At 43.8% G+C, this 278,046-nt stretch overlaps 5 protein-coding genes and 1 gene segment (V, D, J or C); 5 read left to right on the forward strand and 1 right to left on the reverse strand.

Moving 5' to 3' along the window:
* Positions 1–26,562: 26,562 nt before the first annotated feature.
* On the reverse strand, positions 26,563–243,071 carry LOC137348917 (uncharacterized). Its single transcript, XM_068014152.1, has 4 exons — positions 242,834–243,071; positions 242,404–242,683; positions 33,753–33,847; positions 26,563–28,524 (listed from the first exon to the last, which is right to left on the reverse strand). The coding sequence occupies exons 1-4, from the start codon at positions 243,030–243,032 to the stop codon at positions 28,370–28,372; spliced, it is 729 nt and encodes a 242-aa protein (XP_067870253.1). The 5' UTR covers positions 243,033–243,071; the 3' UTR covers positions 26,563–28,369.
* Positions 58,807–66,830, forward strand: LOC137348412 (probable G-protein coupled receptor 139). Its single transcript, XM_068013723.1, has 2 exons — positions 58,807–58,876; positions 65,923–66,830. The coding sequence occupies exons 1-2, from the start codon at positions 58,807–58,809 to the stop codon at positions 66,828–66,830; spliced, it is 978 nt and encodes a 325-aa protein (XP_067869824.1).
* Positions 106,661–112,733, forward strand: LOC137348413 (probable G-protein coupled receptor 139). Its single transcript, XM_068013724.1, has 2 exons — positions 106,661–106,727; positions 111,790–112,733. The coding sequence occupies exons 1-2, from the start codon at positions 106,661–106,663 to the stop codon at positions 112,731–112,733; spliced, it is 1,011 nt and encodes a 336-aa protein (XP_067869825.1).
* Positions 128,998–138,825, forward strand: LOC137348414 (probable G-protein coupled receptor 139). Its single transcript, XM_068013725.1, has 3 exons — positions 128,998–129,067; positions 134,070–134,526; positions 138,375–138,825. The coding sequence occupies exons 1-3, from the start codon at positions 128,998–129,000 to the stop codon at positions 138,823–138,825; spliced, it is 978 nt and encodes a 325-aa protein (XP_067869826.1).
* Positions 152,956–159,106, forward strand: LOC137348462 (probable G-protein coupled receptor 139). Its single transcript, XM_068013768.1, has 2 exons — positions 152,956–153,022; positions 158,196–159,106. The coding sequence occupies exons 1-2, from the start codon at positions 152,956–152,958 to the stop codon at positions 159,104–159,106; spliced, it is 978 nt and encodes a 325-aa protein (XP_067869869.1).
* On the forward strand, positions 171,855–189,270 carry LOC137348463 (Ig heavy chain C region-like). The segment is given in 6 exon segments: positions 171,855–171,954; positions 172,082–172,459; positions 182,112–182,411; positions 183,154–183,465; positions 188,061–188,369; positions 188,819–189,270. Coding segments are annotated over 6 exon segments (1,737 nt in total).
* Positions 243,072–278,046: the final 34,975 nt, after the last annotated feature.

Below are 278,046 nucleotides of genomic sequence, written 5' to 3' on the forward strand. Positions count from 1 at the left end.
TGAATTTATTGTTTCTCTTACATTCGTATTCTTTCAGATTGTCCTGATGAGTGCAAGACGAAAAGCTTCAACAAAATGTCCCTATTTTCAGCAGTACTCAAGTTCTGTACTACCAAACGACTATTTTAAGGAATATGCTTTTACACAGCTGTGATCTGGACTGCATTGCATGAATAGGTGTTGTCTGCAGATCCAATAGTAAATTTAAAAGAGAATTGGATATACAGTTCAAACGGGATCATCTAGGGCTCTGTGGAAAGAGCGGGGAGTGGGACTAAAGGGATAGATCTTTTAAAGAGTGGGCGCAGCAGGTTCGTCCGAATGTGTTGCGTGATTCTATAATTCTATCTTCCTAAATCATTCCGAGAAACAACAGGAACATTAAATGCTAAATAAATGTTGTGCTCAACACAATGTTGCACACTAAATCATAAGGAGTTGTATTCAATTCGCCTACTTTAACAATGTGAAACTCTAAACGCCCAATTTGCGTTTATATGGATTCGGCTAAGTGTTTGCAGTCGACGTAGATTGAAAGTAACCAATAGTTTGTGTCTTCAGACCCGCGCCCTCTGTTGGTTGCATCAGCCCCATGACTGAGAATCAGGATTCAACAATCAGACAACCGCTTTGCTCAGTGAGTGACTGGAGGAGCCGCTGCATAATTTAGCCAAGAGTCAAGAAGCATGATGTCACCAATATCTCTCTGTTATCTTTGGGTTTCCTATCCAATGTGTCGCTCGAATTGTCTCCATTTGTTCCAATATTTATGTTGCGCTGTTAATCACTCCCCGAGGTGTTACAGAGTCGGGCGTCACTGCACCATATATATATTTTAAATTTTCTACGTGTCCAGTCGGATGTGGTTTTGACTCAACCAAAGGCAGAGACGCGGCGTCCCGGACAATCCCTGTTATTGACCTGTAAAACCAACGGGTATGATCTCAGCAACTCCCGGATCTTCTGGTACCAACAAGGTCTCGGGAAGAGCCTGGAATGGCTCGTTTCCTGCTATTATGAAGTCTACAATCAGTACAGTCAAGAGGTCCGAAATCTAATTGTTGCTTTCAAAGACCTTTTAAACAATATCTCCGCTTTCCAGATCAGTACATTGACAATAGAAGACTGCACTACGTATTATTGCCTTTCAGGGCACAGTGAGACGGATCAGGCCCAGATCTGCACAAAAACCGAACAGGAGGAAATGCAGCAGTCTCCGCCATCATCAAATACCAATAAATCCACCGGGGGCAGCAGTTCACAGAATCATAGAATTATACAGAGTAGAAGGAGGCCATTTGGACCATCATATCTCTACCGGCTCCTTCAAAGAACGCTTCAATTCGTCCCACTGCCCGAGTGCTTCTGCACAAGCCTGCAAATGTTTGCTTTTCGAGTACCCTTTCAACTCCCCTTTGAAAATTATCCTTAATCTGCTTCCATCACCCTTTTAGACATAGATTCCAGATCATAACAACTTGCTGCATAAACATATATCCTCATCTCCCTTCCTGTTCTTTTTTAAATGATAAATACTAGCAAGAAGACCGAGATTCATTACCTAATTGTCGGATGTTGCTTTATGTATAACATATGGCAGTGGTTTTGTCACCAAGCCGACAATGTGATTATAATAACAACTTGCATTTATATATCTAGCGTCTTTTAGCGGAGTATAACGTCCCAATGAACATTATAAAATGACATAGACAGAGATTAGAGTTGTTGACTGAAAAGCTTGGTCCAACAGGTAGGTTTAAAGCTACATTTTAAAGGAGGAGAGAGAAGAAGAAAGGTGGAGCAATTTAGGAATGGAATTCCCGGGGACGGGGTCCCGAAGACTCGCCTGCAACGCAGCGGGGAAGAAAGTAGGGGATGCACAAGAGGCCACAGTTGAAGGGAGACCGTTTTTGGAGGGTTCTAGACTCAAAGGAGGTTACAGAGAGAAGCAGCAGCGACTGTTACGACCAAAGTGGGAGGGAGTGCACTGTTAATTCAGTCCCACTTCTCCATTGGTCACAAAATAATCTTTAAAGTTTTCCTAGTTGTTGAAACAGTCAATCAGATACATTATTTTTCCCCAGAATAGAACATACTAACACAGTTTCTTTACTGAACAGCAAAATTAACAGTTTATTATCAAACAAGTCTTAACTAGTAATGAAGTAAAAAAAATCCTATGGTTCAAATTTCTTTTAATAACTCCAACATTAAATTTTAATAAGTTCCATTTTCTGCGTTGACCAATTTTAAAAGTCTCTTTTTACCTTAGCTCCTTCACACAGTCACACACACACACACACATATATATAAAACAGTTAATGGAAAGAATGATAAGATGATTTTTCGATCAGCGCTCTATTACAGACATAAACGAAGCACCTGGGTAGATCACTTCCCAATGCTGAAAAATAGCAGATGGGACACGTTGCACCAAACTGGAACACATGAACACACGCAGACAGAATCTTTAGAATCTTCAAGAATTAGCTCTTTTCAGGTGGCGTTGTAAAGTAATTTAGCATGCCTTCTTGAAGTGCAGAAACAAGGCAAATTCACAGTGAACTTCGCAGAGTCTTTTGGGGAATTGCGAGAAAACAAGCTGGGTTGTCGTCTTTGCTTCTTCCTTGAAATTCTCTCCTTCTCTGTCCTTTGTTGACATTTCAGCAGAATTTGACTTTAAAAAAATTCAGGAAGAATCTGGTCTCTTCCTCTAGAAGATAAAACACACACACTGACTGACAATCAGAAAAGTTGTCAGTGTTTTCTGCCCACCCAGATGTTCTGTGCCTGCTACAGGACTTGTCCAATCAAAGAAGTACATGTCACTTTTCTGCCCCAGTTGCCAGGGCTTCTGCTCGAAGTCTAACCCGAGCAATGTGACTAACAGCAACACTGTTGACAATCCCTCTCCCTCACTGTCCCCAAGATTTTTAAAAAATGATCCAACATTTATTTAGCTTAACTATAAATTCCTTTAAAACAATTTTTTTTAACGAAACAGTCACTCTCATAACACGACGCCGTGGAGGTTACTTTCTGAATCACAGTCCAGACATCACATCATAAACAGGACTGAAATCACATCACACAAACATAGCCAACGCCGGTTCCCCGTGCGGTGGATGCAGCTAAAACGCTTGCAACACGATAACGCAGCTTTTGCACATAGATTCATTGTCAGGCGGTCATGCGGCATCTCCAGGCTCTGCTCAGTGCTAAAAGAGCCCAGGTTTGCGCAGCCTAGGACCCCTGGCCCAGGAATGTGACACTTGGCGAAGGTGAGATCAGGCCTCTTCAACAGGAACTGCGGCGCCCGTGATTGATCTTTTGCACTTTGGAAGTGTAATCGATGGTGTAATGCAGGAAACAGGCAAACCGCTTCGATCCCACAAAGAGTAATGACGGAATGACTCTTTTCCTGATGTTCAGCGTAGGGATAAATATTGGAAAAGATACTGGATGTTTGTTCTTCCTCGAAAAAGATGATGTGGGATCTTTACCGTCTATCTGAGAGGGCAGAAGTGGCCTCGGGTTAACAGTTTATTCATAAAACGGTATCTCCTCCAATCCGGCACCTCCTTCGTACGGCCCCAGAAATGTCTATCGAATATCCTTTTCATATGTTCTGCTCTCAGGAGTACAGCTCCAGCTTCTCCAGTCTCTCCAAATAACTGGAGACTTCGTTACACAGCAGTGTTCTGGAAGACACAGCCTGACTGGGTGGTGGAAGCAGATTCAATAGTAACTTTCAAAAGGGATTTGATGCATAGTTGAAACGCGGAAAAAGGAAGGGCTCTGTGGAAGAGCAGGGCAGTTGAACTAATCGGATAGCTCTTTTAAAGGGTCGGCACAGTAGTTTGGTCCGAATGTGCAGCATGATCTTATGATATTATCTTAATAACAATTTCCCAGAAACAACGCCAATATTGAATGCTAAATAACATTTGCACGCAGTACAGTGTTATTAACGGAATCATAGGGAGTAGTGTTTGATTCGCCATCTTTACCAATGCGCCATCGTAATCGCGCTTTGTGTTGATGTGGTTGTAGCAGCCAATAATTTTTTTCTTCAAACCCTCCACCTCTGCCGATTTCACTAAACCCCCGTGACTGAGGGTTTGGATCCAACAATCCACCAATCGCTTTGCTCAGTGAGTGACTGGAGAAATGGCTGCATCATTCAGCCAAGCGCCAAGAAGCATGATGTCCGTCATATCTCTCGGTTTGTTGCATGGTTTTCCATCCAGTGCGAAGCTCGGATTGTTCCCAGTTGTTGCATTGCTTCTGTTTCGCTGGTTTTCCCTCCCAGATGTTTGCCAGAACCAGGGGTCACTTTAGCATATTTAATACTTCTTTACTTGCATAGATGTTCAGTCGGGTGTGATGTTGACTCGACTAGGAGCAGAGACGCGGGGATCCGGACAGCCCCTGAGACTGACTTGTAAAACCAAAGGATTCAACCTTGAGAGCCAGCAGATATACTGGTACAGAGAAGGTCCCGGGAAGGATCTGGATTGGCTCGTTCGGTATTACAGCGAAAACGGCAAGCAGCACAATCAAAAGGTGAAAGATCGAGTTACTGCTTGCAAGGAAGTTTCAAACAATGTCGTCGTTGCAGATATCAGGACACTAGCAATGGTAGACAGTGCTATTTATTATTGTACACGGGTCCAAATTGAGATGGATGAGATCCAGACTGGTATAAAAACAAAAATGCAGAAGTTTCCGCCATCATCAAACACTCATATCCATTGTTATCAACAGTTGGTTTAATCATAGAAATATAGAGCAGAGAAGGAGTCCATTCGGCCGCTCACACCATTACTGGCTTGTTCAAAGCGCTACTGAATTATTTTCAGTTCTGTATGCTTTCCCCATCGCCCTACATATCGTTCTTTTTTTAACTAACTGTCCAACTCTCCTCGAAATTTCTGATTGAATCTAGCTCCGCCAGCCTTTCAGGCAGTGTATTCCAGATTATTAAAGTTCGCTGCGTGATCTTTCTTATCCTCAGGTCACGTCTGACTCGTCCCAATTTCCTGAAATCCGTGTTGCCTGGTTACCGTTCCCTTTCTCACATTGCTGCATTCACCTTTCCCCTCCCTCCCAGAACAGCTTGATGCCACCACCACATATATGTTCCTCTCCCTCTCCCTTCCAACACGCTGAAGGCACCGTTCCTGCTGTGACACGCTGTTCCACTCCTCAATCATCCTCCACACACTCTCCACTTCCACGGCACCTCCCATTCAAGCACAGGAGATGCAGCACCTGCCGGTTGATCTCTCCTCCCTGCTCACTGTCCCAAGCCCGAAACATTCCATCCAGGTGAAACAGTGATTTACTTGTACCTCCTTCAATTTAGTACAGTGTATTAGTTGCTCACTATAGGCCTTCAGGTAAATAAATAGTCGGCCGACAAATTTATGAGGTTGCGCGCGTGCAATTCAGTAGCTATATTTAAGATCATCCATTCCCCTCGACTCGGCATAAGTGTAATGATGTACGATATCAAACACTTCCTAAAATCTCAGTGGCGTCAATGTGGTGACTCATCAATCTTCTCTTTTCGAGAGAAAATAGCCCCAGTTTCTTCAGTGTTTCCTGATGTTTGTATCTTCAAAAATCTGGCATCAACAATAGGACGGAATGTAGGACCATGACACGATTGCTGAATTACTCCCGTGCAACCTAACAAACTTATAGACCGGCAACTTATCCACCTGAACATGAAGTAGATCATGACTCGCCGTGTACAATGATACGCCACGTATACTTGTTGCTTCCATCCTTCTGCCTTTGGCAATTTTCAGCAATCTCTCGTCTCAGAAATACCTTTTTGCCGTACTTCGTTGCTTTCACTCTGAAACAGTAATTTTGCTGTACATCGTCTATTGCTTAAACAAGTACGTAGCAATTCCAAGTGGATATTTATTGCATGTTTAATAAATGTTTATTATGCACAGGGATTCATCAACAACTTTAGCATAGCGCCCTATTAGAAAGGGATTCCATCCGAATTTAGAGGTTGGGTTTCAATTGTCGACAGGATAAGATCACAGATCCAATATTTGAAAGAGTTTGGTCGAAGAGCTCATTCTGGTGACTGCAGAACAGTTTCAGCAGTTTCCCGGCCAGACGTGAATGCAGCTGATTTCTTTTTCTGACTAACTGTGCTTCCTTTGCAATGGAGGTGTGATTATCTCAACACGCACCAAAATGTACTGGTGCGCACAATTAGTCAGAATCAACGAATAAGACATCATAGAGCTGGACATCAGAAAGAGACAGGGTCTACCTGTTTTTACGCATGCAATTGTGAGGAATCAATTGCAGAATGTCACTATACAAAGCAGGATTGCACCTATGTAGGCTGTTCTCGGACCGAGTCATCACCCGCAGAGTGGCTGCACATTTTTAGAACATTACAGCGCAGTACAGGCCCTTCGGCCCTCGATGTTGCGCCGACCTGTGAAACCATCTGACCTACACTATTCCATTTTCATCCATATGTCTATCCAATGACCACTTAAATGCCCTTAAAGTTGGCGAGTCTACTACTGTTGCAGGCAGGGCGTTCCACGCCCCTACTACTCTCTGAGTAAAGAAACTACCTCTAACATCTGTCCTATATCTATCACCCCTCAACTTAAAGCTATGTCCCCTCGTGTTTGCCATCACCATCCGAGGAAAAAGACTCTCACTATCCACCCTATCTAACCCTCTGATTATCTTATATGTCTCTATTAAGTCACCTCTCCTCCTCCTTCTCTCCAACGAAAACAACCTCAAGTCCCTCAGCCTTTCCTCATAAGACCTTCCCTCCATACCAGGCAACATCCTAGTAAATCTCCTCTGCACCCTTTCCAAAGCTTCCACATCCTTCCTACAATGCAGTGACCAGAACTGCATGCAATACGCCAGGTGCGGCCTCACCAGAGTTTTGTACAGCTGCAGCATGACCTCGTGGCTCCGAAACTCGATCCCCCTACTAATAAAAGCTAACACACCATATGCCTTCTTAACAACCCTATTAACCTGGGTAGCAACTTTCAGGGATTTATGTACCTGGACACCAAGATCTCTCTGTTCATCTGCACTACCAAGAATCTTCCCATTAGCCCAGTACTCTGCATTCCTGTTACTCCTTCCAAAGTGAATCACCTCACACTTTTCCGCATTAAACTCCATTTGCCATCTCTCAGCCCAGCTCTGCAGCCTATCTATGTCCCTCTGTACCCTACAACATCCTTCGGCACTATCCACAACTCCACCGACCTTCGTGCCATCCGCAAATTTACTAACCCACCCTTCTGCACCCTCATCCAGGTCATTTATAAAAATGACAAACAGCAGTGGCCCCAAAACAGATCCTTGCGGTACACCACTAGTAACTAAACTCCAGGATGAACATTTGCCATCAACCACCACCCTCTGTCTTCTTTCAGCTAGCCAATTTCTGATCCAAAGCTCTAAATCACCTTCAACCCCATACTTCCGTATTTTCTGCAATAGCCTACCGTGGGGAACCTTATCAAACGCCTTACTGAAACCAATATACACCACATCCACTGCTTTACCCTCATCCACTTGTTTGGTCACCTTCTCGAAAAACTCAATAAGGTTTGTGAGGCACGACCTACCCGTCACAAAACCGTGCTGACTATCGCTAATGAACTTATTCTTTTCAAGATGATTATAAATCCTGTCTCTTATAACCTTTTCCAACATTTTACCCACAATCGAAGTAAGGCTCACAGGTCTATAATTACCAGGGCTGTCTCTACTCCCCTTCTTGAACAAGGGGACAACATTTGCTATCCTCCAGTCTTCCGGCACTATTCCTGTCGACAATGACGACATAAAGATCATTCAATGATGACTTAATTTATTTTTTAAATTTATTTTTGAATTCTATTTGTGGGTAGCTTAAGGAGTCTCGGCTAAGGGTAGCGGTGAATCAGCTGTAACCCCTGTTCCGGGATCTTGTCCGTTGACTCATTCTTCCAAAGGTCACGTGTGTGAAAGGCAGGCTGCTCAGAAAGCAATCCTTTTGCTTGTCCATACTGTCACGATCCTGTGTTTTTTTTCTCCTCGGAAATATTGCGGTGGGCCTTTAAGGCTCTAAAAGATCAATACTTCTTTTGGCAGCAAGCTCCGAAATTAGTGAGCAAAAGTACATTCTGGTTGCCACGTAATAACCATACAGGGACAGAGACATTCAACATACCATTTTTGACTTTGAAACTGGTTTTGCGGAGATCTTCTCCTATTCCAGCAGTAATTGCCATCAAAGCAATGGACTCTGGGAAGTGAGCAGCCATATCCATGATACTAAGTATGTATTGATGTCCTGCTTTCGTTTTTGACTACTAATGCCATGCTAAATGGTCTTCCATCATGGGAACTAGTGGTGCCGGTTTTATGGTAGGTTGTGGTATTCCCACTATTTGCCAGGTATAGCATGTCCTACAAAATTATCTTACATTCTTTGGAAGAACTGGCCAGTAATAATGTTGGCTTATGCATGATTTGGTCTTATGAATTCCTATACGTCCAGCAAAGGAATGTCGTGTGCTAACCTTAATAATCCTTGGCGATATTTAGGTGGTACCACTATCAGTTCAACAACCATCCAGTCTTCGTGTGCACGTCAATGGGGCGGTCTCCATTTCCTCCTCAAAACCCGTTTGCCATATTATAGCATTCTGGAAGTCCTTTAACCTTAGCTTCTGTCAGAACCATCTGTGCTATTTGGTATATCTCTGGACCAGCTTGCTGTGCTGCAATGATAGACGATCTGTTAAACATTTCATTTAGATTATAGAAATCCCCAAATAAGTTTTCCAATACTTGACTATCTGTTTGTGGTGTTCCTTTTACCTTCGACAATGGATCCTGTTTAGCCATTGCTCGGGTGACTACACATGCAGGACATATTCCCAGAACTTGTTCCTGTAATTGCTCTGTTTCCTTAATTTCACTTGTTTCCTCTGTAATTATAGGAGAAACTGATACTTTTGATCCAGCTAAATCATTTCCTAGGAGTAGTTCACTTCCCTCTACTGGCAAACTGTGGACAACTCCTACAATTACTATCCCAGTTACTCACTAGGTGTACTTTATATAAAGGAACAGATATATACTCCCCCGCCCCCCCCCCCCCCCCCTTCCCAATTCCATTAACTAAATCTTTAGCGTTCAATGCGCTCTCTGGTGGAAATATTCTATATTTCCCCAGCAAAAGTGCTTGAGTTGCTCCTGTTTATCTGAGTACAATGATAGGTTTTCCTGCCTCACTTAAAAGATACAGAGTTGTTCTCCCCTTTGACAGAAATCATTATAACTTTCAGGTATTTTATTCTTAACTTCTATGCTCCTTTTTATTTTAGTATCTGGTTTACAACTGTTGTTAAAGCTAAAGCTTGATCTGCTATAAACTCAGTTAGAGGTTTTTTCCTCTGCACAAGCTTTCCATACCCCAACAAGTCCTCTGGCTTTCCCTCACAATTTCTAACACTGTGAACGAAAATGGCCCGTAATGTTGCAATGATAACACTTCGGCTTGCAAACATCACTTCCAACCTCAGCACCTTCCCTTCTGACACGAGGTCGTGATCCTGGGGCATTCCCAGCTGTTCCTTCTTGTTCCCTACTACTTGCCTTCCTTTCTTTCTCCCACTTTCTATCTTGCTCGAGTTTATGGGGGTGATGGACAAAATAATTAGACTTATTCACAAGCTCAAAATCATCAGCAATTTCCGTTACTTGCCTAGCTTTCAAACTTTCAGGACTTCTCACGACTGAAGGAATGGAGTTTTTAAACTCCTCTAAGAGAATCAAATCCAAATGGTTTCATGTGTGGCATCCATCTATAATGCCCGTATCCAACGGTCAAAATTCACTTGCTGCACCCTCTCAAATTCTACATATGTTGGCTGAGGGATAATTGTTGGGCAGGACCGGGAGACCTCTTCAGCTCCTCCTCCAATAGCGTCATGGGATATTGCCCGCACATATGAGGGGGCAGATGATTTAGCGTACCATGTGAATGACAGCAAAAGATCTTGGACAAAGTAGAACTTCCTCAGAGCTGCGACGCGGAGTGTTGGAGTGGGACTCGAACCCACAATATGTTGTCTTAGAGGCGAGAGTACGACCCACTCAGGAACAGGAAAGAAGTGCAAAAACACTCCATTTCTGAGACTGGAGATTGCTAGAAAACAAAACTGCCAAAAGTACAGTAATTAGAGCAGCAATGTAGCTCTCTTGTATTATTGTACAAGGCATGATCAAGTTTACGTCCAACTGAAGTAGGATAAGAAGCCGGTGCATAATTTTATCAGGCCACTTGGGAGTAATTCAGCTCTTATATCCTGGTCATACATTCCGTTCTAATGTTTTTGTTCTCACTATCAATTCCTTTCTACAAGGACGATGCCACAGCTATGAGGGTGTACATATCAGGAAACAGTGAACAGGCTGGCTCATTTCTCTGGAAAGAGAAGACTGAGAGGTGAACAGATAGAGGTATTTTTGATCATCAAAGGCTTTGATAGGGTAGACGTAGAGATGATGGTGAGGAAGAGCAAAACTAGGGATACCAATAGAGTCAGCAAGAAAGTCAATGAGGAATTCAAGTGAAACTTATCTGCACAAAGAATGTAAGAATGTGGAATTTCCTATCGCAAATCTTAGTCACAGACAATAGCATGGATGCATTTCAGGGGAAGCTAGTTAAACAGAGGAGGAAGAAAAGTGAGGAAGGATATGCAGATTTTGAAAAATTCTGTCATGGGATATTGGCGTCGCTGGCAAGCCCAGCATTTGTTGCCCATCCTTCGATGTCCTTGAGAACTGAGTGACTTTCTAGGCCAGTTAAGAGTGGGCCAAATTGCTGTGGGTCCGGAGTCTTTGTCGGCCAGACCAGGGAAGGATGGCAGATTCCCTTCCCTAAAATGAACCAGATGGGTTTTTAAGACAATCGTCAATGTTGTCATGGTCACCATTACTGAGACTAGGTTCCAATTCTAAATTTATTAATTGAATTTAAATTCCACCAGCTGCCATGTGGGATTTGAACCAGTGTCACCAGAACATTAGCATGGGCATCTGGAATGCTAGTCCAGTGACATTATCCAGTATGCCACTCTTTCCCCTCGGAACAGCTAATGAGGTGTGGGCGGAGGCTTGTGCGGAGAACATAAGAAACAGAAACATCATTCGGCCATTCGGCCCTTCGAGCTTGATCCGCAATTCAATACGATCATGGCTGATCATCTATCTTAACTCCACCTTCCTGCACTATCCCAAAGTCTCTGAATTCCGGGAGTACCCACACATCCAACCATCTATGTATTGAATATACTCAACGACTGAGTAACCACAGCCCTCTGGAGTAGATAAATGAGATAATTGTGGAGACAACCCCCTGAGTGAAGAAAGTTCTCCTCCTCTCAGTGTTAAATGTCCGGCCTCTTATTCTGATACCATGAGCTCTAGTCTGAGCCTCTCCAGCAAAGGGCATCATCCAGTCTGTCAAGCCCTTTAAGTAGTGTATATGCTTCAATTAGGCATGGGCCAGTCGACTGGTCTGTTTCTGTTCCGTACACTCTGTTTAATTATGTAACAAAGACATTCCGCTCGCTGTGTTTGTGCTGGTTCTTTATCAAAGTATGGTGTCAAGAATTGAACACAATAACCAATGATTTGTAAAGCTTGAGCACCACTACCTTGTTTTTTAATATTCATTGGCCATATTCATAAAGCCGAGTGTCACATGCATTTTCTTAACTGCCTTATCATTTTGCCCTGCCGGTATCAAAGATTTTCGGACATGCTCCCTCAGGTCTTTCTGCTGTCACATCCCCCTCAACGTCAGACCATTTAGATCACACTCCCTCTCCATGTTGCTTTTTACAATGTGCTGCTAGTTGAATTTGAAGCCTGCAGAAAAAAAAACAGACATCCTACAATTCATATCTGCAGGGCACCTGGGGAACCCATACTTCCGGTTTTTCCATCCAGTACTTGAACCCGGCTCCCTCGCTGCCTCCGCGTAACTCTCGGGGCCATGAAGTCTGTGCAGAATTTTGCAGTATAGGGTACGTTGGCACTGACATGAAAACCAGCATTACCCAGAGTAATCTTTCAGTTGTATTTTGACAATGTTTGCAATAACGAACGCTTTCTTGAACAGGGTATGTAACACAAGTCATCTTAGCTGTCTAAATCTACTGGAAAGGGAGGACCTATTTCTGTTCGTAGAGCGGTCAATCACCAGGGCCCATGGATCTCAAGTAATTGATGGAAGGATTAGAGGGGAGTTGAGGAATACATTCTTTCACCCAGAGAGTTGTGTGATTTTGGAACCCACTGCCTGAAAGGGTGGTAGCGGCAGAAACCATTATTTCATTTAAAAAATGGAATGCATTTGATCTGCCGTATCCTGGAGGACTACGGACCGAGAGCTGGAAGGTGGGATTAAGCTGGACAGCTCTTTCTCGGCCTGCCCAAACATTGTGGGCCGAATGTCATCCTCCCACGTCGTAAACGTTTTTATGTTTCTATGTTTCTTCACATTTATCCACACTAAACATTTCACCAGGGCGACTCTCTCGGTCTCCTGAAGGCTTATACATCTGCATGACAAAGTCGCCGTGATTTGCATCATCCACAAACTTTGAATTTGTATTCCCTATACTCATATCTTCGTCATGTACATTTATAAAAAATTGTCCCTGCACACTTCTTTCCAGTCAAAAAAAACATACGTTCACCGCAACTCAAGTGAACATGAATTTATGTGGTACTTTATCAAATACCTTCTGAATGTTCATAGACACAGCGTCTACTGTATGACCTGCATCGGCCCTCTATGTTACGTCTTCAAACTGTATCATAATATAGATAGGGAGTTAACTACAGAGAAATAAACAGAGACTATGGGTTAACCAGGGGTCGAGATGCCAAATAGTGGGAAATTATGTTCCAGAAGGATAGGTACTGACGCGGCTGATGCTCACAATTTCGACGTGATGTGTACTCGGGCGGCAGAAATGTAACTTTTAAATTGTAAGTCCAAATTAGAGGAATACAGAAAATACTGAGGAACATCCTGAGAAAATAGAAGACGTTGTTAATATACTTGCAGAAGAGACATGCAATTGGAAAAATATTAAAGCTAAGTTTGAGGTGTTAGATTTTGTTCGGCTGAATAGGCGACCACGTACCACGTGGATAGTAAGAGTCTCAACGACGTAGAGGAGCAAAGAAATCGAAGGATACAGATTCACAAATCAGACAAAGTAGTGACGCAGGTTTATAAGGCCATTGTTACGACCAGGTGAGAAAGAGGTCCAGCGGGTCCCTTTCAGTCTTTGCCTGGTTTAATTGTAATAGGGTTTGATTTTATTAACACGGTGTTTTAGCTCCCCTTCAGTGAATCCTTGTTCACTGCTTTCCAATTGTAAGGCAAAGAAATCAATCCAACAGGTTTTCTTAGATTTAAACACGAAAGGTGGAAGTTTATTAACCTTAAACTTTAATCCAGTTAACGACAATGAATACTCGACACGACCACATTAGCATGCATAGCGATAAATACGCACGCAGGTAGAGACAGAAAAAGCAGAAAGAATAAACGGGAAAAGTCTGAGGCAACAGAATCATAGAATCATAGAAAGTTTAAGGCACCAAAAGAGGCCAATTGGCCCAACGTGTCTGTGCCGACCGAAATTTTAATCCCACCTTTCAGGATTTGGTCCATAGCCCTGCAGCTTACAGCACTTAAAGTGCATATCCAAACTCCTTTTGAATGAGTTGAGGGTCTCTGCCACAACTATCCTTTCAGGCAGTGTGTTGCAAACCATCACCACTTCTGGGTGGAAAAGGTTTTCCTCATCTCCCCTCTAATTTTTCTGCCAATTTCTTTAAATCTATGTTCCCTTGTCACTGACATCTCTGTCACGGTGAACAGACCCTTCACCTCCTCTCTCTCCAGGCCCCTCAAAATTTTGCACATTTCAAGCAGATCTCCCCTCAGCCTTGTCTGTTCCAAGAAGAACAAACCGAGCGTATCCAATCTTTCCTCATAGCTGCATTTTTCCAGTCCTGGCAACATCCTTGTAAATCTCCTCTGTACCCACTCTGGTGCAATTACATCCTTTCCGTAATGAGGTGAACAGTACTGCACACAGTACTCAGGTTGTGGCCTAACTAATGAGTTATACAGCTCCACCACAGTCTCCCTGCTCTTGTATTCTATACCTCGGCTAATAAAGGAAAGTATTCCATATGCCTTCTTAACCATCTTATCGACCTGTCCTGCTAACTTCAGGGATCAATGAACATTCATTCCAAGGTCCCTTACTTCCTCTACAAGTCTCAGTATTTTCCTATGAATCGTGTATTCTTTTGCCTTTTTTGACTTCCCCAAATGCATCACCGTCCACTTCGCCAAGTTGAATTCCATTTGCCAGTTTTCTGTACATCTGACCAAGCCATCAATATCTTCCTCCAGCCTACAGCTATCCTCCTCGCCATCTACCTCATGACCAATAATTATGTCGTCCTCAAACTTCTTCATCATGCCTCCTACATTTACGTTCAAATTGTCAATATGCCCCACAAAAATCTGGGGACCCAGTACTGAGCCCTGTGGAACGCCACTGGAAACAACCCTCCAGTCGCTAAAACAGCCAGCAACAATTACTCTTTGTTTCATGCCATTGAGCCAAATTTGTATCTACCTTGCCCTGGACCCCATGGGATTTTTTAAAATTTAATGTATTTTTTTAGTCTGCCATGTGGGACCTTGTCAAAAGCCTTACTAAATTCCATGTAGATCACATCAACATCAACTGCACTACCCTCATCTATCTTCCTTGTTACTTCTTCGAAAAAGTCAATCAAATTGGTCAAACAAGATCTCCTCTCAACAAATCCATGCTTACTATCATTGATTAACCTGTGTCTTTCTAAGTGACATTTAATCTTGTTTCTCAGAATAGATTCCAATAATTTGCCCACTATTGAGATTCGACTGACTATTCGGCCCATCCATGCCTCCGTTTTTAAACAGAGGTACAACATGAGCAATTCTCCAATCCTCTGGCATCACACCTGTATTCAGCGAAGACTGGAAAATGATGGTCAGACCCTCTGCTATTTCCTCTCTTGCTTCCTTTAACAGCCTAGGATACATTTCATCTGGCCCTCGTGATTTATGAACTTTCAAGGATGCGAATCCCATTCATACTTCCTCTCTCCCTATATTTATCACATCCTATACTTCACAGTCGTCCTCCTTAACTACAATATCTGCATCATCCCCCTCGTTTGTGAAGACAGACAGAAAGTATTCATTGAGAACCATACCAATATCGTTCTCTCCAATACATTGGTTAAATTTTTGATCTTTTATGGGCCCTACTCTCTCCTTAGTTATCCTCGTACTCTTAATGTATTGATAAAAACATTTTTGGGTTCACCTTGATTTTGCTTGCCAATATTCTTTCATGCCCTCTCTTTGCTTTCTTAAATTCCTTTTTGATTTCGCCCCTCCACTTTCTATACTTCTCTCGCATTCTGTAGTATTGATTTCTCGGTGTCTGACATAAGCATTCCCTTTCTGCCTTATATTACCCTGTAGGCTCCTTGACATCCATGGGTTGGTAGATTCGGCAGCCTCACCTTTTTCTTTGGGGAAATGTTTACACTGAACCCCTTGAATCTCCCCTTTGAATGCCTCCCACTGTTCTGACACTGATTTACCTTCAAGTGGCTGTTTCCAGTCCACTTTCGCTAAATCACTCCTCAGTTTTGTAAAATTGTCCTTGCCCCAATTGAAAGTCTAACTCCTATTCTATCTTTGTCCTTTTCCATAATTATGTTAAAACTGACTGAATTATGATCACTACAACCAAAATGTTCTCCCACTGCCATTGCTTCCACCTGCCCATCTTCATTTCCTAAAACTAATCTAAAATTGCGCTCTCTCTGGTTGAACGTGCTACGTGCTGGGCAAAACAATTTTCCAGCATGCACCTCAAGAATTCTTCTCCCTCAATTCCTTTCACACTAAAACTATCCCAGTTAATGCTGGGGTAGTTAAAAATCCCCTACTATTACTGCCCTATTGTTCTTGAACTTCTCAGAGATTTGCTTACATATCTGCAGTTCTATCTCCCTCTGACTGTTTGGGTGTCTATAGTACAATCTCAGCAGTGTGCTTGCCTCTTTTTGGTTCCTTAGCTCAATCCATATGACCTCATTTGATGAGCCTTCCAACGTATCATCCCTCCTCACTGCTGTAATAGTTTCCTTGCCCAAAATTGCCACTCCCCCTCCTTTCCTATCCCCTTCCCTATCGTGTCTGAAAACGCTGTAACCAGGAACGTTGAGGTGCCATTTCTGTCCCTCCTTAAGCCATGTTTCTGTAATAGCTATGATATTATACTGCCACGTGTCTGTCTGTGTCCTCAGCTAATCTGCTGCCTTATCTGTACTCCTTGCATTGAAATAAATACCCTTGAGCACTGCCAAACACTTTTATTTAAAAATTTTCTAACCCTCATTTCATCGGACTTCCAGACTCATCCATTAACTTTCTGCCTTCCATTTTCTTTTCTGATTTTGTCCCAGCTGAGTCTACCTTCAGGTTCCCATCCCCCTGACAAACTATATAACCCCTCCCCCACAGCACTAGCAAAACGTCCCACATGGAACTCAGTCCTGGCTCTGTGTAGGTGCAAACCATCCAGCCTGTACCTGTCCCATCTGCCCCAGAGTCGGTCCCAATGTCCCAGGAATTTGACGCTGTGTGTTTACAGTCCTTTGAGTTCAATATGGAGTATTTGGTTGCCGGTAAGTCTTGCTGTTCGTTGGGGCACATTTACGCTTTAATGTGTTTCGATGTTGGACTCTTCTCTCTTGAGGTTTAAGTGACTTCAGTGGGTCTGGAGGTTTGTAAGAAAGTGTGAGAGAGCCAGCCAGGAGAGAAACTCTCTTTTTCCAGGTTCATTTGCAATCTGCAGTCTGTCTTCACACTGTCCTGTGTCTAGTTAAAAAAAAAAGCCTGGGCCAGCCAGTTAGTCATGTGACCAGCTGGTTTAACCACTCCTGCGTTTGTGGATTTTCCATCTTAGCAGACACTGGAATGCAATCTTTCTTACACCTTCAATGTCTGGTGATCATAATCCATTTGGGTTAATTGGACCAGGGAGTAGTTGCTTTGTCTCTCCAAGAAATGTCTTTTAGTATTTAAATGCCCTCCAGCCAACTGTCTGGTAATGACTTTAATCAAGTCATTTCTTCACCCCAGTAACAGTTTAAAATTAATGTACATATGACGAAATTGATATGCTTCATTCTTGGCACATGTGACGAAATTGATATGCTTCATTCTTGGCACATGAGACCTCCACACCCAGCAGAATGAAACGCATTTTTTTTAACAAGAGCATTTCATTAAAAGGGACTAGAGAGAAGATAAGTACAGGAAAACACCCATGCATCTCTCTCATTCATTCAGATATCCTAACATTTGTTGCAGACTGTCTTTTCTTGGTAGCAGTGCTACGATAAGCTGCCCTTTTTGGCATCCCAATAAATATGTGGTTTATGGGAAAGTTTTTCAGTTTGCATATTTCTATGACTGCCTAGGGTGTCTTTGTTCTTGTTGAGGTCTGCAGGTGGAGGGTTCGATTTAACTAGACCAAGGTTGGAGTTCTGCTCATGGGCGGAGGCAGTGGGCGATTCCACTCTGATCTCTCTTTCAGTGCTTTGATTAGTCATGCAAGGGCTTTTCACGTTAGGAGATGGTTGGTTCAACATTTTCATGACTGTGGGGGAGGATTCTTTGCTAAACTTGCCTGTATCCTCTGGGACACACCTGCTTGCTGGGATTTGCCCAGATTCTACTGCACTCCCCTGCGACACTTCGACTAGATGAGGCATCATCCTCACGGTTTCTCTACCATCTTGAGGACTTTCTTTGTCTCTGCAGGTTCCTGGAAATGTTGTTAGCAACTCTGGTAGGTTGCTTCTAGTGTCTGCATTTACATAGGAGGATGTGGCATCGAATTGTTCAAAATTTTGCAGCTGGCTGACCAGACAGTAGGGTTTTACATCCAGGATTCCTCCTGGACTTCCGTTAGCCTGCAATCTTTGTCCCTTTTTCTCCTTTCCTTTCTATCCTTTAGCCAGCCTTGTGCCTGCCTGTCTCCTTTTGTTCTCGGCAGGGGTCCCTTACGGTTCATTAGCCCTCTGCTGGAGGATCCTCCAAACACCGATACAGGACGTAGTGGTGCAAATTTCACTGGAGGTTGGGGTCTCACCTCGACCTGGCATATGTGGCAACTCCTACAGTACTCCACCACATCTTTGTGGAGTTTAGGCCAGTCAAGCTGCTGTCTTATGCGGGTTTTGGTTCTTTGTATACGGACATGTACAGCCATTTTTTATATATTTTTTATTTTTTATATTTCTGTCTAGTACATCTGTGGCACCACTAACTGGTAAATCACTATCTACTCCTTGCTTTCAGGTCTGTGAGGAGAACTCCACTTACTCATCAGTACCTCATTCCTTAATTTAAAAGTAGCAATCAGGGACTCTCTCTGCTTCAATTTCAGACAGGGCAGCCTGTGCTAACTCTCTGAATACTGGGTCAGCTTGCTGAGCCTCAGCTAGGGAAAATCCATTTAACTCATTCCCTGGGTCTTCTAACTTTCCAAAGAAAGCCTTGGACAGACAGACCTCATGGTCATCTGCCTGCAGTGCTAATTCAGTCAACTCTCGGGGACCTGGTTTGATCATGGCCTGATTTATTACACATTCAGGAAAACTGCAGGGGACCGTCTCCTGCCACTACCATGTCTCTCTGACCTTATGCGGTCTCTCTTTCACCACTGAGGAAGCTACCACCTTCGTCCCTGCCAGATCATTACCTTGGAGCGGGTCAACTCTATCAACAGGCAAACTAGGGACAATCCCTACGGTCAACGATCCCAAAACTAGGTCGCACTCCAAGTGCACCCGGTGTAAAGGTACAGGCAGACACTCCCCTCCAATACCATTCACCACAATTCTGGTGTTTACTGGACTCTCTAGGGGGAAAGTTCAGGCCTTTTCCCAGTAAAAGGGATCTAGTGGCCCCTGTGTCCCTGAGAATTATAATGGGCGTGATGGCCCCACCCTTGGGGTATGGAGTTACTCTCCCTTCAGACACAAATCCCTGATAATCTTCAGGAGTCGTAATAAATTTTCCTGCACTTGCAGCCATAAGCTTCCTGGTCTCACTGTTACTGCAGTTAAAGCCACAGCTTGCTGTGCTGTGCTTTCCATTAGGGCCCCTTCTCCGTCACTGAGTGGGAGTGCCCTGATTAACCCTACAGGTTTTCCATTTACTTTCCAGAAATCAGCTCTTGGATGCCCTGCTTTATTACAATGGAAGCATACAGGTCTCCGGGGGTCACTCCTACTTACAGCATCTTCCTTCTTCACTGGAGGACAGCCCCCTGCGTCCCCTGCTTTTCTTTCCCTCCCAGGACTGCTTGGGCTTCTAGCACCTTTCCACCCTTTGTCCTATTCGGATTTGTGGGTGTCATTAGGAAAGGTTTCACTATGTTTTAGCTTCCCCTCAGTGAATCCTTATGCACTGCTTTCCAATTGTAGGGCAAAGAAATGAATCCAACATTTTCCTTAGATTTGACCAAGAAAGGTGGAAATTTATCAACCTTAAACTCTAATCTGGTTAATGACTATGAATACACGATGCAACCACACTCGCATGCATATGCGATAAACACACACACAGATAGAGATGGAAGAAGTAAAAAGAATAAAGGGGAGAGTTTGAGGCAATAGATGGGTGTATTTACAGTCCTTTGAGTTCATTGTCGAGTCTTTGGTGGCTGGTAAGTCTTGCAGTTCATTGGGGCCCATTCACACATTAACTTGTTGCAGTGTCAGAGTCTTTTCTCCCTTGAGGTTTAAGCAACTGCAATGGGTCCGGAGGTTTGTGAGAAAGCGAGAGGGAGCCAGCCAGGAGAGAGGTTCTCTTGTTCCAGGTTCAGTTGCAATCTGCAGTCTGTCTTCAAACTGTCCTGTGTCCAGTTGAAAAAAAAAGCCTGTGCCAGCCAGTTAGTTATGTTACCAGCTGGTTTAACCACTCCTGCTTTTGTGAATTCTCCATCTTAGCAGACAGTGGAATGCGAGCTTTCTTACACATTCATGTCTGGTGATCAAAATCCATTTGGGTAATAGGACCAGGGAGTAGTTGCTTTGCCTCTACAAGTACCGTCTCTTAGTACAGTCAGATGTCTGATGATCTCTTTAAACAAGTCATTTCTTCACTCCAGCAACAGTTTAACGTTAGTGTTCATATGATGAAATTAATATGCCTCATTCTTGGCAGGTGGGTGTTTTCATGACACCATAAAAAAGCCAAACCAAATGAACTGAGGTTCATTTCTACTGGGGTAGCACTGAAAAGCAGAGACGTAATGTTCAACTTGTTTCGAATCTTGATTAAACCACATTTGGGAGTACTGCAGATATATCTGTTCTTCTTATAAAATGATATAGAAGGCCTGGAGAAAAGGCAAAACAGATTCCCACAAATGATACCAGAGCAGAAATAATATACTTATCAGAGAAGGTTGAGAGCTGGACTGATGAAGGTCAATAAAATTATGGAATGGTTTGATTGGGTACATGTAGAGATCTTGTTTCCACTTCTGAGGGATCCTGAGGGAGTCCGAAACTATATCCAATATAGATTTCAATAGAAACTTATTTTTCCAGAGATTAGTTAGCATGTGGCACTCACTACCACAAGAAATAGTTTAAGCAAATACAGATGCATTTAAGCTGAAGCTTGATAACTCTATGAGGCAGAAAGGAATACAAATTACGTTGATTGGTTAGATGTAACGGGTTCAGAAGACTCCTGTGGAACATAAACACCAGCATGGATCAGTTGGCACATTTTATGGAATGCTGTGTACAATGTACAATATTTAATTGAGCTTGTTAAGCTGTAATTGCCATGGTAGAGGCTCTCAACAGCACCTCAACTGGGGGTTGGGTGTAAGTCCAGTGTGGCAAGTTTACATAGAAAGATTCCGTTGAAACATGGCAATGGGAATTTATAATGGAAATGTGGACTGGAAGTAGCACAAAGTGCATTTAGATCTTATAGATCCTTAATGTATTAATATGTGTGTTGCACTTTCGCGTGTGAAAGCAAAAACTTTTATATCAGTTTATCACCTCATATTTAATCAGGAACTTCAAGAACCTGGTAACTACGATGTTTACATTGTAACTTCTCCTGCTGTGAAAACCATCATCCATGTCTATGTTACCTCTGGACTCGACACAGCTCAATTTCTCTCCTGGCCGGCCTCCCACCTTACACACTCTGCATATCTTAATTCGCACCTAATCTGGTTCACCCAGCATCTCTGAGATCGCTGATTGGCTCCAGGAAAGCCTGGATTTTATGATTCTCATCCTTGTAGGCAAATCCCTCTCTTCCCTCATTATGTAACCTGCTCCAGCCTGCAAACTTCTGTCCCTCCAATAGTCTCCTCTTGTGTGTCCACCACTTCATTTCTCAGAGTATTGACTGCGCCCTGTGCTCTGGAATTCCCGACATGAATCTCTTCCCTCTGTCTCCCTCTGTTCCTGTCAGACGTTCCTTAAAACATACCAATCTTTCCATGCTTCCGGTCACCTGTCTTAATATCTCCTCGGTGTTTGTTCGATGACGCTTATGTGAAGTCCAATGGAACGTTTGAGACGTGAAAGTGAAACAGGTTATTGTTGCATCTTTCAGTGAGGTTCTGCTGCAGCTACGTCATATGACCCGGTTGGCAGCAGCGAGTGAACAGTTTTTGTGCTGATTTGTATCACTGTGGTACGCACAGTCGTTAAATCTCCTTTAGCGCCCGCACAATAACCTCCCAGCTACACAGAACAGTGGAAGGGCTCTCTCAACACCCCCGTGATAGTAACAACGCTTACCACACACTCCCCGAATCCTTACCGCTTTACATTCTATTAATTTTGCAGTGTTTTCTCTCCTGAAGATGCATTGCTGTGTTCATTCTTTGGATCGCCGGATCCTAAAGTCATGTCCAGTTTATTCACTGGTCTTGTACGTCTGGAAAAAGGGGATGGGTAACTTGGAGATGTGGAAGAGACGTCAATGGATCTTGTTGTAGGATTAAACGGTGTGTAACATCTGGTGCAACTGACAAGCTCACGTTTGGAAATGGAACCAGGCTGATTGTTGAACCCAGTAAGTACCTAATCCTTGATATCGCCTCTCATTTGTTTCTCAGATTGCTATTTGAAGTCGCGCAGTTATTTTGTTTTTACTTAGTAGTATGGGCTGGGTGGGAAGCTGACATTTGCAATCGGAAGCCAGGTGGGTTGAGCAACCGAGTAAATAAAATTGTGTCTTCTGTTTCTCAATTCAGGACTGTTCAGCAGATAATGCAAAGTGAGTTTTTAAAAAAAATTTAAACTGGTAACTAGTTTTCAGCACCAAAACACAAGTGTGTGCGAGCAGGGAATATTTCTCTGACCCGGGTGTGTTACTACGAGTACAAGTAAAGAACAATTCTCAAGAGATTTAGAAGAGTTCCTTGCTCAATCCAACCCCTTTGAGTCTTTAAGTTACAATCTGACAGTTACAGCCGCCCTGAAACACTTGGCTTTATTCTCCAAGGCTTTGCAATACTGAAAGCTTGAAAATATTCTGCCCTCGTCTCTTCTTCATTCTAGACTTGCTGGTGGAACCGGTTCGAGCAAACTGTGGTTGTTCCCTAAAAGTCCTCTGAATGCTATGAGCCGACGCTCACCAAATCAGTTATCTGGGGAACTTTCCTTTTAGGCTGATGATGGTACTCAAAATTTCGCCATAAATAACCTGCCAGAGATAAACCTTCATGAAGGTGTTAAGAATGTCGCTACCTATAGAATACCAGGATGATGCAGCCAAGAAAAAGGCCGTTTGCCCATCGTGCGGCTCTTTGAAAGACTTATCCAATTAGTTCATTTCTTATAGCCCTTCAAGTATTTATCCAATTCCCTTTTGAAAGCTGTTATTAAAGTTGTGACCATTGCATTCCAGAGTGAAATCAATAGATGTTTTACAAACAACGTGCAAATGTACAGTTTACAAGTGTTGTAAGTTTTCTGAGCTAATGCACCGTTTAATGGATCAGGTTCATGAATGTTTGAAGTTTAAAGGTCACCTACATGCAAACACCAGTAAGAGTGCGAAGAGGGTGTTTGGAATTGGGGCCCAGTTGATGGCAGATACCACTAAGAACATGAGATATAGGAGCAGGAGTGGGCCCTGCGGCCGTTCCAGCCTGCTCCACCATTTAATATGATCATGGCTGATCGTCTACCTCAAATCCACTGTCCCGTCCATTCCACATAACCTTGATTCCCTTAGCGTCCAAAAAGTCCATTCATTACCATTCTGAATATACACAACGACAGCATCCACAGCCCTCTGGGGTGTAAATTTCAAAGGCAGAGACGCCTCTAAATGAAGAAATGCCTCCTTATTCTGTCCAAAATGGCCGACCACTAATCCTGAGGCTATGACCAGAATATTAAAGTGACATTCTGAGATGCAAACGAATCCATTGTGTTTTGGTGCGTGTTATGAGCCTGAAATGGGAGGCCATGGCTTTGCTGCATATTCCAAGGGGAGGCAAAATCATGACAAGGGCAATCCAGGCAACCTTATACCAGTATTTTATAAATGACAGTTTTGAGTTACACTTACAGGGGTGATGGCGATGTAGACACCCTTTGGTTCTATTGCTAATGATATTAAAAGTGCAGTATTTTGGGAAGCATCTGAATATTTCATTCGGAGGCGAATAAGGGAAAGCTCACTATCAGTGTGGTTCTGATTTATGATGGGGCGAAATTACTTAAGAATAAGTGATCTTGGCGAAGATTGTAGGAATTTACAATTAACCCTTGACCTAAGCAAACTTCAGAAGATAATCATCGGCGGTGGACCTTGGTTAACTGCTGAGACGAGTGATTATAACCATTTTAGGTTTAACGGCATGTAACCTCCGTGCCTGTGTATTAGAAAGAGTTTAGACATGGAAATTTATCACGGTGTATAATAATATTTATAGCAAGTTAATATTCGGTAGTGGAACCGAAGTGACCGTGGAGCCCAGTGAGTATAAACTATTGGTGGCTATTTGAGCAGATTCATTTTGTGTGCAGAAGTTGCTGGACTTGAAAAGCGGGGGGTCAGTTGTTAATTGGCGTCCAGAAAAGTGAACCTAAGAAATTCTACAGTGAGGAAGAAGCGTGCCTTCTTCATTTGCACATGAAGAGGTCCTCACAAGACTAAATATCTCAAATGTACTAATAGTAATCAAGTGACTCTTGATAGCAAAATGCTTCAAAGGAAATTGATCATTTTAAAAGATATTTTCCCACTGCGCAGCCAATCGGAATAAGGTCGTGTTGATTGAAGCCAACGCACCTCCCTATGCCACTAAAAACGCCATTCAAGAGTGGAGCCTACAGGTTTTCTGTCTTTGCTCCTCTTCAAAGTTCATATCTTCTCTTTGTCAAACTATTGCCCCGCATCCACATATCTTGTGTGGTTGAAAATATTTGAAACATAAAATTATATAAAGTCTACAGCACCGAAGAAGACCATTCATTCCACTAGATATATCTTGGTCTTTATACTTCACATGAGCCTGCTCCCATCTACTTTATCGCACTCTATCAATATATCCTTCGATTGCTTTCTTTCTCCTTTATACAATTAGCTATCCCTTAAAGCTAACAATTCTATTCGCCTTAACTACTCCCTGTGGTAGCGAGTTCCACATTCTCCTCGCTCCCTGGATAAAGATGTCTCGCCCGAATTCCCTATTGGATTTATTCGTGCCCATCTTATATTTTCGTCCTTATTTTTGGATTCCCCAACAAGTGGAAACGTCTTCTCCACGGTTACCCTATGAATCCCCTTCCCAATTAAAAAGAAACGGCTTTTAGTTCAACACTCAGCCTTCTCCTGTCTGGAGAACAGAGTCCCAAGCTTGCTTAATCTTTCCCATTAGTCATAATCTCAGTTCTGATATCATCCTTGTAAATCTTTTTTTCACCTTCTCCAGTGCCTCTGTATTTTTGAAAACATGGAGACTAGATAATATTGTGTGGCGACCAATATGGGTAGTTATCGGTTTTACAGAATTCCGGTTGGCAAATTCTATGTGTCATAACGGGTTTCTACACAAAGATTCAGCACTGTGTTCAGTAACATAAGGAATAAGCTTACCTTCGGTAAAGGGGCGAAACTTGTAGTGGAAGCAAGTGAGTATATAGTGTTTTAACCTGCACATGAGTGCTTTTAAGTCAAAGTATCCTGTTGATTATAGAGCCAAAGAATCTTCAGGAATAGGAGTACCATTCAATCCATTGTGCTTGTGTTAGCAGTTTCAAAGAGTTGTCCAATTGGTTCGATTTCCCACTGTTCGTTCCCCATAGCCCAGCAAATATTACATTTTCAAGAACATAATCCAATTTCGTTTTGAAAGCTGAATGGGTTTCCACCGCCCTCTCGGGCCGTGATTTCCATTACGTAACCACCCACTGCATTAAAAAAAAACATCCTCAAATAAAAGCAAAATACTGCGGATACTGCAAATCTGAAATAAAAACTGAAAGTGCTTGAACTGCTCAGCAGGTCTGGCAGCATCTGTGGAGAGGGAAACAGACTTAACGTTTCATGCCTGTGACCTTTCAGGAGACCAGAGCTAAAAAAAAAAAACAATCCTAATACCCCTTCTGGTTCTCATGACAATTACCTTCGAAAATGTAACTTTAACAGAGTAAACGGGTTGAAAGTTTTAGGTTTCCAGAAGCAAAACAAACGGATCAAAGGGGAATACACTTGCCGAGTACTTCAGTGCAGAATTTTGAGCTGCTTGCTCATAGATAGCCGAAATTTGCTCAGGAACGAATTGAAAGCCTCTCAATATTGTTGCCATATTGTAGAAACTACTGCCTCTCGTTTTAATACATTAAAGACGTGCCTTCATCATTTGATGGGCTGAGCCATACTCGGTGTTCTATGAAGTGCAGTGGCGGATATATCTGTGAGATGTCTATGTTCTGGGAGGTATCTCTCGCTCCAGCTGATATTGTGCAGGATATTGGGCGAACACCATTAAAACAATATGCAGAAATGTGAATAGAGCTATAGCAGAACCCAGTAAACAAAATGTAAGGAAATTGTCTCATGCACCCCTAGCCTCCCCACAGCGGCACCCCCTCCCCCACTTCTTGCAGCTGGCGTTGCCCCCAAGGCGGAAGGAGTGCACTGTTTATTCTAGTTCCACTTCTCCACAGGTCACAACTTATATTTACATTTTTCCCACTTACCGATACAGTCAATCATAGACTCTATTTTTATCCCAGAATAAAACGCACCAACCAGATTGCTTTAATATACAACAACATTATCAGTTTATTTGAAACCAAGTCCTAAACAGTAAAGAAACAAAGCATAAACACACAGATCGAAATATAAAAATGTCTGAACTTCGCCATTTGCTTGAGTAAATAGGAGCCTTGTGTATGCAGTACTGAATAATCATTTGGGGATAGATAAAGCAGGGATGCATAATTTCAGTTGCAAAATATTTATACAGGATAGGATTCAGTTTAATGTGAACATCGCATAGAACACTGCCCACGATTTAATAAAAAACTATAGATTTTTTGAGTATTAGCTGGAATCTGTATCAGCTTCAGTGAAAGTTTTCTGTCTGGGTAATTGTTATAGTGCCAGTTTTGATGACAAACTCACATTCGGCAGAGGCAGCCAAGTGTGGCGTAAGTACGAGCTGCGTGTTCTTTTCTGTTTCTTGATGTAGCTTCATGTTGAACGGTGGCTGGATGATGTGGGCAGAGAGGTGAGATAGTACATGACATAAAAATGAAGCTATTACACAGCTAAAATAACATTGAAGAAGATAGCTATCCAGCAGTAGACATAAATTGAAACTCTAGGCTGCACTAATATCGTATTGGTCTGAATTGTAGAATTCTGCTTCATTATCAGGATAAGAAAGTCACATTAAAAAAAGTTAGCCTAATGGTGACCATGAAACAATATCGATTGTTGTAAAACCCCATTTGGTTCACTAATGGCCTTTAGGGAAGGAAATCTGCCGTCCTTACCTGGTCGGGCCTATATGTTACACCGGGCCCACAGCAATGTGGTTGTCTCTTTAAAAAATGCCCTCTGAAATGGCCTGGCAAGCCATTCAGTGCAAGGATGGGCAATACATGCTGGCCTAGCCAGCGATGCCCACATCCCACGAACGAAGAAAAAAAATAGAAAATGAATCCAGATAAATGTTGATTCGAATAAATGGAACTTCATCTTTCGTTCTCAGCAGATCACTTTGTTTTAAACCCCTAATGAAGGACAATAATGGATTTGTTTGACATCAAATCTCATGGCAGAAAATTGATAAGCAGTCACTCCAGTGCTCTCCCCACATCCACCGAGCTTACACACACACACCAAAAGCTCTGATATACCGAAGATAACAATTATCAAAATCATGTTGATGTGAAAAAAGTCCCCCGGGAGTTGGTTTCGGATGGAATTTAATGCGAAATTAACAGAAGAGAACGAAATAGGAACTACTGTCAATTTCTTATCCATTTCTTGTGCTTTTAAAATACTGCAAAGCCAAGGGAATTAAGTTTAGTGGGGCAGGGGAAACGGTTCTATTTGTTTCTGGAGATAACCTGAGCTGGCACTGGAAACAACTGGAATGTCAAAGTATACTTAAAACTCAAAGGAAGACAAAAACAACCCCATTGTATTACTGTTCACGTGTTTGGGCCTATTTTCGTATCAGCTGGTAAAACTGTGCTGACTACAGAACAAGCAAGCTTATCTTTGGCAGTGGCACGAAACTCACTGTGTTACCCAGTAAGTCTTCTAATGTCGATAATTTGCATTTGGTTATTGTAAAAAAAATAACGGGAATGTCCGATAATTCTATATCTGCAAGACAGCTTGGTAATAAAACCTTGTGGGGGAGGGAGAATAAAATGTCCCCTGGCAACTTACAGTCCGAAATTCTGCACAGCCATTGTCTCTTACAACACAGAAGGAGACCATACGGTAGACAGGCAGTGACGTTTAACTTCAGGGGAAAAACATTTACTCATCATAGGATTTAGTTTCATGTGACCTTTGTACATAGTTTTCTCCCAGAATTACTGAATATTGCAGCTTCTTTATTGTACATGGGTGGAATCAGAATGCGTTGCTTCAGTGGAAGATTTCTGTCTGGGCAATGGTTAATGTGCCAATTACTATGCTGGTACAGAGAAAGTCACATTCGGTAGCGGCACCCCAGTGACAGTTATGCCAAGTCGTTGCGAGTCCTTTCCTCCTAGTTGATATAGTTTTCTGCTGACTGCTGTCTGAACACAAGAACACAAGAATTAGAAGCAAGAGTAGGCTATTCGGCCCCTCGAGCCTGCTCCACTTTCCTTTTTGTCCGCACCCCGCCACCGGACCCCACCCCCCACACCCCACAATAACCCTTGGCTCCCTTGTCGATCAAAATTATATCTTATACAGCCTTTAATATATTCAATGATCCAGCATCTACTATTTCCACAGACTAACAACCCTCTAAGAGAGAAGAAAATCTCTTCATCTCAGTCTTAAATGGGAGAACTCTAATTTCTTAAACTTTGTCCCCAAGGTCTGGATAGCCTAACAAGGAGAAATATCCTCTCAGCATTCACTCTAAGTCCCCCCAGGATCTTATATGTTTCAATAAGATCATCTCTCATTCATCTAAACTCCAATGGGTACCGGCCCAACCTGCTCAACCTTTTCTCATAAGAGAACCCCTTCATCTCAGAAATCAGTTGAGTGAACCTTCTCTGAACTTTCTTAAGTAAGGAGACCGAAAACTGCGCACAGTACTCCAGATGTGGTCTCCTAAGGCCCTGTACAGCTATAGCAACACTTCCCTACTTTTATACTAGATTCCCCTTGCATTAAACGCCATCATTTCATTTTTCCTTCCCAATCATTTGCTGCACCTTCACATTAACGTTTTGTAATTCATGTAGCCAGATCATCTGTACTGTGGAGTTCCACGATTTCTTTCTGTTTAAATAATATCATACTTTTCTGTTCTTCCTGCCAAAGTGGACAAGTTCACATTTCCCCCCATTATATTCTATCTGCCAATTCTTTCCCAACTCACTTAACCTACCTGAATCTCTTTGTAGACTCTTTATGTTCTCTTGACAACTTACTTTCCATTGTATCTTTGCACTATCAGCAAATTTAGCTACTATACATTCGGCCCCTTGATTCAAGTCATATAGATAGTCGAAGCCCCATCACTGATCCCTGTGGCACTCTACTCGTTGCAGCTTGCCAACCCGAAAATTGGCCATCTATCCTTACTCTCTGCTTCCTGTTAGAGAACGAATCCTCTATCCAAGCAATTTGATACCCCCTACACCAGGAGCTCTTATTTTGTGTAGTAATCTTTGTCTGGAGAATGTGGGCAGAGAGTGAAGGCAGTGCACCGAAAAAAAAGCTTTAACAAAATGGCCATCGAGCTCAGCTCACACATTACTGAGATGTGCAGTGTCCAGGAATTGAAGGTCCAGTCATCAGTCATATGATATTGCACTGAAATGCAGAATTGTGTATTATTACCTAGATGGGAAGATGCCACTTAGAAAGTTGACTCAAATAACCATTGATTTCAGTAAATGAAAATTTGTATTCCGTTTCTAAGTCGTTGCTTTGTTTGTTTCAAACTGCTAACGCAGCATAATGACATACATGCTTCAAACCAAGCCTCAAGGCAGAAAATGTATAATGTAACACCACCCGAACACAGACCCACAAACACATACGCACACACACAAACACACACACACATATATACACACACAAAAGGAAACTATGATATATTGAACATACTGATATCAAAATCAAGATGATGTCAAGCAATGCCCCCAGGAACTGGTTCCTGATTATTATTAATGGAAACTTGTCAGGAATGAAGGAAAGGTGAATTGCTGTTAATTTCTTGTTCATTCCTTGTTCTTTTTAACTATTTGCTGAGCAAAGCGAATTTGGGTTTAATGGTGGAAGGGGAAACAGTTACATTTGTTTCTGGGGGTAACATGACCTGGCAATAGAAGAAACTAGAATCTCAAAATGTGATAAAACTCAAAGCAAGACAAAAACAACCCCATACATTGACGCTCATGTGGTTGGACCTATTCTTGTAGCGTCTGGTACCACTGTGATAGCAAGCTCATCTTTGGCAGTGGAACCAAACTCATTGTGGAACCCAGTAAGTCTTTTAATGGCTTCAAACTGAATCTGGCTATTGTAAAAATAACTGAAATGCCTTATCCCAATATTTCTGAAAAACACTTTTGCAACATAAATTTGAGGGGCAGAGAGGTAACATGACCACTGACAAACTAGCATCAGAAATTCTACCCATTCATAGAGTCTTTCAGCTTCGAAGCAGGTCGTGAGGTGAAAAACAAAAATCATTGGATTTAGGCTAGTGTGATCTTTGTGTATAGAGCTGACCCCAAATTAATGAATATTACAGCTTCTTGCCGTATATTCGCTGGAATCTGAATGAGCTGCTCCAGTGGAAGGTTTCTGTTTGAGTAATTGTTACTGTGCCAATTATTATGACAGCACTCTAAAACTTACATTCGGCAGCGGCACCCGAGTGACAGTTGTGCCAAGTAAGTACAAGCTGAGTTTCCTTTCCTCCGAGTTGATATAGTTTTCTACTGAATAGTTTCTTGCGAATATGCCCTGAGAGCAAAGGTGGTATGTGAAATAAAAGTGAATACCAATAACATGAGCTTTAAGGAGATCGCTCTCCAGATCAGCTCAGTCCTCAATTAGACGTGCCATGTCCAGGAGTTCAAACTCTCGGCCTCAGTAATAGGATATTGGTCTAAAATGCAGAATGTTGTATTCTTTACTGGGATAGGAAACTCCGATATGGAAAGTCAGTACATATAAACCTGAATTCGAGTAAATGGGACTTCATCGTTCAGTCTCAACTCAGCGCTTTGTTTGTTTAAAACTGCAACGCATAACTACAAAGTGCATATCGGAAATCAGATCTATAGGCATATTGACAACAGGATCAAGCTGATGTCAAACAATTTCCACAGGAGTTAGTTTCGTATTGTTACTAATTGAAAACTTTCAGGATGGAAGGAAAGGTGAACCACTGTTAATTTCTTGGTCATTTCTTGTGCTTTTAAATAGCGCAATGCAATCGGAATTATGTCTAACGAGGGAGGGCAAACAGTTATATTTGTTTTAATCATCTAGATGTAACCGCCATCTAGAGGTAACGGACCAGGTAATGGACGCTTGAAAATTCTCAAACGATACTCAATCTCAAAGCAATACAAAAACAACCCCTTACTTTACTATCCATGTGGGTTAGCCCTACTTTTGAAGCATCTGGCACCGCTCTGCTGGCTTTGGCCGTGGAAGCAAAATCATTGTAGAACCAAAAATATATTTTAATGCCTTCAATTTGGATCTGGCTGTAGTAGCAAAGTATCTGAAATGTATTGGACTAATATATCTTTTGTAGTAGCAGAGCCTTACTTTCTAGCATGGACTCGATGGGCCGAATGTCCTCCTTCTGTGCCGTAATGACTATATGACTCTGGAAACTTCTGGCAAGGGAAGGGAATAAAGTGACCACTGACAATTTGGGAGAAGGCATTCTGCACATTCCGAGAACCTTACAAAACAGGAGAAGGAAATTCGGCCCTTCTTTCCTATTTTAGGGACAGATAAAGCAGTAGTTTTTAACTACAGGTGAAACATATTCACATATCACAGGGTTTAGTTTTGTATATGGCGCTCCCTCCGAAATAATGAACATTAGAGCTTCTTTGTCGTGTATTAGCCAGAATCTGAATGGGCTTTTCCAGTGGAAGGTTTCTGTCTGGGAAATTGTTAATGCGTGATTTATTTATGATGATACTGACAAACTCACGTTTGGCAGCGGCACGCAAGTGACAGTTGTGCCAAGTAAGTACGAGCTGAGTTTCATTTCCATCTACTTAATGCCTTTTTCTGCTGAATGCTGCCTGGAGAATGTGGGCAGAGAGCCATGGTAGTATGTGAAATCGAAGTTAAGCCATTACACCGATAAGAAGAGCTTTAATAAGATAGCTCTCCACCTCAGCACGCCCCTGAATTAGACGTGCATTGTCTGGGAGTAGAAACACTAGGCCTCAGTGATATGATACTGACCTGTAATGCAGAATTAGGTATTATTAGTATAGGAAAATCCCATTTAGAAAGTGGAACCAAATAAGCATGGATTCGAGTAAATGGAAACTCATCTTTCATTCTCAACATATCGCTTTGTTTGTTTTAAACCGCGAATGCAGAACGACAATGTACATATTTGAAATCAGGTCACAATGTAGAAAATATGTACGTAGCCCCCCGAAGACACACCGATAGCCACTAAAGAAATGATGATATAGCGAACAACGATGATATTGCTGTTAACAATATCATGTCCAGGAGTTGTAGCTCTGGGACTCAGTAATATGGCATTGGACTGTAATGCAGAATTGTGCATTATTTCCGAAATCGGAACCTTCCATTTGGAAAGTGGACCGAAATAAGGGTCGTTTTGAGCGCATGAGACTTCATCTTTCATTCCCAATGCATTCCTTTGTTTCAACCTGCTAATGCATAACTATAACGTACATATGTGAAATCAGGTCTCAAGGTAGAAACTTGATAAGTGGCAAACCCCTCCTTCCCCAGCCCCACACTCAAAGGGATTTATAGACACAAAGAAGATATGACATATTGAACATTCTGATTATCAAAATCATGTTGATAGCAAGCATTCCCCGGGAGCTGGCTTTGGATGGAAGTTCATTGAAAAATGTCAGGGAGGAAGGAAAAGTGAACTGCTGTCAATTTCTTGACCATTCTTTGTGCTTCTAAAATAGTGCAAAGCAAAGGGAATTGCGGTTAGTGTGGGAAGGGAAACAGGATATTTTTCTTGAGGCAACCTGTCTGGGCTCTGGAGGCAAGTAGGTTCACAAAATTGACCAGAAACTCAAAGTAAAACAACAAAAACAAAAACGCAACTTGCAATACTGTCCATGTGGGTTGGACCTATTTTTGTAGCATCTGCTACCACGGTGCTGGCTACGGAACTTGGAACCTTATCTTTGGCAGCGGGACCAAACTCACTGTGCAACCCAGTAAGTCTTCAAAATTTGGATCTGGTTAGAGTGAAAAAACTAATATTTTCAATTCTAATATAGCTGAAAACCACTTTTTCAGTACACATTGATGGGCATGGGAAAATTAAATGGCCACTGACAACTTAGGGTTCGAGATTCTGGATAATGATAGATTCATTCAATTCAGAAGGAGGCCATTCGGGCCATCGTTCCTGTTTTGGGGCAGATAAGGCAGTGAATTTTAACTTCAGGTGAAAAACATATGCACATCATAAGATTTAGTTTAGTGTGACGTTTGTACATAGAGAAACACCACACCCCCGCCCCCCGCCCCCTCCTCCCACTCCCCGCCCCCCACTTCCCGGTGCAGTTATTGTTAGGAATTCGGACAAACTCACATTCGGCAGCGGCACCCGAGTGACTGTTGTGCAAAGTAAATGCGAGCTGAGTTTTCTTTCCTCCTATTTGATGTAGTTTTCGGCTGAGTGGCAGACTGTGAGCAGACAGCCAATGTAACATGAAACAAAAATGAAGACATTACATCGATAAGATGAGATTTAATAAGATACCTATCCAGCTCAGCTCATCCCTGTAACTATCGACCTTAGTAATAAAGTATTGGAATGAAAGGCAGAACTGTGTATGATTATTGGGATAAGTGACTCCCATTTTGAAGTTGACTGGAATAAACGTTTAGTTGAGTAAACAGAACCTCAACTTCCATTCTCGAACAGACTAATATCAAAAGTATGGTCATCTCAAACAACACTCCGGGAGTTGTTTTGGGGTAGATGTTAACGGGAAACTGTCAGGAATGAAGGGACGGTCAAATGCTGTCAATTTCTTGACTATTTCTTGTGCTATGAAAATAGTGCGAAGCAAAGAGAATTGAGTTTAATGGGGGAGGGGAAACAGTTACATTTGTTTCTGGAGGTAACCTGAACTGGCAATGAAAGCAACTATAATCTTAAAGTATGCGCAAAACTCAAAGCAAGACAAAAGCAAACGCTTACATTACTGTGCATGTGCATTAGACCTATTTTTGCAGCAACACTTTGCTGACTACAGATCTGTCTTTGGTAGTGCGGTCAAACTCATCTTGGAACCCAAAAAGTCTTCTAATGTCTTTAATTGGGATCTGTTCTAGTAAAATAATAACTGAGACATTCGATTCTAATCTTTGTGCAAAGATCTTTGTAGTATAATCTATTGAGTGGGGAATAAAATGGCTACTGACAACTGAGGTCAGAAATACTGTATTTTCACAGAATGTAACAAAACAGAAAAACGTCATTTGCCCCAATTTGCCTGTGTGGACCTTGTGAAAGAGCTAACCAATTAGTCCCACTCCTAACCACCAACCACCCCCCCAAACCCACCCAACCCCCACCAGACCCTTCCCCACCCACCACCCCGCCCCCACCCCCCCCCCCCCCCCCGGCTCTTCAATGAGTTCAATAATTTTGTTTTACTAATTTAATAGTTGTCGCGTTTCTAATCTTCAGGTATCTCTTCGTCCTTCTCAATTGAAATAAGTAGAAAATATGGTATCAACATTGCCGATTTAAAAAATATATATGAAGAAAAAAATAGACCCGGGACAAGATTTTGCATATTCTGTAAGGAATCATTACCTTAATACTAATAATAATACTCAAGTCATTTTTTTTAAAAAAGGCGATAACATACGCTGGTTTAGCGACAATATTTATCTTAGAACCCTGCAGCACAGGAGGAGGCCATTCGGCTCATTGCGTCCGTACTGGCTCTCTGAAAGAACTGCCATTTAGTCCCTCTCCCTTTTTCCTTTTCCCCAAAAGCTTAGCATTTTGTTTGGCGTTATAAATATATTATATCTATATCATCTTTGAGGGTTGTTCTTGAATCTGTATCCACCACCCTCTCAAGCAGTGCAATCTAGATTAGAAAAACTCGGTGAGTTGAATGAAATTTCCTCATCTCCCGTACCCTGTTTTTTTTGCCAATTATATTAAACCCATGTGTATGCTGTGGTTGCCAACCCACCTGTCAGTGGAAACAGCTTTTCTCTATCTGCTTTATCATGTGTTTGAAAGAATAGGTCTAACAATGTCAGCAAGTTGCAGGAAGTCAATTTTTGTTCAGAGAAATGTTAATGTGTTAGGTATGGTGACTGGACTAAACGCAATCTCATATTTGGAGCTGGGACTAAATTAATTGTAGAACCAAGTAAGTAAAAATCTACTGGATACTCATCATAATGTTAAATTTGTCACTGGGAATGAAATAAAGACATTATCACCCTTTTACACACAGAGTGTGGTGGGGGTCTGGAGCTCACTGCCTGAAAGGGTAGTTGAAGCAGAAACCCTCGACTCATTCAAAAGGAGTCTAGACTTGCACCTCAAGTGCAATAATCTGCAGGGCTACGGACCACCTGCTGGAAGGTGGGATTAAAATAGGTGGATCGTTTTTCGGCCGGCACAGACACAATGGGCCATGTGGCCTCTTTATGTGTCTTAAACGTTCTGTGATTCTATCACCAGTTCATTAACGCAGAGGGCTCTGAGCTCAACCAGAACAAGAAACGGGAGCACGAAAAAATTCATTTGGAAAAGGCCAGCAGCAGTGCGATAGTCAAATGACAGTTCTTCACTGCTGTCAAATTCAATGATTCTATGGTTCTATTGCTGCCTGGCGTGAGTTGTTTTTAGCAGTTTAGACCGGGGTTTGGCGAGAAGGAATAGTCATGAAGTTATTTGACCATTTGATCATAATCAAAGCCGCTTTAACATACTGCTGGATTGCCCAAAATTCGTCCGTTTGCTGCTATACCCTTTCAGGTGGCTTTAAAATAAATCGGCTGAACTGTCAGGAAATCAGTGTGTTAAAAGAAAGTTCTTAAAGTGGGCGAAAGGCGCTTCATTGAAGGGAATTACGAATTTGTCAGAAGGCCAGACACTGTGTACCTCTAGTTATAGGGCGCCGTTGACGTTCGGAGCTGGGACAGATCTCACAGTGCAACCAAGTAAGTAAGAAAAAGACACAAAAAGAAGATTCGGGAGCAATCGCAGGCAAAATGAGCAACAGTATCAAGATTCTACTGCTCAGGCCAATAGATTAGAGAGATGGAAATGCTAAATGTGCCTCGCTGTAAATGAGGCGGGGGCTGGGCCGGCGAGTAAGCTTTCCTGTGCGAGGTGAAAGCCAGAAAATTCGACTCCTTGACCGCTGAGTCTTTCTTTATATTCCTTATCACGCATCACCCTATTCGCAGCTAAAATATATGCGGGAGTATTTATCGTTTCCATAAAGATACTGAACCAAATGCAATTGGCAGTTTGGATCCGTCCGTATATCCGTGAGGGCAGGGTAATCGGTGGTGGGTTTAGTTTCGGAAAAGTCCTTCCAGATGGTGTTTGCCGAATCATTACTCCAGGGTTAATGTTGGCGATGTGACATTATTGCACAGAGCCACCATATTTGAACCTTTCGATGTGTGCGCAGTCAATTTCGGGATACAATGGTGTAGTGGTAATGTCACTGCACTAGTAATCCAAAACCCTGGCTATTGCGCCACGGCAAATGGTGAAATTTGAATCCAATTACAAAAAAGTCTGGAATTGAAAACTAGTCTAATGGTGACCGATTGTTGTGAAAACCTATCTGGTCCATTAAATCTGCCATCCTTGTCTGCTCTGCATTTGACTCCAGACCCACAGCAATGTGATTGAATCTTAAAATGCCTACTGAAATGCCCTAGCGAGCAATTAGGGATGGGCAATAAATACTGGCCTAGTCAGAAAGGCCCAGATCACATAAAAATGAATAGAAAACGGTGCAGGACAGACAGAAATTCGAAAATGTGCACACATAGGCCCTTATCTTAATATGTTGGCAGTGGATGCAGATGCCCTCATGTTCGACGACAGACTCGCAAGCAGCGTCAGATAGTGATATATCTCATAGACATTAATTGCAACAACAAAAAGTACTATGGATCCACAAAGAAAAGCGCTGATAGAATCAACGAGTCACTACTGCTCAGAACGAAGCCATTACAGCCATCGAGTCCATGCCGGCTCCTGTAGAGCTGTCTAGTCAATCCCATTCCCCCCACCCTACGCATGTAACTCTGCAAGTTTATTTCCCTCAAATGGCCATCAAGTTTCCTTTAGAAATCAATGATTGTCTCCCCTTCCACCACTCTCGTGGACAGCGAGTTCCATAACATTATCATGCTTTGCATAATAAGGTTCTTTCGCACATCCCCTCTGCATCTCTTGCTCAGAACCTTAAATCTATTCCCTCTAGTCCTTGTACCACCAGCTAATGGGAACAGTTTCCTTTACCTACCTTATCCCAACTTGTCCTAATCTTTTTCACCTTTAACACGTTTCCCCTCAATCTCCTTTGCTCCATAGAGAACAACTTCAGCATCTCCAGCCTGACCTTGTAGCTAAATTCCCGCTTCCCAGGAACCATTCTTGTAAATCTCCCCTGCACCTTCTCAAGGACCCTCGCATCCTTCTGAAAGTGTGGTGATAAGAAATAGACGCAATTCTCTAGTTGTGGGCTAACCAGAGCTTTATAACGGTTCAGCATAACTTCCCTGCTTTTGTACTCAATATTTCTATTTATGAAGCTCAATATTCCATATGCTTTTCTACCTACTCTCTCACTATGCTCTGGCACCATCAGAGATCTGAGCACGTGATTACCGACATCCGTACATTTAGAAATTATGGGGTGGATTTTTCTCGCAAAAGTCTAGCTTACACAATCAAAAATGACACCTAAGGACAGCAATTGTTTGATCACAAAAGTTATGGTCCTTTATGGAATTAAAACAGTAATCCATATCCGTTGGGAAAAGGGGACGACAAATATTTAGGAATTGTAATTAAAGTCAACAAATGAAGAACAATGTTTGCCGCTTTATTCAAGGATTTGAGCAAACATTTTACAAGAAGTCATTAATTTCAAATTGCCACATTGTAACCATTCTTTACGCATCGAGTTTTTGGATTATGGGAGGCCTTTGAACCGGCAATGATTGAGAGTTTTTAATGATGGAAGGATTTGATAGGGGAGATAGAGGGAAACTATTTCCTCTGGTGGGGAAGTCCAGAACAAGGAGGCATAACCTTACAATTAGAGCGATGCTGAGCAGGGTTGATATCGGGAAGCACCTCTTCACGCAAAGGGTAATGGAAATCTGGAACCCTCTGCTCTATAACTAACACTGAAAAGATATCCATTAGAATAATGATACTCGGGTGTAGTGAGCAAATGCGGGTGGATGGAATTATGAGACAGATCAGCCATGTTCTAATTGAATGCAGGAACATACTAGAGGGGTTCACTTTGAAGGAGTCTGATTATTTTCCCTTTTTTATTCTTGTATTTTCAGAGAAAAAAGATGCTAAAGAACCAACGTTGTCAATCTTTTACCCACCCGTGTTATCAAATCCAGTCGTAGGCACTAGCGACACGGCAGCAGTATGTCTGACCTCGGACTTCGTGCCCAAAGAGATCGAACTCTTCCTGAGTGTGGGCGCTGACCCAAAGATAAATGTCACAAGATCCAGTGTCTTATTAAACAACGGGTACTACTGGAGTTCAGGGTTCCTCTCTATCCCGCCGGACCAGAAATCAGGACAGATCACGTGTGAGGCAAAACACAATGGTCAAAATATTTCTGCTGGTGAGTGATAAGGTTTTATGGAAGAAAAATCTTGCATTTAGACAGCAGCTTTTGAAAACCAAAGAACTTCCCGTGTCTCTTACCTCACAATGGAGTACCTTCTGAAAATTAGTCACTGTTTTAATTCGGGGAAATGACAGTGCCATTTAGCGCTCAGCCATGTTCCACAACCAGTAATGTGACACAGATCATCTGTTTCGGTGACTGACTAAATATTGGCCAGGGCATCGTAGAACTGCCTACCTTCAGAATTGTGCAATGGGGTCATTTATGCCCACCTGAGAGGGTATATGGGGCCTCCATTTGACGATTCATTTGAAAAATGGCACCTCTGTCACTGCATTGATGTACCACGCTGGTTTATGGGCTTAGATCCCTGAAGTGGTGTCGAACTCACAACCTTTGAACTCAGAGGTCAGTGTCAGTCACCGCTAATAGCCGACCAATAAACCAATACTACATTTTGATTATGACTTCCTCCATTACTGCTCGTAACGACAACGATAAAAATAACAAAAGTCGTAGAAATAACCTCAATAACCGCAAGAAAGTAACTTACTGAATTAATAATAAAAATAATTGTTTGCAGGTACAGGAAAATTGATTGATTGTGGAAAACGTTCAAGTGATTCCCTCGGAAGACTAAAGGACATCGAAAACGGTCAGTCCTTTACACACAAAATGATTCGGTAAAAGACTGGCAAACAGACAGATATTTACTTTATTCTTTCACGGGATGCGAGCATCGCTGGCTGGACCAGCATTTATTGCCCATCCCTAATTGCGCTTGAGAAGGTGGTGGTGAGCTGCCTTCTTGAACAACTGCAATCCATGTGGGGTAGATACACCCACAGTGCTATTAGGAAGGGAGTTCCAGGATTTTGAGCCAGCGACAGTGAAGGAACGGCAATATAGTTTCAAGTCGGAATGGTGTGTGACTTGGAGGGGAACTTGCAGGTTGTGGTGTTCCCATGCATCTGCTGCCATTGCCCTTTTAGGTAGTAGAGGTTGCGGGTTTGACAGGTGTTGTCGAAGGAGCGTTGGTCAATCTTGTAGAAAGTAAGCGGATAGACAGAAAAGCAGACCAAGAAATTGACAAATTGATAAGATAGATAGATTGACAGACTCGAACAGATAGATAGTGAGATACATACATATAGAGTGGTAGAGAGTTTGATTGCTAAATAGAGAAACAGACAGAATTGATTAATACAGATATAGAGACAGATGGATAGAGAGACAGACATACAGAGAGATTGATTGATAGACAAAGAGAGAGAGAATTATATAGATAAGAGAGAGAAAGCGAGATATGCTGGACCCAGCCAACTAAATCAAGGATTTGATTTGATATTTATTACAGATCTACCGAAGGTGAATTTTTTGTCTTTGACGGTGATGGGATTGAGAGTTCTCTTCTTTAAAAGCATTGCCTTCAATGTCATGATGACCGCCAGGGTGTTGCTCTTTTAAGGTAAGCTCGATCACCCAAATGTGTAAATAGAGACAGAAGATGTGATGGGCAATATTGTTAGCAGTAAACATGGCTAGTAATACAACAAACCTCTCGATTTGCATTCCTATAACTGGTGGGTACCTGCCTTACCACTGTTAAGCCAAACGCCACTAGATAGTCTTATAATACTTGGATGTAATAACTAACTTTGATGAGCCGCAAATCGGGTGTAGGGTATCAGTCTCCCTTAATACAGCCTGGTCCATTTTCCTATCTATTCTACAATAATGATCAGCCTTTCCCCTGCGCCCATTTTGCATCCCGTCCAAGATGAATGTTAACACCTTTGTCTTCTGAAACCTGTCCAGATATGGACCATTACTATCGTCTTGCTGTAGTTCAAGGAACAGAGCCTAAGCATTCTGAAGTCTCTTATCAATAAATCTGTTCATGTCTTTTTTCAGTCTATTTATTTTCTATTGCACCTCCTAATTGCCTGTATACACATTTTAGAATAAGATAGGAGCAAAAAACAATGCTTCATTTGAGGCCCAACCAGCACTTTGCATAAATTCGTCGTTGGCAACTTGGTTTGATGATAGCATCTTTTCTTTTTACCATATCCTTATGCTTCAATTTCTCCATGGCATCGCTCCTCCCTATCTCTATAACTTCCTCCAGCTCTCCTACCTCTACGAAATCCGTGTTCCTCCAACTCAAACCTCCCACTCCTAGTCTTGTCACTGCAACATTGGTGGCCTATGTTTTAAGGTCTGGACTTTCCTCCGTAAACCTATTCACCTCCCTACCTATGCGACACAGTGCCAAATGTTGACAATTACGCTCTTGTAAAGCCCCTTGGGATGTCAGAAGCTCTATATAACTGCTGTTTATTAACGGTGTAGCTGTCTTTCTGTCACTACCCTACTTTTAAAGATCTGCCTATCTCTAGTCTCTAGACTTCTCGATTATTCTAAAATTCGAGTAATGTTGCCATTTACGGTACTTCCTCTCCCAAATATGTTCAAACTCACATAGGTCCACTTTGGGGTTACTTTGCCAACCGGGGCTCAGTTGGTAGCATTGTCGTATCTGACTCTGAAGGTTGTGAGTTCAAGTCCCACTCCAGAGACTTAAGCGTAAAACTCTTGGATGAAACATCAGTGCAGTACTAAGGCGTGCTGCACTGACAAAGGTGCCAACTTTCCTATGACACGTTAAACCGAGGCCCTTTTGCTATTTCAGTTGTATGCAAAAAGATTCCACGGCCATTATTTCTAGTTTTTTAAATTAATTTTCATTTTTTAAAATGTATTCATGGAATGTGGGCATCGCTGACCAGGTACTCTGGGTAATGTTTAATCTGAAATATCTGGTCATTTGTGGGAGCTTGCTATATGAAAACTGGCAAATTGGCCGCGTTTCCTTCATTACATCAGTGACTAAATATTTCATTTGCAATGTACTAATATTGAGAAAGACACCAAATAACTGCACGTCTTTCTTTTTATTTTCTATATTATTCTAAAGTGCTATCGTAACCCGCACCAAGTCCTGTTCACCCATTACCCCTGTTCTCGCTGACCTACATTGGTTCCTGGTTGAGCAATGCCTCTATTTTAAAATTATCATCCTTCTTTTCAAATCCCTGATGGTTTTGCCCCTCCCTATCTCTGCAACCTCCTCACTCTACAAGTTTCTGGGATATCTTCGCTCTTCAAATTATGACTTCTTGCGCATTCATGATTTTAATCACTCCACCATTGGTGTCTTGCTTTCAGCTGCAGAAGCACAAAGCTCTGGAATTCTCTCCTTAACCCTCTCTGCTTCTCTTTCTCTCTGTCCTGCTTTAAGATGCTCGCATCCTTGCTCATCTGCCCTCATATCTCCCTGGCTCGGTGTCAAATTGTGTTTGATAACACTCCTGTTTTACTACATCAAATGTGCTATATAAATGCAAGTTGCTTTTGTTACATTACTCATTTCTAACCTTTACCGATTTCTGAGGACAAGTTACGAGAACAGGTTGCAGAACATGGTTTGTAGTCCCTTCATCTGAGATGATTGATGACTGAGGCATTCGAGATGTGAAAAACAATCGATAGGGGTAGATACACAAAAGGTTCACATGCAGGTACATCAAGTAATTAGGAAGGCAAATGGAATGCTGGCCTTTATTGCAAGGGGGATGGTGTAGGGAAGTGTTGCATTGGTGAGACCGCACCTAGAGTACTGTGCAGTTTTGGTCTCCTTACTTAAGGAGGGATATACTTTCATTGGAGGCAGTCCAGAGCTTTCTGGGATGATGGGTTTGTCTTGTGAGGAAAGGTTGAGCATGTTGGCCCTATACTCGTTGGAGTTTAGAAGAAAGAGAGGTGATCTTCTTGAAACATATAAGAGTCTGAGGCGGCTTGACAGGGTAGATGCTTAGAGGATGTTTCCCCTCGTGGGGCACACTTTCAAACTAAGGGGTCTCCCATTTAAGACAGAGATGAGGAGGAATTTCCTCTCTCAGATGTTGGTTAATCTTTGGAATTCTCTTCCCCAGAGATAAATGGAGGAAGGGCCATTGAATATATTCAAAACTGTGGTAAACATATTTTTGGTCGAAAAGTGAGTCAAAGGTTATGGGGGCCGGGCAGGAAAGTGGAATTGAGGCCATAATCAGATCACCCATGATCTTGTTGAATGGCGGAGCAGGCTCGAGGGGATCAATGGCCTACTCCTGCTTCTATTTCTTGTTATCTTGTGCAGATAAACTATTTCCTCTGTTCAGGAAATTTAGGAGGGAAACCATTAATCCTTTTTCACAACAAGGCTCGTACAAATCTGGAGCAATCGTCCCTAAAAATTGCCGGGGGGAATTGGTGGCTTACGAGATTGAGGTAGGTAGATTTAAATCAGGAAAGAGTTCTAAAGGATATTGAAGCTAAGTCGGGAAAATAAAGTTCAGGTACAGATCTCATTGAATGGTGAAGCAGTCTCAAGGGGCTGAATCGCCAATCCTGTTGCTGAGGATCGTATGTTTTGTGCTGACCCTTACGTCTATGGTAGGCAATTCCCATGTCCTCTATATTTCCAGAATGCAACCTAAAGCAAATGAACTGATCCATTAAAATATGGATAAAAGAACAGAGGACAATGTTTCGATTGCGTTAAATGTTGAAGAATCTGCACTGCACTTTTTTAAGCTAGAGAGTTGGAGGCGGAAAATCATTTGCTCCTAAAGGTTGAATGAAAATTAAACGTGCCCTTCCCTCTCCCGCTGTTCAGTGTCACGTCTTGCTAATGCTATTGGTGTTTTCATTCAAACAGGAATTTTCTGCGATGAGATGCATTCAAGGGTGAACACAGGCACTTCGAGACCAATGAATCAGCTTTACTTAATTCAACATAGCTTGTTTTAAATAGCTAATTTTCCACTGTTGAGCATCCTCCTTTAGGTAATATTCCTCTCGCTTCTGTGATTATATTGATTTTATTGTCATAGTTTTGGATAAGTCCTACAGCATATGATATGCAAATAAATCAGTGATGCGCGTGAGCAACAGATTTCTGTGTGTATAGGTCATAATTGTGTTTTGATGCTTGAATTAGTCAAAGGCACTTTTCCAAATATAGAATTTTAGATGCAAATACATACATAATTTCGAATTTTGCCTGTCTTCCTTATGATGATAAAATCTTACTGCACAGAAGAAGGCCATTCCGCCCATTGTAGCTGTGCTAACTGTTTCAAGCAGCTATCCAACTAGTCCAAATCCCATTGCTCGGTCCGATTTTTTTCTCGAAGATATTTGAAATATTGTTTCTTTTTTAATTTTTATATCATTTAAGAGCTTCGGATGCATTCATTTGACTAACATCTGATTGGATTTGAATCAAAATATTTAACTGAAGAGTTCCATCTCAATTGAGACTAGGAAAGTTAGATTGAAAGTATCCCAGAGCCATGTTTTTATTTGCGTTTTAATGCGGGTTTTTACCAGTTGGGAGTGATTCGGAGTGGGAGGTTTTCTCTGGTTACCTTTCATTATCTCTGTGAGTCAATGGATTGATCTGGTTCTTTAATCACATTTTTGTGAGTGAATATATCTGGCAATACTATGTTCCTTGATTTTTTTTACATTTTTTTAAGACTCTATGACTCTATAACTCTATGTACTGACTAAATATCAATAAACTTAGTAACTTTAATGACGCGTGGCTTCAGTCTCTTTGTTTCCACTTTAACACAATGGGAATAAATGTGTGAACTTCAGTCAGCATACAGCATGTAAAATTTTACAGCACAGAAGGGGGCCATTCGGCCCATCGTGCTTGTGTCGGCTCTTTAAATGAATTAGCCTCACTTTCTGACTCTTTCCCCACATCCCTACAAACTATCCCTTTTCCATCATACATCCAGTTCGCTTTTCGAAGTTGCTCCTAAATTTGCTTCCAGTCTTTCCGTCAGACAGTGCATTCCAGGTCCTCACAAATCGCTGCCAGAAATAAATTCTCCTCATTTCCCCTCTGCTCTTTTGCCAATTTCCTTTAATTTGGATGCACTTTGGTAACCGATCCTGCGACCAAAAGAAACAATTTCTCCTTGTCCATTCTAGCAAAACACTCAGAATTTGGAACGCCTTTAGCAAATCTCCCCTTAGCCTCCTCTACTCTAAGTGCCCAATCCCAGCTTCTCCAGTCTGCAGGAATAACTGAAGTCTGTCATCCCTGCTACCATTCTAGTAAATCTCCTCTTCACCCTCTAATGCCTTCACTCCCTTCCAGAAATGTGCTGCCCAGAATTGGACATAATATCCCGGCTGAGGCCTAACTACTGAATTATAAAAGTTTAGCATTACTTCCTGAACATCTGGAGTGCATTATCACTTCTATTTGAATTCTAAGAGGAATATTTGGGCCCTCCAATCTAAAATTACTGAACGGCACAAGAGCCTGCGACGCTGGGTCAGCCTTCAAGTTGATGCTCTAATTTTTCCATCAGGTTGCTATTTTTTAAAAAATCAACCAGCAGCTGGAGGGTTAATTGAGTTTCGGCTGCGCGTTTCGACAGCAACTGTTGAGATAGAATGATACACGAGTTGCCCCTTGATTGGAGGAACTAGAGTCCCGTTGACAAGGCAACCAACGGCAGACGGAAATGGGTTGAAGTTGCGGTTTCAATGAACACGCTCTCAGAATATCAGTTTGCACAAACCGAGAAATGTGGTTTAATTGTCTGGGCCTGGAAACGACAGCAGCGAGATGGCAGTTAGGCGTGGAAGTGGGGGACTGCGGGTGGGGGTGGACGGGTGGTGGCGGATGTTACAATGAGCAAGGATGAAAAACAAATATTAGCAACATTAACCAGTGACTTTCCGAGCCACAAAAACTACAGCACATTACTTTTTTCTGAAGCATAGATTTTATCTGTTCTTTAGACACCAACTAATCAAGAATCAAATGGTTATGTTGCATTCCTGTGAGTGCACCTGTCGTCACGGATCATCAACGAATCATACAGTGGAGACGGCGGCCATTCGGCCTATTTTTCCTCTACATGCCCTTTCAAAGGGTTAAACACCTGTTCCCTCGCCTTTGTCTTTCCCCAGAGAGCTGCAGATGATACCGTTCCAATTATCTATGCAATTCTCTTTTGAAAGTTACTGTTGAACATGCTCTTCTTTCAAGGAGTGCATGCCAGAACCTAACAACTTGATACACTAAAATAAAATAAAGTTTCTCCTCATTTCCCCCTTGGCTTTTTATGCCACTTTTAAATGTGTCCCTCTGGTTGCTCACCATCTTGTTTGTCCTTATTTACTCTCTTAAATGTCATCATAATGCTGAACAACTCTGTGCAGCTGCATCAAGCTGTGCGTAGGCCCTGAGTATGCAGACAACAAGTATCACTACGTGCTGAGGTTCTATCTGTCCCTGGTGTTGTGAAGAATTGGTCTGGCCATGTTGCCGCAGAATGCTTCATCCAGTTGGACCGTGACGTACCACCTGACCCTCATGGAAAAGTTTGTGCAGAAAAACACCTTTTACCATAACTCCATCAAGCACCGGTCCACATGGAATGTCCTCGAGGCCCTGCGAGGAAAGGAGATGGTGGATCCTGTCGGATGGTTCCCCGAGCAGACTGTCAAAGTCCTTTGGCAGAATGCCTCATCACCAGAACTTTCAAACACTTACCAAGACGTCGCCTGACAGGTGGTGAGAAGGGCTCTCCCTATCAGATCTCTCATGCACACCCCGAGTCTCACTCCCGCTGCACGTTGTCTTCGGGGTGTCTGCAATGCGGAAGTGACCATTGCCCATCTCCTTCTGGAATGTGCCTTTGCAAAGCACGTCTGTCGAGGGATGCAGTGGTTTTTGTCGAGGTTCATCTCGAGCAGCTGCATGGCAAACAATTCTGTGCTCCATGGTCTGTTCCCAGGAATGCACACTGAAAGAAACTTCAACTGTTGCTGGAGGGACAACAACTTGGCAAAATACACTCTTTGGTCTGCTCGAAACATGCTGGTCAACCAGTGCTAAGAGTTGTCCACCACCGAGTGTTTCAGACTGGCACATTGCGAGGTCCAGGACTACGTGCTGAGGGACGCACTAAAACTTGGGGCAGCCGCCACAAAGGTTCAATGGGGAAAGGCCACTGTTTAAGGTCCTTCCACTATATTATACCGAGGGGAAAGAAACTATGTTAAACCCCTTGGGCTATATGATTCTCATGAAATGTATGTGGTAAATATCACGTGTAATTGCAATTGTATTGAGTGCCAGAGGCTGCGTGCAAAGAACTTGACGCAAATTGCACTTTCGATAAAGAACAATTTGAAGTTTTATGGAATGTGCTTATGGACATTTTATGAATAAAGTATATTATTAGAAAAAAAAATCTTTCAACATCTCCACTTAGCGTTTTCAGCTCTAAGGAGAATGATCCCAGCTTCTCTAAATCCATTAAGTTAACGGCTTGAGAAACATTCAATTTCAATATATGAATGCATTTGTACAGTACGCATTGGATCAACTAGTTTATATACATTGCAAAAGATGTCATCCACCTTAAAAATTTAATTGTGAAATTTCAACTACCACGATCCTGATTTCTGGAATTCCGCCCTTAAACAGCTCTTCGTCTTTCATCGAATCATCGAAAAATGGAATCACGGAGTGTCTGCAGAACAGGAGGCCATTCGTCACGTCGTGGTTGTGCTGGCTTTCTGCAAAATCAACTCATCAAGTACCACACCCCGGCCTTTCCCCCGTAGCCCTGCAGTTGTTTTCTCATCAGATAATTGTTCAAATCTGTTTTGAAGGCTTGGATTGAACATGCCTCCCCTACACCTGCAGACAGAGCATTCCATATCCGAACCACTCACTGCATTAAAAAAAAATCTTTTCTTCATATCGTCACTGCTTCTTTTGCCAATCACCTTAAAGCGGTGACCTCTAGTTTTGGATCCTTCGGCCAATGGGAACAGTTTCTCTCTATCTGCTCTGCCCAGACCCCTCATAATTTTGAACACTTTTATCATAATCTGTTATTGATCTTCCCTTCTCCAAGGAGGACAGCCCCAGCTTCTCCAACCTATCCAGAGATTTGAAGTTCCTCATCCCTCGGAACATTCTGGTGAATCTTTTCTACGCCTTAACATCGTTCCGAAGGTGTAGCGCCCATAATTGGACAAAATTCTCCAGTTGAGGCTGTACCAGTTGTGCAGGTACATCATAAATTGCTTGTTCTTGTAATCTATACTCCTATTTATAAATCCCGGAATCTCGTATGCATCATTAACTGCTTTCTCATTCTGTCCTGCAACCTTTAACGATATGTACACATTTACACCCAGGTCCTCCTGCTTCTGCACCCTCTTCAGAATTGTACCCTTTAATTTATATTGCCTCTCCTCATTCTTCCAACTAAAATGAAGCACTTCACACTTCTGTGCATTAAATTTCATCTGCCACTTACCCAGCCATTCCACCAGACTGTTTATGTCCTCTTGAGGTTTATCACTGTCTCCCCTAACAGTTCATAATACTGCCAAGGTTTTTTGTCACCTCAAGTTTTCAAATTGTGCCCTGTACCCCCAAGCCTATGTCATTCATACATACCAAGAAACGCAGGTTTCGTCATACCGAGGCCTAGGGAAGCCCACTATATACCTCCGCCAGTCTGAAAACAGCCGCTCACCACTACTTTCTCCTTTTTGTCACCATCCATGCTGCCACTGTTCATTTTATTCCATGGCCTGTAACATTGCTGATAAAGTTGTTATGTGGCACTTTATCAAATAACACATCAACAGCGATACCTTCATGAATTTTCTTCCTTACCGCAACAAAAAACTCAAGCAATTTAGTAAAACACGGTTTGTCCTTAACAAATCCGTTATGGCTTTCTTTAATTAATCCACATTTAACCAAATGGCAGTTTTCTTTCCCCGAATTATCATTTCCCACCACGGAGTTAAACTGACTGGCCTGTAGTTGCAAGGCTTGTCCTTACATCCTTTTCTGAACAAGGATATAACACTTGCAATTCTCCAGTCATCTAACACAAACCTGTATCTAAGGAGGATTGGAAGATTATCGCCAGTGCCTCTGCAATTTCCACCTTTACTTCTCTCAGTATCTTTGGACGCATCCCATTCAGTCCTAGTGATGTATCAACTTTGAGTACAGTCAGCCTATCTAGTACCTCATGTTTATCAATTTTTAGTCCATCTAGGTTCTCATGAACTCCTCTAACAACCTGATTTAGGCAGCATCTTTTCCCTTATTAAAGATAGATGCAAAATACTCATTTAATACATCAGCCATGACCCCTGACTCCATGCAGAAATCGCCTTTAAGGTCCCTAATCGGTCCCCACTCATGATTTGCTACCCTTTTGCTATTTATATGCCTATAGAATGCTTTTGGACTCCCTTTAATGTTAGCTCCTAGTCTCCTCTCATACCCTCTCTTTGTTTCTCTTATTTGCTTTTTCACTTTCCCTTTGAGCTTTTTTTATTCAGCCTGTTCTCAGTTGTATTATCCATCCGACATCTGTCATATTCACCCTTTTTCTTCTTCGTCTTACTGTCTATCCCGTTGGTCATCCAGGGAGCGCTGAGTCTGATTGCCTTACCTTTCTCCACATTGGGAATATACCTTGACTATATCCAAGCTATCTCCCCTTTAATGGCAGTTTATTGTAAAGTTACAGTTTTGTCTGCCAATTATTGATTCCAGTTTTTTTTTTTGGGACAGATACTTTCTCACTCCATTGAAGTTGGTCCTTCCACCAATTTACTCTGGATTGTTCCTTGTCCTTTTTCGTCGCTAAACTAAACCTTAAGATGCGATGTTCACGGTCCCCTAAATGTTGCCGTGCTGACACTTTGTCCCACCTCATTACCTAGAACCAGATCCAGCAGTGCCTGCTTCCTCGTTGGACTGGAAGCATACTGATGTCGAAAATATTCCTGAACACATTCTAGAAACTCTTTCCTCTCTCAGCCCTTTACACTATCACTATCCCATTCTATATTAGGAAACTTAAAGTCACCATTTTAGCCACTCTATAATTAGTCATTTAGTAGTACAGATCTTGAGTAGTGTTGAAAATAGAGACATGTCGAAGCTTTTGGCTTGCACTCATCAGGAAGGGAGTTCCAGGATTTTGGCGCAGCGACGGTTAAGGAACGGCGATATAGTTCCAAGTCAGGATGGTGTGTGACTTGGAGGGGAACTTGCAGGTGGTGGTGTTCCCATGTATTTGGTGCCCTTGTCATTCTAGTTGGTAGAGGTCGTGGGTTTGGAAGGTGCTGCCTATGGAGCCTTGGTGCGTTGCTGCAGTGCATCTTGTACACACTGCTGCCACTGTGCGTCAGTCGTGGAGGGAGTGAATGTTTGTGGATGGGTTGCCAATCAAGCGGGCTGCTTTGTCCTGGATGATGTCAAGCTTCTTGAGTGTTGTTGGAGCTGCACCCATCCAGGCAAGTGGAGAGTATTCCATCATACTCCTGACTTGTGCCTTGTAGATGGTGGACAGGCTTTGGGGAGTCAGGAGATGAGTGACTCGCCTCAGGATTCCTAGCCTCTGATCTGCTCTTGTATTCACGGTATTTATATGGCTACTCTAGTTCAGTTTCTGGTCAATGGTAACCCCTAGGATGTTGATAGTGTGGGATTCACCAATGGTAATGCTGTTGAATGTCAAGGGGGGATGGTTAGATTCTCTCCTTTTGGAGATTTTCATTGCCTGGCACTTGTGTGGCGCGAATGTTACTTGCCACTTATCAGCCCAAGCCTGGATATTGTCCAGGCCTTGCTGCATTTCTGCACGGACTGCTTCAGTATGTGAGGAGTCACGAATGGTGCTGAACATTGTGCAATCATCCGCTAACATCCCCACTCTGACCTTATGATTGAAGGAAGGTCATTGATGAAGCAGCTGAAGATGGTTGGGCCTAGGACACTACCCTGAGGAACTCCTGCAGTGATGTCCTGGAGCTCAGATGATTGACCTCCAACAACCACAACCATCTTCCTTTGTGCTCGGTATGACTCCAGCCAGTGGAGGGTTTTCCCCCTGATTCCCATTGACCTCAGTTTTGCTCGGGCTCCTTGATGCCATACTCGATCAAATGCTGCCTTGATGTCAAGGGTAGTCACTCTCACCTCACCTCTTGAGTTCAGCTCTTTTGTCCACGTTTGAACCAAGGCTGTAATGAGGTCAGGAGCTGAGTGGCCCTGGCGGAACCCAAACTGATCGTCACTGGGCAGGTTATTGCTAAGCAAGTGCTGCTTGATGGCACTGTTGCTGACACCTTCCATCACTTTACTGATAAGAGAGAGTAGGCTGATGGGGCGGTAATTGGCCGGATTGGATTTGTCCTGCTTTTTGTGTACAGGACATATCTGGGCAAATTTCCACATTGCAGAGTAGATGCCAGTGTTGTAGTTGTACTGGAACAGCTTGTCTAGGGGCACGGCAAGTTCTGGAGCACAGGTCTTCATTAGTGTTGCCGGAATATTGACAGGGCCCATAGCTTTTTCAGTATCCAGTGCCTTCAGTCATTTCTTGATATCACGTGGAGTGAATCGAATTGGCTGAGGTCTGGCATCTGTGATGCTGGGGACTTCAGGAGGAGGCCGAGATGGATCATCAACTCGGCCCTTCAGGCTGAAGATTGTTGCAAATGCTTCAGTCTTATCTTTCGCACTGATGTGCTGGGCTCCTCCATCATTGAGGATGGGGATATTTGTGGAGCCACCTCCTCCAGTTAATTGTTTAATTGTTCACCACCATTCATGACTGGATGTGGCAGGGCTGCAGAGCTTAGATCTGATCCGTTGATTATGGGATCGCTTAGCTCTGTCTATCGCATGCTGCTTACGTCCTGTGTTGCAGCTTCACCAGGTTGACACCTTATTTTGAGGTATGCCTGGTGCTGCTCCTGGCATGCCCTCCTGCACTCTTAATTGAACCAGGGTTGGTCTCCTGGCTTGATGGCAATGGTAGAGTGGGGAATATACTGGGCCATGAGGTTACAGATTGTGGTTGAGTACAATTCTGCTGCTGCTGATGGCCCACAGAGCATTCGGAATATCATCCTTTCAGAAAATGGCATTTCTCTGATTTGCTATCCCTTCACTTTTCATAAATTCAGCGTATTTTTCAACACAGAATTTAGTCATTGTCTCAGCAATCTCGCTTTCTTTCATTAAAATTTACGGCACAGAGAAAAGGCCACTCAATCGAGTTTGTGCACTACCTATGCTCCACAGGATTCTCGTTGAGCAATTTCTTGTTTCTTATTGCATTATACCAAGCCTCTCTTTATATCCCACGAGAGCCTATCTCATTTATTACAGCACTGGATTGTGTCTCTGTTTATTTTACACTAGACCATGTCTCAGCTATTATTGCATTCAGTATGCCTCTATCTGCATTACACTTTGCTATTACTGCTCCTGACCATGCCTTTGTTTATATTGCATTCATTGCTGTGTTTGGTTTTGCTGCTATAGACCATGTCTTATGTTTAGATTACACTCGGCCATGTCTCAGTCATTGCTGCTGGAGCGACAAAGTCTTGTGTCATAATAACTGAAACAGGGTCTAGTGCACTAGTAACTGAGGCAGAATCCTGCATACTATTAAGAAAGGCACAATCGAGTCTGGAAATAAATCAGATAGGGACAGGTGTAATGATGTATTCGATAAGGCCTATTGTAATATCAAGGGAGACATGGCATCGTGCAGTAATACCAGAGGCAGAACACAGTATAAATTATAAATACAGACATGAACATTCATAGTCAAAATGTCATAGAATCATTTACAACATAGAAGGCGGTTATTCCACCCAACAGGTCTACCGGCTCTCGGTGGCGCAATCTAGTCTAACCCACTCGATCCCCGAAGTCCTGCACGTTTATTTCCTTCAAGTGGCCATCCAATTTCCTTTTGAAATCATTGATTATCTGTACTTCCACCACGCTCGTGGGCAGCGAGTTCCAGATTATTACCACTCGCTGCGTAAAACGTTCTTCCTCATATTCTCCCTGCATCACTTGCCCAATACCATCAATCTGTCCTTGTATCATCAGTTAGTGATAACAGCTTTCCCTTGCCTATCTTATCTAGGCCTGTCATAATCTTCTACACCTCTATTAATTCTCCCCTCAATCTCCTATGCTCTATGAGAACAACCTCAGCTTTTCCAACCTACCCCCAAACTAAAATGCCCCATCTCTAGAACCATTCTGGTAAATGTCCTCTGTACCCTCTCAAGGACCTTCACATCCTTCCTAAAGCGTGTGACCAAAACCAGTTGCATTACACTAGTTGTGCCCTAACCAGAGTTTTGTAAAGGTTCTGCATGACTTCCCTGTTTCAGCACTTTATGCCTCTATTTATGAAGCCCAAGATCCCACATGCTTTGCTAACCACTTTCTCAATATGTCCTGCCATCTGCAAAGATTGATGCACATGCATTCCAGATACCTTTGTTTCTGCACACTCTTTAGAACTGTGCCATTAAGTATACATTGCCTTTCCCTATTCCTTCGGCCAAAATGCATCACTTCACACTTGTCAGTATTAAACTCCGTCTGCCATCTGTCTGTCCGCTCAGCTAGCCTAGCTATGTCCTGTTGCAGGCGGTTCGTATCATGCTCAATGTTTGCCATACCTCCAGGTTTGGTGTTATCGGCAAATATTGAAATTCTACTCCGTACTCTAAGATCCAAGTCATTTATATATTGCAAAAAGGGGCTATTGTAACATAAACAGAGACATGGCGTCGTTTAATTTAAAGATGTTCATGCGCTATTGTAATAATAATTGTAACAGAGCCTAGTTTAATATAAACAGTGTCGGGGTCTAGTACAGTAATAACTGAGACAGGGCCTAGTGTAATATAACCAGTGACATTGTCTAGTGTTATAATCAGTTGAAGCAGCGCCTTGCTTAATGTATCAGAGATGCATTGTACTTTAATATAAACCGCGGCATGGCCTCATGTAAAAGTAACTGAGAGAGGACCTAGTTTTATTTAAACAGAGACAGGGTGTGGGTCTAATATAAACAGATACATGATGTTATTTGATATAATCAGAGACAGGGTCGAGTACAATATAGAGACGAGGTCTAGTGTGATATAAACAGAGGCAGGGTCTAGTTTAATACACACAGAGAAAGAGTCTTGTGTAATATAAACAAGACAGGGTCCAGTGCAATAATGACGGAAACAGCGCCTGTTTCGTGTAAAGACTGCCATCTTCTGGCTACAGTTTGCCACTGCAGCTACAATAAAATGTCGATGCCAATCGCTGATTATTAATCTGCCAAGAAACGGTTTGCACTGATAAACCAGCTCATCACCTTCTGCGGGAGGTTCCAAAAGATTTAATTACCAAAGGCCGATGTTTACACAGGAACAACAGGATTGGAGCAAAGCTGTTCAATTCCTGTTAATGTACTTTGGTTGATGTTGGTTCAAGGGTGGAATGTTGATCAGGATACGGTGTGGTGCCATGGGAGCTTTAATATCCACCTCATCAGAAAAGGGGAGGGAGAGAGTTTATTGGTCCACATTGTCCCTGGGAAGGTACTGCCTTTTAAGCATTGCACCTATTTAAAGCCTGGTTAATATGATCAGGTTCTGAGGTTGAAATGGAATTCACAATCTACTGATCTCCACAGCCCTGAATATTTTTCCTTTTCAATTATATCCCCTTTGAAAGTTGCTGTTAAATTTGCTTCAATGCCATTTCAGATCATGTGTTCCAACTCATAAGAACTCGCTGCATAAAAAGAACAACTCATCCCCTCCCTCTTATTCTTTGGGCATTTATCTTGACTCTGTGCCCTTTGGTTACCGACACTCCTGCCAGTTGAAACCGCATCTCACCACCAATACTATCAAAATCCTTCAAAGTTGTGAACACTACCTTGAAATCTCACTTTAAAATTATCTGTTCTAAGGAGAACAAACCCAGCTTCTCTAATCTCTCCACATAACTGAGGCCCCTCAACAGTGGTCCAAGTGTATTGAGTCTCCGCAGCAACCTCTCCAAGGCCTTAGAACACTGTCTGAAATGTGGATTGGAATAAAGTCAGTCATTATTTCTCCTTCAGGTTATTTCTATGGGTTCGTGATCCGAAAATTGGGCTGCGCAGTAATCTGCGTATTATTAATATTGATAACAATAATATTCCTTTGTCTGACAGTACAGACAGTGACTTGGTGTGCAATATCGGCATCTTTAGGTTCCTGTTTCAATGAGATCACTGTCCCTAACGGCTGAGGGGCGCTTCATTTTATGAATGCGTGTGGGATAAATACATGCATGCAATGGCATTACCATTGCTGAATGTGCAAAAAATGTGCAAAAACCGAACAGATTGTTTGTGATCATTAAAAAAAAATTTCCGACCAAGCGGATGAGAATTATCTATTGGGAGAACATTATTACCCTACCAGAGCCCTTGCAAGTGTTAGTGTTCCCATGCATCTGCTGCCATTGTCCTTTTAGGTGGTAGAGGTCGTGGGCTTGGAAGGTACTGTGGAAGGAGCCTTGGCGATTTGCTGCACTACATCTTGTAGGTGCTACACTTTGCTGCCACTGTGCGCATGATGGTGGAGCGAGTGAGTGTTTAAGGTGGTTAATGGGGTGCCGGTTAAGAGGGATATTTTGTCTTGGATTGTTTCGAGCTTCTTGAGTGCTGTTGGAACTGCACCCATCCAGGCAAGTGGAGAGTATTCCATCACGCCCCTGACTAGTGCCTTGTAGATGGACAGGTACTGGGGAGTCAGGAGGTGACTCAGAATTCCCAACCTCTGACCTGCTCTTGTGACCAAGTATTTGTATGGCCAGTTGGTCCAGGTAAGTTTCTGCTCAAAGGTGACTCCCAGATGCTGATGGTGGGGGATTCAGCAAAGATAATGCCATTGCATGCAAGGGGAAATAGTTAGATTGCTTCTTCTTGGAGAAGTCAGTGCCTGGCACTACTGTCATGCGAAAGTTTCTTGCTACTTATCATCCCAAACCTGAATGTTGTCCGGATCTTGCTGCATGTGAGACGGAATGCTTCAGTATCTGAGCAGCCATGAATGGTACAAAACACTATACAATCATTAGCGATATCCACTCTTCTGACCTTAAGTTTGGGAGAAGTACATTGATGAAGAAGCTGAAGATCGTTGGACCTAGAACACTACACTGAGGAACTTCTGCAGCGATGCCCTGGGGCTAAGATGATCGGCCTCCAACAACCACAACCCTTTTCCTTTGCGCTAGGTATGACACTAACCAGCGGAGAGTATTTCCCCGATTCCCATTGATTTTAATTTTGCTCGGGTTCCTTGATGCCACACTGGGTCAAATGTTGTCTTTGTATCAAGGGCAGTAACTCTCACCTCACCTCTGGAAGTCAGCACTTTTGTGCATGTTTATACCAATGAGGTCTGCAGCTAGGTAGCTCTGGTGGAACTCAAACTGAGCATCGGTGAGCAGGTTGTTGCTGAGTAAGTGCCATTTGATAACACTGTCGAAAACACCGTCCATCATTTTGTTTTTATTGAGGGTAGGCTGATAGGGTCCTAATTGGCTGGATTGGATTGGTCCTGCTTTTTGGCGACAGTATATACTTGGGCAATTTTCCACATTGTCAGGTAGATGCTTATGTTGTTGCTGTATTGGAACTGGTTGGCTAAGTGCACGGCTAGATCTGGAGCACAAATCTTCAGTACTACAGCTAGGATGGTATCAAGGTTCATAACCTTTACTGTATTCAGTGCCTTCAGATGCCTCTTGATATCACGTCAAATTAATCTAATTGCTCATAGACAGGCATCAGTGTTGGTGGAGACCTCAGGAGGAGGCCGAGATGGATCATCCACTGAGCACTTCTGGCTGAAGATGGTTGCAAACACTTCAGCCTTGTCTTTTGCACTGACGTGCTGAGTTCCCCAAAATTGAGTACGGGATTTTGGAGCTTCCTCCTCCAGTTAGTTGTTTAATTTTCCACCACTATTTACGACTGTATATCCTTGATCTGTTCCGTTGTTTGTGGGATCACAGGTTTGTCTATCACATGCTGCTTCAGCTGTTTTAGAATGCATGTAGTCCTGTGTTGTAATTTCTTTAGGTAGGCAACATATTTTTAAGTATGCCTGATGCCGCTCATGGTTTGCTCTCCTACACTGCTCATTGAACCACAATTGGTCACCTGGCTTGATGTTAAAGGTAGAGTGGGGGACATGCCGGGCTATGTGGTTAGAGATTGTGGCTGAAGATATTTCTGCTGTGGCTGATGGTCTACAGTGCTTCATGGATGCGCAGTTTGAGCTGCTAGATCTGTTCTCACTCTATCCCAATAAGCGCATTGGTAGAGTGTCCTCAGTATGAAGACGGTACTTCGTCTCCACAAGGACTGTACAGTCACTCCAACCAACACTGTCATGGACAGATGCATCTGCATTAGGTACATCTTTGAGGAAGATGTTGAGTCGGCTTTTATTCCTTTTGTTACTTTCCTCATCACCTACCGTGAGCTAGGTCCAGCAGTAGATCTAGGTCCTTCAGGACTCGGCCAGCTCGGTCAGTGGTGGTGCTGCCCAGCCACTGTTCGTGATGGACATTGATGTACCACTTCCTGCTCGCACAATGTTACCTTTGCTGTCCTCCAAGGTGCTATCCTTTCCCCCTTCTAATTCTGCTCTGTATGATGCCACTTGGTGACATCATCGCGTGTACACTGACATCGAGCTCTATCTCACCATGACCTCTCTCGATCCATTTACTGCTTTTGATTTGTCATCCTACTTTTCTGCCATCCAGTAATGGGTGAGCAGAAAGTTCTACCCTGCGCTCACGAATCTGTATTGGGTCCTATTTCAGCAATTCCTCGATTTAGACATTCTCGTTCTTGTGTTCAATTTCCTCCATGAACGCACCTCTCACTCTCTTTGTAATCTCCACCAGCCCCACAACATTCCGAAATATCTGCTCTTCTCTACTTCCGGCCACTTGAACATCCCTGTTTTTCATTAATCCACCAATGGTTGCCGTGCATTCAGATACCAAGGCACTATCTTTGGAATTCCCTCCTTAAACCTCTCTGTTCTCTACTTTTAACTCCTCTCCTTTACGATACTCCTTAAAACTGCCTCTTTGAGCCAGCTTTTCCACATCTGCCCTAATATCGCCTTACATGATGCAGTCTCAATTTGCTTGATAACTCTCCTGTGAAGCGCCTTTGGACATTTTACCACATTAAAGGTGCTATGTTGTTGTTAACAAGTTGTTGTTATTGTGAGGGAATACTTTGTATTGTGTGGGTGCTCATTGGCTAAGTGGATATAACTTGCATTTTGTGGAGACACTGTGTCATGTGTGAGCATATTTTCTAATATATAAGAACAGTCAGTAGTGTGTGACTTTCACTGTCATTCTGCTTCCCGCCTGGTCTAGATGTCACTGAGCTAAGGTGGGTTCAGCTTCATAGCTAGTGATACTCCTTTGTTGTCTCACAGAAATGAACATTCTGTATGCATCAGCCCACCTTAGTTTTACCCAAACTAACGAATTACATTCAAAATAACCTGGGATGCATGAAGACCTCAAGCATTGATAGCTGTCTCCCAAAATGAGCATGGAAAGTAGCTGCTGAATCTGTTTGTTCAAGTAACTGGAAATATTTGTGGAGACTAATTGCCTCTCTGTGGATTTACATCATGTACAAATGAGGGGCTTTGTCAGTATGAGGAATCGCTGAACTACTGTCAACAGTAGAGACCATCGCTTCTTATAGAAAATGCATGGCCGAGTAACTGGTGCAGTGTATGCCATTTACTACCCAATTCTTGCTGCCATTGGAGTTCCAGGTGAGTCATTGCACGAAATAATTAATTGTGTTCATTACTATTTTATGAATTTACTGCTGACACTGACATTAGCAACGAGACACATTCATTTCCAGGTGTTTGTTATAAAGTCGCTTGGTCGGGTTTACTAAGTTTCTATTATTTTAATAGCTATTTTGTTTTATGCACGCTGCAATCATTGAGTCTTGGACACATGCAATATAATGCCGCAACTACTTGTCACTGGCCTTGTGCCAGGCTGATAATATCCTTTGAGTGATTAAAAAAACATCGTGTTTTGTTGACTTTAAAGAAAACATATAGTTCATCAGGATAATTCTGCAGGTAGCAAATTTGAGAACACATTTCCAACAATAACATCTAACTTTAACTTTCCGTGTTAGTCTCAATTGGGCAATAGCAAGGAGGCAGCCCGTTTGAATCTCGCTTGAATTATGTTTCCATTGATTTCAGTAGAGATTCAGGAGAGATGTTAAATAAGCTGTAGATTCACTATCAACCGTTTCACACTTTCACTCAAAGTCAAGATTTGTCCGATGGAAACGGTGAGGGGTGAAATTGATCTTGACCAGTAAAGCAAATCGGTGGCCAGTTCAACACTTCATCCAGTTCTGCACCCCTGTCCCATATCAGAGAGGTAGAAAACCGGACCGCGAGTAAAACAGGCGGCCCCTTCGCCCCAGCCCAAAACCAATTTCACCCCTTATTTCCCCGGATTATCAATCCAGGCCGACTAAATGACTAGTCCAGTGACATAACAGCAATGCTACAGTTCCCTTTCTCATTACACTCTTCCATTATTATTTCCCATTCTGCGCTAAAATTGGCCTTTAATTTGGATCGTTATAAATTTGCTGATGGAAACGATGATTGTGTTTATCATGATAGACATGAAGCTATAAACTAAATACTGACAAATTTTGTAAATGAATGTGGAGATCTGAGCAAAAGAATCACAGGTGTTGCGTGTTTTTAAAAGTGGCTGTTAAATCTATATACTAGCTCAATCTTCACGTTTACCGAGTAAGTAAGCATAAGTTATTCTGCTTAAGTTGTAGAATAATTATTAATTGAGTGAGTCATTTCACTATGAAATCTAGTAAATAGCTTACCTGCTAGAGAGTACCTTGCTAAGGTGTCGCTGGGTTTTTCTTTGGGTGGTGAATGGCGTTTCTACGCTCTGTTCTGAGAGGGGCAGCACAGTGGCACAGTGGTTAGCACCGCAGCTCCAGCGACCCAGGTTCAATTCTGGGTACTGCCTGTGTGGAGTTTGCAAGTTCTCCCTGTGTCTGCGTGGGTTTCCCCCGGGTGCTCCAGTTTCCTCCCACAGCCAAAAGACTTGCAGGTTGATAGGTAAATTAGCCATTATAAATTGCCCCTAGTATAGGTAGGTGGAAGGGGAATATAGGGACAGGTGAGGATGTGGTAGGAATATGGGATTAGTGTAGGATTAGTATAAATGGGTGGTTAATGGATGGCACAGACTCGGTGGGCCGAAGGACCTGTTTCAGTGCTGTATCTCTAAAACTAAAACTAAAACAGTGGTTAATGAGGGAGCAGGATAGGAGAGAGGAAATGTTGTTAGTTTGTTCAACACATTACAAAACCCCAAAATATAACCAAGGTGAATCGGGTTTGAAAGTAATATCATTGAGGCTGAATATCGTGAGATTCGAATTGCACATGGACCTGTGATGGGAATCATGTTATGTTGTGGGGGCAGAAACGTAATGGTTATGTTACTGAACTATTGATCCAGAAACATGTGTTCATCTCTCACCATGGCGGCTGGGAAATTTAAATTTTATTAATTAATAAATCTGGAATAAAAGGTTAGTCTCAGTAATACTAGTTGTCATAAAATCCAGCTGGTTCACTCGTGTCCTTTAAAGGATGAAATCGGCCGTCCTTACCTGGTCTGACCTACATGTGACTCCAGACCCGCAACAACGTGGCCGACTCTTAACCGCCAGCTGAAATGACCTAGGAAGTATTCAGTTGTTAAGAAGGTGGCTGAACACCACCCTCTCAAGGGCAACTAGGGATGGAGAATATATGCTGGCCCGGCCAACCAAGCCCATATCCGGTTAATAAAAGGCATCCAGGTGAAAACATTAGCGGCCATGCATGTTGATATAAACAATGGTCAACTTTGATGTTTGTCTCATGTAAATATTATGTGTAGCTGTAAATAAGTAGTTATAACGTTTTAGTGAGGAACGAAGTTTACATATAAACCAATAAGCCGCAAAAAATATGGATCCTCATTACATATTTGCATCTCATTCAGTGTGACAGAAAACCCTGAGCAAAATGTGACACGGAAAGTGCGATGAATGGGAAATTCACATAGAACATAAGGACCCAATAAGGGGGAGATATAAAATCGGAGATATGCATGGGGGCATTTTTTGATGCCGTGGACATCTCCAGACTGGTGTCAATCAAACTGATGCTTCAAAACGTGACGTCGCAGTAACAGGCGGCGAGCTCCAGACTTTCGTCGGCCAAAAGTCAGAATGGACCGCAAAGTTAAGACCAAATGTCAGGGATAAAATTGGTCCTTCGCTGCAGTGCAGAGTTATAGAGAATCCACGGCAAATTATAAAGTTTAAATTATGTATGATGTGTTATTTCACCCATTGTGTGCTATCTCAAAGAGCAATTTCACAATATTTGATCTGGGCTCCCAAGAGGGATTGAATTTGACTTTTGCGTGATGAGGGGTGAAGTGCAGGGCCAACACCAAGGATATCAAGTTCCTTTGATGCAGATTTGCATGCTAAAGGCTGTCTATAGACTGAAGCAAGGAGTGCTCCAGACCTCGAATTGTAGGCGAAGCTCTTCGTTGATGTCAACAAGACCCTAAAGCCATCGCTTCCATTTTGAGGCCTCCTAATGTCAGGTGGTCTCAGTGAAAATTGACCCCATGTTTATTCTATTTATCCAATTTATACAGGCTTGGACACCAGCGGTGAATCAACGTTTTGGTTTTATTAATAGCAGTGGAACGTACAAGTATGTCATACAGCTGAATTTTTGATGAAGTAACAGTGAAGGTTGATGGAGGGAATGCGGTGAATGTTGTTTATTTGGATTTTCAGAAAACATTTGATAAGGTAGCACATAAAAGGCTGGTTAACAAAGTTTAAACTCATGGAATAGGAGAGTGAGTGTACAATTGGATTTACAAAAATGGCTTAAAGACAGAAAACAGAAATCATAATGAATGATTGTTTATTTTTCAGAATGGAGGATGGTAGACAGTCCTATTCCCCAAGACCATTGCATTTTTTACTGTCTATAAATGACTTGGATATTGGAATATAGAGTAGAGCTTCAAAATTTGCCAATAGCACCAGATTTGGAGGTTTGGCAAACAGTGAGGATGACATAAACAGCAAGAAATAGATAGGCAAGCAGAATGGGCAGACAAGCGGCAGATAGAATTCGATATTGACAAGTGTGAGGTGATGCAGGTGCAGAGGAGATTTATCAGAATGTTTCCAGGGATTGGGGGTTTTAGCTCTAAGCTTAGGATAGAAAAGCTGGGGTTGTTCTGCTGAGAGCAAAGGAGACTGAGGAGAGATTTAATAGCGATATCCAAGACTGTGACAGATTTAGATAAGTTAGACAAGGGAAAATGTTCCTACTCACTAAAGGTACAAGGACTCGGGGATACAGATTGAAGGTTTTGGGCAAAAGATGCAAGGAGAATATGAGGAAAAACTTCTTTACAGAGCGGGTAGTAATGATCTGGAACTTGCTGCTGCAAGGGTAGTGGAAGCAGAGACAATCAAGGACTTCAAAAAGAAATTGGATGGGCACTTGAATGAAATAAACTTTCAGTGCCACGGAGATCAAGCGGCGTGTGGGTCTGACTGGATGACTCCCTGGAGATCCATCATGATTTCGATGGGCCGAATTGCCTCCTTCTGAGCCGTAGATGACTCTATGATTTTAAGCGTACCCATTGCAGTCTGAGAACAATAAATCATAACCTAGGCAAGTGCCTAGGTTATTATTTATTGAATTATTGAAATTTAGCAGATTTATATATCTAGGTGGACGATTTGAGATGACCTGCTGAGATAATTGTCATGTGATCTTTATGTGGTCATGTGTTCCTACAGTTGCAGATGACAATGTGGCACCACATGCACTCCATTCTGACAGGGATGTGAGATCTGTTTATGTAGAAGATCAAACAATTTTGCATGGTTATAAATATCACACTCAATAGAATGGAAGCAATTGAAACGGCAACATATTGGCTCCAAACTAGCGATTTTTGTTACACAAACCATTTGATGTTTCTTATATTGAATTAGCCTGACACCTCCTGCTTACTGAACATTCCCTGTGGAATTACAATGACTCTCTATCACAGAATACATTTTTGCACTACAAATGTATTAATGCTGACGACTCGATTGTTAAGCCAGTTTCCTGTTTTATGATATACCATCAAAAAGTTGGCAGCTACGTATGAAAAGTAACGTCGAGACCGTCAGTGCTTGGGTCCTAAGCTCTAGAATTTCCTCCCTAACCCTTCCTGCCTCTCTTCCCCTGTATACTTCTTTAAGACGCCCTTTAAAACCTATCTTTCTGATCAACCTTTTGATCATCTGCCCTAATCTCTCCTTATGTGGCTCAATGTCAAATTATATCACTCCTGTGAGACGTCTTGGGATACTTCATTACGTTAAAGGGGTTGTGTAAATACAAGTTGTTGGTCATAAAAGCAAAATACTGCAGATGCTGAAAATCTGAAATAAAAACAGAAAATACTGGAAATACTCAGCAGGGCTGGCAGCATCTGTGGAGAGCGAAGCAGAGTTAACGTTTCAGGTCAGGGCCTTTCATCAGAACTGGCAAAGGTTAGAGATGCAATGGGTTGTTAGCAAGTAAAGCGAGTGTGGGGGGCAAGAGAACAAAAGGGAAAGTGTCTGATGGGACAGAGGGCCATATAGATTAACTGACAAGGAGGTCATGGGCAAAGGCAAAGAGTGTGCTAATGGTGTCGTAAAAGACAAATAATTAGTACAGAGGGAGTGTTAATGGCAGAATAATGAACAGCCCTAGCCAAAAGCACAAACATGAAAAGAAGTAGGCAGGCACGTGGTAACAAAGGTTGCGTGTGATTTGGACACTGTTTATAGAGGCTCACCTTGTGACGATGAGGTCCAGCTGGTGCTAACGACGTGAGCTTGGGTGTCTCTATGAAACCTGGTGACAGGGTTTAGTATGAAAGAACGAGTTAGTGATGCAGAGTTTGCGATAGCTACACAATTCCAGCAGTCTCTGCCCATTCTCATTCATCCTTCCAATGCCATAGCGCCCAAGGCAGGAGGGTCATGAGCCATGGTCGGCCCCAGCCCTGGCGTTAAAGTCCTCCAGCAGGAACCAATGCTCGGTATTAGGAATGCTATTAATGATATTATGGAGTTTCTCATAGAACTGGTCTTTAATTTCAGGTGAGGAGCAGAGTGTTGGAACATAAATGTTGAATAGGTGTGCTTTTTTTATTCTTTCATGGGATGTGGGCGTCGTAGGCCAGGCCAGCATTTATAGCCCATCCCTTATTTCTCTTGAACTGAGTGGCTTGCTAGGCCATTTCGACGGCATTGATGTGGATCTGGAGTCACATGTAGGCCAGACCAGGTAAAGACAGCAGATTTCCTTCCCTAAAGGACATTAGCGAACCAGATGAGTTTTACAACAATTGACAATGGTTTCATGGCCATCATTAGACTATCTTTTAATTCCAGATTTTTATCAATTAAATTCAAATTCCACCTTCTGCTGTGGTGGGATTCGAACCCATGTCCCCAGAGCAATACCTGGGTCTCTGGGTTACTAGTCCAGTGACAATGCCAGTACGCCACCGCCTCCCCTGGACTAGAGGGGGTGAACAGTCGGATGGACAGTATGCGTTCTGAGCCATTTGAGGGTGGCTCTATCATGCTGAGCAAAGAGCTCAGTGGGCGAAGCCCACTCCATGCTGTCTTGGTTCTTCAGGATCCCTACCCTGCCAGAAGAAAGTGTAGTCTTGCTCTCTTAGAGATCATCTCGCAGGGAGGAATGTCTCCTGAAGTGCTGCAATGTCCACATTGAGTCTACTGAGCTCGTTGTTAATGATGACAGTCTTCCGAGAGTCGTTGATTTGTGTATGGTCTTCCAACAGGCCAGGACACATAGTTCTGACGTTGCAAAATGAAGGGCTGCTACCTTCTTTCCTTTTTCTGTCATGCTGTCTGGTGCGGTGTTGCCGTCCACTTGTCAGGCAATGACCCTGAGCTCCAAGCACCCATTGATGCAGGTGGACAGTGGAGGGACAGAACTATTCTGTAAATCGCTGCTTCAATTGAAGGGAGTGTTTGGGGCCTAGGATAATGAGGAGCGAGGAGTTAAAAGGGCAAGTACACCTCCTGCACGTGCATGGGAAGGAGTTGCAGGAAAGAAAAAAGGTGTCAGGGGTAATGGAGGAGTGGTTGAGGGCCCTGTCAACTGCAGTCTGGGGGGGCATCCTCGGTTGAGTAAAAAGGAAGACAAATCAGAAGCGCTGTTGTGCAAGGTTGCATCCAGAGCAGATGCGTTGGAGATGGAGAAATTGGGAGAATGGAATGGAGTCCTTACTGGAAGCAAGGTGTGAGGAAGTGTATTCGAGGCAGCTGTGGGAGTTGGTGGGCTTATAATAAATCTCTCCAGGCCTCTGTCCTCTCAGAAAACTTCACTTTTCTTCTCTTTTCCTCGCCCCCGCTTTATTTGCTTAAAATCGATTACATTTCCAACGTTTCCACTTCTGATGAAAGGTCACTGACTGAAACGGTAATTTTGCTTCTCTCTCCACAGATACGGCCAGACAAGTTGTCGGTATTGTGGTTGTTGAGGCACTGGAGATACTGGAAACCCACTAATAATTGTTTTGGTTTCCTCCCATAAACAATGAAGTATCAAAGATGTCACGGAATCCTGTCACACTGATGCATTTGCTGGGACTTTCTTTGGTAACTTCCCAATTTTAATTTTGTTCTTCTTCTCAGTTAACTTAGTGGCGATTGCGATCCTGTCCCGGGGAAGGTGCGGTCTCTCCGGATGTATCACTCTGTACCTGGTGTCCATGGCGGTGACGGATCTCCTGGTCGTTATCACTGCAGTGATATTCAATCGGATTACAGGCATTTATTTTCCAGTTAGTTTTATGTCCCTGACTCCGGCCTGTACTCTCAGTACCGTGATAATCTACGCAGCCACGGAGAGCTCAGTCTGGTTAACCGTCGCTTTCACCTTCGATCGATTTATAGCCATTTGTTGCCAGAAGCTGAAAACAAATTATTGCACCGAGAGAACGGCGTCAGTGGTTATAGGTATGGTCGGTTTTTTGAGCTGTTTAAAAAGCGTTCCTTGGTACTTTATTTACGAACCTCTGTATATAATTAACAATGTGCCATGGTTTTGTAATATAAAATCCAGCTTCTATACTTCACTCGCATGGACAGCCTATGACTGGTTTGCACGTGTTTTAAATCCCGGCCTCCCTTTCTTCCTGATTCTGTTGCTCAATGCCTTGACCGTCAGACACATCCTAGTGGCCAGTAGAGGTCGCAGGAGACTCCGGGCTCACAGCAACGGAGAGAATCAGAGTGACCCAGAGTTAGAGAACCGGAGAAAGTCCATCGTTTTACTCTTCGCCATCTCTGGAAGTTTCGTCCTGTTGTGGATGACGTATGTTGTAGATTTCCTGTATGTGAAAATCACAAACGAATCTTATTTCGGAGGTTCCAATTTCAATGACCCAAAATTTATTCTCCAAGAGAGTGGAAACATGCTTCAGCTCATGAGCTGTTGCACCAACACGTGTATCTATGCAGTGACCCAGAGAAAATTCAGAGAGGAGTTGAAGAATGCGGCAAAATATCTTGGGAATCGAATTGTTAAGTTCGTATACTAGGACAGCATTTCGTTTTGGCTTCAATGACGACTGGGATAATAACTTGTCCTTCCTTTCTTCATCCTGACATGCCGGGGTGAAATTGGCCTTTAGCAGCCTTTTGAAAAGAGCGCTAAATAATCTGCTGCCAGTTATGCATCCAACTGCACTGACGTGACAAGAGATGAACATCGGACTACATGTCAAACTAATTAGATGTCTTTAGGCTTGTGCTACAGTCCCTTCAGGTCTACCCCAGTCCCCTTGACAGATTTCCTCTTAAGAACAAAAGACTGTTGGACGGTATCAAACAACATGTCCCTTCCGCTGCTCGCAATGGGCAATGTACAGGCAGTACCCAACCAGCCCGTGCTTGCGAAATTCAAAACACAGTGTCCAACATTTTTTAAAAATTCATTCATGGGATGTGGGCGGCGCTGGCGAGGCCAGCATTTATTGCCCATCCCTAATTGCCCTTGAGAAGGTGGTGGTGAGCTGCCTTCTTGAACCGCTGCAGTCCATGTGGGGTAGGTACACCCACATTGCTGTTAGGAAGGGAGTTCCAGGATTTTGACCCAGCGACAGTGAAGGAACGGCGATATAGTTCCAAGTCAGGATGGTGTGTAACTTGGAGGGGAACTTGCAGGTGGTGGTGTTCCCATGTATTTGCTGCCCTTGTTCTTCTAGTTGGTAGAGGTTGCAGTTTTGGAAGGTGCTGTCTAAGGAGTCTTGGTGCATTGCTGCAGTGCATCTTGTAGATGTTACACATTGCTGCCACTGTTAGTCGGTGGTGGAGGGAGTGAATGTTTGTCGATGGGATGCCAATCAAGCGGGTTGCTTTATCCTGGATGGTGTCGAGCTTCTTGAGTGTTGTTGGAGTTGCGCCCATCCAGGCAAGTGCAGAGTATTCCATCACACTCTTGACTTGTGCCTTGCAGATGGTGGACAGGCTTTCGGGAGTCAGGAGGTGAGTTACTCGCCGCAGGATTCCGAGCCTCTGACCTGATCTTGCAGCCACGGTATTTATATGGCTACTCCAGTTCAGTTTCTGGTCAATGGTAGCCCCTAGGATGTTGATAGTGGGGGATTCAGCGATGGTAATGCCGTTGAATGTCAAGGGGAGATGGTTAGATTCTCTCTTGTTGGAGATGGTCATTGCCTGGCTCTTGTGTGGTGCGAATTTTACTTGCCACTTATCAGCCTGGATATTGTCCAGGTCTTTCTGCATTTCTACACTGACTGCTTCAGTATCTGAGGAGTCACGAATGGTGCTGAACATTGTGCAATCATCAGCGAACATCCCCATTTCTGACCTTATGATTGAAGGAAGGTCATTGATGAAGCAGCTGAAGATGGTTGGGCCTAGGACACTACCCTGAGGAACTCCTACAGTGATGTCCTGGAGCTCAGATGATTGACCTCCAACAAATACAACCATCTTCCTTTGTGCTGGGTATGACTCCAGCCAGCAGAGGGTTTTCCCCCTGATTCCCATTGATCTCAGTTTTGTGAGGGCTCCTTGATGCCATACTCGATCAAATGCTGCCTTGATGTCAAGGGCAGTCACTTTCACCTAACCTCTTGAGTTCAGCTCTTTTATCCATGTTTGAACCAAGGCTGTAATGATGTCAGGAGCTGAGTGGCCCTGGCAGAACCCAAACTGAGCGTTACTGAGCAGGTTGTTGCTAAGCAAGTGCCGCTTGATGGCACTGTTGATGACACCTTCCATCACTTTACTGATAATTGAGAGTAGGCTAATGGGGCGGTAGTTGGCCGGGTTGGATTTGTCCTGATTTTTGTGTACAGGACATACCTGGGCAATTTTCCACATTGCAGGGTAGATGCCAGTGTTGTAGCTGTACTGGAACAGCTTGGTTAGGAGCGCGGCAAGTTCTGGAGCACAGGTCTTCAGAACTATTGCCGGAATATTGTCAGAGCCCATAGCTTTTTCATATCCAGTGCCTTCAGTCGTTTCTTGATATCACGTGGAGTGAATCGATTTGGCTGAAGTCTGGCATCTGTGATGCTGGGGACTTCAGGAGGAGGCCGAGATGGATCATCAACTCGGCACTTCTGGCTCAAGATTGTTGCAAATGCTTCAGTCTTATCTTTTGCACTGATGTGCTGGGCTCCCCCATCATTGAGGATAGGGATATTTGTGGAGCCACCTCCTACAGTTAGTTGTTTAATTGTCCACCACCATTCTCGGCTGGATGTGGCAGGACTGCAGAGCTTATATCTTATCCGTTGGTTGTGGGATCGCTTAGCTCTATCTATTGCATGCTGCTTACGCAGTTTGGCATGCAAGTAGTCCTGGATTGTAGCTTCACCAGGTTGACACCTCATTTTGAGGTATACCTGGTGCTGCTCCTTGCATGCCCTCCTGCACTCTTCATTGAACCAGGGTTGGTCTCCTGGCTTGATGGTAATGGTAGAGTGGGGGATATGCCGGGCCATGAGGTTACAGATTGTGGTTGAGTACAATTCTGCTGCTGCTGATGGCCCACAGAGCCTCATGGATGCCCAGTTTTGCATTGCTAGATCTGTTCGAAATCTATCCCATTCAGTGCCACACAACACGATGGATGGTATCCTCAATGTGAAGGCGGGACTTGGTCTCCACAAGGATTGTGTGGTGGTCACTCCTACCAATACTGTCATGGACAGATGCATCTGCAGCAGGCAGATTGGTGAGGACGAGGTCGAGTATGTTCTTCCCTCGTGTTGGTTCCCCCAGCACCTGCCGCAGACCCAGTCTAGCAGCCATGTCCTTTAGGAATCGGCCAGTTCGGTCAGCAGTGGTGCTATCGAGCCACTCTTGGTGATGGACATTGAAGTCCCCCACCCAGAGTACATTTTGTGCCCTTGCCACCCTCAGTGCTTCCTCCAAGTGGTGTTGAACATAGAGGAGAACTGAGTCATCAGCTGAGGGAGGGCGGTAGGTGGTAATCAGTAGGAGGTTACCTTGCCCATGTTTGACCTGATGCCATGAGACTTCATGGGGTCCAGAGTCGATGTTGAGGACTCCCAGGGCAACTCCCTCCCTACTGTATACCACTGTGCCACCACCTCTGCTGTGTCTGTCCTGCCGGTGGGACAGGACATACCCGGGGATGGTGATGGCAGTGTCTGGGACATTGTCTGTACGGTATGATTCCGTGAGTATGACTATGTCAGGCTGTTGCTTGACTAGTCTGTGGGACAGCTCTCCCAACTTTGGCACAAGCCCCCAGATGTTAGTAAGGAGGACTTTGCAGGGTCGACAGGGCTGGGTTTGCCATTGTCGTTTCCGGTGCCTAGGTCGATGTCGGGTGGTCTGCCGGTTTCATTCTTTTTTATGGACTTTGTAGCCATTAGATACAACTGAGTGGCTTGCTAGGCCATTTCAGAGGGCATGTAAGAGTTAACCACATTGCTGTGGGTCTGGAGTCACATGTAGGGTCACATGTAGTCCAGACCAGGTAAGGACAGCTGATTTCCTTCCCCAGAGGACATTAGTGAACCAGATGGGTTTTTACAACGATCGACAATGGTTTCATGGCCATCATTAGACTAGTTTTAATTCCAGATTTATTAATTAAATTCAGATTCCACCTTCTGCTCTGGTGGGATTCGAACCCATGTCCCGAGAGGAATACCCTGGGTCTCTGGTCCAGTGATAATACCACTACGCCACCGCCTACCCTAGATGCGATTCCGCGATTTGACAACATTTGCAAAATATTCCTCAGTGTGCTAAGAATTACGCTCACAACCAACTTAAGATTGTCAGTCAGGTTCCCATTGTGGCGCATTTGCACGTACTGGAATAACATATTTTAAAACACAGGGCCCTGCTCATTTCAGACAGAAAGAACATGTTCACATTGTGCCTGTTTCAGCTAAACAAAATAACTGATTGCTATTTGCTTGTTCATTCCTCAAGGCAATGCTTTGACCGATTGGAGTCAAGCTGCCTCGATTAAATTCCAAACACGGCTTGGCAGTTAACTGTCAGTCATCATAAAGTGGTGCATTATCTATGGCAATGCCTGTACTAAGCAGAGTTTACTTGCCAACTAATCAGCACTCTTTTCTTATACTGTATACTTGTGTTGTTTCTCTTACATTGGTATTTTTGTGATCTGTCCTGATGAATGCAAGGCGAAAAGCTTGAACAAAATGTCTCCACTTTCAGCAATACTCAAGTACTGTACTACCAAATGACTCTTAACAAAAGAATTAGGAGCAGGGAGAGGCCATTCAGTTCCTCACCGTGCTTCGCAATTCAATAAAATCATGACTGAACCTCTATACCAAAGACGCAATTTAGCCAGGCCCCAGACTTTTGATTCCCATTGTGCTCAAACGTCTATCGCTTACAATCTTTAATGTACTCAATGACTGAATATCCACAGCCCTCTGGAATGGAGAATTCCCAAGATTCACAAATCTCCATGTGCAGATATTTCTCCTCATCTCAGTCTTAAATGTCCTGAAACTATGACCCTTAGTTCAACACTCTCCAGTCAGGGAAACAGCCTCTCAATGCCTACCCTGTTAAGCCCGATAAGATTTTTTCCCCTTTTATTGAGATTACCCCTTATTCTTTGAAACCCCAACGCGTATAGACCTATTCTACTCAATCTTTACCCTCTCTCTTTGGCACAAAGCAGCTATTTCCCACCTCCCTCCGTGTTAAACCTCGGGATACCAAAAAGTGTGGTGGTGTAAAATGATCTGCTAGATATTCTGATCAATAAAGGTCGCAAAGGAACGCGAAAAATGAAATACATTCCTTGGTGCTTTAAGTTTTCCCGAGTCATTAAACTATTTACAATGAGCGTGCTAAGCCTTTTGTAAAAACAATGAACACACCAATGTTAGAGTTAGAGTTATTTGAGGACGTAACTAGCAGAATAGATAAGGGAGATCCAGTGGCTGTGATGTATTTGGAGTTTGGTAAGAGTTTCAATAAGGTCTCACACAGGTCAGTAAGCAAAATTGGAGCACATGAGATTGGGGGTAGCATACTGACATGGATTGAGAATTGGTTAACACACAGAAAACAGAGAGTAGGAGTAACCAGGTCATTCTCTGGTTGGCTGGCTGTGACTAATTTGGTGCCACAAGGATCAGTGCTTGTGTGCCAGCTATTCACAGTCTATAAAACTGATTTGGATGTGGGGATCAAATGCAATATTTTTAAGTTTGCTGATGACAAAGAACTAGGTGGCAATATGAGTTGTGAGAAGGATGCAAAGAGGCTTCAAGAGGATTTAAACGGGCTAAGAGAGTGGGAAAGATCATGGCAGATGGCATATAATGTGGAAAAATGTGAAGTTATCCACTGCAGTAAGAAAAAGGCACAAACGCAGGGCATTTCTTAAATATAAAGAGTTTGGGAAATGTTCATGTTCAAAAGGATCTTTGGGTCTTTGTTCATAAGTCACTGAAAGCTAACATGCAGGTGCAACAAGAAATTAAGAAAACAAGTGGTATGTTGGCCTTTATTGCAAGAGGATTTGTGCACTGAAGTAAAGAAGTCTTTCTGCAAATATATAGAGCCTTGATGAAACCGCACCTAGAGTATTGTGTACAGTTTTGATCACCTTATCAAAGGAAGGGTACACTTGCCGTTGAGGGAGTGCAATGGACGTTCACCAAACTGATCCTTGGGATGGCAGGATTGTCCGAGAGGAGAAAGTGAGGAGACTGGGCCTATATTCACTGGAGTTTAGAAGAATGAGAGGTGATCTCAATGAAGCATACAAAATTCTTACAGCACTCGACGAGGTAGGTGCAAGAAGGAAGTTTCGACTGGCTGGTGGATCTGGAACCAGTGGACAGTCTCAGAATAAGAGGTATGCCATTTAGGACTGAGATGAGGAAGAATTTCTTCACCCAGAGGGTGGTGAATCTTTGGCATTATCTACCCCAGAGGGCTGTGGAGGCTCAGTAATTGAGTATACTCAAGACAGAGATCGATAGATTTCTAGATATTAAAGATATCAAGAGATATGGGTGTATTGTGGAAAAATGGCGTTGAGGTAGAATATTTGCCACGAACTTGTTGAATGTTAGAGCCGGCTCGAGGTGCAAAATGACCTACCTCTGCTCCTATTTCCTATGTTCAATGTCAAGAGCACAAGAACAAACGTCACCATTGGAAAATCTGTCCTCCTATTACTGTTACAAATTCCACCATATGCTCCTGAAACTCCACATTGAGCTTTAATCCAGTCCTACTGAGGCTGGCAACGCTAGGGTACCCAAAAATAGTGTCAGCAAACACAGTCACAACTACAGTTTCTTTCATTCTACTTCTTTTCACCAAATGAAGGGGTTTTGAATTCTGGGATTGTCTGCTCACCGAAGTGAACAAGTCGAGCTTGTCAACAATGTTCAGTCCTGAAAGATCACCATGTCACATCCATAACCAGGCAATTGGGATGTAGATGGTGTTTTGCACTAAGAATTTTTCAATGTCCATTGACAAAACAATAGGGTCTCTCTAAGCCACTGTGGGACATCAGCATTAGCGGGATCATACTACACCACAACTAGGAATGTCCTGTTCTAACCTCACTCAATTATTATCATCAATCCATGGGACCAAATATGGTTCAATGAATGCAGAAAGAATCTCTGAAGCAGCATCAGGCCTAGCTGGTGAACTGAACAACCATAGAGTCATAGAGTCATAGAGTCGTGCAGCATAGAAACAGGCCCTTCGGCCCACCGCGTCCATGCCGACCATAATGCCTATCAAAACTAATACCACCTGCCTGCATTAATTCCATATACCTCTATGCCTTGCTCATTCATGTACCTGTCCAGATGTCCCTTAAATGTCGCTACTGTTCCTGCCTCTACCAGCTCATTCCAGATAACCACTATACTTTGTGTGAAAAATTTACCCCTTTGATCCCCTTTAAACCTTCTCCCTCTCAACTTAAATCTGTGCCCTCTACTTTTAGTCACCCCTACCATGTGAAACAGACTCTGGCTATCTACCCTATCTATGCCTCTCATAATTTTATATACCTCTATCATGTCCCCTCTCAGCCTCCTTCGCTCCAGGAGAAACAGACCAAGCGTATCCAATCTCTCTTTCTTACTCAAGCCCTCCAAACCAGGCAACATCTTTGTGAATCTTTTCTGCACCCTCTCTAGCTTAATCACATCTGTCCTGTAGTGCGGTGACTAGAACTGCACACAGTATTCCAAATACGGCCTAACCAACGTTATGTACAACTGTAACATGACGTCGCAACTCTTGTACTCAATGCCTCAGCCGATGAAGACAAGCATGCCATACGCCTTCTTCACCACCCTGTCTACCTGTGTTGCCACTTTCAGGGAACTATGTACCTGCACCACAAGGTCTCGCTGCTCAAGAACACTCCCCAGGGCCCTGCCATTCACTGTCTATGTCCTGCCCCGGTTTAACTTCCCAAAATGCATCACTTCACACTTGTCTGCGTTCAATTCCATTGCCACTCCCTTGCCCACTTTCCCAGTTGATCTATATCCTGTCGTAACCTTAGACAACCTTCTTCACTGTCCACTATGCCACCAATTTTGGTGTCATCTGCAAACTTACTAATCGTGCCCTCTACATTCACATCCAAGTCACTAATATATATGACAAACAACAGAGTGCCCAGCACCGATCCCTGCAGCAAACCACTGGTCACCTGCCTCCAATCTGAAAAGCAGTCCTCCAATACCACCCTCTGCCTCCTATCACCAAGCTAACTTTGTATCCAATTTGCTAGCTCACCCTGGACCCCATGTATTCGAACCTTCTGGACCAGCCTACCATGCGGGACCTTGTCAAAGGCCTTGCTAAAGTCCATGTAGACAACGTCCATCTCCCTGCCCTCGTCAATCCTCTTGGTCACTTCCTCGGAAAACTCAATCAAATTCGTAAGACATGATTTCACACGCACAAAGCCATGCTAACTATATCTAATCAGACCATGCCTTTCCAGATGCCTATAAATCCTGTCTCTCAGAATCCCTTCCAATGACTTTCCCACCACTGATGTAAGGTGCACCGGCCTCTGGTTCCCTGGCTTCTCCCTGCTGCCCTTCTTAAATAAAGGCATAACATTAGCTATCCTCCAGTCTTCCGGTACCTCACCTGTGGCTAATGATGATGCAAGAATCTCTGTCAGGGCCCCAGCAATCGCCTCCCTTGCTTTCCATAGCATCTGAGGATACACCTGCTCAGGCCCTGCGGATTTACCCAGCTTAATGCGCTTCAAAACCTCCAACACCTCCTCCTTTGCAATGTTGATATGCTCCAGGATATTGGTGCTCCCTCCTTTGAACTCACGAGCTTCCATGACCTTCTCCATGGTAAATACGGACGAGAAAAATTCATTTAAGACCTGGTCAATTTCCCGTGGCTCCACACATAAATTGCCACATTGATCCTTAAGGGGACCTACTCTTTCCCTAGCTACCCTTTTACTCTTAATATGCTTAGAGAATCTTTTAGGATCCTCCTTTATCTTATCTGCCATGGAAATCTCATGGCCCCTTTTCACCCACCTAATTTCCTTTTCAAGTGTAGTCCTACATCCCCTATACTCCTCGAGGGACTCACTCGATCCCAGCTGCCTATACCTGACATATACCTCCTTCTTTGTCCTGACCAGATCCTCACTATCCCTCGTCAACCAAGGTTCCCTAAACTTGCCAGCCTTGCCCTTCCATCTAAGAGGAACTTTCCGGCCCTGAACTCTTCCTATCTCACTTTTGAAAGCCTCCCACTTGCCAGACGTCCCTTTACCTCTGCCATTCAACTTTTGAGAATTCCTGTCTGATGTCATAGAAATTAGCCTTCCCCCAATTTAGGACTTCAACCTGATGATTAGTCCTATCCTTTTCCATAACTATCTTGAAGCTAATAGAGTTATGGTCACTGGTCCCAAAGTGCTCCCCCACTGACTCATCAACCAACTGCCCATCCTCATTTAGTTTAGTTTAGTTTAGAGATACAGAAGTGAAACAGGCCCTTCGGCCCACCGAGTCTGTGCCGACCATGAACCACCCATTTATACTAATCCTACACGAATCCCATATTCCAATAACATCCCCACCGGTCCCTATATATTTCCCTACCACCTACCTATACTAGGGGCAATTTATAATGCCCAATTAACCTATCAACCTGCAAGTCTTTGGCATGTGGGAGGAAACCGGAGCACCCGGAGGAAACCCAAGCAGACACAGGGAGAACTTGCAAACTCCGCACAGGCAGTACCCAGAATCGAACCCGGGTCCCTGGAGCTGTGAGGCTGCAGTGCTAACCACTGCGTCCCTGTGCCGCCTCCTAAGAGGAGGTCGAGTGTAGCCCCTTCTCTAGTCGAGCCTTCCACATACTGCTTCAGAATACTATCCTGGACACACTTAACAAGTTCTTCCCCATCTGATCCCTTAGCACTAAGGCAGTCCCAGTCAATATTAGGGAAGTTAAAATCACCTACTATTACAACCCTATAATTCCTACAGCTATCGGTGATTTCCCTACATATATGCTCCTCCATTTCCCTCTGACTACTGGGGGGGACTATAGTATAATCCCATCAAAGTGATTACCCCTTTCTTATTTCTAAGATCTACCCATATGGCCTCGCTGAACATTCTCCCCGCGATATCCTCTCTAAGTACTGCCGTGATGTCCTCCCTAATCAATAGTGCAACTCCCCCTCCTCTCTTACCTCCAGCTCTGTCACATCAGAAGGATCGGTACCCCAGAACATTGAGCTGCCAGTCCTGCCCATCTCTCAACCACGTTTCCGTAATAGCTATAATATCACAATTCTATGCACCGATCCATGCTCTGAGTTTATCTGCCTTACCTGTAAGGCTTCTTGCATTAAAGTAAATGCAGTTTAACCTACCACACCGTCCATGTTCCCTGTCCTGCCCCTGCCCGGCCTGCCTACTGGACTTGCTTGCTTTAACTTCTACATTTGCCTCAACTATCTCATCTGAGAGACCATTACTTTGGGTCCTACCCCCCCCCCCCTGAAAGACTAGTTTAAACCCTCCCGAGTAGTACTAGCAAACCTCCCCGCAAGGATATTCGTCCCCCTCCAGTTTAGATGCAACCCGTCCCTCTTGTACAGATCACCTCCGCACCAGAATAGATGATCCAAGTAGCTGAAGCCCTCCCGCCTACACCAGCTCTTTAGCCATGCATTCGTTTACCTAATCCTCCTATTCCTACCCTCACTAGCACGTGGCACAGGGAGTAATCCTGAGATTACAACCGTCAAGGTCCTTCTTTTTAACCTTCTGCCTAACTCCCTCTATTCATTTTGCAAGACCTCGTCTCTTTTCCTGCCTATGTCGTTAGTACCAATATGAACCACGACCTCTGGCTGCTCACCCTTCCCTTTCAGAATGTCCTGCAGACATCCGAGAGATCCTTGATCCTAGCACCAGCGAGGCAACATACCATCCTGGAGTCTTGTTTGTGGCCACAGAAACGCCTATCTGTACCCCTTACGATAGAATCCCCTATCACTATAGCTCTTCCAACTCTTTTCCTCCCCTGCTGTGCAGCACAGCCCTCCATGGTGCCACGAACCTGGCTGTTGTTGCTTTCCCCTGGCAGGTCAACCAAACCCCACCCCCCCCCCCCCCACGCCGCCCCCCCGCCCCCGCCACCCAACTGTATCCAAAGCAGTATATCTGTTTTAGAGGGGGATGGCCACAGGGACTACGTGCCTGTGCCTACTACTCCTTCTGGTGGTCACCCATCTCTTTTCTGCCTGTGCAGCCATTACCTGCGGTGTGACCACTTAGTAAACATGCTATCCACGACGTCCTCAACATAGCAGAAGCTCCACAGTGAATCCACCCTCAGTTCCAGCTCCGTAATGCGGGTAGCCAGTAGCTGCAGCTGGATACACTTCCTGCGCACATGGTCATCAGTGATCCCTGATTTCCCACATCGTGCAGGAGGAGCATATCACAAGGCTGAGCTCTCTTGTCATGACTTACCCTTAGGTTAATTAGTTACTCCCTTAATTAAAAATTACTAATTATACTAGGGGCCTTGTTCTACCCACTTCAATCTAAAGTCCTTAAAAAACATTTTAGTAGTACTCACCTTATGACCAGAGAATCTTTTTTCCAACAAAAAAAACAACTTTCCCCTTTTGTTTCAGATATACTAACAGCTGCTACTAACTGCAATCACCTTGCAGCTCTCCTCTGACGTCACTGTTTGCTTTTTTTTCAAAACTCCGGCGATGTTGGAAGAGCTCTGCTCCTCTCGCGGAAGGTAAGAGACTGGGCCTCGATCCTCGGGGTCGATATCTTGGCTCTGCTCCCGGCATTTTCCCCACAGGTCCGCGCCTGTCCGCTCCGCTCCACTCCCGTTGCAACTCAAGACTAAATGCATGATAAACAGCGAAAGCAGCTACAATAAACAGAGCTAAGGAACATGCGAAGGAGGTTCAATGATATCCCCGCTGCAATGATTGACGGAGACCAGCGCATTAGTGCAATCAGCAAGACTGAATCACTGGCAGCCATAATTAGTCAGATCAGCCGAGTCGATTCCCACCATCAGAGATGGCAGTCTTCAGCTAGTGTGATTCAGCTAGTTTGATGGGGACAGTGTAGAGGGAGCTTTACTCTGTATCTAACCATGTCTTTTTAAATTTTTTTAAATTTATTTTTTTATTTTACAGTGTAGAAGGAGATTTACTCTGCCTCTGACCCGTTTTCTTATGGGGACAGTGGAGAGGGAGCTTTACTCTGTGTCTAACCGCGTTTTTTTCCCGTGTTTTTTCTTTTTGTCCTGGGAGTGTTTGATAGGGACAGTGTGGAGGGAGCATTACTCTGTGTCTAACCCCGTGCTGTACCTTTCCTGGGAGTGTTTGATGGGAACAGTGTGGAGGGAGCATTACTCTGTGTCTAACCCCGTGCTGTACCTTTCCTGGGAGTGTTTGATGGGAACAGTGTAAAGGGAGCAGCTCGACATACAACACACAGCAAAGGTTACGAGTCCATACAACATTCCGGCTGTAATGCGGAAAACCTATGCTCAGGAACTAGTCGCACCTCAAGCAAAATTGTCACGGCAACTCTACACGATCGGTATTTACCCAACAAATTGGAAAACTACCCACAAAAAGTGGAGAAAGTGAAACTGGCCAATTACTCTCCGTCAGTCAAATCTCAGTCTTCGGCAAAGTGACAGAAGGATTTGTCGACAGTGCTATCGAGTGACACTTACTCACCTATAACCTGTTCAGCAATGCTAGTTTGGGTTCTGCTGGAATCATTCAACTCCAGATTTCATTGCAGCTTTGCTACGAACAAGGGCATAGGAGTTGAATTGCAGAGGTGGAGTGAAAGGGCCGACCCCCGATGTTAAGGAAGGATTTGATGTTGTGTGCCGCCAAAAGAGTTTTTGTAAAGCTGAAGTCAGTGGGGTTCAGGGAGAAAACTCGCCACTGGCTGTAATTATACCAAGCACAAAGGAAGACGGTTGTAGTTGTTGGCAGCCAATCATCTCACCTCCCAAGACATCACTTCAGGAGCAGCTCGGAGCAGTGTAATAGGCCCAACTATCGTTAGTTGCTTCATAGATGGTCTTCCCTCCATTCTTAGTGGGGATGTTGTAGTCGCCTGCATGCAATGCGACCTTCACAACGTTCACGTTGGACTGATAAGTGGGAAATGACATTCACGCCATACAATGGCAAGCAATTATAACTCCACAAGAGAGGGCCTAAACATCGCCCTTTGACATTCAACGACATTTCCATTGCTAAGCCTTTTACCATCAACATACATGAGGTCATCATTGACCAGAATTGTAGCGGGACCAGCTACATGACTGATATGTCTATTGCAGTATATCAGATGCAAGGCATTCTTTTGCATGTATCTCACATTCTGACGTCCCCAAAGCCTCGCCACCAACTACAAAGCACAGGTCAGGAGTATGATACAATACTTTCTGCTTGTTTGCAGTTGTTCAGCTCTAACAATATCCAGGAAATTCGACACCATCAGGGAAAAAGCAGTCCGCCTGATCAAGACCCCATCCATTCTCTGCAGCTGGAGCGCACTATGGCGATGACGTTTACCATTCACTGTATGCTCTGCATCCTCAACAGCTCCTTCGAAATCTAATACTCCTGCAACCGAGAAGAACAAGGACAACAGGCGCATGGGAAAAATATCACCTGCAAATTTTTCCTCTGGGGCGGCACATGTTTCTGACGTCATCGTCACTGTTTCCAATTCCAATAGTTCCCGATTTAACAGTACTGTGGGCGTACGTTCACCACGCAGACTGCAGCAGTTCAAGCAGAAGGAACTGCAATACCTTATAAAGGTCAACACGGGATGGCAAATACATCAGGATCTTTAAAAAGACACTTACATACAGAGAATTAATTAACGTAATACTCTTTCCTGGCGCACTCTATCATTGTGTACTTGCCTGCACTGGCATTTCTCAGCAACCTCCTCCCACTCCTAATCTTTAGGGGTTTTTTTGCACTCTTTTCCCATCCCCTCTATGACTCTTGTCTAGGTTCAAATTTTTGTGCTCTCTCCCCGTGCTCCCCGTGCACCTTGCCTGTGCCTAGTTTGCCCTGGTTTATGGGTTCAGGTTTTTACCCGCTCTCCTCGTGCTGTGCATCATGTGTCAGTGTCATACTAGCACTGCAGGGGGCCTGGGACAGACGCAGTGAGGCAGAGCACAATGAAAGGGTGCAGGGTATTGGGCAGCTAGATATAGTTTTCAGAAGTAGAAAAGAAGTGCACAGAGGACTGAGAAAGGCACTTAGATTTAGTTATGATAATTATGTAGGAGAATAGAAAATGCAATGGTGTCTACGTTAGTTTTGGAGTGCACGTGTGTAAAACCACGAAATGCTGTTAACAAAGTTAAGAAGCTGCATGTGCAAATAGAAACGTAGGAATATGATGGAGTGAAGGATGGAAGGCTTAATATTCTTGGGTACATCGTATTCAGGAAAGATAGGGATGGACAAAGTGAGGGTGGGTAACAGTTTTGATGAAAGAAAATATTACAGTGCCAGAAAGAGACACTGTCTTTGAGAGTTCAGAGACAGAATTAATTTAGTAGGAGTTAAGAAATATTCGAGGATCCATTTCGCTTCTTGATGTATTTATCGACCACGAGATAGTGGGAAGGTGACGGTGGTGCATTAACGATGGAGTAGTGATAATAGCAGTAATAAATCGGACAGTGATTGTCTAAGGCCAGAGAAAGGAAGAAATGTCCAATTTGTGTTCAGGAAATGTTTCTTGATCAGTATGTTTCCTGCCCAACAAGGGGGGAGAGATTGCTGGATTTAGGCCTGGGGAAAGAAGAACTCTGTTACGCAGCGAGTGTTTAGGATCTGGAATGCACTGACTGAAAGGATGGTGGAGGCAGATTCAGTCGTGGCTTTCAAAATCAAAATGGACATGCACGTGAAGGGAATAAAATTGCAGGGCTATGGGCAAAGAGCGAGGGAGCGGAACTAACTAAATCGCTTTCCACTCAACCTGAAGTAAGACCCGCTGAGAGAGCTAGTGAGTAAAAGACAGGGAGACAAAACCAGAGAAAGCGATGCAGAGAGGCAAAACAGAGAGAGGGAGACACGCACACATACGTACAGAAATAGAGAGAAGGAAAGACACACAGACAAATGGAAAAACCAGAGGGACACTGACAGAGAGAAACAGAGCTAGAGAAAAGCAGATGACACAGTGTCCTGTATATCGAAATAGAAAGAGAGTGTGTCAGCAAGGAATAGAAGGAGACAAAGAGAGGTTCAGACATAAAGATGTGGGAGTTATTCTGAAAGACTGACAGGAGAGAGAGAATCACATATAGATAACAACTGTCGAATGCTTTAAACGTTATGCACATATCACATATCTGGAGAGGTTCCAAGCGGTTACACGTTGTGTGGAGTCCGGATGTCACATTTAAAAGGCAGGGAGAGCTTGTTGTATGGGTTTCTCGTGGTCTGGTAACATTGTGTGTCCGAGAACATGCTTTCAGTAGTGCTTCCCAAAGGCAGTTAGAGTAGTCAGGAGCTCTTTGTTTTTGCAGTAGATATTGCGGGTTCTCTTCTGGGCGGTGAATTTACCAGAAATAAAAGGATGAGGATGTGATGCCGAATAATTACAGTTTAAAGACACACTGCCCCAGTCTCTCACCAGGACGCCAGTAGGTCCTAAAACACGGATCCCATTTTCTCACTGGACTGAATAAGGAGCATAAATATTGGAGTCAAAGGCAGCATGTTATCAACAACAGAGGCTGCAGTCCACAGCAGCAACTTTATAAACCTGGTATCACACGACATTGACACACCTACCCTCAACGTGAACAGGGAAGTTACGTGAGGCAACCACCTGCCGGGTGGACAGGAATAGACATTTCTGTGACCCATGAGCGAAAACGGCAGCTTCGATCATAGACTGAAATGGTTTGTGATATTCAACACGTTTATCCTGCTTGGTGTTAACCGTGGCTTGGTGGCTAATGTTCCCACGTCAGAGTCAGGAGATGTTGAGCCCAAGTCTGAATTCAGAGACTTGAGCGCAAAAGTGTAGCCCGATGCTCCAGTACAGTACAGAGGAAGTGCTGCACAGTCAGAGTTGCCGTCTTCGAGACAAAGTGCTAAAATGAAACACGGCCCTGCCTATCCTTTCACAGAACGAATCGCAGGTAGAGGATCAATGGAATGTTCCCTGGTGCCCTGGCCAACGTTTTTCCTTAACTGAAATTGTTTACCTGGTCATCATCACCTTGTTGCCTGTGAGAGATTGCTTTGCTTTTCCTACATTACAACAGCGAATACATTTCAAAAACTTCATTGGCTGTAAAATACTTTGAAACATCCTGATGTCATGGAAGGTGCTATAAAATGCAACTCTTTTCATTATTGTTTGTGAGAGTTAGATCGGGCAAATCGAGTCAGAAGAGAGCACTTAACGCGTTCTACTGATTACAGTGTGAACCGTTATGTTTTAGGCAAAGTCAGAACTTTCTGTATATTTCCCCATCTTTTTGCATCTCTTTGTTTCGCTGTGTAGCTTTCTATGCCCATATCTCCGTATATCTGTCCCTCGCTGTCTCTTTATCTCTCTCTCGCTCTCTCTCGGTCTGTCTCTTTTGCTGACCGTTTTTTTGATCACTCGTGGGACGTGGGTGTTGCTGACAAAGCCATAATTTATTCCCCATTCCTAATTGCCCTTGAGAAGCTGGTGATGAGCTGCCTTCTTGAACCGATACACTTCATGAGATGGTGGTACATCTACACCTATTAGAGAGTGTGTTCCAGGATTTTGACCCAGCCACAATGAAGGACCCAGTGATATATTTCCAAATCATGATAGTATATGACTTGGAGGTGAACTTGTAGGTGGTAGTGTTCCCATGCAGCTTTTACCATATCCTTCCAGGTGGTAAAGGCTGCAGTTTTGGCATTTTCTGCTGAAAGAGCCTTGGCGATTTGTTGCAGTGAATCATGTAGATGGTACTCAGTCTGCCCCTGTGAACCGTTGACAGAGGGAGTTAATGCTAAAGGTTGTGGTTGGAGTGCCAATTAAGGCTTTTAGGTTGAGGAAAGTCTTTTTGAAATCAAGAGATCAGTTATGCACTGCAGAATACCAAGCCTCTGACCTGCTCTTGCAGCTGCAGTATTTATATGGTTGGACCAGTTAGGTTTCTGGACCTTGGTAACCCCCAGAATGTTGATGGTGAGGGATTCGGTAATGGTAATGCCATTGAATATCAAGTGGCTGTAGTTTGTCTGTCTGTTGTTGGATATGGTAATTGCCTGAAGTAGATGTTTTAATAATGAAGGCAACGGTTGCGATCAGCAATGTCTGAATTCAGCGTTGAGTCCGGAAGGCTGTAAAAGTGCTCAGAAGCTGTATCATATATTTGCCAGCAGAGGGCAGTGGGAGGATGATTTCCCTGGAAGAAAACAGCGAAATACTGCCGATGCTGGAAATCTAAAATAAAAACCGAAAGGGCTCGAAACTCTCAGCAGGTCTGGCATTATATGTGGAGAGAGAAACGGAGTTGATTGTTCCAATCCGGTATGACCTGCTGACCATTTGCAAAATTGTCTGTTTATATTTCATATTATATATTATCATTTTTGTTCGTTCCTGTGATGTGGACGTCGCAGGCTAAGCCAGCCTTTATTGTCGATCCTTAATGGACCTTGAGAAGATGGTGGTGCGCTGCCTTCTTGAACTGCTGCAGTCCATGTGGGGTAGGTACACCTATAGTGCTGTTAGGAAGGGAGTTCAAGGATTTTGACTGAGACAGTGAAGGAACAGCAGTATAGTTCCAAGTCAGGATGGTGTGTGGCTTGGAGGGGAATTTTCAGGTAGGGGTGTTTCCATGCATTTGCTGCCCTTGTCCTTCTAGATGGCAGAGGTTTGGAAGGTATTGTCTAAGGAGCCGTGGTGCGTTGCTGCAGTGCATCTTGTAGATGGTACACACCGCTGCCAATGTGCGTCGGTGGTGGAGGGAGTGAATGTTTGTGGATTGGGTTGCAATCAAGTGGGCTGATTTGTCCTGGATGGTGTCGAGCTTCTTGAGTGTTGTTGGAGCTGCACCCATCCAGGCAAGAGGAGAGTATTCCCTCACGTTCCTGACTTGTGCTTTGTAGATGATGGACAGGCTTTGGGGAGTCAGGAGGTGAGTTACTCGCCGCAGAATTCCTAGCCTCTGACCTGCTCTTGTATCCATGGTATTTATGTGGCTACTCCAGTTCAGCTTCTGGTCAATGGCAACCCCCAGGATGTTGACTGTGGGAGATTCAGCGATGTTAATGCTATTGAATGTCAAGGGGAGATGGTTAGATTCTCTCTTGTTGGAGATGGTCATTGCCTGGCACTTGTGTGGCGCGAATGCTACTTGCATTCAGCCAAAGCCTGGATATTTCTACATGGACTGCTTCAGTATCTGCGGACTCGCGAATGGTGCTGAACATTGTGCAATTATCAACTGTCGAAGTAACAAAATAAGCTGAATCTCAGGATTGACCCACCCCCTCACACTCAGTGTTTCTCACTAACACCAGCTCACACCGTCTCTGAGCTCACACTCTGTCTGATGATGTCTGATCATCTGTTTGTTGATCGCATTGTATTGTTTTCAATGCTGTGGAGAATTTATGAGTGAGCACATTGTTCATTAACTTAATGAAAGGTGATTAAGGAAACAGATTCAGAAATAGAGGCATTACTTTGAAGTTGATGAAAAGACGTCACAGTTCATTATTTTTTTATTATGGTTGTCATGGTTATTTAACTGTTGCCATGTTGTAGATACTAACATGAAAAGTTTACGTGCCATCCATTTGGTGAACGATATCGGTTCAAACTTTACAAATGACGTTATGGGACTGATATGAGGAAATTACCCTTCACACGCAGTGAGTGATCAATGTGCAGAACAGTTTCATTCAGAATGGAGGAGATAAGTACACTGGATTCTTGCATGCTACAATAGAAGGCGAGAGTTAGCATCACTCAGAATAATAGAGCCATGCCAGGAAGGAGGAAAGGTTTTTCTCATTTGTAGCTATCTTTTAACTTACACTGAAGCGGGAATTGGCAGCAGTTACTACACCACACAATTACCAGTATTCGCTGCAAGAGAATCAGTGAGAAACATTAAATGTGCATTCAGAGAGAGAGTGTGAGCTCAGAGACATTGTGAGCTCATGGCGCTATGAGCTCAGATTCAATGTGATCTCAGAACCATAGAAGCATAGAAAACTTACAGCACAGAAGGAGACCATTCGGCCCATCGTGCCGGCGCCGGCCGAAAAACTAGCCCCCCAATCTAATTTCACCTTCCAGCACCTGGGCCATAGCCTTGCCAGTTACTGCACTTCAGGTGCATGTCCAGGTATGTTTTAAAAGAATTGAGCATTTCTGCCTCCACCACTGTTCCTGGCAGTAAATTCCAGACACCCACCACCCTCTGGATGAAAACGTTTGCCCTCATCACAGAATCACAGAATAATTCAGTGCAGAAGAGGCCCTTCGGCCCATCAAGTCTGCACCGATGCATTAAAGACACCTGACCTCTCTACCTAATCCCATTTGCCAGCACTTGACCCATAGCCTTGAATGTTATGACGTGCCAAATGCTCATCCAGGTACTTTTTAAAGGATGTGAGGCAACCCACCTCTACCACCCTCCCAGGCAGGGCATTCCCGACCATCACCACCCTCTGGGTAAAAAAGTTCTTCCTCAAATCCCCCTTAAACCTCCTGCCCTCACCTTAAACTTGTGACCCTCGTAACTGACCCTTCAACTAAGGGGAACAGCTGCTCCCTATCCACCCTGTCCATGCCCCTCATAATCTTGTACACCTTGATCAGGTCACCCCTCAGTCTTCTCTGCTCCAGCGAAAACAACCCAAGCCTATCCAACCTCTCTTCATAGCTTAAAAGTTCCATCCCAGGCAACATTCTGGTGAATCGCCTTTGCACTCCCTCCATTGCAATCACATCCTTCCTATAATGTGCTGACCAGAATTGCACACAGTACTCCAGCAGTGGCCTTACCAAAGTTCTATACAACTCCAACATGACCTCTCTGCTTTTGTAATCTATACCTCGATTGATAAAGGCAAGTGTCCCATATGCCTTTTTCACAACCCTATTAACCTGCTCTTCTGCCTTCAGAGATCTATGGACAAACACGCCAAGGTCCCTTTGTTCCTCGGAACTTCCCAGTGTCAGGCCATTCATTGAATACTTCCGTGTCACATTACTCCTTCAAAAGTGTATCACCTCACACCTTTCAGGGTTAAATTCCATCTGCCACTTTTCTGCCCATTTGACCATCCCATCTGTATCTTCCTGTAACCTGAGACACTCAACCTCACTGTTAACCACTCGGCCAATCTTTGTGTCATCCGCGAACTTATTGATCCTACCCCCCACATAGTCATCTGTGTCGTTTATATAAATGACAAACAATAGGGGACTCAGTACAAATCCCTGTGGTACGCCACTGGACATTGGCTTCCAGTCACTAAATCAGACGTCTGTCATCACTCTCTGACTCCTACAGCTAAGCCAATTTTGAATCCACCTTATCAAGTTACCCTGTATCCCATGTGCATTTGCTTTCTTGATAAGTCTCCCATGTGGGACCGTGTCCAAGGCTTTGCTGCAATCCATGTAAACTATAACAACAACACTACCCTCATCGACACACCTGGTCACATGCTCAAAAAAATAAATCAAATTTGTTTGGCATGACCTCCCTCTGACAAAGCCATGCTGACTATTCCTAATCAAATTTTGCCTCTCCAAGTGGAGATAGCTTCTCTCCTTCAGAATTTTCTCCAATAGTTTCCCTACCACTGACATGAGACGCACTGGTCTATAGTTCCCTGGCTTATCTCTACAACCTTTCTTAAATAGTGGGACCACATTAGCTGCTCTCCAGTCCTCTGGCACCTCCCCCGTGGTGAGAGAGGAATTAAAAATTAGGGTCAGTGCCCCTGCAATCTCCACCCTCGCCTCCCACAGCATCCTGGGACACAAATCGTCCAGACTTGGAGATTTGTCTACTTTTAAGCCTGCCAAAACCTCCAATACCTTGTCACTCCCTATGACAATTTTCTCAAGAACCTCACAGTCTCTCTGTTTGAGTTCCATATCTACATCCTCATTCTCTTGGGTGAAGATAGATGTGAAGTATTCATTCAACATCCTACCAATATCCTCTGGCTCCACCCACAGATTTCTCCCTTGGTCCCTAATGGGTCCTACTCTTTCCCTGGTGATCCTCTTCCCATTGGTATACTTAAAGAACATCTTGGGATTTTCCCTACATTTACCAGCCAGAGCTTTCTCATTTCCCCTCTTTGCTCTCCTAATTGCTTTCTTATGCTCCATCCTACACTTTCTGTACTCCACTAATGCTTCCGTTGATTTCCTCTCCTTATATTTGCTAAAAGCCTCTTTTTTCCTTCTCAGCGTATCCTGAAGGTTTCTGGTCATCCATGGTTCTCTGGGTTTGTTGCTCCTACCTGTTACCTTCGAGGGTAAATGTTGGACCTGTACCCTTCCCATTTCCTTTTTGAATGCCCCCCACTGCTCTTCTGTAGATTTCCCGACAAGTAACTCTTTCCAGTCTACCTTGGCCAGATCCTGCCTGATTTTACTAAAATTCACTCTCCCCCAATCTAAAACCTTTTTTTGCAACTTGTCTATCTCTTTCTCCTTAACAAGTTTAAATTGTATCATGTTGTGGTCGCTATCACCAAAAATGCACCCCCACCAACACATCAACCTCCTGTCCGGCTTCATTCCCCAGAATTACGTCCAGCACTGCACCCTCCCTTGTTGGAACCTCTACATATTGAGCTAAAACGTTCTCCTGTATACATTTTAAGAACTCCACTCCATCTAAGCCCTTAACACGATGACTATCCCAATTATAGTTGGGTATGTTGAAATCACCTAATATAATTACCCTATTATTTTTGCACACCTCTGCAAATTGCGCACTTATTTAGACCTCAATTTTCCGCTGACTATCGGGGTGTCTATAATAAATGCCTAGCAATGTGGCTGTCCCTTTTTTATTCCTAAACTCTAGCCATAAAGCTTCATTTGATGCCCCCTCCAAGATATCATCTCTCCTTACTGCAGTAACTGACTCCTCAACTAATATCGCAATGCCCCTTCCTCTTTTACCCCCTCCTCTGTCTCGCCTGAAGATTCTATAGCCCGGGACATTGAGCTGCCAATCCTGCCCCTCCCTCAACCATGTTTCCGTGATGGCTACTATATCACAATTCCACGTGTCAATCCTTGCCCTTAACTCTTCCGTTTTACCTGTAGTACTCCTGGCATTAAAGTAGAGGCCATCGATCCTGGTCATACTCCCTTGAAACTTACTTCCGCTGTATTCCCTCTGACTTGTTTGCTTTCCTGTGTTTAGCTGTGTCCCTATACTGCTAGGAGTCTGTTCCCCTCCCCCTGCCAAATTAGTTTAAACTCCTCCCAAGAGCACTAGCAAACCCACCAGCAAGGATGTTAGTCCCCCTCTGGTTCAGATGAAGACCGTCCCTCTTGTACAGATCCCACCTTCCCCAGAAATGGTCCCAGTGGTCCAGGAATCTAAAACCCTCCCTCCTGCACCAATTCTTAAGCCACGCATTCATTCTCCTATTTCTATACACGCTAGCACGTGGCACTGGGAGTAATCCAGAGATTACAACCCGAGAGTTGCTGCTTTTTAGTCTGATGCATAACTCCCTGAATTCTTGATGCAAGACCTCATCCCTCTTTCTACCTATGTCATTGATACCAACATGTACCCTGACCTCCGCCTTATCACCCTCCCCCTTCAGGATGCCCTGCAGCCGTGCAGTGACATCCCGGACCCTGGCACCAGGGAGGCAACACACCATCCTGGAGTCACGTTGACGGCCACAGTAGCGCCTATCTGTTCCCCTGACTATAGAATCCCCTATTACTATTGTTCTTCCTCTCTTTCCCCTTCCTGTGCAGACAGGCTGCTTGTGGTGCCCGAAGCTTGGCTCTGTTCACTCCTGGGAGGAACCAGCCTCATCAGCCTCCAAAATGGAATACCAATTTGCAAGCGGGACATCTGGGGACTCCTGAACTACCTGCCTGATTTTCTTGGACTGCCTGGTGGTCACCCATTCCCTTCCTTCCTCAAGTCCCTTCTGCTGCGGTGTGACCACCTCTCTATACGTGCCATCCACGATGTTCTCAAACTCGCGGATGCTCCACACTGTTTCCAGCCGCCGTTCCAGCTCTGAAACCCGAGCTTCCAGGAGCTGCAGCTGGACACACTTCCTGCACACATGCTGGTCCCGGGGATTGGAAATGTTCCCAGATTCCCACATGCATCAAGAGGAGCAAACCACGGCGTTAAGCTCTCCTGCCATGACTAAACCCTTTAAATTTAAAACTTTAGAAGACTATTATAGTAAAAAATAAATCAACTAAGTCCTGCTAAAACAATGACTTACAATTCAATCCAGCTTGAAAAATACCCACCAGGACTTACTCACCAGTCAGCTGTGCTCTGTGGAAACTCTCAGCTCCCCTCACACTCTTTGAGGCCAGGTAGGAAATGAAAGGAGCTCCTCGCTCCCTCCTCACTGAACTCCCTCATTCACAAAACTCCTACTTTGGCACTCTAACCCAACCCACGTCAGCTCTCATGTCCCCTCTTAATCCTTCTACCAACCACCTTAAATCTGTGCCTCCTGGAAATTGACCTCTCTGCTAGGGGAAATAGGTCCTTCATGTATACCTTAGTTAGGCCCCTCAAAATTTTGTACACCACAATTAGGTCACCCTCAGCCTCCTCTGTTCTCAGGAAAACAACCCTAACATATCCAATCTTTTCTCATCGCTGCAACATTCAAGCCCTGGCAACATTCTTGCAAATGTCCTCAGCACTCTCTCCACAGCAACTATGTCCTTTCTGTAATGTCGCGAACGGAACTGTACGCAATACTCCATCTGTGACCGAACCAATGTTTTATACAGTTCCAACATTACATCCCTGCTTTTGTATTCTATACTTCAGCCAATAAATGAAAGCATTCCATATGTCTTCTTCAGAACTTTATCTACCTGTCCTGCCACTTTCAGGGACCTGTGGAAATGCACTCCAAGGTGTCTCACTTCTTCTACTCCGCTCAATATCCTCCCATTTATTTTGTATTCCCTCGCTTTATTTGCCCTCCCCAAGTGCATCACCTCACATTTCTCCAGATTGAATTCCATATGTCACTTTTCCGCCCACTCAACCAAACCATCAATATCATTCTGGAGTCTACAGCTATCCTCTTCACTATCAAGTAAACGACCAAATGTTGTGCCATTAGCAAATTTCCCAATCATGCCTCCCACATTTTAGCCCAAATTAATAATATATACCACAAACAGCAAGAGGCCCAACACTGAGCCCAGTGAAACGCCACTGGAAGCAGCTTTCCATTGACAACAACATCCGTCGACTACTACCCTTTGTTTCTTATCGCTGAGCCAATTTTAGATCCAACCTGCCATAACCCTATATCCCATGGGCTTTTATTTTGCTGACTAGTCTGCCATGTGGGACCTTGCCTTACTAACATCCATGTATACCACATCCACTGCACTACCTTCATCAATCTTCCTTGTTACTGCCTCAAAGAATTCAATTAAGTTAGTAAGACATGACCTTCCCTGAAAAAACCTATGCTGACCATCACTCATCAGTCCGCGCATTTTTAAGTGGCAGCTTATCCTGTCCTTCAGTTCAAAGACCGTATGAGCTCAGAGACAGAGTGAGCTCAGATTCACTGTGAGCTCAGAGAGAGTGAGAGTTCAATGTCAATGTGAGCTCAGCAACAGTATGAGCTCAGATACAGTGTGAGCTCAGAGACAGTGTGAGCTGGTGTCAGTTGGAAACACTGAGTGTGAGCTGCCCTGGGTGGGTTTATCCCAAGAATCAGCCTATTTCGTTACTTCGACAGGATGAAGCCTCTGATCTGGATCTGAAGCGGGAGTTTGGCACCTTGCTAATTCTGCTGAATAGAAAACCCTGAGTCTTACCCGACTTCCCTGTACAATTCTTTCTGCTGCGATAATGCTCCGGATATACAGCGTTTCCTTGCTGTTTTGCACCCTGATCGGCACAGAGGTGACGGGTGAAGATGAGGTGATGCAGTTGCCTCGGCGGGAGATTGTTACTGAAGCTGGAATCGTCTCCATGAACTGTAGCATTACCGTTCCGTTCAGCGTCCTGCACTGGTACAGACAGCTCCCGAATCAGCCCCTCCAGCATCTGGTGATGGCCACACGCGGGACCGATGAACACGGGAGGATCACTGCTTCAATTGGGGGAAGGAACCAACTCAGTGCCCTGACTGTGAGAGACGCCCGAGTGACAGGCACAGCCACCTAACTCTGCGCAATCAGGGCCACAGTGTAACGAACAGATGGAGAGTCCGTACAGAAATCTGCATCGAGTGGGAGATCCGCTCATAGAGTCATAGAGTCCTACAGCATAGAAACAGGCCCTTCGGCCCACTGCGTCCATGCCGCCCATAATGCCTATCTATACTAATCCCACCTGCCTGTATTAATTCCATATCCCTCTATGCCTTGCTTATTCAAGTACCTGCCCAGATGCCTCTTAAATGTTGCAACTGTTCCTGCCTCCACCACCTCCTCAGGCAGCTCATTCCAGATACCCACTATTCTTTGTGTGAAAAATTTGTCCCTTTGATCCCCTTTAAACCTCCTCCCTCTCACCTTAAATCTATGCCCTCTAGTTTTAATCATCCTTGCCATGGGAAACAGACTCTGGCTATCTACCCTATCTATGCCTCTCATAATTTTATATACCTCTATCATGTCCCCTCTTAGCCTCCTTTGCTCCAGGGAAAACAGACTCAGCCTATCCAATCTTTCCTTATAACTCACAGGGAAGGGCCTCAAAAATAGCACATAGAGAAGAGAGGTAACGAAAACAAGAAATACAGCGATTTGGAAACAGAGAGAACAGAGAGTGTGAAAAGAAAAATGAGAGCGAGAAAGAGAAAATAATTTACTGAATCGTATAGAGGACAGCAAATAAGGAAATAAGGAAAGAAAAATGAAAACAAAACTGAGAAAAGCGAGAGCGAGATGCAAAGTTCAACGGCAAGAGAAAGCCGTAACGAAAATGATTCAGCAATAAAGTGAAGTACTTTTTCCTTTCAACTGAGTCACATTTTCCTTACTCCTATTTACACAGTTGATTTATTTGGAACACGTCTCTCAGTAGAAGACCGCTGGGATACTGCCGCATAGATGAACTTACTTTGTCCATTATCCGAACAGTGTAACGTTTCCAGAGTCACCACCAGGAGGCTCCATGGTCACACACTTTTTGCTATTTTTTTGCTAAAATCTGATTATACTATGGTCGCTGCATATTTATATATCTCTGTCAATTTATTTTTCAGTCGATGAGTCTGGCTGTCTGTCTGTGTGAACATCATTTGCCTGTCTGAACATTTATCATATATCTGATTTTCAATCTATCTGTTGAACTGTCGATCTATGTATCTATGTGTCTACCAAACTGCTTGCTGGTTTGTGTGTCCAATATCTGTCAGTTTGTCTATTTTTCATGTATCTATTTGTTTGCTAATCTATCTCTTGTTCTAACTATCTATCTATCTATCTATCTATCTATCTATCTATCTATCTATGCTGCACTTCTCCTTCGGACTACGCACTGATATTGGGTAATGAAGCACTATGATAGCGAGAGTTCACTGTCACAGTCTCTCCCGTGCTAGAACACCTGCAGTTTAAGTATAGGCTCTTGACCTACATACACCACTGTGCGGTGTTAAGACACAGAAGTATTTCCTGGAATCCCCAGCTGTCACCTCTGAAACCGTTAAACTGATGGCTCTGTATGTTTTGGCCAGAGATGAGATGAAGCGGCGTCTGGCAAATTTGGCGCTGTCACTGAACCCGTCAGTACAGCGAATGAGAATATACTCCGGGGCCACGGACAGACCGTCCCGGTACCAGTACAAGCAAGCGCTAGCCACCTCTGTATAGGAACAGGTGATAGTCGCGATGTCTCCCTCCTGAACGGTCACCTCTGTCTTTGGTTGGTGAGTGATCAATTCTGGAGCTAAAGGACAGAATAGAAAAAAAAAACATGAGATAAAGTGCAGATACCATGAATCATAAACACCAACAGGCAGGGAGACAATCACTAAGATTACCATCGTTTGTTAGCATTTTCTTAATTGTTTATGGGGATGTGGGCAAGTCTGGTATTTATTTCCCATTGCTATTTCCCTTCGATAAGGGTCTTGAACCACTGCAGTCCAGTGTGGTCAAGGTATTCCTGCAGTATCGTTCAGAAGGAAGTTCCAGGATTTTGACCCAACAGCAGTGAAGCAATGGCAATACATCTCCAAGTTGGGATGGCGTGTGACCTGGAGGAGCAGTTGGAAATGGTTATGTTCCCATGTGTCTGCCGCCTTTGCTCTTCTAGGTAGGAGAGGACGCGGGATTGGGAGGTGCTGGTAAAGAAGACTTGGCGAGATGTCGCAGTGTATCCTGGAAATAGTAAACACTTCAGCCACGCTGGACCGGTGGTGAAGGCACTGGATGTTTAACATCAAAAATAGTATCAGGAGTAGGCCATAGAGCCCATCGAGCCTGCTCCACAATTCAAAATGTCCGAGGCTGATCAGATCTTCGTTTATCTCCAGTTTCCTGCCTTTTCTCCATAACGCTTGACTTACCTATAGTTTAATAATCTATCCTAGTGCTGACTGCATCCAATGGCTCAAGCTCTACTGCTCTCTGGCGTAAGAGTTCCCAAGATTCACGAGCCATTGATAGAAGAGGTTTCTCCTCATCGTCGTCTTAAATGGGGGAACCCTTATTCTGAAGCTGTGCCTCCCGTTCTAAATTTGCCCACGAGGTGAAACACTCGTTTGAGAGTTGTGCCTTTAATGGCATTATCCAAACACACGGATATGACGGGTTTTGATTGTAGAGTAAATCGGGAGAAGCGTTTTCAATTGTCAGAAGCTCTGGTCACCAGAGGACACACACCTCAGATCATTGGCAAAACAATAAGAGGACGGACCCAACAGAATATTTTCTAAGCCATCCTGCAGTTATGGTTTGGAATGCACTGCCAGAAATGATGGTGGAAGCAAGCTAAATGATAACTTTCAAAGGGATCAGGATATATTTTTTATATTGGAAATTTTGGAAGGAATTTGGCCAAAGAGCAGGGAGGGATGCTAATTGGACATCTATTTCAATATTGTTAATACAACAGAAAATACAAGATAAGGGAATGAAATGGGAAATTGAGAAGCTAATAGGCAAACTATCCTTCATTAATGTCCTCATGTTAAGAGGATATTGGTCACTGTATATAGAAAGAGGATTTGCTCTAGTCGCTATGGGTATGGTCACGGTAATTAATTGCATCAATATCTGTACACTGTGCCTGCACACAGCAACCCGTTCACCGTTCGTGTGTTTTTCAGACAGGACATGCTGTGGTTCTGATATTGCTGGAGTTGAGATGGGTAGGCAGTCGGTATTGCCTTTGACTGTCTGCATTTTTGTAGTGGCTCCCCACTGGGCTGTAACACAGTGCGATCACCGCACACAAGTAGATGCCAACATCTGATGCAGCAATGTCTCTAATGGTCAGAGCGCTGTACTTCTGGGCTCCATGAAGAGTAGCCCAAGTCTTTCCTGCTTTTACAGTGCTGTCCAGTGCAGTCGCGACCAGTTGCAGATGCCGTCCGGGATAATACCGGTACCACTGAGTGTAGCTGAGCAGGATATTGGTGCTGCAGTTCATTGTAATGGAGGACCCTTCCACAGCAACCAATGTCGGAGGAGACTGGGAGATCTCATCTTTGGCCAGGACATCTGCAACATGTAATCAAATGCATGGGCCAAAGAATGGGAATTGTTAACCGTTCATGCATTTATGTAGTTGGGATCACATTGAATTTGACAGCACAGGGACGAGTCATATGCCCCAGCAAGGCAATACTGGTGTTTACCCTCACAAACTATTTTTTCACCCGATCACATTATCCTTCTATTTCTTTCACTCCTCTTCAAGGCTATTTTCCTCAATAACTCCTTGTGATAGGGAGTTCCATTATCTGAGCAAAGAGGTTTTGACTAAATTCCATAATGGATTTATTAGTCACTATCTTATACTTATGATCCAGAGATTTCATTTCCCACTCCTAAAGCTAGTAATGATTTAGATTTAGATTTTTTAGATTTAGAGATACAGCACTGAAACAGGCCCTTCGGCCCACCGAGTCTGTGCCGATCTTTAACCGACCATTAGTGTATACTAATCCTACACTAATCCCATATTCCTACCACATCCTCACCTATCCCTATATTCCACTACCACCTACCTATACTAGGGGCAATTTATAATGGCCAATTTACCTATCAACCTGCAAGTCTTTTGGCTGTGGGAGGAAACCGGAGCACCCGGAGGAAACCCACGCAGACATAGGGCGAACTTGCAAACTCCACACAGGCAGTACCCATAATTGAACCCGGGTCGCTGGAGCTGTGAGGCTGCGGTGCTAACCACTGCGCCACTGTGCCGCCCAAACTTATATATTTTTTAAATCCAACACTTAAATTTGGTCAACCACGAGTAAAATGACTAAAGGATCTTTCGTCGAAGTCCAATTGTATAAAGAAGTGTACAGAGATGGCCTGAAAGTTAATGTGGGAGAAACTACAGTGTAGCTCACCTGAGAAGATTGTTGTTAGATGGAAGATAATTAAAGTTATTCGGATCTCCATCTTCATGTTCTGCTTAAAGGGGCTCTGACCACGAAGTAAGCAGCAGCACTCACCTTTATAGTGGGGACAAGGCTCAGACAGGATGTGCAGTTGTCATACTTCCATCCAACCACTAACTTAAAAGCAAAGCCTAGTAGACTGCTATGCACAATGTTAGTTAAACTTATTTTGCAACAGTGGAGTCAATGAAGAGAGAAATACTATCAGAAAGCTGCTGAACAAACAAGTTTAAAAAGTTACAATTAAGGGCTGCGGCTATCACGGTATTTCCGTTGTGATATATTAAATAAAGGTGAACATTAGTACAATGATTTTAAGAGGTATCGGCAGAGGGAGAGAGATAAAGATGAGACTGAGTACAGTGATACAGAGAGACACCAACAGAGGGAGTTGTATTCAGCTGTGTGCATACAAAGTCACAGAAAGTGAACAGTGCTGTCTCATCCCCCGACGTTGACAAATGTGGTAAGAGGATTGGCACTGTGCTGTGCAATCCAAATGGACAATGGGAGGACTAAACACAGCCTGACTGAGGTAGAGTGACTCACAGGGACACAGAGAGAAGAAACTGACGCCGATGGAAGTTCAGTGACACACATACAGAGTACAGATTGTACAGTGTCACAAGGGGAAATGGCAATGTGTGGAAATGTAGGAACTATATAAGGAATGGGAAGGATGGGGAGAAACGAGCAGAATGTTTTGGGGAAATCATTTAAAATAGAGTTTGAAAAAAGCTGATAGGCAACAAAAAAAATTGCAGGTCAAAATAAAACAGTTTCTTCCTATGGAATAGAACAATACAAGTGATTGAATGAAAGGGTGACCTGATCCCTGGGCAGGTGAATGCAAGTTCCCTCGGTGAATCAGCTGAGGGACAAGTTGTACTCAAAAATTAAATGTTGATCGCCAGGGAACAGTTCAAAAAGTGACATTCCAGCCGCACACAGGCTCAGAAACAAACCGCTCGGGCATACTGGCACATGGTAGAAGGTTTCACCGCCCCATCACCAGCGTCAACGCAGCGAACTCCCCTTGAAATCCTCTACAATTGGGCGGCGGGGTCGAAGACACGGAAAGCTGTTACTTGGTCTAAAACTGGACGGGGCAGAGCGTAGATTGAGTTCCAAGCCTTTGCAATATTAGGACAAGTCAGAGCCACTGATCTGAAGTCAGGTCGATAAATGTCTCTGTCCCTTTAAACTCCTTGTCTCACTGCACAGGGATTGAAAATGTACTGTACGTCGCCAGAATATAAATAAAGACGTTGTCTAATGAAGTAATAGTTGAGATGGAGCCTAGAATGTTATAAACGTGAAATGGTCTAGTGCTTTATTCGTAGCGGGATGTCTAGCAATAACAAAAGCAGTCCTTAGTCTAACATAAACAGACACATATTCTAATGCAGTAATAAGTGAGACTAGGCCTAGCGTAATGCAAACTGAGATATGGTCTAATTGCAGTAATACCTGAGACAGAACCTAGCGCAATACAAACAGAGATATGGTCTAATGCAGTAATAAGTGAGACAGAACCTAGCGTAATATAAACAGAGATATGGTCTAATGCAGTAATAACTGAGGCAGGGCCTAGCGTAATATAAATAGAAATATGGTCTAATGCAGTAATAACTGAGACAGAACCTAGCGCAATATAAACAGAGATATGGTCTAATGCAGTAATAACTGAGGCAGGGCCTAGCGTAATATAAATAGAGATATGGTCTAATGCAGAAATAACTGAGACAGGGCCTAGCGCAATACAAACAGAGATATGGTATAATGTAGTAATAACTGAGGCAGGGCCTAGTGTAATATAAATAGAGATATGGTCTAATGCAGTAATAACTGAGGCAGGGCCTAGTGTAATATAAATAGAGATATGGTCTAATGCAGAAATAACTGAGACAGGGCCTAGCGCAATACAAACAGAGATATGGTCTAATGCAGTAATAACTGAGACAGGGCCTCGCATAATATCAACAGAGATATGGTCTAATGCAGTAATAACTGAGGCAGGGCCTAGCGTAATATAAACAGAGATATGGTCTAATACTGTAAAAACTGAGACAGGGCCTAGCGTAATACAAACAGAGATATGTTATAGTGCAGGAATAGGTGAGGCAGGGCCCAGTGTAATATTAACGGAGACATGGTCTAGTGCAGTAATAACTGAGTCAGAGCCTAGTTTAGAGATACAGCACTGAAACAGGCCCTTCGGCCCACCGAGTCTGTGCCGACCATCAACCATCCATTTATAACTAACCGTACACTAATTCCATATCCCCACCTGTCCCTATATTTCCCTACCACCTACCAATACTAGGAGCAATTGCAAATGGCCAATTTGCCTATCAACCTAGTGTAATACATATATAAAAAAAGAGTTGGTCAAATGCAATAATAAATGAAACAGGGTTCAGTCAAATACAAAGAGAGACATCGTCGACTGTACCATAAACAGAAACGGAGATGAGTGCTGCAATAGCAAAGAAAGAACCTAATTAGCATGAACAGACAGGGGGCCTCGTGCAGTAGTAATGGGACAGGGCCTAGTCCAATACAAAGAGCAGCATCGTTTAGTTCAGAAATAATTGGATTTTGTAAAATAAACAGTGATATACCGGAGTGCATTAATAACTGAGACTGATCCACTCGTGAAATTAAACTAGGCAAAAGATACTTTTTATCGTGCGAATGGATTTTACACTTCTCATCAAATCATCTTAAATCAGCTTGTAAAGGAAGTGTCATAATTGCAGATAGAATTAGATTTGTAGAAGTGACCAAACTCAAATTCTTCTCCTTCGGGACCATCGAGTGCGACAGATGCTGGAAAATCCATTTACCAGAGGATAGATGCACTCCTCAATTTAATCCGTGTGAGTTCTAGGAGCACAATAAGATTTGACACCTTTCAGATGCTGATAAACAAGTCCCAGCCCTGCCAGTGGGCGAAGCTGGAACCTTACCTCAGCAGTGAATGGGCGACTCTCCGTATAATAGTGGCAGAGATCAGCGGTTCCAGACAGATGCTGCCGGGTTTTTCCTGGACGTGTGCCGCCATCTGGTGGAATAAGTCAGTATTTCTCCCCAGCAAGTTTTCCACCAATTCGGAGAACTATTGCAGAGGCGTATCTTTTATTCGACATTTAAAAGGAGAAAGTGCCAAAACCATTGAGGTAATTAAATAGTTGTATTTAGAACAAACAAAACACAGTTAACAATATTAGGTTGCTAAAACTCTTACCAGCTAAGGCAATAGAGACAGTGTCGAGACATGACCCGAGGAGTCGAGGCCTTCACTTAACTTGGACCGGAGCGACAGCGGCAGTCGACCGGCTCTCTCTCTGTTCCAGCGCGCACTGAGTTTCAAAGGAGCAGGAAAAAAAGACTTACAGTGACATCACGGGAAATCTGTAAGCTGATTGGCTGGGTAGGTAACGGCTCATGGTGCCTGTAAGTAGCTTAAAAAATCAGGGGGGAGAAAGTTCTTCTTTTTCGAAAGTAAAAAGGTTAGTACTACTAAAGAGTGTTTTTTGTTTTTAATTAGTATAATTTATTAATAATTACTAGTAATTAGTACTTTATATAAATAGTAAGTAGGGGTTTTTAAGGAATCAAGGTCTGTAGTGTAAATAATCTCAATTTGTTTTGAATAAACTAAGGGTAAGTCATGGCAAGGCAGCTCGGCAACGTGGAGTGCTCCTGCTGTGCAATTTTGGAAGCCAGGGACACTTCCAGTGCCCAGGGCGAACACGTGTCCAGGAAGTGTCTCCAGCTGCAGCTACTCGGAATCCACGTTTTGGATCTGCAGTGGTGGCTGGGGACACTGCGGTGCATGCGCGAGGCAGAAATAACCGTGGATACCACATACAGGGAGGTGGTGAAGACTGCTCAGGCAGAAAGGGAATGGGCGACCAACAGGCAGAGTAGAAGAACAAGGCAGATAGGTTAGGAAGCCCCTGGGTCCATCTCCCTCTCTAACAGATGTTCCACTTTGAGTACAGTTGGGGGAGACAGCTTCTCAGGGAAATGTAGCAAGAGCCAAGTCCATGGCACCATGGGTGGCTCAGCTTCACAGGAGGGGAGGAAAAAGAGTGGGAGAGCTATTGCGATAGGGTATTCTATTGTAAGGGGTACAGATAGGCTTGGGTCAAGGATGTCATGGAACAGCTGCAGGACATTCTGGAAGGGGAGGGTGAACAGTCAGAGGTCGTGATTCATATTGGTAACAACGACATAGGTAGAAAGAGGGATGAGGAGTTCCAACAAGAATTTAGGGAGCTAGGTAGCAGACTAAAGAGCAGGGCCTCAATGGTTGGAATCTCTGGATTACTCTGGGTGCCACATGCTGGTGAGTATAGGAATAGAAGGATAGAACAGATGAACGCGTGGCTGACAACATGGTGCAGGAGGGAGAGCTTTAGTTTCCTGGATCGCTTAGTCTAGTTCTGGTGATGATGGGACCTGCACAAGTTGGAAAGTTTGCACCTGAACCAGAACAGCATCCCTGCTGGGAGGTTTGCTAGTGCTGTTAGTGGGGGGTGGGGTGGCGGGGGGTTAAACTAATTTGGCAGGGGGATCGGATACAGAGTGGAGGTACAATAGGGGGCGATGCACAGCCAAATATGGAAGAGAAATTAAGCAAGTCTGGCAGGCAGAGCAAATATAGACCTGTTAAAGGCACAAGTGAATAATGCAAGGCTGGATAGCATTTATTTTAATGCAAGCAATCTTACATGTAAGGCAGATGAATTGAGGGCGTTGATTAACACATGAGAGTATGATATTATTGTTATCACAGAGACATAGTTGAGGGAGGGGCAGGACCTGCAACTCAATATTCCAGGATATAGAATCTTAAGGCGTGACGCGGGATGGGGGAGGCACGGGTATAAAAGAGGAGGTGGCATTGCACTTTTTATCAAGGAGTCAATTACTGTTGTAAGGAGGGATGATATCTTAGATGGTTCCTCAAATGAGGCCATATGGGTAGAACGTAAAAACAAAAAGGGGGCAATCACTTGGCCGGGAGTTTGCTACAGGCCTCCAAATAGTCAGAGAGAGATAAAGCAGCAGATATGTAGGCAAATCTCAGAGAGGTGTAAAATAATGGGGTAATAATAGTAGGGGATTTCAACTTTTAACTGGGCTAGTCTTAGTGTAAAAGGGGTGGAATTCTTAAAATGCATGGAAGAGATTTTTGAGCCAGTATGTAGAAGGTTCTACAAGAGGAGGGGCAGTACTCGACCTAATCTGAGGGAATGAAGCCGGACAAGTGGTAGAAGTGTCAATGGGGGAACATTTCGGGGATAGTGACCATAACTCCGTAAGATTTAAGGTAGTTATGGAAAAGGGCAAAGATGGACCAGAAATAAAGGTACTGAATTGGGGGAAGGCCGATTTCAATATGATAAAACAGGATCTGGCAAAGTGGACTGGGAGCAGCTACTTGTAGGAAAGTCTACATCAGACCAGTGAAAGTCATTCAAAAAGGAAACAGTGAGAGTTCAGAACCAACATGTCCCCGTAAAGGTGAAGGGTAGGACCAACAAGTCCAGGGAACCCTGGATGTCAATGGATATACAGGATTGGATAAGGGAAAAAAAGGAGGCTTGTGGCAGATTCAGGGGGCTGAAAACAGCAGAGGCCCTAGAGGAGTATATAAAGTGTAGGGGGTTACTTTAAAAAGTAATTAGGAGAGCATAGAGGGGACATGAAAAAAACACTAGTGGGCAAGATAAAGGAAAATCCCAAGGCATTTTATAAGTATATTAAGGGCAAGAGGATAACCAGGGAAAGAGTAGGGCCCATTAGGGACCAAAGTGGCAATCTGTGTGTGGAGCCGAAGGATGTCGGCGAGATTTTAAATGATTACTTTTCCTCTGTGTTCAATATGGAGAAGGACGATGTAGATGTAGATCAGGGAGGGGAATTGTGATATACTCGAAAAAATTAGCATTGAAAGGGAGGAGGTATTAGCTGTTTTATCGGGCTTAGAAGTGGATAAATCTCCAGGCCCAAATGAGATGTATCCCAAGTTGTTAACTGAGGCAAGGTAGGAGATAAAAGAGGCTCTGACACAAATTTTCAAATCCTGTCTGGCCACAGGAAAGATGACAGAGGACTGGAGGACAGCGAATGTGATACCATTATTCAAGAAGGGTAGAAAGGTTAAATGAGGTAATTACAGAGTGATGAGTCTAACACCAGTCGTAGGGAAATTATTGGAAAAAATTCTGAATGACAGGATTGATCTCCACTTGGAGAGGTAGGAATTAATCAAGAATAGTTAGCAAGGCTTTGTCAGGGGAAGATCGTGTCTGACAAACTTGATCGAATTTTATGAGGAGGTGACTAGATGTGTAGTTGAGGGTAAGGCAGTTGACGTAGTCTACATGGACTTCAGTAAGGCTTTTGATGAGGTCCCGCATGGGAGATTGGTTAAGAAGGTAAGAGCCCATGGGATCTAGGGCAATTCGGTAAATTGGATCCAAAATTGGCTTAGTGGCAGGAGGCAGAGGGTGATGGTCGAGGGTTGTTTTTGCAATTGGAAGCCAGTGACCAGTGGTGTATCGCAGGGATCTGTACTTGGACCCTTGCTGTCTGTAGTGTGCATTAATGATTTGGACGTGAATATAGGAGGTATGATCAGTAAGTTCGCAGATGACACCAGAATGGGTGGTGTTGTAAATAGTGAGGAGGAAATCCTTAGATTGCAGGACGATATAGATGGTCTGGAAAGATGGGCAGAACAGTGGCAAATGAAATTTAGTCCTGAGAAGTGTTAGGTGATGCATTTTGAGAGGACGAACAAGGCAAGAGAATACACAATGGATTGTAGGAACCTAGGAAGTACAAAGGGTCAGAGGGACCTTGGAGTACTTTCCCATAGATCACTGAAGGGAACAGCACAGGTAGATAAGGTGGTTAGGAATGCATCAGGGATGCTTTCCTTTATTAGCCAAGGCATAGAATATAAGAGCAGGGACGTTATGATGGAGCTGTATAAAACGCTGGTTAGGCCACAGCTGGAGTTCTGTGTACAGTTCTTGTCGTCACACTATAGGAAGGATCTGATTGCACTGGAGAGAGTGCAGAGGAGATTCACCATGTTGTAGCCTGGGCTGGAGCATTTCAGCTATGAAGAGAGACTGGATAGACTAGGGTTGTTTTCCTTAGAGCAGAGAAGGCTGAGGCGAGACCTGATAGAGGTATACAAAATTATGAGGGGCATAGATAGGGTAGATAGGAAGAAACTTTTTCCCGTAGCGGAGGTGTCAATAACCAGGGGGCATAGATTTAAGGTAAGGGGCAGGAGATGGCTAGGGGATTTTTTCACCCAGAGGGTGGTTGGAATCTGTAACACACTGCCTGAAGGGGTGGTAAAGGCAGGAACCCTCACAACATTTAAACAGTATTTAGATGAGCGCTTGAAACGTCATAGCATACAAGGCTACGGGCCAAGTGCTGGAAAATGAGATTTCAATAAATCGGTGTTTGATGGTCGGCACGTACACGATGGGCCGAAGGGCCTGTTTCTGTGCTGTATAACTCCATGACTCTATGACCCGATCCCACTGGTATGCACTGCCTGAAAGTGTGGTGCAGGCAGATGCAACTGAGGCCTTCAAAAGAGAATTGGATAATTATCTGAAGAGAAAATGTTCAGAGTTTCAGGCAGAAGGTAGTAATGTGGGACTAAGTGAGTTGATGTTACAGAGAGCCTGCATGGACACAAAGGGGGGAATGGCCTCCTTCATTGTTGGAACCATTCTACGATTCTGTAAGTCACATTACCCTTTCCACTGGAAGGAGCGTTGTTCTCCTGTTCATCGATTGACTCAAGCCTTTCACGATTTTGAACTTTGCTGTGTGGTATAGGTTATCATCTTAATCAAATCATTTAGACATGATAATATGCAAATATTTTCAGGAGATATTTTTAATTAGTATTGAACTCATTAATTCATTAAATCATCTTGTAAATACTGCCATTCTGTTTAGTGAATGTGTGTGCCATGTTCTAGTCTTTGTCCACGGTATTTTCAATGTTTTCTGCCTCACTATCGCAAACTTTCTGCTGCTTTTATAATTGGCATTTTGTATTCAGTCTCACTTCTGACCCTCTGAACTGATACACAGAACACTCCAGTATTGGCTCTAGGAGCTGCATCCGTTGGAGGACTTTTGTCGGTAGGAGGATCCGCACTGGTCAGCAAGGTTGTATCAGTTGGAGCGCCTGCTTCTGTGATAAGGGCTGTATTGGTTGAGCAGTCTTATTGGTTGTAGGGACTGTATCAGTTGGAGCTCTGCATCAATTGAAAAGACTCTGTCTTTTGGAGGGTCTGTATCAGTTGGATGAGCTGCATCAGTTGGAGGAGCTGTACCGTTTTAAGGAGCTGTGTTAGTTAGAGGTCTGTTTTTGTTGGAGGGGCTGAGTCAGTTGAAGGAGCTGCACCTGATACTGAAGTAGTCCATGCAGAAATGCAGCAAGACCTGGACCATATCCAGGCTTGGGCTGATAAGTGGCAAGTAACATTCGCGCCACACAAGTGCCAGGCAATGACCATCTCCATCAAGAGAGAATCGAACCATCTCCCCTTGACATTCAATGGCATTACCATCGCTGAATCCCCCACTATGAATATCCTAGGGGCTACCATTGACCAGAAACTTAACAGGAATCGCCATATAAATACCGTGGCTGCAAGAGCAGCTCAGAAGCTCGGAATCCTGAGGCGAGTTACTCACCTCCTGACTCCCCAAAGCCTGTCCACCATCTACAAGGCACAATTCAGGAGTGTGATGGAATATTCTCCACTTGCCTGGATGGTGCAGTTCCAGCAACACTCAAGAAGCTCGACACCATCCAGGACAAAGCAGCCCGCTTGTTTGGAACCCCATCGACAAACATTCACTCCCCCACCTCCGAAACACAGTGGCAGCAGTGTGTACCATCTACAAGATGCACTGCAGCAATGCACCAAGGCTCCTTAGACAGCATCTTCCAAACCCGCGAACTCTACCAACTAGAAGGACAAGGGCAGCAAATGCATGGGAACACCACCACCTGTAGGTTCCCCTCCAAGACACACACCATCCTGACTTGGAACTATATCGCCGTTCCTTCACTGTCGCTGGGTCAAAATCCTGGAACTCCCTTCCTAACAGCACTGTTGGTATACCTAACCCAAATGGACTGCAGCGGTTCAAGAAGGAAGCTCACCACCACCTTCTCAAGGGCAATTAGGGATGGGCAATAAATGCTGGCCTGGCCAGCGATGCCCACATCCCATGAATGAATAAAAAAAACAGTTGTAGGTTCTGTTTTCTGGCAGGGGCTGATTAGGTTGGAGGAGCTGTATCTGTTTGAGCAGCTGTTTCAGTTGGAGATGCCATAGCCCTTTGATGGACCATACCAGTTGCAGAGGATACAATAATTTGAGGGCCTGTATCAGTTGGAGGGGCTGTGCCAATTTGAGGCATTGCACCAGCTGGAGGGGCTCTATTAGTTGGAGGGGATGTGTCTTTTGCTGTTTCTGTATTGATTGGAGGGACGGTAACAGTTGCAGGGTCCGTATCGAATGGAGGGATATATTGGTTGGAAGGACTGTATTGGTTGTAGGGGCTGTGTTACTTGGAGCGTCTAGATCAGTTGAAAGAAGCTGAGGGGGTCCATATCGTTTGGACTGATTTTAGTTGTTTGGAGCGTGCGGATCTGTTAGAGGGCCTGTATCGTTTGGAGTGGTTGCATCAATTAAAAAGGTTGTATATTTTTGACGGTCTCTGTAGGTTGATTGGGCTGAATCTATGGGAGGATATGTATTACTAGAGGTGTTCTTTTGACTTCAAATGTTATATTAGGTACAGATGCTGTATTATTTTGAGATACTGTATCTGTGTGAGGTATTGAAATCATTTCAGATGCTTTATTTGTTGAATTTCGTTGTTCACAATCATAAATAACACACTTTAATCACTTAAGTGAATGGCCACTGTTCGAGAGGCCAGCCATATTCTAGAGGGCAGTAGAGTAGTCCTGAGCGAGACACTCTGACATTTCCAATGGTCAGAGCTGAGAGACGGACATCACAGAAAGAACATGAGATCTAAATATGGGCCTGAAAGTGTCCGAATGAACTATCTCAATCGCTGGGAGAATATAGTTTCTAATTTTCATTAGTTAATTCATGTGATCACAATTGTCCAGTGTTTTGGATTTTTCAATTCAATTTCGGAGATAAATGTATTCTACCACATCAGGGACTCAACCCGATGTCATAATCTGTTTGTTCAAATTTAAAACAAAACAATCTGAACCATGTTGCAAACTCAATATCCCCATGGAGATTCCATGGGGTATAAATTAGAGGCTTTGCAAATGTATCACCTCCAAGTTTCATTCAGAGAGATTGCCTGCAGCACGAAGGGGCAGATCACTTCACACAGAAAATGCTTGAAACATTTCACAGTGTCAGGAAAGTATACTACATGATACTTGCTGTTATTGGTGTTCCTGGTAAGTGACTATAACCATTGTGGTTGTGTAAGTCTGTGTGTGAGTAGGTCTCTGGTTTGGTTCTGTAACTGATAACGTTCTATATTGGTCTAGTGGTCTCTGTTATACACAAACCTGATCAATGATATAATTTCGATAAGTCAAATGTCCTGAATTATCATTGTGCTGTTTTTCCATTTCCTTAATTGAAAAGAAACGTCTGTTTCTAACCCACAGTTCACTGAATTATCAGGTTATTTAATTTAGTGGAACATAGTGTATTGTTGAATCAGACCTCAGTGCAGGAAAATCTAAAAGCGAGGAGTATCTGTCTTTATAGAATTGACTCAGTGTCAGCCCTAACCGGGGTGGAACACCAGATCCCACTTTTCAGTCCGTACTGGGCGTATACACTGTAGAATTTCACTGAGTTGGGATCACTAACCGGAGTGCAACAGCTGCCCCGTTGTCCATGTATTTCTGGGAGTATCTCTTACTGTGAAATTGTACTGAGAGTCACTATCTGGAGTGGAACAAGCCAGTTCTACTTTGAACTCATTGTTTCATGGAGCTTTTCTCTTCACTCCGTGGAGTTGGTTTCATGTTGTAGGAATGTAATCGATTGCAAAGTGCAAGATTTTTTGTTGTTGGTTGAAGATGTTTAGGAATAAATGTATAAAGGGAAATGTGTTGACATTGCTTTGTTTCTAATAGAACTGCTACACAGCAGGACATCACTGTTAAAATATCCAAATCATCTGTGTCATGATTTATGTTTACTCGAGGTATCGTTATTGTAAACACTTCCTGTGTTGATTCATCCTATTTCCCCAACATGTCCTGGAATCTATGGTTCTTGAGTTCTGAACATTTTTGCCTTGCTGTTACACAGGATGAATAGTGGGCTGTGGTTATTTTTATTTTGCTGCTGTCATTGGTTAAGTTTTGAGGAAGCAGTTCTTACCTATGATTCAGAATCTCTACACATGGAAGCTGCACCGATTTCTGCCCTTAGCTCAGTGAGCTGTGTCCCTACAAAGGGACACATAGAACCGAGAAATATGCATTTCGTGTTTTCATAATGCATAGATGAGTCGGAGGGCAGTAAACAATAACATTAATAAACTGTTAATAATGAATAAATAGTGCAATGCTTCATAAAATAAACTGCCATGATTACGACATCTATTATGAATGAACTGATGACTGTGATTAATTAATGCAGAAGTTACAGAAAAGTATAGAATTTGCAGCACAGAATCTGGCCATTCAGCCCATTATGTCTGTCTTTAAACTTTGCACGAATCTCTCACCATCCTAGCCCATCTGAGCTTATCGAATATCCAATTATTTTCTCCCTCATAGAGCTATCTACTTTCCCCTTAAATGCTATTCACCTCAACTACGTCCTGTTGTAGTAAGTTCCATATTCTCACCACTGTGAGTGAAGAATTCTCTCCTGTATTCTTTCTTGGATTGAATAGTGACAGCCCTATATTGAAGAACAACATGTTTGGTCTTCCGCACAAGTAGCAATACCTTCCCCACATTTCGTCTATTCAACTCCTTTATGATTTTAAAGGCCTATATTAGATCAGCCCTCAACCTTCTCTTATCTATCGAAAAGAGCCACTACCTGTTCAATTTCAACTCTTCCATAACCAATGTTGTAGTTAAGTTTCATATAACCTCTTTGCTTTTAAATCTTGCTCTCTAGAAATGAGCCCCAGTGTTTTCAACATATTTCTAATGTCGTGTTATCCTTTGTCACTAATTCAAATCATTTATGAATCGATATCCCCGGAATACTTTGGCCTTTCAATACTTTATCAATTATTTGCCTCATTTCTGGCATAAGTTTGTTGGATGTGATTGGTGGATTCATTCAGTTATTTCGTAGCAATTAGCTCCTCCTCTCTCAGATCTCTCAGTCTTCTTCAGCCTCTGAATCCTCACCAACTAGCTAACTCTATCCATACCTTCCATCAACGCATGTAGCTTCCTTCCTTCTGATTTCGGAGCTGAGCTCAGATGTTCATTTATATATCTTCCCATGTCAGTACGACCCTCTCTGATCCAAAGTTAAGTGAACGCGAAATAAAAACTAGAAATGCTGGAAATACTCAGCAGGTCTGGCAGCATCTGTGCAGAGAGAAGCAGAGTTAACGTTTCAGGTCAGTGACCCTTCTTCAGAACTCTGACCTGAAACGTTAACTCTGCTTCTCTCTGCACAGATGCTGCCAGACCTGTTGAGTATTTCTAGTATTTCTTGTTTATATTTTAGATTTCCAGCATCTGTAGTATTTTGCTTTTATTTAAGTGAGATGCCGCTAAACTCACAGCAGGCGGGATCTTTACTGGCGCACAGGAATAGGCGTTGCCCAATCAATTTCCCTGCAGAGTCTCCTGTGGATACATTCCGAGGGCCCTATGTGATATTTGTTAGCTTCGTTCTGTACACGCACACCACTCCCGCTGACACTCCTCTTTCCCGCATTGGCTCTGGGCTGCTCAGGCTCCTTGCCTCGCCACTTTCCCAGTACAATGATCAATGTTTGGTGCCGATTTCCTTCTTTCACACTGAACTGGAAAACAGTGCTTCTAAGTTACGGCCACCCTCGCCTTCACATGCTCATTCGCAGATACTTCCCGTCCCTTCCTCGAATTCTCTATCTCCATTTCACAGCATAGGCTTTCCACCAACATCTATTGTAAGTCCACCGACTCCCACAGCTCCCTTGACAGCACTTCCTCTGTCAGATCTCACGTTGTAAAATTGCTATTGTAAATCATTGGAAGAAGCTCACGGCACTACCTTCGGGATTGCTGCTGCAAAGTGAGCCTTTATCATCGACTCTCCCGAGTGGCACACTGCGATTGCTACACTAAACATGTACAGTGGCTTCCAATGAACAGTACTATACATATCAAATGAACAATATACTATATTCTCCAACCCCACTTCCTGTCAAGAGTCGGTTCTGTTCTCCCATTTCTCCGAAGCCTTTGCATCTGTTTCCACGATGTCACCTTCCAGACCCATGTTTCCGAAGAGTCTTTATTCGCTTCAGCTGAGGGTTCACCTCCGCTGTGGTTGTCAGGAGTTTGACCATGTCCGTCCCATTTCCCGCGTTGCTGCCCTCACCACCTCCATGCCAGAAACTTGACAATGTACCCTTTGCTCTCATCTTCAACAGATCATCCTTCCTCCCATTTCCACCGTGTCAGCCAAACCCACCATCAAACACATCTTCCTCTCAGCTCCTTTCCCCCATGCCTTGTGGCATACTGGTTCACTCTTCCATCAGCCCCAATATCAGTTCCCTTCCTGCCGGCACTTTCCTATGCAAGCACAGGAAATGCAACATCTGCCCGTTTCCCTCCTTGCATTCCACCTTCCGGGGTCCCAAGCCCTTTATCAATTTACTTGCACATCTTTCACTTTAGTTACGGCATTCATTTCACTGCCCTGGAATCAATGTCCGCTACCTTGGAGAAGACTAAACACAAATTGAGTGATTGTTTTGGTAAACACTTCATTTAAGTTCGGGAGCACATTCCTGAGCTTCCAGTCGCTGGCTATTATATATCTACATCCCACTCCAGCTGTGGCTTGACTCTCCTCGGCCTGCTGCATTGTTCCACTTCTAAGATTAACGTTGAAAAGCACATTATTTGTCGAGCAAGTACTTTATTGCCTGCCGGATTCAGCACTGAGATTAAAAACTTCAGATCACAACAACAGATCCTATTTTATCTCAGGATGCTGTCTGCTGGTAAGGGAGGATGGCTACACCAGGGCCACTGGGAGAGGAGAATGTGCGTGCTGGTACTTGGGTCTGGATTCCCTATTGGCACACGGCTGACTGGCTGGTCCATTCCCTTGGGTCTACCCACCTTTCTCCACCACATTTCATGACCACTGGAGCCCTCTCCTCTGAACTAGATTTCTTTGGTCCATTCCACTTTGTTATTCTGCTGTAAGCATTTACACCTCTTCTGGATCCATCTTTACTTGTCCCATTTGCCTTGCACCATCATCCCTTTTGTCATTGACTCACTCTTGCACTCCACCCGAACACTAACCTTCTCCTTTGTTCTTTCCTCCCCTTATATCTCACTCTTTACTGGCTCTATCATTGTTTTGAAACTGTTAATCTCTACTATCTTCCAGTTTTTATAAAAGGTTATCAGGCTGAAACGTTAACTTTGTTTCTGTCTCCACAGATGCTGTCAGAACTGCTCAGTGTTTTCAGCATGATTTTATTTACAGAGGTCTCAGTTTTTCCATTTTGCCCAAATATTTAGACTAGGATCCTAACGGGGCTGGGTTACACAGATGGTGGTTGGGGATGGCGGGCGCGGTGGGGGAGTGATGGGGGAGTGGTGTTTTGTTGGGGTCAAAATTTCAAAGACAGGCTTTCCCCCCACACTGTGCAGTTTTTTTTTTGTTTCACGGGGTGCGTCTTTCGTCCTTGTCAGGTTCCTTGACAGGAAGTTAACCTGACTGGCAAGTTTGTCATCCAGTTATTGGGCGTGATCCCAGGTAGGTCCCATCCTAGACCCCGGAGGATCTGTCCGATCCTGGGTAATCTGATCATGGACATGGGAAAGGTTCCAATCCCCAACAGGAGGGGTCTTTGCCTGAGGGGAGTCCGATGGGGGCTGAGCTTGGGAGTCCAGGAGGAACCACTCCTGCTAATCTTGGCATACAAGCAAGGGTGTAGTGGGAACTACCGTGTCTCTAAAACTGCTTTCACCTCTCTTCAGCTGCTGAGTTTCCTGTGGCCTAACAATCCCGGCTGGGCAATGTCAAGCCTTTAAATCAGTTTCAATCAGAGGTTGCCAGTCTCTTAAAATATTTAACATACCGACCTGGCTCCTGGGAGCGATCAGCTGCTCGCTCCCTGTCCTGTCTCTGTTAACGTGGATGAGTTGGAGTTAGGTTGAGATTCTTTCATCTCTGACCCAATTCCAACCCACAATGGTTTGGTCCTAAATTCCAGCCCTTACTGCCTGGGCTCAGAATCGGAGAATATTTGATCAGTAAATTCGTGTCTCTTTTCCCTTCTCCCTCTTACAGTTAATTTAGTGGCGATTATGATCCTGTCCCGGAGAAAGTGCGGACTCTCCACCTGCACCACTCGCTACCTGGTGTCCATGGCAATAGCGGATCTACTGGTCATTATCACTGAGGTCATACTGCTCCGGATCAATTATTATTATTTCCCAGGATCTTTCCTGGACATCACCCCTGTGTGTACAGTTATGCACGTACTGATTAATGCAGCCACGGACTGTTCTGTCTGGCTCACTGTCACGTTCTCCTTTGATCGATTTGTCGCCATTTGTTGCCAGAAGCTGAAAACAAGATATTGCACTGAAAAATCGGCAGCTGCTGTTGTGGCAACAACCTGCATTCTGCTCTGTTTAAAAAACATCCCTTACTACTTTACATATGAACCTGGAGAGATAATCGACAATGTACCATGGTTCTGTTATGATAAGCCTAGCTATTTTACTGAGCCCGGATGGGTGGGAATGGATTGGTTTGACAAAGTTTTAACTCCATTGCTTCCATTCCCTTTAATTCTGTTGCTCAATGCTCTGACAGTCAGATACATTTTAGTAGCCAGTCGGGTCCGTAAGGGACTGAGGGGTCAGAGCAAGGGAGAGAAATGCAGTGACCCAGAGATGGAGAGCAGAAGGAAGTCTGCTATTTTACTCTTCACCATTTCGGGCAGCTTCATACTTCTGTGGTTGTCATATGTTATAGATTTTTTATATTACAACATTGCAGGTACAGCTCCCAACAATTACAATGCTTCTTTATATATCTTTGGACAAGTCGGATTTATGCTGCGGACCTTAAATTGCTGCACGAACACATTTATTTATGGGGTGACACAGTCCAAGTTCAGAGAGCAGTGCAAGAGCATAGTGAAATATCCGGTTACATCAATTATTCAGTTGATCGCTAAACAAAATAACAGAGAGCAACGCAGAGGCGGGTCCCAGTGTTCCTAGGCCATGAATGTAATATTCATCCACAGATTTCCTTCAACTAAATGACACCAGGAATCCTTTTCGACCTGTCTGCAGCCTTTGACACACTATCCTCTTCCTGCACCTCTCCATTATTGTCCTGTTGGATGGAGCTGTATTCGGCTGGTTCTATTCTTATCTATCTAACCACAGCAAGAGGATCGCTATCAATGGCTTCTCTTCCCTATCCCGCATCTTACTTGCTCCTCTCTTTTTTTTTATCTACATGCTGTCTCTCACCTGCAATGTCCGGTTTCACATGTATGCTGATAACACTCAGCTCTACCTCACCACCACATTTTTTGTTATCACGTTTGCTTTGTTGAAAGTATCAGGCTACTTTTCCGACAACCAGTACTGGGTGAGCAGAAATTTCCTCCAACTAATATGGGAAGACAGAAACCATTGTCTTCGGCCCCTGCTATAATTCTATACCCTAGCTACTGAGTCCTGCCCTCTCCCTGGTAACTGTATGTGACTTAACCAAACAGTTTTCAATCTTGGTATCACATTTGACACCTGCATGAACTTCCAACCACATATCAGCGACATCACTAAAACCTATTTCCACGACTGCACAACATTGCACAACTTTGTCCCTCCCTCAGTTGAATCCTGCTAAAACCTAAATTCATGCGTTTGTTACTTCTAGACCTAATTATTCCAATGCACTCGTCAACAACAACCCACAATCAACTTCAATAAACTTAAGGTTGTCCCAAACTCTGCTGCCCGTCCTTATCCCACCAATTCCTTTTCGTCTATCACCTCTGCTCTCGCTGACCTACTTTAGCCCCCAGTCAAGCAATGCATCGATTTTAAACTGTTAATCCTTGTTTTCAAAACTCTCCATGACCTCTCCCTTCATTATATATGTAAAATCATCCAGCTACGACAAAACTCTCTACATGTATAACTTTCTGAAGCCCCTACAACCCTCTGAGATATCTTCTCTCCTCTAATTCTGGCCTCTTGCACAACCCTAATTTCAAAGACTCTACTATTAGCGGTCGAACTTCCAGCTGACAGGGCAGTAATCTCTGGAAATCCCTTCCTAATCGTCTCTGCATCTCTTTATCTCTCTCTCTCTCTCATCCTATTGAAAGCTAGTTGCATGAAACTATCACTGATTGTGGTAAAAGCCCATTTGGTTCACTAATGTCCTTTGAGGATTGAAATCTGCCATCCTTACCAGGTCTGGCCTACATACGAACATAAATAGATACAAATTAGGAGCAGAAGTAGGACATTCGACCCCTCAAGCCAAGTTCGACCGGTGTCTGCGTGGGTTTCCGCCGGGTGCTCCAGTTTCCTCCCACAGCCAAAGACTTGCAAGTTGATAGGTAAATTGGCCATTGTAAATTGCCCCTAGTGTAGGTAGGTGGTAGGAGAATGGTGGGGATGTGGTGGAGAATATGGGGTTAATGTCGGATTAGTATAAATGGGTGGTTGTTGGTCGGCAGAGACTCGGTGAGCCGAAGGGCCCGTTTCAGTGCTGTATCTCTAAACAAATAAAAAAATAAATAAATAAAAGCCTGCTCCACCATTCAATAAGACCATAGCTGATCTGTTAGTGTTTCACACTCCCACCTGCCCGCGATAACTTTTGAATCACTTGTGTAACAAGAATCTGTCTAACTCCACCTTAAAAATATTCAGTGACCAGTCTCCACCTCCTTCTGAGGCAGAGAGTTCCGAAGCCGCACAACCCTCTGAGAGAAAAAAAAATTCTCCTCGTCTCTGTCCTAAAAGGGCGACCCATAATTTTCAAGCAGTGACCACAAGTTCGGGGCTCACCTACAAGAGGAAACATCCATCCTGTCAAGACTGTTCACGATCTTATAAACTTCAATCAAGTCTCCCCTCAGTCTTCTTACCCCCCATGAAAACAAACCCGGTCTGTCCAACCTTTCCTCATAAGACAACTCGCTCATTCCAGGTATCAATCTAGTAAACCTTCTCTGAACCACCTCCAATGCATTTAGTTCCTTCCTTAAATAAGGAGACCAAAACTGAACACAATTTTTGATATGTGCTCTCAAGAATGCCCTGCATAACTGAGACATAACATCCTTACTTTTATTTTCAATTACTCTCATAATAAAGGATAGCATTCGATTAGCTTTCTTTATTACTTGTTAACTGTATTCTAACTTTTTGGAACTCACGCACTGGAACATCTAGATCCCTCTGCACCCCGGAATTCTGCAGTCCTCCATTTAAATAATACGTTTTTCTTATTCTTCCTGCCAAAGTGAACAACTTCACATTTTCCCAGATTATACTCCATTTGCCAGATTTTTTACCACTCACTCAACATATCAATATCGGTCTGCAACCTCCTTATGTCCTCTTCCTATCTATCTTTGTAATTATTAAGAACGCTTCAATTGTTGTTAATTTGATTTGAAGTGACACTAAATAGTAAAGATGCGACGCCTTGAAGAATTGAGAATTTTTTCGAAAACGTTATCGGGTTTTGGATTTCCCTAGCAAATCAGGGACATACCTTCCATCTTTAATTGGACATCACGAACGTCTGGTCTCCACTAAATGAGACTTTAACAATATGTCCTACCATATTTGATGTATTCCTCTAAACTCACGTCCCGATAATGGAGGGAGACAGTAAGCAGGAAACTATAGACCAGTTCGTCTAATACCTGTCATTGGGAGAATGCTGGAATCCATTATTAAGGAGATAGTAGCAGGACATTTGGAAAACTATAATAGAATCAAACAGGGACAACATGGTTTTGTGAAAAGAAAATCGTGTTCAGCAATTTTATTTGAGTTCTTTGCGAATGTAACAAGCAGGGTGGATGAAGTGGAACCTGTACGTTTACTGCATTTAGATTTCCAAAAGACATACATAAGGTGCCACATTAAAGGTTTCCGCACAAGTTAATAGTTCATGATGTTTGGGGTAATATATTAGCATGGATAGTGGATTGGCCAACCGACAGGAAAAAGAGAGTCAATTTTCAGGTTGGCAAACTGAAACGAGTGGGTGCCACAGGGATCAGTGCTAGGGCTTTAAATATTTGCAGTCTATATTAATGACTTGGGTGAAGGGAGCTAGTGTGTTGTAGCCACGTTTGCTGATGATATGAAGATAGGTATGAAAGCAAGTTGTCAGGAGGATGCAAAGAGTCTGCAAAGGGATATAGCTAGGTTAAGTGAGTGGGCAAAGAAAATGGCAAATACAGTTTAATGCAGGAGATGTGAACTTGTCCATTTTTGCAGGAAGGATAGAAAACCGAATATCACTTTAACGAAGAGAGACTGCAGAATTCTGCAGTACTGAGGGAGCTGGTTGTCCTCTTACATGAATCACAAAACGTTAGCCTGCAGGTGCAGCAAATAATTAAGAAGGCAAATTGCATGTTGGGCTTTATTGAAAGGGGGATGGAATATAAAAGTAGGGAAGTCTTGCTATAAATGTACAGTACGTTTGTGAGACCACACCTAAGGTGTTGTGTACACTTCCAGTAACCAGATTTAAGGAAGAATATACAGGCATTGAAGGCAGGTCAGAATAAGTCCACTGGGTTGATTCCTGGGATGAAGAGGTTGCCTGCTGAGGAAAGGTTGAGCAGGTTGGGCCGATACCCATTGGAGTTTAGGAGAATGAGAGATGAGCTTATTGAAACATACACGATTCTGAGGGGACTTGACAGGGTAGATGCTGAGAATGTGTTTCGCCTGTTGGCGAATGTAGAACTGTTTCAAAATAAGGGATTTCCTATTTAAGACGGATATGCAGAGCATTTGTGTCTCTCAAATGGTCAGTAATCTTTGGAATTCTGTACCTCAGACAGCAGTTGAGGCTGGGTCATTGAATATATAGATTTTTGATCTACAAGGGAGTCGAGGGTTATGGAGGCAAGGAGGAAGGAGGGGTTAAGCCCACAATCAGATCAGTCATGATATTATTGAATGGTGGAGCAGGCTTGAGGAGCCAAATGGCCAACTGCAGGTCCTTTTTCTTATGATCTTATGTCCCACATGGGCAGGAAATCAAAAACACCAATCAGATGTTTAACACAGAACCAACAAGGACACAGAGGGAATCCTGAGCGAACAGTACAGTGATCTGGTCGGAGCACACTATAGGCACTGTCTTTGGATCTGGCCGCCAACTAACAATGTCGACATTCAAGTATGGGTTACTGCACAGGTGATCCAGGAAGATGATTCCTCTGCTTGAGTAATCTAATTTGAGAGGAACAACATAATCAGTCTTTTAGGACTGATAATAAGCTTATTGCTGGTCATAACGTGAGTGAGCGGCAGTTGGAATGGTCTTGGCACAAAGTGAAAACCGTTGCAACAACTGGAAGAAGTTGCAGCGGTGCGTCATTTTCTGGAAGGACGAATTAAGATGGGCTGAGCATCCTTCCTCGTCGACCTTCTGAACTTGAGACTGATCTCCTGCAGAGAAAACGTAAACACAACGAATGAGATCCCTCTAGCCGCGATGTGAGCCAAATTTGCCACTCAGTTTCCGCAGTTATCAAACACAATCAACAACATCGTGTGTGTTTGCCGTGGTTGTCTGTATATGCATGTCTGTCTGTGTTTGTGATCCATGGATGTTTGAACTGTCCACGCGAGGGCGCTCTCCGATCACTTTCTAAAGATCACGAGCCCTAGCTACAGAAAGTGGCTGTTCAGTGAGATACAAATGGGCGGGGAGAAAAATTCCCAGCCGATCCAATGCGATCTCAGCGCCGTTTGCGTTATTCCTATTCTAGGTCCGGTAAAGGAGGCGATCACAGTCTCTGTTTTTCTACTTCACTCTGGCACCATGGAGCTGAAACTCCGTCTGACTCTGGTTATTGTCCTGATCACAGGGCAGTGATAGTGGGAACTTCCTACAATATTCCCCAGTTCTCAAACAATTTTCCATCTCCATATCCGGGTAATTATTCTCTTTCTGTTACTCTGTCGAACCCGCCATGTTTTTTTCTGCTTATTTTCAGATATGAATAAGGGAGGCTCCATGTCCCAGTCAGAACAAGGAATCGGAACAGAAGCGGGTGCAGATGCAGCAAAAAGCTGCAGTTACTTCGGATCAGATTCAGCTACAATATATTACCTGTCCTGGAATCGCCAGTATCCCCACCAAGCTCCTCAGTATATGGTCAGAGCCGATGGTTAAGAGTATAATGAGACGGCTCCCGGTTTTGAACACTTCAGCGGGAATCTCAAACGGAAGCAAGGCACTTTTCACTTGTCCATGAAAGACTTGAAGATTGCACACCGTGCCGTGTATTACTGTGCTCTGAGACCCGCAGTAGATGGGAGTCCCTTGGACCTCATACAGAAATAAGGTACAGCTCGGTGGCTGGGATGCTGATAAGGGGTCGGGTGGGGTGGGGCATGGCAGCACATCAGGAGAATACCAGCGATTGACTCCCCGAGAGTTTGTCCGGAAAATGAGAGGGAAAATACATCCTGATCCGATTGGGTTTCTGCAGCTGAAGCCTTTGCTGTCAAAATTGGGATAAGTGATATGTCTCAACCATTTTAAGCCAGGGTCAAATTCAGACATTTTCACACCCGGTGTCAGCTCAGACCTACGGATTTCTGGGATGACAGATGGAATCAATATCTGCAAGTAAAATCTTGGCTGTGTTCAGTCCCATCAGGTCATATTTCAAAAGCTGTCTCAACAGTACAGAATGTTGTCAACGACATTATATCCTTTGTATTCTTTAGGCTATGACTAGTAACAGAGATGATTGGCTGGCAGCGATGACAAGGATTGAGGCTGATTTCGGTTATTTCCCGTTATCCATGCTATTGAGAGCAGGAGGGGTGGTGTGTGCGTTGCGGGGCGGGGAGGTGCGGTAGTAGTGAGAAAACGAGCGAGTTAAAAAGACATGGTTGGACTGAGTTAAAAAGAGAGACACACAAAGAGAGTGAGGGAGAGAGAAATACACAAAGACGGCGAGTTAAACAAAGTGAGTGAGAGCAAGACAGAGAGAGAGAGAGATGCAAACAGAGAGAAAAAGAAAGACAGAGACTGAGATAAACTTCGAGGGAAATGAGTCCGTTCCACAAATATCTGTTGAAACGTCAGTGTGAAACTAACAGGAGATGCAATTTTACCGTGCTGAAATTCATCACATGGAAAGGCAAATAGTGATAATTATGTATTTCAATGAAGGCTTTTCACTTCTGTAACTGCATTTGTATATTTTATTATACAGTTAGCATGAATAAACGCCTTTAGTATGAATAGCTCCGCTACTGACTGAGCTGGCAGAGTCCAACAGGACATAACTGTTAGGCTGGGTCTTCGGCAGGTGCTGAGGGAAGCAAACAAAAGGGAAAAAACAACTTGACCTCGTCGTCACAAATCTACCTATCGCAGATGCATCTGTCCATCATAGTATTTGGTAGGAGTGACCACTGGACAGTCCTTGTGGAGACAAAGTCCCATCTTCATATTGATAATACCCTCCATCGTGTTGTATGGTACTGCTATGGTGCTAAATAGGATAGATTTAAACAGATATAGCAAGGCAAAACTGGGCATCCATGAGGCGCTATGCACCATCAGCAGCAGCAGTATTGACCTCAATCACAAACTATAACCCCATGGCCCGGCATATCCCCCACTCTAACATTACCATCATGTCGGATGATTAACCGTGGTTCAATGAAGAGTGCCAGAGGGTATGCCAGGAACGGCACCAGGCATACCTCAAACTGAGGTGTCAACCTGGTGCTAAAACCCAGGACTACTTGTTTGCCAAACAGTGTAAGCAGCATGCGATGGACAGAGCTAAGTGATCCCACAACCAACGGATCAGATCTAAGATCTGCAGTCCTGACAAATCCAGTCATGAATGGTAGTGGACAGTTAAACAACTAACAGGAGGAAGTGACTTCACAAATATCCCTATCCTCAAAGGTGGGGGACCCCAGCACATCAGTGCAAAGGATCAGGCTGAAGCATTTGCAACAATCTTCAGCCAGAAATTCTGAGTGGATGATCCATCTTGGCCTCCTCCGGAAGTCCCCTTCATCACAGATGCCAGTCTTCAGTCCGTGTGATATCAAGAGACGACTGAAGACACTGGATACTGCAAAGACTATAGACCCTGACAATATTCCGGCATTAGTACTGAAGACCTGCGCTCCAGAACTTACCACACCCTAGCCAAGCTGTCCCAGTGCAACAACAACACTGGCATCTACCCGGCAATGTGGAAAATTGCCCATTTATGTCCTGTACACAGAAAGCAGGAAACATCCAACCCGGCCAATTACCACCCCACCCGTCTACTCTCGATCATCAGTAAAGTGATGGAAGGTATCATTGGCAGTGCTATCAAGCGACACTTGCTTAGCAATAACCTGCTCAGTGACGCTCAGTCCTCCAGGACCACTCAGCACCTGACCTCATTACAGCCTTGGTTCAAACATGGACAAAAGAGCTGAACTCAAGAGGTGAGGTGAGAGTGCCTGCCCTTGATATCAAGGTAGCATTTGACAGAGTATGGCATCAAGGAGCAGCAGAACTGGAGCCAATGGGAATCAGGGGAGCAAATTTCCACTGTTTGAAATCATAGCTAATGCAAAGGAGCAAGTTTGTGGTTGTGGTTGTTGGAGGTCAATCATCTCAGCTCCAGGACAGCACTGCGGGAAATTTGGTGAGTTTCCCAAATAGTATAGACACAAAGTGGATCCAGATAGTTTTCTTCGCTTCGGATCAATTTGTCGCTATTCCTGTGTTATGGGAACAGTTCGATTAAGTATAATGTTTAATACCGATGTGAAACACAGAGATAAATAATCTTTGAACTTGCCAATTAACAGAGTTTGAGGTGCGACAAGTAAGTAGACAGTGACAGCCAACAAGTTTGCAGATCGATATTTGCGGATCTGAAGACAGCTCGTTGCACTTGAAATCGTTTGTAGTCGATAGGAAGATGTTACATAATATCTGGCCTCTCTGCCGACTGATTCGTTAGCGACTGCAGATGACATCCAATCAGCTCACAGTTCTATTATTCTACAGTTCATCCAATCAATTCACAGCTCCTTTGTTATCCAATTCATGACGGCAGAGGAACAGAGTGAAGTTGTTCGCCTCACAAGAGGGAACTGGACGTGGAATAAACACAACATTGGCTCTTTAACAGGATCGGTCTGTGAGGTGGGAACAGCAAAGGGAAATAATTAAACTTGTTTTCGTGTCAGTGCTGGAGGTTTCTGTTAAAATATCCTCATTGATCATTCGAAACACTCACAGGCGAGGGGTAGGAGGAGTACTGCTTGGAATTAGACGACAGTACAGAAGCAGGCTATTCAGCCAATATGGTCTTTATAGGTCGGTTTCTGTTCTATCATCAGTTCACAATCCAGGTCTCAGATCTGAATCACTGAGAGGACGTGAGAGTCATTTACTGTTTTTTTGTATGGGCCGTCTGCGCTCCTGTACCAGTGTGGGGCACAGCGCACTATGAAACACAGCAGAGTCAGAAACAAGAGCCCCGGCGACTCTTAAATGAATTGTTTTCTTGTCTTTGTCCAAAACAGCAGAAATCCGGTCTGGGAAATCTGGAGATTAACCCCCACCTCCTTTTCATATTTAATCAGTAAATATCTTGGAGCGTCCCCACAACACTGGTTGTACCAGAAGACGTAGGGAAAGGTATCGGTTGTAGAGTAACTGCAGTTCAATATTACGGTCTGCCCTTCCTGAATCGTTAATTGAGGTGGATCCTGAGAAACTCATTCCTGAAACAAAGAACATAATACATCAAAAGTCTGGGAGTAGTTACCATCAATGGGGCACACTCTGACTATTTAAACATCGACTCACCGGGAAGCAGGACCATTATAATTAGTAAAGAAGATAGGGACCACATGGTGCCTGATTAGAGTTGATGAAAATTACAAAATGTTTTAAATGCAGTCTGATATTACAGTGTCAACTCAGCTCGGGGAATTGTGAACTGATCCTCATTATGAACCAATCAGTGTTAGTTGTGTCCAATAAATGCACGAACTCTCAAAATTCTGGCCGAGCTAATCCGTATGAGTCTCTCTCTCTGTATATACAAACACATGCATACTGACACATAAACACACAACACACACGCACACACACATACAGTCACACGCATGTAAAGCTGTGTGTTTGTGTGTGAGTACACCTGTTTACCTTTGTATCGCTATTCATCTTGCCGTCTTTCTCTCTCTCAGTCTCCCTTTCTGACTCTTCCTCTCTCTCTGACCGTCCCTCTGCCCCACCCTCTGTTTCCCGGTCTTTCTTTTTCTCACTCTCTTTCTACTTTTCCCCCCCTCTCATTATTTCTTTGTCATTCTCGCATTAAGTTGAAATGTGAAGAAATTTCTGCACGCATTATGTCTCACTAATAATTTCAGTCTGAAGAATATGAGAAACATGACACACTCTCAGCTAGGAACTAACATAGACACGTATAATTATTGATATATTCGGAGGTTATTGACGTACAATCATCTATGAATTATTTCAGGTGAAATAATTAACTAGCGATCAGAGAGCGCCCCCCGTCTTCCAGTACAAGCCTCTAGCAAAAAAATTGGAAGCAAAAACGAAACTACAGATAAAGCATACAGACACACACAAAGACAAATACATAAGAAAATACACACAGGCACTTCCAGACGCATACACCGACATATACACTCAAACACGCACGCTCAAACAAACCCACTAAAACAGACACACACGTACACGGATGCATACCTACAAACAGCAACATAAACACAGACGCGCCCACACAAATGTTGATACCCAGTGCAGTATCGATGCCCGTTTAATTGTAAATTGTTTGGACACGAATGAGGGGCAGACACAATTGGATTTCTTCCATTTCTCAATGTGTGATAAAGGTTCCCGAACCCGTAGGACAATTCGTGAGGATCATGTGAGAAACTCAGTTCGCCCATCCCTGAGTCACGTCTTGTATACTTGTCCTTTCTCACTTCTCATACTGGACACATTCAGCACAACCCCATTGCCTGAGTGTAACCTACCTGCTGTTGCATTCAACTGGTGAGTACAGGTCCCTGAATGGATAAAAACTTAGATCTCACGTTGCTTTGGCAGCAATTCGTCTACATAGTGTTTTCAGATGCAAGGGAATTTATATTCACTCAACAGTGCCAGTCATTGAGGTGGGGGCACTGAAGCGAAATAGTTAATCCTGTTTTGGTATCAGTGCTGGGAACTCCCATTAAAAGAGCTTCTCACTGACCATGAGAACTACTCACAGCCTATTTAGAGGGGAGAAAGAGAGCGAGTGGGTTCTGAGAGATTTTGAACACAACAATGCGACATACTACACAAGCTCCTCTCATCTGAATAAAATGAGGAGTGACTGACAGGTTTTAACAGAAAGGGATGGTGTGAAACGCAAGTGGAATCAGTGATACTGGGTGAACAGCTCATGGAAAATATTTCCTGCATGTCATTAATAATATTTCATTTATTCATAAAAAAATAACAATAAAACACAACTTCCATTTGAAATTCATGCCTTTATAACCGAATCAGTTTCTTTAATCACGTTTACACTTTTATTCAATAAAATAACTAAAGGATGTTTTCCGTCTGCAGCTCCTTCACACGAAAACCAACCCAGTGAACATCGCTTCCTAGCGCCTAATGCCATCTGGTGGAACACGACATGGTCAAATCCTACCTTGCAGCTCCCATAGTCATTGGGAATAAGAAAGGCTATTCCCCTCGAGTGACGAGATCCTACCTCTCGCTCACTATGTGGCTTACCACTATTCCACAAATGATTCTAGCATGTTTCCCTTTGCTACCCTATCTAGGAGTTTATTCCACACACTGATCACTCAGATTGTGCATGAAGAATTTCAGATATTCTGTACTTTGAAACTGTCGCTCGATCTGCTACTTACACAGTTCCATTTTAATAAATTTCAGGTTGTGTTTTTAATACATTAACAACCTAATACTCCCTCTGGTGTCATTTTTCAGTCGGATACTGGGTTAAGGTGTTGATTGAACCAGCTGAAGTATCCATCTCCGTCAGCATTCAGCTTTAGAAAAAGGAATCTTTGTGAGAGGTGAGCACCAGAGGACTAGTGATTTATTTTTCTCTCTCCTTGATTCTTTACTTGTTCCATTAACATCCCTTGTGCCTTGTACCTTCATCCCTTTTGTTCTTTAATCTCTTGTGTCTTCCGCCCTGTCACAATCCTTCATTTTAGTTCTTTCCCATTCCACCTTTCCCTGCCTCTGCTTAAAATCATTTATGGCTCATACATTTTCCAGCTCTGATGAAAGGTCAGTGGCCCAAAATGTAACTCAGTTTCTCTCTGCACAGACGCTGCCTGACCGGCTGAGTATTTCATGCATTTTCCAATTGGATACTAGAGGGAGAGTTACATGGTCAGTTTTCTTCTGCCCTTAACAATTTGTCACAAGGTTCTGTAGTGTGCTGGCACCTTTTTCACGCTGCAGTATTTGGTTCTTACTTTGGTGCAACGGAAAGAGCCGATTTAGTGAGTAACTGGTCAGCTATCATACTTACAATAACTAGTCTGTAAAGTAAAGGGATGGCAGGGTGTAATGTTCAGCCTGTGGCATGTGGGAAGTGATGGATGCACCATGGGTCCCAGACAAACACACCTGTAGGAAGTGTTACAGGCGGCACTAGCTTGAGCTCTTGCTTTCAGAACTTATGCGGCCGCTGGAAACACTGTGGCGCATCCGTGAGGCAAAGAACTTCATGGAGAGCACATTTAGGGAGATGGTCACAATGCAGGTTAGGAGTCTGCAGGTAGTTAGCGAATGGGTGACCGCCAGGCTGTCTAGGAGAACCAGGCAGGTAGTGCAGGAGTTCCCTGAGACGATCTCGCTTGTTGATCATTTTTCTGTTTTATACATTGGTGAGGGTGATGGTTCCTCAGGCAGCTGCAGTCAGAACCAAGTCCACGGCACCACGGGTGGCTCAGCTGCACAGGAAGGGAGGAAGAAGAGTGCAAGAGCAGCAGTGAAATGGGATTTGTTGGTTAGGAGAAGAGACAGGCGTTTCTGAAGCCGTATACGTGACACCAGATGGCATGTTGCCTCCCTCGTGACATGGTCAAGGATTGCACAGAGCGGCTACAGGACATTCTTCTGGTGGAGGGTGAACAGCCAGAGGTAGCGGTCCACGGTGGTGCCAACGACATAGGTAGGAAGGGAGATGAGATCCTGAAAGCAGTTTTTATGGAACTAGGAAGGGGATTAAAATGCAAGACATCAATAGAAGTAATCTCAAGATGGATTAATTAATTAATTAATGTTATTTTATCTCAGGATTAGTCCCCGTTTCATGTGCTAATGAATATAGGAATAGGAGGATTGAGCTATTGAACTGGTGTAGAAGAGAGGACGTCAAATTTATGAGTCATTGGGACCGGTTCTGGGGCAGGTGAGACATGTACAAGATGGATGAGTCACACCTTAACAGGATCGGAACTAATATCGTCGTGAGGAACTTTGCTACTGTTGCTGGGGAGTGTTTAACGGAAATGGGAACCTTCGAGGAACTCAGATTGGAGGGAAGCAAAACTGGTAATTGGTAATAGAAACGTCGTAAGCGAAATTAGAAGACAGCCGAAGCAAAGGCAAGCATCAAATAGAATCAGAAAGCAGTTTAATGCTAAAAAGGCATAATTAAAGGCACTCTGTATGAATGCAAGTAGCATTCGCAACAAGGTTGATGATTTGAAGGCATAAATTGAGGTAAATGGGTATGTTCTAATGGCCATTACAGAGACGTGACTGCGGCGTTACCATTGTTGCCTGAATATCCAAGGATATTCGACATTTGGGAAGAATAGGCAAGAAGGGAAAGTAGATGGGGCAGTACCATTCATAAGAGACAAGATCTGTACGTTAGTGAGAGTGGCTTTTAGATCGAAGGGTCAAGACGTTAGTAATTTTGGGTGGATTTCAGAAACAGCAAGAGGCATCAAACATTGGGGGGAGTTTTTTTTTATATAGACCATCAAACAGTAGCCGTAATGTTGGACACGATATAAATCAGGAAATTAGAGATGCATGTAATGTGAGTATTAAGACATAATGGGCGAACTTCAAATTACATATAGAATGGGCACACCTGATCAGCATGAATACAGTGGAGGATGAATTCCTGGAGTGTGTATGATATGGGTTTCTGGCGCACTACATTGAAGAACAAACTAGGGATCGGGCTATTTTAGATTTAGCATTTATGTCATGAGCAATGGGATTTAAAAACCTTGTTGTAAAAGAGCCTTTGTGAAATTGTAACCATAATATGATAGAATTTCACATTAAGTTTGAATGTGATATAGTTTATTCTGCAACTGGGGTCTTAAATCTGAACAAGGGAAACAATGAAGCTGTGAGGGGCAAGTTAGCTATGGTGGATTGGGAAACTGCACTAAACGGTTTGACAGTAGACAGGCAATAGCTCGTATTTAAAGAAGTACTACATGGTGTACAATAGATATAAATCCCTCTGAGTCACAAACACCCAATGGGAAATGCGATCCACCCATCGCTAACAAAAGAAGATAAATATTGTATTCAAGCAAAGGAAATGGCTTATATGAATGCTACAAAAGTGGTAAAACTGAGTATTGGCAGCAATTAGAACCCGGCAAAGGATGACCAACAAACTGATAAAGAAAGGCAAAAGAGAATATGAATGCAAGTCAGCGAGAAACATTAAGGCGGACTCTAAAAGCTTCTTTAGGTATGTGAAATGAAAAAGATTACAGGTGATGAGAGGAGAATTTCTATTGGAGAACAGGGAAATGGCGGAGATTCTGAACAGTCACTTTGTGTCTGTCCTCATGGAACACAGGACTGAAAATCTCCCAGAAATACTAGGTAACAAAGGGACGTGTGAAAATTGAGGAACTGAAATAAATTATCATTAGTAAAGAAGTAGAATTTCAAACAAACAGTTGAAGGAGGTGGCTATACAGACAGTGGAGGCATTGGTCGTTATTTTTCAAAAGACTATTGATGATTCTATAGATTCTGGAACGGTTCCTCCGGATTGAAAAGTAGCAAATGAAGCCAAACTAGTTAAGAAGAGAGAGGCAGACAGAGAATGGAGAAGCACAGACCTGCTAGTTTGGCGTTAGCAGCAGGGAAAATGTTAGAATGTATTATAAACGTTGTTGTAACTGGACACTTAGAAAAAATGGTAAAATTGGGCCTAGTCAACATGGAGTTCTGAAAGGGAAATCATGTTTGACAAGACAGTTGGAGTTTCTTAAGGATGGTACTTGTAGCATAGAAAAAAGAAAACTAGTGAATGTCGTGCATTTAGGTTTTCAAAAGGCTATTGATAAGACCCAAAGGCGTAAAAAATAAAAAAATTGTAGCGCATGAGATTGGGGGTAATATGCTAGTATGGATTGAGAAGTGGTTAACAGACAGAAAGCAGCCAATAAGAATGAACAGGTCATTCTCAGGATGGCAGGCTGCTACTAGTTAGGTACCGCAAGGATCAGTGCTATGGCCACAACTGTTCACAATCGATATAAATGATTTGAATGTGGGAACCAATTGTAATATTTCCAAATTTGCCGATGACACAAAACTAGGTGGGAATGTAAGTTGTGAGAAGATGCAAGAAGGCTTCAAGTGGACTTGGACAGGCTAAGCGAATGGGCAAGAACGTGGCAGATGGAGTGAAATGTGAATCAGTGTGAAGTTATCAACTTCTGTAAAAAAAAACTGAATGAAGGAGTATTCCTTAAATGTTAAGAGGTTTGGAAGTGTTGGCATCCAAAGGGACTTGAGTGTCCTTGTTCATGAGTCACTAAAAACTAGCATGCAGGTACAACACTCAGTAAGGAAGGGAAATGGCATGTTGGCCTTCATCGCAAGTGGTTTTGAGTACAGAAGTAAAGATGTCTTGCTGCAGTTCTATAGAGCCTTGGTGAGACCACACCTGGAGTATTGTGTACAGTTTTGGTCTACTTACCTAAGGAAGAATATACTTGCCATAGAGGGAGTGCAATTGAGGTTCACCAGACTAATCCCTGGAATAGTGGGATTGCCTTATGAGGAGAGATTGAGGAAACTGGGCCTGTATTCCATAGCGTTTCGAAGAATGAGAGGTCATCTCATTGAAACTTACAAAATCATGGAAACTTACAAAATTTTTACAGGGCATGACAGGGTGGTTGTAGGTAGGATGTTTCCTATGGCTGGTGAGTATAGACCAGGGGACATAATCTCAGAATAAGGAGTAGGCTATTTAAGACTGAGATGAGGAGGCAACGCAGAGGGTGGTGAATCTTTGTAATTTTGTGCCCCAGAGGGCTGTGAAAACTCAATAATTGAGCATAGTTAAGACAGAAATCGATAGATTTCTGGAGACTAATGACATCATGGATATGGAGGTAGCTTGGAAAAGTGGTGTTGAGGTAGATGATCATCCATAATCTAACTGAATGGTGGAGCAGGCTCGACGGGCTGAATGGCCTATTCCTGTTCCAATGCACCTATGTTATCACATTTGCTTTCTGAGCAAAAGTTCCTTGATTCGATCCCATGTGGAAACATCATGTTTAATCGTGCTATGGATGAATAACCAAGGGCGACCTTATTTTTTCTGTTGAACAGGGTGGCAGTGAGTTATGCCTCATTGTTTAAAACCTCCTTCTTTTCCTAAACATCAGTGACAGGGATTAAAATCCCGGATTTCAATCCCTCCAGGGTTTTCTCATTTTCATTCATCTGCAAGCCTTGACGAAATTAGCGCTCAGAAATCGAACAGAAATTAGCCAAATCAATGACATTTTTTCCTCTGGCGTTCTGTCTCTTTAGGCTTCTGCCACTCTTGGTGTTTCGTTCCATGTATGTCAATGTCATTCAATTCCCAGAGGGGGTGACTGCATTTTACTTGCAAAAATATTCATCATAATATTTGTGTAGCTTCATCTTAAAATTTTAGAGGAAAATAGCAGCGTCAGAAGATGCCAGATGAGATTGTGTCTTTTTAATTTTCTTGCCTGCAGGCTATTCAGCGACTAAGTGCCTCTATGCACAAAGCAGAGGGATCTGTTTGTTCGAGTAACTGGAAATAATTGTGGATCCGAATTGTCTCTCTGTGGATTTCCAGCATGTATAAATGAGAGGCTGTTTCAGTCTGTCATGGGGAATCTCTGAACTACTGTCACCATCAGAGATCATCGCTGCTCACAGAAAATGCATGGCCGAGTAACTGGTGCAGTTTATGCCATTTACTATCCTATTCTTGCTGCTATCGGAGTCCCGGGTGAGTCATTGTACTAAATAATTAATTGTATTAATTACTTTTTGAAGAATTTACTACTGTCACTGACAATTAGGAAAAGTGATATATTTATTTCCAGGTGTTTGTTATGAAGTCACTTGGTCAGGGTATACTAACTTTCCATTATTTTAATATATATCTGTTTTATACAAGCAGCAATCATTGAGTCTCAGATACATGCAACATAGTGAAGCAACTGCTTGTCAACAGCCTTGTGCACGCCTGATAATGCCCTTTGACTGATTTTAAAAAGTGTTTTGTTCACTTTAAAAAACTATAGTTCATCGGGATAATTCTGCAGGTAGAAAAATGGAGGATATACTTCCAACAATAACATCTAAAGGTAGATTTTAACTTTTCCTGTTAATCTAAATTGGGCAATAGCGAGCAGGCAGCCCATTTGAATCTCGCTTGAATTATATTTCCATTGATTTCTGCAGATTCACTATCAGCTGTTTCACACACGCTCAAAGTCAAGATTTGCCCATGGAAACGATTGAGGGCGCAAATGGTCTTGAGCAGTAAAGCAAACAGGTGGTGAGTTTTACACTCCGTCTCGTTCTCTATCCCTGTCCCATAACAGAGGGAAGAAAACCGGACCGAGTGTAAAACATTCGGCCCATTCGCCCCAGCCCAGAACCAAATTCCCCCTCATGTCCCCGGATCATCAATCCAGGCCGACTGAATGACTCGTCCAGTGACATAACAACGATGCTACTGTTCCCTTTAGGTTCATTCTCATTATACGCTTTTATTATTTCCCATTCTGCGCTAAAATTGACCTTTAATTTGGATTGTTCTCTGTTTTCTGGCGGAAACGATGATTGAGTTTATCATGATAGACATGAAGTTTAAACGAATTACTGACAAATTTTGTAAATTAATGTGGAGATCTGAGCAGAAGAATCACAGGTGTCGCATGTTATTTTTGTAAAGTGGCTATTAAATCTAGATACTAGTTCAATCTTCACATTTACTGAGTAAGTAAACCTAAGTTATTATGTTTATGTCATAGAATAATTATTAATTGAGTGAATCATTTCTCTATGAATTCAAGTGAACAGCTTACTTGCTGGAGAGAACCTTGCTCAGTTGCCGCTGCATGTTGCTAATGAATGGCTTTGCTGCGCTCTGTTCTGAGACAGTGGTTAATACGGGGAGCAGGATGGGAGAGAGGAAATGTTGTTAGTTTGTTCAACATATTACAAAACCCCGATGGTCAACCGAGGTGAGTCGGGTTCAACAGGAAAATCTCTGAGGCTGAGTAGAGGGAGATTAGAATTCCACATGGATCTGAGATGGGAATCATGTTTTGTTGTGGGGTCAGAAGCATCGTGGTTATCTTACTGGACTAATGATCCAGAAACATGAGTTCAAATCCCACAACAGCAGCTGGGGAATTATAATTTTATTAATTAATGAATCCAGAATAAAATGTTACTCTCAGTAATGGTGAACATGCAACTACTGGGTTGTCATAAAAATCTACTCGGTGCACTCACATCCTTTAAAGAAGGAAATCTGCCCTCCTCACCTGGTCTAGTCTATATGTGACTCCAGACGCTCAGCAACGTGGTTGACTCTTCACCGCCATCTGAAATGACCTAGCAAGCCAACCAGTTAAGAAGGTGGCTGAACGCCACCCTGTCAAGGACAATTAGGGATAAACAATATATGCTGACTTGCCCAGCTGAGCCCACACACCGTGAATGAATAATTAAAAAGGACTTGAAGTGGAAAACATCAGGAATGTGGGAGGATTAGGAGTATGTGTACATTCGGGAAGCTGGAAGATAACTTGAAACGGCCATTATATAAACGTTTGCCACTTGGACTTGCCCACTTGAACAAAACATGGTTTTGTAAAGATGTTTTTAAAGCATCCAGGTGAAAACATTAGCGGCCATGCATGTTTATATAAACAATGATCAACTTTGATGTTTGTGTCATGTCAATATGATATGTAGCTGTAAATGAGTAGTGATAACGTTTTAGTGATGGACGAAGTTTACAGATAAACCAATAAGCAGCAAGAAATTGGCATCCAAATTACATATTTGTAACTTATTCAGTGTGACGGAAAATCTTGAGCAAACTGTGACACGGGAAGTGTGATGAATGGGAAATTCACATGGAACATAGGGACACGACATTGGGGAGATATAAAATCAGGATACACACTGGCACATCTTTTTGATGCCGTGGACATCTCCAGACTGGCTAAATGAGACTGAAGCTTCAAAACGTGATGTCTCTTCATTGCAGTCACAAGCAACCAGTCAGCAAGCTCTAAACTTTCGTCCGCCAAACGTCAGAATGGGCCGCAAAGTTAAGACTAAATGTCAGGGATAAAATTGGTCTTTCGCTACAGTGCAGAGTTATAGAGATTCCACAGCAAATTATAAAGTTTAAGTTATGTCTGATTTGTTACTTTACCCATTGTGTGCTACCTCAAAGACCAATTTCAGCGTCAATATTTGGTCTGGACTCTCGAGAGGGATTGAATTTGGCTTTTGCGTGATGAGGGGCAACATGCAGGGCTAGCACCAAGAATATTAAGTTCCTTTAATCCAGATTTGAATGCTAAAGGCTGTCTATCGACTGAAGCAAGGCGTGCTCCAGGCCTCGAATTGTATGCGCGGCCCTTCATTGATTTGAACAGGACCATAAAGTCATTGTTACCTTTTTGAGGCCTGTTAATGTTGGGTGGTCTCAGTGAAAATTTACCCCATGTTTATTACATTAATCCAAAGTATATAGGCTTGGACGCCAGCGATATACCAACTTGTTGGTTTTATTATTAACAGTGCAACTTACAAATATGTCATACACCTGCATGTTTGATGAAATAATAGTCAAGGTTGATGAAGACAATGCAGTGTTTATTGTCTACATGGATTTTAAGAAAGCATTTGATAAGGTGTCATATAAAAGGCTGCTTAACAAAGTTTAAGCTCATGGGATAGGAAGCTCAGTGTACAGCAGGATAAAAATGGCTTAAAGACAGAAAACAGTGAGTCATATTAAATGGCTGTTTTTTTTCCGACTGGAGGATGGTTCCCCGAGGGTCAGTGCTGGGAACACTGCTTTTTTGCTGTACATAAATGACTCGGTTCTTGGAATACAGAGCTTCAAAGTTTTCCAAGATCCGGATTTGGAGGTTTTGAAAACAGTGAGGATGATCTGAACCGACTGAAACAAGAAATAGATAGGCGAGCAGAATGGGCAGACAAGTGGCAGATGGAATTTAATAACGACAAGTGTGAGGTGATGCCTTTTGGCAGAAGGAATCGGAAGAGGCAATCTATACTTAATGGCACAGTTCTAAAGCGTGAGCAGGGACAGAGGGACATGGGGGTGCATGTGCATCGATCTTTGAAGGTGACAGGATATATTGAGAGAATGATTGGCAAAGCATGTGGTATTTTTAGGCTTCATAAATATAGACATTAAGTACAAAAGCAGGGGTGTTATGCTGAAACTTCATAAAGCTCTGGTTAGGCCCCAACTGGAGTATTGCTACCTGTTCAGGTTACCACACTTTAGGAAGGATGTGAAGGTCCTTGGGAGGCTGCAAAGGAGATTTACCATAATAGTTCCAGGGATGGGGGATTTTATTTATAGGGTTAGATTGCAAAAGCTGGGGTTGTTACCCTTAGAGCAAAGGAGACAGAAGAGAGATTCAATAGAGATGCACGAGATTATGACAGGTTTAGATAAGTTATACAAGGGAAAACTGTTCCCATTAACTAATGGTAGAAGGACTCGGGACACAGATTGAAGGTTTTGGACAAAAGTACCAGGGAGAATATGAGGAAGAACTTCTTTACACAGCGGGTGGTAATGATCTGTAACTCGCTACCATAAGGGTAGTGGAAGCAGAGACAGTCAACTTCAAAATAAATCGGACGGGTGCTTGTAAGAAATAAACGTGCAGGGCTGTGGAGACCGAGCTGGGTATGGAACTGACTGGATGGCTCTGTGGAGAGCCAGCATGGACGCGATGGCTCGAATTGCCTCCTTCGCAGCCGTAGCTGATTTCATGACTCGATGACTATTAGCGCACACATCGGAGTATGAGAACAATGAATCAAACTAGGATGTTCTCAACACGGAGTACCAAGGAATTACTGATTTATCTATCTAGGTGGAAGATGTGAGGTGGCATACTGAGATATTTGTCATGTGTTCATTATGTGGTCATGTGCTACTACAGTGGCAAATGGCAATGTGGCATCACATGCACTCCATTCTCACTGGGATGTGATTTCTGTTTATGTGGAAGATCAGACAATGTTGCATGGTTATAAACATCACACCTCAACAAGAGGAAACAGGTTAGCGATATTTCTTACACAAACCATTTGATGCTTCTTAAATTGCATTAGTCGGACAGCTCCTGCCTACTCAACATTACCCTGTGGAATCCCAATGAGTCAACCTAAACCGCTGTATTAGCATCTATCACAGTATACATTTTCGTATCACAAATATATTAATGCTGACTACTCTATTGTTAAGCAATTTCCTGATTTATGATACAACATAAAAAGTTGGCAGCTTAATATCACAAGTAATGTCGAGACCTTCATTTGCTTGGGCCCTAAACCCTAGAATTTCCTTCCTAAACCTTACTACTTCTCTTTCCCTGTCTCCTCCTTTACTACGCTCCTTAAAAACCGATCTCTCTGACCAACTGTTTGGTGATCTGCCCCAATATCTCCTTATGTGGCTCAGTCTCAAATTATAGCACTCCTATGAGACCCTTGCGGTACTTAATTACGTTAAAGGGGCTGTGTTAATACTAGTTGTTGGAATTGTGGTTGTTGGGACACGGAAAATACTGGAAACCCACTAATAATTGTTTTGGTTTCCTTCCATAAATAATGAAATGTCAAAGATGTCACAGAATCCTGTCACACTGACGTGTCTGCTGCGAATTTGTTTAATAACTTCCCAATTTTATTTTTTTTCTTCTTCTCAGTTAACTTAGTGGCGATTGTGATCCTGTCCCGAAGAAGGTGCGGTCTCTCCGGATGTATCACTCTGTATCTGGTGTCCATGGCGGTGACGGATCTCCTGGTCGTTATCACTGCAGTGATATTCAATCGGATTACAGGCATTTATTTTCCAGTTAGTTTTATGTCCCTGACTCCGTCCTGTACTCTCAGTACCGTGATAATCTACGCAGCCACGGAGAGCTCTGTCTGGTTAACCGTCGCTTTCACCTTCGACCGATTTATAGCCATTTGCTGCCAGAAGCTGAAAACAACCTATTGCACCGAGAAAACGGCGTCAGTGGTTGTAGGAACGGTCGGTTTTTTGAGCTGTTTAAAAAGCGTTCCCTGGTATTTTATGTACGAACCACTCTACCTAATTAAAAATGTGCCGTGGTTTTGTAATGTAAAATCCAGCTTCTATAATTCACTCGCATGGACAGCCGACTTCACCTGCTGGAAGTGCATCCGTCTCCAGCTCCTATCAGACCGTGTTAGGGAATTGGAGCTGGAGCTGGATGAACTGAGGATCATTCGGGAAGCTGAGGGGTTGATAGATAGAAGCTACACGGAGGTCGTTACTCCACAAATCAAAGGCAGCTGGGTAACAGTTAGAGGTGGGAAGAGGTCAGTGCAGGGATCTCCTGTGGTCGTTCCCCTCAACAACAAGTATACAGTTTTAGATACTGTTGGGGGGGACGGCCTATCGGGGGCAGGCTGCAGTGACCGGGCCTCTGGCACGGGGTCCTGCACTGTGGCTCAGAAGGGAAGGAGGGAGAATGGGAGAGCACTAGTCATCGGGGACTCGATGGTGAGGAGTACGGACAGGCGGTTCTGTGGGCGCAGGCGAGACGCACGGATGGTTTGTTGCCTCCCTGGTGCCAGGGTCCGTGATGTTTGTGATCGCGTCTTCAGGATCCTTAAAGGGGAGGGGGAGCAGCCAGAGGTCGTGGTGCACATTGGCACCAACGACGTAGGAAGGAAGGGTGGCACAGATGTTAGAAGTGAGTTTAGGGAGTTAGGCTGGAAGCTGAAAGCTCGGACGGACAGAGTTGTTATCTCTGGTTTGTTGCCGGCGCCACGTGATAGTGAGGCTAGGAATAGGGAGAGAGCACAGCTGAACATGTGGCTGCAGGAATGGTGTAGGAGGGAGGGCTTCCAGTTCTTGGATAATTGGACTGCATTCTGGGGAAGATGGGACCTGTTCAAACAGGACGGGCTGCATCTGAACCAGAGGGGCACCAATATCCTGGGAGGGAGGTTTGCTAGTACTGTTCGGGAGGGTTTAAACTAGTTTGGGAGGGGGATGGGAACCGGACTTGTAATCCAGGGACCAGTGGGTCCACTCAGAAAGACAAAGAGTGTAGTGAGGTATTGGGGAAGGTAGCACTGTCGCAGAGGACAGATGGGCACGGAGAAGGGTTAAAGTGCGTATACTTCAACGCAAGAAGCATCAGGAATAAGGTGAGTGAATTGAAGGCGTGGATGGGCACTTGGGACTACGATGTTGTGGCCATCACTGAAACGTGGATAGGTGAGGGGGAGGAATGGTTTTTGGAGGTACCTGGTTATAGATGTTTTCATAAGATTAGGAATGGTGGTAAAAGAGGTGGGGGGGTGGCATTGTTAGTTAGAAATAGTGTAACAACTGCTGAAAGAATTTTCGAGGAGGATCTGCCGACTGAGGCACTGTGGGTTGAGGTCAGGAACAGGAAAGGAGCAGTCACCTTGATGGGAGTTTTCTATAGGCCCCCCAATAGCAGCAGGGAGGTGGAAGAGCAGATTGGGAAACAGATTTTGGAAAGGAGCAGAAGTCACAGGGTAGTAATTATGGGGGATTTCAACTTCCCAAATATTGATTGGCAACTCTTTAGATCGAATAGTTTGGATGGGGTAGTGTTTGTGCAGTATGTCCAGGAAGCTTTTCTGACTCAGTATGTAGACTGCCCGACCAGAGGGGAGGCAATATTGGATTTGGTACTAGGTAATGAACCAGGGCAAGTGATAGAGCTGTTGGTGGGCGAGCACTTTGGAGATAGTGATCACAATTCTGTAGCATTCACTGTGGTAATGGAGAGGGATAGGTATGTGCAACAGGGCAAGGTTTACAATTGGGGGAAGGGTAGATATGATGCTGTCAGGCAGGAACTGAGGAGCATAAGTTGGGAGCATATGCTGGCAGGGAAGGGCACGGTCGAAATGTGGAACTTTTTCAAGGAGCAGATAGTAGGGGCCATTGATAAGCATGTCCCTGTCAGACAGGGAAGGGATGGTCATGTGAGGGAACCGTGGTTGACAAGAGAGGTTGAGAGTCTTGTTAGGAAGAAGAAGGATGCGTATATAAAGTTGAGGAAAAAGGGCACAGGCATAGCTCTGGAGGGATACAAGATGGCCAGGAAGGATCTGAAGAAAGGGATTAGGAGAGCTAAGAGAGGGCATGAAAAATGCTTGGCGGGTAGGATAAAAGAAAACCCCAAGGCCTTTTATGCGTATGTCAGAAATATGAGGATGACTAGGGGGACCATAGGTCCGGTCAAGGACAATAGCGGGAGACTGTGTGTTGAGCCGGAAGAGATAAGTGAGGTTTTGAATGAGTACTTCTCTTCGGTATTTACGAATGAGAAGGGGTGTATTACTGAAGAGGACGGTGTGAAACAGACTGGTAAGCTCGAGGAAGTGCTCGTTAGGAGGGAAGATGTGTTGGGGTTTTTGAATAACTTGAAGATAGACAAGTCTCCCGGGCCTGACGGGGTATATCCAAGGATGTTATGGGAAGCAAGGGATGAAATTGCAGAGCCGCTGGCAATGATCTTTTCATCTTCTCTGCTGACGGGGGTGGTACCAGGTGATTGGAGGGTGGCAAATGTTGTGCCCCTGTTCAAGAAAGGGAATAGGAACAACCCTGGGAATTACAGGCCAGTTAGTCTTACTTCGGTGGTAGGCAAGTTGATGGAAAAGGTGCTGAGGGATAGGATTTCTGAGCATCTGGAAAGACACTGCTTGATTCGGGACAGTCAGCACGGTTTTGTGAGGGGTAGGTCTTGCCTCACAAGCCTGATTGAATTCTTTGAGCAGGTGACCAAGCAAGTGGATGAGGGTAAACCAGTGGATGTGGTGTACATGGATTTTAGTAAGGCATTTGATAAGGTCCCCCATGGTAGACTTATGGAGAAAGTCAGGAGGCATGGGATAGTGGGGAATGTGGCCAGTTGGATTAAGAATTGGCTAACTGATAGAAGGCAGAGAGTGGTCTTAGATGGTAAATACTCAGCCTGGAGCCCAGTTACCAGTGGCGTGCCGCAGGGATCAGTTCTGGGTCCTCTCCTGTTTGTGATTTTTATTAACGACTTGGATGAGGAAGTCGAAGGGTGGGTCAGTAAATTTGCAGATGATACAAAGGTTGGTGGAGTTGTGGATACCGAGGAGGGCTATTGTCGTCTGCAAAGGGACTTGGATAGGTTGCAGTGCTGGGCTGAAAAGTGGCAGATGGAGTTTAACCCTGAAAAGTGTGAGGTCGTCCATTTTGGAAGGACAAACATGAATGCAAAATACTGGGTTAACGGTAGGGTTCTTGGGCATGTGGAGGAGCAGAGAGACCTTGGGGTCTATGTGCATAGATCATTGAAAGTTGCAACTCAAGTGGATAGGGCTGTGAAGAAGGCATATGGGGTGTTAGCGTTCATTAGCAGAGGGATTGAATTTAAGAGCCGTGAGGTGATGATGCAGCTGTACAGGACCTTGGTAAGGCCTCATTTGGAGTACTGTGTGCAGTTCTGGTCGCCTCATTTTAGGAAGGATGTGGAAGCCTTGGAGAGGGTGCAGAGGAGATTTACCAGGATGTTGCCTGGAATGGAGAATAAGTCTTACGAGGAAAGGCTGAACATTCTAGGCCTCTTCTCATTAGAAAGGAGAAGGATGAGGGGTGACATGATAGAGGTTTATAAGATGATCAGGGGAATAGATAGGGTAGACAGTCAGAAACTTTTTCCCCGGGTGGAGCAAAGCATTACAAGGGGTCATAAATTTAAGGTGAAGGGTGGGAGATATAAGGGGGATGTCAGGGGAAGGTTCTTTACCCAGAGAGTGGTCGAGGCATGGAATGCCTTGCCCGGGGAAGTTGTTGAGTCAGAAACTTTAGGGACTTTCAAAAGGCTTTTGGATAGGTATATGGATAAAGGAGAATGATGGGGTATAGATTAAATTGTCCTTGACAGAGGACAAAGGATCGGCACAACATTGTGGGCCGAAGGGCCTGTTCTGTGCTGTATGTTCTATGTTCTATGTTCTATGTTCTATGATTGGTTTGCACGTGTTTTAAATCCAGGTCTCCCATTCCTCCTGATTCTGTTGCTCAATGCTCTGACCGTCAGACACATCCTAGCGGCCAGTAGAGGTCGCAGGAGACTCCGGGCTCTCAGCAATGGAGTTGCTCAGAGTGACCCAGAGTTGGAGAATAGGAGAAAGTCCATTGTTTTACTCTTCGCCATCTCGGGGAGCTTCGTCCTGTTGTGGATGACGTATGTTGTAAATTTCCTGTATGTAAAAATCACAAAAGAATCTTATTTCGGAGGTTCCAATTTCAATGACTCAAAGTTCATTCTCCAAGAGAGTGGAAACATGCTTCAGCTCTTGAGCTGTTGCACCAACACGTGTATTTATGCAGTGACCCAGAGAAAATTCAGAGAGGAGTTGATGAATGCGGCAAAATATCTTGGGAATCGAATTGTTAAATTCGTAAACTAGGAAAGCATTACATTTTGGTTTCAATTACTACACGCATTATAACTTCTTGTCTTTCTTTTCTTCATCCTGACATGCCGGGATGAAATTGGCTTTTGGCAGCCGTTTAAAATGAACAAAACTTGCTGCCAGTTTTGCATCCGGCTGCACGTACCTGACAGGAGATGAAAATCAAATGAAATGTCAAGCCAGTTAGTTATCGTTAGGCTTGTGCTAGCAGTTCTTCAAGTCTACCCCAGCCCCCTTGACAGGTTTCCTGTTAAGAACAAAAGAATGCCGGACCGTATCAAACAACATGTCCCTTCCGCTGCTCGCAATGGCCAAGGTGCAGGCAGTACGGAAACAGCCGGTGCTTGCGAAACTCAAAGCACAGCGTCCAACATTAGACGTGATTCTGCGATGTGATAACATTTGCAATTACAGTGTGTGCAGAATTACGATGAAAACCTATTTAATATTGTCAGTCGGGTTCGCAGTGTGGCACAGTTGCGCGTACTGGAAGCTACATAGATTAATACACAGGGCCCTGTTCTTTTCAGATAGGAAGAACATATACACACATTGTGCCTGTTACAGCTAACCAAAGTAAGTGACACTCATTTGTGACGGTTCATCCTTCAGGGCAATGCCTTGACCAATCAGAGTCAAGTGCTTGGTTTAAATTTCAAACAAAGCTTGGCAGTTAGCTGTCAGTCACCATAAATGGGTGCATTCTCCATGCCACTGCCTCTACCAATCCTGGTCCACTTGCCAAACAATCCGCACTCCCTTCTTAAACGGTATAAATGTGTCATTTCCCTTACATTGGTATTCTGTCGATGTGTCCTGATGAATGCAAGACGAAAAGCTTCGACAAAAAGTCTCTATTTTCAGCAATACTCAAGTTCTGCACTACAAAACGACTCTTGACAAAATAATTGGGAGCATGGATAGGCCATTCAGGTACTCGCCCTGCTCCGCCATTTAATAAAATCATGACTGAACATCTATATCAAAGCCACTATGTCGCCAGGCCTCAGACCCTTGGTTCCCATAGTGCCCAAAATCTATCACTTTCACTCTTTACTGCACTCAATGACTGAATATTTCAGCCCTCTGAAATACCGAATTCCCAAGATTCACAACTCTCGGTGTGCAGACATTTCTCCTCATCTCAGTTCTAAATGTCCTGAAACGATGATCGTTAGTTCTACACTCTGTAGTCGGGAAACATCCTTTCAGTGTCTACCCTGTCAAGCCTGTTAAGAATTGTTTTCCGTTTCATTGAGATAACCTCTCATTTTTTGAAACTGCTGCGCATATAGCCCTCTTTTATTCAATATTTGTCCGCTCTCTCTCTTTGGCACAAGGCAGCTATTTCCCCGCTTCCTCTGTGTTAAACCTCGGGATACCAAAGGGTAGTGTAAAACGATTTGCTCGATATTCAGGTCAGTAAAGCTCGCAAAGGAGCTCGAAAAATGAAATATATTCTTTGGTGCTTTATGTTTACCTGGATGATTGAACTATTTGAAATGAGCGTGCTAACCCTTTTGTAAAAACAATTAACACACCAATGTTAGAGTTAGAGTTATGTGCGGAAGTAACCAGCGGAATAGATAAGGGGGGCCCAGTGGATGTGGTGTATTTGGAGTTTCCTAAGACTTTCAATAAGGTCCCACACAGGAGTTTAGTGAGCAAAAATGGAGCATGGATTGAGAATTGGTTAACAAAAAAAAACAGTGAATAGGAATAAGCAGGTCATTCTCTGGTTGGCAGGCTGTGACTAATTGGGTGCCACAAGGATCAGTGCTTGTGCGCCAGCTATTCACAATCTACAACAATGATTCGGATGTGGGGACCAAATGCAATATTTTCAAATTTGCTGATGACACAAAACTAAGTGGCAACGTGATTTGTGAGGAGGATGCAAAGAGGCTTCAAGAGGATTTAAACTGGCTAAGTGAGTGGGCAAGATTATGGCAGAAGGAACATAATGTGGAAAAATGTGAAGTTGTCCACTTCGTTAGAAAAAAAACATAAATGCAGAGTATTTCATAAATGATGAAAGATTGGGACGTGTCCATGTCCAAAGGGATATGTGTGTCGTTGTTCATAAGTTACTGAAAGCTGACATGCAGATACAACAAGCAATTAGGAAAACAAATGATATGTTGGCCTTTATTGCAAGAGGATTTGAGTACTGGAGTAAATAAGTCTTTCTGCAATTGTATAGAGCCTTGGTGAGACCGCACCTCGAGTATTGTGTACAGTTTTAATCACCTTATCAAAGGGTGGACATACTTTCCATAGAGGGAGCGCAATGGAGTTCCACCTGATAGATCCATGGGATTCCAGGATTGTCCTCTGAGGAGACTGCGCCTATATTCCCTGGAGTTTAGAAGAATCAGAGGTCATCTCATTGAAGCATACATAATTCTTACAGCATTCGACAAGGTAGATGCAAGAAGGATGTTTCCCCTGGCTGATGGATCTAGAACCAGGGGATACTGTCTCAGAATAAGAGGTAGTCCATTCAGGACTGAGATGAGGAGGAATTTCTTCACGCAGAGGGTGGTGAATCTTTGGCAATCTCAACCCCAGAGGGCTGTGGAGGATCAGTCATTGAGCATACTCATGACAGAGATCGATAGATTGCTAGATATTAATGATATCAAGGGATATGGTCATAGTGCGGGAAAATGGCGTTGAGGTAAAAGATGAACCAGGATCTAGTTGAATGGAGGAGCAGGCTCGAGGGGCCGAGAGGTATACTACTGCTCACATTTTCTCTGTTACTATATTCAATGTATAGATGTCAAGAACAAACTTCACCTTCAGAAAATCTGCCCTCCTCTTACTGTTCCAAATTCCACTATATGCTCCTGAAACTCTATATTGAGCTTTTATGCAGATCTGCCAATATTCTTACGAGTATAGGTTACCCCAAAATAGTGCCATATCTGGAGAGGTTCCAAGCGATTACACGTTGTGTAGAGTCAGGCTGTCACATTGAAAAGGCAGGGAGAGCTTGTTGTATGGGTTTCTCGTAGTCTGGTAACGTTGTGTGTCCGAGAACATGTAATAAAGCACGCTGTCAGATACCTGGGAGTAGTGAATGATTCCGCCTAGTCCTTCTGGAGCCGAAGTCCAGCCTTCACATTGAGGATACTCTCCATCGTTTTCTGTGCATTACCACCGTGCTAAATGGGATGTATTTCGAACAGATCTAGCAATGCAAAACTGGACATCCTTGAGGCGCTGTGGGCCATCAGCAGCAGCAGAATTGTACTCAACCACAATCTGTAACCTCATGGTCCGGCATATCCCCCACTCTACCATTACCATCAAGCCAAGAGACCAACCTCTGTTCAATGAAGTGTGCAGGAGGGCATGCCAGGAGCAGCACCAGGCATACTTCAAAATGAAGTGTCAACCTGGTGAAGCTACTACACAGGACTACCTACGTGCAAAATTGTGTAAGCAGCATGCAGTAGACAGAGCTAAGCGATCCCATAACCAACGGATCAGATAAATGAACGGCAGTCCTGCCACATCCAGCCGTGAATGGTGTGGACAATTAAACAACTAACTGGAGGAGGTGGCTCCACAAATATCCCCATCCTCAATGATGGGGGAGCCCAGCACATCAGTGCGAAAGACAAGGCTGAAGCATTTGCAACAATCTTCAGCCAGAAGTGCTGAGTTGATGATCCATCTCGGCCTCCTCCTGAAGTCCCCAACATCACAGATGGCAGAATTTAGCCAATTCGACTCACTCCACGTAATATCAAGAAACGACTGAAGACACTGGATACTGCAAGGCTATAGGCCCTGATAATATTCCGGCAATAGTACTGAAGACAGGTGCTCCAGAAATTGCTGCACCCCTAGCCAAGCTGTTCCAGTACAGCTTCATCATTGGCATCAACCCTGCAATGTGGAAAACGGCCCAGGTATGTCCTGGACACAAAAACAGGGCAAGTCCAACACAGCCAATTACCGTCCCATCAGTTTACTCTCAATCATCAGTAAAGTGTTGGAAGGTGTCATCGACAGTGCCATCAAATGGCACTTGCTTAGCAATACCTGCTTAGTGATGTTCAGTTTGGGTTCTGCCAGGGCCACTCAGCTCCTGACGTCATTACAGCCTTGGTTTAAACATGCACAAAAGAGCTGAACTAAAGCTGTGAGATGAGAGTGCCTGCCCTTGACATCAAGGCAGCATTTGACTGAGTATGGCATCAAGGAGCCCTGCAAAACTGAAGTCAATGGGAATCAGGGGGAATACTCTCCGCTGGTTGGAGTCATACCTCGCGCAAAGGAAGATGGTTTGGTTGTTGGAGGTCAATCACCTGAGCTCCAGGGCATAACTATAGGAGTTCCTCAGGGTCGTGTCCGAGGGCCAAGCATCTTCAGCTGCTTCATCAATGACCTTCCTTCATTCATAAGGTCAGAAGTGGGGATGTTCGCTGAGATGGTCATTGCCTGTGAATTCCACGGAGTTACAAAAGGCAACGGTTGCGATCTGAAATTTCTGTGTTCAATGTTGAGTCCAGAAGGTTGCAAAAGTGCTCTGAAGCTGTATCTGTCAGTTCCATATATTCGCCATCAGAGGGCAGTGGGAGGATGATTTCATTTTAATAAAAGCTGCGGATGCTGCGCATGCTGGAGGTCTGAAAAAAAAAACACAAAGTGCTGGAAAAACTCAACAGGTCTGGCAGCATCCGTGGAGAGAGAAACGGAATTGATATTTCGAGTCGGATATCACCGCCAGAGCTGCTGACTTTTGAAGCACTTTGTTTATATTTGGTATTATATCTTATTAGCAATGATTGAATTGTATTGTGTTCAGGCCGGATTTCAGAGTGAGCATATTGTTCATTAATTTAATGAAAAATTATTAAGGAAACAAATTCAGAAATAGAGGCATTACTTCGAAATTGATAACAATGCTTTATATTTCATTGTATTTTTGATAATAAGTTGTCAAGGTTATCTAAACTGTTTCGAAGAAGGGTCACTGACCCGAAACGTTAACTCTGCTTCTCTTTTCACAGATGCTGCCAGACCTGCTGAGTGGTTCCGGCATTTCTTGTTTTTATATCTAAACTGTTGACATGCTGTAAATACTAACATGAAAAGTTTACGTTCCATCCCTTTGGGAACGTATATAGGTTCAAACTTCAAAAAGGATGTTTTAAGACTGATATGAGGAAATTCCTTTTGTCACACAGGGAGTGATCAATGTGTGGAACAAAGTTTCAGTTAGAATGGAGGAGGGAGGTACACTAGAATCCGTACCTGCCTCAATGGAAGGCGAAAGTTCGGATCTCTCTGGATAACAGAGCCATGCCAAGAAGGAGGAAAGGTTGTTCTCATTTGCAGCTATCTTGTAAATTACCACTTAGCAGGAATTGGAAGAAATTACTGCACCTCATAATCACTAGTAGTCGTTATCGCAGAAACAGTGAGAAACACTGAATGTGAGTTCAGAGACAGAGCGAGCTCAGACAGAGTGAGAGTTGAAAGATAATGTGAGCTCAGAGACATTATGAGCTCAGAGACATTATGAGCTCAGAGACAGAGTGAGCTCAGAGAAGTTTGAAAGACAGTGTGAACTCAGAGACAGTCTGAGCTCCGAGAGAGTGAGAGTTGAAAGATAATGTGAGCTCAGAGACATTATGAGCTCAGACAGAGCCAGAGTTCAAAGGCAACGTGAGCTCAGAGCCAGGGTAAGCTCAGAGAGAGTGAGAGTTGAAAGACAGTGTGAACTCAGAGACAGTGTGAACTTAGAGACAGTGTGAGACTTCAAAGGCAGTGTGAGTTCACTGTGTGAGCTGGTGTCAGTGAGGAACACTGAGTGTGAGCGGATGGGCTAATCCCAAGAATCGTTTTATTTCGTTACTTCGATAAGAAGAAGCTTCTGATTTTGATCTGAAGCGGGAGTTTGGCTCCTTGTTAATTCTCGTGAATATAAAACCCTGTTTGTAACCCGACCTCCCTGTACAATTCTGTCATTCGCCATTTCATCTGATCCGATAATGTTCCGGATTTACAGCGTTTCCCTGCTGTTTTACACTCTGATCGGCACGGAGGTGACCGGTGAAGATGAGGTGATGCAGCCGCCTCGGCGGGAGGTTGTTACTGAAGCGGGAATCGTCTCCATGAACTGCAGCATTACCGTTCCGTTCAGCGTCCTGCACTGGTACAGACAGCTCCCGAATCAGCCCCTCCAGCATCTGGTGATGGCGACACGCGGGGCCGAGCAACACGGGAGGATCACTGCTTCAATCCGGGGAGGCAACAAACTCAGTGCCCTGACTGTGAGAGACGCCCGAGTGACAGACACCGCCACCTATCTCTGTGCAATCAGGGCCACAGTGTAACAAACAGATGGAGAGTCCGTACAGAAACTTGCAGCGAATGGGAGATCCGCTCTTCTGTGTTTAGAGTATCAATATTGCGAGCGAAACGGTTATAATAATCGATATTTATAGTGAATGGGATCAAAAATAGTACACAGAGGAGAGAGGTAATGAAAACAAGAAATATAGAGATTTGGAAACACACAGGAAGAACAGAGAGAAAGTGCGAATGAACAACGAGAGCGAGAAAGTAAAACATTTAACTAAATTGTATAGTTTAGTTTAGAGATACAGCACTGAAACAGGCCCTTTGGCCCACAGAGTCTGTGCCGACCATCAACCACCCATTTATTCTAATCCTACACTAATCCCATATTCCTACCACATCCCCACCTGTCCCTATCACCTACTTATACTAGGGGCAATTTATAATGGCCAATTTACCTATCAACCTGCAAGTCTTTTGGCTTGTGGGAGGAAACAGGAGCACCCGGAGAAAACCCACGCAGGCACAAGGAGAACTTGCAAACTCCACACAGGCAGTACCCAGAATTGAACCCGGGTACCTGGAGCTGTGAGGCTGCAGTGCTAACCACTGCGCCACTGTGCCGCCCCAGGATAGTATAGAGGATAGTAAATAAGGAAAATAAGGAAAGCGAAATGGAAAAAAAACGAAAAGCCGAGAGTAAATGTGAAAATATAAAGGTAAGAGAAAGCCGTAACGAAAATGATTCAGCACTAAAGTGAAATGCCTTTTCCTTCCATCTCGGTCACATTTCCCTTACTCCTATTTAACAGTTGAGGAACAGGCCTCTCAATCGAAGACCGCAGGGGAACTTCCTTTACTTTGTCAATTACCCGGACTGTATAAGGTTTCCAGAGACCACCAGAGGGTTCCATGGTTACACGCTTTTCTCTTTTTTGTTGCCAACTAAAGCAATACCAGCTGGTTATACAATGGTCGCTGCATCTTCATATGTAACTGTCAATTTATTTGTCAGTCTATGTGGCTGGCTATCAGTCTGTGTGAAGAGCATTTATCTGCTAGTCTGAATATTTATCATAATTCTGTTTGCTTTTTAATCCAGCTGTTGGTCTATCTATGTATCTATGTGTCTGTCGGTCTGCCTACTTGTCTGTTTGTCTCTCTATTTGTTATATGTCTATTTGTCTGTTAATCTAATGTTGGTCTGTCAATTTTCTTTCTATCTATCTATCTATCTATCTATCTATCTATCTATCTATCTATCTATCTATCTGTCTGTCTATGCGCCACTTCTCCTTTGACGTACGCAGTAATATTTTACAATGAAATACTATGATACCAGGGGTTCACTTTGACAGTCTCTCCTGTGCTGGAACACCTGCAGTTTTAGTATAAGCTCTTGACCTACCTACATCACTGCGTGAGGGGTTAAGACACAGAAGTATTTCCTGGAATCCCCAGCTGTCACCTGTGAAACTGTTAAGCTGATGGCTCTGCATGTTTTGGCCAGAGATGAGGTGAAGCCGTGTTTGTCAAATTTGTCACTGTCACTGAACCCATCGGTACAGCGAATGAGAATATACTCTGGGCCCAACCCCGTACCAGCACAGACAAGCACTCGCCACCTCGGTATCGGAACAGGTGATAGTCGAGATATTTCTCTCCTGGATGGTCATCTCTGCCTTTGGTTGGTGGGTGATCAATTCTGCATCTAAAGGACAGAACAGAAAAAACGTGCAGATACCATGGAACAGAAAACCCAGCAGACGGGGAGACGATCACCAAGATGACCTTCGGATGTCAGCATTTTGTTAATCGTTTATGGGGATGTGGGAAAGACTGGTATTTATTTTCCATTGCTAATACCCCTCGAGAAGGTGCTGATGGGTCTTGAACCATTGAAGTCCAGTGTGGTCAAGGAATTCCGACAGTGTCATTGGGAAGGAAGTTCCAGGATTTTGACCCATCAAAAGTGAAGGAATGGCAATACATTCCATGGGCGGCACAGTGGTGCACTGGTTAGCACCGCAGCCTCACAGCTCCAGCGACCCGGGTTCAATTCTGGGTACTGCCTGTGTGGAGTTTGCAAGTTCTCCCTGTGTCTGCGTGGGTTTCCTCCGGGTGCTCCGGTTTCCTCCCACATGCCAAAGAATTGCAGGTTGATAGGTAAATTGGCCATTAGCAATTGCTCCTAGTATAGGTAGGTGGTAGGGAAATATAGGGACAGGTTGGGATGTGGTAGGAATATGGAATTAGTGTAGGATTAGTATAAATGGGTGGTTGATGGTCAGCACAGACTCTGTGGGCTGAGGGGCCTGTTTCAGTGCTGTATCGCTCTCTATGACATCTCCATGTCGGGATGGCGTGTGACCTGGAGGAGCAGTTGGAAATGGTGATGTTCCCATGTGTCTGCCGCATTTTCTCTTCTAGGTAGGAGAGGACGCGGGATTGGGAGCTGCTGACAAAGAAGCCTTGGCGAGGTGTCGCAGTGTATCCTGGAAATAGTAAACATTGCAGCCACGGTGGGCCGGTGGTGGAGGCACTGGATGATTAACATCAGAAATAGTATCAGGAGTAGGCCAGACAGGCCATCAAACCTGCTCCACTATTCACAAAGTCCACGGCTAATCTGATCTTGGCCTCATCTCCATTTTCCTGCCTTTTCTCCATAACCCTTGACTTACCTATAGTTTAAAAATGTGTCTGTCTCAGCCGTGAATGGACTCAATTGCTCAACCTCCACCGCTTTCTAGAGTAAGAGTTCCAAAGATTCACGAGCCACCTTTACAGTGGGTACAAGGCTCAAACAGGAAGTGCCGTTGTCGTACTTCCACCCAACCTCGAACTTAAAGGCAAAGCCTCGGGGCTTGTTATGCCCAATGTTAGTTAAACTTATTTCAAAACAGTGTGTCAATAAAGAGAGAAATAACCATCAGAAAGCTGCTGAACAAACTAGTTTAAAAAGTTGCAATTGCCTATAACGGTATTTTCATTGTGATGTGTTTAACAACGTTGAAACTGAGAAAATTGATACAGAGGGAGAGGGAGAGTGTTAAAGGTGTGACTGAGCACAGTGATGCAGAAAGACACCAACAGAGGGAGAGAGATGGAAGTGAGACTGAGTACATTGATACAGAGAGGGAGTTTTATCCAGCTGTGTATCGATACATATAAAGTCGCAGAAAGTGAACAGGATCGGCACTGTTCTGTGTAATGCAAATGGACAATGGGAGGACTAAGAAAACACAGCCTGGCTGAGGTAGTGTGACTCACAGGGACACAGAGAGAAGAAACTGGCACTGATGGAAGCTCGGTGACACACATACAGACTGCAGATTGTACGGGTGTCACAAGGGGGCATGGGAATGTGTTGAAATGTAGGAACCGTAAAGGGAATTGGGGTGATGGGGAAAAAGGAGCAGAATGGATTGGGGAACTGATTTAAAAGAGAGGTTAAAAGAAAGATAGGTAACAGACAGAAAACAAACAAACTGTAGGATAAAATAAAACGATTATACGTATGGAATAGAACAATACAAGTGATTGAATGAAAGGATGGCCTGATAAATATCGTTGTGCAGGTGAGCGCTGCTTCCCTCGATGGGTCAGTTCAGGGACTATCTGTACTCAATGGACAAATGTTGATCCCCAGGGAGAAGACCAAAGAGTGACATTCCAGCCTCACACAGGTTCAGAGCCAAACCATTTAGGAGACTGGCATATGGCGAAATCTATCGTCACCCCATCATTACCCTGGACACAGACAACGCCCATGCAGTCGTCTACAAGTAATTGATCGGTATCGGTATCTGGACTGGACAGAGCTGAGATTGAGTGACAGGCCTCTACTGTATTAGGGGAGGTCAGTGTCACTGACCTGAAGTCAGGTTGATAAATGTCTCTGTACCTTTAAAATCCCTGCCTCTCTGCACAGGTATTGGAAATGTATTGTAGGACCCCAGAACATTATTAGAGGCATGGTCTAGTGAAGTAATAACTGAGATAGAGCCTAGAGTTGTATAAAAGAGTAAAGGTCTAGTGTTATATAGCAGAGGCATGACTTACTCTAGCAGTAACAAAAATAATCCTTAGCCTAACATAAACAGACACACATTCTAAAGCAGCAATAACTGAAGCAGGGCCTAGCGTAATATAAACAGAGATATGGTCTAATGCAGTATTAACTGAGACAGAACCTGCTTTACTAAAAACAGAGTCATGGTGTAGTGCAGTAATAACTGAGACAGGGCCTAGTGCAATATAAACCGAGGCATGTTCTACTGCAGTAAGAAATGAGACAGGGTACAGTCAAATACAAAGGGATACAGAGGCTATTGTACCATAAACGGACGCAGCGTCCAGTGCAGTAATAACAAAGACGGAACCTAGAGTAATATGAAAAGACGCAGGGCCTAGCGCAGTAACTAATGGGACAGGGCCCAGTACCATTAAAAAAAGAAGCATCTTCTAGTTCAGAAAGAACGGACTATTGTAAAATAAACAGATATAGATTGTAGTGCAGTAATAACTGAGACTGACCCAAGAGTGAAATTAAACTCGGCAAAATGTATTTCTTATGGTGCGAATGGATTTCACACTTCTCACTAGATCATCTTAAACCCGCTTGTGAAAGAATTAACAGAATGGGAGTTCGAACTTTTTGAAGTGGCCAAACTCTGTATTTCTTTTCTGAAGGACCATTGTGTATGACAGAGGCTGTAAAATCCATTTTTCAGAGGACGGATGTGCCCTTCAATGCAATCCAAGTCGGTTCTAGGAGCACAATAAGATTTGAAACCTTAGAGCTGCTGATAAACAAGAGACAGCACTGCCGTCGGATGAAACTGTTTCCAGGAGCCTTAGCTCAGCAGTTATTGAGCGCCTCTCTGCGTGACCTGCATAACAGTGGCAGAGATCAGCGGATCCAGACAGATGAATCCTGGAGGTTTGCTGCCATCTGGTGGAATAAGACAGAATGTCTTCTCAGCAATTTTTTCCATCAATTCCGAGAACTATTATTTAGGCGTTTCTTTTGTTAGACATTTACAAGGAGAAAGCTCCAAAACGATTGAAGCAATTAAATAGTTGTATTTAGTACAAAACAAAACTCAATTAACAATGTTAGATTGTTTCAAAAAATCTTATCATCTAAGGCCATAGATATAAGCGGCATGACCCGTTTCCACTGGAATGCGCTGTCTGAAAGTGTGGTGGAAGCAGATTTAATTGAGGCCTTCTAAAGCGAATTGGTAATTAGCTGGAGGGAAAATTTCAAACGGCTACAGGGATTTTCTGGTAGAGTGGGACAAGGTGATTTGCTGATGCAGGAGAGACTGCATGGACACAATGGGCCTAATGGCCTCCTTCTGTGTTGTAACCATTATATGATTCTGTAAGCCACATTACCCTTTCCACTGGAAGCTTTTTTTTATTTCCAAAATATACTTTATTCATAAAAATCTGTAAATAAAAACATGACAAAACTGTTCCAAAACAGCACCAAGTCAAAAAAATACAAACAGTGCAAAAGAGATCAGTTTCCTTCAATACAATCATGAGTTGCCTCACAACCCTTCCATTTCATTTTTCATGCCATATACATTTTACAGCAAACGGAAATTTTCCCAATACAGTTCGAGGGGTTTCCCATGGATCCAGCCCCTCAGTTCACTATGGCGGGGGGCACCTTACACTGTGGTCTGTCCCCATTGAACCTTTGCTGCGGCTGCCCCAAGCGTTAGTGCGTCCCTCAGCACGTAGTCCTGGACCTTGGAATGTGCCAGTCTGCAACACTCGGTCGTGGACAACTCTTTGCGCTGGAAGACCAGCAAGTTTTGGGCAGACCAAAGGGCATCTTTCACCGAATTGATAGTCCTCCACCAGCAGTTGATGTTTATCTCGGTGTGCGTCCCTGGGAACAGCCCGTAGAGCACAGACTCCTGTGTTACAGAGCTGCTTGGGATGAACCTCGACAAAAACCACAGCATCTCAGCGTTGATCTCCTGCTCATAGAGTGACTCAACCTCATTCCTGTCACGATTTTGAGCTTTAATGTGTTGTATCATTCATCGTCTTAGTCACATCTTGCTGACATGATAATATGTAACTATCTTCAGATTATAATTTAATTAGTATTGAACGCGTTAACCCATTAATTTGTATTGTAAATACTACCATTCTGTTAAGTGATGTGGGTGCCATTTTATAGTCTTTGTACACTGCCTTTTCAATGGTTTGTGCCCCACCGTCGCAAACATTCTGCTACTTTCTCAATTAGCATTTTGTATTCAGTTGCCCTTCTGACCATCTGGATTGATACACAGAACACTCTACACCTGTATTGTTTTTTCAGGGGTGCATCGGTTGGAGGGTTTATGCCGGTAAGAAGATCTGCACTGGTCAGAAATGTTGTATCAGCTGGAGAGTCTGCTTCAGTTGTAAGGGCTGTATTGGTTGAGTGGTCTTTATTGGTTAGCGGTCTGCATTAGTTCGAGGATCTGTATCAATTGGAAAGGTTGCGCCTTTCATGGGGTCTGTAGCGGTTGGAGGAGCTGTATCAGTTGGATGGTATGTATCGTTTGAAGGAGCTGTGTTGTTTGGAGGTCTGTTTTGTTGGAGGGACTGAGACGGTGGCAGGAACTGTATCAATCGTAGGGTATGTTTTTGTTGCAGGCGCTGAGTAGGTTGGAAGAGTTGTATCAGTTTGAGGAGCTGTATCAGTTGGCGAGGCTGCATCCGTTGGATAGTCCATACCAGATGAAGAGGATGCATCATTTTGAGGGGCTGTACTGGTTGAAGGGCTTGTATCAGTTGAAGGGACTGTGCCAGTTTGAGGCTATGTATCAGTGGAGGAGCTGTATCAGTTGAAGGGGGTGCGTCTGTTGGAGGTTCTGTTCTGATTGGAGGGCTATGTTGGTGGAGAGTCCATACCTATTGGAGGGATTCATTGGTTGGAAGGCCTGTATGGTTGTAGGGTTGTGTTGTTTGGAGGGGTTGCATCAGTTGGATGAAGCTGTATTGTTTAGAGGGTCCGTAGCATTTGGAGGGATTTTTGTTCTTTGAAGCGTGTGTATTTGTTTGAAGGTCTGTGTCCAATGGAGTGGTTGCATCAGTTAGGAGCATTGCATCAAGTTAAAGGGCTGTATAAGTTCTGGATCTATGGGAGGGGATATATTAATGGAGGTGTTCTGTTGACTTCGAGTGTTGTATTAGATACAGATGCTGTGTTATTTTGAGAACTGTATCTGTGTGAGGTGTTGAATTCGTTTCAGATGCTTTATTTGTTGCATTTCGTAATGCATTGTCATAAATAACACACTTTAATCACTTAAGTAAATGCCCACTTTTAAAGAGGTCAGTCACAACCTAGAGGGCAGTGTAGTAGCCCTGAGAGATACACGCTGACATTTCTAATGGTGTCGGCTGAAAGAAGGACGTCACTTAAACAACATGAGATCTAGAGATGTGCCTGACAGTGTCAGAATGGACAATCTCATTGCTGGGAGAATATAGCTTCTAATTTTCATTCGTTAATTTATGTGATCAGAATTGTCCGATGTTTGGGGTTTTTCAATTCAATCTCAGAGCTAAATGTATTTTACCACAACAGGGACTCAACCCGATGTCATAACCTGTTTGCTCAAATTAAAAACACAACAAAACAATCTGAACCATGTTGCAAACTCAATATCCCTATGGAGATCCTACTGGGTATAAATTAGAAGCTTTGCAAATATACCACCTCCAAGTTTAATTCAGAAAGATTGCTTGCAGCACGAAGGGGCAGATCACTTCACACAGAAAATGCTTGAAACATTTCACAGTATCAGCAAAGTATACTACTTGATTCTTGCTGTTATTGGTGTTCCTGGTAAGTGACTATTACTATTGAGGTTGTGTAAGTCTGTGTGTAAGCTGGACTCTGCATTGACTCAGTGACAGATGATGTTACAAACAGATATAATGATCTCTGTTTATAAAGAGACCACCTCAGTGATATCATTTTGATGAGTCAAATGTTCTGAATTATCATTGTGACGCTATGCCATTGCCTCAACTCAAAAGAAACGTCTGTTTCTAATGCAAAGTTCAGTAAATTATCAACTTATTCATTTAGTGGAACATGGCTGATTGTTGAATCAGACCTCAGTGCAGGAAAATCTATAAGCGAGGAGGGCCTGTCTTTATAGAATTGACTCAGTTTCAGCTCCGAACCAAAGTGGAACACCTGAACCCAGTGTTCATTCGTTATTGGGCGCATCTGTAGCTGTATAATTTCACTGAGTTGGGATCAATAACCGAGTGTAATACCTGCCCCTGCTATTCATGTATTACTGGGAGTATATGTCATGTGGAATTGTACTGAGAGTGGGTCACTAACAGGTGTGAAACACCTGATTCTATTTTCCATGTACGACCGGGAGTATCTGTCACTGTAAAATGCAGAGTGGGTCACTAACCGGAGTGGAACAAGCCAGTTGTACATTGAACTCATTGTTTCAGGTGACTTCTCTCTACACTCCATGGAGTTGGTTTCGTGTTGTACGAACGGAATCGATTGAAAAGGGCAAGGTATTTTATTGTTGGTTGAAGATGTTTAGGAATAAGTGTATAAAGTGAAATGCATTGCATTTCTCTGTTTCCTATTAAACTGCACCATCAGAAACAGATGTTTTACGATTTACTGAGAGCTAAACAGCAGGGCAGCACTGTTACAGTATTCCAATCCTCGGTATGATGACATTTTTACTCTAGGTCTAGTTAGTGGAAATACTTTCTGATGTTGATTAAGTCCCTTTCCCCAACATCTCCTGGGACTCTGTCGGTCTTGAGTTTTGAATTTTATTGCCTTGCTCTTACACAGGATGAATGTTGGGTTGTGGTTATTTTTATTGCACAGCTGTAATTAGCTAAGTTTTCAGGAAATAATTCTTATCCATGATTCAGAATCTCTGTGCATAGAACCTGCACCGATCACTCCCCATAGCTCAGTGAGATGTGTTCCTGGAACGAGACACATATAAATGAGGAACATACATTTCGAGTTTTCATAATACATAGATCAGTCCGGGAGAAGTAAACAATAACATAAGTAAACTGTTAATAATGAAATAAACGGTGCACTGCTTCAACAAATAAACTACCACAATATCGACATATATTATGAATGAACTGATGACTGTGATTAACTAATACACAAGTTGCAGAGAATTACGTGGGCATTACAGAATCTGGCCATTTAGTCAGTTATGTCTGTGTTTATATTCTGCACGAATCTCTCACCATCCGAGCCCATTTAAAACTATCTTCCAATCCATCTATTCTTTCCTCCCTCATGTACTTATCAACCTTCCCCTGAAATGCTATTCACCTCAACTACTTCCTGTGGTAACAAGTTCCACATTTGCACCGTTGTGCATAACGAAGTCTCTCCTGCATTCCTTCTTGGATTTAACAGTGACAACCCTCTATTGAAGAACACCATGTTTGGTCTTCCTCATAAATTTATTTTTAGTTTTTTATTTAGAGATACAGCACTGAAATAGGCCCTTCAGCCCACCGAGTCTGTGCCGACCATCAACCACCCATTTATACTAATCCTACATTCCTACCACATCCCCACCTTCTCTATATTCCCCTACCACCTTCCTCTATTAGGGGCAATTTATAATGGCCAATTTATCTATCAACCTGCAAGTCTTTGGCTGTGGGAGGAAACTGGAGCACCCGGTAAAACCGGGAAAACTTTCAAACTCCACACAGACAGCACCCAGAATTGAATCTGGATCGCTGGAGCTGTGAGGCTGCAGTGCTAACCACTGCACCACTGTGCCGCCCAAAGAATAATGCCTACCCCAAATTTCCTCTATCCACCTCCTTTATGATTTTAAAGGTCGATATTAGGTCAGCACTCAACCTTCTCTTATCTATGGAAAAGAGCCTGTTCAAACTTTCCTGATAATTACTGTATCTGAATTCTAGTGTCATTCTTGCAAAAAATATTTCTGCTTTCCGCAGGGTCTCAATGTTATTTTTGTAACATGAAGAGAAGAACTGTACACAACGCGCTAATTCTTGCATAAACCAACGTTTACTATAACTACTCTGCTTTTACATCTCCTTCTCTACAAAGAGCCCCAGTGTTGTAAACACATTTCAAATGTCGTGTTACCTTCTTTCTCTAATTCAAGTCATTTATGAATCTATACCCCCGGAACAATTGGTCCTTGCAATACTTTATCAATTATTTGCCTCATTTCTGGCATAAATGTATTGGATTCGTTTGATGGATTCATTCAGTTATTTCTTAGCAGTTAGTTCCTCCCCTTTCAGATCTCTCTGTCTTTTTCAGCCTCTGACTCCTCACCAACTGGCTCACTCTGTCCCTACTATCAATCAACCTATGTAGCTTCCTTCCTTCTGAGGTTAGAGCTGAGCTCAGATGTCCATTTATATATCTGACCATGTCAGTACGACCCTTTCTGATCCAAAGTTAAGTTAACCCGAGATGCCCTAAACTCACAACAGGCGGGATCCTTCCTGGCCCACAGCAGTAGGCGTTGCCTGGTCATGTTCCCTCCACAGACTCCTGTGGGTCCATTCCGAGGGCCCTTTATGGTATTTACTAGTTTTGTTCTGTACACGCACACCACTCCCACTGACACTCTTCCCTCCCTTACTGGCTCTGAGCTACTCAGGCTCCCTGTTTCGCCTCATTCTTCGGTACAATGATGAACGTGTGTTACCAATTCCTTCTTTCACGCTGAACTGGAAAATATAATCAACAGTGCTTCTAATTTCCCACCACCCTCGCCTTCACATTCTCATTCTCTGACACGTCACGCCCCTTCCTAGAATTCTCTATCTCCATTTCACGGCATAGGCTTTCTACCAATAGCTTTTGTGATCCGACCGGCTCTCACAGCTACCTTGACAACACTTCCTCTGTAAGATCTTACATTGTAGAGCGCTATTATAAATCACTGGAAGAAACATACGGCACGACCTTTTGTAAAGTGAGCCTTTATTATTGACTCCCCCTATTGGCACACTGCGATTGCTACACCAAGCATGTACAGTGGCCGCAGATGAACAATTCACTATATATCAAATGAACAATACAATACATTGTCCAAGCCTGCTTCCTGTCATGACTTTTCTATTCTCCCATTTCTCTGACTCCTTTGCATCTGTTCTGACGATGCCACTTTCCAACCCGTGCTTCTGAATTGTCTTTATTTTCCTCAACCGAGGATTCACCTCTACTGTGGTTGCCAGGGGTTTGACCATGTCTATCGCATTTCTCGCGTTACTGCCCTCACCACCTCCCCTCGCTGCCAGAACCATGACAGTGTTCCCTTTGTTCTCAGCTTCTATTCCAACAACCTCCACATTCAACAGATCATCCTTCCTCCCATCTCCACCGTGTCAGCCAAACCCACCACTAAGCACATATTCCTCTCAACTCTTGTTCCACACGCCTTGTGACACACTGGGGTTCACTCTTCTATCAGCCCCAACATCGGTTCCCTTCCCGCCGACACCTTCCTATGCAAACACAGGAATTGCAACATCTGCCCTTTTCTCTCCTTCCTTCCGACTACCAGGATCCCAAGCCTTCTATGCAACATAGACTTACTTGTACTTCTTCCAATTTAGTTACTGCATTGACTGTCCATGAATCAATGACCTTGCAGAAGACTAAAGACAGATTGAGTGATTGCTTTGCTGAACACTTCGTTTAAGTCTGGAAGCACATCCCTAAGCTTCCAGTCGCTTGCTTCTATATATCTACATCTCGCTCCAGCTCTGGCCTGTCTGTCCTTGGCCTCCTACATTGTTCCACATCTAAGCTCAATGTTGAACAACGCTTTGTTTTTCGAGGAGGTACTTTATTGCCTGCCAGACTCAACACTGAGATTAAAAACTTCAGATCACAACCACAAATCCCATTTTCTCTCGGATTCCCTGTGCTGGTAATGGAGGATGCCTACACCAGTGCCACTGGGAGTGGAGAATGTGCGCGCTGGTACTTGGGTCTGGGTCCCCTATTGGCACACGGCTGACTGGCAGGTGTAGAACCATGGGTCCACCCACCTTTCTCCAGCAAATTTCCGGACCATTGGAGCCCTCTCCGCTTGACTCGATTTGTTTTGGTCCATTCCACTTTGTTATTCTAAATTAAGCATTTAAACGTCTTCTGGAACCTGCTTTAATTTTCCCATTCGCCTTCCACCATCATCCCTTTCGTCATTGACTCATTTCTGCTCTCCACCAGATCACAAACATCCTTTGCTCTTTCCTCCCCACTAAATCCCACTCTTTTCTGACTCTATCATTGCTTTATAACTGTTAATTTCTACTATCTTCCTGTTTTAATGAAAGATTATCAAGCTGAAGCGTTAACTTTGTTTGTCTGTCCACATATGCTGTCTGATTTTCCTTTTTTTCTCAAGTATTTAGACTGGGATAGTAAGAGGGCTGGGTAACACAGGTGGTGGTTTGGGATGGAGGGCGCGGTGGGGGCGCAGTGCCTTGGTGGGGTCGGACTTCCAACAGCCAGTTCCCACCCCCACCCCCCACCACTGTGAAGTTTTTGTTTTCTGGGGTGCAGCTTTTGTCCTTGACAGGTTCTCTGACAAAACGTCAGCTTGACTGACAGGCTTCTCTTCCATTTACCAGGCGTGGACTCCGGAATAGGCTGCATGACCAGATAGGTCCCATCCTGGACCCCGGAGGATCTGTCCGATCCTGGGTAATCTGTTCACGGACATGGGGCAGGGTCCAACCCCCACCGGCAGGGGTCTTTGCTTGAGGGGCTTCCGATCGGGGGCTGTGCTTGGGAGCCCAGGCGCAAACCGTCTTGTTAATCCTGGCCTACAAGCAGTGTTGCAGAGGCAAGTTCCATCTCTTTTAAAAACGTTCCCCAGGACTGAGAAACCCGGTTTTTGGTGATAAAATCCAGCCGCCTCCTGCCTCGACTCAGATACGGAGAATATTTGATCAGTAACTTCCAGTCTTTTTTTTCCTTCTCTCTCTTACAGTTAATTTAGTGGCGATTATGATCCTGTCCCGTGGAAAGTGCGGACTCTCCACCTGCACCACTCGCTACCTGGTGTCCATGGCAATAGCGGATCTACTGGTCATTATCACTGAGGTCATACTGTCCCAGAACAGTTACTATTATTTCCCAGGATCTTTCCTAGACATCACTCCTGTGTGTCGATTTATCCACATCCTGATTAATGCAGCCACAGACTGTTCTGTCTGGTTCACCGTCACTTTCTCCTTTGATCGATTTGTCACCATTTGTTGTCACAAGCTGAAAACAAAATATTGCACTGGGAAATCTGCAGCGGTGGTTCTGGCAACAACCTGCATTCTGCTCTGTTTAAAAAACATCCCTTACTACTTTACATATGAATCTGGAGAGATAATCGACAATGTACCATGGTTCTGTTATGATAAGCCTAGCTATTATACTGAGCCCGGATGGGTGGGAATGGATTGGTTTGACAAAGTTTTAACTCCATTGCTTCCATTCCCTTTAATTCTGTTGCTCAATGCTCTGACAGTCAGATACATTTTAGTAGCCAGTCAAGTCCGTAAGGGACTGAGGGGTCAGAGCAAGGGAGAAAATCGCAGTGACCCAGAGATGGAGAGCAGAAGGAAGTCTGCTATTTTACTCTTCACCATTTCGGGCAGCTTCATACTTCTGTGGTTGTCATATGTTATAGATTTTTTACATTACAAAGTTGCAGGAACAGATCCCAACAATTACAATGCTTCTTTATATATCTTTGGAGAAGTTGGATTTATGCTGCGGACCTTAAATTGCTGCACGAACACATTTATTTATGGGGTGACTCAGTCCAAGTTCAGAGAGCAGTGCAAGAGCATAGTGAAATATCCGGTTACATCAATTATTCAGTTGATCAAGAAACAAAACAACTGAGACCAGCGCAGCTGCGGACCACAGTGTTTCCAGTCCATAAATGTAATATTTATCCACAGACTTCCTTCAACAGAATGGCACCAGAAATCCTTCAGAACCTGTCTTCAGCATTTGCCTATCTTCCTCCAATGCTTCGCCAGTTAGAACATAGAACATAGAACATTACAGCGCAGTACAGGCCCTTCAGCCCTCGATGTTGCGCCGACCTGTGAAACCATCTGACCTACACTATTCCATTTTCATCCATATGTCTATCCAATGACCACTTAAATGCCCTTAAAGTTGGCGAGTCTACTACTGTTGCAGGCAGGGCGTTCCACGCCCCTACTACTCTCTGTGTGGGCCTCTATTCGCCTGGTTCCATTTTAATCTAAATAACCGTAACAAGAGGATCACCATCAATGGCTTCTCTTCCCATTCCCGCCTCTTTCCTTACCCCCTCCTATTTTTCATCTACATGCTGTTCCTCATCTACATCAGCTGATACTGCAATGTCAGCTTTCACTTGTATACTGATAACACCCAGCTCTACCTCACCACCACCTTTATTCACCCTTCCACTTTGTCTAAATTATCAGGCAATCTTCAGACATCCAGGACTGAGTGAGCAGAAATTTCCCCCAACTAAATATTGGGAAGACAAAAGCCATTCTCGTCGGCCCCTACCAAAAGTTCCGTTCCCGAGCTACCCACTCCTGCCCTCTCCATGCTAACTGTCTGAGACTGAACCAAACAGCTTGCAATCTTGGTATCACATTTGACCCCTACATGAACTTCTGACCACATGTCGGTGCTGTCACTAAAACCTCTTTCCATCACTGTAATCTCGCCCGACTTTGTTCCTGCCTCAGTTCAATTCTGTTGAACCCTACATTCATGCATTTGTTACTTCCGGACATGATTATTCCAAGGTACTCATTGACGACATTCCTCAATCCATGATCAATAAGCTTAAAGTCATCCAAAACTTTGCTGAACCGTCCTTACTGGTTATGATTCCTTTTCATCTGTAGTTGTTATGGGGGACTTTAACTTTCCTAATATCGAATGGAAATACTACAGTTCGAGTACTTTAGATGGGTCAATTTTTGTCCAGTGTGTGCAGGAGGGTTTTCTGACACAGTATGTAGACAGGCCAACCAGGGGCGATGCCACATTGGATTTGGTACTGGGTAATGAACCCGGCCAGGTGTTAGATTTACATGTAGGTGAGCACTTTGGTGATAGTGATCACAATTCGGTTAGGTTTACCTTCGCGATGGGCAGGGACAGGTATATACCACAGGGCAAGAATTATAACTGGGGGAAAGGAAATTATGATGCGATTAGGCAAGATTTAGGATGCGTAGGATGGGGAAGGAAACTGCAGGGGATGGGAACAATCGAAATGTGGAGATTATTCAAGGAGCAGCTACTGCGTGTCCTTGATAAGTATGTACCTGTGAGGCAGGGAGGAAGTTGTCGTGCGAGGGAGCCGTGGTTTACTAAAGAAGTTGAAGCGCTTGTCAAGAGGAAGAAGAAGGCTTATGTTAGGATGAGACGTGAAGGCTCAGTTAGGGCGCTTGAGAGCTACAAGCTAGCCAGGAAGGATCTAAAGGGAGAGCTAAGAAGAGCAAGGAGAGGACACGAGAAGTCATTGGTGGATCGGATCAGGGAAAACCCTAAGGCTTTCTATAGGTATATCAGGAATAAAAGAATGACTAGAGTTAGATTAGGGCCAATCAAGGATAGTAGTGGGAAGTTGTGTGTGGAATCAGAGGAGATAGGGGAAGTGTTAAATGAATATTTTGCGTCAGTATTTACAGTAGAGAAAGAAAATGTTGTTGAGAATACTGAGATTCAGGCTACGAGGCTAGATGGGATTGAGGTTCACAAGGAGGAGGTGTTATCAATTTTGGAAAGTGTGAAAATAGATAAGTCCCCTGGGCCAGATGGGATTTATCCTAGGATTCTCTGGGAAGCCAGGGAGGAGATTGCAGAGCCTTTGTCCTTGATCTTTATGTCGTCATTGTCGACAGGAATAGTGTCGGAAGACTGGAGGATAGCAAATGTTGTCCCCTTGTTCAAGAAGGGGAGTAGAGACAGCCCTGGTAATTATAGACCTGTGAGCCTTACTTCGGTTGTGGGTAAAATGTTGGTAAAGGTTATAAGAGACAGGATTTATAATCATCTTGAAAAGAATAAGTTCATTAGAGATAGTCAGCACGGTTTTGTGACGGGTAGGTCGTGCCTCACAAACCTTATTGAGTTTTTCGAGAAGGGGACCAAACAGGTGGATGAGGGTAAAGCAGTGGATGTGGTGTATATGGATTTTAGTGAGGCGTTTGATAAGGTTCTCCACGGTAGGCTATTGCAGGAAATACGGAAGTATGGGGTTGAAGGTGATTTAGAGCTTTGGATCAGAAATTGGCTAGCTGAAAGAAGACAGAGGGTGGTGGTTGATGGCAAATGTTCATCCTGGAGTTTAGTTACTAGTGGTGTACTGCAAGGATCTGTTTTGGGGCCACTGCTGTTTGTCATTTTTATAAATGACCTGGATGAGGGTGTGGAAGGGTGGGTTAGTAAATTTGCGGATGACACTAAGGTCGGTGGAGTTGTGGATAGTGCCGAAGGATGTTGTAGGGTACAGAGGGACATAGATAGGCTGCAGAGCTGGCCTGAGAGATGGCAAATGGAGATTAATGCGGAAAAGTGCAAGGTGATTCACTTTGGAAGGAATAACAGGAATGCAGAGTACTGGGCTAATGGGAAGATTCTTGGTAGTGTAGATGAACAGAGAGATCTTGGTGTCCAGGTGCATAAATCCCTGAAGGTTGCTACCCAGGCTAATAGGGCTGTTAAGAAGGCATATGGTGTGTTAGCTTTTATTAGTAGGGGGATCGAGTTTCGGAGCCACGAGGTCATGCTGCAGCTGTACAAAACTCTGGTGAGGCCGCACCTGGAGTATTGCGTGCAGTTTTGGTCACCACATTATAGGAAGGATGTGGAAGCTATGGAAAGGGTGCAGAGGAGATTTACTAGGATGTTGCCTGGTATGGAGGGAAGGTCTTACGAGGAAAGGCTGAGGGACTTGAGGTTGTTTTCGTTGGAGAGAAGGAGGAGGAGAGGTGACTTAATAGAGACATATAAGATAATCAGAGGGTTAGATAGGGTGGATAGTGAGCGTCTTTTTCCTCGGATGGTGATGGCAAACACGAGGGGACATAGCTTTAAGTTGAGGGGTGATAGATATAGGACAGATGTCAGAGGTAGTTTCTTTTCTCAGAGAGTAGTCGGGGCGTGGAACGCCCTGCCTGCAGCAGTAGTAGACTCGCCAACTTTAAGGGCATTTAAGTGGTCATTGGATAGACATATGGATGAAAATGGAATAGTGTAGGTCAGATGGTTTCACAGGTCGACGCAACATCGAGGGCCGAAGGGCCTGTACTGCGCTGTAATGTTCTAATTCTAATAATAATCTATCACCCCTGCTATCGCTGATCTACTTACACTCCCAATCAAGCAGTGCCTCGATTTGGAAGTGCTAATCCTTGTTTCAAATCCCACCATGGCCTCGCTCCTCATTATACGTATAATCACATCCAGCCGCTACAAGACTCTGTATATCGATAACGTTCGGCAGCCCCAACAGCCCTCCGAGATATCTGCTCTCGTCGAATTATGGCCGGTTGCATGACTCCGATTTTAAAGCCGCTACCATTTTCGGCCGGGCATTCAGCTGCAAGCGCTCTAAGCTCTGGAAATATTTCCTAAACCTCTCTGCGTCTCTCTATCCTTCTTTAAGACAATTGTTAAAACTTAGCTCTTTACCCAAGTTTTTGGTCACCTGTCTTCATATCACCTAATGTCAAACTTTGCCACATGAAACTCCTCAGAAATGTCTCGGGATATTTTATTTCCGTAAAGGCACTGTATTAATATAAGTTGGTGTTGCTGCCTCTCTCAGTTTTTCTTTCTCAACCCTAAACCTAACTGTAACTCTAACACTAAACGTAATCCTAACCTGAACACTGAACCTTAAACCTAACGCCACCTGCAAACATAACCTAGCTATCGCCCTAACTGTCACACGAATCCCGAATGCAAGCGGAACAACAACTTTCATCCTAAGTCGAAATGTAACATTGGAAAAAACGTGAACTGAAACCCAAACCCTAACCATATCACTCACCCTAAGCCTAATTGCAACGCAAAGCCTGACCCGAATCACACGAACACCAACTGCAACCCGAACCATAGCCCTAACCCTAAAGCTAACTCTAAATCTCACTCTAACTCTAACACTAACATTAAACCTAACATTAAAACTATAACTCTACCTGCAACCCAAACCTGAACGCTAACCCTGAACCTAACTTTAATGCCTAACCTTATCACAGACCGAAGCCAGACTGTCACTGTAAACCGAACAGTACCATAACTTTTCATTGAAAACTGTCAGTGAGACATCGCCCGTCTCAATTTCTCTTCCCCTCTCACTCACTCTAACCTGTCCTCCTCTGAACTTGCCGTGCTCCGTCCTCTCAGGTCTAATCCCATCATTGTCATCAAACCTGCAGACAAGGGTGGTGCTGTTGTTGTTAGGCGTACCGACCTCTACCCTGCAGAGGCTCAGCGCCAACTCTCAGACACTTCTTCCTACCTCCCTCTGGACCATGATCCCACCAACTAACATCAAGCTACTGTCGACAGGACTGTCACTGACCTAATTTCCTCTGGAGATCTTCCCTCTACAGCTTGCAACCTCATAGCTCCACAAGACTGAACAACCCACTTCTATCTCCTTACCAAAATCCACAAACAGGACTGTCCAGGCAGACCAATTGTTTCAGCCTGTTCCTGCCCCACTGAACTTATTTCTTCCTATCTAGACCCTATCCTGCCTCACCTTGTGCAGTTGTCTGCACAACTCCTTCAAAAATCTTTTAACCCTTTCTCTTGCGGGTCCTATTTCCTCACTAGCTGCTATGACATCCCCTGGCAACCTCATTTCCCTTCCTGTCATTATTAAGGTGTTTAATTTATCCTGATTATTATAAAGTCATTTTCTCTATGTGAGTTGTCTCACTGCACTGGCAGCATTACACTTTTCATGGCATGCTGTTTCTCAAGTCAGTAAACATGTTTGAGACCAGTTCATCAGGTGATCTTATAAAAAGATCAAAAATGGCCAGACTTTCAAATATAGCCCTCTTAAAAACTCATATCTCCAAGAGAAAACTATCAATTGCCAGTCTTATCTACACTTTCCTGACTTTCACTGGAAAATTCTAGACTTCTTTGAAATTTCACACGATATTAATTTAGCTGTTTGAATTCTAATTTCACCATTTGTTTATACCCAGAATTCCTTTATTCGCTCTTGCATCAGCCATATCTAATTGCCAATTTCCATTAATTATAATTCTATTTCATTTTGGGCCCTGAAGAACCTTTACAATCAATATTCATAATTCCTTAAAACAGAAATCAAACATTTCCATTTGATTCCAGGCATTACTATATATTGTTTGTTTGTTCTTTCTTACCTTAGATGACATTTTAATTCCTTAAATAACTTGCCAAATTAAACCTGGATTTTCGACATCTCAGATTATTCCAAATTCAAATAACAGTAAATTTCCCTTTGAATGCTTTAAATAACCATTCATATCAATTTAATTTTGTTTATCGATTCCAGTTTCTTATGCCCAGACTTGGTGATATTGCATTTTTTTTATTAAAGACAGAAGTGCTTGCAACTATTTCTCCTTCTCAAGCACTTTGTCTCATTGATAAAGATAGCTGCAGCTAGGTTAATTTCTTTGCTTGTCTCCAAGGGGGCGGAGCAAAGCATTCTCAGCTGTTTCGCTTTACGTAACCTTTTTTTCCTTTTCTAAAAGAACTAAACTCCATTTTAAACGGTTTTTTTGGTATCCCTAGGATTTTCAGACAACAAAATCTTTAGTAACGTTATCAACTTCAAAGGAAACCATCTCCATCAGGAAAGACAGCATTTTAGATTACACTCCAATTGTTTCCAAACTTTTAGCATCTTTTGTAAGAGATTTCTAGTCCAAGGATTTTATATGACCCAGATGATTACAAATTCCGGTTCACGTCAATAAACATTTAAAAGTTTTCCTCATCTTAACAGGTTAGTTAACCTTAACAGTATTAATTTAATTCATACTTATTAACTTATACTACTTATTAACTACACACAGAACAGAATAGCACGTGCCTTTTTTAAAAGATAGGTAAATTACGTCATTTTTCTTCTTTCTTCAGGCGCCTTTTCAAATGACTGTAATAAAACCAAAAACTAAAGAAAAAGTTATTTAACATTCTTATAACAAAAGATTTAACACCAGCTTTTTAAACAGACAGAATCTTTCCCATTATCTCCTTTGTTTATCCATCTCTCCCTTAAACCAATATCCAATTCCTGACATTTGCTACGTAAAACAGTCAGTAAAACATGTCATTAATTTAAACTCCAAAAAAAACTAGAATAGATTTTAAACTGGAACTCCAATTAAAGCAGTAGTTGTAAACTTCAAATTGGATTTCTGCCAAACATCTTCAGAACTTCAAGGCTGAAGCTTATCTCTTAGAAAATTGTTCATTGCCTTTTCACAGTTGCAAAACCAACTTTTAAAATCAGAATAAAATTTTAACTTAAAATATAATTCAATTTTATATCCCATTCCTGGGTGCACAATCTTAAATCGAAATGAACTCACTCAACAATCATTTTTCACACTCATTCAATTCCAAACAACTTAACAGACTCATACTTTCAACATTAAAACCAGACAACAAAGAGTTAACGAAAGTCAGTTCTACAGAATACAAGTTCCACAGAACACAAGCTGTACATCCCAGACATTCAATTCATTCTTGGACGCTTCCAACATTCTCACAGTCGAATCAAAGACACAGTAACTTGTTTTTACTCTAAAACATAGTCTTTTATGTCACTCTGCCATAAACATGTTGTCACCACTCCCTTTGTTTTGCGGCAGGGTCGTGGGGATTCCAATTAGATTTAATCATCTTATCGATAAGATTCTTGTTCTGAACTCCCAAATAACATGTAAGGGAACCCTCTGGTCCCCGCTCGAGCTCTATCTTTTCACTGGCCAGGCTTGGGTAGGATTAGAACCGTTAGAAATCTACTCTCAGAGGTCCACTTTCAATCTAGTGCAACTTGTAGTAGACCGTCTCCTGGCTAACTGTCGGGTCACAAGTCTGTCAGTATTTCACACAACAAGCTTATGATATATATACGCATACATATATTCCAAACCCTTCTCGACAGTGCCCTACGTATCTTAACGAACTACCTACCACCGTTTGACCATTGGTCAGATCCTGTTCACAAACTTGGCATTCGTCGGTCGCCACACACCACCCGGCCCCAGGAAAAGCTTTAAAGATACTCACCCGGTATTCCTGATGGTATCAAGCGACCGCCGAATCCTGTTCTCAAGTTCGGGATCAGGCTCCAGCCAACACCCCCTTGGCCCCTTCGGGGTTACAGAAGAGCTGACTTACACCTGATCCTGTCGACTGCGCCAATTGCTAGCGGGAATGAATCTAGAAGAATTACTGGACACTCAGGTCTACTCCAATGTCAAACAGTTTCTTTAGTTATGCCAGTGGGGAGCAGGTCACTGGGCTGTCCAGATGCCTCTCCACTGAACAAAGGAAAATCCACAACAGATATACAGTTACTCAGCCCATCCCTGCTGGACATAATCCAATCATAACGGTTATTGATTACATATATTACATTCATTACCAATAAAATTATTAATTATGCATCATGTGGTTGTGGGGATAGCTCATGGTACGCCCCTGACCATCTCAGCTTGTTTACCAAACCCCCCTTATCAACTATCCTTGATTCTTGACAATGAATCCTTCTACCTCTATCAGGCCTGCATTCCTAGTTGTTTTGTGTAGTCCGCAAATAGACAGAGTAGCTGTCTTATGCACTGCCATGGGGGGCCCTCCTTGGTCAGGCTAATTGCCTGTGCTAAGCCGTACTATGCTCAAGGCTGCAAGCTAACTAACTTGTCCCACAATGCCTTGGGTAAATACCCCATTTTGTAGCAATATGTGGCTACACTTTCATCTTATATATATATATATATATATATATATATATATATATATATATAAGATGAAAGTGTAGCCACATATTGCTTTGGGTAAATACCCCATTTTGTAGCAATATATATATATATGTGTGTATTTATTTAGCTGCATCGGCCACAATTTTTCCCTTTACATGTTCAAAGTCATGATGTGTTTTGATCGCGTGAATACGCTGGAACTGTTTCTGGTGATAGAAGGATCGGCAACCAGAGGATACAGATTGAGGGTAAATGCCAAACGAACCAGAGGCAATATGAGGGAAATGTATGTGACAGAGCGAAATGTTATGACCTGGAAGGCACTGCCTGAAATGCTGGTGGAAGCAGATAGAATACTAATTTGCAAAATACAATTTGCTAAATATTTAAACGGGCCAAAATGAAGGGTTGTAGGAAACAGTGGGGCTGGGGGTGGTAGGGAGTGGGACTAATTGAACCGTTCTTTCACAGAAATGGCATAGTCCTGAGGGACGGAATGGCCTTCTCAGCTGTATCATTCTCGGAGTCTGTGATTTACCAGCTCAATCAAACACTCCCTTGTTGACAGCTATTGCTAATGATCAAGGCTCATTATAATATATTACATAAAACAAGAGGAAATAGATAAATGTAATCCTGAGCATTTCAAACCTCAACTTCCGATGGTGAAACAATGTTAATTCAAATTGATTCCAGGCTTCTCAGGTATGTTCCCCTCTTGTACAGCACGGCTGGTAGCACAGATGCTGACTGTCCGTGTAACTTTAAATCCAACATCAGAATAGCTCTGCCATTCTTGGAATTGTCTATAACATTCAACCATTTAGTAGATAACCCACATGCACAATAATCCAAAGAATATGTGAACGAACACTCACATTTTCTAAAACTGTGGATGATTAAAGAATTGGACATCATTAATAGAGTGCGAAACATCAATCGTTTGGGAGTGGTGAAAGCGTTAAGAATCATGATTAGATGAAGAGGCACCAATCGGTTACAAGCTATTAGTTACTTGAGAATGTTTATGTTTGTGGGATCAGCAATGGATTGGAGCCATCAATGGATTGAAACAGTGAAGGACAAAAATGTTGAAAGATATCATTTGTTTTAGATTCTGGTGGCCTAGGAATTATCTATGGATCTGGAAATGTCTCTCCATCCATTTTTCACTGTTTCTGTTCGTTGGTGCAGAGACAGTTTGTTACTGTTGATAACGGGATGCTGAGCAGGAATGAAAACAGTGCACAAACCAGTTTAATAATCGTAGGTTAGAGGACAGATCCTCTTAGAAAAGGGGAGGGGTCAGTCGAGTCTTTACACAGAGGGTGGTGAGTGCCTGGAACTTGCTGCCGGGGAAGAAGCAGGTACGATAGCGACGTTTAAGAGGCATCTTGACAAATGCATGAATAGGATGGGAATAGAGGGATACGGTCCCCGGAACTGCAGAAGGTTTTAGTTTAGGCAGGCATCAAGACTGGCGCAGGCTTGGAGGGCCGAATAGCCTGTTCCTGTGCTGTACTGTTCTTTGTTCTTTGCTCTTCTTTGAGTGTCAATCAAATCGGCACTGCTCGCCGAAAATCACATCGCCATTTTGCAGCGCTTTGTAACATTCACAAAGAATCTCAAGGTATAAAGTTGGAGCGGAAGTTCGTGTGAAAAAGTAATTGCCAAATGGTCCCACACTGACATTTTATTGGATGTTCTCCACGACACTAAACAAGTACCACAACAGAATTGAAACCTTATGAAAAAAAAAAGATTTTGCATTGACCTCATGTTATAGAGCACTGTCCCTATATTCTTGTTCAAAATTATGATTGAAATCATTGTATTTGGCAGCTTCACCGACTCAGCTGCGTCCGGCTGATGGACCATGTCCACTCTATCCATATGTCTTCATCACGGTGTCCCTCTCGCATCAATCTAAGCACATCTCACTGAAGAACTGACCTTACCAGTCCAACTCGTGAACAATACATACAATGTACATACATTAGCTTCAAGTTATGAAAAGTGAATCACAAACATGTAAATGTAGAACAACATCTTTCAGACCCATTTATCCATCTGTCCATCAATTCATCCATCCATCCATCAATTTCGTTCTTCGGCATGTTCAACAAAACATTCAGAGATCTAACTAGCCAGTCATTCCTGCATCGCTGCAGCCATCCCACCGTCCATCAACGCAAGCATGCATATGTATCTATTTCAGAATGTATCCTGTGTCTGAAGTTTTCTCCATTTGTCTGTCTGTCTAATCTGTCTATCTAACGAACTATCTGTATGCCTGTCTGTCTGTCTGTCTGTCTATCTATCTATCTATCTATCTATCTGTCTATGTGCCAATTTGTCTATCAAACTATCTATCTATTGAACTATCTATCTATCACAACCTCTGTCTATCTTTTTGTCTATGTACCTATCTATTTCCTTCTTTCTTTCTTTCTATCTATTAAAATGTGCTGGGCAGATTCTTCAGTGGACTGTTCCTATTAACAGGGTGTCTGAGACGCTGGATATATTTCCTTGCCTTGAAGATAAGAACAGTTCATATAAATGGAATTTAAAAAAAATAACAATTGACTCTTGTTGCTGGGTAGATTAGTTTCTGAATAGGCCTCATTGACAATGTTAAAGATTTGATTTTCAGCCAAGCGGTCAGTAACGAGGAAACAGAACTTTTATTTACTGCACAGAACCCCCAGATGCTTCCTGTAGAAGGCATTAGGCGTTCAAGCCTCCCTGACGTTAGATGGCTGGGTTGCTGCCAAATACTGTGTGGGGCAGATTAGCGTGAATATGAATAGACAAAGATGGGATTTAAGCATTTGTAAATTAACTTATTCAGTAGTGAGAAAGGAAACGTGTTCGTGGTATCGCATCTAAAGAATGACTATCATTACATTCAGCACTCAAATCATGATAAAATAGGATCGCAACATACTAAATTGAGCCACGGGACAATTAAATATAATTCTAGATAATTAAGACCATTTATTCCGTGTTGCATGAAGTTCAAGGGAGAAATGTTATTGACCCCACACACCGTCTTGAGATATGTGGGGGTCGTAAAACAAATAATTAAATAAGTAGGTACAATTGCCTTGAACCTGCTGCACTTCCTTTAATATTCTCACAGAGCTGTAAATCATATTCAAGGACTGGTAACAGCTGCGAACTGGGCAGTTTAATTTATGATAACTTTGGATTGCTTAACAAGCCCTCTCATATCGAGTGGGTAGAAAGTGGCCAGTTTGCGATCCCTTCCCACAACAGATAATAGTAATATAAAAGTAAATAAGAGCCTGCTGCGCCTTTCATGTCTGATCTGAGTGTGGCCTCAACTCTACTTTCCAGCCTTGACTCCCTTGTAGATCAAAAATCTGTCTTTGATGTTCTGTAACGCACCGATAAGTCCTGATATACCGTGTTCCTGATGCCAGTGTATGTTGCACTGCCTGTCACTATTAGAGTTAGCTGCAATGATTTCGGAGTCGAGGAATGGGTTTGCTGATCGCCGTGTCGGTTCTGATTCACTAGCTTCTCTTTTTGCGAAAGCTGATCTGAGTTTTATCTGTGCCGTCAACTCACTCCTTAATTATTAGGAAGCGAACTTCTTTAAAAGCAAATTTTCAAAGAACTGGCTTAGGGTAACAGAATCAGGAGTAGTACGAGAAATGCAGAGAGAGAGAGAGAGAGAGAGAAACTTATATAAAGTGAGGCGTTTCTATTCATCTCTTGCCCTAAATCGTGTAACTACAGCCATTAAAACTGAAAATAGAATCACTTCATTAATATCCCGCATTAAGAGTCATAGAGAGATACAGCAATGCAACAGGCCCTTCTGCCCACCGAGTCTGTGCCGACCAACAACCACCCAATTATACTAATCCTACATTAATCCCATATTCCCCACACATCCCCACCATTTTCCTACCACCTACCCATACTAGGGGCAATTTACAATGGCCAATTTACCTATCAACCTGCAAGTCTTTGGCTGTGGGAGGAAACCGGGGCACCCAGCAGAAACCCACGCGATCACAGGGAGAACTTGCAAACTCCGCACAGGCAGTACCCAGAACCAAACTCAGGTCGCTGGAGCTGTGAGGCTGCAGTGCTAACCACTGTACCATAGTTGCATAAATCAATTTTTAAAAATCGATGGTACTTTATTGGTATAGATTGAGGGTATATATAAGAAATGGAGTAACATATACTAGCAGTCACTTTAGACCCTGGTAACGTAATTTAATCTTAGGGATTAGCATCGTCTGCGAAGAGTTGAGGAAATAAAGGGATTTAATTCACAGCCCACAATGCAATGCAACTGAATACATGCATTCTCAACTGCAATATCGCCGTTTGCTACCAAGTAACACATTGCTTTGAAACTATACTGTCAAATAACTATCTCTGGATACAGTTAAAAAAAAATTTACATTTAATAATAACCCAGTGTAATGACATGAGTCCATTCTGTTAGTGATGCGGAACGTGGTACATGGATCCAGTAACCGCCTGTATCAGGGAATCAATAAGAGGCGCCTGTAACCTCGCCCACTTCTGCCTGGTATTTAAATATCAGGCGCTGGAACCGCAATGCAACAGTCCGGGAGCGGGTTTGCTCAGTCAGCTCTTGATCGAACCATTTTCCCCGAATTGACAGAAGGATGAGGTCGGCGATTTCTCTCAGTCTGTTGCTGATTTTCCTATCCCGTGAGTTGTTGTTATTGTCCGAGTCTCTCGCTGTCACTGTTGCAATGTTAATCTCTCTCTGGAATGTTACAGAGTCAGGAATCATTTCACCAGGATTAATCCTCTGGGTTTTTGATATTTTTTACAGGTGTCCATTCGGATGTCGTGTTGACTCAGCCAGAGGCAGAAACTAGGAGTCCTGGGTGCTCCCTGAGACTGACCTGTAAAACCAGCGGGTTCAATTTTGGCAGCCACACCATGCACTGGGTCCGACAGGTTCCCGGGCAAGGGCTGGAGTGGTTGGTTTACTACTATATTTCATCCAATATTCATTACGCCCCAGGGGTTAAGGATCGATTTACTGCGTCCAAAGACACTTTAAACAACATCTTCGCTTTGGACATGAAGAACCTGAAGACTGAAGACAACGCCATCTATTTCTGTGCAAGAGACGCCGGTACAGCAGTGCGTACAAGCATTTCTATGGACTACTGGGGACAAGGGACCATGGTGACAGTGACTGCAGGTAAAAAAAAATGCATTTATTCAGTACCTGTTTTATTTGCGTCTTTATTAATACTTTTGATTATTTTAATAATACATGTGGTCATCAAAATGTGTTTTCCGCGGTTCTGTATTGAGATTTGTTGCAATGTTTCATGTGGTTCTGCTGCAAAGATATTGAAGAATTCAGCTGTTTTTCCACAAACGGTGTTGTTGAGGGATTAAGCCCCACATTGATGTGATTTGGTGTTCGCTGATGAGATTGTGTGTCTGGGCTACTTTATATAACTAACGTCTGTTAAACTGTTGGCTTTCTACAATATTTAATCTCGGTGGCAGTCAATTGCTGTAGGCTTTCTGAACTAATGCAAACAATAATTGTTTAAATGTGTTTGAAATTCGATTTTAGGCAGACAGTTTCAGTGGTCAAAAATAACCTTACGATATGTTAAGGTATTTTTATTTGTGATAAATAAATTGTCATCTGTCAATCTAATGCTCACAAATGCTTATATATAATATATGAAATATTACCCTAACTGAGAACTACATAAATGATAATTTTTCAGGTGTGTTCAGTTTTACTTAATGTAATTAATATAATGTTGTATATAATATTTGTCAATATTACCAAAGTATGCTATAGTCTCAGTATTAATTTTAAGCATGTTCTCGATTGACATCAATGCTGCCATTATTTTTTTTTTAACTGGTTATTTTAATAGTTAATTCGTTCAGATACAGGCTGGTTCGGTGGATTCTTCATTCAGATTTTTGGGACTTCGTTGAAAGGGTTTGTGGAATTAAGCTGCTTCTGCATGAAACTGAGAAGGGATTCAGTACCTTAGAGGTGTGATTTGGTGTTTATCTGCTGGGGAGAGTTTGTGGCCTGGTTGCTTACAATAAGTAAAATATGTGAAACTGTTTGGCGTATCTGCATCGTTTAATCTCGGTGACATCGAGCGGCCGCAGGTTTTCTGACTTAGTGCAAGCATATGTGTTTAAAACTATTTGAAAGGTGATTGTAGGCAGAACACTGGCAGGATTCAAAAATGGAAAGAAAGGTTTAAAGATGCTTAAATGCATTTTTTTATTTAATAGATAATTGTAGATTAACTATTAAGCCATGGTTTATGATGCTCATTCAGTACATGAGATGTTACTACAATTACAAACTGCCATAATTGACAAGTTTGCAGATTTGAAAATAAAGTTAATATAATTCAAACAATTATAACGCGTCATTGTCTCGCAATAGTCACCAAATATGCTTTAATTTTAATACTAATTCAGTAATCCTTAATCACCTTTCACAATTCCTCTGTGCCTTGTGCACAATTGCTGTGACGGGAACATTTTATAGGCTGGAGGCAATTTTAATTGAGTCTGAAATTAGTTCAATAAGAATATATTGATTCAATTGCTGGGTTCAATTTGATGGTCGGTTTTGAATTAATTGCTGTATCCCTGATTAAAATAGATCAATGGCAGTTTGTAGTTACTTACAGCTTAAATAGGAGCTGCAAATTGCAGTTTGTCAATGCAGTATATCTGCCGGTTATTACTTTCACTGCGTGCAACCGAAACCATATTAAACCTTCATTGTCATTTGTTGCTGGATAGCGAGATAATAAGTGCAATTTGATCCATTTATTTAAGAAACTTGTATCTGTGAGAAATGTGAAAGTTTGAAGAGACGCCTCAGCAATGAGATCCGTATCCCAGTCTGTGAAAACCAGAAAAAAAACGATTGAGAGACACGACAAACAGTCTGTAGTTCCTTTGTAACCATTAATGCACCTACCCTGGGATTGTTTCACTGCGTGATGTAGAAGGAAATTTACTCTATATTTTCTGTAACGGTCCTGGGACTGTTTGATGGGACTATTTGGTGGAAGAAATTACTCTGTATCTAAAAGGGGTTGAAACTCCCCTGGGCATATATGATAGGACAGGATAGAGGAAAAATTATTTCATATCAAATCAGTGTTGTACATGACTCGGAGTGTTTGACAGTTCAGTGTCGAGCTGGCTTTCCTCAGAATACAACACTTGTTATGTTCCACTTAACAGTGCACGACAGCACAATGCAGAGGGAGATTTACTCTTCACCTTAACTGTCTTTTTTTTTAGAACATTACAGCGCAGTACAGGCCCTTCGGCCCTCGATGTTGCGCCGACCTGTGAAACCATCTGACCTACACTATTCCATTTTCATCCATGTGTCTATCCAATGTCCACTTAAATGCCCTTAAAGTTGGCGAATCTACTACTGCTGCAGGCAGGGCGTTCCACGCCCTTACTACTCTCTGAGTAAAGAAACTACCTCTCACATCTGTCCGATATCTATCACCCCTCAACTTGAAGCTATGTCCCCTCGTGTTTGCCATCACCATCCGAGGAAAAAGACGCTCACTATCCACCCTATCTAACCCTCTGATTATCTTATATGTCTCTATTAAGTCACCTCTCCTCCTCCTTCTCTCCAACGAAAACAACCTCAAGTCCCTCAGCCTTTCCTCGTAAGACCTTCCCTCCATACCAGGCAACATCCTAGTAAATCTCCTCTGCACCCTTTCCATAGCTTCCACATCCTTCCTATAATGCGGTGACCAGAACTGCACGCAATACTCCAGGTGCGGTCTCACCAGAGTTTTGTACAGCTGCAGCATGACCTCGTGGCTCCGAAACTCGACCCCCCTACTAATAAAAGCTAACACACCATATGCCTTCTTAACAGCCCTATTAACCTGGTTAGCAACCTTCAGGGATTTATGCACCTGGACACCAAGATCTCTCTGTTCATCTACACTACCAAGAATCTTCCCATTAGCCCAGTACTCTGCATTCCTGTTACTCCTTCCAAAGTGAATCACCTCACACTTTTCCGCATTAAACTCCATTTGCCATCTCTCAGCCCAGCTCTGCAGCCTATCTATGTCTCTCTGTACCCTACAACATCCTTCGGCACTATCCACAACTCCACCGACCTTAGTGTCATCTGCAAATTTACTAACCTACCCTTCTACACCCTCATCCAGGTCATTTATAAAAATGACAAACAGCAGTGGCCCCAAAACAGATCCTTGCGGTACACCACTAGTAACTAAACTCCAGGATGAACATTTGCCATCAACCACCACCCTCTGTCTTCTTTCAGCTAGCCAATTTCTGATCCAAAGCTCTAAATCACCTTCAACCCCATACTTCCGTATTTTCTGCAATAGCCTACCGTGGAGAACCTTATCAAACGCCTTACTGAAATCCATATACACCACATCCACTGCTTTACCCTCATCCACCTGTTTGGTCACCTTCTCGAAAAACTCAATAAGGTTTGTGAGGCACGACCTACCCGTCACAAAACCGTGCTGACTATCTCGAATGTACTTATTCTTTTCAAGATGATTATAAATCCTGTCTCTTATAACCTTTTCCAACATTTTACCCACAACCGAAGTAAGGCTCACAGGTCTATAATTACCAGGGCTGTCTCTACTCCCCTTCTTGAACAAGGGGACAACATTTGCAATCCTCCAGTCTTCCGGCACTATTCCTGTCGACAATGACGACATAAAGATCAAGGACAAAGGCTCTGCAATCTCCTCCCTAGCTTCCCAGAGAATCCTAGGATAAATCCCATCTGGCCCAGGGGACTTATCTATTTTCACACTTTCCAAAATTGCTAACACCTCCTCCTTGTGAACCTCAATCCCATCTAGCCTCGTGGCCTGAATCTCAGTATTCTCAACAACATTTTCTTTCTCTACTGTAAATACTGACGCAAAATATTCATTTAACACTTCCCCTATCTCCTCTGATTCCACACACAACTTCCCACGACTATCCTTGATTGGCCCTAATCTAACTCCAGTCATTCTTTTATTCCTGATATACCTATAGAAAGCCTTAGGGTTTTCCCTGATCCGATCCACCAATGACTTCTCGTGTCCTCTCCTTGCTCTTCTTAGCTCTCCCTTTAGATCCTTCCTGGCTAGCTTGTAGCTCTCAAGCGCCCTAACTGAGCCTTCACGTCTCATCCTAACATCAGCCTTCTTCTTCCTCTTGACAAGCGCTTCAACTTCTTTAGTAAACCACGGCTCCCTCGCTCGACAACTTCCTCCCTGCCTCACAGGTACATACTTATCAAGGACACGCAGTAGCTGCTCCTTGAATAAGCTCCACATTTCGATTGTTCCCATCCCCTGCAGTTTCCTTCCCCATCCTACGCATCCTAAATCTTGCCTAATCGCATCATAATTTCCTTTCCCCCAGTTATAATTCTTGCCCTGCGGTATATACCTGTCCCTGCCCATCGCTAAAGTAAACCTAACCGAATTGTGATCACTATCACCAAAGTGCTCACCTACATGTAAATCTAACACCTGGCCGGGTTCATTACCCAGTACCAAATCCAATGTGGCATCGCCCCTGGTTGGCCTGTCTACATACTGTGTCAGAAAACCCTCCTGCACACACTGGACAAAAACTGACCCATCTAAAGTACTCGAACTATAGTATTTCCAGTCGATATTTGGAAAGTTAAAGTCCCCCATAACAACTACCCTGTTACTCTCGCCCCTGTCGAGAATCATCTTCGCTATCCTTTCCTCTACATCTCTGGAACTATTCGGAGGTCTATAAAAGACTCCCAACAGGGTAACCTCACCTCTCCTGTTTCTAACCTCAGCCCATACTACCTCAGTAGACGAGTCCTCAAACGTCCTTTCTGTCGCTGTAATACTCTCCTTGATTAACAATGCCACCCACCCCCCCCCCCCCCCCCCCTCTTTTACCATCTTCTCTGTTCTTACTGAAACATCTAAATCCCGGAATCTGCAACATCCATTCCTGCCCCTGCTCTACCCATGTCTCCGAAATGGCCACTACATCGAGATCCCAGGTACCAACCCATGCTGCAAGCTCACCCACCTTATTCCGGATGCTCCTGGCGTTGAAATAGACACACTTTAAACCAGGTTCTTGCTTGCCAGTGCCCTCTTGCGTCCTTGTAACCATATCCCTGACCTCACTACTCTCAACATCCTGTACACTGGCACTACAATTTAGGTTCCCATTCCCCTGCTGAATTAGTTTAAACCCCCCCCCCCCCCGAAGAGCACTAGCAAACCTCCCCCCCAGGATATTGGTACCCCTCTGGTTCAGGTGAAGACCATCCTGTTTGTAGAGGTCCCACCTACCCCAGAAAGAGCCCCAATGATCCAGGAAACTAAAACCCTCCCTCCTGCACCATCCCTGCAGCCACGTGTTCAACTCCTCTCTCTCCATATTCCTCGCTTCGCTATCACGTGGCACGGGCAACAACCCAGAGATAACAACTCTGTTTGTTCTCACTGTAAGCTTCCACCCTAGCTCCCTAAATTTCTGTCTTAAATCCCCATCTCTCTTCCTACCTATGTCGTTGGTGCCTATGTGGACCACGACTTGGGGCTGCTCCCCCTCCCCATTAAGGATCCCAAAAACACGATCCGAGGCATCACGAACCCTGGCACCTGGGAGGCAACATACCAACCGTGAGTCTCTCTCGTTCCCACAGAACCTCCTATCTGTTCCCCTAACTATGGAGTCCCCAATGACTAATGTTCTGCTCCTCTTCCCCCTTCCCTTCTGAGCAACAGGGACAGACTCTGCGCCAGATATCTGTACCCCATTGCTTAGCCCTGGTAAGTCGTCCCCCGCAACAGTATCCAAAACGGTATACCTGTTGTTGAGGGAAACGGCCACAGGGGATCCCTGCACTGCCTGCTGGTTCCCTCTCCTTCCCCTGACGGTAACCCATCTACCGACTTCTTTTACCTGAGGTGTGCCTACCTCCCCATAACTCCTCTCAATAACCTCCTCCGCCTCCCGAATGATCCGAAGTTCATCCAGCTCCAGCTCCAGTTCCCTAACGCAGTTCTCGAGGAGCTGGAGTTGGGTGCACTTCCCACAGATGCAGTCAGCAGGGACACTCTTGGCGACCCTTACCTCCCACATTCTGCAGGAGGAACATACAACTGCCTTAACCTGCATTCTCACTATTCCAAATTCCCAACAAATCTAGCTGAAATTGACTTCACAGCTGTAAGCCCGTTTACTCACCTCCGTTGCTATCCAAGCTGTCTTGTATTTGACATGATAGTGTTTTCCCCGTGGTGTTCTAAAAATTGTAACCTGCATCTAACTGATAGGTATGTGTCTCGATCCAGATGTCTAAAAAAATAAATTGTTCCCTTGCCCAGATAAGAGGCTCATGAATTGATTTTAAAATTCTTCTGAAAAATGAATATGTCCAAACTTTAATGAATTAATGAGGGTTAAATATTTTGAATATCCGATAATCATTGAATGATATTGTTCTGGTCTTGAACGCACTTTCAGAACAAATAATGTCAGGAAGTGACTGCAGTCCTTCTAAAAACAGCTCCTGTTCTGATCTGATGGGAGACTGGGAACTACCATTGACAATTTAAACGGGGAATGTCGAGACTTCCGCTCCAAATAACCATCATGGAAACCTTATGTTGAATCCATTGTTTCGTTCATTTAAAAAAAAACGATAACTCGGGTGAGGTGCAGCAATTGGACTGGGTCACAACACAGGGCACAAAGTCACTGAACTACATTTCTGTGAAACATTTAAAGTGATGCAGTCAGCCTGCAATCAGTTGCCATTCACAATAATCTTTAACTGTCTATCAGTATTCCATTAACTCATTTGCGTCAAATTCCTCAGTTTTAATTTCAAATATCCCCATTGGTTATAACAAGCAATAGAAAATATGTCTTATTAAGGTGTTCAAAATTTTGAAGCTTTTCTTTTCATTAAATCAGGAAGAACTTGTTCTGCGAAGGCTTATGGATTTATAAAATCTTATAACATAGAAGGAAGACATTCGACCAGATCTGTCAGTGTCAGTTCTGAAACAGCTGTACAAGTTAGACTCACAACCCAGTTTTTTCCTTGTAAACCGGTAGATTTCTTCCCTTCGAGTCCATGTCCAGTTGCCTTGCGCATTCTATATGGTCTTGCAGAGGGCCAACATGAACTCGACGGGTCGAAGGGCTTCCTTCTGTGCTGCAACAATTGCATATGCGTGGTAAAATAAACCTCCTTCTTCACCTCCCCCTTAGTTATTTTGCCAATTATTGCAAATCTGTGACTTTTTGTTCCCGACCCACTTGCCAGAGGAAACAATTTCTCCGTATCTGTTACACCAAAGCATCCCATAATTTTGAATATATCTATTCAGTAACTGCTTAACTTTCGCCGCACTAAGGATAACAATTCAGCTTGTACAATCTCTCTACATAACTGAACTCCTCATCCCTGACATAATCCTGGTAAATCTCCTCTCTGCTCTCCCGATAGCCTTCAGATCCTTCCTAAAGTGTGGAGGCCAGAATTGTGCAATAAATGCTCCAGAATAATCCATAATTTGTAAGGCTTAAAAGGGCTTCTTAGTTTTTGTGTTCAGTAGTATCCAGTGCTCCTTTATACAAGACTAAGTGTTCCATTCACTTTCTTAACTGTCTTATCAACTTAACCTGTCGCCTTCAAAACAATTGTGAATATGCACCTCAGATCCATCTACTTTTCACGCCCTTCAAAATGGCGCAATTTAGATTACATTAACTTTCCATGTCGTTCCTCCAAAAGCGCGTCACTTCACACGTATCTGCATTCGATTACATCTGCTATGTGTCTGCACCTTTCACCGATCTTCTACGTCTTCCTGAACCTGTTACGATACTCATAACTATTTGTTTTGTACATCCTGCAACTAAGTCTACGTCATTATATTTATCAAAAAAGGCAACGGCCCTAATGCCAACCCAAGGGGAATCACAATGCTTAATTCATTCCAGTCAGCAAAGCATTGGTTGACGGTTATAAGCTGCTTCCTATACCTCAGCAAATACTACCCAATTTACCACTATTCCTTTAATCCCTACATGCTTCTATTTTCGGAATAAGGCTCAAGTAGCTGTTATCTAATGCCATTTAAAAGTCCATATGTACAATTATTCTGCCGTCTACATCAGAAATCTCTTTCACTTCATACTATAGATCGATTTTTCAGTAAGCCTCTGATGTTTGAATTATCCACACAAACCAGAAGTGAGAGTTGACCATGTTAGTTATTTGTGTCCTTCTTAAGTGGAACCCACTGATATTCACTCGATATTTTAATGTTCCAGCAATGCCAATATTCGATATTTATAGAATAAGTCTGTCCTGATGTTCACATTATTTTCGCTGCAAACAGCAACAAAAGGTGACTGCAACGACACAGTTAGCAACATCAGTTCTTACAGGTGGGAAGTGGGAAGATACTTTGGGAAATGAAATGGACCATTTAAATCATCAGTTTTGAGAATAGTAGTTATTTCGGATTATTAATTGAATTGGAGGGAGGAGGAATCTCAGGAGAGATCTATTGGATCGAGCAGAAGTCACAATGCAGTGGAGTGCATCACTCTTCCTCAAGTACTGAGAAGGCAGCCTAGAGTCAACGCTGATTCCTCTGACACTTTCAATCCAGAGCAGGTTGTGTAAAAATCACCAATGAGCTCTGTCGACTAAAGTCATTCGGTCAATTTTTAAGGAGATTTCAGCTGTATATTGTAAAAGCCCTTTATTGTCTTGGAAACAAACAAGAACAGTGTGAGGTTTGATCGAGGAATTTGGAATTATATTTCCTCAGTCAGGTGAGTTGCTAAATTGAAGGCGCTGATTTTAAATCCGCAGCAGATGGCTAACTCAAAAGAATGTGAATCTAAATTTATACACAGGAAGTTGGTAATACATGGAATGTCCGAGTGGAAAGAATTTTGCGAGCAGAATCCAAAATATCTTGATGTAATGAAGCTTTTTAAAAGAAGATGGGAATTAGAACGTGGACAGGATTGCTACAGCAAGTTTTTAAGGGGTGTGATGGGCCGAATGGCCTCCGCCTGTGTTCTAAAGTTCTGCCATTTTATCACTCGGTGCCATTCTTTATAAAGACGCTCGTTTTAAAATTAGCAGTAGGAGTCGTGTGATTAAGAGACTGAGCCCTGCTGCAATTCATGAAATGCATCCTCTGAAAACAACAAAAACTTGATCTATGTAGCATCTTTAAACATAGTAAAACGGCCCCAGACGATTCATAGGAGCGAAGCGAGACAAAAACAGACGCTGAGACACCTGAGGCGATTTCAGGACCGTTCATCAAAAGCTTGGTCAAAAGGTATGTTTTAAGGTCTCAAAAATTAGAGCTGACCAACCTTTGAAATCATGGAATGGTCCGAATGTATACAGATCATAAGTGGCTGATAGAAAAAGGATGTCAGAAGGATCTCAGTAGATGTAGTGTCGAAGAATCCAAAGTTGTTGAGTTGTGCTCCTCAACAGGGCAGCAAATATCTGGAGGTAGCCCACCATACAATATTCACTTGGTCTAAAAGGGCCTCGTGGCCAGAATGCTCCTTTAAGACTCGTGCCTTCCCTTATGAACGAGACTGGTGTTACAGGAAGGCATCAAACGGCAGGTCTATCAATTCTAAAAAGTAGGTTTGGATCGGGAAACGTTGCATGTAGATTATACCAGTAGTCAAACTTCGACTTCTTTCATCATTTTATAAGCACGGCTCTCAGATTCTAACTTCTTCCATTGGTTATTCATTCCTAGCGCCACCGTCCTCCCCTATCCTCTATGCCGTCCTCTCCTCCTGTGAACAACCCAACACCAAAGGTTCCGTGACCTATGGCTGTTTGGCGATGGACTACATCCCCGATATCGCCACCGTTTCCTGGAAGAAAGATAAAGAGCCGATCACCACTGGACTGAAGACTTACCCGTCAGTGCTGAACACGAAGGGAACCTACACCCTGAGCAGCCAGTTAACTATAACCGAGTCAGAGGTGGGAAGCAGCAAAATCTATTGCGAGGTTCGACACAAACGGTCAGACAAGATTATCGAAATGCCAGGTTAGTGCTGTGGGATAGAGAGGTCGTCAGTAGGCGGGGGAATGGGATCTGTGATAAGCCAAGAATATATGTTCAAATTGCAGAGATATTTGATTAAACAAGTCTTCGACTTGTGTCTTCAGGTCTTCATATCACACGTAGCATACTGAGCATATTTCTGGTCCCTGTGTCACACTTATTGTTATGCACGCCGTTCTGCTTTCCATGTCACTCTTGGAGCAATGTAAACAGTTCTGCCCTCCATATTAAGAGAATCATACGGGGCAGTGGAGAAAGAGCAACAACTGTTTACAAGAACTAAACCAGAAATGAGAGGCCATAACTATCAAGAAAGATTGAATAGTCTTTTCTCTCCAAAAATGAAGGCTGAGGTGAGACAGAATATAGCTCTTTAGAATTATGAAGCAGATTGATAGGTCATGTATATAACACAGTCACTAGAAAAAAAAATCCAATGAGAAATTCAGGAGAAGCTTCTGTGCCCACAGAGAGACTAGAATGTGGAACTTGCCATAGTTGAGGCGAATAGCATAGGTGCCTTTAAAGGGATGCGGGATAAGTACATGGGGGAAAAGGAACAAAAGGTTCTTTTGATATGGCGAGATGAAATGGGGCGAGAGGATGCTCGTGTGGAGCAGCAACTCCGGCATCGAATGGCCTGTTTCTATTTTGCACATCCTGCAGTTGTCAATTGCTTGAATTTCAACAAATTTAAATCCCAATGATATGTATTTTCCTGTAGATCGTGTGGTACATCCTCCAACTGTTATCCTTACCCGGAGTTCCAGTGAAAAAATCACAAGCAGCAGATTTGCAACTGCCGTGTGTTCAGTAATCGATTTCCGTCCAAAGTCAATAACTGTGAGTTGGTTGAAGGATGGACAACCCATGGATTCGGGCTTTGTCACTTCTCCAGTCTTTGAAGTGAACGGGAACTTCTCAGCCACCAGTCGGCTTACAGTTCCCGCTGGGGAATGGTTCACCAACACGGTCTTTACTTGCCAGGTCTCTCATCAAGCGATTACCCAAAGTCAAAACATCACCGGATTTCTGGGTAAGAGACATAACCTAGGACAGTTTCAGGTCATTCTGAGCGTCAATCTTAAAAAGAGTTAAGAATGTTTTTGGACTTATCACAGAGTCCATAATTATTTCTATTTTCCTATCATGCCGTTTGTGTTTCCTTCCAATTTAAAAGCAAAATACTTTCCTTTATACAGCGCCTTTAGTGACCTCCGATTGTCCTAAAACACTTGACAGTCAATGGGATTACTTATGAAATGTGATCACTGTCGTAATGTACAAAGTTTTGTAGCCAGTTACTGCACATCAAGCTCTTAGGAACAGCAACATGGTTTCATATTTGTTGAGGGATACATGTTGACCAGGAATCAGAGGCACCTGCTGAGTATTTCCAGCATTTTCTGTTTTTATTTAGATAGGCCCTCGGCTTAACATATCCCAAAGTTGTCACCTCCCACAATGCATTGCTCACTCGCCACTACATTGCGCATGTCAGCTCATGCTGGTGTTCAAATATCTGGAGTGGGAATTGACCCCCCAATTCCTACCGAATCAGAATTCCTCAGGGTTTCGGATTCCATAACCTCGCAAAATAAGGTGTCCTTTTGTTCTGATGCTGGACAATGAGTGAGGAGTCATTGGCTTCAGTTTTACCCGAAATTGGCTGATCATATTCAAAGTGGCAGTAGGTATCTGCAAAGGTTTACTGGTAGTTGCCCAGCACCATACTGCCAACAAATAACTTATTTAGGTTACTGCGTTCGTTTGAGCAGCGCTGAGGACTGGTTTCAGACTAGGCTTGCAAGCTTTTCAGTGTAGAAGATTAAGTGGTGATCCAATTGATGTGTTTAGGTTGATTAATGGGATTGATTCCAGAGATAGAGAGGAAATATTTCCTTTCGAGTGTTAGTCCAGAACATAACACTGTAGCCTTAAAATTACAAATAAGATATTCAAGGGTAATGTCAGGAAGGACGTCTTCATACAGGGGGCAGTTTAAAGTTGGAACTTTCATTACCAAAAATGGTGAAGTTGGGCTTCAAATGAAATATTTAAATATGATATTAATAGAGTTTCCTTAGGCAAGGGTATCAAGGATTACGGAACCCAGGAAGATAATTGGAGTTAATATATAGATCACATATGGTCTAATTTATTTGCGGAATAAGCTCGAAGGGCGGAATGACCGCTTGTTTCTATTTACCTCACACTGCCCTGCTGTCACATCTCCTTCTGAATCTTTTTTTCACCAGCCTGACACATGAGAAACGATCACTAATGACAGATTGAGAAATTCCTTCACTCCGGCATTACAAACTATTCTGCAACACAAAAGATCCCTTGGAAATCCATTTTCCCGACCTTTCACCTCTCCCCTGACTGAGGCTGCGACGAGTTCCTGTACATTTCCATCGTCACAAAAATCCCAAAAGGCACTAAAGAATTAAAGTTGCCTCATGTTGCGTCTAAAATTCTGTATTTCCTTTGCTACCTGTTTTGAACCAGCGTAATTTGCTTGTAGATCTCTTGAGAGAAAGAGCGAACACATTGTGATCAACGGAGATGCGTGTAACATAAGAATCGATCGATAGGTATAAATGTGCAGCATGAATGACCGAGACTTGGCTGTGCAGGGCACAATTTCAAAAATTTTCGGACGACACTCAACTTGGAAGTATTGTGAACTGTGAGAAGGATAGTGATAGACTTGACCAGGACATAGACAGGCTGGTGAGATAGGCGGGCACATGGGAGATGGAATTTAATGCAGAGAAGTGTGAACTGATACATTTTGGTGGGAAGAATGAGAAAAGGCAATATCAAATAAAGGATACAATTGTAGAGAAGGTGCAGGAGTGAGCTGAGGGGTATATGAGTACAAATTGCTGAATGTGGCAGGGCGCATTTGAAAGTAATTAATAAGTCAGACGGGATACTGGACTTTATAAATCGATGCATAGACTACAAAAGCAAGAAAGCTATGGTGAACAATTATATAACACTAGTTCGGCCTCAACTGGAACATTGTGCCCAGTTCTGGGCAGCACATTTTAGAAAGGAAATAAAAGCGTTTGAGAAGGTGCAGAAATAAAATACAAGAATGGTTCCCGGGGTGAGGGACTCCAGTTACATGGATAAATTGGAGAAGCTGTGGCTGTACTCCTTAGAGAAGAGAAGGCTGAGAGAAGATTTGAGGGAGATGTTCAAAATCATGACGGGTATAGGCATAGTAAATAGGGGGAAACTGTTCCCATCGGCGAAAGGGTCGAGCACAACAGGCCACGGAATTAGGGTGAATCGCAATGTGTTGTTAGGCTCGGGAATGGACTGCCTGAGAGTGTTTTGTTAATTCGTTTGTGGGATGTGGGCATCGCTGGCGAGGGCAGCATTTATTGTACATACCTAATTGCTCTTGACAAGCTGGTGATGAGATGCCTTCTTGAGCTGCTGAAGTCCATGAGGTGTGTCATAGAGTCCTAAAGTCATAGAGTTATACAGCACAGAAAGAGGACCTTCGGCCCATCGTGTCTGTGCCGGCCATCCAGCACGCAACTATTCTAATCCCATTTTACTGCACTTGGCCCGTAGCCTTGTATGCTGTGGCGTTTCAAGTGCTCATCTAAATACTTCTTAACTGTTGTGAGGGTTCATGCCTCCACCACCTCTTCAGGCATGCGTTCCAGATTCCAACCACCAGCTGAGTGATTTTGTTTTCCTCATATTCCTGCAAACCTCCTTCCCCTTACCCTAAATGTATGCAGCTGGTTCTTGACCCCTCCGCTAAGGGAAAAAAGAGGTTTCTTCCTATCTAACCTATCAGTGGCCCTCATAATCTTGTACGTCAATCATGTCCCCCCTCAGTCTTCACTGCTCCAAGGAAAACAACGCTAGCCTTTTCAGTCTCTCTTCATAGCTGAAATCCTCCAGCCCAGGCAACTTCCTGGTGAATCTCCTCTGCACCCTCTCCAGCGCAATCACATCCTTCCTACAGTGTGGTGCCCAGAACTGTACATAGTACTCCAGCTGTTGCCTAACCAGCGTTTTATATAGCTCCATCATAACCTCCCTCTTATATTCTAAGCCTCAGCTAATAAAGGCAAGTATCCCATATGCCTTCCTAACCACCTTATCAACCTGTGCTGCTGCCTCAGTAATCTATGGACAAGTACACCAAGGTACCTCTGACCTTCTGTGCTTCATAGGGTCCTACCATGCATTGTATATTCCCTTGTCTTGTTCGTCGCCCAGAATGCACTACTTCACACTTTTCAGGATTAGATTCCATTTGCCACTGTTCCACCCTTCTTACCAACCCAAAGATATCGTCCTGGAATCTAAGGATTTCCTCCTCACTATTTACAACACCACCAATTTTCGTGTCATCTGCGAACTTACTGATCATACCTCCTATATTCATGTCTAAATCATTGATGTACACTAAAAACAGCAAGGGTCCCAGCACCGATCCCAGTTGTACACCACTGGTCACAGGCTTCCAATCACAAAAACAGCCCTCGACCATCACCCTCTGTCTCCTGCCACTAAGCCAATTTTGGATCCAATTTGCCAAATTGCCCTGGATCCCATGGGATCTTACCTTCTTAACCAATCTCCCATGCGGGATCTTATCAAAAGCCTTACTGAAATCCATGTATACTACATCTACTGCTTTACCCCCGTCTTCACATCCAGTCACCTCCTCGAAAAATTCAATCAAGTTAGTTAGACACGATCTCCTCCTAGCAAAGTCATGCTGACTATCCCTGATTAATCCCTGCCTCTCCAAGTGGAGATTAATCCTGTCTGTCAGAATGTTTTCCAATAGTTTCCCAAACACTGATGTGAGACTCATTGGCCTGAAAGTACCTGGTTTATTCCTGTTACCCTTCTTGAATAATGGTACCACATTCGCTGTCCTCCAGTCCTCTGGTACCTCTCCTGTGGCCAGAGAGGAATTGAAAATTTGTGTCAAAGCCCCTGCTATTTCCTCCCTTGCCTCACATAACAGCTTGGGATACATATCATCTGGGCCTGGGGATTTATCCACTTTTATGCGCGCTAAAACAGCTAATACTTCCTCCCTTTCAATGCTAATATGTCCAAGTATATCATAGTCCCCCTCCCTGACCTCTACACCTACATCGCCCTTCAATCGTCGCTTTCAAAAGGGAATTGGATAATTTCCTAAAGATAAAAAAAATGCCTATCTGCGGGGAAAACGCAAGGGAGTGGGACGAACTGATTTACTCTTGCAGTGAGCTGGCGCTGTCATGAAGGGCCGAATGACTTCATTCTGTGCTGTTAACATTCTCTGATTTTCTGATTCCATGATCTGGACGATGTTATCCAGTGCGTAATACAACTGCGCCTGAATTTATTCAAAATATTATGCTGAGAATTTACTTCACAGTCATTACATCGGACTCAGGGTGAAAATACATAGGAAATGTTCGAGTTTTCTGGAATCGTTGTCTAGCCTTTTCCCTGCCAATAACGATGGCGTTAACGCAGCACAGGGATTGATATCTTAAAGGTGATATATTTTCCTTGAGGGAGTGAAGGCTGAATACTGGTGTCCTGATACTGAAGATGAAACTTTGATTGTCTCGAATTTCTGTTACACAGTTGGTCCCGCATGCACCGATCCAGTGATCATCCTGCCACAACCTTCAATAGAACAGGTCTTACTGGAAGCGACGGTGACCTTAACCTGCGTTGTGTCTAATGCTCCTTATGGAGTCAACATAACCTGGATACAAGAAAATAAGCCTTTGAAATCAGAGATTGCTGTCCAACCCGGAGAGGATCCCAACAGCGTGATCACCACCGTAAACATCTCGACACAAGCCTGGCTGAGTGGGGCTGAGTTCTACTGCGTGGTGAGCCATCAGGATCTGCCGACTCCTCTCAGAGATTCCATCCACAAGGAAGAAGGTAAGCGGTAAGATTGAAGTAATAAGTAAGAGGCTGTGCCTATTTCTGGTGTCTGTGCAAGGCCCAATTCGTCCTATTGAGTAGTCTAATGGACAACTCTGATAATGTAATTGTACTTACACTCAGGAACCCCTCTGGAAGTCTCGGTGATACGTTTAAGGGGAAGCTAGGCAAGTGGATGAGGGAGAAAGGTAATACAAGGAGAGGAAGTAAGGTTTACGGAGGTTCGTGTGCAACAAAAACACCAGCACAGAGAAAATGGCCCGGATGGCCTGTTCTTGTGCGGTAAATTGTACGCAATGTCTTTTTACGTTCTCAGCGAGATGGATTGCATCCATCTCTGCTCCAGGCTGGAAGACAGAACAGGCTCCAAAGGGGAACATTCACATCTAACCACCGGAATTCTGGAATTCTCCAGTTTTTTTACACTTATTTTAATTTTTCTGCAGTTGAGAATCTGCGGGAACCGTCCGTGTCTGTCCTCCTGCCCCCGGCAGAAGAAGTCTCCGCTCAGAGGTTCCTCTCCCTCACCTGCTTAGTGAGAGGTTTCTCCCCCCGAGAGATCTTCGTCAAGTGGACCGTCAATGACAAGTCGGTGAATCCCGGCAACTACAAGAACACCGAGGTGATGGCAGAGAACGACAATAGCTCCTTCTTCATCTACAGCCTGTTATCCATTGCAGCAGAGGAGTGGGCCAGCGGCGCTTCTTACTCCTGTGTGGTGGGACATGAAGCGATCCCCTTGAAGATCATCAACAGAACGGTTAATAAATCCAGCGGTAAACCGAGTTTTGTGAACATTTCCCTTGCACTGTTGGACACCGTTAATTCATGTCAATGAGAATCTCTCGATTGCATTTCAATTCTTAAATAAAAAGAAAATACAGACCTTTTCTTCCAATCGCGATTTAAATACACAAAAGCTCAATTAATTTTGCTTCCCACATTTGATAAGGGCAGGTCTATTCAGCTAAGGTAAGACATTTGCAGGTCTCACGCCTCAGTCTGCGCTCCCAGCTCAAATGCACCATAGGTTAGCGACAGAGTGAAGCTAATTCATTACTGGATTCCACAAATTAACCTTCCTCCTGCTGGAGGGAAATCTGAAAATTTCCCATTTCTAACCAACAAACGCAGTGCATTTAGATCTCTGTGTCCCTCCTTGTCGTGTTGTCCATCCGTTCAGATTTGGGCTCAGCTTTAAGTTGCAGCATCGCAACCACAAGTCGCAATGTTGCATTCATTGATGTCATATTGCATATCGCACAGAATTTCGTTATACACAGAACGCTGAACAATATTCTCCATAATGCACATTGTCAGGGCCAGACCAAGTTCTCTGTGAAACACTAAACAATAATAAAAATGCACAGGCGCACGGACACAAACAGACATAAACACACTTACATGCACAGCGACGCACATATAACTACACAGGAACAGACCCAAATGCTGATATCAAGATTCCCACAGGCACACACGCAATCATTAACATAAATACACACATTGGTACAGTTTCACGAACAGAGAAACAGAGACAAATAGCCTACACTATCATACACGTTAACACACGCACATTTGAACACCATGGGGATACAAGCACACAAAAACAGACATATTAACACTCATATACACACACATGTACACATAAATACGCACCAAAACATAGGGAAACATAAACACATCCATCAACACATAAACACACGGATTAACTCGCATAGGGGCACAAACACATACATACACAACCATTATTATGCTCATACACACACATGAACAGATAAAAACAACATACAAACACACACAGGCGGCCACTTGAATGCACAAATCAATGCACATTGGGACATTAATACACATTAACATACAGGGGCACATACACAACGCCATTAACATATAAACATGCGCATTGACACACGCACATTTGGGCACACAAGCAAACACATTAGCACGCACATTAACACAGACACGCTGACATGGATACACAAACACAGAGCAATGCAAAGCAAAGGATACTCAAACACACGTGCACACACACTAAAGCACACAAACAAAAACACCGTCTACAGACGAAAGTAGAATTCAAATGTACAATTTGTACAGACACAGTCTCCAAGATTTTCCCGAACACATGTTGGATTCTCAAACACAATTAAGCAATGTTCTCACTTAGAAGCTGAGATAGGTTAATGATTTGCCAACCATTTTCTTTATAAATAAACAAACACGATTGAGACTCATAAGAACATAAGAAATAGCAGTGGGAGTGAACATTCAGCCATTCAGTGAGATCATGGCTGATCGTCTACTGCAACATCATTTTCCTGCACTATCCACTTCACCCTTGATGTTTTTAATATGTAGAAATCTATCGATCTCAGTCTTGAACATACTCAACGAATGAGTCCCACAGCCCTCTGGGGCAGAGAATTCCAAGGATTAACTACCCTATGAGTGAAGACATTCCTCCTCATCTCAGTCCTAAATGGCCTTCCCTTATTCTGCGACTGTGTCCCCTGCTTCTATGCTCCCCATTCAGGGGAAATATCTTTTATGCATCTGCCCAGTCGAGACCTGCAAGAATTTTGTATGTTTGAGTGAGATCACCTCTCATTATTCTAAACTCCAGAGAATAACGGCCCAGTCTATTTAATGTTTCCACATTGTGCAATCCCTGCATCCCAGGAATTAGTTTGGTAAACCTTCGTTGCACTTCCTCTATGGCAAGTATATTTTTCCTTAGTTAAGAAGACCAAAACTGCACACAATCCTCCAGGTGCGGTCTCACCAAGGCTATGTATAATTGCAGTAAGACATCTTTTACTCCTGTACTCAATAAAGGTCAACATACCATTTGCCTTCTTCATTGCTTGCTGTACTTGTATGTTAACTTTCAGTAACTCGTGAACAAGGGTACCAAGTCTCTTTGAAGTTTAACACTTCCCAGCCTCTCACATTTCTCCATATTGTATTCCATCTGCCAATTTCTTCTCCACTCGCTTGGCCTCTCCAAATCCCCATGAAGCGTTTTTGCATCCTCCTCACAACTCACACTTCCACCTAGCTTTGTATCATCTGTAAATTTGGAAATGTTACATTTAATCCCCACATCCAAATCATTGATATAGATTGTGAATGGCTGGGGCTCAAGCACTGATTCTTGTGGTATCCCACTAGTCACAGCTTGCAAACCCGAAAATGACCTATTTATTCCTCTTCTATGCTTTCTGTCCGTTACCCAATTCTCTTCAATGAAAGTATCTTCGCCCAATCCCATCTGCTCTAATTTTGCTTAGTAACTTCCTTTGTGGGATCTTATTAAAAGATGTATGAAAATCTAAATGTACCACATCCACCTGTTCATCCCTTATCTATTCTTTTAGTTACATCCTCAAAAAAACTCCAATAGATTTGATAAACTTGATTTCCCTTTCATAAATCCATGTTGACGAAGACCAATCCTTCCATTATTTTCTAAGTGTCCTGTTATCACATCCTTTATTGTAGATTATAGCAATTTTCCTACGACTGATGTCAAACTAGCAAGTTTGTAGTTCCCTGTTCTCTTCGTCCCTCCTTTCTTAAATAGTGACGTTACAATTGCCACCTTCCAGTCTGCAGGAACCATTCCAGAGTCTATAGAATTTTGAAAGATGACCACCAATGCATTTATTAGCTCCAGAGCCACCTCTTCCAGCACTCTGGTATGTAGATCATCAAGTCCAAGTGATTTATCTACTTTACGTCACATTACTTTCTATAGTATTTTTAAACTGCTAATAATATCTTGCAGTTTCTTATTTACACTGGTGCCTTGATTCGCCATTATTTCTGGGAGGTTTTGTTTTATCATTTCCTCTGTGAAGACCGACACAGTGTATTTGTTTAGTTTCTTTGCCATTTCTTATTCACCATTATAAATTCTCCTGACTCTGCTCGTAACGGACCCACATTTGATTTTGCTAATACATTATTACATACAGACCGAAACTTTTATAGTCCGTCTTCCTGCTTCTTGCTAGTTTACTCTTAGAATGTATTCTGCCTTTCTTGATCCTTTTCTTGGTCTTCCTTTGCAGAATTCTAAAATATTCCCAATCCTCAGGCTTTCCTTTTTATTGATCTCTTACCCAGCACCATTGGTAATCCCCAAATCAGTTGCTATCTGAACCTATCTTCAAAATAATTGCTATCGATCGGGAAACCTCCGACGATAACTGACCATAAGATTCTCTAATGATAGAACGAAATCGATCCAAAATAAAATAGCGGCTGGCAATGAAGAAGGACGAACGGCTGTCAAATTAGTAACTGAGATAGATTCCTGCGTGTGATTCAATTAACAATAAATGTGCATTGAAAAATAAATTGGAGAACAAAATACTAGCTTAAGTAAGAGAAATGCGAACGCAAATTATATCCTAGATTAATAAACGATATAAATACATTTCCTCCTTTACAACCCCGTAGATTCCCCAGACCACATCTGGATTGAAGGCAATGAGGAAGAGAGCGGCAACATCTGGACAACCGCTTCCACATTCATCATCCTGTTCTTCCTAAGCATCTTCTACAACGCTGCCGTCACTCTGGTGAAGGTGGGAATATTTAATCAACTCAGACTTCAATTTGACTGAAGCTGTTTAACAATTGTCTAAAAGTTTCATAGACTTAAAAAAAACTGAATGCCCCAGACCAGAAAAGCTCTTCTTCATTATTTCCCGCTCTTTTACAGGTCAAATGATCGGTTGACTTTCGGCCGCCCAAGATTTTCTTCATTTGTAACATCTCTGTATTACGGAGAAAAAACCGCTGAAAGTTAAATGTCTTCACTTTATGGTTCCGAATCAGTAGCTGAGAAAATCATAAACAGTATTTTAGTTTTTCTCGTTGAACTGTGTAAGATCACCGTGGCTATAATGTAAATGAAGCTTCGTGTTTCACCCTTGTTTGAATATCGTGTGTAAATCTGTAACTATTCTTTCGTCACAATTTTTTTCTGTTGCTTTATGTTGAGCCCCTGTTTTCTGTCTCTGGTCTGTTACAGTTTTACGGATAACTGGCAGCTCAGACCACATGTGTTCTGTTCTCAATGTGACACAGGGCTGTTGTATTCATTTTTTACCTTTTTTATAAAAACATCTTCTATGTAAATTCTTCTTGGAATTGTGAATAAATCTTGAATAACAATTGTGCTAACTTTGACTATGCCGAATTCCTTGCCCCAAGACCCTTCCACACTGCTCCATTTTCTCTATTACATGCTTCCACGCTTTCCTGACAGCTATTTTGCGCCAGTCCTGTATGGGTTGCGTTTAATCCCATCTGAGTAAAGACACCATTCCCCCTGCCTGATTATGTCACTCTCCATCGGCACAATGACTGCACAGCGACCAGCAACACATTACTGACTTCTCTCATCTTATGGTTTGTCACAGTCACATGGCAGGTTATATTCAAGAGCAGCATTCTGCTCCATCAGAGCCTCATAGAAAATAGTACATGGAAGATTACTGTCCCATCAAACGTTTCCAGGGCAGGCACGATGCAGGTTATATGTGCTGTAAAGCTCCCTCTACACTATCCCACCAAACACTCCCTGGATATGTAGTGCATGGATTAGATAAAGAGTATATTTACCTCTCCACTGTCCCTTCAAATACACCTCGGGCAGGGACAGAATGAGTTATGTACAGAGAAAAATTTGCCTCTACACTGTCCCATCAAAGACTTGAAGGGCAGGCATGGCCTAGGCTAGATATAGGCCTGAGGAATAAAGGCCCCAAAAAAAGAAAAAAAAAATAGGCTAGATATAGAGCAAAGCTCCCACGACAGTTACTTTGGCCACGCCCCCTGCATTCGCCACCAAGATCCAGAAGAAGCTCGTCGATTTCTTCTGGGGCAAGAGGAAACACTGGATTTCTGCCTCTGTCCTGAGTCTCCTGATCGAGGAGGGCGGCAAGTCGCTGGTGTGCATCCGCACCCAGGCTGCGAATCTCCATCTTCAGATTCTGCAGAGATACCTGTATGTTGAGCATCCTCCCAGATGGTGCGCGCTGGCAACATATTTTTGTCCGCCAGGGGCACTGCCTTAATGACGACACGCAGCTCCTGGTGGAGAATGTTAGCTGCGCTTCTTTGAAGGAGTTGCCTGTCGTTTACCAGGATCTATTCAGAGTCTGGAACATGGTCGCATGAGTGTGGAGCCAGAGGACATGGGTGAGGTTTTAAATGATTACTTTGCATCTGTGTTCAGTATGGAGAAGGACGACGTAGGAGGAGAGATCAGGAGGGGGATTGTGATATACTTGAACACATTAGCATTGAAAAGGAGTAAGTATTTGCTGTTGTAGTGGGCTTAGAAATGGCCCAGATGAGATGTATCCCAGGCTGCTATGTGAGGAAAAGGAGGAGAGAGCAGGGGCTCTGAGACAAATTTTCAAAGCCTCGCTGGCAACAGGAGAGGTGCCAGAGGACTGGAGGACACTGAATGTGGTGCTACTATTCAAGAAGGGTAGCAGAGATAAACCAGGTAATGACAGGCCGGTGAGTCTACATCAGTGGCTGGGAAAATAGTGGAAAACATTCTGACGGACAGGATTGGTCTCCACTTGAAGAGGCAGGGATTAATCAGGGATGGTCAGCAGAGCTTCGTCGGGGGAGATCGTGTCTAACTAAATTAATTGAATTTTTTGAGGAGGTGACTAGATGTGCAGATGAGGGTAAATCAGTTGATGTAGTGTACATGGACTTCAGTGAGACTTTTGATAAAGTCCCGCATGGGGGATTGGTTAAGAAGGTAAGAGCCCATGGGATCCAGGGCAATTTGGCAAATTGGATCCAAAATTGGCTTAGTGGCAGGAGGCAGAGGGTGATGGTCGAGGGTTGTTTTTATGAGTGGAAGCCTGTGACCAGTGGTGTACCGCAGGCATCGGTGCTGGGACCCTTGCTGTTTGTAGTGTACATTAATGAATTAGACGTGAATATCGGAAGTATGATAAGTAAGTTCGCAGATCTCACGAAAACTGGTGGTGTCGCAAATAGTGAGGAAGAAAGCCTTAGATTCCAGGACGATATAAATGGGCTGGTAAGATGGGCAGAGCAGCGGGAAATGGAATTTAATCCTGAGAAGTGTGCGATGATGCATTTTGGGAGGACTGACAAGGCTAGGGAATATACAATGGATGGTAGGACCCGAGGAAGTACAGAGTGTCAGAGGGACCTTGGGGTGCTTGTCCACAGATCACTGAAGGCAGCAACACAGATAGATAAGGTGGTCAGGATGGCATATGGGATACTTGCCTTTATCAGCCAAGACATAAAATATAAGAGCAGGGAGGTTATGATGGAGCTGTATGAAACGCTAGTTAGGCCACAGCTGGAGTACTGTCTACAGTTCTGGGCACCACACTATCGAAAAGATGTGATTGTACTGGAGAGGGTGCAAAGGAGTTCACCAGGATTCTGCCTGGGCTGGAGCTTTTTCAGCTATGAACAGAGACTGAAAAGGTGAGGGTTGTTTTCCTTGGAGGAAACAAGGCTGAGAGGGGACATGATTGAGGAAGACAAAACTATGAAGGGCATTGATAGTTTAGAAAGGAAGACACTTTTTCCCTTTATGGAGGGGTCAATAACAAGTGGGCATAGATTTAAGGTAAGGGGCAGGAGATTCAGAGGTGATTTGAGGAAAGATTTTTTCACCCAGAGGGTGGTGGGAATCTGGAAAGCACTGCCTGAAGAGATGGTAGAGGCAGGAACCCTCACAACATTTAAGAAGTATTTCGATGAGCACTTGAAACGCCATAGCACACAAGGCTACGAGTCAAGTGCTGGAAAATGGGATTAGAATAGTTAGGTGCTTGATGGCCGGCGCGGACAGGGTGGGCCGAAAGGCCTGTTTCTGTGCTGTATAACTCTGTGACTGTATGACGCACACTTACCCCATTCCTGATCGTTAAACAGGTCATCTTGGTAGTTTCACAATCAGTGAAGTCAGAATTCCACTTTACTATCCCTGCAACAATGTAAAACACGTACTTTGGAGGCTTCCGGGATGCTGACTGTACTAGAACACATAAGGACTCCTGTTGCTTATTTTTAAGGTACAGGATAATGTGGCATTACTTTCCTCTTCATCTGCCATTTCAGGAAGCGGCTGCTCCACTGAGTCTTGGTGGCTCCATTCTAGCAGAAAATAATAGTAATCATCAACATCATCATCATCACGTAATCTCAACCAACCTAATTAGCATAATTTCACCAATAATAATATCCGGGTTGCAGCAATCAGGGGGATAATGGATTTTTTTTTTACTAGGAAGGAAATACTTTCTCAGAAGTGACATAATGATGAGGAGCGGTGTGAGGCGGTTGCACATGATGCTCAGTGAGTTTGTAATTTTTAAGTACTGGAAATCCTTTGTCGGAACAGAAATACAGGTACCCCCCTCATTCTGCACTGCTGATCCGACTAGTGCCAAACAGGGAACAGCAGCAGCGATTTTCCCAGTAACACAATGAGGGGAAGGCGGGTCAGAGCGAGAACAGTAATTGGAAGTTGTGGGTGGTACGGCCTCAGGCAATGATACCGCTAAGTTTGTCTCTATAATTTCCAGTCGACATGCAGCGAGAAACGTGTGACAATGGCGCCCTCTGGCGGTGAGTCTGAGCACTTTACACTGTCAGGATCTTCTTCTTTGGCCTCCTTATCTCGAGAGACAATGGGTAAGCGCCTGGAGGTGGTCAGTGGTGTGTGGAGCAGCGCCTGGAGTGGCTATAAAGGTCAATTCTAGAGTGGCATGCTCTTCCACAGGTGCTGCAGACAAATATGTTTGGCGGGGCTGTTACACAGTTGGCTCTCCCCTTGCGCTTTTGTCTTTTTTCCTGCCAACTGCTAAGTCTCTTCGACTCGCCACACTTTAGCCCCGCCTTTATGGCTGCCCGCCAGCTCTGGCGATCACTGGCAACTGACTCACACGACTTGTGATTAATGTCACAGGACTTCATGTCGCATTTGTCTTTAAAGCGGAGACATGGACAGCCAGTGGGTCTGAAACCAATGGCGAGCTCACTGTACAATGTGTCTTTGGGGATCCTGCCATCTTCCATGTGGCTCACATGGCCAAGCCATCTCAAGCGCCGCTGACTCAATAGTGTGTATAAGCTGGGGATGTTGGTCGCCTCGAGGACTTCTGTGTTGAAGATACGGTCTTGCCACCTGATGCCAAGTATTCTCCGAGGGCAGCGAAGATGGAATGAATTGAGACATCGCTCTTGGATGACATACGTTGTCCAGGCCTCGCTGCCATAGAGCAAGGTACTGAGGACACAGGCTTGATACACTCGGAATTTTGTGTTCCTTGTCAGTGCGACATTTTCCCACACTCTCTTGGCCAGTCTGGACATAGCAGTGGAAGCCTTTCCCATGCGCTTGTTGATTTCTGCATCTAGAGACAGGTTACTGGTGATAGTTGAGCCGAGGTAGATGAACTCTTGAACCACTCCCAGAGCGTGGTCGCCAATATTGATGGATGGAGCATTTCTGACGTCCTGCCCCACAATGTTCGTTTTCTTGAGGCTGATGGTTAGGCAAATTCATTGCAGGCAGCCACAAACCTGTAGATGAGACTCTGCAGGCACTCTTCAGTGTGGGATGTTAAAGCAGCATCATCAGCAAAGAGGAGTTCCCTGATGAGAACTTTCCGTACTTTGGTCTTCGCTCTTAGACGGGCAAGGTTAAACAACCTGCCTCCTGATCTTGTGTGGAGGAAAATTCCTTCTTCAGAAGACTTGAATGCATGTGAGAGCAGCAGGGAGAAGAAAATCCCAAAAAGTGTGGGTGCGAGAACACAGCCCTGTTTCACGCCACTCAGGATAGGAAAGGGGTCTGATGAGGTGCTGCCATGTTGAATTGTGCCTTTCATATTGTCATGGAATGAGGTGATGATACTTAGTAGCTTTGGTGGACATCCAATCTTTTCTAGTCGTCTGAAGAGACCACGTCTGCTGACGAGGTCAAAGGCTTTGGTGAGATCAATGAAAGCAATGTGGAGGGGCATCTGTTGTTCGCGGCATTTCTCCTGTACCTGACGAAGGGAGAACAGCATGTCAACGGTCGATCTCTCTGCAGGAAAGCCGCATTGTGCCTCAGGGTAGAGTCGCTCGGCCAGCTTCTGGAGCCTGTTTAGAGCGACTCGAGCAAAGACCTTCCCTACTATGCTGAGCAGGGAGATTCCACAGTAGTTGTTGCAGTCACCACGGTCACCTTTGTTTTATAGAGGGTGATGATATTGGCATCGCGCATGTCCTGAGGTACTGCTCCCTCACTTTACACTGTCAGGATAATGGGCAAAGTTAAGTGAGTTTAACTATTTGGCAGTTTTCAGCTTTCTTCTATCGGGAAACGAATTTCAAACATTACGACTGTGTAAATAAGAGTGAAGGAAAACATGAGTGAGATTAAAGGAAAGTTCATTTTACTTTATTTCTGTGACATTCTCCTCCCTTTAACATTTTAACTTTGTGTTTCTCGCTCATTATTTCTCACTTTCTTTCATTTGTCTTTCATTATTTTCCTATTTTCCTGTCGTCTACATAAATTAGGAAAGAGTTTTCCCTTTCTGGCTCTCATTCTTATTTTCGTGCTTTCTCTGTCTGTGTTTCAAATTCTCTTTGTTCCTCAATTTTTGAACACTTATTCTCTATTTACTTGTTGATCTCATTCTCCATCACCCGGCACCCCAATTATATTTACCAGGTCACTCGCAATGTTGTTACGACAAATACAGTAGAGTGGCTCTTTCCCTCGGTGCAGGTTACTGTATGGACTCGCTATCTGTTTGTGACACTGTGGTTCTTACTGCAGAGATAAGTGACTGTGTCTGTCACTTCCGCTTCTCTCACAGTCAGGGTACTGAGCTGATTACCTCCGCCGATTGAAACACTGATCCTCCCGTTTTGATCAGTCCCGCGTGTGGCCATCACCAAATGCTGGAGGGGCTGATTGGGGCCCTCTCGGTACCAGCGCAAGATGTTAAATGCAGCGATAGCATGGATACCGTTCCCACTTCATTAACAACTACCAGCCGAAGGAGCTGCACCACCCCATCTTCACCGGTCACATAAGTGCAGATCAGAGTGTAAAACAGCAAGACAACTCTGTAGATCGAGAGCATTATCTGATCTGATGAAACAGAGTCTGAAGATATTGTACACAGCAGTCAGATAAGAACAAGGACACGAATATTACGTGCGGGAGAATTAACACGAAGCTAAACTCCCGCTTCAGTTCCAACTCAGGGGCTTCTTCTTGTCAAAGAAAGGAAACAAGCTGAATGTCGAAGTTTACGCACCCAGGAGTACCCACTCTATGTTTCTCACTGACACCACCTCACCCTGTCTCTGACCTCACACCGCACCTCCCACCCTCAATGTTTCTCACCTACACCAGCTCGCACACCCTCCCAGTTCGCAGCAGCCGCCCACGCTGCTTTTTTTGTGGTTAACGCTGTCCTCTTATTGAGGGAACCGCCAAATCCGCCTTTGCACCGCTTCACAAGGTCATTCGGAATGAGGGTAACCATTCGGCCCGTGTTTTCTCATCCATTTTGAAAGATCCTAACACACTCCTACACTATGGCCTCAAATCTGTTCGTACAACAATTTGCTGTTTCGTTCCTCCACAAAATTTGTGACAGCCATTCGCTGGGTCATTCCTCAGGGCAATGCCTTGACCAATCAGAGTCAAGCTGCCTGGTCTAAATTTCAAACGAAGCTTGGCAATTATCTGTCAGTCACCATAAACTGGTGCATTCTCCATGGCAACACCTCTACCGATCAGAGTTCACTTGCCGACCAATCGGCACTTTCTTTTAATGCAGTATAAGTTGTTGTTTTCCCTTACATTGGGTTATTCTCGCAATGGTCCTGATGAATGCAGGACGAAAAGCTTTGACAACATGTCTCTATTTGCAGCCGCTTATTCGGAAGCAGAGAGTGCGAGCGAGTGATCAGCTGGGAAGGTCAATTTCAACTGAAACTTAAATTCCGTTTGTTTTCGGCGGACCAGGGGGCTTCTGGCAGTTTATTCGGAAGCAGAGAGTGCCAGCGAGTGATCAGCTGGGAAGGTCACTTCAACTGAATCTTAATTTCCTTTTGTTTACGGCGGACCAGGGGTCTTCTGGGTAAGTAAACACCTATATATTTGGGCCGTTTCTGAATTGGTCACACCACAGATTAGGATTGCTGAGGGAGATAGGGAATGGGTGACCAAAAGGCAGAGAAAGAGCAGGAAGGCAGCGCAGGTGTCCCCTGCGGTCATCTCCATCCAAAACAGGTATACCATTTTGGATGCTGTTGAGGGAGATGGCTCACCAGGAGAAGGCAGCAGTAGCCAGGTTCATGGCACCGTGGCTGGATCTGCTGTGCGGAAGGGCGAGAAAAAGAGTGGAAGGGCTATAGTCATCGGGGATTCGATTGTAAGGGGAGTAGATAGGAGGTTCTGTGGTCGAAACGAGACTCCCGAATGGTATGTTGCATCCCAGGTGCACGGGTCAGGGATGTCTCAGATCGGCTGCAGAACATTCTGAAGGGGGAGGGTGAACAGACAGTTGTCGTTGTGCACATAGGCACCAATGATATAGGTAAAAAACGGGATGAGGTCCTACAAGCAGAATTTAGGGAGTTAGGCGCCAAATTAAAAAGTAGGACCTCAGAGGTAGTAATCTCAGGATTGCTACCAGTGCCACGTGATAGTCAGAGTAGAAATGAAAGAATAGTCAGGATGAATGTGTGGCTTGAGAGATGGCGCAGGAGGGAGGGGTTCAGATTTTTGGGACATTGGGACCGGTTCTGGGGGAGGTGGGACTATTACAAATTGCACGGTCTACACCTTGGCCGGACTGGAACCAATGTCCTTGGGGGTGCTTTTGCTAACGCTGTTGGGGAGGGTTTAAACTAATGTGGCAGGGGGATGGGAACCAAATGAGGAGGTCAGTGGATAGTAAGGAGGTAGTAACTAAAGCCTGTAAGGAACTAGATAATGAAGTCAGAGTGACTAAGGGAAAGAGTAGGCAGGGAGCAGATGATGTACGCAAAGGGACTGGTGGTCTGAGGTGCATTTGTTTGAATGCAATAAGTGTAGTAGGTAAGGCAGATGAACTTAGGGCTTGGATTAGTACCTGGGAGTATATTGTTATTGCTATTAATGAGACTTGGTTGAGGGAAGGGCATGATTGGCAACTAAATATCCCAGGATATCGATGCTTCAGGCGGGATAGAGAGGGAGGTAAAAGGGGTGGAGGAGTTGCATTACTGGTCAAAGAGGATATCACAGCTGTGCTGAAGGAGGGCACTATGGAGGACACGAGCAGTGAGGCAATATGGGCAGAACTCAGAAATAGGAAGGATGCGGTCACAATGTTGGGGCTGTACTACAGGCCTCCCAACAGCGAGCGTGAGATAGAGGTACAAATATGCAAACAGATTATGGAAAGATGTAGGAGCAACAGGGTGGTGGTGATAGGAGATTTTAATTTTCCCAACATTGACTGGGATTCACTTAGTGTTAGAGGTCTAGATGCAGCAGAATTTGTAACGAGCATCCAGGAGGGTTTTCGAGAGCAGTATGTAAATAGTCCAACTCGGGAAGGGGCCATACTGGACCTGGTGTTGGGAAATGAGCCCGGTCAGGTGGTTGAAGCTTCAGTAGGGGACTACTTTGGGAATAGTGATCACAATTCCGTAAGTTTTAGAATACTCATGGACAAAGACGAGAGTGGTCCTAAAGGAGGAGTGCTAAATTGGGGGAAGGCCAACTATACCAAAATTCGGCAGGAGCTGGGAAATGTAGATTGGGAGCAGCTGTTGGAAGGTAAATCCACATTTGATATGTGGGAGGCTTTTAAAGAGAGGTTGATTAGCGTGCAGGAGAGACATGTTCCTGTGAAAATGAGGGATAGAAATGGCTAGACTAGGGAACCATGGATGACAGGTGAAATTGTGAGACTAGCTAAGAGGAAAAAGGAAGCATACATAAGGTCGAGAAGGCTGAAGAAAGACGAAGCTTTGAAAGAATATCGGGAATGTAGGACCAATCTGAAACGAGGAATTAAGAGGGCTAAAAGGGGTCATGAAATATCTTTAACAAACAGGGTTAAGGAAAATCCCAAAGCCTTTTATTCATACATAAGGAGCAAGAGGGTAACTAGAGAAAGGATTGGCCCACTCAAGGACAAAGGAGGAAAGTTATGCGTGGAGTCAGGGAAAATGGGTGAGATTCTAAATGAGTACTTTGCATCGGTATTCACCGAGGAGAGGGACATGACGGATGTTGAGGTTAGGGACAGATGTTTGATTACTCTAGGTCAAGTCGGCATAAGGAGGGAGGAAGTGTTGGGTATTCTAAAAGGCATTAAGGTGGACAAGTCCCCAGGTCCGGATGGGATCTATCCCAGGTTACTGAGGGAAGTGAGAGAGGAAATAGCTGGGGCCTTAACAGATATCTTTGCAGCATCCTTAAACACGGGTGAGGTCCCGGAGGACTGGAGAATTGCTAATGTTGTCCCCTTGTTTAAGAAGGGTAGCAAGGAAAATCCAGGTAATTATAGACCGGTGAGCCTGACGTCAGTGGTAGGGAAGCTGCTGGAGAAGATACTGAGGGATAGGATCTATTCCCATTTGGAAGAAAATGGGCTTATCAGTGATAGGCAACATGGTTTTGTGCAGGGAAGGTCATGTCTTACCAACTTAATAGAATTCTTTAAGGAAGTGACAAAGTTGATTGATGAGGGAAGGGCTGTAGACGTCATATACATGGACTTCAGTAAGGCGTTTGATAAGGTTCCCCATGGTAGGCTGCTGGAGAAAGTGAAGTCGCATGGGATCCAGGGTGTACTAGCTAGATGGATAAAGAACTGGCTGGGCAACAGGAGACAGTGAGTAGCTGTGGAAAGGAGTTTCTCAAAATGGAGACGTGTGACCAGTGGTGTTCCACAGGAATCCCTGCTGGGACCACTGTTGTTTGTGATATACATAAATGATTTGGAGGAAAGTATAGGTGGTCTGATTAGCAAGTTTGCAGACGACACTAAGATTGGTGGAGTAGCAGATAGTCAAGGGGACTGTCAGAGAATACAGCAGAATATAGATAGATTGGAGAGTTGGGCAGAGAAATGGCAGATGGAGTTCAATCAGGGCAAATGCGAGCTGATGCATTTTGGAAGAGCCAATTCAAGAGTCAACTATACAGTAAATGGAAAAGTCCTGGGGAAAATTGATGTCCAGAGAGATTTGGGTGTTCAGGTCCATTGTTTCCTGAAGGTGGCAACGCAGGTCAATAGAGTGGTCAAGAAGGCATACGGCATGCTTTCCTTCATCGGACGGGGTATTGAGTGCAAGGGTTGTCAGGTCATGTTACAGTTGTATAAGACTTTGGTTCGGCCACATTTGGAATACTGCTTCCAGTTCTGGTCGCCACATGACCAAAAGGATGTAGATGCTTTGGAGAGGGTGCAGAGGACGTTCACCAGGATGTTGCCTGGTATGGAGGGCGCTAGCTATGTAGAGAGGTTGAGTAGATTAGGATTATTTTCATTAGAAATACGGAGGTTGAGGGGGGACCTGATTGAGGTGTACAAAATCATGAGCGGCTTTGACAGGGTGGATAGCAAGAAGCTTTTTCCCAGAGTGGTGGATTCAATTACTAGGGGTCACGAGTTCAAAGTGAGAGGGGAAAAGTTTCGGGGGATATGCGTGGAAAGTTCTTTACGCAGAGGGTGGTGGGTGCCTGGAACGCATTGCCAGCGGAGGTGGTAGACGCGGGCACGATAGCATCTTTTAAGATGTATCGAGACAGATACATGAATGGGCAGGAAGCAAAGAGATACAGACCCTTAGAAAATAGGCGACATGTTTAGATAGAGGATCTGGATCGGTGCAGGCTTGGAGGGCCGAAGGGCCTGTTCCTGTGCTGTAATTTTCCTTGTTCTTTGTTCTAATACTCAAATTAACTGATTCCTGAGGGAAATCTGAATGGAGTCCCAATTATCAGCTTCCTGGTGATAAGTCTAACAGAATTCTAGAAAACGAATTGCCGGCCTGCAACTGGGATAGGCGTGAAGCCCCGAATAAGAGGTCAGAGGCCTCGTGTTTACCCCATGGTCACTGGCCGCCATTTTGGGAAGAGCAGCATCTTCACGCAGGCGCAGTCATCTTGGTGACGGCACAGAGAATGGGCGCTTTCAGTGTGCCGTTGAACAGGAGGGTAAATCATTGACTCGTTGATTTTGCGATGATCTGCACACATGGGCTGGAAAACTGAACCGAGCCAGAGTGGATGGAGGGAGAAAACTAGCAATGGCGGCAAGAACTGATGCAGATGTTGCGATTGGATTGGATTTCAGCACAGGGAGGAGTGAGAGAGTGTGAGGGGCGGCGATTTACAGCTTTGGGGGAACAAGAGAGAAAAAATGTTCCGTAGAATCTGGAATTGTCTGTTATGAATTTCTATCCTGTACTTACAGTGAGGACATTTGCCAACCCCTTTTACAGGGCAGTAGAAGGGAAGGATTTGTGGACAGGAAACTCAAACCAAACATTGCGTCAAGATCGAACAGAGTCACTCAATCCATCAGGACCTGAAAATCATCGGCCTTTGAATGCGGAAGAAATGTTTGTCTGTTCAGTCTGTGGGAAAGGAGTTCAAACATCAGTGTGACTGAAAAAGCACAGAGACACACACACTGAGTGAGAGCGTTCCAGTGCACTGACTGTGGAAAGAGCTTTAACCAGTTACACAGACTGAAAAACCACTGCACCACTCACAGCGTGGAGAAACTGCATAACTTATTATCTAACCTAGTGTGGCACAAGTACACCCGCACCGTGGAGAAACCGTGGAGATGTGGGAATTTTGGGAAGGGATTCAATTGCCCATCTCAGCTGGAAATTCATCGATGCAGTCACACCAGGGAGAGACTATTCATCTGCTCCCTGATTGGGAAGGGATTCACCTATTCATATAAACTCTGACAAACCAGCAGCATAACACTGTGGAGAGGCCGTTCACCTGCTCTGCGTGTGGGAAGGGATTCACTCGATCATCCCACATTGTGACACACCAACTTGTTTACAATGATAAGAAATCGTTTGCATGTTCTGACTGTGAGAAGAGTTTTAAATGCAAAATAATCTGCTGACACACCAACGTATTGTCACTGGGGAGAGGCCGTTTACAAGCTCCATGTGTGGCAAGGAATTCACTCAGTCATTCCACCTTCTGACACATCAACTTGTTCACTCTAATACCAAACGTTTTAATTGTTCTGAAAGTAAGAAGAGCTTTTTTTAAAAAAAGCATCTGCTAATACTTCATTATTCGCACACGAGGGAGAGACATTTTATGTGCTCTGAGTGTGTGAAGGGATTCACCCGTTCATCCGCCCTATTGAATCACCAGCGAGTTCACACTCGAGAGGAGCCATTCACCTGCCCTGACTGTGGGAAGGGATTCATGAATTCATCCAGCCTTCTGATACACCAGCAGGTTCACACTGAGGAGAGGCTGTTCACCTGCTCCGTCTGTGGGAGGAGATTCACTCGGTCATCCAACCTGCGAACACACCGGCCAGTTCGCAAGTGACTGGATTCTGCTCTTATTGCTGCTCTCAATCACATCCAGACTGAACCATATTCATTCTGACAGTCATAATTTGTTGCTGAGGTTTAATATTCCAGAGCTTTAAACATGGCCTCAGGGCCATAATTAGAAAGCACAGCAACTCAAAGTGTTTGTCCCCCAGAGACAGGGGAATGAGGTAACTGGAGCCCAACTTGCTGCAAATGATTTGAAATAAAGCTGATTTATTAGAGAGTTTCTTTATTCTCGGGAAGTTGTACATCGGATTGTCCCCTGTCAATACAGAGCTGCATTTTAGGGCCGGCAGCATCTTTAAAGGAGCTACCAATTAGTCCCACTCCCTTGGCCTTTCCTCAAAGCCCCGCAAACTCTTCCTTTTAAATATTTATCCAATTCCCTTTGGAAAGTTATTATTGAAACTGCTTCCACCTTCCTTTCAGGCCATTCTAGATCACAGCAACTCGCTGAGTATTTTGTCAATTATTTGTAACGTTCGTCTGTTGTTAAATACATTTGCTCAGAAGACATAAGTTGAAATTTAAATCGGGCATACAGGGGTGATGCTGTGGGACACACACTAAGTCCAGTAGCTGGAAATGATTTACCGACTGGGTTTTGTGTTTAGTGATCCTGGTCATGTTACCAATACCCTCCCTTGATGCCAAGGCTAGGAGAGGCATTCTGTAACGTATGGGGAGCTGGGACTTGTCCATAAGAGTAACCGAAGGTATCAGAACTGAAATAATCTAGAGTTAGAAAGGAGAAAAAGCCCCAAAATGGAACAGCTGGTAACAGGACATCAATTAGTTTCTTCCTGTACTGGAGAAATCCAGAACTGGACAAGCGTTTGAAACAAATCTGATTGATTTGGAAAATATCTAAATTAAACTCCAGCCCAGTTGTAGGGGTTACTAACATCAGCAGAAACAAACTCCACTTTCAGAATGAACCTGATTCAGTCCTGGACGTGAGTAACAGCTAAATCCAACCACCAAAACAACAACGTGCCTTTAGCTTCAACATAATAAAACGTTCCAAGATGCTTTACAAGAGAATTATAAAACAAAATATGATACCAAACAGTCTAGTGTAATATAAACTGCGACAGGGTCTTGTGTAATATAAACAGATGCAGGGACCAGTGTCATATAAACAGAGACAGGGTCTAATGTAATTTAAACAGAGACAGGGTCTAGTATAACATAAAGAGACAGGGCCTAGTGTAATATAAACAGAAACTGGGCCTAATGTAATATAAATAGCGACAGGACCTCAGTGTAACAGAAGCAGAGACAGTGTCCGATGAAATATAAACAGAGGCAGCCTAGTGCAATGTATAGAGAGACCGGGCCTATTACAGTGTAATTGAGAATAAACCGAATGTAATATTAGCAGAGGTATGGTCTAGCATCGTATTAACAAAGATGGGACCCGATATGATATAAATAGAGGCGTTGTCTGGTGTAATAACAGAGACAGAGCCTTGTGTAATACAAACAGAGAGATGTTCGACATTTCTAATAAGCACAGGTCCTACAGTAATATTAACAGAGAAATGTCTACAACAACAATAACAACCTGTATTTATAAAGAGCTTTTAACTCAATGAAATCTCCCATCAGCAGGTAATAACAATGATCTTATTGAAACATCAACGATGCAGAGGTTGATGTTGCTGAGCATGTAAGTCATCGTCTGCAGTGTCAGAGGAAGGAAGATTATTGGTATAAGTATTAATAATGCTCAGATTATTGCACAGCTCAATGTTCAGAGACCAGGTATCTTTATAAATAATCTGAAGGTGAAATAATGGTTGAATTTATTTCAATTAACACTTCAGGTAGGAATTCAAGGCCTTGGAGAGGGTGCAGAAGGGATTTAATAGAATTGGACCAGGGATGAGGGACTTCAGTTCCAAGGAGAGATTAGAAAAGTGGGAATCATTTCCTTTAGAGCAGAGGGGTTTAAAGGGATATTGAATTATGCTAATGGATTATGAATGCTTTTGATAGTGTTGATAGTGAGATACTGTTTCCACTGGCCGGAAGGACGCGAACCAGAGGGCACAAATTTAAGATAATTGGTAAAGGAAGAAGATGGGAAGATGTTTTAATGCAGCGAGTTTTTATGAGTTGGAATGAATGACCTGAAAGGGTAGTGTGAAAGCATTCAATTATAACGTTCAAAAGGGAATTCAATAATTAGTTGAAAAGGAAAGATTTTCAGGGCTTTGGAGAAAGACTGGCAGAGTGGAACTGATTGGATAGCTCTTTCAAAGAACCGCCAGTGGCAGCTTGGGTAATGTTACTTGACTCTGATTTCAGAATCAGTAAATTGTGGATTTCACATCAGCTTCAGAAACTGAGTATATTATATAGGCTTTCAATTGGTGCATTGCTGAAAGGGCACAATCTTTCCAGGGACAATCTGAAATAATAATCTCTCCCCCATCCCTTTTCTGGTGAGACGGCCATTAAAGCTCCCATGGTTTCACACTGTTTCTTGGTCAACACTCCTCCCTTTAATCAAGATCAACAAAAATACATTAACAGCAATTGAAACACTTTGCTCTATTCCTGATGTATCTGTGCACAAATCGGCCACGTTCATCTCGAATTAGTTAGACTTTAAAGTCTTTGGCACCTCCCACAGTAGGTGATGAGCTGGTACATCACTGCAAGTTGTTTCTTGATACGTTACCATCAGAAACAGTAACTGACATCGACATTTTCACAATAGGAGCAATGGCAATGTCTGGCAGTGAAAGCCTAATTCTTGACACGAAACAAGCGCTGCCTCACCGCACTGGAGTCTCTCTGTTTATATTACACTTCGACCCTGCCGCTGTTTATATTACACTGGATCTTGTCTCTGTTTATATTAAACTAGACCCGTCTCTGTTTATGTTACTCTTAGACCTTGTCTCTGTTTATATTACTCGAGATCATGTCTCTGATTATATTACACTAGACGCTGTCTCTGTTTATATTATACTTCGACCCTGTCTCTGTCTATATCACACTGGACCCTGTCTCTGTTTATATTAGTCTAGACACTGTCTGTTTATATGACACTCGACCATGTCTTGGTTTATTTTAATATAGACCCCATCTCTGTTTATATTACACTGGACCCTGTCTCTGTTTATATTAAAACGGACCCTGTCTCTATTTATATTACGCTAGACCCCGTCAGTGTTTACATTACACTGGACCCCAGCTCATAGGAACATTGTAAATAGGAGCAGAAGTAGGCAATTCGGCCCCTCGAGCCTGCTTCGCCATTCAAATAGATCATGTCTGATCTTCCGCCTCAACAACATTTTCCGGCACTATTCTCACATCCCTTGATACATTTAATATCGATAAATCTATCGATCTCTATCTTGAACATTTTAAGAAAATTCCAAGGATTCACCATTTCCTCCTCATCCCAGTCCTAAATGGCTTACTTCTTATTTTGAGACTGTGTCTCCTGGTTCTCGGCCCCTCAGCCGGGGGTGGGTTGGGGGGGGGGGGGGGGGGGGAGGGGTCATCCTTCCTTGTCGAGTCCTATGTTGTATGCTTCAATAAGATCACGCTCATTTTTCTGAACTTTAGAGAATATAGGCCCAGTCTCCTCAATCTTTCCTCATTGGACAATCCCGCCATACCAGGGATCAGTCTGGTGAAGCTTCGTCAGACTCCCTCTATGGCAAGTACATCCGTCCTTAGGTAAGGAACGCAAAACTGTACACAATACTCGAGATGCTGCCTCAACAAGGCTCTATACAATTGCAGCAAGACTTCTCTACTTCTGTACTCAAACCCTCTTGTAATAGAGGCCAACATGCCATTTCCTTCCTAATTGCTTGCTGCATCTGCATGTTAGCTTTCACTGACTTATCAACAGGAGACCTCGGTCCCTTTGGACATCAACACTTCCCAATCCCACACCATTTAATAAATACTTTGTATTTCTGTTTTTCTACCAAAGTGGATAACTACATAATTTTCCACATATTATTCCATCGGCCATGTTTTTGCCTACTCACTTAGTCTGCCTAAATCCCTTGAAGCCTCTTTTCATCCTCCTCACAACTCACATTCCCACCTAGTTTTGTGTCATTAGCAAAGTTGGAAATATTATATTTGGTCCCCACATCCCAATTATTGATATAGATTGTGACTAGCCAGGGCCCAAGCACTGATCCTTGTGGTACCCCACTAGTCACAGCCTGCCAACCTGAGAATGATCTGCTTATTCCTACTTTCTATGTTCTGTGTGTTAACTAATTCTCAAGCAATTCGTGTATATTACCACTAATCCCACGTACTCTAATTTTGCTTACTAATCTCCTGTGTAGGACCTATCAAAAGCCTTCTGAAGTTCCAAATACACAACATCCACTGGTTCCCCTTATCCATTCTGCTCGCCACACCCTCAGAAAACTCTAACAGCTTTGACCAACTTGATTGCCCTTTCATAATTCCGTGTTGACTAAGCCAAATTCTACAATATGTTGTGGGTCCAGTTATCACATCATGTAGAATAGATTCCAGCACTTACCCTGCCACTGTTGTCAGATTAACAGGTCTGTAGTTCCCCATTTTCTCCCTCCTTCCTTTCTTAAATATTGCACTAGACCAGGTTTCAGTTTAAATAGAACTAGACCCTGTTTCCATGTATATTAAAATAGACTCCGTCTCTGTTCATATTACACTATACCCTGTCTCTGTTTATATTACACTATATCCTGCCTCTGTTCATATTACACTATACCCTGCCTCTGTTTATATTACACTAGACGCTGATTCAGTTGATTTTAATCTAAACCCTATGTCAGTAATCAATGCACTAGGCCATATCTCACTTTTTATTATTCTAGATCCTATATCAATAATTCATGCACTAGGCCTTGTCTCAGTTGATATTAATCGAGTTCCTGTATCAGTAATCACTTGACTATGCCCTGTTTCAGTTTATTTTATTCCAGGTCCTGTAGCTCTATTAGCTTCACTTGGCCCTGTCCCAGTTAATGCTGCACTAGCCAGTGTTTCTGTTTACCATAGAATAAACCATTTCTGTTCATCTTACTCTGGACCCTGTCTCTGTTTATATTACACTCAACCCTCGTTCACTTCATTTTGACATTACCATGTTTTTATTTAATGTTGCACTCGGCCACCTCCAGTCCTAGATTATGTTACTGGAGAACATGTCTAGACCATGTCTCTGTTTATTTTACATTTGGCATTGTTTCAGTTATTACTGCACAAGACCCAGTCTCAAGTTATATTAAATGCAGCTAGTCTAAGTCCAGCGTGCATCCTATCCTGTCTCTTTTATATTACACTAGGTCGTATCGTATTAATTGCTGCACTGTAAAACATCTCTTAGATAGACAGACAGCTAGCTAGATAGCTCGATAGACAGACAGATAGGTAGGATGTAGTGAGGTATGTAGATAGATAGATAGATAGATAGATAGATAGATAGATAGATAGATAGATATCATTTGAGAGACAGTGAGGATGATGTCAATCAACTGCAACAGGACATAGATAGGCTGGCAGAATGGGAAGAAAAGTGGCAGATGAAAGTTAATACAGGGAAATGTGAGGTGGTGCATTATGGCAAGGGATAAAAAGAGGCAATCTAGACTAAATGGTACAGTTCTAAAGAGTCACCTGGAGATTCATGTGCATAGATCGTTAAAGGTGGCAGGACATATTGAGCGAATAGTTAGCAAAGCATATGGGTTCTTGGGCTTCAGTAATAGAGGTAAAGAGTACAAAAGCAGGGACGTTATGCTGAGTCTTCATAGAGTACTGGTTAGACTACAACTAAAGTATTGCATCAAGTTCTGGTCACCACACTTTAGGAAGTATGTGAGGGTGCAGAAGTGATTTACCAGAATACCCAGGGATGAGGGATTTTAGCGCCATGCTTAGGTTGGAGAAGCTAAGGTTGTTCTCCTTTGAGCACAGAAGATAGAGAGGAGATTTGATCGAGGTGTCCAAGATTATGACTGGTTTGGGTAAGGTCGACAAAGAAAAGCTGGTCCCATTAGCAGATGGTGCACGGACTATGGGATACAGAGCTAAGGTTTTGGGTAAGCGAAGCAGTGGGTATATGAGAAAAAAAACTTCTTTACACATCGAGTGGTAATGACCAGGAAATTGCTGCCTATGAGAGTGGTGGAAGGAAAGTTGAGGAATGATTTTAAATGGAAGTTGGATGGACACGGGAGGGAACTAAATTTTCAGGGCTATGGCTGGTTTATAGGATTGATAGGATTAGGAACATAGGAGCAGGAGTAGGCCATTCAGCTCATCGAGCCTACCCTGCCATTCAATATGATCATGGCTGATTATCCACGACAATGCCTTTTCCCCACACTATCCTTATATCCCCTTATGTCATTTGTATTTGGAAATCTGTCAATCTCTGCTTTAAACATACTCAATGACTGAGCTTCGACAGCATTCTGGGATAAAGAATTTCAAAGGTTCACAGCTCTCTGAGTAAAGAAATATCTCCTCATCTCTGACCTAAGTGGCTTCCTCCTTATTTTGAAATTGTGTCCCCTGGTTCAAGGCTCCCCAAACAGGGGAAGCGTCTTACTTGCCTTTGCCCTGTCTATCCCTTCAAGTATTTTGTAGGTTTCAATTAGATCACCTCTAATTCTTTAAAACTCTAGAGAATACAGGCCCAGTTTCCCCAATCTGTCTTCATAGGACAGTCCTGCCATCCCAAGAACAAGTTTGGTGAACCTTCATTGCACTCCCTCTGTGGCAATAATATCCTTCCTAAGGTAAGGAGACCAAAACTGCACACAATACTCCAAGTGCGGTCTAACCAAGGTTCTATACAATTGAAACAGGACTTCACTACTCCTGTATGCAATTCCTCTTTCGATCAAGGCTACCATACCATTAGCCTTCCTAATTGCTTGCTGCACCAGCATGTTAACTTTCAGTGACTTATTGAAAAGGACACCCAGGTCTCTTTGTACATCTACACTTTAGAGTCATAGAGTTATACAGCACAGAAACAGGCCCTTCGGCCCATCGTGTCTGTGCCAGCCATCAAGCACCTATCTATTCTAATCCCATTTTCCAGCACTTGGCCCGTAGCCTTGTATGCTATGGCGTTTCAAGTGCACATCTAAATACTTCTTAAATGTTGTGAGTGTTCCTGCCTCTACCTCCTCTCAGGCAGTCTGTTCCAGATTCCAACCACCCTCTGGGTGAAAATTGTTTTCCTCCAATCCCCTCTAAACCACCTGCCCCTTACCTTAAATCTATTTCCCCTGGTTATTGATCCCTCTGCTCAGGGAAAACGTTTCTTCCTTTCTAGCCTATCAATGCCCCCTCATAATTTTGTTAACCTCAATCATGTCCCCCCTCACCATTCTCTGCTCTAAGAAAACAACCCGAGGCTATCCATTCTTTCTTCATAGCTGAAATTGTCCAGACCAGGCAACATCCTGGTGAATCTCCTCTGCACCCTCTGTGGTGCAATCACATCCTTCCTATAGTGTGGTGACCAAAACTGTACACAGTACTCCAGCTGTGGCCTAACTAGCGTTTTATACAGCTCCATCATAACCTCCTTACCATTTAAGAAATACTCTGCCTATCTATTCCTCCTACCAAAGTGGATAACCTCACGTTTTTCCACATTATATTCCATCTGCCACATCTTGCCCACTCAATAAGTCTGTCCAAATCTCCTGGAAGCCACTTTGCATCTTCCTCACAACATACATTCCCACCAAGTTTTGTATCATCTGCGAACGTGGAAATAACTTTGGTCCCCACATTCAAATAATTGATGTATACTGTGAACAGCTGGGGCCGAAGCACTGAACCCTGCGGTACCCCACTAGTCACAGCCTGTCAACGTGAGAATGACCCTACTCTCTACTTTATGCCACTTAACCAATCCTTAATCCATGCCAATATGTTACCTCCTATCCCATGTGCTTTAATTTGGCTAACCAGTCTCCTGTGGAGGAGTTTATCGAAAGCCTTCTGAAAATCCAAGTATACCACCTCCACCGACTTCCCTATATCAATTCTGTTAGTAACAGCCTAAAAATAAAACTCCAACAGGATCGTCAAACATGATTTCCCTACAGGAATTGCTCTACAGAGAGACGGCATGGGCTCAATGGGCTGAATGGCCTCCTTCTATGTCATTATAACTCTATGACTTTATCATGCAATCAGGCAGAGCCAACATGGTTTATGAAAAGGAAAGAAACAAGAAATGCTGGAACCACTCGGCAGGTCTAGCAGCATCTGTGGAAAGAAAAGCAGAGTTAACGTTTAGGGTCAGTGATCCTTCTTAAATCGTGTTTGACAAATTTATTACAGTTCTCTGAAGATGTAACCAGCAGGGTGGATAAAAGCTAACTGTAGGTGTCATGCATTTAGATTTCCAAAAGCTGCCACATAAAAGTTTGCTATGCAAGATAAGAGCTCATGGTGTTGAGGTAATATATTAGAATGCATAGAGGATTGGCTAACAATCAGGAATCAGAGAGTGGGGATAAATGGGTCATTTTCTGGTTGGCAAACTGTAACTAATGGAGTGCCACAGGGATCAGTGCTGGGGCCTCAACTATTTACAATCTATATTAATGACATGGATGCACGAACTAAGTGTATCGGAGCCAGATTTGTGGACAATACGAAAATAGGTAGCAAAGCTAGTTGCAAGGATGACACAACCAGTCTGCAAAGAGAATAGATAGGTAAAGTGAGTGGGGGAAAAATTGCAAATGGAGGAAAATGTGGGAAAGTGTGAGGTTGTCCACTTTGGCAGGAAGGATAGAAAAGCAGAATATTATTTACATGGAGACAGACTGCAGAATGCTGTGGTACAGAGGGATCTGGGTGTCCTAGTACATGAATCAGTAAAAGTTAGCATGCATGTGCAATAAGGAAGGCAAAGTGAACGTTGGTGTTTATTACAAGGGGGATGGAGCATAAAAGTGGGGAACTCCTGCTACAACTGCACAGGGCATTGGTAAGACTGCACCTGGAGCACCGGATACAGTTTTGGTCTCCTTGCATAAGGAGGGATATACTTACCGTGGAAGCAGTTCAGAGAACTTTCACTAGGCTGATTTTCTGGGATGAAAGGGTTCTCGTATGACAAAAGGCTGAGCAGGTTGGGCCTATACTCACTGGAGTGCAGAAGGATGAGAAATTATCTTATTGAAATATATAAGTTTCTGAGCAGGTTTGAAAGCGTGGATGCTGAGAGGATGTTCCCCCTCATGAGGAAATCTAGAACAAGCGGGCACAATTTCAAAATAAGGGGTCTCCCATTTAAGAAAGAGGTGAAGAGGAATTTCTTCTCTAAGAAAGTCGTTAGTGGTTGGAATTCTCTTCCCCAGAGGGCAGTGGAAGCTCGGCACTGTATATATTCAAAGGTGAGTTAGAATTTTGATCTACAAGAGAGTCAAGGGCTATGGTGGGCAAGCAGGAAAGTGGAGTTAAGGTCACGAGCAGATCAGCCATAACCTTATTGAATGGCGGAGCTGGCTCGAGGGGCTGAATGACCGACTCCTGCACCTATTTCTTATGTTCTTATAGATAGATAGACAGACAGACAGCCAAACAGACAGGCAGACGAATAGATCGACAAATAGCTAGATATGCAGACAGTGACAGTCATATATTAATATAAATAAAGATATACGTTTGTGCGTGAGGATTTAATCATTTTAGTTAGAAAATGCGTTTAATCTGGTGAATAACTATCAGCAGCTGTGTGCAATTTCTAATTGCTCCGGTATTATGTGGGTAATATTTGTGTCGAAAGGATAGGGTGAATCTTGGAACAATCTCCCAGAGATGACCTGGATTAAGGGCCAGGACTAAAGGCAGGCAACAGTACATTGTATTTTACACTACTTAGTGAGAAACACTGCTGTGTTAACGTTTACTCATTCATATTTGTGTTGTGCAGTTTTTATTCATGTTAAGATTTTTGTATTTCCCCTGCAGGATTTTCTATTTAATTTTCACCTGACTCACTGCTTGTGTTGGACAGAGTCTGGAACTGTGTCCTCATAGCACCACAAGATGGGCTGCCGTAGGGCCCAAATGCCCACCCGATTTATTTCACTCAATTGGTTAACATAGAACATAGAACAGTACAGCACAGTACAGGCCCTTCGGCCCACGATGTTGTGCCGAACCTTTAACCTACTCTAAGATCAAACTACCTACATACCCTTCATTCTACTATCATCCATGTACTTATCCAAGAGTCGCTTAAATGTCCCTAATGTATTTGCTTCTACTACCACCGCTGGCAGCGCATTCCACGCACCTACCACTCTCTGTATAAAGAACCTACCTCTGATATCTCCCCGAAACCTTCCCCCAATCACCTTAAAATTATGCCCCCTAGTGATAGCCCTGGCTATCCACTCTATCTATGCCTCTCATCATCTTGTGCCGCTCTATCAAGTCACCTCTCATCCTTCTTCGTTCCAAGGGGAAAAGCCCTAGTTCCCTCAACCTTTCTTCATAAGACATGCCCTCCAGTCCAGGCAGCATCCGGTAAATCTCCTCTGCACCCTCTCTAAAGCTTCCACATCCTTCCTATAATGAGGCGACCAGAACTGAACACAAGTTAACACAGAACTGGTTAAGAGGTGCGACTGAAAACGGCTTACACAAAATTCTTTCTATGTGTGTGCGTCTGTGTGTGTGGGTGAGTCTGGGGTGGGGGGAGGTCGGGGAAGGTGGGGGGGCAGGTGTGTGTGTGTGTGTGCGTGTGTGGTTCCGTGGGCGGGGGTGCGGGGTGGTGTTGTGTGTTTGTGTGTGTATTTGTGTGTGGGTACGGCGTGCCTAGATCGCATAACTCTTAATGCTTGTAATGCATTGCAGCAAGATAAGTGATTATATCCACCGAACGTTTTTCAGCATTTTATTCAATTCTGATTTATTCAAAATGTAATAACATTGCAAATAGTTTAATACTAATTATTCGCACCCCATTCTGCTGTGTGTTCTTGTTCACAAAGTGATCTGATGAGGGCGATTGCATTTCCAAGGCTAGCACGTCGCTCACCGAACTCACTAACCCTCTCTCTCAGATTACACTGAACACAATGAACCTCTCTCCTCTCTCTGACACCACCGACCTCACTGAACCTCTCTCCTCTGTGGCAGATTGAACTCAGTGAACTTCTCACCTCTCTCTTTTTCTCTCTCTTTTTCTCTCTCTCCCTCCCTCTCTCTCTCACAGACCCAGACTCACTTAAAATCTCCTATTTTCTAATAATTGTCTTTGGGAAAAAAATTATTTGTTGATTTCCCCTGATTTATCCCAGTAATCATTCTCAATCCATCTCCCCCTTCGGTGAATACAATAAACCCCAAATAAACTCATGCGTTTTATCCTTTAAATAAGAATGGAGGTAAACGTAATGCAGAGAGCAGAGGCATTCTGTGTGCTGGTTCTTGGTGCTCAGAGTGAATCCACCCTCACAGGCAGGAAGGCTGTTCATGGTGATTACATGAAACTGACACCTGCTGTTTCATTCTCAGGCAACACAACTTCCTGTTTCTCTGCTGCCGGTTTCAAACCACGCAAATCACTTCTGTGCAGCAAATAAATCCAGGGGGCCCAATCTGGTGGAAACATCTGCCAAGGTGGCTTATATCTGGGCACAGAGTCATTGCGGAGTCACACAGATCACATTGTGGTGACATTTACAAATGAACCTGTTGTTTCTGTTTCTAGTCTCTATTCCCGGACATAACTGGCAGTGTCTGTGGATCAATCACTGAGTTGCCTCTGCTCTCTGAACCTGGGAGCTGGCAGTTTGCTCCCTTTCATTTTATACCATTCTCTCTGTGTATTCCTTGTTCCCTCTATTTCTCAGCTTTTATCTCACCGCCTCGTGTTGCTGCCTTTTTTTAAGTCTCTCGTAGTTTGACACTCAGGCTTTTTCTCTCTCGTTCTCTCGTATCTTTCTCCATTGTGTGTTTTTATTTCATAGAGATGTTCAAACTAATGACGTTTTTTAATAGATTGTTTCAGGAGAAAAAATGATTGCCCTCCTTAGAGCAGGGAAGGTTGATGGGAGACTTAATAGAGGTGTGCAAAATCAGGAATGATTTTTGATAGAGTAGATAGGGAGAAACTGTTTACAATAGCAGGAGGTTTGTAACCAGAGGGCACATAGATTTAACATATTTGGCAAAAGAACCAGAGGGAGATATGAGGAGAATGCTGTTTATATACAGCGATTTGTTGCCATCTGGAATTCACACCCTGAAAGGGTGCTCGAAGCAGATTGAATAGTAACTTTCAAATGGAACTGGGTAAATAGCTGAAGGGGAGCAAATAGGCAGCGTGATGAGGAATGGGGCTAATGGGACAGCTCACTCATTTTTGCAGTGCTCTGAAATTTCTCTGGTGAGTTTTTGAAATTCGATTTTTTTCAGTCATCCTGTGCCTTTAACAGAAGATTGAAAACATTTGTTCCTACAAACTGTCAGTCCACCGCCCACCACCACCCCCCCCCCCCCCCACCCCCCTCCCCTCCCCTTGTATCTTTTTTTTAGAGATACAGCACTGAAACAGGCCCTTCGGCCCACCGAGTATGTGCTGACCATCAACCACCAATTTTTTTTAATACTAATCCTACACTAATCCCATATTCCTACCACATCCCCACATATCCCTATATTTCCCTACCACCTACCTGTACTAGTGGAAATTTATAATGGCCAATTTACCTACCAACATGCAAGTCTTTTGCATTTTGGCATGGTGACTGCAATAAAGAAAAAGAAATACTTGCATTTGTATCATGCTTTTCACGACCACCGGACATCTCAAAGCACTTTACAGCCAATGAAGTACTTTTGAAGTGTCGTCAGTGTTGTAATGTAGGAGGTACAGCAGCTAATTTGCAAACAACAAGCTCCCAGAAAGAGCAATGTGATAATGACCGGAAAATCTGTTTTTGTGATGTTGATTGAGGGATAAACATTGGCAAGGACAATAAGGATAACTCCCTTGCTCTTATTCCAGATAGTACCATGGGATCTTTTACATCCACCTGAGCAAGCAGACGGGGCCTCGGTGTAACATCTCATCTGAAAGACGGCACCTCCGGCAGTGCAGCGCTCCCTCAGTATTGCACTACAGTGTCAGATTTCATTTTTGTAATCAAGCCCTGGATTGGGTCTTGAATCCAGAAGCTTGTGAGTCAGAGGCGATATTTCCACTCCTGTTTTATCACACAACTCTCTGTTTCATTCACCATAATACAGAAGCCTGCACTAGGCGCAAAACATCATTGCTCCCCCTGCACCTTCTTTTCCTGTTACAATCGGGTGTTTATTAGGCTCCCTGCCTCCCCCACTGTAACAGTTCCTGCAGTAAAAGCGGCCTCTGTTATTGAAACACTGGATCCGGCCTCTGTGAGTATTATTATATCAGGTCCCAGTCTGCACCGAGCCCTACAGTCATAACTCCCTTCACAAATCCAAGGGGGGGAAGAGGTTTCTTTTTAGAAGTGGGCGGGCACATCAAACCTGCAATTATGTCCCAGGAACCCCTGCTTCGCTGGATGGAGAAACTGCCAGAGTTGCTCCGTCTGCCACTCCTCTCACTCCTACTGAGTCTATGAAAATAGTGGGCAGAAGAACAGAAAGATTTGCACTTATACTGGCCCCGGGAGCATCGGCCTAGACTTTGTGGTCTCGTCTCTGGAGTGGGGCTTGACCCCACAACCTTCTGACTCAGGGTGAGAGTGTCACCAATTAGTTAATGCTGACATGATCTTGTTCCAGTTACCATTACACTATACAGTGCTTGTGTGTCAACAGCCCCAACAAACAAATTTCTCTGCAGCACCTGTGGAAGAGCCTGTCACTCCAGAATTGGCCTTTATAGCCACTCCAGGCGCTGCTTCACAAACCACTGACCACCTCCAGGCGCGTATCCATTGTCTCTCGAGATAAGGAGGCCCAAAAGAAGAAAAGAAGATACAGTGCTTGTGTTATAGCACTAAGCCCATCTCATTCAGACTGCAGTGGTCACTGACTCTGTTATCAGGCATGAGGCAAAGCATTTGCTATTATCTCAATAGATTCTGACTCACATGCACTTTTATCTGAGACCAAAACTTTGGTTTTGATGCACTAGATACTGACTGTATTATCATCGCATTAGATCTAGTGATGTGTTCAGTAATACACTGCAGCCTGCCCCTGTTATTATTGGATTGAACACTGTCTTTGTTATACTGAAAGTAAGCCACGTCTTTGCTGTTATGCATGGCTTCTGCCTGCACTCTTATTGTATTCGGCACTGTCACTTTAATTGTTCCACTTAGATCCTGTCACTGTTATTTTTGGAAACATAACCTGCCTGTTATTCCAATTTGAGTGCACGTCTCCATTATTATTACTGGAAACTTTGTCTCTTGTCAGTTTTCAATAGGAACCTGTTTCTAGTATTGTTAAAGTTGACCCTGCTTCTGTTAGTCTTACACTATAACCACTTTCAATTATTATTGTAAAAAGTATTGTTTCATTATTATTACATAAATACATGTTTCTTATGGTTTCACCTGAGGTCCAGTCTCTGTTATTATTGCACGAGCCCATATCTCTGTTTATATCACATGGTATTAAACAATCTGCAATTACTGTTGGAATGAAAGGAAAAAAACACAGAAAACATCTGGTGAAATAGGTTATACACCTTTGTAGAACCACTTTGCAATCACTAAGGATGATTTATTTGGTACACTCACACACATACGCACACACGCATATTTAACACATTGTGTGTTCTCATTTCAGGTTTCCCTTTTGATCAGACGAGAATCAATTTCGAGGACACTAGGACCCTGCGGCAGCCCATCCGCCGTTACTGTGTCGTCACTGTCACACAATCACTAGGCCAGGTGAAAGCTAAATTGAAAATCTTGAAGGGCCAAAAAAAAACCCTTTAACATAAAAATCGAGCAATTGTCACAGTGCAACAAGTGTGACTTAGTAAACTAGCACAACAGAGTTTGTCACCAAGTAATGTGAGGTGCAGACCTTTAGTCTGGTCCTTTAATCACAGTCCGTCTCTGGGAGATTGTTGGAAGATTCACCTCATCCTTTCAGCACAAATATTACCCACATAATACAAGAGCAATTAGTAATTTCACACAGCTACTGATGGCTATTAACAAGATTAAACATATTCTTCCATAAAGGAAATGATTACAGCCTCCGACACAAACAAATATATGAGATGGAAATTGGTCTCAGGCAGTGGAGCAGAATGCACCGTGTACGCAGCAATTCCGTTGACTGCAATAAAATTTAATATCAGGTCCTGGGTGGAACGGGCGAACAAGCCCGTTGGACTGGTATCTGAAACCAATTTCCAGTCAAACATCTTTATTTAGAAAAAAAAACTCTTCATCCCATAGAAATATGAACAGAGATGGGGTTTGGTGTAATATAAACAGAGACAGGGTCTAGTGCAATACAAACAGATGCAGGTATCAGTGTAATATAAACAGAGACAGGGTCTAGTGTGGCATAAACATAGAGAGGGTCTAGTGCAGTAAGAACAGAGATATCGTCCAGTGTAATATAAACAATGATGCGACGAAGTCCAGTGATAACTGAGACATGGTGTAATGTAATATAAACAGAGACAGGGTCTAGTATAGTATAAACAGAGAAAGGGTCTAGTGGAATATAAACAGAGACAGGGTCTTGTATAATATAAACAGTGGGTTGTGAATCTTTGGAATTCGCTACCCCGAGTTCTGTGGAATCTCAGTTACTGAGTATGTTTAAAGCAGAGATAGATTTCTAAATACAAATGACATAAGAGGATATAAGGATAGTGTGGGGAAAAAGGCATTGAAGTGGATGATCAGCCATGATCATACAGATGGCGCGACAGGCTTGATGGGTGGAATCGCTTACTCCCGCTCTTATGTTTCTATGTTTCTAACCCGAGATAGGGTCTTGTGTATTAAAATGGAGAGATGGTCTAGTGTAGTAAGAACAGAGATAAGGCAAAGTGTAACATAAACAGAGACATGGCGAAGTCCATTGATAACTGAGAGAGGGTCCAGAGTAATATAAACAGAGATAAGGCCTAGCACAATGTTATCAGTGAGAAAGGGCCTCGTTTAATATAAAGAAACACATGTTTCAGTGGAGTAATTACAGGGGCATGGTCTAGTAGAATATGAAAAGAGCAACAGCCTGGTGTAACATAAACAGAGAAAGAGCCAAGAGTAATATAAACAGAGAGAGAGAGAGAAACTAGTATAACATAGCAGACAGAGGGTCGAATGTATTAGAAACAGGTCGGGTCTAGGATAATATAAACAGGTGTAATATAGATAGAGACAGGATCTAGTTTAATATGAGCAGAGACAGGCTCCAATGTAATTGAATCTAAGATAGGGACTAGTGTCATATAAATAGAAAAAGGGTCCTGTGAAATATAAATAGAGACGGGGTCCAGTCTAAGATAAAACGACACAATGCCGAGTGTAATATAAACAGAGGCAGAGTCTAGTATCATATACAGAGATAGGGCTTAGTTTAAAACAAACAAAGGCAGGGTCCAGTGTAATGTAAACAGAAACATGCTCCAATGTAATATAAAGAGAGAAAAGGTCCACAATAATGTGAACAGAGACGGGGTCTAGTGTAATGTAAACAGAGACGGGTCTGGTGTAACATAAACAGAGAAAGAGGATTCTAGTGAAATATAAACAGAGAAAGAGGATTCTAGTGAAATATAAACAGAGAAAGGGGCTTGTCGAATATAAACAGAGACAGGGGCTCTTGGAATATAAACATAGACAGGGTCTTGTGCATTGCAAACAGTTACAGGGTCTTGTGGAATATAAATAGAGACAGGGTCTCGTGTAATATGAACAGAGTGAGGGCATTGTGCAGTAAGAACAGAGATAGGGCAAAATACAATATAAACAGAGACATGGCGAAGTTCATTGAGAACTAAGACAGGGTCCAGAATAATATAAACAGAGATGGGGCCTAGCACAATATTACCAGAGAGAAAGAGCCTCGTTTAATATAAGGAGACATGTTTCAATGGAGTAATAACAGGGGCATGGTCTAGTATAATATAAACAGAGAATGCGCCTAATGTAATATAAGCAGAGACTGGGCCTAGTTTAGATTTAGTTTAGAGATACAGCACTGAAACAGGCCCTTCGGCCCACCGAGTCTGTGCCGACCATCAACCACCCATTTCTACTAATCCTACACTAATCCCATATTCCTACCACATCCCCACCTGTCCCTATATTTCCCTACCACCTACCTATACTAGGGGCAATTTATAATGGCCAATTAACCTATCAACCTGCAAGTCTTTGGCATGTGGGAGGAAACCGGAGCACCCGGAGGAAACCCACGCAGACACAGGGAGAACTTGCAAACTCCACACAGGCAGCACCCAGAATTGAACCCGGGTCCCTGGAGCTGTGAGGCTGCGATGCTAACCACTGCGCCACTGTGCCGCCCCAAATATAATTTAATATAAACAGAGACAGGCTCCAGTGTAATAGAATATGAGATAGGGGCCAGTGTAATATAAACAGAGACAGGGTTCAGTCTAAGACAAAAGGACACAATGCCGAGTGTAATGTAAACAGACACATGCTCTCACGTAATACAAACAGAGACAGGGTCCAGTGTAATATAACCAGACACATGGTCTAGTGTAATATAAACAGAGAAAAGGTCCAGAGTAATATGAACAGAGACGGGGTCTAGTGTAATATAAACAGAGACAGCGCCTCGTGTAATATAAGCAGAGAAAGGGCGTAGTGTAATATAAACTGAGACAGGGCCTAGTGTAATATAAACTGAGGCAGAGCCTAGTGTAATATAAACTGAGAAAGGGTCTAGTGTAATATAAACAGAGTCAGAGTCTAGTGTAATATAAACTGAGATAAGGCCGAGTGTGATATAAAGGGAGATAGTGTCTAGTGTAATATAAATAGTGACAGGGCCCAGTGCAGTAAGAACAGAGACAGGGTTTCGTGTAATATAGACAGAGACACGGTGAAGTCAAGGGACAACTGAGACAGTGTCAAGTGTAATTTAAACAGAGAAAGGGTCTAGTGTATTATAAACAGAGACACGGTGAAGTCGAGTGATAACTGAGACAGTGCCTAGTGTAATATAAACAGAGACAGGGTCGAGTGTAATATAAACAGAGAAAGGGTCCAGTGGAATATAAGCAGATACTGGACCTGGTGTAATATATAGAGAGACAGGGCCTAGTGGAATTTAAACAGAGACTGGGTCTGTTGTGAAATAAGTAGAGACAGGGCCTTGTGCAGTAAGAACTAAGATAGGGTCTCATGTAATATAAACAAAGGCAGGGTCTAGCAAATATTAATGGAGAGACAGGATCTGTTTGATTTAAAGCGACATGTTTCAGTCAAGTAGTAGCAGGGGCATGGTCTAATATAATATAAGCAGAGAAAGAGCCTAATGTAGTATAAACAGAGCAAGAGCATACTGCATCATCAACAGAGAAAGCACCTAGTATAATATTGCAGATACAGGTTTTAGTGTAATATAAACAGAAACGGGGTCAGCGTAATATAATGAGATAAGGAGCTTGATGTAATTTAAACAGAGAAAGGGCATGCGTAATACAAAAAGAGATAGGGTCTTGCTTAATATAAACAGAGACACGGCCTAGTTTAATATAAACAGAGACAGGGTCTAGTGTAATATAAACTGATACGGGGTCTATTTTAATGTAAACAGAGACAGGGCGTAGTGCAATATAAACTGAGACAGGATCTAGTGTAATATAAACTGATACGGGGTCTATTTTAATGTAAACAGAGACAGGGCGTAGTGCAATATAAACTGAGACAGTGTATCGTGTCACATAAACAGAGATAAAGGCTAGCATACCATTCGCCTTCTTAATTGTTTGCTGCATCTGCATGTTAGCTTTCAGTGACTTATTGACAAGGACATCCAGGTCCCTTTGTACATCTACACTTTCTAATGTATTACCATTTAAGAAATACACTGCACATCTATTCCTCCTACCAAAGTGGACAACCTCACATTTTTCCACATTATATTCCATCTGCCACGTTCTTGCCCACTCACTAGGTCTGTCCAAATCCCCTAGAAGCCACTTTGCATATTCCTCACAACGTACATTTCCACCTAGTTTTGTGTCATCCGCAAACTTGGAAATATTACATTTGGTCTCTGCATCCAAATCATTGATATATATTGTGAACAGCTGGGGCCCAAGCACTGATCCTTGTGGTACCCCACTAGTCATAGTCTGACAAAGCGAGAATGACCCGTTTATTTTACTCTTTGCTTTCTGCCTGTTAACTAATCCTTAAACCATGCCAGTATGTACTTTAGTTTTGCTGACCAACCTTCTGTGGGGCATCTTATCAAAGCCTTCTGAAAATCCAAGTATTCCACGTCCACTTACTCCCCTTTATCAATTTTGTTAGTGATATCCTCAAAAAACTCCAACAGGTTCATCAAACATGATTTCCTATTCATAGATCGATGTTGACTATGCTCGATCAGATCATTATTATCCAAGTTTCCATTTATCACATCCTTTAGAATAGATTCTAGCATTTCTCCAACGACTGATGCAAAGTTAACCAGTCTGTAATTCCCTGTTTCCTCTCCCCCCAGCACACCGCCGCGCCCCCACCACCCCCCCCCCCCCCCCCCCCCCCCCCCCCCCCCCCACCCACCCCAACCCCCACACACATACACACACTTCTTAAATAGTGGGGTGACATTTGCGGCCTTCAAATCTGCAGGAATCGCTCTAGAAACTACAGAATTTTGGAAGGAATGTTGACCAGGGCACAGTGTGGGGACTATGGGAGCTTTAATGCCTACCTCAACAGGAAAGGGGAAGGGGAGAGATTATTGGTTCCTGATATCACCTGAAAGATCGTGGGTCGATTTTCAAGCCCGGTAGTTTAAATGCTAAAGTTCCTCCAGTGGAGCCAAGGTGGGATCTTAAGCTGAAGCATTGGTTTAGTCTGTGTTTAACGGAAGATGCCATCTTGGTTAAAAAAAAGAGTCGGCACTTGCGCTCGGATCATCTACCCGGAGGATCAGCGCGGGGGCCGGGGAGATCAGCGCGGGGGCCGGGGAGATCAGCGCGGGGGCCGGGGACAGCACAGCAGCGCGGGGGCCGGGGAGAGCAGCGCGGGGGCCGGGGAGATCAGCGCGGGGGCCGGGGACAGCACAGCAGCGCGGGGGCCGGGGAGAGCAGCGCGGGGAGACCAGCGGTAGCGGTGCCGGGGAGGGGGGGGGGGAGAAAGAGGGAGAGGGAAGGGGGGAGAAAGAGGGAGGGGAGGAGAAAGAGGGAGAGAAAGAGAGAGGGGGGAGAAAGAGGGAGGGGAGAGGGGGAGAAAGAGGGAGAGGTAAGGAAGGGGGGAGGGGGAGAAAGAGGGAGAGGGAGGGGGAGAAAGAGGGAGAGGGAGGGGGGAGAGAGAGGGAGGGGGGAGAAAGAGGGAGAGGGGAGAAAGAGGGAGAGGGGGAGAAAGAGGGAGAGAAAGGGGGAGGGGGGGGTGAAAGAGGGAGAGGGAGGGGTAAGGAAGGGGGGAGGGGGAGAGCTGGGGGGAGAGGGAGGAAGGGAAGAGAGTGGGGGAGCAGCGGAACGGAAGAGGAGTGCCTTTTTCTGTGCATGCGCCATAAACACAACAGCAAAAGACTTACTGGCCAGTCCCTGGACCCGGTGACACCAAGGTCTTCGCACGCTCGCTCCCCGCGGCTCTCTACGGCCTCTCGCTTCCGGCCCTCTCCATTCAGCCGTTCCCTCCAGCTGCGGATGCCCAATCCAGTTGCTTTCTCCCCTACCCAGTTGCTTTCTCTACTTCTCCTCAGTACTTCAGGCATTGCAACTGTTTGGTCCCTGCATTTTGCATGCTCCCTCTCCCCACCCCTCCCTGCACTCCCCACCCCTCCCCCTCTTCACCCACCCCTCCCTCTACCCCCCCACCATAGTTGAATATCTGAAGTGCAGTTGCAAAGTCGGGGAAATAGCATGCAAAACAAAACCTCAACAATTCTGGGTTTAATTATTGAAAAGTTTTATTAAGTTCATTAAGTATCTGAGGAACTGCTGTGCATGGATACATGAGTGTTGTGTCCAGCATTCCCGTTAGACAGACAGGCCGAGTCTCTGCGATGCACAGCTAAAGAGATTGTTCCTGGAGAGCCTTGTGGTGAATAAAAGCTTGGCTCTCTATTCCACTACTGTATTGTCCATGTGAAGAAGGCAAAGTCACAAGAGTCTGAGCTCAGTCTATTCTTGGTGAATTTTCCCCAAGCGCATCCCAATGTGCATTCCCAATTCATCCATAAATGCAATGTTCCTTTCCACATCGTGATGAGCTCCGCAGCATGATCCAGTTACCTTCGTTGCTTGAATGCTGACCTTAAGTCTCAAGGATTGTTTTCTCGACGGCATGTTTTACATGAAAAGAAATAAAGCAAATCAGAGTCAGAGCTGCCTCCCTCCATCCACTGAAATTACTGTTGCGCACACCTTTTTAAGTTCTGCAGTGAAGGCACCAATTGATAACGTCGCCAATGAAGCACTTATTACCCACCTCAGATGCAGGAATCATCACATCCTTGCGTCATCTCCTGCACTGCCTCCTTTGCTTGAATGCCATCCTTAAGTGTCAAGGATGGTTTTCTCAAGGGCACGTTTTACATGAAAGAAAATAAGGAAAGAACATCAGTGTCAGAGCTTCCCTCCCTTCAATGGAATTACTGTTGAGCATGCTTTGTGTTCTGCGGTAAAGGCATGTACTGATAACACCGCCAATGAATCACTTAGTACCCACCTCAGCTGTAGGAGGCAGGATGATGTTATTGTCCCTATCTCGTGATGGTTCAATGCTGCTCTCAGGGAAAACATGAATGATGTGAGGGTGCTGGAAAAGAAGCACATTTCTTTTGGGCTATGAACATAAAGCTGTCCATTTAGCCCAGCAGTTCCCTGCTAGTGGTTATGTTACTCGTGCATCTTCCCATCCATTCCCATTTAATCCTGCCTACTACTATCACCAGTTGTGTTCACAGCAAGAGCATTCACATTGCTGCTACCACTGGACACGGCATGCTTGTTTCTTTTAGTGCTCAGTCTCTTCTTGCTGAATGTTCCCCAAGTGCTTGACCCCTTTGGACGCCCTCTCTGCTTGACAGGCAGCAACTGGCAATTGCGGAGTCTCACAAGGCTCTGCATGGTTGTTTCAACGTCGGATGGGGAAACAGGTGGCTGTGTGTCCATGAGCACTGCCCTGATGGGTGTAGGAGCAGGTAACTGTGTGCCCATGAGCACTGCCCTGATGGGTGTAGGAGCAGGTAACTGTGCAACTGAGCACTGCCCTGATGGGTGTAGGAGCAGGTAACTGTGTGTCCATGTGCACTGCCCTGATGGGTGTAGGAGCAGGTGACTGTGTGCCCATGAGCACTGCCCTGATGGGTGTAGGAGCAGGTAACTGTGTGCCCATGAGCACTGCCCTGATGGGTGTAGGAGCTGGTAACTGTGTGTCCATGTGCACTGCACTGATGGGTGTAGGAGCAGGTGACTGTGTAACTGAGCAGCAAGGAGAGGGTACCGTAGGTAGGGGAAGTGGAGATTTGAACAGGCAGGCATATGTATGGTCCATCAGATCATTAGGCCAGGGGGTGAGACGCTCAGGATCCAGGGTTTGTGACACGTGACTGATGTCCAGCGCGTGGCCACCTCCATCCGAAGGTGCTTCCGGGCAATTGTTGGGCATAGTAAATGGCTCCATCTCATCAGCCAGTCCTTGCTGCCAGCGGAGAGTCTGTTGCCGCAGCCAGTCCAGTCTCCTCATGAATGCTGCCGTTCCACTCTGCAGAACGGCCTGTTGTAGCTGGTACAATTGATCTGAAAGCAAGCGGTATTTTTCATTGTGGCTGAGGGGCCTTGGCTGTTCCTCTGTAATCACAATGGCAGCAGCCATACCTGTCGTCGTTGGTGTCTGAGATGCACGCCAGCGACAATTGGGGGCGAGCCTGTCCAAAGGCAGACCCAGATGCCTCTGCACAACAACAGCATGTTTGCAGGGCAACAAAGTCTGAATGGAGAAGATGCAGCTGCAGGTAGCCTGGCCATCATGTATCTGCAGTGTGTACTGTTTGGCGCCAGAAATCACAGTCACTGTGTCTTCATCCTGGTACATGCGGTGGCCAAGACAATGGAAATGTTTTCAGAGCAATTTACAACAGGGACTGGAGAACATGCGGTGGCCCAGACAATGGAAATGTTTTCAGAGCAACTTACAACAGGGACTGGAGAACATGCGGTGGCCCAGATAATGGAAATGTTTTCAGAGCAACCCACAACAGGGACTGGAGAACATGCGGTGGCCCAGACAATGGAAATGTTTTCAGAGCAACTTGCAAAGGCAGAGCAACTTACCTTGGAACAATCTCCTGTGTCAAATAAAAATGAAGCAAGCCTCCAAAACGAATACATAATTCAGATAAAATGCCCGACGAAACCTCCCCTCCTTCCACTTTTAAAAAGTCGCGCTGAAGCTTTGACGCATGCGCAGAGGCCAAACTGGCGCGTCGGCGAGAAAGACGAAATAACGCGATGACGTCATCTGCGCATGCGCACGACCGTACCGGCAGGTCGGACCGCAGCGCATGCGCAGGGATGAGGAGACTGGGTGCGCATGCGCGGACCGCGGCGCATCCTGATGACGTTTTCCGATGAAGTAGCGTTGTCATGAATTACTTTGCACAGAGAGATGGAAGCTCAGACCGCGTGCATTCTGTTCTCAATGTGACGCTCATTTGTTACATTCACTTTGTGTTAACTTTTAAATTTTTCTCTCTCGATTGTTCTCTGTCAAATTGTTAATAAATCTCGAATAGCAAATGGGCAACGTTCGATTTTGCGGATTTTTTTTTCTCCAAGGCGCCTCCTCACGGTTCCATTTTCCCATTCATTTTATTTCTCTGGCAAGTATTTTTCTCCTGCTTTGTCTGAGTAAGGTTTGAACACAAGTCCCTATTGTTCAAGGAACCAGTGCGCCATTCAATGACACATCAAAGCAAACACACCTTTTCCTTCATGGCTCAGAGGCTGAATGGCTGCATAGCCACTAGGTGCACCTCCCAGTCTACTCTGAGACTATAAACAGTAGCAGTCAGATTCCAGGTTCCATTAATGAGCGGGGCTCTGCTCCAACACAGCCTTATATAATACAGCACATTGCTGATTACATTTCCATTTAAACAGCGCCATCAAATATTCACAAGGCATGCACAGCACAGTTTAGGTGTCGGACACAGACACAACGGGAAGCACAAAACCTTGGAATGATTCACAGAGCCTGGGGCCCAGGGACACAACAAAAAGCATAAACCCTGAAAATTATTCCCATGGACTGGGGCTTATTGGACACATCAAGGAACAGAAGCTCTCAGAAGGATTTGACATTGTAGCACTTCGCCTCAACCCATAAACACAAACACTCTATCTCCATCTTTTTTCTGTTATACCCATTAACCCTGCACAGAATGTACTGGCACTGGAGAGGGGGCAGAGGAGGTTCGCTCGGTTGATTCTGGAGTTGAGGGGGTTGGCTTATGTGGAAAGACTGAGTAGATTGGGATTATATTCATTGGAATTCAGATGAATGAGGGGGGATCTTATAGAAACATATAACATTATGAAGGGAATAGATAAGGTACAAGTAGAGAGGATGTTTCCACTGGCAGGTGAAGCTAGGACAAGAGGGCATAGCCTCAAGATTAGAGGGAGCAGATTTAGGACTGAATTAAGAAGGAACTTCTTCACCCAGAGGGTTGTTAATCTATGGAATTCCTTGCCCAGTGAAGTAGTTGACGCTTCTTCAGCAAACGTTTTTAAACCTAAGGCAGATATCTTTTTGAACAATAAAGGAATTAAGGGATACGGTGAGAGCGCGGGTAAGTGGATCTGAGTCCACGAAACGATCAGCCATGATCTGATTGAATGGCGGAGCAGGCTCGAGGGGCCGGACGGCCGACTCCTGCTCCAAGTTCCTATGATTAAAGCAGTTGGGGTAGTGCGCATGTGCGTCCCGTTATCCCAGAGAGCAGGTCGGCCCAGCCCACAGAGAAGGGCCTTTCCCAGCTGCTGTGAATTGTGGGAGCAGCAACGCTCAATGGCCCAGTCATTGACTGAGTGAATCCAAACGCAGAATAAAAACAGAAAATACTGGAAATACTCAGCATGTGGCAGCAACTGTGAAGAGAAAAACAGTGTTAACTGTTCAGGTCTGTGACCTTTCATCCTCCTTACAATCGGGACCTGACGGGTTGTTGGTCCCGAAAAACTGCGGATGTCCTGTTGAGTGGAGAATCTCTGATCGGAGAATGAAGCCGGGAAATCCCAGGAGGTGTTCACCAACGCAATCGGGAAAGACGGATTCAAACAAAGAAAAAGAGAGAAAACTTCACTGCTCCTCATGGAAACCGGCGTAAATAAATTTAACCTCTATGGTGATAAACGACTAAGCAGAATATGCATTTTTATGGAAAGACTCACATTGTGTACACAGAATGAAGTGAGAAGTGGGGTAAATGCAGAAGTAATTAAATAGAGGAATCGAACTGAACATCAGAAAAGAGCAATGCTGAAGGGCATGAGCAGGAAAATGAAAGTGAAAACTTGATGAGCTCAGTGAAGATTTATGCACGATAAATTCTACGATTAATTGCAATTGAAGATTTCTACACTTTCCCCGTGCTTTATATCCTTGGGTCTCTGCAAATCACAGAATGTTCAGGTCTTATGTACAGCTCTGTCCGTGCTCTGTACCACTGTGTTTTGCTTTATGCCACCGTGCTCAGGTTTCTGTACAGTTGTCTCCGTGCTCTGTATCACTGTGTGTCTGTAATCCCCACCACGTTCAGGTTTTTGTACAGCCCTCTCCGTGCTCTGTATCACTGTGAGCTATGCGCCGACTCAGTGCACAGTAATACACAGCAGAGTCACTCATTTGGAGTTTGGCGATGTTTAACCGGCTGATTTTCTCGGCAGGATCAATAAAAGCAGAAATTCGTCCCCCAGCAGCGTTTTCTTTATTCTCCTGTCCTGAAGTTTGTCTCTGAAGCAGGTATTTCGGAGCCTGCCCTGGGGACTGACGGTACCAGTGTACTGTGTACTGACAGAACCCTGAATATTCACAGCTTAAAGTAACAGTCTCACCGACAGCAGAGGTTTGCAGAGGCGCACTCCGGGACACCAGCGAACTGGAATCTGTGGTATGAAAATATGATATTATTATGTCTTTAGTTGCTGTTTCCTTGGAGACACATGTGAATCACATAGTGCGGCCTTTTGCGACAATGCCTCTGAAGCCCTTTCGAACTTGATTCACTTTCATTGGCAAAGAAGCAAGCCGGGAGCTTCCAATGACATTGATACTTTATTTATTTAGGCAGCGAGCTGTTCTGAAAGGGTGGTGGATCAGTTTCAATGATAACTTTAAACAGGCAATGGGATATATATTGTGGGGAAAGAGCAGGGCGCGTGGGACCAACTGAATAGCTCTTTCAAAGGGCCGGCACAGACAAAATGGGTCGAATGGTTTAATTCTGTGCTATATCTTTCTATAATTTCTATTAAATACCTGTTTCCTTTTTGGTGTGTGTGAAAGTCTACCAAAAGAAACATTTCAATAGTGTATTCTGATCCTGTTGGAGACGATCACCTTGCAAAGGTGTTTGACCGCGCGGAACCCGTGTGTTGGTCAAAGGTGCACAGCCAGATCTAACAGAAAGCAACGATTGAGCAAAGTTGACTCAGAACTCCTGTGTGTTGACGATCAGGGTTTAACTGCAGGTTAACATTCACGGGAGCGCCTACCTGCCTCTTGCTTTATTTGTTCCTCTTTTTTTCATTAATGAGGCCCGTTTTAATCCGTTCCACTTGAATCTGAGATGCATGCAGTTACTTTCATTTTATTTCTAGATCTGGGTCGCTCATGTTGTTCTGTTATTTGTCACCATGGGAACTTGTCCCGATGTCTCTCAGTTGTCGGTTGGATTCAGTCTGTGCAGTTTCCGCAGTGGTTTTACTGTTACTCTCTGGGAAATGGCTCTTCCCGCTTTCTGGCAATTTCTATAACTGCAGCCCATTCGTTGATTCTCTTCCGTGTTCTCCGAGAGTAGTTTTCTCTTTTTTAATATTATCCAGAATCTGCAGAACAGGAATAGACCATTCCACCCAGCTGGTCTATGCCGGTTTTAATGTTCAGCATCCTGCCATATGAATTCCCTCTTCCCACCCCGAGCCCTGTGTTCCTCCATTCCTTTCTCTCTCCTGTATTTTTCAAGCCTCCATTAAACTACGCAATGTTGTTTGCTCCAACCATTACATATTCTATACTCCATAATAAGTGTGTCCTAACGTCTTTATTTTTTTTCTCAGTGACTATTTTATATTGATGGCCTCTTGTTCTGGATTCAATAACAAGTGGAAACTGTTTCTCCTCCTGTACCCTATCCAACCACATTACAATATTAATGACATCGATCTAGTCTCCTCATTGTCTTCTCTTTTCCAATGAAAAGAGCCCCAGCCTCTTCGATCTTTCCACATGATGTAGATTGCTGCTGCTCTCTGTTCACAAGAATATAAGAAATCCAAAACTGCGGAAAGGACCAGAGCTCATTCGTAGCCCGTCCCTCCAATAAAGCTCATTGCCTCGATGTCAGATTGTCCTTTCACTGGCTTTGAGATTGTTTTCTCCACACTCGCGCCTGGCCGATGAATCCGATCTTTGTCTCCCGTTCCGTGAATTATTTCTTGCTTGCTGTAAATGGACTCTCTTCCAGTCTGCATTTGTTCCCTGGGGTGTTCCTCTTCTCGTTCATAACAATTTGAGAAGCTCGCACTCACGAGCGCACTGAACAGTATTGTTTCAAGAATCAATAAATAGGGATGCAGTTAAATTACTGTAATCCAAATTCTCAGACACGGATAGGAAATATTAGAATTATCATAGAATGTTATAACGCAGAAGGAGGCGATTCACCCTGTCGTGTCTGTGAAGGTTCTCTGCAAAAGAAATTTCACTACTCTCACTCTCCGCCCTTCTCCGGCCGTCCTGATTTTTTCCCCCTTTCAGCTGCGTATCCAATTGCGTTTTAAAAAGCACGGTTAAATCAGCCTTGACCACACTCTCAGCCAATGAATTCCAGAATGTATTCCAACTCGCTGTGTGGTGAGGTTTTTCCTCATGTCGCCTTTAGTTCTTTTCCTATTCACTTTAAACCCTTGTCCTCTGCTTCTCGATACTTCTTCAAATGGGAACAATTTCTGTCTATTTAGATCTCTCATGATTTTGTACACCTCGATCAAATCTCCTCTCAACCTCCTCTTTTCTAAGGAGAACATCCCCAGTTTCTCCAATCAATCCTCGAAACCGAAGTACCTGAAATCTGGAATAGTTTTCATAAATCTGTCCTGCACCCTCTCTAAAACATTTAGATTCTTACTAAAGTACTATCGCAGAATTCGACACAATACTCGAGCTGAGGCCGAAACGGTGTTTTATAAAGGTTCATCATAACTTCCATGTTTGTGTGCTCAATGGCTCTATTTATTACACCCAGGATTCAGTATGTCTTTTTTCACTGCATTCTCAACCTGCTCTGCCACCTTCAACAATTTGTCGCCAGATCCTTCTTTTCCTGCACCCCCTAAGAATTGCACTCTCTAATTTATATTGCCTCTCCTTATACTTCCTACCAAAAATATATCGCTTCACACTTCTCTTGTTAAATTTAATCTGCCACATCTTCGTCTATTCCACTGTCCTGTCCATGTTCTCTTGAACTTTATGACTGTCCTTCTCAGAGTTCGCAATCGTTCCAAGTTTTGCGTCAGCTGAAAATTTGGAAATTGTGTCTTGCGCACTCAGATCTAGGTTATTAATATGGATCAAGAAATGAAGTGGTCGTAATACCGACCAATGGTGAACGCCACTCCATAGCTTCCTCCAGGCTGTGAAACAATCGTTCATCTCCACACTCCTGTCACCCAGCTAACTTCGTATCCATGCTGTCATGGCTTGAACTTGGCTGGCGAGCCTATTATGTAGCATTTTATCAAACGTATTTTGGAAGTTCATATGCACCACAAATATCGTATTATCCACATCAACCCTCTGTTACCTCACCAAAAATACTATATCAAGTTAGTTCAACACGATTTGTCTTTAACAAATCCGTGATCACTTTCCTTAATTAATCCCCACTTGTCCACTTGTCTGTTAATTTTGTCCCCAATTATATGTATCAACCACTTAAGGAGAAATTGCATAACTCTCAACAAATATATATCCATTGAGAATGAAAAAACACTACGAAAGGATGAACCATCTGTCGCTAACGAAGGAAGTTAAGAATGGCATCAAATTGAAAGAAAAGCCATACAATGGTGTGAAGATTAGTGAGAGGTCAGAAGTTTGGGAAAATTTTAGAAACTAGATGACTGAAAAGAAATAAAAAGGAAGAAATTAGTATATCAGAGTAAACGAGCGAAAAATAGAAAAACAAAGTAAGAGCTTCTCCAAGTATCTAAAATGGAAGTAAAGTAAACCTTGATCCCTGAGAGGTTGAGATTGGGGAATCAATAATAGGAAACAAGGAAATGGCAGAGACTTTGAACAATCATTTTGTATCTGCCTTTGTGGCAGAACACACTATAACAAGTCCCAGGAATAGTAGAAGATCAAAGGGCAAAGGGGAGGGATAAACTTGAAACTCACTATCACGAGAGAAAAATTACTGGGAAAACTAATGGGACTGAAGGATGTCAAGTTCCCTGGACCTGTTGGCCTGCATCCTAGGGTCTTAAAAGAAGTGGCTGCAGAAATAGTGGATGCATTGGCTATAATATTCCAAAATATCTCGAGTCGGGCAAGGTCCAAATGGTTTAGAAAAAATGCAAATGTAGCAACACCCCTCCCCCCTCCCCCGCCCCCGCTCCACCTGTTCAAGAAAGGAAGGAGTCAGAAAGCAGGAAACTATAGGCTAGTTAGCCTAACGTCTGTCATTGGGAAAATACTGAAATCCATTATTAAGGAAGTAATAGTAGGATATTTAGAAAACTCATAATACAATCAAGCAGAATTACCATGATTTCATGAAGGAAAGTTCAATGGGGAAGTGAAAAAAGAAATAAGAGCAGCAAAGAGAGAGTATGAGAAGAGACTGGCAGACAACATAAAAGGGAATCCAGAAGTCTTCCATCGGCATTTCATTGATTAAAAGGGTGGAATCAGGAAGAGTGGAGCCAATTAGAGGCCTAAAAGGTGAAAGTTGGCTGTGATGTGAAAAACAGAATAGTGGCGAATGGTCGTTTTTAGGACTAAAGGAAGGTAGATAGTGGGGTTAGAGCCATTGTTTTTCTTGATCTATATTAATAACAAGAATTTGAATGTGCAGGGTACAATTTTAAAATTTGTGGATGACGCAAAACCTGGAAGAATTTTGAACTGTGAGGGTGATAGGGATAAACTTCAAGAGAACATAGACAGGTTGATGGAATGGGCGGACATGTGGCAGATGAAATTCAATGCAGTGAAGTGTGAAGTGATACATTTTGGTAAGAACGAGGAGAGCCATATAAATTAGAGGATATTGTTCTAAAGGAAGTGCAGGAGCAGAGGGGCCTGGGGGTATATGTGCACAAATAATTGAAGGGGGCCGCACCGTTGGGCAGTGGTTAGCACCGCAGCCTCACAGCTCCAGCGACCCGGGTTCAATTCCGGGTACGGCCTACGTGGAGTTTGCAAGTTCTCCCTGTGCCTGTGTGGGTTTCCTCCGGGTGCTCCAGTTTCCTCCCACATGCCAAAGACTTGCAGTTTGATAGGTAAATTGGCCATTATAAATTGCCCCTAGTATAGGTGGTAGGGAAATGTAGGGACAGGTGGGGATGTGGTAGGAATATGGAATTAGTGTAGGATTAGTATAAATGGTTGGTTGATGGTCGGCACAGAGTCGGTGGGCCGAAGGGCCTGTTTCAGTGCAGTATCTCTAAACTAAACTAAAACTAAACTAAGGTTGAAGAGCAGGTTGAGAAAGCGGTTCATAATGCATACTGGATCCTGGGTTTTATAAGTCGAGGCATAGAGTGCAAAAGCAAGGAAGTTATGCTGCACCTCTATAAAACAGTGGTTCGGCCTTAACTGGAGTGTTATGTCCAATTCTGAGCACCCCACTTTATGAAGGATGTGAAAGCATTGGAAAATGTGCAGACAAGAATTGTAAGAATGGTTTCAGGGATGAGGGAGTTCTGTCCTGAGGACAGATCAGAGAAGCTGGCGCCATTCTCCTTATAGAAGAGAAGTTTGAGAAGAGATTCGATAGAGTCGTTCAAAATCACGAGGGGTCTTGACAGACGACAAACTGTTCCCATTGGCAGAAAGATCGAGAACCAGAACACACTGATTTAAGGTGATTGGCAAAAGAACCATAGGCAACCAAAGGGAAAACTTTTTTTATGTAACCAGTTATTAGGATATGGAATGCACTAACTGAGTGTGTGCTGCAGACAGATTCAAACATGGCTTTCAAAGGGGTATTGGATAATTATCGAAAGAGAAAAAAAATGGCAGGGCCACGGAGAAAAGGCGGGGGAATGGGACGAGGTGAGTTGCTCCTGCAGAGACCCAGGACGGACACGCGGACCGAATGACACCTCTTTGGGGTGTAACCATTCTATGATATGCCAATGAGATACAAATTCGGACCAATCTCTTTGTCGAGAAGATGCTCCCTTTTTTATTGCGTTAATATTAAGTTAATAATTTTCGACCATTGTGAATACTTTGTGTGCCCAGTGCAACTGCATGTGACAGACTGGCAGGTGTAGATACCGAACGGGCCTTTGCCTTGTTAGGCTCACTCTCGTGGCACTTCATTCACACTGCCCGGATTGTACTGGCAGATTCTGCTCAGAAAGGAAATCGGTGGCCCCCTCCAATGCTCACACGGACAGGCAGAGCTCTCTCCGTTGCAGTTAACATCCAGAGCGGATGCTAGACTCTGAACAATTTGCGTTTCTTTAAAACTAACTGAGGATCAGAGGTTTTTTTAATTCATTTCTTGGGATGTCGGTGTCTCTGGCAAGGCCAGCATTTGTTTCCCATCCTTAATTGCCCAAGTGAAGGTAGTGCTGAGCTGCTTTCTTGAACCGCTTCAGCCCATCTGGTGTGGAAACAGCAAAAGTGCTGTTAGGGAGGGAGTGCCAGGAAGTTGACCATACGGCACTGAAGGATCTGCGATATAGTTCCAAGTCAGGATGGTGTGTGGCTTGGAGGGGCATTTGCAGGTCGTGGTGTTCCCATCCATGTGCTACGTTTGTCCTTCTAGGTGGTAGAGGTCGCGGGTTTGGAAGGTACTGTCGAAGGAGCATTGGTGAGTTGCTGCAGTGCATCTTGTTGATGGAACACACTGCTGCCACTGTTCATCGATGGTGGATGGAGTGAATAGTTAAGGTGGTGGATGGGGTATTGATTAAGCGGGCTGCTTTCTCCCGGATGGTTTTGAGCTTCCTGAGTGTTGTCGGAGCCGTACCCATCGAGGCAAGTGGGGAGTATTCGATCACACTCCAGACTTTTGTCTTGCAGATGGTGGACAGGCTTCAGAAGTCGGTGGCGGGGGTGGGGGGAGGGGGCGGTGGGGTTAATTGCGACAAAATCCCCATCCTCTGACTTGCTCTTGTAGCTACAGTATTTATGTGGCTGTTCCAGTTCAGTTTCTGGTCAATGGTAACCCCCAGGATGTTGATAGTGGGGAATTCAGCGAGGGTAATGCCGTGAACAGGAGGTGGTTAGATTCTCACGAATTGGAGATCGTCATTGCCTGGCACTTGTATGACACAAATGTTACTTGCCACTTATCAGCCCAAGTATGAATGTTCTCCAGGTCTTGCTGCACATGGACAGAGATGGCTTCAGTATCTGAGGAATGGCGAATGGTACTGAACATCAGACAAACATCGGCGAACATCCCCACTTCTGCCCTTATGATTGAAGGAAGGTCATTGATGAAGCAGCTGAAGCTGGTTGGGCCTGGGACATTACCTTGAGGAACTCCTGCACCCTTGTCCTGGGGCTGAGATGATTGGCCTCCAACAACCACTACCATCTTCCTTTCTGCTAAATATGAATCCATCCAGTGGAGAGTTTTCCCCCTGATTCCCACTGACTTGAAAATGGCTAGGGCTTCTTGATGCCAACGTGACCATGTGCTGCCTTAATATCAAAGGCAATCACTCTCACTTCATCTCATGGGGTTCAGCTCTTTTGTCCATGTTTGGACGAAGGCTGCAATGAGTTGAGGAGCTGATTGGCACTGGTGGAACACAAACTGAGCATTGATGAGCAGGTTATTGCTGAGTCAGTGCTGCTTGATAGCACTGCCGAGAACACTTTTCATCACTTTGCTGAGTTGACTGATGGGGCTGTACTTAGCTGCATAGGATTTGTGCAGCTTCTTGTAGACGGGAGATACCTGAAGAATTTTCCACATTGTCGCGTAAATGCCTGTATTGTAGCTGTACTGGAACAACGAGGCTAGGTGCGTGGCGTTCTGGATGTTAGTTGGATCCCCGACGTTCCCGTTAAGCCTGTTATCGTTCCAATGTGGTCAAACGACCAGACTTTCTGCTCTGTGGGCCTCTCACACCTCCCCTCTCTGGCATGACACATGGAGCCAAGTCCCGGATCATATTGTAGTTTCGAACGTAAATCTACACTGGATTTTTTTTTCATGAAAAAACAGTTATGTCTTATTTTGAAGGGGATTGCCGGTCTTCAGTCAATTCGATTCACTCCACGTGCTATTAAGAAACGACTGAAAGCACTGGATACTGCAAAGGCTATGGGCCCTGACAACATTCCGGCAATAGTACTGAAGTCCTGTGCACCAGAACACGCCTCGCCCATAGCCAAGCTATTCCAGTACAGCTAAAACAGTGGCATATACCCGACAATGTGGAAAATTGCCCAGGTATGTCCTGTACACAAAAAGCAGGTCAAGTCAAACCCGGCCAATTACTGCCACATCAATCCACTATCGATCATCATTAAAGTGAAGGAAGTTGCCGTTGATAGTGCGATCAAGCGGCGCTTGCTTAGCAATTACCTGCTCAGTGACGCTTAGTTTGGGTTCCACCAGTGCTACTCAGCTCCTGACCTCATTGCAGCCTTGGTTCAAACATGGATGAAAGGGCTAACCACCAGATGTGAGGTGAGAGTGACTGCCCTTAACATCAAGGCAGCATTTGACCGAGTATGGTATCAAGGAGCTCGAGCAAAACTTGGGTCAATGGGAATCAGGGGCAAACTTTCCACTGGTTGGAGTCATACCTATTGCAAAGGAAGATGGTCATGGTTGTTGGAGGTCAATCGTCTCAGTATCAGTACATCATTGTCAGAGTTCCTCAGGGTTGTGATCTAGGCCCAATTATCTTCAGTTGCTTCAGCAATGACCTTCCTTCAATCATAAGGTCAGATGTGGGGATGTTCGCTGATGATTGCACAATGTTCAGCCCCATTCGTAACTCCTCAGATATTGAAGCAGTCCGTGTAGAAATGCAGCAAGACCTGGACAGCATTCAGGCTTGGGCTGATAAGTGACAAGTTACATTTATACTTCACAAGTGCTAGGCAATGACTATCTCCAACAAGAGATAATCTATCTATCTCCCCTTGACATTCAATGGCATTGCAATCGCTGAATCCCCCACGAGCAACATCCTAGGTTTACCATTGTCCCGAAACTGAACTGGAGTAGCCATATAAATACCGTGGCTGCAAGACCAGGTCAGAGGCGAGGATTCCTGCCGCAGGTAACTCTCCTCCTATCTCCCCAAAGCCTTTCCACCGTCTACAAGGCACAAGTCAGGGGTGTGATGGAATACTCTCCATTTGCCTGGATGAGTGAAGGTCCAACAACACTTAAGAAACTCGACACCATCCAGGATAAAGCAGCCCGCTTGATTGGCACCCCATCTACAAACATTCATTCCTTCCCCCACCGACCCATCTACAAGATGTACTGCAGCAATTCACCAAGGCTCCTTCGACAGCACTTTCCAAACCCGCGACCTCTACCACCTGGAAGGACAAGGGCAGCAGATGCATGGGAACACCACCACCTGCAGGTTCCCCTCGAAGCCACACACCATCCAAACTTGAAATTATATCGCCGTTCCTTCCCTGTCGCTGGATCAAAATGCTGAAAGTCCCGGTACCCACACCCCAAGGACTGCAGAGGTTCAAGAAGGCAGCTCACAGGCAAATAGGGGTAGGCAATAAATGCTGGCCTAGCCAGCGACGCTCATATTCCATGAACGAATAAAGCATTCAGGTAACACTGATCACAATAATTAACTGATGGTGAACATTAACCGGGACAATCTGCAGCACAGCAGGATTAGGAGTCACTTACCGGCTGTCACGGTCACCACCGTCCCGGAACCATCCGCATAAGCAGACTTTTTATCCACACAGTGACACCGCTGTCAATCACCTCCGTACAAGAACGACCGACAGTTCAATCTGCCGGCTGAACATCACCAGACAATCCGCGCTGCCCAATATTCCAGGGATTTCAGATCAGTCGACATTATTCCATGTTTCGTATTCCCCCGCTTCAAACTGTTCTTTGTGAGACTCTGAGCTCTTCGTAAAATAGCCCAGAAACAGGGGCTGGAGTTGGCGCTTCATATAAACGAAGCAAATGTCAAATAAAGATAACAGAAGATATGAAATTACAATGACATTAACCAGATTACAGCGATAATAATAACAACCCTGCAATTCAGGATTCTGGCACGGAGAATTTATATTTTAATTGTATAGGGATATTTGCTCAGGTCTCCCCCACTGTGGTTTATCCAAGAAAACACTGTGCTTCAAATCAGCGTCAAATCCCCCGGTACTTGGTGAGATGTGAGAACGTTAGTTAAACGGCGGGGGTAGCGGTCCCCGGTTCCAACTGTTAGAACAGGATCCCATCTGGTGTTAGGGATTTGTAAATGGGATCAATCATTCCCAATCGCCATTCACTGACACAAATCCTGGGAAAGACATCACCATCCGCACACACTCGGCATTTATAAAACTCAAGATGTTAACAGCAATAATCCAATCTCATTATTAACTAGACTGTGGAGCAGTCGGTGCGAGGCGGAACTGTGGGGTTTAACAGCAGATTAACTCCACTTTTTCATTTATTTCTGCGATAATCTGCAGTGAGAGTTTTTGTATCGCGGGAAGCCGAGGCCCATCACTGTGTGTTGTACCGGTACTCAGCTTTACAGTAATAGGTGGCGGTGTCTTCAACTCTCACATCCCGAATTTCCAATGAAAATGTCTTTTCTTCCGTATTCGTCTTCATCAAAAATCGCCCTCCGCTCGAGATCTTCTCCCGTTCTGTCCCGGTCTGGGTTTGTCTGAAGAAATCCCCCCTCTTTAAAGGACGAGCGTAAAAACCACCATAGAAAACGCAGTTGATAGTGAGAGACTGACACTCCTTCTTGTTCTCCGATGCCGGGGTCTGTACCACTGACTGGCTGAAAGAAACTGGAAATTAAACAGACAGAAAGTTTAATGGGCCATCAGAGCCGAACCACACAACGGGGCTAACACCCCAGAAAGTGACTGTAATTTGGATGGACTCGGGCAGCTTTATATTAAATCCACACAATGTCGGTGTGTTTGATCGGTACTCACGGGGTAAACAGACACACAGGGCGAAAACAAGGAGGATTCCCATCGTTCTGCTGCCTGGAGCTGATGGTTTATATGACGGGGAGCTGGAGACTGCAGTCCTGGACTGCTCTGGGAGACTGGACCTCAGAGCTGGACTGAAATGCTTTCGGAGTGGTCGAGTTGATTTGCAGAGGGCAGTGTCCCGGAGATCATTTATCATTGATGGGCCGCACGGTTCCCGGGTCTCTGGATGTGTGTTGTGACTGGTTTAAAGAGGAAACAGTTTTCTATCGCTTCATTGGGTCTATGAACTCGATGTGAAATCCCCTCCCACATTAGTCTGATGTACACGGGGTGGGGCTGGGGGAGTTGTTCTGTCAGTAGACGCTGCCGCCCTCCTTTTCCCCACAGTAATGAGCTGGGAGGTCGGTCCATGTGTTTTCCTGGGTGGTGTTTGTTGAGGGTGGAATGTGGGCTCAGGACACCGGGAGAATCCCCTCTCCCGGCTCTTATTCCAATAGTGCCGGGGATTCTTTAACATCTCCCTGAACGAGCTGGCCGGTCCTCAGTTCAAGGTATGGTCGAAGGACGGCGCTTCTCATAGAACCATCGAAAAATTACGGCACAGAACGAGGCCATTTAGCCCATCATATCAGCGCAGGCTGAAAAAAGAAACAAGTCGCCCTTCCAACAACTAGTCCGCAGCCTTGCAGGTTCCAGCTCTTCAGGTGTATATCCAGGTACCTTTTTAAAGAATTGAGGGTTTCTGCCTCCGTTCTGACACCGTTCCTGGCAGTCAAATCCAGGCACCCACCAACCTCTGGGTGAAAAGGTTTTTCCTCATGTCCCCTCTAATCCTTCTATCCTAAATCTGTGCCCCCTGGGAACTGACCTCTCCGCTAGGGGAAACAAGTCCTTCCTGTTTACTCAATCTAGGACCCTCAGAATGTTTTACACCTCAATTAAGTCACGCCTCAGGATCGTCTGTTCTCAGGAACACCACCCTCGCCGATCCAGTCTTTTCTCGCAGCTGCAACATTCAAGCCCGAGCAACATTCTTGTAAATCTGCACTGTACTCTCTCCAGAGCAATATGTCCTTCCTGTAATGTCTTGTGATGTCCTTCCAGCAATTGAGGCTCAGGTTACAATCTGAGACAGTCCAGTGTCATTGTCAATATCCAAATAGATATACACATTTTACACTATCCCTGCCATTTAAACGCATGCTCCCTGCAGCGCCACTAACACCCACCCCGCACCCAACACCTACCCACCCCCACACCGACCCCCCCCCCCCCCCCACCCCTCCCCCCTGTGGTTTGCATTTAAAATGATGTCTCAATTCAGTAATGATTGGCTTCCAGGTCTGTAATATTCAGAGTTTCCAGTTGCAAGGAATAAAGCGATACTCGGAAAGACATTGGGGGAATTCTATGCTTGGTGTTTGTTAAGATCATCGTCACCAGCTTGTGTAATCTGTACATTGTGGATAAACAGTCTCTGACCCAACAACATTGTCTGATCAAATAAAACCTGTGAACAGGCATCGGTCAAAAGCTCCAGGAAACCGACAGAAGAGATGGGGAAAGTGCTGCTCAACATTCAGGCAGGCATGGAAAGGGCAGTGAAGGAGCAAAGGGGACTTCAGAATCAACGCACGTAACACAAACATGGCCGAATTTACGTCACACTAACATGGCCGATATTTAAATAACCTCACAGCAACGCCGGATGGGCGACCGTAGGGTCCCAATGTCCACCCAGATACAATTCTCATTTGCTTGATCAGAAACAACTTTAAAAGACCACACACAAACTCTTTGCTTTATACGTAATCTTTGCACAAATATTTATCCAATTCCCCTTTGCTTTTGAATGTTATAATTGAATCTCCCTCTCCTACCCTGTCAGGCATTGCATTCCAGATCATAATTGGGTTGTTGGATAAGGCGTTTTTCCTCAAGACTACAACAAAGACAACTTTTATTTATATAGCGCCGTTAATGCAATGAAGCGTCGCCGCAGCAGGTAACGACAGTGATCTTATTGAAACATGAATCCTGCAGATGCCAATGTTGTTGAGAACATAATTCACCGTCTGCCCTGTCAGAAGACGGAATATTATCAATGTTAATATTACTCAGATTACTGCACAGCTCAATGTTACGAGACAACAAGCCCTGAAAAGAGCCAAAGACTTGCAGGTTGATAGGTAAATTGGCCATTAGAAATTGCCCCTAGTATAGGTCGGTGGTAGGGGAATATAGGGACAGGTGGGGACGTAGTAAGCATATGGGATTAGTGTAGGATTAGCATAGATGGGTGGTTGATGGTCGGCACAGATTCGCTGGGCAGAAGGGCCTGTTTCAGTGCTGTATCTCTAAATAAAAAAAATAATCGGAGGAAGAAATAATGATTGAATTAATTTCAATCCACACTTCAGGGAGGTTTTCAAGGCCTTGGAACGTTTGCAGAAGGCATTTAATAGAATTGGGCCAAGACTTCAATTCTGCAGAGATATTAGAAAAGTTTGGATCGTGCCCATAGAGCAGAGGAGTTTAAATGGAAATTTAATAGTGCTGATGAAGGGTTTTGAAAGTGTTGATAGTGAGATGTTATTTCCACTGGCAGGAGTGTTGGCAACCAGAGGACACAGATTTCAGATAGTTGGTAAAGGAAGAAGACAGGAGATGAGCAGCTTTTCTTTCTAATGCACCGATTTGTTATGAGCAGGCATGAAGTTCCTGGCGGGCGGTGGAAGCAGATTTCAAATGGAAGTTGAATAATTACTTGAAAGGGAAAGATTTTCAGAACTTTGGGGAAAGACCCGGAGGGTGGATCTGATTGGATAGTTCTTTCAAAGAGACGTCATGATGGGCCGAATAACATCCTTCTGTGTTGACAGATTTCAGAATTCAATGTATTTCCATTACATCAATCAACAGTTTTATAATTGTGCTCCTGAAGTTGGTATTTGTGATATTAGTATATGAAAGTTTAACAGCAACGACATTAACCGTTAGAATAAACCTGTAGATATAAAATGTCACCTTAGTTCATTCAGCATTTTAATAGCAATTTGGCTGAAGCAACTAGATTCTGATTTCAGATTCAGTAGATTGTGGATTCAACCTCAATTTCAGTACCTTAGCATTTTAACCAGGCTAAAATTGGTGCAGTGCTGTAAATGCACTATCTTTCTGGGGACAGTTTGAAGCAATCATCTCTCCCCTTCTATCTGCGCTGACCAAGCAGAGGAGTGGGACTGACCGAATATCTCCATGGGGGCATGCATGGATTTGATAGGCTGAATGGCCTCCTTCTGTGCCTTAAATGACTCTCTGATTCTATGACTCTATGCCTGTTGCGGAGGGCATTACAACTCCCATTGTTCCACACTGTGTCCTGGTCAACATTTTTTCCTTTAACCGAGATCAACACAAATATATTCACAGGAATTGAGTCACTATGCTCGATTGCTGATATTGATGCGCAATAATCGGCCACGTTCATCTGAAATTAGTTGCACTTCATATACTTTGGTTCCTCCCGCAGAGTTGATGAGCTCATACATCAATGCAAGATGCAGTACTGTACTTGGTCTCACCTTTATCTGTCTGCATCTATTGATGTCTCTCTGTATCACTGTATTCTGTCTCACCTTTATCTACCTCCCAATGTTGGTGTCTCTCTGTATCACACATTTTACTCAGTCTCACCTTCATCTATGTTCCTTATTTGGAAGCTCTCTCAAAGTTTACAGACCAGCACAGGATCTATGGAGGAGGGTCTCACTCAGCTTCAACGCTCCATCGATCAAATCTTCTACCGTTGAAAGCAGACAGCTGATGCCCCGTTGGAGGGTGTGGGTGGGCGAGAGGCTGGGGGGCACATTCATCCTTCTGCACAGGGAAATTGCTCAGGTATTCAATCAGAGAGAGGACTGGCCCACTGAAGAGAGCCTCATTCTCCTCCTCATGCAAAAATCTCAGATCGCTGATTATTGAGATCAGGGAGGCACTGAGTTGATCCACCATGCGGAGCCTCACTCATCTGCATAGGGACATTGATCAAAACTTTAAAGACTGAGAGCAGATATGCACTGAGCTGAGTAACATAGAGGACAGCATTCACCCACCTGCACAGGTACATTGCTCGGATCGTTAACCATTGAGTATAGAGAGACAGTCAGCTGATCCACCGTGGGGAACTTCATTCACCTGCACAGTTTACATTGTTAAGATTTTTAACCATTGAATACAGACAGTATATGGGTTTATGCACAGAGGGGGCCTTACTCACCTGAATAGGTACGTTGCACAGATGTTAAACTTTGAGTACTTACAAGGATACGACTGTTCCACCGTTAGGGCCTCACTTCCTTCCACTGGCACATTGCTCAGAGCTACCTTTCATTTTATTATTTCATGGTTTTAATCCACTGTTTATATTCCTTCTCCATGTCTAGAGCTTTTTAAACCTCTATTTATCTCCGTTACTGTTTCTTTTTCCGATTGCTCGTTTCTCCCCATTTCCAGAATTCCATTCACAATCCCCAGATACTCCCTTGGCATAAACATAAGGGAACAGTCATTTCAAACAGATGTTGAGAAAACAGACAGGTAACAAAAAAAAAACAAAGAACAGGTTAAAATAAAATAATTTTTTGTATGAAATAGGACAATGCAAGTAATGGAATGAAAGGAAGATCTGATCAATGACCCTGTACAGGTGACTGTGTGTTCCCTCGGTGGATCAGCTCAGTGCGTGTCGATGCTCAATTGTCAAAAGACGATTCCCACATCGCAGCTTTAGACTCAGTTCCCAGCGGCAGAGGGCTGATACTGGCACAGGGCAGAAGCCATCGCCCATCCCATCACCACCACCACCCTGGATACAGACAATTCCCCTTGGAGTCTTCCACACCTCGGAGCGGGGTCTGTGATGCAGAAAGCTGTTACTTGGTAGTTGCGGGGCTCTGCACCGGGCAGAGCGGGGTTTGTGTGACAAGCCTCTGTTATATTCGCGGAAGTTAGAGATATTGACCTTCAGTCAGGTTGATAACTGTCTCTGTATCTCTAAACTTCCTGACTCACTGCACAGCTGCTGAAAGTGTATTGCAGGACGGTGGTTTATAAAGTGAGGCATGGTCTGGTTAAGTAACAACTGACATAGGGTCTAACGTGTTATAAAAAGAAAGGGTCTAGTACAGTATAAACAGAGGCAAGATCTAGTGTAATATTAACAGAGATGTGGTCGAGTGCAACAAAAACAGAGGCATATTCCAGTGCAGTACTTAGTGAGACAGGTACTCATGTAATATAATCAGAGACCTATTCTAGTGCAGTTTAACTGAGACAGGATCCAGAGTAATTTAAACAGAGACATGGTCTAGTTCAGTAATAATTGATGGCCTAGTGTAACATAACTAGAGATCGTGTCTGCTGCATTAATAACTGAGACCGTCGCAAGGGTGACCCATGGGTGAAAAGATACTTCTTATGGTGCGAATGGAATTCACACTTCTAACCAGATCATCTTAAACCTGATTGTGGCGGCATTAACAGAATGGGTGTTAGCATTTGTAGATCCGACCGGAATCTATATTTTGTTATCTAGGGCACATCGAGTGGGCTGGAGACAGGCTGGAGAATCCGCTCCCCAGAGGACAGGTGAGCTCACCAATTTAATCCGAGTAGGTTCTGGGAACACAGTGAGATTTAAAACCACAGAGTTTCTGATGGTCAATTCCCAGATCTGCCAGCGAGTGAAGCTATCTCCAGGCACCTTAGCTCAGCAGTTAATGGCCGACTCGGTGTGCGACTTGTATAATACTTGTAAGCGGTGACCGCTTTGTGGAACATCTCCGCTCAGTCCGCAAGCAGGACCCTGAGCTTCCGGTTGCTTGCCATTTCAACACTCCCCCCTGCTCTCATGTTCACATCTCTGTCCTGGGATTGCTGCAGTGTTCCAGTGAACATCAACGCAAGCTCGAGGAACAGCATCTCATCTACCGATTAGGCACACTACAGCCTGCCGGACTGAACATTGAGTTCAATAATTTCAGAGCATGACAGCCCCCCCATTTTACTTTCATTTTTAGTTATTTTTTCTTCCTTTTTTTACATTCCTTCTTACATTTTTTACAATCTTTTTTTGCATTTATTTCATTTCATCTTGGTTTGTTCAGTTTGCTTACCCACTGTTTTTTTCAGGTTGTTTTTCTTCAGGTTTGCACTTGCTGCTGTTCAATATTCAGTGTCTTCACACCTAATCTGTACTAATGCTTTGTCTTTCAACACACCATTAACATATTGTTTGCCTTTGCTCCGTGACCTTTTGGTCAGCTATGTGGCCTGGTCCAATCTGCACCTTCTCCTTTGTTATCTCTTGCCCCACCCCCACCTCACTTATTTATAATCTGTGACTTTTCTAATATTTGTCAGTTCCGAAGAATGGTCACTGACCCGAAACGTTAACTCTGCTTCTCTTTCCACAGATGCTGCCAGACCTGCTGAGTGATTCCAGCATTTCTTGTTTTTGTTGCGACTTGTATCATACTGGCAGAGATTAGCTTTTCCAGACTGATGCTGCAGGGTGATTACTGCAGGCTTGCTGCCATCTGGTGGAATAAATCAGAAGTTCTCTCTCAGCAATGTTTCCTTCATTCGGAGAACTTTTATTTCGGAGTTCATTTCCTAACACATTCAGAAGGAGACCACACTAAAATGGTTGTGATAATTAAATAAGTAAAGTGAACAGTGAGATTGTTAAGAATGTTACCTGCTGAGGCAATAAATATAGCAGAAGTGACATTACCGTCCGCATTGGGAGCAGACTTTGTCTTTTGTTCGTGCACTGACTCAAACTCTTATCTTGCACGTTTTTGAGCTTATATGTGTTGTATATCTTGTGCTCTTAGTCACAAGTTTCTAACGTGATAACATGTCAATGTATTCAGGTTATGTTTAATTGATGCTAAGCACTTTCATTAAATTATATCATTTTCTTTAGTGAGTGTGAGCGCCGCTTTTTATCTTTGTGTAATGTCCTTTTCACGGTTTTTATGTCACTATTGCAACATTTTTGACACTTTTTTATATTACAATTTTGTATTCAGTCGGTCTTTGACCATCTGGACTGGTGCCTAGAACACACCATACCTGTCCTTAGAGATTATTAGTCCATCAATCATTTTTTGTCAGCTTCTATTCCTGTCCTGAAAATAGCCTCTTAGATCCAAATATTATTGTCGATTCTTAGTTTTAATATGTGTAAAAGTCTTTAAGATTGAGAAATGTTTAATCAAGCTCCTTTAATTATTCGGATCTTCCCCATCGAGCGTGCCTGCCGAGACTGTAGAATGATATTTTGAACCAAACATTACTTGTTCATTTGCAGTGAGTTATATCCGAAGCAGCGGTGCCTGGGAATAACTAATTCCACGCTACCTGCTGGAGTTTGTATTTTCAGTGTGAACGGCGAGTTCCCAGAGATTCACAGATCAACAGCAGCCAATTCATCCCCTACTCCCTGCACAGTAATAGACCGCGGTGTCAGACAGCCGCAGCTCCGAGATGATCAATCGGTACAACTTGTCTGACTGCTGGACTATATCAGAAAACCCGTTCTGAGAGAAATCCGCCTTAAAGACAGCACCGCCGCTAGCGTCCCTTCAGACTGCAAACTCGGACAGACTGCCTTGGTATTGGCGGTAGCAGAATAAGTAATAACCCTTGTCTGCATAGTTCCAGGTTAAAGTGGCATCTTCTGCCCTCTGTTTGTGTGAGCGAGGGCTCCCGATGAGTAACAGAATCTCCATCGCTCAGATCTCGAACAAATCTTAAAGAAAGCGGAAGTCACCGATCAAACGTTCGAAATGGACCACACTGGCGGTGAAAATTCGCAGTCAGTGTTTTATACATTTAAATATAATCTAAAGCAAAGAAAAGATCATTCGGCCCAACTGGTCCAAGCCAAGCTTCACACGCCCCCCAGAGCATCCTTCACCCTCTTCATCTCCCTCTATCAGCATATCCTTCATCCTTTTCTCCCTCATCTGTTTACCCAGCTTCCCCTTAAATCATCTATGCTATTCACCTCTATCCCTCCTTGTGGTAGCGAGTTCCACATTTTCATCGCTCTCTTGGTAAAGAGGTTTCTCCAGAATTCTCTATTGGATCCTTTGGTGACTCATATTTATAGCCCATAGACTTGGAATTCTCCACGAGTTCAAACATCTCACCAAGTCTACCCTATCGAACTCCTGCATAATTTTAAAGGTATCTATCAGGTTACCCTTCAGACCCCCAGTCTGTCCAATCGTTTCTAATAGATTGTCAATTCTAGTTCCATTTCTGTAAATCGTTTTTTGCACTTTCTCCTGTTCCCCTATATCCTTGTTGTAACATGGAGACCAGAACTGCTCACAATAACCCAAGTGTGGTCTAACTAAGCTTCGATACAAGTTTATCATGAACTGCCTTCTATTTCACATTTATTCCATTGATAATCAATCCCTTTCAAAAAATTTACCTTTTTACCAGCAATGAAGGTCATCCAGAGCACGGCGAGAATGGGAGCCGCACTGCCGTTGCTCTGGAACTCAAGCGCCTTGCTTTGCCTCAGAAACCTGCAAAACAAAACAAAAAACAGGAAAGACATGATACTTGCCTCATGTCACTTCTTGCAGGGCACGAAATAGAAAAAGCTGAGAGAATTTGTTCAGACTGGTCTCATGCCACGTCCATAACCACACGTATGTATTTTTTATTCGGAGAACTGAGACATGAATATAGCATACTGCTGATCAGAGAGAAAATTCATATCAATGGTCACCTGCATCTTAAATTGACCTGAGATACAGCTTGATCTCCAATTCATCTGAGTCAGTTTGATCTGTAATTTATCTGAGAAATAGTTTGATCTCTAATTGATCTGAGAGACAGTTTCATCTCTAATTGATCTGAGACAGTTTGATCTCTAATTGATCTGAGACAGTTTGACCTGTAATTGATCTGAGAGACCGTTTGATCTCTAATTAAGCGAAGAGATAGATTGATCTGTAATTGATCTGAGAAAGTTTGATCACTCATTGATCTGAGAGACAGTTTGATCTGTAATTGATCTAAGAGACAGTTTGAACTCTAACTGATCTGAGAGAGAGTTTGATCTCTAATTGATCTGAGGCCGTTTGATCTCTAATTGATCTGAGAGAGAGTTTGATCGCTAACTGATTTGAGACAGTTTGATCTCGATTTGATCTGAGACAGTTTGATCTGTAATTGATCTAAGAAACAGTCTGATCTCGAATTGATCTGAGACAGTTTGATCTCTAATTGATCTGAGAGACAGTTTGATCTCTCATTGATCTGAGACAGTTTGATCTCTAATTGATCTGAGGGACAGTTTGATCTCTCATTGATCTGAGACAGTTTGATCTCTAATTGATCTGAGAGACAGTTTGATCTCGACCCGGCAATGTGAAAAATTGCCCAGGTATGTCCTGTACATAAATCGGGAGGACTATTCCAAACCGGCCAAGTAAACCCCCGCCCCCACCCCCCCCCCCCCCCCCCACCGCCAACAACCCCCGCACCCGCCTCCCCCCCACATCAATCTACTCTCAATCATCAGTAAAGTGATGGAACGTGTCATCAGAAGTGCCATCAAGCGGCACTTGCTTAGCAATAACCTGCTCAGTGATGCCCAGTTTGGGTACCGCCAGGGCCACTCATCTCCAGACCTCATTACAGCCTTGCTTTAAACATGGACAAAAGAGCTGAACTCAAGAGGTCAGGTGAGGGCTTCAGAGGGTACATGTTGAGAGGGCGTTTCCCGTCGTGGGGGAATCTAGAACTGGGTGCACAGTTTCAAAATAAGGGATCTCCCATTTCGGACGGAGATGAAGAGGAAGCTCTTCTCTCACTGTGTGGTTATTTTTTGGAATTCTCTAACGCAGAGAGCAATGGAGGCGAGATCATTAAATATATTCAAGGCCGAGTTGGACAACTTTTTGGTCTACAAGGGAGTCAAGGGTTATGGGGAGTAGGCAGCAAAGTGGAATTGAGGCCAAGTTCAGATCAACCATGATTTTAGTGAATGCTGGAGCAGACCGAAGCGCCGAATGGCCTACACCTGTATGTATTTTTGATGTTTCAATGATACCATTTTCCTGAACCAACTGAACATTACCCCAGTGATCATCTCTCCGTTCTCCACTCCCTCTGATACCATTTCCCTGAACTCACTGAAATTCACTCCAGGGACCTCTCAGTGAACTTCACACCACCTCCTTCACCGTCTCATCGGCTTTTTCCAGAGCCTCCCGGCCACAGAAACACGTCCAAAGCTTTTTGATCGGAACCGAATATATTTTGACATTTGCCTTCTAATGCTGAGTAGCTTTTAATCTTAACTCCCTGCTCCATCCCTTCTGATATCATCTCCCTGAACTCAATGAGGATCACACGAGGAATATGCCAGTAGGCATCAGATCGTCCGTCCCTGTTACCCGAAAGTTTGGATCCACCTGTTTCGAGTCATCGATTTTATTATTGGCCTGGGGAATATCCACAGACGCTTTGGGAGTTAAGAATAGATATAGACTGATGTGATTAATTAACTCAATCGATGTATATTGAAAAATAAATTGTGGGAAAATAATACTTCAGGTGAAAAATAAAACTAAATAAAATTATACTGATATGATATATTTTGTTCATAACGTAAATATGTTTCCTCCTCTACATCGTCGTTGATTCCTCAGAAACATCTGGAATGAAGATAATGAGAAAGAGAGCGGCAACATCTGGACAACTGCTTCCACATTCATCATCCCGTTCTTCCTGACCATTTTCTGCAGTTTTTCCTTCACTTTGGTGAAGGTGAGAATGTTCAGACTTCAGTATGACAGAGGTCGTTTCACAAATCTCTGAAAATATCATTGATGAAAGCCTGAAGAAATTGCCCCAGACCATTAAACCACTGCTTCATTCTTTATCCCTCTTTTACAGGGCAAATGATCGATTGGATTTCGGGTGCCACGGATTTTTCTTATCTGCTTCTCAATATTTCTGCATTCAGATAATGAAATATGTTGTCTTTGTGATTCTCCAAGTAAAATACGTTCATTTATTAGATCCGAATCCACCGGTTGGACAAAGGGAAAACATTCATTCCAACATTCTGTTTGAAAAATGTATTCATGTGTGAGATAATCATGGTGATAATGTAATTGCATCTCAATGTTTCACAGTTGCTTGAATATTTAAGATACATATCCCTGAAGTTTCTCATTTCTTATTCATTCTTGTTCCCTTCCCTTTATTTTGATTCCTTGTTTTCTCTCTCTGGTCTTTTACAGTCGCACAGAGAGATGGAAGCTCAGACCGCGTGTATTCTGTTCTCAATGTGACGCTCATTTGTTACATTCACTTTGTGTTAACTTTTAAATTTTTCTCTCTCGATTGTTCTCTGTCAAATTGTTAATAAATCTCGAATAGCAAATCGGCAAAGTTCGCTTTTGCGGATTTATTTTTCTCCAAGGCGACTCCTCACGGTCCCATTTTCCCATTCATTTTATTTCTCTGGCAGGTATTTTTCTCCTGCTTTGTCTGAGTAAGGTTTGAACACAAGTCCCTATTGTTCAAGGAACCAGTGCGCCATTCAATGACGCATCAAAGCAAACACACCTTTCCCTTCATGGCTCAGAGGCTGAATGGCTGCATAGACACGAGGTGCACCTCCCAGTCTACCCTGACACTTTAAACAGTAGCAATCACATTCCAGGTTCCATTAATGAGCAGGACTCTGCTCCAACACAGCCTTATATAATACAGCACATTGCTGATTACATTTCCATTTACACAGTACCATCAAATATTCACAAGGCATGCACAGCACAGTTTAGGTGTCGGACACAGACACAACGGGAAGCACAAAACCTTGGAATGATTCACAGAGCCTGGGGCCCAGGGACACAACAAAAAGCATAAACCCTGAAAATTATTCCCATGGACTGGGACTTATCAAACACATCAAGGAACAGAAGCCCTCAGAAGGATTTGGCATTGTAACACTTCGCCTCAACCTATAAACACAAACACTCTATCTCCATCTGTTTTCTGTTATACCCATTAACCCGGCACATCTGTCACCTGTTTCGCTGAAGACGCTTCGCTCTGCTCTGCTCCAGTCCCTCAGATCTCATCTCCTTGAACTCACTGAACATCACCACAGGGATCCTCTCTCCCTGCTCCATTCCCTCTGATGCCATCTCCCTGAACTCACTGAACATCACCACAGGGATCCTCTCTCCTTGCTTTCATTCCCTCTGATACCATTTCCCTGAACTCGCTGAACATCACCACCAGGGATACTCTCTCCTTGCTTTCATTCCCTCTGATACCATCTCCCTGAACTCGCTGAACATCACCCCAGGGTTACTCTCTGCCTGCTCATTTCCCTCTGATACCATTTCCCTGAACTCACTGAACATCACCACAGGGATCCTCCCTCCTTGCTTTCATTCCCTCTGATACCATCTCCTGGAAGTAACTCATGTATCGGCGAGTGACCCTCAGACTTTCCCTGCCTATTTCTCCGAAGTTTCGCTGCCTCTGCTTCCTCGTCTCATTTGATTATTTCGGTGCCTGCTGGCCACTGGAATGTCTCAAGAGGTTTCTGGCCACACCCGAGTATTGCCCTCTGATTCCGGAGCTGTTGTGGTTGAATAGAACATCAGGTTAATGTGGGAAGAATTAAAGGACCATTATGAAGGGATCAGAAGGAAGTTTTGAATGCATGGAATTGCTCTTTAAAATCTGTCTGTGTTCCAATCTCTCACACTCCCCCCTCATATCTCCGGCCACCCTCCCCCTAACCTCATTCACCGTCTCCTTGATTTCTCCCCGTGCTCCCGCCGAACCTCGGCTCGGGTGGCTCTGACGGTGCGAGATCACTTTAAGAGGGCGGAGTTCACTCTCGTCACGGGTAGCACAGTCCTGGGTCACGAGTCACAGTCAGCGCAAACTGAACCTCATAATCCCTGAGTGGAGGGTGGTGAGGCCCCTTGATGCGGAATGAATGGGAGAAACGGCGCTGTGACGTGAAAGGATTGTGACGTCGTCCGCGATGGGGCAAACTGTCAGCCATCTTTGTGTGACGGAGCACACTGAAAATGTCATCTGTTTCTTTCTGTATAAAAACCTTTATTGAAAGGAAAAGTGACTTCAGTTTTCATCAAGATCGTTAGTTAATCTAAAAGGATAAACGCGAAATTTGGGTTGAAGCGAAACTTTTCAATGGGTGTCCTTAAAGCAGTTGGGGTAGTGTGCATGTGCGTCCCGTTCTCCCAGAGAGCAGGTCGGCCCGGCCCATCGAGAGGGGCCTTTCCCAGCTGTTGTGAATTGTGGGAGCAGCATCACTCAATGGCCCAGTCATTAACTGAGTGAATCCAAACGCAGAATAAAAACAGAAAGTGCTGGAAATACTCAGCATGTGGCAGCAACTGTGGACAGAAAAACAGTGTTAACTGTTCAGGTCTGTGACGTTTCATCCTCCTTCCAGCCGGGACCTGCCCGGGTTGTTGGTCCCGAAAAACTGCGGATGTCCTGTTGAGTGGAGAATCTCTGATCGGAGAATGAAGCCGGGAAATCCCAGGAGGTGTTCACCAACGCAATCGGGAAAGACGGATTCAAACAAAGAAAAAGAGAGGAAACTTCACTGTTTGCCAGGCAAATCGGCAGTCAATAAATTTAACCTCTATGGTGATACACGACTAAGCAGAATATGCATTTTTATGGAAAGACTCACATTGTGTACACAGAAGGAAGTGAGAATGTGGGGTAAATGCTGAATTAATTAAATAGTGGAATCGAATTGGGCATCAGAAAGGAGCAATGCTGAAGGGCGTGAGCAGGAAAATGAAAGTGAAAACTTGATGAGCTCAGTGATGATTTATGCACGATAAATTCTACGATTAATTGCGATTGAAGATTTATACACTTTCCCCGTGCTTTATATCCTTGGGTCTCTGCAAATCACAGCATGTTCAGGTTTTCTGTACAGCTTTGTCCGTGCGCTGTACCACTGTGTTTTGCTTTATCCCACCGTGCTCATGTTTCTGTACACTTGTCTCCGTGCTCTGTATCACTGTGTGTCTGTAATCCCCACCATGTTCAGGTTTTTGTACAGCTCTCTCCGTGTTCTGTATCATTGTGTGTCTGTAATCCCCACTATGTTCAGGTTTTTGTGCAGCGCTTTCCGTGCTCTGTATCACTGTGAGCTATGCGCCGACTCAGTGCACAGTAATACACAGCAGAGTCACTCAGTTGTAGTTTGGAGATGTTTAACCGGCTGATTTTCTCGGCAGGATCAATGGAAGCAGAAATTCGTCCCCCAGCAGCGTTTTCTTTATTCTCCTCTCCTGAAGTTTGTCTCTGAAGCAGGTATTTCGGAGCCTGCCCTGGGGACTGACGGTACCAGTGTACTGTGTACTGACAGAACCCTGAATATTCACAGCTTAAAGTAACAGTCTCACCGACAGCAGAGGTTTGTCGAGGCGGACTCCGGGACACCAGCGAACTGGAATCTGTAGTTTGAAAATATGATATTATTATGTCTTTAGTTGCTGTTTCCTTGGAGACACATGTGAATCACATAGTGCGGCCTTTCGCGATAATGCCTCTGAAGCCCTTTCGAACTTGATTCACTTTCATTGGCAAAGAAGCAAGCCGGGAGCTTCCAGTGACATTGATACTTTATTTATTTAGGCTGCGAGCTGTTCTGAAAGGGTGGTGGATCAGTTTCAATGATAACTTTAAACAGGCAATGGGATATATATAGTGGGGAAAGAGCAGGGTGCGTGGGACCAACAGAATAGCTCTTTCAAAGGGCCGGCGCAAGCAAAATGGGTCGAATGGTTTAATTCTGTGCTATATCTTTCTATAATTTCTATTAAATACCTGTTTCTTTTTTGGTGTGTGTGAAAGTCTACCAAAAGAAACATTTCAGTAGTGTATTCTGATCCTGTTGGAGACGATCACCTTGCAAAGGTGTTTGACGGCGCTTAACCCGTGTGTTGGTCAAAGGTGCACAGCAAGATCTAACAGAAAGCAACGATTGAGCAAAGTTGACTCAGAACTCCTGTGTGTTGACGATCAGGGTTTAACTGCAGGTTAACATTCACGGGAGCGCCTACCTACCTCTTGCTTTATTTGTTCCTCTTTTTTTTCAATAATGAGGCCCGTTTTAATCCGTTCCACTTTAATCTGAGATGCATGCAGTTACTTTCATTTTATTTCCACATCTGGGTCGCTCATGTTGTTCTGTTATTTGTCACCATGGGAACTTGTCCCGATGTCTCTCAGTTGTCGGTTGGATTCAGTCTGTGCAGTTTCCGCAGTGGTTTTACTGTTACTCTCTGGGAAATGGCTCTTCCGGCTTTCTGGCAATTTATATTCCTGCAGCCCATTCGTTGATTTTCTTCCGTGTTCTCCGAGCGGAGTTTTCTCTTTTTAATAATATACAGAATCTGCAGAACAGGAATAGACCATTCCACCCAGCTGGTCTATGCCGGTTTTAATGTTCAGCATCCTGCCATATGAATTCCCTCTTCCCACCCCGAGCCCTGTGTTCCTCCATTCCTTTCTCTCTCCTGTATTTTTCAAGCCTCCCTTAAATTACACAATGTTGTTTGCTCCAACCATTACATGTTCTATACTCCATAATAAGTGTGTCCTAACGTCTTTTTTTTTCTCAGTGACTATTTTATATTGATGGCCTCTTGTTCTGGATTCACTAACAAGTGCAAACTGTTTCTCCTCCTGTACCCTATCCAACCACATTACAATATTAATGACATCGATCTAGTCTCCTCATTGTCTTCTCTTTTCCAATGAAAAGAGCCCCAGCCTCTTCGATCTTTCCACATGATGTAGATTGCTGCTGCTCTCTGTTCACAAGAATATAAGAAATCCAAAACTGCGGAAAGGACCAGAGCTCATTCGTAGCCCGTCCCTCCAATAAAGCTCATTGCCTCGGTGTCAGATTGTCCTTTCACTGGCTTTGAGATTGTTTTCTCCACACTCGCGCCTGGCCGATGAATCCGATTTTTGTCTCCCGTTCCGTGAATTATTTCTTGCTTGCTGTAAATGGACTCTCTTCCAGTCTGCATTTGTTCCCTGGGGTGTTCCTCTTCTCGTTTATAACAATTTGAGAAGCTCGCACTCACGAGCGCACTGAACAGTATTGTTTCACGAATCAATAAATAGGGATGCAGTTAAATTACTGTCATCCAAATTCTCAGACACGGATAGGAAATATTAGAATTATCATAGAATGTTATAACGCAGAAGGAGGCGATTCACCCTGTCGTGTCTGTGAAGGTTCTCTGCAAAAGAAATTTCACTACTCCCCGCCCTTCTCTCGTCGTCCTGATTTTTTCCCCCTTTCAGCTGCGTATCCAATTCCGTTTTAAAAAACACGGTGAAATCAGCCTTGACCACACTCTCAGCCAATGAATTCCAGAATGTATTCCAACTCGCTGTGTGATGAGGTTTTTCCTCATGTCGCCTTTAGTTCTTTTGCCATTCACTTTAAACCTTTGTCCTCTGCTTCTCGATACTTCTTCAAATGGGAACAATTTCTGTCTATTGAGATCTCTCATGATTTTGTACACCTCGATCAAATCTCCTCTCAACCTCCTCTTTTCGAAGGAGAACATCTCCAGTTTCTCCAATCAATCCTCGAAACCGAAGTACCTGAAATCTGGAATAGTTTTCATAAATCTGTCCTGCACCCCCTCTAACACATTTAGATTCTTACTAAAGTACTATCGCAGAATTCGACACAATACTCGAGCTGAGGCCGAAACGGTGTTTTATAAAGATTCATCATAACTTCCATGTTTAGAACATAGAACATAGAACATAGAAAATACAGCACAGAACAGGCCCTTCGGCCCACGATGTTGTGCCGATCCTTTGTCCTCTGTCAAGGACAATTTAATCTATACCCCATCATTCTCCTTTATCCATATACCTATCTAAAAGCCGTTTGAAAGTCCCTAAAGTTTCTGACTCAACAACTTCCCCAGGCAAGGCATTCCATGCCCCGACCACTCTCTGGGTAAAGAACCTTCCCCTGACATCCCCCTTATATCTCCCACCCTTCACCTTAAATTTATGACCCCTTGTAACGCTTTGCTCCACCCGGGGAAAAAGTTTCTGACTGTCTACCCTATCTATTCCCCTGATCATCTTATAAACCTCTATCATGTCACCCCTCATCCTTCTCCGTTCTAATGAGAAGAGGCCTAGAATGTTCAGCCTTTCCTCGTAAGACTTATTCTCCATTCCAGGCAACATCCTGGTAAATCTCCTCTGCACCCTCTCCAAGGCTTCCACATCCTTCCTAAAATGAGGCGACCAGAACTGCACACAGTACTCCAAATGAGGCCTTACCAAGGTCCTGTACAGCTGCATCATCACCTCACGGCTCTTAAATTCAATCCCTCTGCTAATGAACGCTAACACCCCATATGCCTTCTTCACAGCCCTATCCACTTGAGTTGCAACTTTCAACGATCTATGCACATAGACCCCAAGGTCTCTCTGCTCCTCCACATGCCCAAGAACTCTACCATTAACCCAGTATTTTGCATTCGTGTTTGTCCTTCCAAAATGGACGACCTCACACTTTTCAGGGTTAAACTCCATCTGTCACTTTTCAGCCCAGCACTGCAACCTATCCAAGTCCCTTTGCAGACGACAATAGCCCTCCTCGGTATCCACAACTCCACCAACCTTTGTATCATCTGCAAATTTACTGACCCACCCTTCGACTTCCTCATCCAAGTCGTTAATAAAAATCACAAACAGGAGAGGACCCAGAACTGATCCCTGTGGCACGCCACTGGTAACTGGGCTCCAGGCTGAGTATTTACCATCTAAGACCACTCTCTGCCTTCTATCAGTTAGCCAATTCTTAATCCAACTGGCCACATTCCCCACTATCCCATGCCTCCTGACTTTCTCCATAAGTCTACCATGGGGGACCTTATCAAATGCCTTACTAAAATCCATGTACACCACATCCACTGGTTTACCCTCATCCACTTGCTTGGTCACCTGCTCAAAGAATTCAATCAGGCTTGTGAGGCAAGACCTACCCCTCACAAAACCGTGCTGACTGTCCCGAATCAAGCAGTGTCTTTCCAGATGCTCAGAAATCCTATCCCTCAGCACCTTTTCCATCAACTTGCCTACCACCGAAGTAAGACTAACTGGCCTGTAATTCCCAGGGTTGTTCCTATTCCCTTTCTTGAACAGGGGCACAACATTTGCCACCCTCCAATCACCTGGTACCACCCCCGTCAACAGAGAAGATGAAAAGATCATTGCCAGCGGCTCTGCAATTTCATCCCTTGCTTCCCATAACATCCTTGGATATACCCCGTCAGGCCCGGGAGACTTGTCTATCTTCAAGTTATTCAAAAACCCCAACACATCTTCCCTCCTAACGAGCACTTCCTCGAGCTTACCAGTCTGTTTCACACCGTCCTCTTCAGTAATACACCCCTTCTCATTCGTAAATACCGAAGAGAAGTACTCATTCAAAACCTCACTTATCTCTTCCGGCTCAACACACAGTCTCCCGCTATTGTCCTTGACCGGACCTACGGTCCCCCTAGTCATCCTCATATTTCTGACATACGCGTAAAAGGCCTTGGGGTTTTCTTTTATCCTACCCGCCAAGCATTTTTCATGCCCTCTCTTAGCTCTCCTAATCCCTTTCTTCAGATCCTTCCTGGCCATCTTGTATCCCTCCAGAGCTATGCCTGTGCCCTTTTTCCTCAACCTTATATACGCATCCTTCTTCTTCCTAACAAGACTCTCAACCTCTCTTGTCAACCACGGTTCCCTCACATGACCATCCCTTCCCTGTCTGACAGGGACATGCTTATCAATGGCCCCTACTATCTGCTCCTTGAAAAAGTTCCACATTTCGACCGTGCCCTTCCCTGCCAGCATATGCTCCCAACTTATGCTCCTCAGTTCCTGCCTGACAGCATCATATCTACCCTTCCCCCAATTGTAAACCTTGCCCTGTTGCACATACCTATCCCTCTCCATTACCACAGTGAATGCTACAGAATTGTGATCACTATCTCCAAAGTGCTCGCCCACCAACAGCTCTATCACTTGCCCTGGTTCATTACCTAGTACCAAATCCAATATTGCCTCCCCTCTGGTCGGGCAGTCTACATACTGAGTCAGAAAAGCTTCCTGGACATACTGCACAAACACTACCCCATCCAAACTATTCGATCTAAAGAGTTGCCAATCAATATTTGGGAAGTTGAAATCCCCCATAATTACTACCCTGTGACTTCTGCTCCTTTCCAAAATCTGTTTCCCAATCTGCTCTTCCACCTCCCTGCTGCTATTGGGGGGCCGATAGAAAACTCCCATCAAGGTGACTGCTCCTTTCCTGTTCCTGACCTCAACCCACAGTGCCTCAGTCGGCAGATCCTCCTCAATGTGTGCTCAATGGCTCTATTTATTACACCCAAGATTCAGTATGTCTTTTTTCACTGCATTCTCAACCTGTTCTGCCACCTTCAACAATTTGTCACCTGATCCTTCTGTTCCTGCACCCCCTTAGAATTGCACTCTCTAATTTATATTGCCTCTCCTTATCCTTCCTACCAAAAATATATCGCTTCACACTTCTCTTGTTAAATTTAATCTGCCACATCTTCGTCTATTCCACTGTCCTGTCTATGTTCTCTTGAACTTTATGACTGCCCTTCTCAGAGTTCGCAATCGTTCCAAGTTTTGCGTTAGATGAAAATTTGGAAATTGTGCCAGGTTATTAATATGGATCAAGAAATGAAGTGGTCGTAATACCGACCAATGGGGAACCCCACTCCATAGCTTCCTCCAGGCTGTGAAACAACCGTTCATCTCCTTACTCCTGTCACCCAGCTAACTTCGTATCCATGCTGTCATGGCTTGAACTTGGCTGGCGAGCCTATTATGTAGCATTTTATCAAACGTATTTTGGAAGTTCATATGCACCACAAAAATCGCATTATCCACATCAACCCTCTGTTACCTCACCAAAAATACTATATCAAGTTAGTTCAACACGATTTGTCTTCAACAAATCCGTGATCACTTTCCTTAATTAATCCCCACTTGTCCACTTGTCTGTTAATTTTGTCCCCGATTATATGTAGCAACCACTTAAGGAGAAATTGCATAACTCTCAACAAATATATATCCATTGAGAATGAAAAAACTCTACGAAAGGATGAACCATCTGTCGCTAACGAAGGAAGTTAAGAATGGCATCAAATTGAAAGAAAAGCCATACAATGGTGCGAAGATTAGTGGGAGGTCAGAAGTTTGGGAAAGTTTTCGAAACTAGATGACTGAAAAGAAATAAAGAGGAAGAAATTACTATATCAGAGTAAACGAGCAAGAAATCGAAAAACAAAGTAAGAGCTTCTTCAAGTAACTAAAATGGAAGTAAAGTAAACCTTGATCCCTGAGAGGATGAGATTGGGGAATCAATAATAGGAAACAAGGAAATGGCAGAGACTTTGAACAATCATTTTGTATCTGCCTTTGTTGGAGAACACACTATAACAAGTCCCAGGAATAGTAGAAGATCAAAGGGCAAAGGGGAGGGATAAACTTGAAACTCACTATCACGAGAGAAAAATTACTGGGAAAACTAATGGGACTGAAGGATGTCAAGTTCCCTGGACCTGTTGGCCTGCATCCTAGGGTCTTAAAAGAAGTGGCTGCAGAAATAGTGGATGCATTGGCTATAATATTCCAAAATATCTCGAGTCGGGCAAGGTCCAAATGGTTTAGAAAAAATGCAAATGTAGCAACACCACCCCCCCCCCTCCCCCGCCCCCGCTCCACCTGTTCAAGAAAGGAAGGAGTCAGAAAGCAGGAAACTATAGGCTAGTTAGCCTAACGTCTGTCATTGGGAAAATACTGAAATCCATTATTAAGGAAGTAATAGTAGGATATTTAGAAAACTCATAATACAATCAAGCAGAATTACCATGATTTCATGAAGGAAAGTTCAATGGGGAAGTGAAAAAAGAAATAAGAGCAGCAAAGAGAGAGTATGAGAAGAGACTGGCAGACAACATAAAAGGGAATCCAGAAAACTTCCATAGGCATTTCATTGATAAAAAGGGTGGAAAAAGGAAGAGTGGAGCCAATTAGAGGCCTAAAAGGTGAAAGTTGGCTGTGATGTGAAAAAAAGAATAGTGGCGAATGGTCGTTTTTAGGACTAAAGGAAGGTAGATAGTGGGGTTAGGGCCATTGTTTTTCTTGATCTATATTAATAACAAGAATTTGAATGTGCAGGGTACAATTTTAAAATTTGTGGATGACGCAAAACCTGGAAGAATTTTGAACTGTGAGGGTGATAGGGATAAACTTCAAGAGAACATAGACAGGTTGGTGGAATAGGCATACATGTGGCAGATGAAATTCAATGCAGTGAAGTGTGAAGTGATACATTTTGGTAAGAAGAACGAGGAGAGCCATTTAAAGTAGAGGATATTGTTCTAAAGGAAGTGCAGGAGCAGAGGGGCCTGGGGGTATATGTGCACAAATAATTGAAGGGGGCCGCACCGTTGGGCAGTGGTTAGCACCGCAGCCTCACAGCTCCAGCGACCCGGGTTCAATTCCGGGTACGGCCTACGTGGAGTTTGCAAGTTCTCCCTGTGCCTGTGTGGGTTTCCTCCGGGTGCTCCAGTTTCCTCCCACATGCCAAAGACTTGCAGTTTGATAGGTAAATTGGCCATTATAAATTGCCCCTAGTATAGGTAGGTGGTAGGGAAATGTAGGGACAGGTGGGGATGTGGTAGGAATATGGAATTAGTGTAGGATTAGTATAAATGGGTGGTTGATGGTCGGCACAGACTCGGTGGTCCTAAGGGCCTGTTTCAGTGCAGTATCTCTAAACTAAACTAAAACTAAACTAAGGTTGAAGAGCAGGTTGAGAAAGCGGTTCATAATGCATACTGGATCCTGGGTTTTATAAGTAGAGGCATAGAGTGCAAAAGCAAGGAAGTTATGCTGCACCTCTATAAAACAGTGGTTCGGCCTTAACTGGAGTGTTATGTCCAATTCTGAGCACCCCACTTTATGAAGGATGTGAAAGCATTGGAAAATGTGCAGACAAGAATTGTAAGAATGGTTTCAGGGATGAGGGAGTTCTGTTGTGAGGACAGATCAGAGAAGCTGGCGCCATTCTCCTTATAGAAGTGAAGTTTGAGAAGAGATTCGATAGAGTCGTTCAAAATCACGAGGAGTCTTGACAGACGACAAACTGTTCCCATTGGCAGAAAGATCGAGAACCAGAACACACTGATTTAAGGTGATTGGCAAAAGAACCATAAGCAACCAAAGGGAAAACTTTTTTTTATGTAACCAGTTATTAGGATATGGAATGCACTAACTGAGTGTGTGCTGCAGACAGATTCAAACATGGCTTTCAAAGGGGTATTGGATAATTATCGAAAGAGAAAAAAAATGGCAGGGCCACGGAGAAAAGGCGGGGGAATGGGACGAGGTGAGTTGCTCCTGCAGAGACCCAGGACGGACATGTGGACCGAATGAGGCCTCTTTGGGGTGTAACCATTCTATGATATGCCAATGAGATCCAAATTCGGACCAATCTCTTTGTCGAGAAGATGCTCCCTTTTTTATTGTGTTAATATTAAGTTAATAATTTTCGACCATTGTGAATACTTTGTGTGCCCAGTGCAACTGCATGTGACAGACAGGCAGGTGTAGATACCGAACGGGCCTTTGCCTTGTTAGGCTCACTCTCGTGGCACTTCATTCACACTGCCCGGATCTGACTGGCAGATCCTGCTCAGAAAGGAGATCGGTGGCCCCCTCCAATGCTCACACGGACAGGCAGAGCTCTCTCCGTCGCAGTTAACATCCAGAGCGGATGTTAGACTCTGAACAATTTGCGTTTTTTTAAAACTAACTGAGGATCAGAGGTTTTTTTTAATTCATTTCTTGGGATGTCGGTGTCTCTGGCAAGGCCAGCATTTGTTTCCCATCCTTAATTGCCCGAGTGAAGGTAGTGCTGAGCTGCTTTCTTGAACCGCTTCAGCCCATCTGGTGTGGAAACAGCAAAAGTGCTGTTAGGGAGGGAGTGCCAGGATTTTGACCCTACAGCACTGAAGGATCTGCGATATAGTTCCAAGTCAGGATGGTGTGTGGCTTGGAGGGGCATTTGCAGGTCGTGGTGTTCCCATCCATGTGCTACCTTTGTCCTTCTAGGTGGTAGAGGTCGCGGGTTTGGAAGGTACTGTCGAAGGAGCATTGGTGAGTTGCTGCAGTGCATCTTGTTGATGGAACACACTGCTGCCACTGTTTTTCGGTGGTGGATGGAGTGAATAGTTAAGGTGGTGGATGGGGTATTGATCAAGCGGGCTGCTTTCTCCCGGTTGGTTTTGAGCTTCCTGGGTGTTGTCGGAGCCGCACCCATCGAGGCAAGTGGGGAGTATTCGATCACACTCCAGAATTGTGTCTTGCGGAGAGGCTTCAGAAGTCGGTGGCGGGCGGCGGGTGGGGGGTGGGTGTGGGGGGGGGGGGGGAGGGGGCGGGGGGATTAATCGCGACAAAATCCCCATCCTCTGACTTGCTCTTGTAGCGACAGTGTTTATGTGACTGTTCCAGTTCAGTTTCTGGTCAATGGTAACCCCCAGGATGTTGATAGTGGGGAATTCAGCGAGGGTAATGCCGTTGAACGTGAAGAGGAGTAGGTTAGATTCTCACGAATTGGAGATCGTCATTGCCTGGCACTTGTATGACACAAATGTTACTTGTCACTTATCAGCCCAAGTATGAATGTTCTCCAGGTCTTGCTGCACATGGACAGAGATTGCTTCAGTATCTGAGGAATGGCGAATGGTACTGAACATCAGACAAACATCGGCGAACATCCCCACTTCTGCCCTTATGATTGAAGGAAGGTCATTGATGAAGCAGCTGAAGCTGGTTGGGCCTGGGACATTACCTTGAGGAACTCCTGCAGCCTTGTCCTGAGGCTGAGATGATTGGCCTCCAACAAACACTACCATCTTCCTTTCTGCTAAATATGAATCCATCCAGTGGAGAGTTTTCCCCCTGATTCCCACTGACTTGATGATGGCTAGGGCTTCTTGATAACAACGTGGCCATGTGCTGCCTTACTATCAAAGGCAATCACTCTCACTTCATCTCATGGGGTTCAGCTCTTTTGTCCATGTTTGGACGAAGGCTGCAATGAGTTGAGGAGCTGATTGGCACTGGTGGAACACAAATTGAGCATTGATGAGCAGGTTATTGCTGAGTAAGTGCTGCTTGATAGCACTGCCGAGGACACTTTCCATCACTTTGCTGAGTTGACTGATGGGGCTGTACTTGGCTGCATAGGATTTGTCCAGCTTCTTGTAGACGGGAGATACGTGAAGAATTTTCCACATTGTCGCGTAAATGGCAGTATTGTAGCTGTACTGGAACAACGAGGCTAGGTGCGTGGCTTTTTGGATGTTAGTTGGATCCGCGACGTTCCCGTTAAGCCAGTTATCGTTCCAATGTGGTCAAACGACCAGACTTTCTGCTCTGTGGGCCTCTCACACCTCCCCTCTCTGGCATCACACATGGAGCCAAGTCCCGGATCATATTGTAGTTTCGAACGTAAATCTACACTGGATTTTCTTTTCATGAAAAAACAGTTATGTCTTATTTTGAAGGGGATTGCCAGTCTACAGTCAATTCGATTCACTCCACGTGCTTTTAAGAAACGACTGAAAGCACTGGATACTGCAAAGGCTATGGGCCCTGACAACATTCCGGCAATAGTACTGAAGTCCTGTGCACCAGAACACGCCGCGCCCAGAGCCAAGCTATTCCAGTACAGCTAAAACAGTGGCATATACCCGACAATGTGGAAAATTGCCCAGGTATGTCCTGTACACAAAAAGCATGTCAAGTCAAACCCGGCCAATTACTGCCACATCAATCCACTATCGATCATCAGTAAAGTGATGGAAGGTGACGTTGATAGTGCGATCAAGCAGCGCTTGCTTAGCAATTACCTGCTCAGTGACGCTCAGTTTGGGTTCCACCCGGGCCACTCAGCTCCTGACCTCATTGCAGCCTTGGTTCAAACATGGATGAAAGAGCTAACCACCAGATGTGAGGTGAGCGTGACTGCCCTTAACATCAAGGCAGCATTTGACCGAGCATGGTATCAAGGAGCTTGAGCAAAACTTGGGTCAATGGGAATCAGGGGCAAACTTTCCACTGGTTGGAGTCATATCTATTGCAAAGGAAGATGGTCATGGTTGTTGGAGGTCAATCGTCTCAGTATCAGTATATCATTGTCGGAGTTCCTCAGGGTTGTGATCTAGGCCCAACTATCTTCAGTTGCTTCAGCAATGACCTTCCTTCAATCATAAGGTAAGATGTGGGGATGTTCGCTGATGATTGCACAATGTTCAGCCCCATTCGTAACTCCTCAGATATTGAAGCAGTCCGTGTAGAAATGCAGCAAGGCCTGGACAGCATTCAGGCTTGGGCTGATAAGTGACAAGTAACATTTGTGCCACACAAGTGCTAGGCAATGACTATCACCAATAAGAGAGAATCCAACTATCTCCCCTTGACATTCAATGTGATTACAATCGCTGAATCCTCCACTAGCAACATCCTAGGTTTACCATTGTCCAGAGACTGAACTGGAGTAGCCATATAAATACCGTGGCTACAACAGCAGGTCAGAGGCTAGGATTCCTGCCGCAGGTAACTCACCTCCTATCTCCCCAAAGCCTGTCCACCGTCTACAAGGCACAAGTCAGGGGTGTGATGGAATACTCTCTCTTTGCCTGGATGAGTGAAGCTCCAACAACACTTAAGAAACTCGACACCATCCAGGATAAAGCAGCCTGCTTGATTGGCACCCAATTCACAAACATTCATTCCTTCCCCCACCGACGCATCTACAAGATGTACTGCAGCAATACACCAAGGCTCTTTCGACAGCACTTTCCAAACCCGCGACCTCTACCACCTAGAAGGACAAGGGCAGCAGATGCATGGGAACACCACCACCTGCAGGTTCCCCTCGAAGCCACACACCATCCTAACTTGAAATTATATCGCCGTTCCTTCCCTGTCGCTGGATCAAAATGCTGAAACTTCCTGTACCCACACCCCAAGGACTGCAGCGGTTCAAGAAGGCAGCTCACGGGCAAATCGGGGTAGGCAATAAATGCTGACGCTCACATTCCATGAACGAATAAAGCATTGAGGTAGCACTGATCACAATAATTAACTGATGGTGAACATTAACCGGGACAATCTGTAGCACAGCAGGATTAGGAGTCACTTACCGGCTGTCACGGTCACCACCGTCCCGGATCCATCCGCATAAGCAGTGTACCACTTTTTATCCACACAGTGACACCGCTGTCAATCACCTCCGTACAAGAACGACCGACAGTTCAATCTGCCGGCTGGACATCACCAGACAATCCGCGCTGCCCAATATTCCAGGGATTTCAGATCAGTAGACATTATTCCATGTTTCGTATTCCCCCGCTTCAAACTGTTCTTTGTGAGACTCTGAGCTCTTCGTAAAATAGCCCAGAAACAGGGGCTGGAGTTGGCGCTTCATATAAACGAAGCAAATGTCAAATAAAGATAACAGAAGATATGAAATTACAATGACATTAACCAGATTACAGCGATAATAATAGCAACCCTGCAATTCAGGATTCTGGCACGGAGAATTTATATTTTAATTGTATAGAGATATTTGCTCAGGTCTCCCCCACTGTGGTTTATCCCAGTTAAACACTGTGCTTCAAATCAGCGTCAAATCCCCCGGTACTTGGTGAGATGTGAGAACGTTAGTTAAACGGCGGGGGTAGCGGTCCCCGGTTCCAACTGTTAGAACAGGATCCCATCTGGTGTTAGGGATTTGTAAATGGGATCAATCATTCCCAATCGCCATTCACTGACACAAATCCCGGGAAAGACATCACCGTCCGCACACACTCGGCATTTATAAAACTCAAGATGTTAACAGCAATAATCCAATCTCATTATTAACTAGACTGTGAAGCAGTCGGTGCGAGGCGGAACTGTGGGGTTTAACAGCAGATTAACTCCACTTTTTCATTTATTTCTGCGATAAACTGCAGTGAGAGTTTTTGTATCGCGGGAAGCCGAGGCCCATCACTGTGTGTCGTACCGGTACTCAGCTTTACAGTAATAGGTGGCGGTGTCTTCAACTCTCACATCCCGAATTTCCAATGAAAATGTCTTTTCTGCCGTATTCGTCTTCATCAAAAATCGCCCTCCGCTCGAGATCTTCTCCCGTTCTGTCCCGGTCTGGGTTTGTCTGAAGAAATCCCCCCTCTTTAAAGGACGAGCGAAAAAACCACCATAGAAAACGCAGTTGATAGTGAGAGACTGACACTCCTTCTTGTTCTCCGATGCCGGGGTCTGTACCACTGACTGACTGAAAGAAACTGGAAATTAAACAGACAGAAAGTTTAATGGGCCATCAGAGACGAACCACAGAACGGGGCAAAAACCCCAGACAGTGTCTCTAACCAGGATGGACTCGGGCAGCTTTATATTAAATCCACACAATGTCGGTTTGTTTGATCGGTACTCACGGGGTAAACAGACACACAGGGTGAAAACAAGGAGGATTCCCATCGTTCTGCTGCCTGGAGCTGATGGTTTATATGACGGGGAGCTGGAGACTGCAGTCCTGGACTGCTCTGGGAGACTGGACCTCAGAGCTGGACTGAAATACTTTAGGAGCGGTCGAGTTCATTTGCAGAGGGCAGTGTCCCCGAGATCATTGATGGGCCGCACCGTTCCCGGGTCTCTGGATCTGTGTTGTGTGAATAAGTGACTGGTTTAAAGAGGGAACCTGCAGTTTTCTGCTGCTTCATTGGGTCTGTGAGGCCGATGTGAAATCCCCTCCCACATTAGTCTGATGTACACGGGGTGGGGCTGGGGGAGTTGTTCTGTCAGGAGAGGCTGCCGCCCTCCTTTCCCCCACAGTAATGAGCTGGGAGGTCGGTCCATGTGTTATTCTTGGGTGGTGTTTGTTGAGGGTGGAAAGTGGGCCCAGGAGACCGGGAGAATCCCCCCCTCCTCGCTTATATTCCAATAGTGCCCCGGATTCTTTAACATCTCCCTGAACGGCTGGCGGGTCCTCAGTTAAATGTATGGTCGAAGGACGGCGCTTCACATAGAACCATAGAAAAATTACGGCACAGAACGAGGTCATTTAGCCCATCATATCTGCACCGGCTGAAAAACGAAATCGGTCGCCCTTCCAACAACTTGTCCGCTACCTTGCAGGTTCCAGCACTTCAGGTGTATATCCAGGTACCTTTTTAAAGAATTGAGTGTTTCTGCCTCCGTTCTGACACCGTTCCTGGCAGTCAAATCCAGGCACCCACCAACCTCTGGGTGAAAAGGTTTTTCCTCATGTCCCCTCTAATCCTTCTATCTTAAATCTGTGCCCCCTGGTAACTGACCTCTCCGCTAGGGGAAACAGGTCCTTCCTGTTTACTCAATCTAGGACCCTCAGAATGTTTTACACCTCAATTAAGTCACGCCTCAGGATCGTCTGTTCTCAGGAGCACAACACTCGCCGATCCAGTCTTTTCTCGCAGCTGCAACATTCAAGCCCGAGCAACATTCTTGTAAATCTGCACTGTACTCTCTCCAGAGCAATATGTCCTTCCTGTAATGTCTTGTGATGACCTTCCAGCAATTGAGGCTCAGGTTACAATCTGAGACAGTCCAGTGTCATTGTCAATATCCAAATAGATATACACATTTTACACAAAGAATCAACTTTCCCTGCCATTTAAACGCATGCTCCCTGCAGCGCCACTCACACCGTCTGCCCTGTCAGAGCAAGGAATATTATCAATGTTAATATTGATTAATATTTCAATCCACACTTCAGGGAGGTTTTCAAGGCCTTGGAACGTTTGCAGAGGGCATTTAATAGAATTGGGCCAAGACTTCAATTCTGCAGAGATATTGGAAAAGTTGGGATCGTGCCCATAGAGCAGAGGAGTTTAAAGGGAGATTTAATAGTGCTGATGAAGGGTTTTGAAAGTGTTGATAGCGAGATATTATTTCCACTGGCAGGAGTGTCGGCAACCAGAGGACACAGATTTCAGATAGTTGGTAAAGGAAGAAGAGAGATGAGCAGCTTTTCTTTCTAATGCACCGAGTTGTTATGAGCAGGCATGAAGCTCCTGGCAGGGCGGTGGAAGCAGATTTCAAATGGAAATTGAATAATTGCTTGAAAGGGAAAGATTTTCAGAACTTTGGGGAATGACCCGGAGGGTGGATCTGATTGGATAGTTCTTTCAAAGGGACGTCACGATGGGCCGAATAACATCCTTCTGTGTTGACAGATTTCAGAATTCAATGAATTTCCATTGCATCAATCAACAGTTTTATAATTGTGCTCCTGAAGTTGGTATTTGTGATATGAGTATATGAAAGTTTAACTGCAACGACATTAACCGTTAGAATAAACCTGTAGATATAAAATGTCACCTTAGTTCATTCAGCATTTTAATAGCAATTTGGCTAAAGCAACTAGATTCTGATTTCAGAATCAGTAGATTGTGGATTCAACCTCAATTTCAGTACCTTAGCATTTTAACCAGGCTAAAATTGGTGCAGTGCTGAAAACGCACTATCTTTCAGGGGACAATCTGAAGCAATAATCTCTCCCCTTCTATCTACGCCGATCAAGCAGAGGAGTGGGACTGACCGAATATTTCCATGGGAAGTCAGCATGGATCTGATAGGCTGAATGGCCTCCTTCTGTGCCTTAAATGACTCTCTGATTCTATGACTCTATGTCTGTTGAGGAGGACATTAAAACTCCCATTGTTCCATATTGTGCCCTGGTCAACATTTTTTCCTTTAACTGAGATCAACACAAATATATTCACAGGAATTGAGTCAGTATGCTCGATTGCTGATATTTATGCGCAATAATCGGCCACGTTCATCTGAAGTTAGTTGCACTTCATATACTTTGGTTCCTCCCGCAAAGGTGATGAGCTAATACATCAATGCAAATGCATTACTGTACTTGGTCTCACCTTTATCTGTCTGCATCTATTGATGTCTCTCTGTCTCACTGTATTCAGTCTCACCTTTATCTATCTCCCTCTGTTGGTGTCTCTCTGTATCACACATTGTGTTCAGTCTCACCTTTATCTCTCTCCATCTGTTTCTGTCTCTCTGCATCACACATTGCATTCAATCTCACCTTTATCTATCTCCCTCTGTTGGTGTCTCTCTGTATCACACATTTTACTCAGTCTCACCTTTATCTATGTTCCTTATCTGGAAGATCTCTCAAAGTTTACAGACTAGCACAGGATCTATGGAGGAGGGTCTCACTCAGCTACAACACTCCATTGGTCAAATCTTCTACCGTTGAAAGCAAACAGGCACTGAGATGATGCCCCGTGGGTGGGTGTGGGTGGGCGAGAGGGTGGGGGGCACATTCATCCTTCTGCACAGGGAAATTGCTCAGGTATTCAATCAGAGATAGGACTGGCCCACTGAAGAGAGCCTCATTCACCTCCTCATGCAAAAATCTCAGATCGCTAATTATTGGGATCAGGTAGGCACTGAGTTGATCCACCGTGTGGAGCCTCACTCATCTGCATAGGGACATTGATCAAAACTTTAAAGACTGAGAGCAGATATGCACTGAGCTGAGTAACATAGAGGGCAGCATTCACCCACCTGCACAGGTACATTGCTCGTATCGTTAACCATTGAGTATGGAGAGACAGTCACCTGATCCACCGTGGGGAACTTCATTCACCTGCACAGTTTACATTGTTAAGATTTTTAACCATTGAATACAGACAATATATGGGTTGATGAACAGAGGGGGCCTTACTCACCTGAATAGGTACGTTGCTCAGATGTTAAACTTCGAGTACTTACAAGGATACGACTGTTCCACCGTTGGGGCCTCACTTACTTCCACTTGCACATTGCTCAGAGCTACCTTTCATTTTATTATTTCATGGTTTTAACCCACTGTTTATATTTCTTCTCCCTGCCCAGAGCTTTTTAAACCTCTATTTATCCACATGTTACTGTTTTCCGATTGCTCGTTTCTCCCCATTTCCAAAATTCCATTCACAATCCCCAGATCCTCCCTTGGCATAAACATATGGGAACAGTCATTTCAAACAGATGTTGAAAAAACAGACAGGGAACAAAAAATAACAAAGAACAGGTTAAAATAAAATATTTTTTGTATGAAATAGGACAATGCAAGTAATGGAATGAAAGGAAGATCTGATCAATGACCCTGTACAGGTGACTGTGTGTTCCCTCGGTGGATCAGCTCAGTGCGTGTCGATGCTCAATTGTCAAAAGACGATTCCCGCATCGCAGCTTTAGACTCAGTTCCCAGCGGCAGAGGGCTGATACTGGCACAGGGCAGAAGCCATCGCCCATCCCATCACCACCATCACCCTGGATACAGACAATTCCCCTTGGAGTCTTCCACACCTCGGAGCGGGGTCTGTGATGCAGAAAGCTGTTACTTGGTAGTTGCGGGGCTCTGCACTGGGCAGAGCGGGGTTTGTGTGATTAGCCTCTGTGATATTAGCGGAAGTCAGAGTCATTCACCTTCAGTCAGGTTGATAACTGTCTCTGTATCTTTAAACTTCCTGACTCACTGCACAGGTACTGAAAATGTATTGTAGAATCGTGGTTTATGAAGAGAGGCATGGTCTGGTGAAGTAACAACTGAGATAGGGTCTAACGTGTTATAAAAAGAAAGGGTCTAGTATAGTATAAACAGAGACAAGGTCTAGTGTAATATTAACAGAGACGTGGTCCAGTGCAACATAAACAGAGGCATATCCCAGTGCAATAGTTAGTGAGACAGGTACTCATGCAATATAAACAGAGACCTATTCTAGTGCAGTTTAGCTGAGACAGGATCCAGAGTAATTTAAACAGAGACATGGTCTAGTTCAGTAATAATTGATGGCCTAGTAAAAAATAAATATAGATCGTGTCTACTGCATTAATAACTGAGACCGTCGCAAGGGTGACCCATGGGTGAAAAGAGTTCACACTTCTTACCAGATCATCTTAAACCTGATTGTGGCGGCGTTGACAGAATGGGTGTTAGCATTTGTTGATCTATATTTTTGTTATCGAGGGCACATCGAGTGGGATGGAGACAGGCTGGAGAATCTACTCCCCGGAGGACAGGTGAGCTCACCAATTTATTCCGAGTAGGTTCTAGGGACACAGTGAGATTTGAAACCACAGAGTTTCTGATAGACAATTTCCAGATCTGCCAACGAGTGAAGCTATCTCCAGGCACCTTAGTTCAGCAGTTAATGGCCGACTCGGTGTGCGACTTGTATAATACTGGTGGAGATTAGCTTTTCCAGTCTGATGCTGCAGGGTGATTACTGCGGGCTTGCTGCCATCTGGTGGAATCAATCAGAAGTTCTCTCTCAGCAATGTTTTCTTCATTCGGAGAACTTTTATTTCGGAGTTCATTTCCTAACACATTCAGAAGGAGACCACACTAAAATGGTTGTGATAATTAAATAGTTAGTACAGGACAAAGTGAATTGAACAGTGAGATTGTTAAGAATCTTACCTGCTAAGGCAACAAATATAGCAGAAGTGACATTACCGTCCCCATTGGGAGCAGACTTTGGCTCTTGTTCGTGCACTGACTCAAACTCGTATCTTGCACGTTTTTGAGCTTATATGTGTTGTAGATCTTATGCTCTTAGTCACAAGTTTCTAACGTCATAACATGTCAATGTATTCAGGTTATGTTTGATTGATACTAAGCACTTTCATTAAATTAAATCATTTTCTTTAGCGAGTGTGCGCGCCACTTTTTATCTTTGTGTAATGTCCTTTTCACGGTTTTTACGTCACTTTTGCAACATTTTTGATACTTTTTTATATTACAATTTTGTATTCAGTCGGTCTTTGACCATCTGGACTCTTGCCTAGAACAGACTACACCTGTCTTTAGTGATTATTAGTCCATCAATCATTGTTTGTCAGCTTCTATTCCTGTCCTCTTCGAACCAAATTTTATCGTAGAATCTTAGTTTTAATATGTGTAAAAGTCTTTAAGATTGAGAAATGTTTAATCAAGCTCCTTTAATTATTCGGATCTTCCCCATCTCGCGTGCCTGCCTATACTGTAGACTGATATTTTGAATCAAACATTACTTGTTCACTTGCAGTGAGTTATATCCGAAGCAGCGGTGCCTGGGTATAACAAATTCCACGCTACCTGCTGGAGTTTGTATTTTCAATGTGAATGGCGAGTTCCCAGAGATTCACAGATAAACAGCAGCCAATTCTTCCCCTACTCCCTGCACAGTAATAGACCGCGGTGTCAGACAGCCGCAGCTCCGAGATGATCAATCGGTCCAACTTGTCTGACTGCTGGACTATATCAGAAAACCCGTTCTGAGAGAAATCCGCCTTAAATACAACACCGCTGCTAGTGTCCCTTCAGACTGCAAACTCGGACTGTCTGCCTCGGTATTGGCGGTTGCAGAATAAGTAATAACCCTTGTCTGCATAGTTCCAGGTTTAAGTGGCATTTTCTCCCCTCTGTTTGTGTGAGCGAGGACTCCCGATGAGAAACAAAATCTCCATCGCTCAGATCTCGAACAGATCTTACAGAAAGCGGAAGTCATCGATTAAACGTTCACGCTGGCGGTGAAAATTCGCATTCAGTGTTTTATAAATTTAAATATAATCTAAAGCACAGAAAAGATCATTCGTCCCAACTGGTCCAAGCCAGGGTTCATACGCCCCCCGAGAATCCTTCACCCTCTTCATCTCACTCGATCAGCATCTCCTTCATCCTTTTCTCCCTCATCTGTTTACCCAGCTTCCCCTGAAATGCAACTATGCTATTCACCTCGATCCCTCCTTGTGGTGGCGAGTTCCACATTTTCATCGCTCTCTTGGTAAAGAGGTTTCTCCAGAATTCTCTATTGAATCCTTTGGTGACTCATATTTATAGCCCATAGACTTGGAATTCTCCACGAGTACAAATATCTCACCACGTCTACCCTATCGAACTCCTGCATAATTTTAAAGATATCTATCAGGTTACCCTTCAGACCCCCAGTCTGTCCAATCGTTTCTAATAGATTGTCTGTCAATTCTAGTATCATTTCTGTAAATCGTTTTTTGCACTTTCTCCTGTTCCCCTATATCCTTGTTGTAACATGGAGACCAGAACTGCTCACAATAACCCAAGTGTGGTCTAACTAAGATTCGATACAAGTTTATCATGAACTGCCTTCTATTTCACATTTATTCCATTGATAATCAATCCCTTTCAAAAAAATTAATTTTTTACCAGCAATGTAGGTCACCCAGAGCACGGCGAGAATGGGAGCCGCATTGCCGTTGCTCTGGAATTCAAGCGCCTTGCTTTGCCTCAGAAACCTGTAAAACAAAAACAAAAAACAGGAAAGACATGATATTTGCCTAATGTCACTTCTTGCAGGGCATCAAGTAGAAAACGCTGAGAGGACTGATTCAGACTGGTCTGATGCCCCATCCATAACCACACATATGTGTGTTTTTTTAGGAGAACTGAGAGTTTAATATCGTATTCTGCTGATCAGAGAGAAAGATTAATATCAATAGTCACCTGCATCTTAATTTGACCTGAGATACAGCTTGATCTCCAATTCATCTGAGTCAGTTTGATCGCTAATTGATCTGAGACAGTTTGATCTCCAATTGATCTGAGACAGTTTGATCTCTAATTGATCTGAGATAGTTTGCTCTCTAATTGATTTGAGAGACAGTTTGATCTCTAATTGATCTGAGATAGTTTGATCTCTAATTGATCTGAGATAGTTTGATCTCTAAATGATCTGAAAAAGTTTGATCTCTAATTGATCTGAGAGACAATTTGATCTCTAATTGATCTGAGAGACAGTTTGATCGCTAATTGATCTGAGACAGTTTGATCTCTAATTGATTTGAGAGACAGTTTGATCTCTAATTGATCTGAGAGACAGTTTGATCTCTGATTGATTTGAGAGACAGTTTGATCTCTAATTGATCTGAGAGACAGTTTG

This window comes from Heterodontus francisci, chromosome 34, assembly GCF_036365525.1.
Source record: "Heterodontus francisci isolate sHetFra1 chromosome 34, sHetFra1.hap1, whole genome shotgun sequence".
Classification (NCBI taxonomy): domain Eukaryota; kingdom Metazoa; phylum Chordata; class Chondrichthyes; order Heterodontiformes; family Heterodontidae; genus Heterodontus; species Heterodontus francisci.

Bases quoted from the DNA above. Each gene is read 5' to 3' on its own strand.
- LOC137348412 (XM_068013723.1), top strand. From the start codon at position 58,807: ATGCATGGCCGAGTAACTGGTGCAGTGTATGCCATTTACTACCCAATT. The intron at 58,877-65,922 runs GTGAGTCATTGC...TCTTCTTCTCAG, and splicing joins TGCTGCCATTGGAGTTCCAG to TTAACTTAGTGGCGATTGCG.
- LOC137348413 (XM_068013724.1), top strand. From the start codon at position 106,661: ATGCTTGAAACATTTCACAGTGTCAGGAAAGTATACTACATGATACTT. The intron at 106,728-111,789 runs GTAAGTGACTAT...TCCCTCTTACAG, and splicing joins TGCTGTTATTGGTGTTCCTG to TTAATTTAGTGGCGATTATG.
- LOC137348414 (XM_068013725.1), top strand. From the start codon at position 128,998: ATGCATGGCCGAGTAACTGGTGCAGTTTATGCCATTTACTATCCTATT. The intron at 129,068-134,069 runs GTGAGTCATTGT...TCTTCTTCTCAG, and splicing joins TGCTGCTATCGGAGTCCCGG to TTAACTTAGTGGCGATTGTG. The intron at 134,527-138,374 runs CGACTTCACCTG...ATGTTCTATGTT, and splicing joins AATTCACTCGCATGGACAGC to CTATGATTGGTTTGCACGTG.
- LOC137348462 (XM_068013768.1), top strand. From the start codon at position 152,956: ATGCTTGAAACATTTCACAGTATCAGCAAAGTATACTACTTGATTCTT. The intron at 153,023-158,195 runs GTAAGTGACTAT...TCTCTCTTACAG, and splicing joins TGCTGTTATTGGTGTTCCTG to TTAATTTAGTGGCGATTATG.
- LOC137348917 (XM_068014152.1), bottom strand. From the start codon at position 243,032: ATGATAAATGATCTCCGGGACACTGCCCTCTGCAAATCAACTCGACCA. The intron at 33,848-242,403 runs GTACAACACACA...GTCTGCTCACAG, and splicing joins TACTGTAAAGCTGAGTACCG to TCTGCCACTCAGCCGAAAAC. The intron at 28,525-33,752 runs GTGAGTTTGTCC...TCTTGTGTTCAG, and splicing joins CTCGGGTGCCGCTGCCGAAT to ACAGCAGTCAGCAGAAAACT.